General features: G+C 40.2%; 1 protein-coding gene across 8 annotated transcripts; it reads left to right on the top strand.

The window, feature by feature from the left end:
• Positions 1 to 1,347: 1,347 nt before the first annotated feature.
• SEMA6D (semaphorin 6D) lies at positions 1,348 to 211,956 on the top strand. 8 transcript variants are annotated; one of them, XM_088172531.1, is made up of 19 exons: positions 80,615 to 80,695; positions 197,247 to 197,388; positions 197,775 to 197,886; positions 198,480 to 198,540; positions 198,635 to 198,697; positions 198,784 to 198,885; positions 199,106 to 199,196; positions 199,477 to 199,596; positions 200,044 to 200,132; positions 200,885 to 201,102; positions 201,211 to 201,342; positions 201,535 to 201,690; positions 201,772 to 201,945; positions 202,638 to 202,778; positions 202,879 to 202,956; positions 203,759 to 203,850; positions 204,195 to 204,251; positions 206,042 to 206,209; positions 208,261 to 211,956. In XM_088172531.1, exons 2-19 carry the CDS (start codon positions 197,280 to 197,282, stop codon positions 209,562 to 209,564), a joined length of 3,267 nt encoding a protein of 1,088 aa, XP_088028657.1. In that variant the 5' UTR covers positions 80,615 to 80,695; positions 197,247 to 197,279; the 3' UTR covers positions 209,565 to 211,956. The 8 variants fall into 8 exon arrangements, with proteins under 8 accessions (XP_088028660.1, XP_088028657.1, XP_014729586.1 ...); XM_014874100.2 differs by having other exon boundaries at positions 203,789 to 203,850; XM_014874101.2 differs by lacking the exon at positions 80,615 to 80,695 and adding an exon at positions 180,925 to 181,140.
• The last annotated feature ends 76,402 nt before the right edge of the window (positions 211,957 to 288,358 follow it).

Raw genomic sequence — 288,358 nt, forward strand, 5'->3', positions numbered from 1 at the left:
GGCGGGCAGGGCTCAGCAGGATAAATGACAAAGACTGTGGCACTGAACCTGCACCTGCCACTGTCAGGAAAGGAAGGAAAGAGAATTTCAGAGAAGATATCAAAGTCAGCTCCCTTGCTTATGGCTGTAAGCCAAGCTGCTGTTGCAGAATCTGAAAAAACAGAATTTGCACTATAGGACTGTGAGCAAAAAAAACCCAAAAACCCCAGTATAGAATAGTGTCCTTCATCCCCACACAAGTACCACTTTCTCCTGTAGCAAACCTATTCCTTATTTGTATAAGAACCTGTACTTGGAAAAGGGTGTGATGGTTTCCTTAATAGATTATGCTTCAAGATGAGAAACTATTTTGCAGTTTATTTATATTCTTTAGTTTCCATTCTTTTCCAAAGAGAACATGTGGTCTTTGAACTCAGGTTAGGACTAACCAAGTTTTTTTTTTAATTATTTTTCAGTAAAAATGAGAGTAAAGCATTCAGATTAGACAGTGGGTTGCAACTCCAGAAATGCCGGCCTTTAATGAACAATAGCACAAAACAAAACAAAACACACCAAATCCTGAGGCTGCAAAGAAATTAGCTTTTTTTTTTTTTTTCTCCTCCTTTTTCTTTTTTTTTTCAAATTCAAAGCCAGCTCTCCCTGGTGTTGGCTGAGGGAGCGTTCTGAAAAGTCAGTGATGCAAAATCCGCAACGATACAAACCCCAAGCCAAAAAGAAAGATTTCGGTTCCATCAAAAGTTAAAAACTGGGGCTTTTGTTGGAGAACTTGGACCCCACCGGGAGTGACCCTGAGCTGTCTGCTCTGCCTTTGCTGCAGGTGTTAGCGAGGGGCGGAGGCGCTCTCCGAACAGCGGCTCCTCGGCCGGACGGGACCGGGCAGCCCCCGGGAGCCAGGTGAGCCCAGGGAATCAGCCCGTGTGCCACGGGAAAGTTCGCCGGGGTGCAAAGCAGGGAAAGCGAAAGAGTTACTGCGCAGAGAGAACAGTCTCCGCCTGCCACCTTTCCCCGCAGCTGAGTCAAATGACTTCTGCCTTGACTGCTGAGGAGCGTTCGCAGCGCAGCTGGGGCCGGGCGGGAGGTGGCCGGGGCAGCTGCCGGGCTGCCCAGACCCTCCTGGGATCCGGGAGAGCAGCGCGGGGGAGCGGGGCCGGCGCACGGCCGGGGCTGCGGGCACAGCGCGGGCAGGTGCGCGGGGCGGACAATGGGCGGGGGCGGGCGCAGGTGCGGGGCGGAGCGGGGCGGGCCGGGGCGCGGAGCGCGGCCGCGCTGGGCGGGGCGGGCCGGGCTCCAGCCGCGCCGCCGAGTCCGCCGCGCCGCCAGCCGCGCCCGGAGCCGCGCAGTCCCCGCCGGCGCTGCCGCACCCGCGTAAGTCCGTCCCTCTGTCCCTCCATCGCTCCGTCTCTCCGTGCCCCCGGCACGGCGGCAGCGGCTCCGGCCGTGCCCGCCCGCGGGGCCGCTGCCCGGCGCGGAGCGGCGGTGCCGGGGATGCCGGGCGGGTCTCGCCGCCCGCCCATTGTCTGCGGCGCCCTGAGCCTGGGGGCGAGGTGGGGCCGAGCCGGGCCGGGGCTGAGGTGGGGCGGCTGGGAGCCTCTGCCGGGGCGATTCGCGGGTGTTTTCGCGAGCCCGGAGCCCAGGGGCTGCTGCCGGCGGTCCGTGTGTCTGTCCGCCTGGCACTTGGGGCGATTGCGAGCTCGGCACTGCCGGGGCTGCCGATCCCGTTAATTCTTCTCAGGTGTTTCTTCTTTCCAGTTTTGCTCCCAGCCGGAGCCTCAGACCTTTTTACTCGTTGAGTGAGGAGCGGTCGTTGAGTGGGGAAAGGTTTATTTATTTTAAATGATGCTGCCTCTTCTCGGTTGTCTTGGACCAGCCGTGCTGTTACAGGTCTCTCTCCGCAGCATTCATGAATCCCCTTTGCCATCATAAGACGTGCATCTCGAGTAATCAGTGAGATGTATGAGGCAAATGAATACTCTCTGACAGGGACTCGCTGAGCACAGGCACCTGCGAGCATCTTTTCCTCTTATAAGTGTGTGTCCTGATCACTTTGCTGCACCCACAAAGGTGTATTTCTTTAGCTGTGCAAACTAGCAGTGATTCGAAATATCTCATGTAAGAAGTGGTACAACTCGTGACACCAAACTGCTTGTGTGCATCAAGTGGTGCTGGGTGCTAATCTCAGTGGACCGAGCGAATGTACGTGCCTGCCTTGAATGCTTTTTGTTTGATGATCCTTGGTGGACTTGCTAAGTGCATTAGTCTGTTGAGGCTTAGAGTTTTCTAGCCCCCGGGAGCAACACATTCTGTGAACACCTCTGTCTAACGTGGAGTTTGATTTCAAAGGGAAGCCCATGATGTGGAACCGGCGTTGTGATTATGGAAACTTACTATATATTCTCCTTAAAGAAAGCAGAAACCTTATAGAAGTTTTAAAAATTAAATACAAGGTTTTCCCAGGAATAAAATACTTGCATTATCCCTCAATATAGCCATTTAGTCCCTTTCTATAACAGTAGTAATTTGTTTTAATTTTTTACTTTTATTTCTCTTTCTGTAATGATTTTCTCTTGATTCAGTTTCTTTTTCCTGTCACTGTAGATGTTGGTCCCTGATCCAATTCTTAACAGCATTTGTAACTACAATTCAGTTTATACCCTCATTTCAAGGAAGAGGAAAAACCCAATCTTATAGGCAGCGCCCCTATTAATTTCACAACTTTGAATCTGTAAGATTTTCTTTTCCCTTTATTGTTTGTTTCTGTTCTCTTTCAAATGTTAATATAACTTGGCCCGTTTCAGGCAGGTCTTGATTGAGAAGGTGATATAAAAACACACTAGCTCCCTTTAATGATCATTTTGATTACTGCCATTGTGTGTTCTCCAGTTACAATGTGATGTGAGTTTTAAGTCTCTACATCTCTTCTCCCCTTCTCCCCTTGTATTATATATGTTACTCTTCACCAAAATATTTAGCCACTGGCAAGCCCGTTTTTCACATAAATCAAATTTGGTTAAATATGGTGCTAAAATACACAGAATTGCTATGATGTTTTTCTTTCCCTAAGAAAAACAAGAAAGAAATTAGGATGTGTATAAGGAAATGTTTAACAGAGAGTGGAGAACTAGAGATTTCTTTTGGAAAAGAACCCTTACCAATCTTTATTGAATTTGCTTGTCTGCATGAAGAAAAGAACTGTTGTTTTGTTATCTAGCAGCTGTAGGAAGATTGACAGCTACAAATTGCAAATCTATGAAGGATCTGCCCATGACACAATTTTTAGTTCATTTAGATTGTTATCCTCCACATCTTGTCATTTGCAAAATTATATAAACAAGACCAGTAAGTTTGTGGAGAAGATGTAAATGCGGTGAATATACTGTAAAGATTTGAAGCTCTTTGGGATAATTAGCAGAGGCTTGCCTAAAATATGACATTACTACAGTTAATTTAATTCAAATAGGAACACACCATTAAAAACATTATATTGTAGAAAAGAATTACATACTTTAAAACATGCTAGCTCTGTCAGAAGAACATTAAGTGTAGTAGTCTTTGTTAAGATAAAGAGAACATCACTGATGTTGTGGTGTGCTTTGCATTTCTAAACAGAATCTAATGAATTACAAACATTCATTATGCTACAAGCAATTGCTCAAACTTCTCAGGACCCCAAAATAGAGATTTATTTATATGCTCATATTTGCATGTTTTCTGATTATGTTGTCATTGTAAAAATAGAAATAAATAAAAAAGCTATTGTTCTGAAATTAGTTCTCTCCTAGCTCCAGATCTTTGGTTGGTCTTTGTCTGTCTTGGAAATTTATGTTTAAATACCTCAGTGTGTTCAGGTTATGGAACTTTCTGTTGAGTAGTTTGGGAAAGCTACAGGAGGGGTCTGAGAATATTCTTTGTTGGATCTTGGAAGAGTTAAGGGCATATAATCTGCAGCAGAAGGTCAGGTTTACCAAATGTCTGGAAAAAAGGTAGCTGAAATTTTCAAAGATCAAAAAGAGCAATGTGCTGATTTTAAAGGACATCTTGCATAAATATTACTTTTCTTAGCACGTTAAAATGTGGAAAAAATATTTCTGTGGTCTGTGTATTTATCTAATGTTTAACAACTCAGTCTTTCTTAAACGTGGTATTTATAACGCAGTTACTGTTTTTCTAATGCTGCTTCCTTCTCTGTGGACTCGAGAATGAGCCATTGGAAAGGCTCTGTATTTATAGGCCCAAACCAATTTACAGCTTTTGAATGCCTCAGTTCATGGCTATACTTGGCACTGCACGCTGTGGACTGTCAGACTGTCACTTTCCAAAAATGGGTTTCTTTGAAACACGTGGGTCTCTGGAGTTCAGTTTCATCCCACCTCCTCCTGGGTCCCGTGAGAGCTCAGCAGAGGTGCTGGCCACAGCCAGGGACAGGTGGAGGGCAGCCCCTGTTGTGCTCAGGGTCAAAACAAAACTGGGTGGTTCCTTTGGGGATGGTGATGGAGTGTGTGGAGGATCACATCCTCTGCTGCTCACCAAGGAGAGGTACTGAAAAGTTATTATTGAATTCTGCTGCTCTTTACAACTGGTTTTAATTTATTTTTAAATACTGTCTCTTAAACCTTTATCTTGGGAATTAATTCCTGCCTTGGCACTGTATTTTTAAATTAACTCAAACCCAAGTGGATTCAAAATGCAGGAGACCCTTTTATAAGTGACAGTGTTAATGGCAGATGATAAAACACGGGCTGGAGAATACATACCAATTTATCTGTTGGTTTTCTGTGCCATACTACAGCTATATTGATTATTTCTGATACTCCAGGTGATTCTCCTTGAATGCATTGTGGTGAAAGAGAAAACTGCAGAAGTGCACATCTGTGGGAGCTGTAGGTCATAAAGGCAGTCCTAGGTTTGATCTGAAGTAAGCAAGTATTGTTGGTCCCTCAAGGAAGTGCTTAATGCTCATCTCTTCCAGACAAGGACAGTCAGTAAGCATGGCAGGTACAGGAAGTTTTGGGAGAAAAGTCTGTGTCTCAAATTATGGTGATATTGTGGATACTTTAATTGTGAACTAATGTAAATGGTGTCTAGAAAACCAGAAAAATCTTCAACATAATTGTTAATCAAAGGAAGGGAAGGGAAAAGAAAGATGACGTATTTGAAGGCTGATACTGGGCAGTGTCTCACAGCTAGAAATGAATGTTATTCAGTGAGAGAATGAAGGAGGGGTTTGGAGGAGTATTATTTTTGATGGCATAAAACAACTATTTCTTCCCTTGGAAGCTGAAGATCACTTGACTTTATCGTACAATTCAGATGTTTGAGACAAGCCTTTTTTGGCAAGGAAGAGTCATTGTATTTCTCAGTGTGTTCTACTCCCGTGGCAGGCCTGCAAACACAGTAAGTGCTTATGCTGCTGTTAGCCAAGGGTCTGCTTCTTTAGCTTAAGTAGGAAAGATCTCCTCTTGGAAGAGAAGCTTTTGAGTCCTTTCTTCCAGAGCAGGAGGAGTTCCTATCAGTTTTGCAGTAGGACTTTTAAGCAGCTTCAATTACATATTCTTAACTTTGTTTCACTAGCGGGAGCTCCCCTTTCAGTATCTCTGACCTTTTTCAGTGAGGTTAGCTTCTGCTGAATCCACCCTGCCTGTTCTGCTGGGTTGTAATTCCCTTTATAAGGTCCACTTTTACCTTTATTTTGTGACTTCTGGTTTTGATCATATTCCTTCAGTTCTCAGAAATATTTCGTATTCCTTAATCCTTATGTTTCCTGCTGATACACCACTTCTGTCTCTTTTAGTCTACCCAAAGAACCCAATTCCTTGTACTCCAACTGTTTGGTTTGTTCACTAGCTCTAAGATCTCTTTACACCTACAACTTTTTCTCCCACTTCAAAGCTAGTCATGACAATGTGACAGCACATATTTTCTGTATCCAGCTATAGCATGTATCTGTAACTGGTATTATGTTTCTGAACTTGAATTTTCATGCCACTAACACTGCACATGAAGTTTTCTCTGAGAAGAGGGTTCATCATGACAAGTAATGTTAGTATGAAAGCAGGCAATACATCCATGTTCTTGAAAGCAGCAGAATTGGATCCCGTGGGTGAGAGCAGAACCATTGCACAGAATGGCTGAGACATATGTGACCCTAATTTTCTTTGTTAAAAAGGTAACTGACAAACTGCTGATGAATTCTGTTTGCTTCTAAATCAAAAAGAGCCATCTTCTCGAGTCAACAGCCTTGCCCCTTTCCCTTGCTAGTCTTCCAAGGCTCAAAACCATGAGATCTATTCCCTCTACAGAGCTTAGTTTTGGTTTAAAATATGTGTTACAAGTCTCTTTGGGAGAGGCTGAAGTACAGATTTTGGGTTTTTTGTAGTTGCTCTAAAATGGAGCAGTCCCACCCTGCATTTCTTTGTGACTAGTAGTGTCTTGCTAGTTCATAATGGGAAATATTGTTACAATTCCAATACTGACCAAATTTCTTGAATCTGCTTTAAGAATGCTTTAACCTCATTTGTCTGTTGGTGTGTGGTAAGGAAAAGAGTGAATTCTTCACATATAATGAAAATGAACAGTAGAGAATCAGACATAGCCAAGCTGAAAATGTCAGATCATAAAGTTCAGCATCTTTGAATTGGGGTTGAGGTGAGGGAGGCCCACTTACACTTTGTCATTTCAAGTAAGTATTACTTTTTTCACTTTCTCATAATTCAAAGAGCAGGTGAATGAACCTGTCTGAGGCTGTAAAATTAAAAAGAAAAATTACCTTCAGAAGGAAAGGAAATCAACCATTTATTTCACAAAGCAGAAGATCAAGATGAGACTTTTCAGCTATAAATGAGAAATTACATAAGCATTATTAGCATGAAAATGTGTGTTTTTAGTGAAAGTTCTAATGCCTTTTTGTTTCATGAAAGAGCATAAACAGTGAAAAATCCCAGTATATGAATGGTAGTCAAAAAGTCAAGTATCCAAATCCTCATTTATTCTAAACTAAAACTAAACTGTTTTTTCGACAGTCTCCTTAGATCTCTCACTCCTATTCTGGCAGTGAGTTAAATCTTTTTCTTATTTGAAAATGGACAAAACTCTGCTCTTTCTCCAAACTGCTTGAAGAGAGAAGCTTTTCCTGCTCATTGCCTGGATAGTGCCACCAAATTTAAAAAAAAATCCACACAATTAAATCTGGGGAGGGTTTTTCCATGTCCCTGAATATGTAAGATAAAATGTGTTGAACACATGCTGAATTTCCAGAGAAAACAGCTGTTTAACTCTAAACGCAAAGGAGAATTTCCCACACTTAGAAAGTAGCAAGTTTTTCTTTTTCCGTGTGAAGCATTAGTCTTTGTCACGAGGACACATTAAAAATTATTTTGTTTTGATCAAATGTCAAGTCGTTTCACCAATACAGGAAAGCCTTCAGATTCTCCAAGGAAAACATCACGTGTCCCTGTTAAAGCATTCCCATTTCCTCTTAGCAAATTGCATACAGCAAACTAAAGCCCTTGCTTTATCCTACATCACTGATGAATAATTTATTTAAAAAGAGCAAGAGAGGGAAAGAAAAAGCCTTTATGTAAAATGTCAGTGTAATGGCAAGGAATGTTGGGCAGCTTTGGGTGGGCACACAGCTCCTGTCCTGTCTTGGGCACACCAGGGGTAGTCTGGAATAATCGGTGTAGAGATCCCCTGACCTGCAGGGATGTATCTGTGCCTGAAAGCAAGTAAGAGGAGCAATGTGGATTCACACAACTGGAGCACTCCACTGCTCCCAGGACTCCTGCATGTGGAGCACTTGGAGGTTTCCCAGGGTACACTCCTGCACAGTGTCCCTGGGAGTGACTTTGTCTCCGAGGATGGAGCTGTACACTGCAGAGCCATTGCACTGTGGGCACAGGCTGGCATGTCTACAGGTGTGTGGGTGAGGGGGAGAAATTACCTGGTAATGATGGCAGCAGAGATTTCCATAGCAATCCAGCCTGGGATGACTGCATTACTCACAATGGTGATGGATGGGTGCAGAGAGTGGAAGAGATTGGTATGTGTGTAGGTATTTACTGGCTTGAGAATAAGCTGGAGTTGAAGATAAAATGCAGTTAAATCTGAGAGCACTGCAGTCTGAGAAGTAACACTGCTCTGCAACCACTCTACCTTGTAGAAATGTTCACACACATGGTTCAACTCATGATCTGTGGGTATGGAATTTCTGAAAATGGGAAATTATTTGCAGAAGGGGATTTACCTTCTTAGGCTTTCAGTTGTTTAAAAGAGTTTTATAGTTTAACTTTAGATGTGATGAGTAGAAATACATAATTTTCATGAGGCTTTTTGCTTTATTGAAACTGTAAATGTAGAACTCTTCTTCCTTGTGCATTATTTCAGTGTGCTTTGAGCATCTACCAGACATACTCATTGAGAAATTGTTGGAAATGTTTTCACCACTTTGCTTTCTGGCAGACAGTTGTAATCCAGTTTGTCAAATGAATTTTCTTGATTGCCTTGCAGCATATGCAAAGTACTTTAAATTGTTGTAATTGCCTCTGAAGAGTTGGGGTGGGGGGAGAAAACAACACAAAAGAAAACAAGCAAAAATTCAGATTTCTATTATTCTGCAAGTATAAAGAAAATTGTACTGTATAAAGGCAACACAAAAAATACCACAGGGATAATATAATGACAGCAATCAAATTCACCAGAATTCTGTATAGTGATTGGCCAGGGCTGGGGGGACACAGATTGCTGTGTAAAACAGTCAACAAGCTAAACTTAGACTATCAAACACATTTACTCTCTGACTTTCACTTGAATATAAATATTTGAGTTGTCAGTTCTGCAGGACTCTTCAGTGTGGGGATCTTGCTAAGGTTCAGGGGTGTCCCTCTGCCTCTGAGTCCACGGTTCTAAACTTCTATAAACAATTTCACTTCCACTACAATGATATTCAATGTATTTATTATCATCTCTTTCTGAAGAATTTACAACTTGCACTGACTTTGTTGTCTACACTGAAGAAGCGAGAAATGTTTTTTCTGCATATTTTGATGTTTGGGTTATAGGTAGTCTTAACATAGAAGAAAAAAAGACAGCTTAACTTACATTCTTTTTACCAAAACCATGCTTACAATATTTGTCAGGAGTCCATGGAGGGCAGAGGTATAAACTCTTAGCAAACAGACAGGGCTTCACAGTGAAGTGAGAAAACACTTTGCAAGATTCATGGTATGAATTAAGCTGCTAGTTGATTAGCTTTTGCAGCAATTTTTCCAACCACTCAAGAAAGGCCAATGTGTGCTACAATAAATCCAGAGATCTTAGAGCTGATGTTCCTGTATCTTAGCCTCTTGCTTTCTAAAATGTCAGCAGTCCTTGTAAATCAGGAGGTTCTGCTTGGTATTCTGGGCACTGTGCCGTGGGAGCTGGGCTGGAGGGAGCACCATGACTGTTGCCTTTTGGCTGGAACCCTCAGAGTTTTCTGGAGAGAGCACACTGTGTGGGAAAAGACCACCTCGATTTGTTGCCAGGAGATGTCACTACAGCTCAGGAGTAACTATTTCATCCCTTGAGACCCGTTTTTATGGTGTCAGGGTCTCCTCTGAGTGCGGGCAGTGTGGGTGCAGTGGGACTCGGCCCTCTGTTGCTGGAGGGGCAGCACTGAGACTCTGCAGATCATTAATTGGTGTACAGACTACTAAAGAGAAGATGCTAACGTGTACTGAGTGTGCTGCTCCCCAAAAAGGCCCTTTCTGCATCCCTAGGGAGTGTGTGGGAATCTGTGTGTACATGGGGCTACCTGGGCAGTGTTTGTGCTGTTTGTCCCATTCACCTCTCAGGGCTGTAGCAGAACCTCAGCAGTCACTGATCCAATGCATCCTGCTGGAATGAGCACGGCAAGATAGCTGGTGAAAATATCAGGCTGGAGAGGCTGGAGCCATGAGTAGGTTTGGGAATCATATCCTTGAATGCTACTGATAGCAATCTTTCAAAACAATTTAAATAATTTATTTTAATGCATGAGGAGCTTTTTATTCTCAATCAGTTTTGCACAGCATATTATATGTATTTTATACAGCCTGCTAATGAGCTGAAGACTTGTTAATTATATGTGTGTGGAATGGCATAGCTGCTGAATTATGCACATTATTTTTCTTTACAACGAAGCCTTCCTCTTAACTGTATCTGTACTGGCTGAAATGTGCACCTCTGGCTGCTGATACAAACTCCTCTAGTGTCACTTTATTATTGTAAATCTTTGGGTTTTGGTGATGTGAAAGATTAGTGTGAAAGGTGGAAGCATTGGTTAGGCAAAAAACAATATGCTGTTTAAAAGCAGCTTCCTGTGCTGCATAAAACAGATGTTGGGAATTTTATATCCCCTGAAATAAAAAAGTTTGATAAAGGCGTATAAAATCTGTAATGGCTCACTTAGTTTTCTTTCTTCATCTGTCTGGTCTGTAATTCATTACAGTTTTCTTATTCAATATTGTCCTCTTGATGTGGAAAACCAAAAAAAACTCCAGGAAAAACTCAACAACAAAAACTGAAATTATATGTGATATTTACAGCAAAATATTTTATAAGACCAGATCAGTGTTGTGAGAATTGGAGCATACAGAGATAGGTGCCCTGTTTCCTGTAAATATATGTTTACAAAGTTTATAAAATGTAGTGGCAAACCTGATCAGCTGTTTCTTACCTTGGAAAAATCCAGAAAGCCACAAAAACATGCAATGTTGGTGATACCAGTAACTTACTAAAAACCACATTTTTATCTAAACTTGATGTCTAGTATAGAATTTAAATCATTACATGGAAATAAGATTTTCCAAATCCCCGTGTCTTTTACGATGAATTATTCATATTAATGAATACTCATATCTAGCTCAGTCTTTTGAATGAGGATGATATTTCATTTCCATGTGTTGGGGGTCATGCTTGTAGATAGATCTTGGGGACAGATGGAACCTTTGCTTTTGCCAAGAGCTTTGACTTGCACATGTATTTTCACTCTGTTGAAGCCTGGGGTGCTCTTCAGTGTGGGTGTGTCCTGGAAGCCTCCAGTGTGAGAGATGTGCAAAGAAAGGGAGACCCTGGCTGGAAAACTTGCAAAACGTTGGGAGCTGGATGGAGGCACCTCTGTCACTTCTTAATGTTCTTAATTCTTCCAGGTTTCATTCTGGCATTGTGTGGTTGAGCTAATGGAGATCAGGATGTGTTGGCAGCTTTGTCAAGTCAGTGTTGGACTGCCCAAATTCCTGGGCTGCTGAGGAAACTCCTGCATATGTGCAGGTGCTGCTGGGAAACAGAGGAGTCTGAATCAGGATTTCTGTCATGTTGGAAATCCTGGGCTTTAACAACATCATGATTGCAGCAGGATTGGTGGGCTGAAAGTCTGAATTGCTTTTCAGTCGCAAACATTGCTTGGCATTTTTGTGTTTGTTTTTGAAAGAAACACCCAACAAACAAACCCAAAAAAAAAACCCCAAACAAAACATACCCCAACAAAAACCTCTCAGTTTTCCTTTTAGAAAAAGTTGGTCTCCTTTATTTTTTTTTCCTTTATGATGATAATTGTGTAGTAGAAACCCAAATTTGTGCAAGTGGGTAGGAAAAAGTAATTTTGCTGAAGATTTCTGAAGCTTTGTGGGGGATGGAGAAGGGAAGGAAAAAAAGCTATAACAGTAATATTATATGTTTAATGAATGGAAATACAGCTTAATTTATTGTCCTACATTTTTGAGTTTTTCAGTTTAAATGAGGGAGCTGAATATGACTAAAATAAGCTGAAGAAATTCAGTGATCCATCTTCATCACAGGCCCAGGCTACATGAAAATCAGTATTGCCTCCAACAACAAAATATTTGTAAAACTTTCACCTGAAGAACTGGTAAGAACTTGTCTGTGCGAGCAGCATTAGTGAACTGAAGACTGAGCATCTTCTACATTTCCCTCTAGTTATGGGGATATTTTTGTGATTCACAAGCTGCATTCTGAGTAGGTGCATCTTGGACATGTACTCTTGGGGTGAGAAAAAGGTGCAAGGAAAAAAAATTATAAATTAGCCTGAAGGTTTCTTCAGTCTTTGCTATTGTTCATGCAGAGTGTTCAGGAGATTTCATTTGTTGTGCTAGTGTCAGCTTGTTTCAAACAAGCCATGAAATGACTATTAGACAGATTATGAGCCTTAAAGGATTATATACATCCTTCATCTAGGTGCTGCTGCAATATAAGCACAAGAACAATAATCAGCTTATTTAAGCTCAGACAGGTGGTCTAAAGGGAAAAGTTCATTTTCCCTCCATCCTCAACAGTGGGACATGTGAGTATGTAGAAAATTTGAGAAATTTCTTAGGGCCATTTTCAAGTCTTATGTTATAGGAAGCCAGGGTTGTTTTGGTTTTCTGGGTATTCTTTTGACACAATGATTTTGTGACATCATAACATGGCATGGACACAAAGAACTTAAATTTCCTTATCTGCTTTGTAAAGTGGTATATCATGGCAAGATGGTGAGTGGATTTTCCTTCCTAGCCAGCTGATGACCTTGCACTCAGTCAACTTTTGGAAATGAAAACAAATACCTTGTTTTGTTTTGTGGGGTTTTTTCCTTTGCTGTACACAATATTGATTTTTCTCTTCCTGCTTTGGAGATGTCGTACCTTTGCCAGTGAAGAGACTCTTGACTTTGTGTCCATGGTGTGGGAAGCTTTCAGGAGAGCTGAGCTGTGACTCTGGGCAGCTCCTTGGGTCACCTGGCTGCCCCAGACCCGTGGGGTGCCCAGGGTTATCCCATGTGGAACATCTCTGTAGTTAAGGCTGAGGGTGAGCTCCGAGACACCTCTGAACCACTGCTCGCTTGCCAGTGGCTCGGGATTTGTGCTTCCACAGCACACACATCCTGTTCTCCTCAATTGCTGATGGCTAAATTAGCCTATCCTGGAAATAAACTCCTTGTTTTGTTAGTGTTTGTAGCAGTACATGTATATGCAAAGTTAAAGGGATATGCCAAATATTTTATATCTAGAAATAACTGTAAAACCAGGAAAATGATATGGGGCTGTGCAATTACTTGTGAGGATTCCGAGATGAATGAGTTATTTTTAAGCATTTCATTACAGGGCTTAATTAACTTCTTGTCAAACTTGGTAGGTTAATGTCAATTGTTCACAACCAGTTTGGAGTACAATTTATTTTAATGTCTTGGTGAAAATTCACGTGACCAAGAAAGTGTCTGAGGTAATTTTTTCTGTTGTGATTTAAAATTATTTTCTTTCCTACAGCATTACTTTGGGTATGAATGAGTATGGAACCATGATAGCTTTAATTTTGGCAAAAGGTATTGCTACTAAGAACATTTAGGCCAAAATACAGTAAAAGTAAAGACACGAAAGAGGCACAGTTTTAAGACTTTAAAATAAAGGAATAGAATTTTTGGTTAATTGGAGAAATTCAGAATGCCTTTTTTTGCTTTTGTTTGGGGCTTTTTTAGGGGCAGGAGTGTTATTTACTTTGGGTTTTGTTTTTTTAATTATTTGCATGTTTGTTTGGGTTGTTTGGTTTTTTTGTTGTTGTTTTTTTAAATAATAATTTAAAACTAGCTTAAAAAATTACATGGAAATCTCTTAATCTACACCTCAAAAAAATTGGAGGCAGAAGGTGCTGTAAAATAGGCACATTATGTAGCTTTGTTTGGGATAACCTTTAGAAGACTATTCAAGCCTGAATAATAAACTCCACATAAGTAAATTTCAAAGTAGAAGCCCAGGAAGAATTTGTAGTACCTTATAAGAAACCCTTTTGTATGCCTGAAGACACTAGATATGGAAAAAATATTAATTGCTGCAGTATTCTGAGCTCATTTTTTCATTTCAACTGGATGAGATGGAAGTACATTTGGGACAGCAGATTTTCAGACTCTTTGTCATGATCTTGTTTCTGATTGTTCTTTATGGATTGTCCAGATAGAGGTGTCAACATGGTGCTATGTTGCAGGGAGCATGAATATGTAAAATATGCAGGGAGAAAAAAAATAATCGTTATTTTTTTCCCGTGCTGTGCCACAAATAAATTGTGAGAGAAATGAGCAAGAAGCTGATTCCACTTGAATTGTGGTTGAAGAAGGGCGTTTCATCCTTCTCTCTCGTGCAAATCCAGTTTGATTTTTTTGGAAATGCTATTACCCTCCAAAATCTGTTCTAGCTTTCCTCATTGCAATAGCTTTTGCTTATAATAATGCACAACATACTGTATAGTTTTGGCACAGATTGATCTGGGGGAGCAGAGTGGAAACATAGATTAGTGAGACAATGTAAAGATTTCACACTCCTGCTGCTTCTGTACTGCTTGTGTTTGAGATAAATGACAGACTCCAGGACACCAATTCTCCCCCTCGTTTGCACTTTCTCTAGGCACCAAGGGAAAGATTCGGAAGCCTAAACATAGATATCTAATGCCATTTTGAATGCTTTGGGTACCTGAGACATCTGTCAGGGCTAGCAGGTGTGACAGATGACTTAATGCCGTTTTTAGCAGCGGTTGGGAGCCAGGGTGAGATGCCCTCAGGCATCTAAAATAGCACTAAATGTCTTCATTTGGGTACCTGCATCCCTCCTGAATGCTCTGCTGTAAAATGAAGTAGATCAGGTAAAAATGGTTTAAACAATTGTGTAGGCATATTTGTATGTGGTTAAGAAATCACTTGAGATAATTTGGAAGTGAGAATTTGTGATAAAAGTGAGAGTTATCTAAATTTTCTTTTGCATCAATTTAAATTCCTTTAAAACTTGCCTGTAGTACAACCTCTATGCAAATTTGCAGTTGTACAACAAGTGAGGCAGGGGCTTTGTTTTTTAAATGATCAGTTACAAAGCTCTAGATAATCCCTCCTATTAAGCTTGTTGTGTTTTGAACTACAGAGGTTGCCACTTGTAAGCTAACTAGTGTCAAACTCACATCAGTGGATCAGGCAGGTTTCCAGCAGTTTGAACAGAAAATGAGTTTCCATCCAGCTGGTTGTAGTGAGGCTGTATTTGTGCAGTGCAGGGCTGTGTCAGGCACAGCCTTTCACCAGGTGGTGAAGCTGAGCCATGAGCAGTGGCCTTTGTGCAGGTGCTCTCTCACACCTGGGCTGGTCCCTGCTCCTGCTGTGCCCTCCCCTTGTCACAGGCACAGAGCTGAGGCTCAAGCTCTCTCTGCAGCAGAGGTGCATTAGGAGCCTGCCTGCCACCTCACACACCGTGCCCTGGATGTGCTGTGAGCTCAGAAGTGAGTGCAGTGTCTCTTATTTTTGTGGTGTTTGGCAGCTGGGTAATGTAGATACTTAAATAAATTCAATGAGTTTTAAATGACATGTTCTGGAAGTGGTAGTTACCCATTGAGCTCTGTGATGAAAAAGAAATGTTGAGGATTTTGGTATTATATTATGTGTTAGCGTTCTCTGTAGTCAATGTGTAGTTAAACAATAAGGCACAACAGGCATTAATCCCTTTTTAAATATACTCCTGATGTCAGAGGTGTAGTTGGGAATGAGCTGAAGAGTGTAGTAGTGTAACTACCTCAGTGGTACAATAATCTTTCACTAATTCATTTCTGGGGGCATCACATTTCTGTTACGAAATGGAAATTTAAATAAATAAATGAAATCCTCAAGGATTCATTTAATTCTTCAATTAACTCTCAATTTAAAGGGGATTTTAACTGAAGTTTGGCCTCTCTGCTGCTGTATTCTGTTTCCACACGAATGTTTGCTTTGTTCATATCCAGACCAGTGTGCCACGGTGCCAGCTACCAGAACTACCAAAGCTGCAAAGCACACACACAACTGCACTGCGTGGTCCAAGCAACTTTTCCAATATGTGCTATCCATAATTTATTCAAAGCAAAGCCAGAAATAATTTGTGCTTTAAAAACAGCTTGAGTGGTGAAAACCATAATGCAGTGCAAGTCAATTTTTTCTTTTTAATAGCGCTTGACACTTTCCAGTACAGAACATCTACCTAACAGTGCATTATTGCAAAGTACAGGGGGAGCAAACAAAAATAGGAGCAGACTTGTTTCTTGGGTTTTTTTTTCCTGTTGGTCTTGTATACAATCACAGTTAGTACAAGATGTTTTTATTTTAAAATATGGAAGTGTATATATTCATAGGTTTTAACATCTGTTCATTTCTAATTGTTTTCTTACCAGCTATTCTTAAATGTTTCAAAGGAAACCCAAGGGCTTATTAAAATTTTAGTGAGAAAGCTGATTTTTTCAGGGCATACAAGATGTTACCTGTAAAGAAATATTAGTGAATTACTCCTTTCCCTTGATTTTAATGACTTTATAATTATACTTTGTCTTAAAGGAAGTCTACACAGGTTCACTATTTTTCATCATTACTGGATAAAAGCTAATCTTGCCCTGGAATGTGGACAGATGGGGAAAACCATTGTAACCATTAGTTATGACTGTTTCTGTGCAGAAATTGTTTTTAACTTGATTTTATTTTGAGAAGGAAAACAAACAGATTCATCCACATCCCACCATGTTTTGGTTGCTCTCTGTATGGTGATCAGCTGAGTGACTTAGAGCACTTCCATAGGCTGGAAGCAATGACTGCAAAACCACCATGGAAAAAGAATGTTGTGTTACAAGTTTGCACAGTTAAAAAGCAGGCAAAAATGTATTCATTTGGTTTTCTTGGGAAGTAATATCTTGCCACATATGGACTTGAGAAGGGTATTTTCTGTTAGGGTCACTGGAATTTTTTCTTGTCTTTATTGTGGGGTATGATCTGTTTCCTAGACCTATTTGGAATATTTCTTTTAATTGGCTATTCTCACATGAGTGTGAAATACAGAAAAAGCCTTGGGTTTACTTTACATAGTGGATTTTTTTCTGACATTTGGGATTTTGAAGCTAAAAATTCTATTTTTCTCTTATCTCTGTGTTTTGTGGTTGCAAAGGAGGCTGGGGAAGGGGATCCCCTTGTGGAACTGGCTTGATAGTGTCTCTTACAAGCTGCATGTGATCCTGTGAAGCCACAGTCATTTCTCTTCCTGCTTTTGTGCTCTAGTCCTGCAGTATTTAATAAATGTGTTAAAAAAATAAAAGCAAAGCTGCCGGCAGTACTGTGACAATCATAAGGGTGAAGAAGGAAAGATAGGAATTTTCACATTAAATCTAATGGCAAACAGAAGTGTCTAAAAATTTGCAGTATCTCATAGTGAATCCAAAATAGAACAAAATTTATTCCTTATTCTTTCCAGCAAAAGAAAAATAAGTTTAGGTATTTATATATAATCTATAATAATATAATAATATATATATAATAATAATATATAAATGTATGATGATCAGCTAAAGAGACAATGCTGTCTTACTATTTATTTATTTATTTATCTAATTCTTAGTCCATAGCTTTAGTATTCCAGCCTTGTATGTCCATCCCCTATGGAAACTCAGTATTCCTAGCCTTTAAAGCCTTCTTTCTTGCCTCTAATCATTTCATTGCCCGTCCCTGGACCTCCTCAATATTTTCTGGTGTTGACTTGTGTAATTGCATTATTGTATTTTCAACATTTATTCTGCCTCTCCGTGTGCTAACTCTTTTTCCCAGTGTGTTTGCAGTTCAGATTGAAGCTAATGTGTAAGCAGGACTGTGCAGGGGATAGTTCTAGCAAATGGCACTGAACCTTCTTTAAAACATGGATTAAAAACCATCTCCAGCAACCTCTGCTGCCTTTCACATCTTTCTTCTGACTTCAGCCAGGACCCCAAAACACCTCCATTGCAGAAGGAGGGAGCTAATTCTTGAATGCTGGCTGCTAGACCCTGGGGTGTCACTGGCAATTCCAAGTCCACCTCAGTGCAGTTTGGCAGCTCCAGCTGCTGTGCTGCCTAGGAGCTGGTGAGGAATTTTCCTGGCCTGCATTCTCTGCTTCCTCCTGCTCATAAACCCATTGTGGGTTACATCAAGGACTTTAAAGTGTGGAAAACTGGCATGTGCAAAATATTTTCTTTTTCCTTGTTCGTATCTCTGAACTGGCTTAACTGCAGAGCTCCTGCTAGGGGAGGGCTGAATAAGGTCCCTGATAACAGGCAGTTGTTAAAGCTGCCTTGTTTTGTCCAGCTGCAGCTGAAGAGCAATCCACATTGTTCCCTCTGAAGTGCCCTGCCTTGTGCTTGAGCTTATTAATTTGCTATACAAGTTTGTTTTACAATTTACCATGTCTTCTACAGACAGGGCAATTCATTATGTCACTCTGCCTTCATCTCCTTGTGCCTTGGTAACCACACTGGGATATTTAGGGAGGAAAAGCCCTCATGGCACATTTACTGAGGGTCTGCATAGTAAACCAGAAAACTAGTTAGGTTAAGAACTGCACATAACACTAACTCAATTCACTGGGTTTTTCAAGTTTTTTTGTGTTTTTCTTTCACTTTCTCCAGAACAAGAAAATTCAGTTGGTCCTGCTTCTTCAGTGAAATTTAAACCTTTCAAATCCTCTCTGAGCTGCACAAGTAGCAGAATTAATGCTTATAAAACTTAAAATACTTAGTCTTTCGGGATGAGAGAAACAAGATAAGTGGCAGAGTTTTATTATAGACTCTACCAGAGTCCCTATTAAAGCCTGCCAAATCTTTGTCTGCAGAAACCCATTGGAAGGCTAAGCAGTCAGATCAGTTTTACAGGAACCTTATACCCCATATGTCAGTAAATGCTTTTTTGTAACTGTCGTGTGTAAAGCAAATTCAAAATAATTACCAAAATAAAGAGGCCACTGTAGCATATATACTGATGCATGTCAAATGAATCCTTTAAACTGTTTGAGGGCTATTAAAATTGTTCTTTCCTTTCCAAATCAGGTATTTTTCTCAGGGAGAAAAAAACCAAGGCCTGAAATTTATTGAGTGTAATTAGCTGCAGCTTGCAGTGCCAGCTCTTTGCTGTTCTTCAGCAAGCTCTAATTCATTTCCCCCACACCTGATGATGCTGCAGGTGCTGAAGGAACTTGGGAGGAGCTTAGTGATGCATAAGTGCTTGAGTGGTGAGAGATTTGAAACATTTAAAATAGGAAATGTGAGAAGAGAAAAAAACTCCTGATGATCTTTGTAAATATAGATACAGGCATCCTACACAATCCATCCTGTAGTATTCTGACGTATAACTGTAGCATGAATAACTTGGCAGACTTCTCAAGAGATATGAGTGCATATGAAATAATTCTTCTCATGACATTATTCTGCCCTGTCTGTAAATGATTTTAAGATGCAAGAGACTGCATTATTCCTGCTGTAAATGTAACATTATTAACTGTTGGATCTTCATATTTTGACAGATGTACTGCTATTCAACAGTTTCGTTTTATTATACGTGTAAACGTGTATACAAACAAGAAAAATCTGAATTTTAATTGTGAATCCATATGGTAGAGGCCTTCTTCTGAGTTTGTCACTGCAATATTTATTGAAGTAGAAGAGCTCTTTCAGCCTTCAAGTATGAATCTTATGCCTGGTGAGCAAGTTGTCCAAACTGTATTTTATTTTGTACATGCATGTACACCTAGTGCCCATCCCATGGAGAAAAGGCATAGGGTCATATTGCACATATTTGTTCCATGTGGTGTACTAGACAGCCAGGGAAAGGAGCAGCCCAAGAAAACTGACTGCACCTTTCCCTGGCTGTGAGTATGCCACATCTTCCATGTGGTAGGAATGGATATTAAGGTTGGGGGAAGCCATATTTTAAGTAGGGGAATAAATATTCTGTTCTTTTAACTTAGTGCACAGAACTGACCTTTCTCATAACTACTTGACTCACTGCAGAAATTGCTTATGTGGTCTCCACAGGGCCTCTGTAACACATACACTGCTAAATGAGGGGGAAAATTCAATGGTCAGTGGGTAACACCATGGACTGACTAGAAAGGTAATAATTTTTGCATGTGCAGGTGTTGAATTTTTCTCAGACTTCCATAGTACTTATTGGTCTGCCAAAGAACTAATAAAAAGAATTTAGATCCTAGCCTAAAATATGGAAATTGTAGTCACACACTTTGCATGCAATCACTAAGTGCCTTTCAACACTTGCTCTGTTGCTGAAAGCAAGTGTGCAGTTCTAACTGCTGCTTGGAGATTACATTCAGTAAAAGTAAGGAAGCACTTTTCCAGGGGAAGGGAGCTGAGTACAGAGGGGTGTATACAGGTGTATTTTAAGGTCAGTGGTTATCTGTGCACAGCACTGCATGGCATCCAGACCATTGCACACTTCATGTCTTCCTTTAGGAAGGAATTACACAGCAAACATTATGGTAATGTGTGAAGATGGCAGATCCAAGTTGTTACTGACATAGGCAGATACAATCCCACAGACACATCCATTGTGAGCTGTAGTTTTGGGGCTTGGTGTTAACTCTGAAAGGAGCTAACAAAGCCAGATGAGCAGAAAGCAGGGCGGCACATGAAATTGATTTTTGACAAGTGAAAAACTGCTCATACTGGAAGAGCTCCATGTACACATTGCTTCTTTCTTTCCAGCCTCACGTACAGCAATGCTCCACCATCAGCTCTCTTGCAGGTGATAAATCATTCTGAGGTCTCATCTACTCACTGACTTCTCGTGTATGTGGAATAAGGTAGCAGAATCTATCCCTGGTAAACCTAATTATATCTCTGTGACTGTGAGAAATCAGCTCTTTGTCTCGGAAAAGATTGCCTGTATCTAACACAACCTTACAAAGCCACAGAAAACTCGGGGAGGGGGGGAAGAAATGTACATGCCAGAAGCACAATGCTGCCATTTTAAGGAATTTGCCCATCCTCTTAAGAAGAAAGGAGAGGCACTGGCTCATCTCAATGTTTGTGTCCCCTCTGTGTTCTCACAGTGACTCAGAAACATTCAGATATTGTCAGAAATAAATCATTAAATATGTCCTATTCTAAGGAAATGTTCACCAAATATGAATTTCAGGAAACTTTGTCTTCATTGAGAAAAGGCTTCACATGTCATAAATCACTTTGAATGTATTTGTTAAATAATTGTATGCTATAGAAATAGCATAGAATTCAAAAAACTGAGTTGAGATCTTACCTTAAAGGAGAATGACAAAACTGACTTCAATTGGGTCATTTTTCACATGGAATCTCCAGGGTGCTAGAAAGGGAGAAAAAAAGAGTTTCTAGGGAAAAAAGCCCCTACCTGAATGAAGTACTGAATTTGAAGCTGATGGTGACCTAATCTTAGTGTTCTAGCAATTATTAGAGTTCTTTGATACATTTTCTTGTGGTTTTAGAGGGTTTTTTCCTCTTTTTTATTTGCCTTTGGCTGTGTCAGTGCATTGCATTGAGTGTAGTCTGAGGGAATCATGTAACTTGTACATTGGTTTATTAATTAAAATTAGAGTTAAAATTCAACTTCTCAGATCTTGAATTATCAGAACAGAAGTGTTTTTTCTTTTATCAAGAGGTAGCTTTATCTTCTGCATGTCCCTTATCTGGTAGTTGTCCTGGTGTTCCCACTGTCAGTCATCACAGGCGTGGCCTTTAGTCTACTCAAAAGACAAAATGAACTGGTTAATCTAGTCAAAACATTTGCCAATTTCTCAAAGTAGGTGCAAATTAAAAGAGGTGTTTTGCTAAGCAGAGCTACTAATAGGAGCTATATTAATAATGAAAGGTAATTTAAAAGCATGACTGCACAAGCAGAACAAAGCTTTGAAAAGGTCCGAACATATGCCTGTGACTGAACAAACCCATTAATTCCTTACACATTTCCCTTCTTATTCCAGGCAATCAAAAAGAAAATATGCAACTCTTTAATAGCAGCTCTTTAGTGTAGCAGAGGAAGATGTGTTATATGCAGGATATCACAGTGCATATGTGGTTGCCTATAAAAAGTCATGCAGACTGGCAACGCTGCATTTTCCTCATCCGAAAAAAAGCATGGATTCTTGTGGTGGATGCTTTGCTTACAGAACTTCCCCTTACTGATCATGTTTCAGTTGCATCGTGCTCAACATTTAGGAAATCAAAGTTAATAATTTACAAATTACAGTAAACATACCACCTTGCTGATTTATGATGTGCAACAGGGAAAGCGAAATAAACTACTGAAACATTGTAGCTTTTGTCCTACAGTGGATCCATCTAGTCTTGCATGCTTTTAAATGTCCCTGTGTAATGTTGGTTCATAAATATTTACTCGAGCAGTACTGCTGTGGTATGTTGATTTGCAACATTTTTATTTTTTGAAAGTCTTTGTACAGAATCTGTCATTAGTCAGTAGACAGGAAAGGATGGATCTTGCTTAAAAAGCTAAAAGAACTGATGAACTACTCAGGCTGGATTTGCAAAGGAAGAGCAGGGTTAGATAACAGGTCCTGTAACTGTTCCCTAACCCTTCACTGGCCTTCTCTGACCCGAGAATATATGACTGTCACTAAATGACTCTGCATGATTGGGTTTGGGTTGCTGTTCTTTCCCAGCTATTCTCTCTGTGTAAGAAAGGGCAAAAGTCTAGTACAGGTCTTATTGATGGTCACAGCAATTTTACAAAACAATGGGAATTCTTCCCTTGAGATCCTCTGCCACACTGATGCTGAAATATTTGATAGAACTTCCCTGACTATTTGGTAGACGTGAATACATTTGGTATGATGAGATGTGGGGACAGAAAATAGAGAACAAGGACTATTTTAAGGGCAGAAATGAGGTATAGGAGAGCAAAGAAGACATAAGGAAAAGAATAAAACGGTTACAATTGAGGAAGGGAAGATAAGGTGATAATGGGATGAGATACACTTTTTAAAGAGTTGTATGAAGAATTGTATCCTGAAACCTGTAAAATGAAGGAAGGCTAGAAAAAAGAGAAATTGAAAGAGAATGGTTATTTCAGACTCTTGAACTAATAACTTCTCAACCCCTGCCTTTAAAAGAATTCCTTTTTAAAATCAAGGAACTTAGAGAATACATCAAAGGGACGTGCTGTGAAAATGGCTGTCAGCAATCAGGAAATTCAGAGTTAATGCTAACACTATCTCTACTGGCTGTTGTACTGCTTTGCTACTGGGGTGGCTTGCACTTGTTGTCCTAATCTTTCATACAAGATGTATTGTGCCTTCTATCAGAAAAAGGACACACTACCCAAATTGGTACACTCATTACTTCTCTTATCATCCCCTGTTTAGATTTTGCTTCAGGTAGTTTTAAATGAGAGTTTCTGAAATCTTGAAATTAAACTTTAGTTATTAGACATGATCCTTCAGACCTTGTGTAGGGAACAACTCCTCCTCATTCTGAGCTTGATAAATGCTTCCCTGCATATATAATGGAATGGCCCTGAATGAATTCATATTTGCTTTTGCCTCAGGAAGAACAGCAAGGATAGGTAGGTGACTCTTAAGTAAGATCCTTTGTCTATTGACGTTATTTTTAAACACTTCTTCCTCAGGCTGTGGCAATGTGTATTTAATAAGCAAACATCACACCTAACAAAGCACATGCTAACCCTTGCAGCCACAGAGGCTGTGCTGGGTGGTTCAGAGCTGTGTGAATTTGGGGAAGTTATTTGGGGAAGGGGGTTGATAGTGTTATCCTGTCACCAGCTTTCTCAAACTACTAGTATTTGGGTACTCAGTGATGGAAATTATTATCTAGCTTATTTTTTTTTAAATTACAATTAAACTCAGTAAAATTCACTGTTACACTGTGTCTGAGCCATCAAAAAAATTCCCAAGAATGGGATAAACTGCTCCTTTTCCAGGAGGCTGTATTGCTAGTCCTTAAGTCCTGTCTCAGCAATTTTTGCCTGGCAAAGCATAATGTTTGTAATGGTAAAAGTGCAATTTCTTGTCTGATCAAGCAGGTATGCTAACTGCTGGAATCCTCGGCCTCTTCCAAAGGCCGGTTTCATTGTTTACTTGCAATAAACAGAACACAATTAGTCAGGTACCACAAACATATATAGCAAACAACTTTTGTTAAAGAAGTGAAGTACCTTGATTCCAGCTTCAGCTGCAAAGAGAATGTTCTCTGTGTCTATCAAATTATCTGCAGGATTTGTGTCTTTATTTTTCTCTATGGATGCCAAAGCAGTTATTAGAATTCACCCACTGCTTTTACAGCAAAAGAGAAGTTCCATATGCTAACTGTGGTGTCCTCGTTCTGAAGCCAGTCCATTAAACTGTCAGGAAGGTCACTTGGAGAAAGGAACCAACGTTGATCAGTTCAGGCTGATGTTACTAAGGGACTCAGATATGAAGATGGAGCAGAAACTACTCCTGAGTCTAAGGGGATTGATTATTCCACTGACTCTGCCTTTCATGTTTTATGTTTTGTGCTGTAAATATTTATGGCTCTCCTATTTTGTTTGGTTTTTTTTAACATAATGAGGTTTTGTAGAATAAGCAACCTCCCTGCTCTGCCAGCCCAAAAAGAGACAGTGAGTGCAATGGAAGTGTCAGGAGAAGCCTGGCATGGCTATGATGTGACACTTTGTCTAGTACATTGCCATGTTATTCCTGCAGAAGTTTGCTAATTAGTCATTAAACTAAAGTTACCCCTACAATCTTGTCCAAAATGTCACACAGATAGCATTGATTCAGAACCAGCAGACAAAAATGATAATTTTTTTTCAAGCTGTCTGCATAATGTTGCATTATTTTATGTGGTGCTTTTCAGTCCTTGCATGGTATGTGCATTTTAGCAAGTGCCACAAGCTGGATTTGGAGAGGGGAAACAGCCCTAGGGCTTGCCTGCTAGAATGACAGACCCTTCTTCAGCCAGGGCTGAAGAACTCCATGTTCTTCATGTGCTGATATTTTGTTTTACAGTCCTTGCTAGACTGGATGCAAGATTTGTATGGGGAAATGACTGGGGCAATACTCTGGGTCAGAAATTCTACTCTGGATATGCTTATATTAGAATGAGATGGTGCATGTGTCACACTGTGTTCTGTGCCTTCAAAAATGCTACTAAGCTCCCTTAAAGGACACTGTAAAGGAGTAGAGCCATGTGAGCTCCCAGTCCTGTGAGCTCCCTGCAGAGACCTGGGCTGGGTGAAGTCATTGCAGTGGGGCTTCAGTAGCAGATGCATGGTGTCCACATTTAATGGAATTTCCCTCTGGTTTCAGTGCTATTTTTAACTGAATTGATGGCCCAGTAACTTGCTGCAAACTACAAGTGATTTCAGTTTGCCCTAGGGGACAGCCGTGTGAAGAGTGCCCGGTGTAACCCTTGGAGAGATGTTAACTGTTCTTAATTGTTTGGCTGTCACTTAAAAACGTGACTCAGGAGACCACTGAGACCCAGTGGGCCCCTCTGTCAGACTGGGCATGCAGGGGGCTCGTGTGACAGCCAGGAGGTTCTGTCCACAGAGCTCTGACCAAGCCCTTCCACCGTGAGCCAGCCCCAGTCTCCGGGACACAAAGAGCACTGAACTTCCCCAGTCACCTCAGCCAGGTGTGACATTTGGCACAGCTTTCTGTACTTTTATTTTCTGGGAGAAATCACATTTGAAGATGCTGTCTCCCAGTGTAAAGTTCAGCTGTTCCCTCAGTTGTGCCTTTACAGTGCTTGGCTGGGTGGCCACATTTAAGGGTTGTGTTGGGTTTTTTTAACAAAAGCAAAGCACCACCAAAAAATACTCCAACAAGCCCAAAACAACACCAACAACCCTCCTCAATTGTCACCAGTTTTTAATATATCATAATTTTTAAATGGGGGTTATTGTGTGTTTATCTGTGTTTTGTTTGTCAAAAATTAATGTTGTAAAAAGTTAGGTGGTACAGCAAGGAATCATAGACCTATTTGGGGAGTAGGAAAAATACTTGCAGTGAAATACTTGATAAGCCAAGCCAGCACATTTAATCAAAACCTTATTAGAAGATAGTTTAAGATGCCTAAATTTTTTGTTGGCAAAAAAAAATATATAGAAAGGGTACCTTAATTCAGTGAAAAGGGGCCAAAAAAGTTCACATCTGAAAGAGAGATTTCAGTTATTGTGGTGGGTTTCTTGATTTTATATAGTAGATCTGATTAACAATAAAAATGATACATTGGTAGATGCAGTAAATTTTGTCAGTTGTGGTGATGTCGGTTTGGAAGCATGTGCTTGAGAAAGTGAAAATGCTGAAAAGATGTTATAATTGAAAAGAAAGTCCTGTGTTTTGTACACTACCTAAGAACCACTTTTTCATGGCCTTGTATATCACAGCAGAGGAGCCATTGTGTTACTCAATATGAGGCTCAGTACAGTTTAATTGGAAAGCAGATACTTCGTTTATTAACTCGTAATTGAATTAAATGAAGGTCAGATTTAAATAGCTGGAGATGAGTAGATGGTAGTAGCAGTAAACTCTTCTAAGTAACGATGGTAGTAGCAGTACCTCTCTTAAAGCAAAAAAAGTTATGAGAATGTGAAAATCCTAAAACCTAGGAAAATCCAAGTGGAATTATAAACTATTTAATGCTCTCTTGCCGTCCTGAGCAATTGAGAAACAAGTTTGTAGCAGCCAGGAGTTCTTACAGTAACTAGAAGTGACTGGGAAGTTGAAACAGATCATCCCAGAGGCAAAGATGGAAAAAATGAACCACTATGGAGAAGACATGAAAGTGATCAGGTTTGTGTGGGAAATGCATTTCTCCAAGAAAACCCAAATTTTGATTTCAAACCTAGTTTGTTCTTTCCTTTTTTTGTTTATATCCAGGTGAGATACTGTCTCTTCATTGATTTGACCTATGGGGAAAAGTTGAGAGCAGCTGTAAGTGACATTTGGAGAAAAGTTAAAAACTGCTGATGTGAGTGACTGGCTGTTGTGGTGGGCAGGGTCTTTACAGAGATGTTGAGATCTGCTGTTGTGGAAAACTCGTGCCTTTAATGTGCTGTAATATATGATGCAGTGTATTTCTCAGTGCTGTGTGTGTGCTAAGCGTGGTGTTTGGGAGATGGAGCCTCAGCATCACCTTCAGGGCCAGCAGGGTTATCAGCATTTGTGCACAATAATTTCACAATTTATCCAAAGGCTCAGGCCATTTGGGCACCTGATTTCAGCACACGGTTCTGGAATGGGAAGCTTGCAATGCATTTCTGATATTCCTTTCAAAGGCTTGTTAAGTGACACACTGTGCTCTTTACAAGATTACTTTTGGGCCTCAACCAACGGACATTAATGTGGAAAAGCTCCCATTGACTTTAATTAGAGCTGGCTTAGTCACACACTGAGCACTTAATTGCTGTCTGAAGCAAGACCTAAGTGAGAGGTACTTTATAGCTACCACAGGTAAACAGATATTATTGGAATGATTTTATTTATAAGTAAGTAGGAAGTACAGTTGTCTGTATAATTCTTACTCTTTTGCCCTGTTATTGACTAATAAATAAAATAAACTTTAATTTAAACTCCTGAGTAGGTACACCATGGCTATACTTTATTATAACACAAGAGTGATGTTTCCTGATTTGAATTTTTAGAGATGGAGCCCCAAGGCATTTTTTGTTTTGTTTTGACTGTCTTTATATTAGATTTATGAAAGTAAAATGTGTGTAGCTCTGGGTGCTTTGGGTGCTTCTAAACATGAACTTTTCATTACTTGCATTATTGGTCTTACTGACGCTTTTTGGTTTTTATTTCTTTTTTGTATTAAAATGTTCAAGAATTACACTAACGTGTAGTAAAATAGAAGAGAACGCTAATTTAGAGGACTTGCCTTAGTACTCTGAGCTAAGTCTGGGACTTGCCTTTTGGATACTGGAATGCCTTTCTCAATTACATTTTGCTAGGAGAAGGAGACTTGTCCCACAGCATATGGCAGTTGAACAGACTGTGGGGTTGTATGCATGCTAAATTCCTGTTAACATTAATCAGAATTACATGTGCACACTGAAATAATAGGCTAGCTAATATTGCCTCAGATAGCTCACAGAAATTCCTCTAACTTGTGCAAACAGTACCCATTCCCCCAAAGGGTGCATTCATGTGGAATTTGGGAGCTGGATGTGACCATGAAAGAAAATGTGGGTACCAAATGCAGAGAATAGAGCAGCATGACCAAGGCAAAAAGCAAGCAAAATTAATTTTGCTGCAGAGTAGTTAATGAATAAGCTCAGAAATGACATAAACACACAAGGAAGAGAAATAATGTAAGGTGGAAGTCTAAGACCAAATTTTTAATTAGTGAATGAGAAACAGTATGTGGTAGATGTTGCATTAAACTTGTATGTGGCTTCATTTAGAAAGTTTTTGGCTGATAATATTGATTAGATTTTGTCATTTGGGGTAAGGAGGATGGGTTTTCCCTCTTGTTAGATGAAAGGGTCTAGAGCTGGGTAGTTTTTTTGTGACCCCTTGGGTCTGGTATGGGTCTCAGCCCCAAGTGCAGACCTTGCTACTCAGAGACAAGGTACAGAAGAAGAAAGGTCCAAAGGCTGAACCATAAGGTTCTTGTGAAGGGCATCCCGAAGAGAATCAGAGAGGTAGAGAGAGAATCAGGAGAAAGCAGAGCTGAGGGAGGGAAAGGCACTGAGCAGAGTCTGATCACTGCTTTTAAACTGGATCTGAGGGTGAAAGAGAAGCTGGAATATTGACTGTTGCTAAGCTTTTTGCTAGGAATTAGGTTATGTTCCAGGAAGATGTGTTAGGAGGCAAACGAGCAGGACAGATATGGCATGGTGGGGAAAACGGCATGAGGATGGCAGTGACATGGAGGAGGAAGAGTTACTGGAGCAAACAGGGGATCCAGTATGGAGAATGATGAAAAACTTACATTTTGATGTAAGTTGATGCTGAAGAAATGAAAGGCAACAAAGAATGGCATAAGGCAAGTCAGCTTCTAGGCATATATTGTCTGAAGAAATCATTACATACATAGAAAAAAAAAGAAAACGTTACAATAAAAGAGAAAATCGTTCAAAACAAAAAGACAGAACTAGCATAAGGAAGTCTAGGATTACAAGCATACAATCCTGTCAGGGCAGAGAATAAGTGTATTTTAACTAGGAAGATGTCAGTGCTGAAGGATAAAAACATTTATAATAAAAGATGTCAAGTTGGTCAGTTCTCTCCTGCCAGGAGTGCCCACAGCAGGACATAATAGCAGAGGAAGCAAATGTTGTGGATGAGCTGTGCCTGTAGGTTGGCAAACCAGGCATTTCTTCAGTAGGGAATTAAGAGAGAGCTGTGGTTAGGAGTAGAGCCTGGAGAAAACCAGAAGTTCACAGAAATAGACCTGAAGAAAAATAGGAAAGGGAATATTTGGAACAGAAGAGAAGTCAGCATTGTGCATAAGCTGGAAATAGTTACACAGATAAGTATGAGAGAGGGGCATCTGGGAAACATTTTGGATATTAAGAAAGTCGTGGGCATTTTGTCAGAGTCCTTCCAATTTGGGGACAAGTTACGTGTTAATACACACCAAAACAATGAAATGTAAAATTGGAGCTGCTTTTATGGGATCAAAAAAAAGGAGTTGTATATTATAGTGAAAGTATATTTATTTAGTACCTTTTGGCTATATAAAATTGGTTTTGGACTGGTTTTAGGATTCTTCATAAAACAAAGACTTATTAAATTTAGTTGGCAGCTGTGCAGTAAGGTAAAAATGAAATAAGCTGTGCTTGGTTGGGTTTTTCTTTCCATTCAAACAGCCTTTGGCAGTTTTCCAGATTTTATTTTAAGGAGATTAGACCCAAAAACAGTGATTACATTTAACATCTCTGGAAACTTTTGATCATATTTAGCTATCATGAATTGTAGGGGGAAGTGTCCTGGAGTCCAGTTTGTGACCTAATTCAGTGTAGGTTTAGTGAATGAGCTCTGCTGTCTGGGTTAGCTGGGGTAATTAAGGCCCTGAGAGGTGACACAGTTTTTCTTTCATCCTGTGACATGGGGGCTGTGCTGTACTGAGGAGTGTTAATGGGAAGGGAACTGTGCTGACTGAATTATTGCTGTTGAACCTCACAAACTACAATAATAGAAATCTAAATAATAGTTTTTTGAAATGTCACCCTACAGAGATTTTAAATATGAATGGATGCACTGACAGGTCAAAAATATTAATCTTTTTGGCTTTTTTTTTTTTATTGTTATCTCTGAATGTTTTTATTCACCATTAAGGGAGTCTCATGAAATTTGACTTTTTCCATCTTTGTCCCATTTCAAATCATTGTCGATTCTTTTTCTCTGCTCAGATCAGCTGGCAAGACTATACACCACGGGTTATGCACAGGGAACTTGTCACTGTGCTTTTTTATTTTGTTGGGCTGGGGGAAATGATTTGTTTCCTTTGTTTCCTTAGTTGTGTTGAGCTCCCTTTGCTGGCAGCAGCTCTGCTGAGTGTGCACAGCACTTTGGTCAAGCTTTGTGCTGCTGGTTCTGACCTGGCTGGGAGGCAGCAGCACTGCAAGCGTGCAGGACCTGTCTGAGCAGCATCCACAATTCCTGCTGCCTCTCCTCCTGTTCCCTGCCTGAGCACCTCTTCTTCTGCTTTCTCGTCACTTGCAGTGACTTGGCATATTATGAATTTGTTTGGATTATGCTTTGTTTTTCTCCTTGAGACTGTTGTCTATCTGTCCTAATGTGATGCATTAAATAAAATATTGTCTGGCTGTCAGTTGCAGGTATTGGTGCTCTAGAGTGATGGCCACGTTAGTCACTCTAATATCTGAAAGTACTGTACAACCAGAGAAGTTTTTTGTCCTGAACTGGTTTTTTTAGGACTAATTGGTAATTTCCACCCATTACTTTAATGAAGAAATTAAGATTTAAACAGGTTTTGTTCATTTGCAGTGATTGGCGAAGCAATTTTCTGTATATATAGGATTAAAAATATTGTGCTACCCTCTCCAGTAGGTGTAGTGCTAAGTAAGTAAAGAGGTTTGTATGCTGACCTGCTGTTCTTGATGGTAACATTGGAAAAATGAAGCAAATATATATATAGACCTTACAAACACAGACCAGTGCTTTCAGAGGAGCAAAGTTAGGCTTAAGAGGGATTACCTGATACGAGGTGCTTGGTGGGTACTTTTCAGTATTCCTACCTATGTAAAATCATCTTTTTTTTGTAGAGTTTTGGATTCCTTATTGAATTTTGAACGTTGAAGTATTTCCCATCCTCAATAAATTTTATTCTAGAGCTTGACTTCTTTTTTCTTTCAAACTTTGACTATTTAAGCATAGTTTAATTCTGTATACCTATGAGATTCTACAGAAAATTTCAATTTCTTTCATTTTATTGGAGTCTTAGCTAAAACGTCACATAAGTTACATGTTCTGCTTCATTCACCATCTTCACCTTCTGACTGAAAGGAATTATTTCATCTGGGATTTTTGTTGTTTTGTGGTGGGTTTTTGCTCCTCTTTTATGAAAGACTCAGATTTCAGTACCAGTGCCCATGCTGCCTGTGGTGGCTGTAGACTGCAGTAGTGGACTGCACTTCAGATCCGACTTGTAAAGTGAATGCTTTCTTTAAATGCAACCTTGTAACTTCTTTGATGTTAGAAAGTGAAACTTCTGGAAAAGTGCTTCAAGTGGAGAGAGTGTTCAGCTGGAACTAAGCTATTCTTTGTGATCATAAAGATGATGTGTGGAGTAACTGACTTTCTCTGGGTTCTTCCTGAGTTGTTTCCCAAATACACTAAGGCCAGGCTAGTTTACTTTGCTGTTAATTTTATTATTATTTTTGTGTTCTCTTTTGAAAAATTTCTGTTATTGCTGTGAATTGCTTTACTCATAATAAGTATGCTGTTATGTTGAACTTTTCAAGGGAAATCTATTAATCTTCAAATTGAAATACTGTCTTCAATTTGTTTACAAAAGAGAGGAAAATACACTGAACACATGAGACATAAATACTGGTGGTGACTGGATTTTTGTGGAAGTTGATTTGGTTTGTGCTTAAAAACAATAGTTTGTTGTTTATATATTAGAAATTCTAAAACATCGTACTTGGGTAAATTGAAAAGCTGCCTGCAAGATGAAAATAGGTAAAATTGAAGCCAACAGAGGATAACATTGCTACAACATTTAAATAAAATTGTGTTGATTCAGTGATGGCCTGAACCTTTAGATATTTGTGCCTATAAATAACTGTTTATTTGAGTAAGTGTTTCCATTTGTGTATATATTATCAAGAAAATATTCTTGGATCTTAGAAACACTTTACAGAATCATTGTGCAGTTCTTGTTCTCTTTATCTAAGACTTTTATTTCTCTGTTCATTAAAATATATCGTAGTCTGTGACCTATCTTAACAGCACTAGTTGTTTTGGATTCTTGCATTTTTAAGGGTAAATGTTTTTCCAGCTATGTGTGAGCATCCCTCACTCTGGGAGAGATTTATCACGGGACAAGTTCAAAAGTTTGTAACTTGATTTTCTGTACACTTGGCTGTTTTGTTCTAGATGCTTAAAACGCAAGGGGCAAATATAAAGGCAGGCTCACTGAATAATCACCTTCAGCTCCTGAAGGCAGTAATTCTGAAGACTAACTAAAACAAGAAAGGGATTTCAATACTGAGGGAACAGTTCAAATAGCCTATAATTCAGAAAGGCTACCTGTGAGGAAGGAACAGATGTCATGAAAGGGAGGCAGAAAAAAACCTGAGTGTGCCACTGAGCGTCTGGGAGAGTGATGAAGTACTAAATTCTACCAAAACATTTGAAGATAGAGCTATAGTACCTTAGTACCATAATGCCTCTATATGTATGCAGCCGTCATAGTAAAAATTATGGATGACCTATTAAAAGTGAGAGAGCTTAGAGAATGCCCAGCAGAAATCCATCTAGAAATTCAGGCAGTGAAGAAACCATCATGTGGAAATTGCCTGATCTAAGGGAGATTAAAGAAAAATGTTTGTTTGGGGCTTTTTTTTTCCAGAGGAATCAAGATTTGTTTTTCTCTCTACGCAGGACCCTTATGCAGGGAAAGAGGTGAACTTTAGTTCCAACAAAGATACATAGTCAAGAACACTCACAAATGGGCTCTTTCTCCTCACCCATTCATCAGCTGGCTGTGTGCAACTGAGCAACAAGGACACAACCCACAAAAAATGTCACAGGCCTGGGACTAGAGTGTTCAGGAAAACTGACACATTTATTTAAAACTGTGTAGTAAAGAACTGTTCAGTCACTTCTGGCCTCTGGAGTTTTAAAGTTTTAAAGGATGAAATCAACTTTGGGGCAATATTGTTGGTTTGCTCTCGCTGTACTCTAAATGCAAAAGGCTGGCAATTGTGTTCACTGTGTTGGTTGTACAGTAATGCCAATGGAGAGTAAAAAGGTTTTACACTGAGGAAGGAATGTGTGCAAATAGACTCCTGTTCAACAAGTCTCCCCTCCCACAGATGTATTTTTCACCCCTCTGTTCAACGAGTAGGGCAGAGGGAGGCTGCTCTGTACAGCTGTGGTTATGCCCAATGATGTGGGCAGGTACAGCAGACTCAGACATCACTGGTCTCTCTCTGAGTAGTTGCTGGAAGCTGCTTTGCCTCTCAGAATCACCTGTAAAGCTCTTTCATCTCAGTTCATGCCTTTATTGACACTGAAGACAGTGGGGGTCCAGTTGGATCACTGGGGATGAAGCAGCAGCTCAGATCCTGAGGGCCCTGTGGATCTGTAAAATCTGATGGTGATGAGACTGGAAGAGACTAATTTGATTTCCCTGGTTTAGTTTCATTTAGAGATCTATCTAATGAGTGAATGGGGGAAGGAGGTTGGGGAGTAGTTAGGGGCAGGGGGAGATCACCTTGTTACCTGGTTATAGGTACAGGACACATGAAAACAGGTAGGGCTGGTTTTATAACACAGAAAGCCCAGTAGCTGCATAGCCACCTAATACTTAAGTGTAATTAATTGGAACTTGAGACAGTGAGTAGAAAATAATCTGAGAGAAAAATTTTAAGTATAAAACCATTCATGTGTCTCTGTGGTTTACAGCAAGATATGAAATCCACAGCTGTATGCAACATTTTAATGATTCTGTTCTTTTAGGACAGAATAACATATTGTTTGCTATTATATTATCAAAATGCAAGTCTTTTGAGAGGAAATAGTCTCTTTTGTTTCAAAGATGAATAAATACCTACACAAACTGTCATGATGTACAATCTGTAAACCTAGAACAGACAATTATCCTTAGAGGGTTTTTTTTAGCACCTTCCTTTTTCTATTAACACACATGAACATAGTAAATTATAAAGAGGATGAACTATGAGAAGAGGGGAGGAAACTCGCATAATCAAGGTTCACAAGTCATGAGCAGACATCTCAAACACATTGATAGAAACGTTTTTCTTTTTTCTTCTGAGTTCTCCAAGGTCTCAATGTCCACAATTTTTAGGGTAGTTTTTAACAGGCTGGGGCACTGCTGCTTGTCATCCTGCATGTCTGTGTGGGAACAGAAGGGGATGAGGGACACTGGACCCTGTAGGCTTGTGGTCAAAACTTGATCAAAGCTATTCTCACCAACACAAGTGAGCGTGCAGGGGGTGAGGTGAGACCAGTGAGGAGTCTGCACGACGGGAGCTCCCTCCCAAGCTGACAAAACCCTTTCAGAGCTGCCTGTGACCTGCAGGGGACACTCGGTGACATCGTGCCCATGCCTGTGCTCCGTGGTGGGAGTGTGACAGGGCTCGCCTGGATCCACGTGGGGACCGTGTGTGGTTCAGGCTCCAGACTCTCCAGACCAACTCTGTGATGTGTAACCATACCAGCAAACTGAGCTGCACTTGGAAACTTGGATTAGCTCGTGCCCTCATATTTGTCCTGAGAGATTCACTGCAATGTATCCTACATTAAGATTTTCAGTTAAATAATGTTGATAAATACTGTTGGAATTGGTTCAGGGGCAGAATGGGTTGAGCAGTAGACAGTGAAAAGAGAACCCTGTGCCTTGAACCAGGAGGGATAAAACTAAATCAAAGCAATCCCTCAGGTCCCCAGCATGTGAATGGAATTACAAAAGTCGCAAAACAATATTTTTCAATGTAATTATTTTATTTACTTCCAGAGCACAGATTTCTAAGCAGAACTGAATTTAGAACAAAAATAAAAAAACTTCTTGCTGTGGAAGCAGAGCTGTATTTGGACTTCCAAGAAAGGCAGACATATACTGGAGCTGTGGAAACATAAAGGCTACTTGTATAAAACTAACTACTACATGAGTGTGTAATCTCTGAAGGCTGCATTTACTTTAATTAAAGAACAAATGATGCACATCCATAATTTTATTTAATGCAGTTTTGATTGCTTTGGGTCATTTATCTTTGGCAGTAAGAGTAAAGTTGATTGGCAAAGCCAAGAAACAACAGGTTTTTCAGTTTTATCAGCATGAAAGCTTTGTTATGGGCAACAGATTTAAAGATAATTCCAGGAGGTGGGACTAATCTGGAGTAATTGCACAAGTTAAACTGCAATTTAGTAAGGTTCAGGAAAATCAAAGAGGCAAAAGTATTTTATTGTCTCAGATTATGTAGCAAAAAAGAAACAGGACTTCTCATCTGAATAACTGTATTCTAAAAAAGCTCTGCTTTTATGTTGCGATATATTAGTTAACAAAAGCAATCATGCAAAAAACCGAGTACATTAATGCAGCCAGATAATTCCTTATTGTGTACAGCTGTACGGGAAACAAATACAAAGTTAATGTTTAAATTTATCAGATATTTTCCATTAACTCTCTATTTAACGAATTATCAGCTACTGTGTGTAACATCCAATCTCCAGAAGTCTTAATGATCATGGATGTGCACAGTAAGAGATTAGCATAAAATTAGCACTGATGCAGCTATTAAAGAATCTCGAAAAATTGTGATATCCTGGTACATAAATTGGGCTGCAGAATATATCTGAGCTTTGTCAAAACCCCCAGGCTAGCTGAGTTCAAAAATACTTCTTTTCCCCTGGGGTGCAGTCCCTATGCTCCTTCCCCCTGTTTATTACTTTGTACTAATCTTCAAATTCACAGAATAATTTATAAAGCTGTAGGGGACCTGCTTCCAGCTGATGCATCTGTTAGGATCAAACCTGAGAAACGAGGCAAGTTGCTGAGAGAGTCTTGGGCTTCTAAGTGTTTTCATTTCCATATTTGCTTTTTTAGCACAATGATTGGGGTGGGATTTGGGGGGGGTGTCCTTGGTTTTTTGAGGTTTTGTTCTTGTCATGTTTGGGTTTTTTTTAAACTTTCTGAAGTTTGCACTTTCTGGGGAGGATGCAGCAGTCTCACTTTATATCATGTCAGGGTGTCTGTATTATGGCTTCCCATTGTCTGGTACTTACATAAATCAATCTTTTTAACATAAGAAGCAAGTTAACTATTTTGTGATAATGTCCCATTTCCAGTCATTTTCTTCAACCCTGCTCCTCTCAGAGGGTCACATTGAATTGCAGCTTTTTACTCTATTTCATCACTCTACTGAATGCTTCAGTTTCTAAGATATCTAACAGGACTCTCAGGGAGACAAGCATATTTTTAAAAGAATCTGTTTGCCCTGTAGGGAATATTGCCACTAAAATGAAATATTTCCAATGTGAAGCAAACTCTTTAAATAGTCTGAAATTAATTCTGAATCTTTTCAACATCAGAATTTGGGATGATGTGTTTTCTTTCATATTCCTCCTCCATCTCTTCAAACTGGCTCGTTTGTCCCTTTTGGATACAACTTCCTTCTACTTGCAAAGCAGTAATTATCCTAATTACGCTCCAGCATTTAAAGCCATCTTCGGGAACATGATTTACAAGAATTACATAAGAGATCTATATACAATGACACACTTGCTTGTTTGGCCTGAAGCATTTTATGTTTTCCAGCTTAATCAGAATTCTTATGATGAGTAGAGAAGTTCTAATGAGTTTCTGCATGAGTTTGTGCCTGAAGATGCTTTCAAAATAGTACTTTTTTCTCTCTGAACAGCTGAAGTAGTAAAGCAATATTTTATTACTATGACTTGCTCTAAGGTGTTGTGACTATTTGAGATCACAGTTGCCACCAGTGTATGCAAGTTTCCACTAGCTGAAAAGGTAAAAATGAGCGAAGACTGAGTGCTAGCTAAAAATATCAAAGAACATTTAAAAAAAAAATCAAGAACTATAGGCAGATTTATACTCAAATACACCAACACGTGATTCTTTTTCAAAGTGGAAAATGTAAAGAAAGTATGAACACAAGATAATCTACAAAAACACTGAAGATTTTCTACCTCTGCTTTTGCTATCTTACTGCTGAAATTTGTGACATGAATTTGATTCTCTGGGTGGTGGTAGGGGAAACAACAGTGGCTCGTTTTGGTGTTTTTTTAATGAAGACCCTATGGCAGCATTTGGTTCTTCTGTCTGTATTTATCAGATACAGTTATCAGATCAGCTGAAAATGAGTGGTGGGGCAAGATATGGCAGTAATTTGATTATGTCTATTCAGAGTTTTGCAGTCCTACCCTAGATTAATCTCAGTTTTGTTGTGCATTGTTATTTTGGAAAGTTGGCCATTGACACATGGACAGCATACATGGTAAACTGATGTTGCAAGATAACTCAGTACTGAGAGGCATGATTCAGTGAGCTTGAATCCATCCTGAAATGCCCACAGGAACATGACAATATGCCTGATGGTTTAAATTAGCAGCCTGTTTCAAAAAACTCCTGTCACAGATAGAATGCTTTCAGTGGAAAATGTTTTCTGAGTAATTTTCTAAGCTCCCAAACTATAATCCCTATAACATTTCTGAGGTGCAGTGTTTGCTTACAGTGCAGTACTGAAAACACAATCTTCAAAAGCTGGTTTTTCTTCACTCTTCAGAAGTCTCACAGGAAAATTGAGAATGTATTCCAATCCCATTTGGCTTACTACCATCTCTATATACACTACTAAAAGTATGAAGTATCAACATAGAGGGGTTTAATATACATTTGAAATTGATTATAGAATCATCCAAGAGCTTTGCTTCTTGTAGCTTTTGCATCTGCCTCTAAAGTAGTAATGGGAATGTGGTTCAGTACAGAAAATCTGGTGGCTTCTTGGGGTAAAACTGTTATAGCAGAAGTGCTTGTAATGAAGAGGAAAGTAATTGAGTCATCTACCATAACATATTCTGCTTTCAAAATGTTGAGGTTATGATGATGCAGTCTTGTCCTAGACAACATTTAAGTTTTTTCTTGGGATGAGGCAGGATATGCCAAGCTGTTCTATTAGGTGAGATTCCCTCAATATGTGTTACTGCTAACACAGGAAATGACTTACAAAAAAATAAGTGATTGACTGATGTTTTCTTAAAACATAACATCAAATATTAAAACCTTCTTGCAGGGTAAGTTTTTTGAACAGGCATTTCAAGTGAATTTATGGAACTACAAAACTGCTTCAGCTGCTGACCAAGCAACTGGAAACATTCACCCATGCTTCAGTGTTGGTTCAGATCCCATTATTCCCATGACCTTAAGTTACTGGGTAGGAACACTTCTCAATGTGGTAAAATTGGGGTATTGACTAAATTCTTCTGCTGGATATATCCTGATACCAGGCAAGGACTATATTAGTATTTCTCTAATTATATTACTTAATTTTAATTTAAAAATGGTCTGCAAAGTAATTGTGATGTAAATGGCTGTAGAGATTTCATGGATCTGGATTTCATTTGGACTCACATCTAATGTCAAAATATAAAAGGAGGACTTCTGTCTATATACATGCTAATGAACACTAAATTGTTTTGGGAAAGAACTAGGTCTTCTGATTAGTGTGCAATGTTGTTCAAGTCAAATATGACCTCAGAAGCTTAGCAACCAAATTATTTTCCAATTCCTTGCTCTTTAGCCTGCTTTGATGCTCATGCATAATATTTTCCTAGATGAGTCAAAGTTTCTTGTATTGTAGGAAAAATAGGCAAAAAGTAATTAATTTTCAGATTATGCTTTTATTCAGGAGTGTGAAGACTGAAGGAGATTGCATGGCTTAAAGCTCAGCTAGTGGTCAGCACAATAGAAGGTGAAATGTGATATTGACCAAGGCAAAGTTTTGCACATTAAAGTACTTTCAACTGCTCAAAGAGATTACAGGCATGTAATTAATAATTACCTGTAATCACTCAGGGGGGAAAAAGGCCTAGTGGAAAGGTTAAATAGATGTATCTTTGAAGCAGAACGTGGTGGTCAGGAAGGTTCATAACATTGGCAAAACCTGGAGAATGGGGTTTTGGAAAACAAATCTGAAAATACTGCAATTCTGTATTTGGCCTCAATCGTCTACCACAGTTTTAAATCTTGTATTCAGTTCTGATGAGCTATTCTAAAAATGATATTGCAAAGAAGATAAGTATTGGTGGATTGGTATTCAGTGCTGTAGTATATCATTGCATCAAAAAGCTTAGCAGGATCCAAGAAAGGATTACATGTTACCTCTAAAAATGAGAATACCCATGTTTATGAAAAATAGGGTAAAAAATTTGTTAGAGATATGCCCTGAGGCTGAAGGGCTGAGAAGTCAGACACTGACTGGAAGCAAACAGAAAGCAATTTCTGTTAGGAGTTTCCCTGCTGTAGGGTTTCCCTTGCATTTGCTGGAGCTGCAATGCTGGCGAGTAGCATTGTGCACAAAATGTGAGTGTGGCTTAGCAGAGCACAGGGGCTCTGTAGCTCTCCCCAGTGTATGAGAGATGTTCACATGTGACAGCATTCATTGTGATGAAAAATACACTACCCTGGCTGCAGATATACATGTTTGCATTTTAAAAACAGCCAAATGGAAGCTTGAATTCTTCATGGAAGAGCTTATCAACCCAACCCAAGGAACTCCTGAAGGAACTCACATTTCCCAGTGAGTTTTGAGATCTCTTCCTGAGGGTATCAGAGTTATTAGCACTATAGCTGGACACAAACTTTAGCAAAAAAAAATTCAACAAAAGATAGTGTCAACATGAAATCACACAGCCCAGACCCTACTGAGATTTTTTTTTTTAAATTGCATGTTTCATTTCTATAAAGTTTTCCAGAAAATCTTCCCCCTTGTTTCTGTATTTTACCACTATTTTTTGTTAGATTTAAGTGTTTATATTTTATGTGGGATTTTTAGTTCAGCAGCAAAACTTTAGCTGCATGTGGCTACTAAAGGTAGGAAAGAAATGGCACCAGTGAGCAGACTATTTCTGCTGTAGACTGTGTGCACTCATTAATAACTGAGCCTCAGAGAGAAAATGGAGATTCTTTATTTGCTTACACTTTTCCTGTTTTCTTTCTTTGACAAACTACCTCTATTAAAGATTTTATCACTTAGCATTGCATATGAAGGGATTGTGGTTGCCTAAATCATATTTTATAGTGGTTTTGTTCATCGTATTCATTCTAATTCAGTGAAATCCTGGTTTTGCTGAATTAGCATTCCTGGAAACAATATGTAATACTTCCTGTCAATCACCTGGCAGGAGGTGTTTCCAAGAGTGCTGATTAAGCAACACATAGAACTAGAGCCTGTAGGAATCACTTAAAAAAACCACTCAAACCAATTCAATATGAGCATTTTATGAAAATTCTTTTGGTGGGTTTGGAAACTTGAAGCGTGAACACTAAGGATGGTAATGCTTGAAAGCATAAGAGAAATAAGACAGGAATGGAGAGAGTCAATTTAATTTTTTCTCTTCAATTTGCTCTTACCTTGTACAAGTCTTTTTGAGTCAAAAGTTGAAATTTCCCATTTCCTGTAGAAAGCTGTTACAGATTTATGTTGCTGCTTTTTTCTATTAACAGTATTGTCATTTTTCTGGAAGTCTGTCAGCATCCTGATAACATCACAGGTTGACGCCCTACCAGAAATCAATGATGCAGAATTTTTGTAACTTATTTTCTTACATGCAAATATACAAGCCATGGAAAAAGAGGCAGCTTCAAATGCTGCACAGACACTCCTGTATTCCCAATATCCACTTCCCAGGAATTGCTTCTAAATGTAGAGCATAACACAGAAAACTTCTCCAATTTTCTACCACCAATTTTACATTAGTAATAATAATTAACAAAAAAACAAACAAGTAAATAAGAGCAGCCATTTGTCCTTGTAGAATCTGAAACCTCATGCTGTCAGAGATCTCGTTGACCTGTGAGTAATTGCACATTTTTAATCCCTTAAGACCAAGATTATGTTCAATGTGATATTAAATAAGGATGGCTATATTGGGCCCTGCTAGAAAATTGCATCTAAATTATTCAGTATTGTAGCCATGCTTATCTTCTTTCAAAAAAAACAGGTAAGATCCTGATTATACAAATTTCTTATGCTTTGTGCCAACTAGCTTTACCTCCTTACCTTTAAAACCCCATCCACATGTTTTTGTGTTGCCCTCACTCAGACATGAGCCCTCAGTAAAGTATTTTATCAGTCATATTTTGTCCCTGTGCCATGGCTGCTCCAATAGCTTGTAGTGTTGCTCAGTGTTGCCATGGGTCTCCAATCAAGAAAGAGTTGCAGGGAGCCCAAACCAAGAATTCCCAGGGTGGAAGGGAGATCGTGTCTGTGCAGGAGCAGGGACAGGAACCTCCTTGTGGCAAACTCAGTCTAGTGCTGGAACCTCTCAGAGGAAAGCAGAAATGTAGTTATCACAATTTACAGCAGGCAAAGGCCACTGGCACAGTAACTAAGAGACAAAGCCTTTTCCACAATTTCTGTGTTCTCAGCAATTAGAAGGGTTTGGTTTCATGATCTGGGCAGCTAGAGCTGATGAGACTGAATTTCTTGGGAATAAGTAAGGCAAGAACTTGTCCTAATCACAGAATAGTTTGGGCTGGAAGCGACCTCACAGATTGCCAGGAGAAGAGATACCTTTCACTAGAACAGGTTCCTCAAAACCTCATCCAACCTGGTCTTCAACATTTCCATGAGAAACTTGTTCCAGTGCCTTACCACCCTCACAGTAATTTGGAATTCCTGATATCCAGTATCCTAGACTGTTATCTGTGTTGGGATTGCCCCTGACCCAGGTGCACATATAATGTATACTACATTAAAGTTACATATTTTAGAAAATATAGAAATATAAAAATGCTGGGCTCTTTGAGACTTGTGGAATTGTGTGGTGAGGGCGTTTTTGAATCCCAAAAGTTTGGAAAATACTGAATTTCTGAAGGTTTTATTTGGACATCTACGACCTCTACTAAGTAGAGCCTTTGATAGCCAGGAGGGTCAGTGCTGTGGGACATACCTGTGTTCAGCACACCTGTATCCCTGGGGTTTAAAATGCCCATTTGTCAAGCATAGCATAGCAGAGCTCCAGACAATGCAAATCCACAGGCCACAACCCCACCTGATATCCATTCAAGGTGTAATTAATGAGAGTTTAGAAAATCAACAGTGTATTAGATTTAGATTAGATTATAATTAAATTAATAATGGTGTATTACTGGTCTATAAAATCAGAGGAAACAAGGAGCATCTTTTGATGAATAAACATCTGAGGCTTTCATTTTCTGCCCTTCATACAAGGCTAATGACTTTTTTAGGTTTAAATTTGCAATGTCAAATAAATTACAATTGTTAGAAGTCCAGGCTGTTTAAAAAGTATTCAATAAAATATTGTAAAATTATTAGAGTGAATAAGATTTTTTTTTTTAAATAGTTTATATGTAATGACTGCATTGCTTACTCTTGTACAGGGAGACTTACTCTTTCCATAGATCAATCATCTCTTTCTGTTTCCTTGGAGGAGAAGAATAATGGGTGCTTTGGGTTTTTGTGGAAAAATCAGAATGGTTTCTCACTCCTTGGGTGAAGAAGAGCTGCTGCCAGGTTTGTGATAGATTTGGCCTTAAATGGATAAGGACCCTTGGCTTTTTACTGGGAACTGAGGGAGCCCAGAATTAGCCTCCAAACCAGGTCCTGATACTGAGTGATAGATGATTCTGTCTGAAGTGCCTACAGCTTCTCCTATCCTTTCCCTGCAGTGACAGAGAGAACATTAATTTTCTGTAAGTGTGTTGCTGCAAATATGACTTTAATATAATTCTCAGATGTTTGAGTAAAACCCTAATGTCTTCCAATAATTCTCTTCTATAATCCTGTGTCACTGATGACTGCAGACAGTGACAAATGCCAGATCGTGCCTGATGGTTGTCTCCTGCCTCCAGTTACCTTACTGGTTTGGATAATGTAATATTCTTTGTTAGGCTGTTCTAAGTTCATTATCCTTCCTAGAACAGCAGTACAGGCTCTTGATGGATGGGCGAGCGCAGCAGCAGATCCAGAGAGCTGCAAACCACCAGGGAAGGAGGGACAGGAGCTGGAGGCACAAATGAACGTGTGGCTTCAGTGGGTGTGGTTTCCCCCAAACCATTTATTTGCAGAAGCCAATAGTTTGGGGTTTTTCCCCCATTCCTTTCCTCTTTGCTTGCTGACTTCACAGATACCTTGGTATTGCCCTTCTGCTGCAATAGCTTCATTTCCTTTACTTCCACTTCCCATCCCTGAAATCCAAGTCATGAGCCCTGGGCCTTTGTAGAGTTCTGATGGCCCCCTGGTATCCAAAGTTGCCCTTGCATTTCTTCTCCTTTCTGTGTTTCAACGTGTGCTTTGTCTGCCTTTTAGTCAGTGTCTGTAGCTGGCCAAGTAAATGTAGAGGGGGGCAGAGTTATAGTGAGGATGTTTATCTGCTGTGATTCTTCTGCTTTGTTTAGCATCCCTGCTGAAGAAAAAGACTCAGAAGTGCTACATTTAAGGCATTAAATGGTGCCCCAGATTCCAAGAGAGTACTCTTGTAGTCTCTGATTAGTCTCTACCAGTATAATTGAATTTGGATTTGCAGGAAATTTTGAAGGTTTTCAGGAATTGTAGTTGGCATTAAATTACTTTGAACATTAGGGATACAAGCAAGTGCAGCTGACCATTTGCCATTATAAAAAGCCTCTATAAACAGTATAGCATCAGAGGCACTGTGTTGTGAAAAAAACATTAAGGGGAACAGACTTTCAAACGCAATTGCCACTAATTTCTTAGCTAGTGGGCAGAAAAATCACTGGAACTAAATTTCTATGCGATCATACTTAAATTTTGAAGTCAGCAGCCGCTGTGATCTTATTGCTTCAGAGAATTTAATAATAAATGCTGTTTTGATTTTTTGACCAAAGAAAATGTATTTGAATTAATAAGGAATGCTGTGCATTTCACTATCTGTGAAGGGAAAGAACCACTGCTTCGTTACTGGCTTGTGAAGATTTGCTGTGTTTCTCTAATTATTGAGATGGTTTTGCTGTTGACCTCTATAAATCTCTGACTCTTCTGTATGTGGACTGAGATATCTAAACCAAACTCTTAATGTTGGTTGGGTTTTGGGTTGTCTTTGGTGGTTTTTTTGACTTGTATGAAAGATAGCAGGGAAAGTTGAGAAGTGGCTTCCTGCTGAAATTGCTTTTAGTCTTTGCTGCAACCTTTTCCAGGGTTACTTTTTATGCACCTCTCTTTAGACAACATTAGCTGTGAGAGAGGGGATTCAGGCCAATACTGCCACCAAGGCTGTGGTACAAGAATAGGGGATAACAGAGTACACAGAGGGCCAAATTCACCCTAAATTTATTTAAAGCTGAAAATGGAGTACATGTTATTTGCAGAATCTTTTCTGTCAATGGAAATCTCTCCGTCTCTCTCTTTCCTCTCCTCTCAGCCCCAACCCTGACGAGTCAAAAGGGGATTTACTGGCCCTGGCCAGCAGAAGTCAGAGAAGCTCTGAGGATTGGCAGGTGTCACAGTTCTTTGCACTGAATGCAGTAAAGACTGCAGTTCATTAACAAAATGAGTGATTAGAAAGAAGGAAACAGGTAATCAACTTTCTAGTAAGGAAGGAGTGTTTTCTCACTGTAGCTAAGCACTGACAAAAGAGGATGCTGGCATTATTTCCAAGAATTCCTATAAATACTTCATGCTTTATGGCTCTGTACTTCAGTCATTGGTGGGGGCTCTTTTCTAGCTAATATTGGCCTTTTTCATTGGGAATAGTAGAATTGAAACTGGATTTGTATTTATCTGAAAGGGCAATGTCTTTTTGTTTTGGTTTTTTGACATTTGTCTTGCCGCTACATTTGTTGTACCACAGTGTCATGAGATTAAAGAAGTCCATCACTTTGATCTTTACTGTTATTCTAACACTGGTCTTGATATCTCTGATTGCTTTAGAGACATTGTTTTCTTGGCATAAGGCTGCTCCAAAAAAATGGAATAAAATGGAGCAATATGCCATAGTTGAATATGGGTTTCAATCCCATAATTTCCATGAGCTGGGAAAAAATAGCCCTTTGCAAACTGAGATTCGTAATTTAACTCAAAACACATCTTCTGTAGAATTTGCATGTCCTGTGTTAAGGACTGCAGCTGATAATCTTCCACAAGACAATCCTGGTGACTGTATGAATGTGTGTGCTAATGCTGGCACTATTCTGCTGAACAGTGCCATTTTATGCATGTAGTCCTGTTGCTTTTATTTGAATAGTTTGATGAATAAGGGAGGGAAAGAGCTTTCTTCAGAAGGACTAAGATGGCAGCATCAAGAACAAGGATTAAGCAATGCCACTTCAGGGAGGAGCATTAGGCCTTAATATTTGTGTTATTGCCACTGAGATAAGTATCTTAGGCTGAATTCTCAAAGGTTTGCAAAGGATTTAACCACACATGGCATTCAAATCAAGGGGAGTCACAGAGCTAAAACCCCATGTAATGTTTCATGAATGTATCTCCTGGGTGTTAATTTCATCATCTAAAATATATAGCATAATGGATGGTTGCTGCATGAATACAAAGTTTTAAGTCCCTCTAGGGGCTCTGCTAACAGCACAAACCATGAGAGTGTATCTGAGTTGTTTATGAACAGAAGCAGAGTCCCAAGAGTGAGACACAGCTATAAATTCACTGCAGTCTGTGCCTATCTATTGTTATTTGTAATAACAGAGAGAGCAGTTTTCCTCTAAAACTACTTCCTTTAAGAGCTTTAACTGAGAAGCTCTGCTTGAAAATCAGTCCTGATAGTTGAAGAGCTTTGCTGGAGAAAAGACTCCATTTTCTCTATCAGTGTTTGTGTATTGCATCACACTTTCATTTTGTACTTAATATGGTTATTTAGTCAATTTATGTGACTGTGTTGTTGCAATTGAGTTTAAGAATGCATTTTATTTACTGGACCTTATATGATAATAGATGGTCTATTAAGACAATTATATGTTTCATTAAAATGTGGTATTAACACACAAGGTATAGGGATGTGCTTAAGAGACTTGACACAATTCAAATGTTGTGTTGGGTGGATTTTGGCTAAGAAAGAAAAGATGAGAAGCCTGATGAGCTGCTGGAGTGTTCAGTTCCTCCCTTTTTCTAACATCAAACCCAAGTTGGGCCCAGTCAAAGCAAAGGTTAATAAAAAAAATAATAGGGAGGAGAAATTTAATTTTCAACCTTGGAATTTACAAGAGCATATTTCTGACAAGTGTTTTTATGAACACAGAATTTTTATAAGATCTAATTTTTATTAAAATGGTTGTATGCTGCTGTAGCTGTCATTAGAGTAATTTAAATAGTAGCATATTATTACTTTTGGTTGTTACATTTATATTTTTTTTTAAATAGGTCCTTATTTAAACATTATGCTTGGGTGCTGTTTAAATTCTCATAATGCTGGCTGACCTGTGCAGGTATTGTTTATTTGGGACTGTGGAGTGGGCAACACTAACTGCCAGTGTGAATCATCAGACTGAAAAGTTAGGAAAGCAAGCACTCTTAGCAAATACTGCTGCTAATACTTGTGACAACACTGGTATCTTGAGTCCCTCAGAGAAAAAAAAAACAGGAAATTTCACACATTGTTTCTGTACTTGATAAGAAAAAGGATCACATCATTATTCCTGTCCTGTAATTCTTGGCTGCAACCTAGAATAATTTACCACTTCTTGCATTTGACAGTATTTTGGGGAGTTAAAGTACTTGGTACTTTACTCTCTGTACAAGTACAAGGTTTTACTTGGTGCATGTAGGGCACTATGGACACAGTCTTATCCAGCATAATTTATCTGATTAAATCATTTGGAACACCAGGGCTTGCTCTCTTGCTCCTTCTGGACCTGTTTTGTTTGGGTTTGCTTTGTTGTTTCCTTTGCTGCCAGAGGTGTGACAGCCTCTTCCTGCTCATGCCCCTGCTGTGTGGGGCTGTTTCACCTGAGGAACCTGCAAAAGAAAACAGGCAGAGTCAATTCCCATAGTATACTTAGTGAAACTAAAAGCAAACAAACCAAAAACGTTGGAAAATATAAACAAGAAACTCAAACCGACCAAACTTGTAGAATTTTTTGAGTTTAAATTGGATCATACTAGGGTTTTTAAACAAAGGAATAAAGTCATCACGGTCCTGTCATCAAAAGAGAGGAGGTTTTAAACTATTTCTAGGTCAGCAGCAATAAGAAATTTTTGTGGTTTAGAATAGATATGATTATGTCTGGACTTCAATTTCATCACATTTCAGTTTTTGGTAAAATGTATTTCTGCAGTAACTCTAGAAATTGAGCTACAACTCCATGAATTTCTGGCTATCAAAACAAACTTTCTGTTCCTCAGAAGCACCATAGTAGGAAAATAATCATAAATGCTTCTGTTCTTTTTTTTCTTGGCCGTTGGTTTTGAAAACAATGGAACTCATTCCAGTTCATCTCCCTGCTGTTTCTTAAATAAATGTTATTCTACTGAAATAAGCAAGTGGCCCTAAAACACAATTGTTAAAAAACTTAGTTTGGACTGCTGTGTGTAGTTTGAGGGACAGGGATTTTTTTCTTAGAGGCTTCTGTGACAGCACCACGCTTGAGAAGATGATGTTGGTAGCAGCTCTTCTAAGTGATTAACTTGACTGCACACACAGCAGTTCCTTTTTTTTTGTCCTCCTGTGAAGAACAGGGTATAAAAAAGGTATAAAAACAGTAATTTGAAAAGGACATACATCCACATTGCAGTCCAAAATACATGCAGCAAAGTTTCATATCTATAGGAAGTTTTAGACCATATAGAAAATCACTAAAGTGAAAAATGTGGCAGGCTTTTGCTTTCCTTTTTCAAGCCAGAATCCTCCTCTCCAAATCCAAGTGCCCAAACAGCCAGGACAGGAGCTGTTCTTTATATCTTGGCTCAATCTTGCCTAGGATCTCACTTTTAGAAAATTTAGTTATTCAAAGGAGGCAGCTCAGACCATTATATCACTAAAGATGCAGTCAGAAAAAAAAAAACATTCAAGGCAACTGAAGTTTTCCCATTCACTTCAATGCTTGTTAGCTTGGGCTGCATGCACTTGGCACATTGCCTTTATCAAACCTCAAAGGCAAGTAAATTTCCTGAACTTCTAGAAACCACATAATCTTTAAAAAGTCTTACTTCTTTTCAGTTATGGAGTATTTCTGCATTCTTAATGCTGTATTACTGTGTCCTTACCTGCTGGCTCTTGTACAGGAAGTCTTCAGTGGAGGCCACCATCATATTTTTAAAATATGCATGTCTTGAGAACCTCCTCCAGTGAAGTCAAGCTCCCTCATTCCTATGAATGTGATACTAGAAAACATTTGTGTGTAATGTGTTACAATACAAAATCTAGTCAAAAAGAAAAGTTATGCTTGTTTTTCTCAGTAGCTATGTTTGGATGAAAGCTGAGCATTTGACAAGAGAGCCAGGACGATGCAGTGTCTGATCCTGAAAGCAGCAGCAGCAGTGGCTGCCAGGACCCACCCTGCAGCCACCTCAGCATGAGTGAGCCAGGAGTCCCAAAGGAAACACCCCTTGCCCAACCTGTGCCTGGGCTGTTCAGTGTGGAATGGGGTTTAGTTTGTTTTGTTCTATAAAACACAGTTTTGTGTTTCTTTAAAAAAAAAAAAAATCCTTCCATATCTCTAGGATGTGAGGGAGGAAGTGTCTGCTCAGTTCTATGAACTTCTGCAAAGTTTGGGAACTGGGCAAAGCAAATAAATTGGATCCTTGGGTTGATGACTGTAAGAGCTGTGAAACCAAACATATGCAAGTGATGTGTGACACTCATTTCATCTCTAAACCATTGCACTCACATTTACTTCTTTTAATTTAGGCCATCAGCACAGTGAAAAAGGTTAAGCTGACTATTATGAATAGCAGGTCTCAAGCACATGTGTTCCAAAGGCTATTGAAAAGTCCACAAAATGTGGCTTAAAGGAGCCAATTCATAAAATATTATTTGGTCTGTTTCCATGGGATTCTTGAAGTATTTCCCACTGATAACCATTCCTTGTTTACAGTTTCTAAGACAGTTTTCATTCTCTTGGAGTTCTTCCACAGTCTTCTGTGCTTGTATTTTTAAATCAGTCGTGTTCCCATTTCCTCTGCAGTTCTCTGCAGGGAAAGCTTGCATCTCTCAGCATGCAGTGACTTCTGACCTTAAAAAAAGAGAAATCAATCCTGATTATTTTTAATTGCTTTTGTTTGTTTTTTTTTTTTTTAATGATGGCTATTGCGTGATAGCCTTTGTTTTGCACAAACAATTTTGCACAAATTGTTGAGTAGATTATTGAAAGCTTCAAATAGTATTCAGTACAATGACAGTACAGTGATTGGTGTGAAGCAGGAAATGAGATTGTACAGCAGAACTAAAAAGTGGTGGAGCATTTGCCAATATTCACTCTTTTGGTTCATCACACTTAGAAAAAAATATTATCTGCTCTACTGCTCATTTCTTTCACATGACACTAGAATCTTAAAGGAGGTAAATAACTGCGGGTTTTGCTTTGTCTAAAACAGACAGCAGTGCACACCATTAATAATGTTAGCAAAGCTAGAACCTAAATGGATATATAGACAAATGACAGGGAATTTTTTGGGAACTATATCTGAGCCTGGGAGCTCATTTCTGCAAGAGGAACTTGTTCTAGAAGTCTGAGGTATTTCTGTAATTTTGTAACTGACTGAATAGGAAAGTTACATTTGAGGAAAATTATAGATTTAGACCAGCACTATGTAAATAATGATTCATAGCATTCTATAGTCTCTCTGAAGTGATTTTTTTATCTCCTCTTATACAATCTTTTTAATGTAAAGAACATATCTAATATGCAATTACACCTTAAACATAAAATAGGCAAGAGCACACATCTAAAAATTATGCTTTCTAAAGATGTCCCCACATTTTTTTCTTAACTTTTACCAAAAAGACACAGAAAGATTTACCCCAAATATGTATTTTGTGCCTAAGTGTTGACTATTAGGACATAATGTTATTTACCCAGGAGATATCTTGTATGGTTGTCATCTGATATAAAGGCAGATAGCAGTTATAGTTAGAAATGGCTGCCTGCCATTCTGCTTAAAAGAAGAACTTGTGTGATTTTTCTAAAGGGCTTAAAATCCACATTGAACAAACCTCTAAGGCTGGCAGCAACAGTGTAGGAAAGAGAAACCAAGTAGGTTTATTTAAGAGTTTAATCTGCCTAAAATGTGTGTCCAATTGTCCATCCCCTTGGAATGAAAAGGCTCAGAAAGCAGGTTCTGAATTCATTCCCAGTTTATCATCAAGATTCTGCACATCCCTTAAAACCTATTTAAGCTAAGAAATAGCAGGAATGAAAGCAAAGTTTGAACTGATTAAAGATGGCAAAGGTTTAGATTTTCCCATGTAGAGTACCTGAGTACCCTTCTTTCATGCAGAAATAGTCTCAAATATGTGTAAGATGTGATAAAGAGTGAGTTATGTTAAGGTAGACATTTAGAGAGAATAAAATCTTGGATTTCTAGTATTAATATGAGTAAAGAATTAAGTCACCTTTGCAATATCTCTTAATTTTAAAATTTATTTCACTTTCTTTTCCCTTCCCTAGTTTTTCTGGAACAAAAGGAATTTTTTTTTTTGTCAGTGATTGTTTTCCCACATTGAACAGTATCTCACTGTGAAATTGTCATATTGAAATTAGAATCTAGGCTGAAAAATATGCAGTGTGAGCAAGCCTGAAAAAAAAAGAATCTATTTTTATACTTATTCTAATCAGTTAAAAAAGTATGACTTAATCACTGGTCCATTGATCATAGACAGCCCAGTCCATGAGCAACAAATTCATTGTATGATTGTGCTTACAAAAATTAAACCCATTTCTGCAAGTAGGGAAACTGTGGAAATGGAAGTAATCAATGGAAAATCAAAGCTTAGGCTAATCTTCACTTGGCTGTGAATGCAGGCCACTGTATGAAATGATCCAAAGGTTTTTGTTGCACAGACAAAAAAAAACCCAATGACCTGAAGTATGCCTGCTGTTGAAATGTCTAGACATTGCAATATTATTTGAGAATGACGAATAAAAGTCATAAGCTTAAAAATTGTTCGTGTCACAGGGCACTATTTGACTAAATGCTGACATTTATTTCTGGTAAATGATTTTTGGCCTTTAAGTTCTGGTTCTGATGGTGTATTGGTGTAGCAGTTGGGTATCTCAGGATGCCCTACATTAGCATTCCAGCCCAGAGCACACTTTGGAAGTGGCTCTGCCAGCCCTTCTCTGTGTGTGCTATGATTTGCTGACAGAGCAGCTGTCAAGTGGGAACTGAACACATTTTGCCTGAAAGTACTCAGAGGATGCACTGCAGGAGGAGACCTTGTGCCTTCCAGCTGCTGGTTGGTCTGTAGGACCAGGCCAGAGCAACTCAAGTGAAACAACACAAAATGTATGATTTGTAGAGATTTGGTTCTCACCCCAAACTTCAGTGTCTTCAGTTCTGGTTTCCATGGTCAGACTGCACTTTCTCTGGTTCCACTTCCATGCCTCCAGCTGCACTCCAGGTTTGCTCTGTGCTGTCTCCTCCTTGGAACATGCAGACTCCTAGCAAGGCCATAATGAAAGAACAGGGATAAGTCCCCATGGTTGTGTCTGTGAATTCAATACTTGACATTTCATGTTTCTCTACAGCTTAAGAAATAAAAAAGCGGAAAGCAAGCTTTTATCAGAACAAATTTGGTTTGGATTAAAATTCAGCTTAGTCAAAATAAACAGTTTTGCTGGACCTTTTATAGCAATCCATCCAGTCACATGCCAAGGTAAATGATACTCAGATATTGCAGTTTCATACTGATTGCTCTCACAATTAAAGGAAGACTGGACCCTGTATAGTGTTTCCTTTAACTTTGAGTCTTAGTAGGAAGACAGTGATTTGAATGAATTGCCCTGATTTAGGCAGTTCCCTGGCTTTCATAATGGGGGCATTTTTGGTTGCTTGGTTACACATTTGAGATGACTGTATTTTAGATAATCACTGATGGAAATGTAACCAAGAAAGTGAGTGAGCAGCATGATGCAGATTTTCAACAGGCCACAAATGTAAAAATAGATCTGTGCAAGCAGAAGAGAGATTGCAATAGATAGATGTTATTTACCTATTTGCTCACACTTACTGAACACGTTTGCACACCATTTGTGTGTGCCACTTTGTTGTTGCCCTTGCATCTTTAGGCTGAAAGAAAGTGGAAATTACAGAAGTGTGTGCTTTAAATCGGTGGGAATGGTGATGATGGATATCCCATATAAGGTTGAGAGAAGAAATTGAGAAAGTGCATGGAGAAATCAGGCTCTTGTAGCTGATTAGACATCCATTTATTCTGAAGTCTGCAGCAGCTCAACCAATCTTTATTTTGTAAGGAAAAGTTAATTTGTTTATAAAACATGAGAAGTGCAATCTTGAGTATATGAAATAAAGATTCATTAAAATGTTGTTTCTGATGAGAGGTGCCAGCTGCTGACTTGACCAGTTTAAAATTAAGCCTGCCTAGAAGTGAAATTATGCTGTACACAATACAGTGACATGGAGTGTTTAAATGTCTCACCTCTGTTCAATTATTGTGATTATTAAAAAAAAAAATCCAAACTTACTAAACACAAGTGCTAATTTTGCTGTTCAAATGGAGTTGAGGAGAATGGCACAGATAGTGCAGGTGACAGCTTTCAACTGCTTCTGCTCCATTAAACTTCAGAACACACCAGTGTGGCCAATGCTTGGGACAGTGGCTTTTTTCCCCTAAGCTTAGTCTCATAGGTCTGAGTGGATCTTCAAGCAGCAAAGGAAACTGCTCTTTAATAGCTGAAAAGAAGTGCACAAAAAGGCAGAGGACAAACAATTTAAAACAAACTCGGAAAAAATATGATTGTTTTAAAGACAAACTTAAAATTTTACAGGTATCTTCAGATATCTATACCTTCTCTATCTGTCCCATTAAAAGCCATTAATATTTAAATAGTTTAAACCTCATGTTATTTTAATCTGAAACTGATTTAATTTATTTAAATTTTAAGCTGAGATGCAGATATCATTGCTTTCTGTCCAGAAATACTGATCTGGAATAATTGGAGAGGCAGAAGAGCAATTTCCAGTGCTTTCATGAGGGCTGGCTGCTTAAAGGAGCAGCTCTTGTGTTTTCCATATAGCTCTGAGTCTTACTGTGTCAAGCACTGTGACATCTCACATAAGATACTCTGCATTTGAAAGATTTTACCATGAGATGAAGACTAAGAGCAATTTATAGGTAAAATAAGCAAAATTAATATAAAAGATAAAATTGATTTAAAAATACTTGTAGTTGTTAGCATTTTTAATTTTTGCAAGGGAGTGTGGGGGATAACCCAGCTATGACTAAAGGTCAGTATTCTGCAATATTTCCAGAAGAGAAGGTTGGAAAAGGCTGGTTTTCTTACAGTTCTGATAATTTGGGGAATAATGTATATTAGAATTTTTCTGTTCTTTACCTCAAGATATGAATTGTTTGCATTCCAGCATTTGAGCTTTTAGGGTATACTCTGTTTTTAATCTCTTGCATCAAAATTATAAGAGCTCATAATTCCATGCTTGGATTTTTTCTTGAGCAGTTTAAGATTTTATTTTTATTTTTAAGAAAGCAGAAGTTCTCATTTAGTCAGTTGCTTCCAGGATATTGCTATTTCAACAAAGAGCTAAGTACTCAGACTTGACAGTCAGGATTTAACAATTTGAAGTCCAGTTATCCCAATATCCATGAAGAAGATTTCTGGATGAAGCATCATCATTCCAGGGATGGCCTAATGTAATGTGATATATGAGACAATAGTACCTGATCAGAAGTGGGGTGTATATTCTTTCAAACATGAAGCTCTTGAACTGTAGCTAATTAAGGTGTGTGTAGTTGGATTGTGTCACCCCCTGGCACTGAGTGGTTGCTCACTGGCAATGTTTGGATAGTTTATATCCACGTTCCGTTTCAGGAAGGGGTGGAAACTGAAGGTGGTAAAAGCTGGAGCTGAACACAGCCAGCACAGTTCCAGTGCCTGAATCCTTGTGATCTACTTCTCTTATGTCCATCTTTTTTTCTTTCTTGTTTAAAAGCATGTAATTATCCACTCTCCCCGTTGGCTTGTGATACCTAGTTTTCCTTTCAGCCTGTACTGTGATAGGAAGAGATTTCTGCTAAAAACATCTCTCTAGTCATTAGAAACCCTACTGCCATATAGCAGCTCTTTAGTGTTTTAACTGCAATAGTACTTCTGCCTTATGGGTCTTTGTATTGATTTTCCTTGTGGGAAATTTAACCCCATCATTCAAGAGTAAATAGTGGAATCAGCTGTTTACAGAGTGATAGAACAACTTTTTCGACACAGAAAGGGCAGCATATGTTGTGGCTGGCCTCCTGCTAGTTTTATTGATGGTGTTTTGGGGAGCTGTTATGTGTAGACATCAGGGCCAGCAAAGCCAATGGCTTTGCAAGTACACCTGATGTGCTTTGCATCCTCTGTGTGACCTGCAGAGCAGACACTGCCTTGGGTGGAGCTGCCTCTGGGGCAGGTGGCACCCTGCCCCTGGGAAACAGACTTTGGTTACAGCCCTGTGTGTCTGGACAAAGGCACATGTTCACCTTTACTCTTTAGGATGCAAACTTCTCGTGTAATTTTGAACCTGTTCTTGCTGTCTTACTATCATTATGTGGCCAATTCAGCCCCACAAGTCAGATTCAGGAAGTCCTGAAATTCTCAGGCCAGCAAATTCCCACTGATTATGATTGAGCTGCGCTTTTCTGGCCCTTCATAGAATCAGGTTGCTCTTGGTTCGGTTCTTATTTGTTGGAAATTACCTCTATATAAACTTTCAATTTTTAAATATTTTGCCTTCTTGTATTGCAGCAGAACATTTAACAGATGTCATTTCTTCTTCATAGCAGTGTGGTAACAAACATATGCCATCGTTTCCTGGTAAGGGAGTATTAGTATATTTATATATGTGTGGTATTAGATGGAGTGGTTTTGTTTTAGCAAAAGCACAATTCAGTTTTGCCTTAAACTCTTATCTGACTTTAAAGCCTGAATTTACCCATCATTCAAGTCATCATGGGAGAGACTTTACCTAGGATTTGAGTCCTTTGGGCTTTATAAAAATAGGATTATAGAACATCTGGCTGCACAGTAGGAATATTTCACTCTGAAGTACAAAAATAAAACTACAGAAGATAAAGAGAAAAACATTCCTGGCAAGAAATTAACCTTTCTTTATGTTTCTTGTATCCACCAAGCACTGGCCTCTTACAGATGGAAGGCAAGGAGACAATGAAAGAAAAATGGAGAGAATTAAAGAGCCACATCATATCATTAATACTTTGGCAGTTTTGACAGCCATGAGTAGCAATGAAAAACACTGCTTTTCAAAGGCTGAAATAAATAGGGAGCTTGGTAGCTTCTCCAAGTCAGGCCCTCAGTTCAAATTCACAGAAAGTGAACACCCTTCACACCCTTACTTGATGATGATATTAAAATTAAAATTAAAAAGGTAAAAGGTGTTATGAAATAATACATGGAGAATGTGCTTTTTAAATCTATGGCTTTTATGAATGAGAGGTTTTAAAATGAAAATTTTATATATATTTATACAAATAGATATATATATATTTTTTAACAAAAAGCCTGACTTTCAGGGATCATTTATTCACATCTTTAGTTATTTTTTGTGTCTCAGTTAAAAACCCAAAGGAAGGATATCCTGGGGCTGAGTCAATGTCTTTATTACTGTCTTTTCGAAAGGATAAAGATATCACAAAAATCTGAGGTTTGCTGTATTTTCATTGACATCATGTCAATACAAGGGTAACTTGTCATGACAGTTGTTGATTGCATAAAATAATAGCTATTTTTTGGGATATTACTTAAATATTAATTATGTAGCAATGGGGCAAAGTACCATGAAAGTAATTTTTAAAATAATTTCTTAATCCCAAAACAAAAGCCAGTAGCTAGGTGTATTATTATACAAAAACCATATCTAGATAATATATTTCCTAATTAAAAAGATATTTTGTATCTCAGAGTTGCATTGCCTTGTATCTGATCAAGAAAATTAAACTTGCAAATGAGATATAGTTAAGATAATATAGCCTAACAATATGATATAACAAATCTAAAATCTACAAGTATGCCGTGATTTAAATAATTTTTTTAAAGGGGCAATTCAGTTTAGGAAAAAAAACCAAAACAAACCAACCTCAAACAAACCAACCAAACCCTCAAGTACCCTTTGTGCTCATATCTCTATGAAGCTGGGCTCCACAGCCCAGGCTAAAGAGGCGTTGGCTTGAGAGCAACACAGGGCTCAGCTCCCCAGGATGTTTTTCTTGCCTGTTGGGATGACATTCACCAAGTTTAACTGGTCCATGTATTTAAATTCCTGTTGTTTGCTTTGCTTGCAGACAGGCCACTGGCTGTGCTATTTCTGCTGTTGATTTTCAAGCCACTTCTGCTGCTCATGTAGCAGTGAAATTCTGTAACTCGCTCTGATAACACAAGGCAGCTCCTCTTCTTGTAGAAGGCAGCATTTTCCATGTCAAGGTATGGCAAAAGTGCAGTATTAGGTAAGCATTTGCTTTGAGTTTGCTAGAGCTCCAGAGGCTATGATCAATTATTAGTGGTGTTTTTAAAGCAGATTCCTCTGCAATCAGGTTCCTCTCAGCATTTGTGCCTGTGCAGTGCTGGCTGCTTTAATGATTGTCTACTTGGAGTGAAAGGAGATCAGAAGCTCTCAGCAGGCATTTGTGCAGTGTTCTTCAGAGCCCTCAGTTTTTGTAAGCGGGATCTGAGGCTGGGATCTATCACTTTCCCGTGTTAATGTTTCACTGTCTCCAGGGGAGGAGGAATGTGTTTCCGTTTCGTGTTGACAGCACTAATATCTATCAAACATTTCCATTAAATAAGTTAAAGCAGTGCTGTGCCTTTGTCTTTGGCCGATGGCAAGCTTTCGGCTCATTACCACTTCCGTTCAGCAAAGTGAGACCTATTTCTTCCAGGAGCAGGGATTTTGGGACGCTTCATATCCAGCTTTCCTGCCCTAGTGTGTTTGCTGCCTGCCAGCAGCTGCTTGGGCATGATTCAGTGTAATAGGAAGGTGGCAGAGAATCTCAGCAGAACCTGTGTTCCTCTTTGCAGAGTGATGTTACAGTAACACAAAGTGAGACAGTGAGGCAGAAGCAAAATGCCTTGCTTGTTTTAAGCAAACCGCTGTTATTTCTAGAATAGATCAGATCCTTTGAAATTATAAGGAATTTTATGTAATTTCCTTCAAATTATTTGATACATTTCCAATATATTAAAGATTTGCTAAGGAAAGACTGAATAATTTGTAATAAGTTTAATAACTTAGCAAATTTCCTTGCCTTATGTTTTAATTTTCCATGATGGTTCACCCACACTACTTAAAGAGCAAATCAAAAACTGCTGTTGTGATTTTAAATTATTTTCAATTGCAGTTGGAAAGGTAGATTTTTCTTTAATACTAAAAGATGGCAATTATCTTGAAATGAGGTTCAGACTGAATCTTGCTGATGATTACAGAGATCACACTGCATTTTAATGCGAGCATAAAGTAATCATATTAGAACTTCTCTTTACTTATGTCTTAAACATACTAAATCTTTGGGGTTTTTTAAGATGGGCAGTTTCCATTTTTAAGTTTTTTCTTATTAGAGGCAGTAAAGTCTTAAATATTTATCATACAAATCGACCTGGATATGTGTGAGATACATGTCACACCAAAAGAGTTTGTCATACATTAGTACAGTGATGAAACAAAAAGGCTAGGTTTTATTCACTCTAGAGTATTTATTTTCTATTTTGAATATCATTATAGTGTTTCCTGTTCTAATACCAAGTACTTGTCTGCCAGGTAGGGCTCTGTGGAATAGGTGAGAGCACAGCCATTCCCCAGCTGGATGCTCTTGTACCTGCTGAGCTGCTGTGTGTGAAGGGGATTTCCTGTACACAGGGATTGTCATGCAGGTTAGTAATTTACAGTGCATGAAAAAATTATTCATTCCCCATTAGTATTAGCGACTTAATAAAGCCATGCTTAGGATTTTTTTCTAACTATTTATATTACAGCAGCTCACAGAAGTATCCAAATTACCCAGATAACTGTGTAAGATTGTAGTAAAATACAACCCTCACTCAAAATCCCATAGAAGGTAAATGAGTTGTAAATATAGGCAGGACACAAAGACAGCAAATGAATTGTTCACAGGAATATTGGAAGCATATGAAGAGTCCAGTAATAGGATTTTGGGTTGCTGTAATAGAGGAATGCAGTGGCTGAGGGCAGGCTGCTCTTTCCCCTCAATGCAGACAGCACAGCCTTGGCTCGTGTTCTGTACCCACAGTTCTTTCAACAGCCTTGTGAAAGCTTCTGTCTGTGTGTCTCTCCTTCTACCCTCATGACCCATGAACCAATGGGCCAGTTGTGAGGACAAGAAGCAAAAGTGGGTCACTTTGGGATAAGCTAGTTCTTCAGATGGGTAAAAGAGAGACTCTGTGACACAAAGTGAAGCTTTGGAAGGAATTCCTACGCAGAAGACAGGTCTCTGTTTCATAAGATTTGTGCCCTAACGTATGGGAGAGATCAGTCAGCAGTTGCAACTTACCAGGCACAAATCTGCAGAAAACCAGATTGCCCTAGCTGAAATGCTCAAAAACTTCACTTTTAAGCAAACTGTATGTGTGTATTAGGGACTTCCTATTTCAGCCAGATCCTTATGCAGTGGCTGAAAGGGAGCCTGGGCAAAGATGTAGTTCAGATGTGCAGGTCCAACTCTCCCTTTTCCTGGGAAAGTGACCAGGGCACAAGCTGTATCATAATTGTGCATGTAAGGAGAAGTGGAAGTTTCATCCTTTGGAGTTCATGAGATCTTAAGGAAGAGAAACATGGAAACATGTAGCATGCAACAAACAGGAAAAGGGCATATGGGTTTACCTTAAAAAATTACTCAAAAGCCAGGTAATCCTCCCAGAGTGACCTGTTGTGCAGCCCCTGTTTTAAAGAATATATAGCATTCTAGAACAGGGCCACTGTTTCATGTTCCTACAGAGAGAAAAGATTTCTGTGATGAGGATGTATTAAACATTGCTCAGTTCTGTGCTGGGACAAAAATCTCACCACCATGCTGAAGTGCACTGGAGTCGAGTGAACATTTTCCAGGAAAGTATCTGTCACATAATTTAGAGACCTATAAATTGGAACTTCTCAGTAAAATAACCAAGGAGTCTCTTAATGCCCGAGTTGTGTTCCTGCATTCATTTTTTCCAGTTTCTATATTAATCTAGTTAAGTGAATATCCCAAAGAACTATTTTACTCACTAACAGAAGTAATATTAATAGAGAAAATGTATATGACTAAGCAGGTAATAAAAACATGGACTCTAGAGAAGCGTCTTCCAGACGACTATTTAAATTATCATTAACACCTCCACCATTTCTGTTTTAAGTATTTGTCAAGAAAGGCTTCATCATCATATAATTGTGTTCAAATTATTTATTTTTATCCTCTGCTGTTATTTGCAATTAAATTCTAAAAGAACAGACGTTACTGTTCAAGGGCTGAGTGCTAATCTTGTACTTAAAAGGACTTTTTTCCTTTGCAGTTGAGTTAGCTCAGCCAGACACAGAATGCTGTAAAATTTCCAGAGCATCCACTCTATGCCATAGTTTTTATGTAACTCTGATTTTATGGGTTTTAAACTTAGAAGTTATGTTTTACATCAAAGAAATTGCACAATTCAGGGGAATACAGAATGCTAGAAAGAACTTGCTGCAAAAAATACATGTTGCCGTACTGATACCACAAGTTTGCTAAATACTAGGGAAAGATCTGTTTATATATCAAGTTGATATTTCTGTCCCTTGTAGTGTTCTTTCTAATCTCTTAAAAGTTTTAGTAGTCATAGCAGTGCAACATTTCCAGCCTGACTGCAATAGGCATCATGTCATGGTGTATGTGTCTTTCATAGTCAGGTCAGAATCAGTTTATGAATATATCACTTCAGCCTTCTCTTTTGTCTCCTGTAGGGGCACTCTGCTATTATATCTGTGGCCATCCATAATTATGTAGTTTGTAGTTCAGTTGAAGTATCATTAGCAGGTATTCTAGAAGTCCTTAAAAAGAAGATCCAATCTTTCCTGCAGCCTCTTTACAGTTACAGATTTTCACCTAACAGGGACCTCAGTGAAAAATTTTGAGAGCAATTAAGCCACTGCTAAGAAAGAATTTTTGTGATCCCTATTTCTAACCAACTTAGATCTGCTAATTTTAGAAGTGTTCTGTGGTATTTGTGTCTGTCTGTTTCTTGAGGCTTGGCTCTGCAGGGAGTTACTCAATAACAACAATTTCTGAATGCTGATTGCAATCTAAACATTTTGGTTAACTTAGAACATCTCTGAAAGAGTAGGATCAGTCTATAGGTATCATTTAGGGAAGAGGAGGAGACAGTTGTACCATCTTTTATTCTCTGCAGAAGAAAAAGGGTAGCCTTGTAGCTTAGAAGACAGACATTTTTCAGAACATCAGGACTCTAGCATCTAATTCTATGACTATTTAAGTGTTTTGTACGAAAAACAAGTGCCTTTCAGAGAACAGCTGGAGGGGGGAAAAGTTCATTCCTCTCTTATCCTAACATGATGTTTCAGTTTGTCTCTAGACTCTGTCCCACGTCAGGAAAGAAGGGATTTTTCAGATGCGTTTTCTCCGTCCTGCATGATTGACATGAGCACCAGCTTAAAAAAATAATGCATCCAATATTATGAAAGGTTGTCGTGGGAGGCTAAAACAGCTGGCTTGAGAAGTCCCACTCTACCCCATAAGCAGTGCAAAGACATTTTGCACCACTGCCAGAGATGTGTTTTCAGTTCTCTGGGCTGATCCGTGCTGGGAGAATCCCAGCACAAGCGGAACACCCTGCAGGCTGCATTAGCTGCTCCAAGCTTGCTTTTGCTCCTCCAAGTGCAGACAGTCGGGCCTGCTGGCTGCCTGTGGGACACCCAGAGCTGCTGGCACGCTCCGAGCTCGGGGCTGTGCAGAGTTCCTGCCGTGCCTGCTCAGCCCAGCTGCGGGGCAGCGCTCCGGTTAGAAGGGGCTCATGAGTATCCGTGTTGGAACTCAGCTGGTGTCTCTCCTTGGTACAAATATTTATTGTTACTAATGTTGCCGATACTTAATATGGATATTTTTGTTTAATTCCTGAACGTAACTGTAAGTTGCTAATGTAGAAATGTAAGCTGATAAAGCCCTCAGATGAACGTGTTTAGGTTGCAAGCAAACTTTTTTTTTCACTCTGAGGAGGTGAGAGATGCAGTAGATCCATTGTTTCAGAAATCATGCCAGATCCCTAGATAACGTCTGCCCACAAGAAATGTGAGATACATCTGAGCAGGATAACAACAAAGTGCAGCAGAGATAAAGAATTGATGCTGTTTGAAAGGGATATCCAGTATCATATTCTAAAAGACTAGATAACATTAGTTTGAAGCCAAACACAAAAGATAGCAATCTTTTATAAAAGAGGCGACCATGTGTTTAACAGCTGATGAATTTACTACAATATAAAGAATTAGTAGGAGGAAATTAGGAAAAGTAGAGGAGCTTTGTTGTCTAATCAGGTTTTTTTTTGCATGCCTTTCTAATTCAGATCTCCATTTTATATTACTCTTTATTTCCAATTTTTGGCTCTTTACTGCACTGTTACCTTTATTTCAATATCATTAATTCATTTTGATCTTGAGCACAGTTGGTGGCAAACTGCTGTCTCTCTGTTACAAATTGATTTGTCCTTTAAAAAAAGGGAGACAGACAGAAATGTCAGACTTGTTTCACAACGGGAATGTTGAATGTAAGACTTGGCTCCAATACAGTGTCCACCCAGTGGTTCTATGAATAAGTGTTTATAGATTGTACTGAGCTTTCTAGCCAACTCCTAGTGTCTCCTATAATTGCTACTGTAGGAAACAAAAATGTTCATCTGAAAAACCAAACTCTTCATTTAAGCTGTGCAGAGCTATTATTCTGCTTTATGTGTAGTTTGCTAAAGGACGATAAACTTATGTGTTTAAAGAATACAGAAATACGAGATTGACTCACCACAGATTTTTTTTCAACTTTAGTGATGGTTGACAATATGGCTCTGGTTTACTTGACTTCTTCTAGGACTTTTCTGGTTTTTGGTATTTTGGTGGGGGTTGAAAGAAGTAGTCCGTGTACTGATCTTGGTACTTTGTGAGTGTCTTCTCGTAATAGTTGGTTCTATGCCAAAACCTTCTATCATTGTGTCTACCTCCATTTTTTTCCATTGTATTTCCTGTTGTTTATAAATGTAGAGAAGATTAGTTCAGAAGGAATGGAAAGAAATAATCTGAGAAAAATCCTCGCTGTATTGACAAAAGTAATGATTGCAGCAGGCAAAGTAGCCAGGAACAGCTATAAAAGGTCTCTCTAAAGGGCAGTGGAAGAATGTGCAGAAGTACATAATTGTGTCTGGCATATGGGATCATGCAAGTCATGAATTATGGGTATTTTTGTTGTTTTTGCATTAAGCAAATGCACACAAATTGGTCCATATAGCTTTAGCTTTATTGATATTTGTAATTGCTCTTTGAATGTATTAATATGGGCCATATGCTAAATCTATCACTAGCTTAAAAAGTCATAATCTGTAAATAAAGCAGTTACTAAATGGTACAGTGACAAGAGTAATTAAAAACTCTGAGATACATGTTGTAGAAACTGTCATTGTTCTATAGTGCTGCTCTGCTTTTTAAATAAGATGGGTCCTATCTAAACACACAAAAAGCTATACAGTAAAAAAGGGGGGGGAATAAGGAAAAATTGTATACCACCTGCTGATGTGTGAATTGGATAGCATTGCAGGAAACGACATGTGTTAAATTACTCTGATGATAGAAGGAAGAAAAGTTAAAAAGTAAATGATTTATTTCAAAACACTGAATTAGAACATAGCATGTGTTCAATGCGAAACACAAAAGCTGAATTCAATATAGTATTGGCCACTGACACTTAAAGTTTGAACAAATGCAATAGTTCTAAAATTTAGGCATGAAGTAATAGAACATATTGTTATAATGTGTGCAAAGAATTAAAGATTATACTTTATTATATTTATATCCCTTATCTGAAAGCCTTTCAGCCTTAAAGCCCATTTGTATAGAAGCATGTGTGCAATAATGTGTGTGCTTGTGCATAGAAACACAATCAGAGTTTTCAAAAGATCCATGGACAATGCACTTGTGGCTTTATATGCAAGTGTCAGATACAGATTTTTGTACTGCTTATACACAGGAAGGTTATTTTTTAACTTTACCCTTTGTATGTGCTATTCAGCAAAAAAAATGGAAAGAGAATTCCAGAAGCTAATGCACTCATTCATGTAATGTGATTCCCTCTATATTTATGATCCTTTAATTGAGACATATTGCTGTGTATCCAAAATGTCAGACTGCTATTTTATATTAGAAATATTAATCACAAAGCTTGGCGGTTTGTGATAGCACATCACTGAAGGAGGCAGCCTTGGTCATAGGAAAACGTCTTTCCAAAAGTCTGTTTTGCTAAGAATTTGTCAATGTGAAATTTTAGAGGGTGTGGGGGTGTAGGATGACACAGGACAAAAACAGAAGTTTAAATCTGGATTTGCTCAGGAAGAATGTATTTAGTGTCCAGAAAGTTCCAAGTGTTCTTTCAAGAATGAGCGAAGATTTGGCTTAAAGGCAGCTCTAACTTGGATCTGAACTGACAGCTGGAACTGATAAGAAATTAATAACAAACCTTGTAATAATGGAAAAAATTATGGTAATCCATATAAGGAATTCATGAAAGAGAAAATTGAAATGGAAAAGTAGAGTTATCAGGAGAAAAGATACAGTTGATATGGCTACAAAAATGGGTCAATTAGGAAAAAGTTACATCCTAGATATAATTTCACCTGTTAGTCAACAGGAGTGGCAAGATCACCAATTAAGTATTCAGACTGCAGTGTGCTTTTGCTATTTATTTTCTGTCCTAGGAAGGATGCAGGACAATGTGCTAATTACATTAAGAGAGCAAATAGTTTGAAGCCATTTAGTAACCAATGAAAATATTAACCATCATTTAGGTCTAAACAATTTATCCAATATCCATGGTTCTGCTATTTGAATGCTCTGTCTAGCTCAGAAGCTCAAATTTATGTGCTGTGACAAATCAAGAAAGGTGCTGAAAAGAAGGATTAGATGGTTGTAGTGTTTCCTCTCCACAAGAAAGACTCTATTCTGTGTAGTTATCTCATCCAGGAAGTAAAATCATAGCAAGAATCATCAGTTGGAAACTGAAACATAATAAATTCAAATGAGAAATCAAACAGAAGGTGAACGGTGGTGCTGATTAACCTTGAACGAACTTAAGGGAGTGCAGAGGTTTTGCAGTTCTTGACAATCTGCAGTCAGGACTAGGTGCCTTTTTGGAAGGTCACACGCAAGATTTTAAGCTCATTACTGGAGTAAATAATGACCTGAGGTATACAAGGTCTTATAAATGCCTCTGCCTTAAAACATTGCAATTTATTAGTCTTGGACAGAGGGAAAGGAAGTTGAAAATCTGTTTTGGTCCCTATAAGACAATGGGGAAAAGCCAAGATGTTTCTCTGCTGAAGGGAGGCAGCAGGGGAGGCTGGCACAGGGGCTGGGGATGGCAGCCGAGGGGCAGGGCCATGCCCAGCTGGCACTGCAAGGACAGTAAGCAGCTGGCTTTTCCAGGGGTGTTCTTAGAAGCTTTTCTCTTAGTGGCTATTCCACAGGGCTGTTCCTGCTCTCCTCTGGCTGTGGTTCTGAGCACACTGAGAGCACTGCTGCTCTTGTGCATAGTCAGAGTTGTGGAAAACTTTAAAACAAACATGTGCCAGCAACACATCATTTCCTGTGGTTGTCCTAGCCATAAATTTTTTACATTGCTCTGCCTTCCCTCATGCACATTGCTACGCTCTGATCATGCTTCTTCTTTCCCCTCTTATTCACTGGTCCAGGTTAGCTTTAATGTAGAGACCAGCTTGCACTGCTGATCACTGAGTCTTTTTTTTTTTTCCTAAACTGTATGGAAAGATTAGGTCAAGTTGCTCCTCTTGTGCTGGCTAGTTGTGCTCAGTATGTGACATTCCTCTACAGTTGTTCTAATTATGCCACGTCCTACTTCATTCCTTAGACTCTGCAGAGCCAGATTTGCAGTAGTCTCCTTTTCCTCTGCCTTGTTTCATTCGGACAAGCACATCTGCCCATCTTTCAAATGGTAAGTATTGACATATCTAGAGCAGTAATCGGGCTTTTTACTGCTGTCAGCAGCTTGGATCATCCAACACTGTTGTGCTGTGCACCCAGCAATGAGAAAATGAGGAAACCACAGAAATACAGCTGTGTTCCAAGAAACTCTTGTTTACCACTGTGTATAAACATGCATGGCTTTTCTGTTTAGATATGCTGTCTCTCTCTCTCTCCAGCATTATGGTGGTTTCTACAGCAGATCACAGGAAAGAACTTTAAATTGTGCAACTAAAACTAATTTTTTAGTTCAAACATATGAAATTGTCCAAAGTGATGATTATTTTTGACAAATCAACATATATACAAATATATTTTTGCTGGGTTTTGATTTGTTGGGGGTTTTTTATCTCCAAATTAAGGTTTTGAGGCATTTTCACTAAAAGGTTTGGAAACAAGAAGGAATCTCTGACTGGAATCTAATTGTTTTGGTGAAGTGGCAAAGAAGATACTCTCCATCCCTTTGAGCTCAATGATTTCATGCTTAACCCACAAAATAGAAGGAAAATATAGGCCAAGAGTCTGGGAAATTGTATTTACAGAGACACTGGGGGAAAGTCTGGGATGGATAGGGCAGGAGGGTTTGGTTTAGTTTGTTTTTTCCTTCTCCTTGGGAGCCTGTATCTGGGAAGGAAAGATGGTTTGAGAGACTGGTGGTGTGAGGAATGCAAAGTCCTCTGAAATATTGTACTCATAGCATGAAAGAGTGTAGAGGCTGCTCAACAGAGGAATTTGGGAAACACCAAAGAAATAAACACTGAGCAGCAGGTATGCCAAAGCAATAACAACAATGCTGTCCCTGGGAGATGGAAAAGAAAATTGTAATTTTGACACTGCAAAAAATTAATGAAATATTGACTCCAGAAACGGGTGGGGCTTTGTGGCTGGTTGGGGGTTTGTGGGGTAAGGAGAAGATGGAGTGGTGGTACATAAAATATTAGACATTTGTGAATCATTCACAGGTTAATGTGAGTCTACCCATTTTATTGATGGCTTGAAAAAGTTGTTGCATGTGGAGGCTTTTATTGAGAAAGTTACGAAATTGTTGCATCCTACAAAATGTCCGTATTTCCTTTTGTAACTGGCAGAACACATAGGGTCCTGCATGGCAATACTCAGCTCAGGAGGGGGCCTGTGCATCTTAATTTTCTTTAGTACAGTAATGATCCAGTCTGAGATAGGAATTTGTGTTTAGCAATTCTGATTTAATTTACAACTCAGCTAGAATATAATTATTTTCTGATTGTACTTAGGATTTTGTAATAAAAGATTGCTTTTGAAGTTTGTAGGAAGAGGAAATACTCAAAATTTTTGTAGTCAACATTTATTTCTAGAAAACTGATTTTTGTGCTAATACAGAGTAGGTGATGAATTTTTTTGAGTTTTATTTACCTTGTGTCAGAATTAATTTCAAGCTGAAGGTACGTAAAAGCTAATTACAAATTTTAAACCCTAATGCCCACCCAAGAGTTTTGTTAATTTGTACTCATGACTGAAAGATTTTCAAATTAGCTAGTAAATATTATTAGAAACAACACAAAATTATCATAAAAGGTCAATGCTTTCATTGCCAAAGACTGCATAGGATTTGGATGTTTATTATGAAGCTAATGTATTAGCAAGCATAGAAAATAAAGACTTATGAGACAACAGTTTAGCACCATGTTGCTGCTTCAAGCAGTTCTTATGTTTTTGTACCTCTACTAGAGCATATTTTGAGTGGTTTTTTCTCTTGGGTAGTTGCCAGCAATATCCCTGAAGGGAATCATACAGGAAATGTGGAAGACCAAGGATGCCTTCTGTGTGTTGGCAGCTCTCACCTCTCTCCTTGTCCAGGTTTTTTACTGCCTGTGTCAGGACTCCAAAGGGCTCGCTGCTATTCCATGGAACTTCTCTCTCTTAATCACTATTAATTTAATATATTTAATATAAGGCATTCCTTTTTTTCCCTTTGTAAATCCTGTTAGATCTGTGATATTATTATCAAGGCCATGAGCCTTGTCCTTTCAAAACATCTGTACAAATTCAAAGCAGATGCTGTGTGTATCCCTGGTTCTTGGGAGAAACCCTCATGTATCCCTGACTAGCAGATTTATCTGCTGCCTAGGAGGCATCAGACAAAATATTACAACTCCACCACTGGTCTCTCAGGTGTCAAAGGTACAAGCACAGGCTTATTAACTTATAAAAAACCTTCATCTGGTCTCGCATACTGTGCATCAGTACAGCTCAGAAATCTCCATTAGAAGAGGAAAGAACTGATGATTTTCAAAGGCCGACCCTTCTGTTCATCTCCCAAGGCATGATTCCTGTCCTCACACTCTGATTGTCTCCATCCCAAATCATTCCTGGGAATGCATGCTGCACTGCTAGGAGCTGTCACTGCAGCTACTGCTCTGAAGCAGTAACCAGTGCTGGCACAAATTCTAGAGATAGCATAGACTCTTACAAAGTTAATTTATCACCGTAATCAGATTCCACACGTTATCCTGCAGAAATCAAATGTCGGCAGATGTATTTCCTCCTCAAAAACTCTTCTGGCTTAGTTGTGCCCCTGGTGCCAGGGTTGCAAGTGCTGTGCCATCAAGTTCATGTACTGACCCAGGTACTGGTGATGCTTCTGCAGAATCGCGCACCAAGAGCAGCAAGATCCCTGTTGTACTTACAAGTGAACTGGTTTTGACAGCTATCCCTGACAAAAAAAAAAAAATAGATGGAGAATGCTGTAATGCAGGTCTACCTTTTTTTTCTTCTTTAAATGGGTGCAGTTTCTGTATTTGCTGGCAGAATCACAGTGTGCAGAACAAGAGCAGCAGCATCACTCAGCTCCTGGCTTGTTCACCTCAGTGCCTCCAACATGGCAAGGCTGCCTCACCTGCAACGGCTTAAGAGATGGTGAAGCCTCTAAAACTGTTCTTAGGTTTGGTGGAGAGGTGCTCCTTTATACGTTCCAAAATACCAGCACTAGAATATGTGTGGATACTTACTCCAGAATTAGGGCCCAATTTATGTATAATAACTTGTAATTTCTGTGAGAGGTATTGACCACATGGATGTAGCTTGAGGGCTGGTCATGGTAAAGCATTTCTTGGAGCAGGGAAAAGAGCACAATGGTCTGAAGTGGTGGGTTTTGTGTAGCAGCATCTGTGTTAGGTCTCCTGTGGTTTGGGTCACTGCAGGATTTGTGCTTTTTCCCGTGCAGGGGTGAGAGGCTGGGCTGGGTGTAGGGACCCCATGAGGGGAGTGTGGGGCTGCCCCAGCAGTTCCCACCATGGGGCATGGCCAAGCCCCTCGGAGAAGCTGCTGCAGCCTCTGTGGAATGGTGTAAGAGCAAACAGAGCCCCATGGGCTGCGAGTGTGAGGGAAAACGTGTGAGGAACAGCCCTCGCAGCACCCAACAGAGAAAAACAGGTGTGAGAAAGGCATTTTAGTCTTCGTTTCTCACCATCAAACCATTCTAATGAGCAATAAATTAATTTTCCCCATATCGAGTCTGCTGTGCCTTCGATGGCAATTGGTGAGAGATCTCCCTGGCTTTACCTCATACCATGGGGTTTCAGTCTCATCTGCCCCCTGCCCTGCTGAGGGGGAGGTGAGGGAGTGGCACTGGGTGACTGCTGGCCAGCTGGCTCACCCACCACAGCCACCTTGACACAGGGCTCTAAAATGTTTTGGTGTCGCATCAAAATACGTCCATGGTTTCTGCTCACCACGCAAAAAGTGTTTTATGACTTTGTTCCAAGTAGCACAAGAGGAAAAGGAGTGCAGCTGAGAAGGCCTCGCGCTGCAGAGCGGCCCTGGGGTGAGGGAGCATGGTGGGGCTGTCCCCAGGCTGGAGCAGTGCACAGAGCGGGCAGCTGTCACATCTGTCACATCTGTCACAGTGTCACATCTGTCACACTGGCTATTTGCTGGGGCTGGGCTGCTCTGTGAGGGCTCAAAGCACCGAGTGTGTGCGAGCTGCTCCTCAGACAAGCGTTAAAGGCAGAGCTCGCCTTTGTCTGGGGGTTTGAAATGGAGGCTGGGACTCCCAGGGATAAAAGCAAAAGCTTTTGCATCTGACAAGCCACACTTTGGCACACTAACAACATATCTTTGTGAATTGCTGCTGAGGGAGGCTTGTGAGATGTGATAATGGTTTCCTCCAGCCCTCTTCCCTTCTTGGTCCAACTGGGTGCATTTGTCACCCTCCAGTGCAATACCTCGATGCAGAAACTCAGAGGTGACTTTAATCACAAGGATAAAATTCACCCTTGTGCAAGACCAAGTGGAATTTGAGACCTTTCTTCACAGAGCTGAATTTAACCCTGGAGGAATAACAACTTCACAGATGATGCCAAACTTCTTTGATTTTTTCTCAGACCACACAGTTTTTTCTAGGGAAGCAACATGGTTAGAAATGGAGGAATGAAAACAGCAACCTATGGGCATGGCTATTGCATTAGAAAATAGTTAATAGTGTTGCTATTTCATCATGAAATACAACTTCGTGATGACTCAATAACATATCCCCATAACTAATTAATACATATTTTGAAGATTATGACGATGTTGTCACTTACAAGCTTCTAACAGCTCCCTAGGGATAGGACAGCTAGTTAGATCAGCAGATCTTCCTCAATTAGGCCCCAATTTCACATCAGTATTAGAGCTTCTGTGTTGTAGATATTAAATATTAATTTTGATCCATGTAAGGGGTAAATGCCTAGTCTGCCTGTGCTTCCTGTTGATTTGCATGGAAAAATTGTAAGGATTATAGAGAAATCTTGCAGAAATTCTTGTGTGTGCCATTCAGGCAAGCATCTCAAATGTCTTAATTCATTTTCTTGTTAGAGAAACTTGATTAAAATTTTCAGTATAGAACTTTGAGTCATATAAAAAAGCTGATCTATTAAGCATGTCTTTACATATTTTAGTGAAATTATTGGGCACAAAATATCACCTACATATGTTACTCTTTTTCAGTAATGTTAATTTTCAAAAAAGAAGTGGAGTAGTAAGATACATGGTGTTAGAAGTTAGTAGATGCTAGAAATACCTTTTATTTCAGTAATGCAAGCCTTTTCCTGTTCCTCTATTTAAAATGGTTGAATTAGATTACTAATGTCTCTCGAAGGATACTTAAACTAATCAGGAAAGAGCTTCTCTCCTCCCAAAAGGACCTGATAGGGTTGTCCCGTCTGCCATGTATTATTTGCATTAGCAAAGAGAGCTTCTAGTACTACCTAATGAGAAAGGATAATGGAATCATAGATATTAATGCTCAAGGCCTGAGTAGGAGCTGATGCCCCCTGAAACAAGTTCTGAGTACGTCCTTTGGGAAGCATTTCCTGCACAGATGTTTCTATTAAATGTATGTGAAGAATGTACCAAGCAATACCACCTCCAGCATTAACAGGCTCACTTGCACTTGTCATGCAGTAAAGGCAAAATCCTCAGACCCATGGCATCCATAGCCTACAGCTTGTACCAGTTTCATTAAAGGCTAGATCAGATCTCCTTGTATATCATAAATCATGGCATTCCACTTGGTTACAGCAACATGAGTTTTAATGGGTTTCTTTAACTGAAACAAGTTGCTAAGCTATACCCAATCCAATTTTCTGGTGAGTACACTGCTCCTCCTTAGAGTGTCTAATGGTTAATTTAAGAAAAAGGGAGTTGTATTTGTAACTCTAATTCCCTTTGTTTCAGCTTCTAGCAACTAGATCTTATTATACCTTTCTTCTTGGTATTAAAGAACCTCTTTGTAACAAGTATTTTCTCAGTTGTGGTCACCAGTCTTCTTTTGCGTACAGTTAACAGTTCAAGCTCTTGGAATAGTGGAGGCCTAAAATCCTTCTCCCCAGTCCTCAAAACATTTCCATTGTTCTCTTTTGTGATTCTTGATAAGTTAGGGTTTCTTAACAGTTTAATGATTCCTCATCTTAAAGGGAAAGAAAAAATCTAATTTTTTAATATATGTGAGAGTGCCCCTGTGCAGAAGGTACTCTGATGACAAATATAGTTGAGAAGTTTGTCCAAAACCATACTGCTGCTCTCACTTTATGATCTGCAGTAGCTGCCAAGATTTCCTTTTCAGTTCGTCCTTCAGCCCTTCAGGGATGAGGGCTGGGTGAAATAGGGCACACCATTTTTTCCCCCCAAGCTTTGTTTCCCAGTCCAACATGTGACACTTCATTTTCACTGCCTTGCAAATGTCACATGCATCTGTTTCTTTGTGTAGCAAATCTCAAGATTTGCATAAGTAAATAGCTTTCAGCACTCTTGAAGCCACAACAATGTACAAACATGTTTGAAATTGTTGAACTAAAAATTATATTTGACTGCCTGCTGTGAATAAAGATTTAAGAGACTGAAAAATTTATTAATGATTTCAGTGTAACATCTTCATACTGAGATGATTAGGATGACAGGTTAACCATATATGCTGAAGTTTTGAGCCCTAGTTTTCAGCATGAGCTTCTCCTGAAAGAGTTTGAACCACACTGCAGTGCCTTCATTCATCTGCAAAAATGGTGGAGAGCCAAGGTGTCCTGTGAGCAGGAAACTGTGAGATATCTCAGACTCCTCCAATGGTTTATTTTCGTAAAGGGATTATTCAAGACACTTGATTCTTACTCAAAACCTGTTGTGGTTTTATTTGGCAATGTAAATACATCTTCATATTTATACATGGGGAAAAAAGATTATAGAAACGATACATGTAAAAATACAATATCACTACCGTTAGAGTTTTCTTACTAGAGGAAATACCACTGCGAATCTCATGATGACATGTGTCCCTTTTCCTCCTGCCTTTCCAGCATCTATCTGTTGCCTTTTTTATCTGTTCCTGACACAGTTAATTTAAGAGATGATACCTTTAATGGTGCTCAGAAGGCATCTGTCACATATGGGATACTACAAGGTGTAACATAATGATGATAATCAGCCCAGAACTCAACTGATGTGATAGGAAACGTGAAGCCTGCAGATTCCAACTTCCTCTAAAACCTGTCAGTTATCTTTAAATAGAAGAGCTGGACTGTAAAAAGAGCATAAAAAGAGCTTCATGTGATAGCTGCAAAATGGAAATAAATGCCTGGCTATTAAAAAGAATAGGAATCTATTATCCAAATTATTTCAAGGATATGGAAAAAAAAAGAATAAAACCTGTTTACAAGTCCACTTTAGCAAAATTCTAGACTCATTGTTCTTTATCAGTGCCAAATGTATGTAAACACTTGTGCATGCAAATGTGACCCATATTATGGTTTTGCTGGTAATTATTTTCAGTTATTATTTAACTATACATAGTCCTTTGCATAAGCACTCTGTGAAAATAGGATCTTTGAAAAATATTGAAAGGTTTCAAAAGGAATAAATATTGTTCTTCAAGTTCAGCCTGTAATGTAATGTGCGAACCATTGCATTAAAAGCAGTGGGTATCACAGGTCAACTGCACTCACTAATCACTGCCTCAGCCAAAGAGATTGACTTTGTTGCTAGCTGGCTGCAGTAAGAATAGTAAATCACTTCATAGTCTTTATATTTATTCAGTTCACAGCTTGATCACTACTGTTTCACCTTTCCTCTGAAAAGCAGTAATGCTCTTTGCTTTGTCCAGGAAATAGAAATTGTTCATGGAATCTCCACACTATTTGTTTTAAGTGAATGCAATACAGCTTATGCCCACTGGTTCCTGAAATGAAGCTCTGTCATAGCATGAATATTGCTGTTGAAAATTGAGAGGGGGGGATTTTTTACTTGGATTTTCTGGTTTTTTGGTTTTTTTTTTTTAGACAGCCTCTGACAGACAGTTGTGCTGCTCTATGTGTTACAGTTTCTGTACTTTGTTATCTGTGAAGACTGCCATAATATAACTTTGCAGGTAGAGCTGCAGGCAGGCATCTTGTGAACCATGAGCCTCCTGGGATTCTGATTGCATTACCATGCTAAACAAAATTGCTGTAACAAAAATGTTTAGCCAAATCTCTGTCGAAAAGAGTAACGTTCATTCAAATGCATTTTCAAATGGAATCTTCTGAAATGGACAAAGTAGCTAAATATGCCTTTGATGTAACTATATATGCAGATGTAAGATGGAAAATAAGTGGGTTTTGACACGCTGTTTCAAACGGTATGGTTCTAACTTTATTAAGAATGAAAGTGATGTGTTAAATACTTACACCAGTGTATCTTTGTACCAAACACACTAGTCTTTATGTCTAGAGCTAGGTTTGGAAAGTTAGATTTGGAGAAAAAATTGGGCCTATATCGAAGAACTGCTATGCTGAAGCTGTGGGACTGAGCATTTGTGCAGAAGGTACATGGACATGTGAGCATGTCCTTGGAAAAAATACCCTTCTCCATTGACTTCATTGGTTTGGGCTAATGTCTTAAAAAAGCAAAAGGTTGCATCAAATATGAGCTACAGGCAGGTCTGCAACACCAAGTGGTGTTGCTGGTAGTACATCCTTTTGTAGCAAATCATTAGATAAAAACAAGTTTAAATTTGCTGCTTTGATGGTGGGTGTTTCTTCTCTACTTGTTAACCTAATAAGTTCTGAGTTATAATGCAATGTGATTATCAACATCTGGTTATGTGAGCTGTCTTTCTTGTAAAGAGAGATAAATGGATTTCAGTTTAGAAGTATTCTAGTTCACAAAATGGGGTTTGGAAGGTGCTGAATTCTTGCCTGAGTACATATTTCAGATCCTGTTAACAGCAAAACATGCTGCTATTAAACTATGAAATCAAAGGGATTTGATAGTCCTTTGTAAATCAGTGGCAAGAAAAACTGAAGTACAAAAAATTGTTAATTTAAGCCAGAGTTTTCAAAGCTATGCCACACATGCATTTAAATGAGTATGTTCTACACATGCAATTAAGTGTTGGTTGGAGGGCAGCTAATGAAATATGAACATTGCTTTTCACATATGTCCTCATGAGCATTCAGACTTTAAATATATTATTGTGCTTAAGGCATGGTCTTCAAATATGGGAGTGATGTTACTGTCTGTCCGTCTCAAACACAGGAAAGCATAATATTGCCATAAGATAAAGACATCTTAAATCGGATGTAAAAAAGAAAAACTTTTCAATTAGCTATTATTTTGAATGATAAATTGTAGTGTATCACACTTACAAACTAAGCAAGTAATAGTCATAGTCATTCATTGATCTTTTACGTGTCATTATTCTGGGGCGGGGTTGTGCTTTTTAGTAAAAAGTACCTTTTCAGGATTTTTCCTTTGTAAAGAGGTTTTTCTGCCTCGATATTTTAGTGTATTTCCATCATTCTGACTGATTGGCCTGGGAGTCACATTAAATTCATGCATTTGGTAGTGAGAAGGTGTGAAGTTGGCATCCTTTTGGAACAGAGGCTAGGTAGCAATAACGCTGTAACAAGCTGCATTATGTTAGCAAGGGCAGGTTTTTGTAGAACTGGGCACAGTTACATTTTCTAATATTTGACTAGAAGAGAATACAGTTTCCAAGAGGTTCAGGTGAGCCTGGCCTGGGGTGTCAGCTGCTTGATGCTGACTGAGAAAACCTAGCAGAGAGCATGGACATTTACCAATGTGTCAGTAGTGGATGAGCCAAACGCAGGAATCAATTTATGTGGCAATGAATAAACATTTATAGATGTCTTTATGGAGATAGATACATAGATATGCATATAATTAAATGGTTTTTAAGAATAATGTGGGGCACATAGTGCTATAATGCATATTCAGACTGGGATTCCTACACTTTCTTGGGCATCATGAATAACTCCAGCCTAATAAAAGCATGCCCGAGGAGAAAGAGCTGTCCTTGCAGGACAGAGGCAGACCTGCACATTCCTTTGTTCTGTGGTCCTGGGCTCCTCTCCTGCATGCTGTAGGAGTGCTGAGGCAGAAAAGAGCTGTTGTGTGAAACCCTGTGCCTCACCCATGCTGTTTCTTTACGGGGGAGTCCAGATATTCTTGCTTAAAGTCTGTCTCTGAAAGCCACCCCCTTTCCCTTGGGGCAGTGACAACCACAGCCAGTAACTCAAGGGAAACGGGGAACCCAAGTACTCTCTGGGTGGGAAGGAAAATTAATCTATAAAATGTTTCCATGGTAGTGGTTTTCTATCTCTCTTCCAGACCCTCAGAATATTTCAGTTTAGTAATACTTATTATCTGCCTCTACTTCTTCATTTCTCCAATTGATGTGCATTGAAAATGTTCACTTATCCGGATACCTGGGCTCAATGGAGCTTTATGTACCATATGTATTTCTGTTAAAGTCTGAACCTATTTTTATATTACTTCAGGTTTTCAATTAACCTTGCTTCAACATATTTCACAGCATTAAAAGCAGTTTAGTGTTAAACAGAACTCACATCTCCTCACACCTCCTCTCCTTCCCTCATAAAACATTAAAATGCAGCTTTTTTATACTGTATGAAACCTTGTGACAGCTGAGTTACGTAACCAATTTGATTTTGGATTTACATTATTTTGAGGAAATAACACCAGTAATGATTTTCTAGTGTTTCATTCCACTGTTAGATGTACTAGCAGATGTTGCTACACTGAGCTGCATTTCTTTTTAGTGAAGCATGAACATCAGTTCAAGGTGGATAGATGCAGCTTTTTGATGTATGCATATACATCTAGAGAAATAAAAAATTATTATTACTATATTGGAAAAATCTGTTAAATTGAATGCCCTTACATGGAAGTAGTTAAAGAGTAGATTCACGAAGGAGAGGGAAAATGGTGAGAAATCTCATTCTAAATTGTTATATTTGGTGCTACTGGATTTCTTCTATTGTGTCATGAAAATACTTTGCACAGACTAATGATGTGTAAATTAATGAGTATTTTATGATAATCTATTCAGTCAAGTTAAGGTGTTAAATTAAGCATTGGGTTCCTACAGAATTTTTAGGCCATTACCAGTTTAAGCATTAGTTTATCTTTCTTATATCTAAAGTTCTGAAAGTATTTTGAAGGTGTCAATGTTTACTTGAGAATAATGTTCCTCTTGCTAAGGTCTTTGTTGTACTGGATACCATCTGTGACTCACTACTCAGCAAGCTGGAGTCATGACTACCAGCACAGATCCTTGTGATTTGCAATATAAATTTCGTTTTAAGGGAATCGTCAATTAAGTCCTTTCAGCTGATTGTTTCCCTCTGAATGTGTATTTGGATGTCACCTGAGGATGTCTTTCTTAAAGCTTTTTCACTTACGTTTTTTTACCTTTTTTCTCATTGTCACTCCTTTAGTCTCAAATCCTGACTTTGTCAAAACAGTGCAAAATTGCATCTGAATCCTTAATATGAAAATATCTTAATTAAAAAAAATAAAAAATCTGTTCTCAATGTCTTACAGTAGTTTACTTTCACTAAGCTTTCTGGACATTAGTACCACTGCTATCCCCAAGTTCTCTTTGCTTCTCAGGACTATGAATTTGCTTTATAGAAATCATAGCATTAGTTTTCTCATATGTTGTAACAGCCATTTCTTTGACAATATTTTGAGGGGCTCATTGCTGCCTCTCTCAAAACTCTGTGCTGAAAACTATCTGCATTACCAGAAATGGGATATGCATCTTTCTGGCCTTAGATTGGGCTTGACCATGAAAATAATGGAAATTTAAACCCAAATCACCAATTCTTCATGTCCTCACACTGAATATGAATAAATATGAAATACTTCATATGTTTTTCCTCAAAGTACAATCATGGTATTTTTCTGAGATAAAAATAGTGGAACAAATATGTCCATATCTTTCAGCCAGTTCAGGTTTCGTGTCTGAATATAAACCAGGTATTCTGAGACCTTTTGTGGATCTGCAATCATTTTTGAAGTGCTGGAACTTCATGATATATTAAATTCATCCACTTGTCAAGTTCTATTCACCTGTGACAGACACATGAGAGTTTTAAATAAAGACCCACTTATGACTTGGTCTAGCAAGGGTGGAACATAACCAGCAACTTACTGTCTCTCCTCTCTTGGTCTCCTTGCACAAAAGGAAGTGATGTTCTTGAACTGATTGAGTTCAGCTTCTGCCTTCTCTCTGAATCTCTCAAAGCCACCAAGACCACTGTTCCTATAGATATTTCCAGCTGAGAATTTTTGTGACCAAGCTGACTCCCTCCATGCCACAGACACTCTTTTTTCTCAATTCTATGAGTTGCCTACCTATTGTAATTGAAATCTTCACCACAGCCCTAATCTCCTCTTTAGCACCTTTGACTCATTCCTCAAAACCTCTTCTCCCACCACAATTTCTTTTTCTGAGAAGGATCTTGATGATTTTTTATCAGTGAGATCTGATAAACAAATTATCTTCATAACTGCTCCCTTCATTGGCTGCTCTGTTTCTGAAACAGTCCTCTAGCCTGTCACACGTTATGAAGTTTGCCAACTGCTGTCCTCTGCTCACCCTCTTTATACATTTCCCCATCTGATCCCTTTTTCCTTTCAATCTATCACTCTTTTCTTTCTCTTTGTTACAAATTTTCAAGGTTGCCTTAGCCTTTCATTTATTCAAGATATCCCAGTGTTTACCAACCTGTTGTTCTAAGAGGCTCTCATCCCTGAATGCATGGAGCATGCTACAGTCATTTCCATCTAATTCCCACTCTTTGTAGTCAATGGGAACTGCTCAGACTAGTCTGTACTTTCTCCAGTCTAATCCAAGTGGGTACTCTACCTTTGACCCTATGAGTCAATCAGCTATTTTAACTTCAATAATCATACTGCAATGCTGTCCTCATTTGGCTTCCATAGCACTACTCTCTCCTCCATGTGCTCCTTGGTGAATTTGCCTTCTCACATCTCCAGTTGTGGAGGTTACAGGGAAGCCAAAGAAAAAACCTTACACAACTCAAATAATGATGTTAGAAAAGTCATTTTCTTAGTTTCTTCTTTTTTTGTCTGTATTGTTTACTGACCATTATTCTCAGGTGACTCTCCCTTTTTTCAGCAGCTCATTTGTCCTTTCTCCTCTCTGTGTCGATTTCTTCCTCAACTCTTGTTTTCAAGGCAGCACCTTTGTGCTTTCTCTGGAACACGTCAGATGTTTCTGCAAAGCTGGTTCTTCAAACTCCTCCTCAAAATGTGCCTTTACCAGATTCCCTACAGAAAATCCTGCTTGTCATAATGGCTATTATCTTTTTTTCCCCCTTAGTTCATACTGACCTATTGCCTTTTGTCCTCAATCTGCTGTACAAATTCTGAGGAGTGTTTCCACCGTGCATTTAGCGAGGGCTGATGCTGTGGAGCCCTGCTCCACGAGTAGGACTCAGAGGTGCTGTGGTAGAGAGCAGTGGAGGGAACAGTAAAGGCCAGGAGCAGTTGAAGTCTTGGCTGTATCCCTGAAGAATGGGCCTGGCACACTATTCTAACAGTTAATATTTTTGGCAAAAATATAGATATGGAAACTATGTCCATGTCCAGATGTGCATACAGAGAGCTGCCAAAACAGAGCAGTATGCACTGTAACATGTGCTGTTTTCATACCTACGAAGAGATGCAAGTCTAAGGACTTGGAAAAAGTGAAATGCTGAATAAACTCTGGGATCAGCAGCGATGGGTTCTGGGGTGCTTAACCAGCTAAGTCATTCCCTCCAGCACCCTTTCGTTGTAATCTCCCTCCAAAGGTATTAAAAATACAGAAACCTTTACCAGGTTGTGGTTGATCTAATTTATAAAACATTTTCTAGATATTAAAAGCTAGGGCAATGCACTTGTAGCTTTTAAATTGTGTTAAATATACTGTAAACTCCCTGAAAGAACCTTTCATTGAAGATTATTGTATGAAGATTTGAAGATTAAAGTGTCTAGATTAAAGATTAATGTGAAGTGCACTGGGATATTGTTTGATGTATAAGGAGCTCTATAGTACATTTATCATGCACTTTTCAAAATTGCCTGGGGGAATTAGACACCCAATTCCCTACATGTCTTTGAAAATCTCACTCTAAGGAATTTGTTGCTACATAGTGAAAATGGTAATATTTTCATTGGGAGCTTGAGTCAAAGAAGAAAGGAGAGATATGGGGACCCTCTGTATTTGTCTAGGGCTTGATGATGGCTCCTTACAGGTGTTTTTATTGTTTTGCATTTGCTCTGTCGTTGTAGAGACATCTCGGATTTGAGTGGTACAAGGTCATAAAACTGTTCTGACCCAAGAACATTGCTCCACCTGCCTATGTATTTGTTGTCATCAATCCCATTTCTTCTTTGCTCTGACTTCAAGATAGATTTTGTGTTCTCCTAAACAGGAGTAATTTAAACAGTATATAACATAATCATACAAACATTAATGAAACAAATGTATACATGTACATATCTGTATTTACAGTAACATATGCAAATTTATGCAAAAATAATTATGTTATACATGTATTTTTTTTAAATAATCCTTTTGCTGGAGTTTTTCTCAGTCATTTTTTTGTGAAGAAACAGAAATACTTTAATGAAAGAAACCTTCCACATATGGTAGAAATTACAAGTTTTCTTGTTCCTGAAGTGCTGCAATACAAATAAGCTGTTAAATGCCAACTCTGAATGTTATTTTTCAGATGTTAAGAGAGATAGTCCTGTACTAAAACTATTAGGAGGCAAATTTATTTGAACTTCAAAACCCCTTTGATCTGAAAGGAAAATGAACTGTGTATGAGTTGTACACTTCGTTAATTTAGGGTTGGCCAATTTTGTGCATTTTTGTTTGCTTGCTTTTTTCCAGGAGGCGTCTTTCTATTGAAGTTTATAAAACCTAATACTGAAATGCACTGTTATTTTTTTCTGGTAAAATCTGTTGGATTGCTTTCATGAAAGGACAGTTTTTCTACAGAAAGTACCCTCTGAGAATCAGTATTGAGGTTCACAGGCACTTGAAAAGTCAATGTGCAGGTGTGTTGCATTCAGAGCTATTGTAGTGGTCTTATCATTAAACCTGCAGTAGGCATTTATAAAATAAGGCTTTCACGGGTACTGGCTAAGTGTGATTAAAAATAATCATCTGTCTGATGAATATTTTCCTCTGACTTTTGGCAGGATAACCCATCTGAAATTGTGCCAGAGTTTACAGGAACACTGATGCCAGCAATTTAAGGATCTTCACATTCTGTCTCAGTGGTAAGTTCTAAAGATGCCGTAGTAAACCGTGTTAGAATATTAGTGGTGTCTGTTATGTTACACTAAAATTGAATCTGTGTGAAAAATTAAGCACTTCCCCTTGACCAATACAACGATAGAGAGATAATAAGAACATGTATTGATCTGTGAGAGATTGAGCTCAGGAGCTCAGGATACAAGTTCTGAGCAATTTTCCTCAGACTAAAATCAAAAGGGCTTTTTTATTGTCCCTTCTACTAATGAAACTGCTCTCAGAAGGTTTGACATTGTACATTTCAGAGAATGTAACCATTGGGCAGAAAAAGTGAAAGTAAAATGCACAAAAAGGAAATCCAGAGGCTTCTTCGTGCTGAAAACAAAGCAGTAAGTTGTAAAATTACAAACTACTTTTCTAATGCTTTCTCTGTTGTAATTAGTCTGATTCATCAAACCTTGAGTCAGATTTTCAAATACTGCTGTGGAGAAATTTGTAGGGAGACATAATCTATGCATCTTGAAGCACAGAATTCCTGCTGCAGAGATGATTTCCCAGCTTTTATTAAAAAAAGGGAAGGAGAGGGTAGCTGAGTCCTGCTGTATTTCTGTATCATTTGGAATAGACCTTCTGCAGTAGCTGGGTAGAGCAGGGTAGTTCTTTAATTGGAACTCGTGTTGGTGCCTAAGTGTTTGGCTTTTTCAGGAAGAAAGGCCTAATTTTAAATTACATTATGTGTGATAATATTGTTGGTCAAAATGATTCTCCCTGTTATGCCATATACCTCATGGAGTGTTTTGGGCCCTGGGGAGGTAGGAGGCATGGGAAGTCACCCCACTCCATGTGACTCTCCTGCACACAGCAGTGACCAAGGGCCACTGCAGGAGGCAGGGCTGGCCAGCCCTAGGACTCACCTTGGCCACTTGTACTCATGCTGCTTTTAGACCACTGCAGTACAGATGTCAAGTACCATCACTTCCAAGTCCTTACAGTTACAGCCTATTGAAGTATATATTTTTTTGAATTAGATTACATTACAAAAGCAAGAACTTTTCTGACATGGAAACATTCTTCTGGCAATTTATTATCATTAACCAATACTTCAGTAAAATTACTGCTTCAGTTTAAAGATGAATTCAACAACAATAGCATTCCTATTCAGTCATGCTCTATTCATACAAAAAATGAGCATAGTGCTGTGTTATCATGAATCCTCAAGACAGATTACATTTCATTATTGCTGGGTGACTTTTATAATGTGGGAATGTGATTCTAATAAAGGACAGTATCTCCCTCAGAGCATACTGTTCTAGCAATGTTCTTTATTAGAAATAAAAGAATACAGCATTCATATCATGTTACTTGATCACATAACCAGTGTGCAGAACAACAAATTATCAAGGCAATTTTGTAAGGAAATAATATGATCCTAACAACACTATTCTTAACTTTTCAAACTGCTTTTTTGACATTACTAAAATCTATAAGCACTTTGACTTAGAGAGTTGAAAGTCAATTCTGTTCTGACAGACAGAATTCATGAAAGCCAGAAGTGACTGGACTAAACTATTAGATCTTTTTTCCCTGAAAAAAAGCAAGACAGTAATGACCTAGCAAAAGAAAATAAGAGAGTTGTATTTGTTGTCTCTTAGCTGAGGCAAATGAAAATCCATTAAAAGTTATATGAGGCCCAGCCCTGTGGCAAAACTCCCATTCACCTCAGCAAGAGCCACTCAGGTAATGGACATTTAAGCACTACAAACAATAACTGGGTTAGATAAAGTCCTTTAGGATCTAGGAGAAAAATTTGGCTGACTAGAAAGACATACAGGGAGAGAGAAAGAGGAATTTCCATATTCATGTTATCAGTAAATACACAGCATATGCTTCAGAAGGAGGAATGACCTCCAGGGCATACAGATGACCAGCTCACTTGTGGAACTCTTATGGAGTTTAAAAATAGTTCAATATTCTGTGCAATTAAAGGAAAGTGTGTATATGGACGTTAAATGAGGAAAAAAGAGTGTGTTCCTTCTTCCTGCCTTTCTTTATTTGACCATCCCTTCACACTTCATTTCAGCCTTCATATGGGTTTTGTGTTCCTACTTTATTATATTTTCTTGAGGCAAGAAAGATTTTCAATGAGAAGTTGATGAATGTCCATATTAAATTGGATCCCTTTTTTAATTAAGTTCATCTAAATTTAATTTTGCAATTTTACTTCAGTAAACTCATCTGACTCCAGATGTTGAATGTGATTTTTCTATTCCTTCTTTCACATAATTTTACCTGTAAAAGATTTATGACTTAGAGAGGCATTTCTGAACACTTTTGAGTGTTTTTAGCATGTGTTTCATGAGTGGCTGGTACACATGACCAATTAGCATCCAAAAATACCACTCTGCACCCGGGCCTTCTTTCAATATAGTGTTACTTTTATTACCTGAACTTTAAACAAATAATCAGCTTTTTAAAAAGCATTGCCAATGCATTTAAAATGATAAAGGGATATTGAATTTTACATATCTTTCAAAAGTGAAAGAGAAGTCTTCAGAAGCTACAGGATTCCGTAAGAAGAAATGTAAGAACTACTCACTTTGATTAAAGGAAATTCCAAACAATTTGGGGAGGTTTGGACCCTTTTCTTTCATTACAGCTGTAGTGGTAAATTGTTTTGAACGTGTTATCTGGCCTTTGTAATCATGGGAAACATATACTGAAATGCCTATTGGTCGTAAAGATTTAAGATTTACTGATTTTTTAAGATTTACTCATTTCACTAACAAGAGCAAAGAAATTACAGATTTAACTGTCACTGCATACTTTTCATATTCTGTCACGGCTTCTGGATCAGTGTGAATGGCTCTAATTTTAAGAATTACCCAGAATCCACTCCTTAAATCTGGACATATCTAATACTTTGTATGTGACACATACAAGGCATTGTATCATGAAGGCTCTGTTTCTCATCAAAGAAACAGATACCCCAATTAAACTTTCAGATAATCCTAAAAAGAGAACAGTCCAATTGTAAACAAAAGGGTGGTTGTATTCTTTTTTTTATTCAAAATGAAATCACTTTCCCTGAGATTTTTTTCTGGTGTAAGCCTCTTGATATATTAATTTGAAATATTTGTCTGTGCACTCAATAAATCTGGTTTTGAGCGTTTGTGTCAGTTCAAGGCTCATGGGATGCAAACTGCTGGAGGTGTGATTGGCAATGTGCTACTCCAGGTTTGTTTGGAGATTTCTTCAGAACAAGTGGAGTTCCTGGAACCAAGCAGCAGCAATGCTAATATGAATCAACTTCTCTAGTTTCTCCTTTCATATTCCTCCAAGTCTCCATAATAGTACTTGGCTCTGACTAAAGGATTTGAGGAGGTGTTGTTATTGCTGTAGTCCCTGTGTTAGGGAAGGGAAGGAAAGGAGTGGGTGACCAGCTGGGAGATGTCAGTGGCAAGTCTGTAGAGCTGTGTCTCTAATGATTTTCTATAGGCAGTGGGGGAAGGCAATTGCAGTGAACTTCTCAGTCAGAGCAAGACCATAAACCCTTGAAAGCTGGCCCTTGTTTTGTACTCAGATCATATCTTTCTGGTGAAAAAAAATGACCTTCTAGTGAAAATCTCACCTCTGTGAGTGTTAGATTTCAGCATCTTTCTTGTAATGCATTTTACTACCTTTATATTAATTCATCTGTGTTTCCTAAAAGGACTTTTCTGCCTTCATCAATAGCAGGTGTGATTTGCTCATTTTTCTAGCAAAAGAAAGAAACATTACAATCCTCCATTGGGTGAAATACTTGTGAGCTTGAAAAGCTTCATGTGTGAGTCTGGATGGGACCCAAAGAAGGAACCACTTAGAAATTACCAAATGACACATTTTACGTTATTGTTAAATTGTCGAGATTTTCTGTATATTTGCTGAGATTGTAACCATCCTGGGTGTTTTCAAAGACACTAGAGAAGGGGATGTTAAACCTCCGTGGTTTTAAGAATTCCTAATGACTGCCTGCCAATACGGCTGAATCCCGCAGGGTAATGGGGGGAATGCCTACCATGTAAATATAAAAGGGGTTATTTAGGAGACCCAGTGAGCTGTGAATTATTGCCTAGGTTGTCACAAAAAAAAAAAAAAAAGGAAAATGAGTTGTGAAGAGGAAAGAACGTGTACTGTGTTCTGAATAGCTTTGTAAGACTTTTTCTGAGATAGATGGGGAAACTTATATACATTCTCTGCAAAAAGAGATATCTGTTCTGTCAGATTGCAGATGCATCAGCCACCCAGATTACTGTGAAAAACCCATTAAAGAAACAAAACTGGGTTATTTTTATGCCTGAAAAGTGCTTGAATCAGAAGAAAATAATATTAGTTCAATAACTGAATTTAAGATCTTTGTGGATCTGGTTTCTGGTGAAGTCAGGGTGAATGTTTCCACTGCATTTAGTAGGACCTGGCCTGGGCCCTTGGAGATTAAAGAGTTAAGAGCTGGATTTATAGCAGGGGTAGTAGGGACCATCCAAGCTTGGTTGTGTTGTGCGTCATTAACACAAAATAATTGAAATTATACATTTGGAAATACTTTTTAAAAATTTCACTTAGTGTGCTGAAGCTCATAATCTGTATCCCAAATGGATAGTCTGAAAATCTACGCTGTGCATTTGTGTAATATTACATATATGCAAATATTTATTTTTTTTAATGGGAAGCATTTCGTCTAAATTATGAAACTCATCTTTCTGTTCACTTCAGGCATTTTGTGATTATTGAGGCAAAAAAACCCTAGGGTAGTAAGATCTAAACAGGACATTGTATTTATTATATGAAACTCCTACAGTCTCTGTATTTTTTGTTCCATTACATGGTAACTGGAACTTGCTTGCTCTCAGCGTTGTATCTGTTTACATGGAGCCTGTGGGTTTGGAAGTATGGTGATAGAAAGAGCATATGAAAAGAAGGAAACTTTTGTCAGCTGTGTTAAATTTTTGCAGCTACTTCCTTTAAGCAGATCTGGCTAGGAATAATGTCTTGGTTTTCAAAATTCAAGCTTTCTTATTTTTTTAAATCCCACTTTCAGTAGAATAAATAAAATTTTATGCAAACAAAGACTGAATAAAAGAGGAAGACTAAGAGCACGGAATACTAAGGAAAGAGTATTTCACAAGGAGTTGATCTTTTTCAAGAGAAAGAAGTTTGATATTTTATTGCTGAAAATGAACAGCTGAAATTAACAGAAAAAGTAAATGTTTTTTTATCTACCTGTGAAGGTGGAGTAGAATTCTTCAGATCTTTCAGTAATTGCTGTCAAGAACTTTCCCTCCTGAGCTGAGTGGTTCTAAATTAAATTATTTGTTTTTCATCATGAATAAGATTTTCTTATCAGTTATCTTACATATTATATACTTAACACAGTTTTAGAAAGAGATGAACCATTTCAGTGTATTTCTCAAGATGAGAAAATAATACCTGATGAATTTCATTCTTCCAAGATAAAAAATAATGCATAACTTTAACATTTATTTCTGGTGATCCTGTGAAGTAGTGGTTATGGTGTGGGTTCTTGTTAAACAGAGAATGTTCACCAAATTATATATAAACACACTGACACTTCTTCTAAGTAGTGAAATATCCCCAAATATCTTGAAGATTTTACCAATAGAACTGTTTGAGAACATAAAAATGTAATTAAAGGGGACAAGTTAGACCAGCCAGAAAAGAAGATTTGGTTTTGAACAAAACCAATAGTTTTCAAACCACTGAAGTATGCACATAATTTTGAACCATTGCCTTATTTATCCTAGGTTTCACCTGGCAAAGGTAAATGTGAAACTGTAGTCTGAAAGTAAACCCAGGCCTCGGGGAGAAGGGAGAGATTTGTATTAAGACAAAGTGAGGTGGTTCAGAGGATTTGGCATTAAGCTGAGTTCCATTTCCTCCAAGTAGACTGTGAGATGACAGCCCAAACTCCAGGAGAGATCTTGGAAGGGTCTGTAGGCAACTCTTTGGGTGCCTTCCAGGGAGTGAGGGTTACTCCTTTCCTGTTAAAAGAAATATAAAGTAGGGTGTCTGGGGAAGAGTATAATATAAAGGCAGGTCAGTAAGCATTTTGCATGACACTGATGCTTTGTGACTGTGTTACATGTGCAGGTAAGATCTCTCCAGAAACAATTCCCCTTTTTACCAAGGTCTGAGCTAATGGCTCATTGGATTTCCATGTCATGGAGTGATGGGATGATACTGTATTCTAATTCTATAAAAATGGAATAATTCTTCATTCATGAGAATTAATGGTACACAGTACAATCAACTCATTAATTAGTTTCTTTATTTTCTTTAGTCAAAGTGCAAACAGCAAGTAGTAATTTAAAATAAACAAAAAACCCCAAAGAAACAAACAAAAAAAAAACACCCCACAAAAACCCTACTGGTCCTTCAATTGTATCTGTTACATGCTAGTGCAGAATTACTAATGAGAACATGTTTAGGTATAAATAAATCTTTTATCCTCATTATAACTCCACTGTGTTCCTACAGTGAAGTCATCCACATAGAGCTGATTATGGGTTGAAAGCCTCAATAGCCTCTTTTATTTATAATAAATATTGCATACTAATGTTAACAATGTCATTGTGCAGTGTCTCAATGGAGGATTATGACTTCATGTAATGTTAGCTTGATGTCTCTGCTCTCCTGTAATGGAGTCAATTTTCCTTACAAAGGAGATGAGAATCACTTATTCACAAGCCTTGTAACAAATATTCTATGTACGTTCTGTGTTAACCCAATATTAAGGTGGCACAATGGAGCTCAAAGACAGGAAACACAGAGTTGAAGTTCAGTGCTTAATCTTAATTTCCCCCTGTTATGTTCACTGATATGCACTTTAAAGTTCGAAGTCTCTATTTCCCCCCAAATATTTGAAATGTGAATTACTGCATTTTCAGGTGTAATTCCATAAATAAGTGTGTGGAATATTCCTAGAGTGTGTGTGTGTGTGTGTGGCTACAAATAACAGAATCATAAACCTGATTTTGTGGTACACAGCTCGTGCAAAGAGAGGATGAGATGTATTTTTATTAATGAGCACAGAGTAAGGCAATCTTCCATCAGCTAGCAGAGACAAACAGCACGTTGGGGAACAGGGACCCATCTCAGGCAGCTCTTAGGCACATGCTCAACCTCAATTATGGCATCAATGGGACTTCAGAAAAATCTTAAACGCTGTGGAGAAAAAGCAACTCGTGCATCGGCATTAAGACTTATATTTATATAGTAAAGAAAAATATTGAGTAAACTATAGCACAGTCATTTGATGCATGTATAGAGATATCGTGTAATATTAACATAATACAATTGGATGCTTAGCTCCTGAATGCCTTCAAAATAATTTATCTGAATGCTCATGAGGGAAGTTCAGGCTAAGATGAAAAGCATAAATCCACCTAACAGCTAACAAATAATTCACATTAACTGAGGACATGTGCAGAATGCAGGATTTTATGATAACTAAAGGGCAGAATATTACAGCTCTTGTCAAAATACCAGCTCATATTAGTGCAAGTCTGCAACTTAATATAAACAATAAAATTAAACAAGAGTTACCAAAAACAGAATTCGAGTAGAAATGGAAACATTTTTAGTGGAATAGGATACCTCTGGTATTCTGTTCCTACCTCTGGTAGGAAACAATTTCATAATCAATTCTATCATCCCAGTTTTTCACATCTGTATAAAAAAATAGATGTCACATTGCATAGACCATTGCAGGTACTGAAAATGCAGTGATATTTCTTGCAGAGAAAAGAATGTTTGATATCTGAGAGACTTATTTCTCACTTAAACTAAACTCATGTCTATATTTTCATTAGAGTATCACTTCTATTTGCAGTATAATCCTGCCTGGTTTGTCCGGACATCTTGCAACATGTTGATATTTTTATCGATGTTACAAATATGTTTTTCAAGAGTTATTATTTCAATTATTTATTTTAGGAACTGCTGGCTAGGTTTTCTACTTTCTGCCAGTATAAATTTGGAGGTATTCCACCCGTGTCAGAAGTCAGCTTCACATTTACACCACTGTGTCTATAAAGGATTAAGCATTTACCCTCTGGTCTGTTTTCTAAGTTTAATTGAATGCTTGTAACTTTATTTTGAGTTTTCTTTTATGGAAATATTAGTGTGTACTAATTAGGGATCATTTTAAGTTACAGAATTGTGTGACTTGTGGTGGAATGAACAACAGAGACAATATGTACATGATACCCTGTGGCTGGGAGAGATGATGGGCTCGTGTGTGCATGAAGGAAATTGGTTAGGAATTACCTGATATTTTTGCCTGTGGTGGAGTGACAAGTGCACAGGATGGAAATGAGTGTGAAAGGAGGGGTGAACAGATGTAGTTCCAGCTTGTTGATAAGGTAACATTTCAGGGGAGGTGTGTGATGCTTTTGGTGCTCTGGTAGCACAGATGTCTTCATTGGTGGAATTCGTTACCTCTGTGTTCTTGTGCTTAAAAAACCCCAAAACTTTAAAAAATTAACTCCAAAAAGACAGGCCTTTGACTTTGTGCAGGGTTCTCTGTAGGATCTGTGGAGTCCTAAAAATTCCTATTACCTCTGACTCAATTTTGTGTCCCTTTTCTTCAGTGGGGACTGTTCAGCTGGTCAGTCAGTCCCAGCGTTTGAGCACAGCACTTCAGGACTCTGCCCTCGCTGCAGAGGGCTCAGGCACAACAGTGCTGGAGTTTTGGCATGGGGTAAATAACCTGACAGATGTGAGGCTCCCTACATCAGCCATCTTCACAACATAAAAAAATTCCAGAGGGGTTTTCCTTCAGACTTTACAAATAGCTGCTGAATCGTGTAACAGCCCAGCACAAAAGCTGCAGGTTTTGAGAATTTAAAAATGAGTGAAAACGGGGATTTTTGCTGAGATCATATTTCCAGTTTATGGGATGCATTTCTAACTGGACTTCCACCTCTTGTAACAAACAGGGGCCAAAAGCTCCCTCTGAGTGAGGGAATCCTGCAGGTTTTCTCTGGCCACATTGGAGGAAATGCATGGAGGAGCCTCCATGGAAAGGCCCAGAGCTCTGGCCATTGCTGGAGGCCAGTGAAGGATGGTCATTCTCTCCCCTCTCCCACCTAGGAATGGTGCTGGGCACACATTACAGCCTCTGCAGTGAGAGCCACACATCAAAGGAAAACTAATTAACCTCATGTTCAATTATATGCCCAAAAAATGTCTGTTAAACAAATAAGCCTCTACTTACATGAATAAAGGAGCAATATTTCGATTCCAGTTCAACATGCAGGAGAAATTTGGCAATTTAATGTTTTCAAATCAATTTGGTATGTGTTATGAGAGTAATGTCAGTGGAAAGGTGGCTTTTTTATTTTTTTTTCTTTAAAAATGTAAAGGAGAAAGAAGAAAGTTGGCTTTGATAAACAGAAAAACAGTGCTTTAAATAACTAGACCAGTGATAAGGCAAAGAGCTTCTAAATAAATGAGGTGTGAAAGGGTTTTGTTTTTTTTTAACTCTAGATGAAAGTTGTGTATTCATCAGAACAGCTTTAAATTTTGCAAAATGGGACAGTAATATATTTTACAGTTTTGAGCAAGAAAGCAGAGAGTCTTGCTGTATTAGAATATGTACAACATCTCTGCAAAGAAGACAAATAACAATATCTAAAGCACTTTCACCTTGACGAAAGAAATTCTATAAGACTGAAGTAATTTTGGCTCTGCCACAATAAAAGGACACTGGCATCTGGAGTTTGATCATACTGTTCTGTTGGCTGGGAGGTTTGCCTTTCAACTGTGTTTGATGTGATACTAGATTCATTTTGCCAAAATATTTTATGCCAAGTATTGCTATTAAATCTTTTATATTGCAGAGATTTTTGTCAACAGACACACAAGGGTTGGGTGTTAAGTGGAGTTAATCATTGAACTCAGAGAAGATAAACACTGGGGGAGTTCTCTTCTACAAAAAAAACACCATGCAAGCTTCAGCCATTTCTAAAATTATTACCCTGTTTTCAGAATACTGTAGGTAAAATATCAAATTTGTCTCTCCCTCTGATCTCTATTCATATATGTCTTGTAAAACCTATTAGAAGAAATAGATAATTAAAATAGAAAAAGCCATACATTTGCTGCAGCTGCTTGTGTATTGAATCTTTTGAAGTTTGCCTTAAGCAATTATATCCGAGCACTTCTTTTGGGAGCCTAAGAAATAACATAGAAATTGTTGTTTTCTGACTCTTTCAATTCTTTGTAAATGCTATGTAACATTATAATGAGAGATAGAATTCATGTAGCCTTTGAAAAACAAATTTTAAAAGGAAAAAGGATTTCCATAGAAAAAAATAGTGTCCTGCCTTTTTCCCTGTAGCCTCCAGTGACTCCAAAACAGTGACTTTTTAAAATAGTATTTTTAATTGGTGTTTGTGGTTTCATTTTACTATTTGATTTACATTGTAAATGTGGACATCCCTTAAATGGTAAATATATATTGCATCTGTTAAAAGGTAAATATATATCGCAGAGGTATGGTTCAGTGTTTTTGTTGTCACTGTGCACTCAGGTGTGTGTAATCCCTGAGCAGAGATTAGCTCTGTAATGGGAGCTGCTATTTGCAGCCATTTGGCAAGTGATCCCTTCCCATACTAGAGAGGAGAAGTAAGGGCAAAGCTGCACATGGGTTATGCTGAGTAATGTTTAGCAGATTTTCCTGTGGTATTACTGAAACTTAGCTTCTAATTCTTCTAGCAAGATCTACGCTCCATCACCAAAAGCAGTGAGGTGTGGTAGTCAATTGTGGTTGGGATGTGGGAGAGAAAATCTGTGGCACAGTCCAAGATAAGAAATAGATCATAGCCTGACAACAGGGCAGCTCTTGGTACCTAATGAAGCTATAGTTCCTAATGAGCTTGTCCTCCTGAACCATTGAGGATAATGGATCTCTGCAATTCTGGAGTCCTTTCCCCATTTCACAGAGCCCAGGCCCAACTGGGAGGCACTATGACATTTAAGGATGACTGCCATTTTCCATTGCTGACGCTTCAGTTAAAATGATTTGTCCTTGTGTTTCTTATTTTCCATAGTAATCACTGCCATAACTCTGTGTCCAGTGGCATTTGACTGTGAAAGTGACACCCACACCAGGGAAACTGTCTGGGAAAGGAGCAGACAACATGGCAGCTGTTGCTAATGTAGCATCATCCCTGGTGGGTCTGTAGCACTCGTGTTCCAAACACGAACAAAAATTTGCAGCATGGACCAAAAATTCAACCTGCTCAGCTCAGCAGGATCAGCTGCAGGCCAGTACTGCTCTGGATTTGGAATAAGGAGTTGGGTAGTGGTCCTGTCTTCCCTAACACCTGTGTGATCAGGAAGGCTGGAGTGCCAGGTGGGATCACAGGGATCGATTAGGACCTGGTGGTAGGGTACAACACCTCATGCTGCTGTTCATTGCCTTTCTTTGGGTAGGCTGATGGCTCCTTGATACAACTGGCTTGGCAGCACAGCACAAAAATCACTGTATGGATGCTCTGTGGATGCTACATAAGAGTTCTACAGGAATTCTAATCTGGCAGCACCCAAAAATATTAGTTTTCCCCACTAGTCACTTTGGCTGCTGCTGTTCCTGCTGTGACTATAACCAGCACCAAACCTGACAGAGCCAGCTCACCATGCAGCACAGAGGAAAGTCAAGCGAGGAGTAATCCCACTAAGACATTGTTTAAAAAATTTCTGTGCCATTTAATGGCTTCCTGGATATGACAGAAAAGACTTAACAGTGACTCTTCAAAAAAATATACAATTCTATTTCATTTTATTTTAAGGGAGATGGTGAAACTACCTTAAGCTTTTGGTGTGTCTATAAGAGAATATAAATAACAGCTCTCTAAGCTGTTTTAAGCCTTTTAAAATTTGTATTAATCATGTAGATTTCTGTAAGAAACAAACAAAAAAAATCCTTCCATCAGGAAAACTTCTGTTGCAAGTACTCAAAAATAGATCCCTGCACTGAAATTTCCAAATTAGAAATTTTATTTCGATCACACTTTTTTTCCTCTCTCTCAGAGGAAACTTATTAGTCAGACTCTGTGCTAACCTGTTTCTGCTGAAAGGGCAGTACATGGTGTGGGAAGGTGACTCTTCCCATGCAGTGGGTGCATCCAGGAGATGGAGCTGAAGAGCAGCGGGATGAAGGAAAACACCCTGACTCATCAGCCCACACACAGACAGGAGTGGTGCCTTCTGTGAGCCCTGGGGCTTTAGTTTAAATTTAAGGAGTGTTTCTTCTGAGGGATCTACCCATGGAACCCTCCATCCTAGATCGCTTTGTTGTGCGCAGAACCACTGCTTGTGTGGCCTGTGTTAAAGAGCAGAACCTATGTCTTTCTAAAATAAAGGAGAAACACAGCCCAGTCTATTACTTGGTCCAACTAGCAGCTGTTTTGGGGACAGTACAAGGGCACACATAAAGAGAATGATGCTGAAAAGATGGTGAGTTTTACCCAGGGACACTTTTTTTCCAGAAAGATGATGTAGTCTTCAAACACTTACTTTAGTCCAGCTGCAGAGAATCCTGGGGTACAGAGACTTCATGTAGCCAAGACTTCTTCACCTGTCACTCCTGTGGAAGGAGACACTTGTGAATGTCAGTCTCCGGATTCAAGTCTTGAGAAGCCTAAACAATCCAGGAGTGACTGGGTCTTGCACCCTTGTGAGGTCCCAGAAATCAAGGCTTGAGTCTATCACCAGGACCTCTTACTGTTATTTTCGTTTTTGCCTGTATCATAACATCCAGATGTCCAGCAGATACAGTAATGCTATGCTGGCATTGGTAGGTAAGGAATATTTTTCTGAACAGAAGTGGAAACAGCTGCTCTGTAATGGTTCTGAGTTACCTTGAAACATGAGCAGAGAAAATGCAATATGTCTCTTGCCTACAAAGTCCCTCTGAGGCTTTAATTTTCAATCAAAAGGTTTTACTCTCCAAAAATTACTCCTCACTTAAAAAGAGGAAGGATGCCCTTTGCTGCTTTTGCCTAGAGCCCAATATCTTCTGACATGACGTGGCAGCTGTGGCAACGCTCTTCTTAATGCAAAGAACATCTGGGCTGCCTGCAATTCTGGGAGAGAAGTGTCAAAAGTGTCATAGACATCCTTGAGCAAAGAAGGATCTTCACTTTTATTACATAGAAGTGTCAAAAACAGCATTATTGAACATCAGGTTGCAATTTGGCAAGCAGAATGTAAGTCTGAATAGATGTGACAAAACCCCTTCTAGGAAATTGCTACTTAGTGTTATTTTTTCATCGTTTAAAATTAGCATTTAAAGGAAAAGCACAAATGGGGAGCCTCTAGGTAACCCTGACAATGACAGATCCCAGCATTCTTTTTCTGTGCTTACTTCACAACCTCATGCTGTCCATTGAGTGGCTAAGATTGATTAGATCATTGTCCTCATCAGTGAAATGCACTGCATTGATCCAGCCTCACTCACAAAGGCAGCTCATGTGACACAGCTAATTTGACATAATTGAAAGTTCCAGCTCCAGAAGGTCACCAAGCTGGACTCAGGACACTAGTTATCATTTTATCCTTGGAACAGGGTCAACTCTCCTGAGAAATACGATGTTTTTTGTCACACTCTTAATTGTTTCTTCATGGTTTGTATAGGATAAACCCAGGCTTTCATACTTTGATTGAATTTTTATGGTGGACAGAAGATAATTATCGCCTCTTAATGCTAAATTTATTTTTTTTTAGTCAGATTGAGCTTTTTGTTTCTTACTCCTTGTTTGTTTCTTAGTTCTACTAAGAAAAGCTTTAGATAAGGACAAAAAATATCTTTAAATAAGGATGGTAGTGTGATACACATCATGAAGTACTTAGCTTCCAAAGGAAAATACAGCACTAGTTAAAAGTTTGTTGGAGCAGTGTTGAACACAATGTTCCTCTCTTTGTTACCACATCCCTCTTTCCCACCTTCCCCTCTTTTCCTATTTTCTGCTGTTCTCTTATGAAATTTGAGTGCTACAGTCGAGATGTAGGGCTGAACCAAGTCTGAGGCTGTGGAGTTGAGTAAACTCAAAGGTCATGCCCAGTCAGAGAGCAGAGGAGTTGCAGAAAGACCTGCAGACAGGATCGAGCCTGGCTTGTCAGCTTCTGAGCACTGGCAAGGGCTTCAGCCAAAACTCCTCTCAACAGGGTCCATGTTCCCAGTGAAAGGCTGTGCCTTCAGGAAAATGGCCATCAAGCCATTTGCTTCATGCTTGAAGATGCACAGCAAAATCCTACACCCCTTTCAAAGATGTATGGTTTATGTAAGCAGTGCAGTATGAAAATGCTTGTGTAAAAATCCTTTCTCTTAAAGAGAAACAGTGAATGTTTGGAAAAAAATTGTTTATTTTTACGCAGCAGAATTCAGTGGGAAAAGCTAGGAATTTAAGTAGGTTCTCACAGTCTGTGTCATTGCTTTGTTGGCCCTCTGCTCAGAGTCAAATTAGCAGCTTATCTTTATTTCTTTCCCTCTATTTGCTGTTAAAATATTGGCATATCCCAGTAGCTCCCATTGCTTCCCATTCCAAATACAGGTCAAAATGCCAGCTTTCTAATGGTGAATGTCATGTATAATTTCTCATAGAAAAGAAAGTGCTTGATAAAATCTCTGCAATAGATTTTTCTTGTTTTGTTATTCATATTAGGGTTTTATGTGTTTTGGGGCTTTGCTGGTTCCTCGGGTTTTTGGTAGCGTTTGTTTGGTGGTTTGGGTTTTTTTAATGGAAGCTTGCATTTGGTCATCTGTAAAGCAAGCAAGAAAGGGGAGGCAGCAAGGTGCTAAGGATAAATAAATAAAGGGGAGGACAGCTGTGGTACTGTTGTGGGACAGAGGCTTGATACAACTTTTTTGTGATGAATTATTGTATCATAATTTCTGACTTGTTCAAAGGTGATTTGTGGGGAAGGATTTTTGCAAAGCAGGCAACAAAGAGTTAATATGAGTTTGGCAATACAATATTTTTAATGATAATTAACACAAGAGTGAGTTAAGATACCTGGTTTATAGAAATAAATATAGAAAGTAAATAAATCTTCATAGAAATTTTCTTATAAGAATCTTGTATTTTGACATATGCATAGAAACAGGAGGTACATCCATGTTAAATATATAACTCTCCAAAAATACAGGTCTAATGCAGGCCAAAGGTAAATGATAAGCAATAATTGCTCTATCTTTTGTAAGTCGTTCAAAAGTTTCATCCTAGCAGCCTTTAAAACATAACTTGCAATCAAAAAATCCCACTGGGCTCCTATTTATAGTATCCTAATTTTCAAAGAAAGCAAATCAGGCAACTGTTTTTAGCATGAATAATATTGCTCCCAGCACTCTGCCTCCAGCCCACACATTGTGTTTTTTGGCATGATCGTGGCAATTAAAAAAAAAATAAACAGCTCCCTTTAATATTTTTTATACAGCCAATGCTGACACAGCTGGCGGAGAAACTCAGTGAAAGGTAAACATTCTGCTCAAAATGTAATCTAACATATTGTTGCGTTTAGTTGTTAAAATGTAATTTTCCTGAAAGAATATTTTAGAAGTAAGTTGTTGGGGGGGGGGGGTTGGTTTGTTTTTTCTGTTGTTGTTGGTTTGGGGTTTTTTAGGTTTTTTTTGTTTTGTTTTTTTATTTTGTATAGAATTTCTAGTATGTTGAAATCTGATCGCAAAAAGATTATAGCCTTTTAAGCAATAACACTTGTGATACTGGATATTTCAGTCAATGGCTTATTCAATTTTTTAAAAATATTCTTAACAAAAATTAGGTATGATGCTTTTTCCTTCAGCTGAATATAACAGTGTGAGCTAGTAAAATCAATTTCTTTTAGAAAAATTCCGTCAAAGCAGGAAGTTCAATAATAAATGTCTTCAACTATTTAAAGGGAAGAAAAATTCTGAAAATTAAGAACAGCTTGTGATTTCTTCAACAACAACAAAAGATTGTCTAGTTCCTTATAGTCTTGTGCTCCTAGTCTGACCTAAGTACTGTGAGCATGTATGGAGTGAGATTATGGAATGGCAAATATTTCACAAGAGAAAACACACAAGCGTATTTCTTTGGGGCAAGGGACATAGCTAAGTAATTATCTGTCACACGTCCAGAAGTTCTCAATGTACTTTTATTTTTAAAAATCATGATTTTGTGTGATAGCTTACGATTAGGATGCTGTGCTTGAACATTTTCCTGCCTGTTGGAGGCAGTGCAGGGGCAGCCCAGCAGGGCTGGGTGCATGCGGGACTCGGGCACTCTGCAAGGCTCAGGAGGATCCTCAGCAGGAGCCGGGTGGTGTCTGTGTGTTGCAAAAGCCACCTCTGGCCCAAAGCATGGCCTGACCCTGTTCTTGGGACAGCCCTGTGGGAGGGGTGCATAAACAAACAAGTGCAGGAAGCAGCCAGCCTGGTGCTGGGGAAACTCGAGGGTTTGTTATGGCTGCATGCTCAGCACCTGCTGAAACTCCTGGTTTGCTCACCTGAGGAGTACGAGCAGGACATGGGCTGGTTTGTGCTCCCTGGGCAATGAGACTGTCTCTCTCCCGAGCCATTGGAGTGGCCACCATATCTGGTGTTCCTGTCAGCTTGCCTTCAATTGTTTTTAAAAGGAATTTTTTTAAAGATCCACCTTTTCCTCTCACTGATTACCACTATATCCTGGTATCAGGATCTTCCAACTCCCAGTTGTTTCTCCTTCTCTCAGGCTGAATGGTAAAATGAGCAGATGTGCTGCAAAAGAGCTATCTGCCTTTTATAATCTGTAAATTGCCTTCTGGGTACAAAGTTGGAGTATATGGATTTAAGCTTATAAGTGCAACTGAACAGTCATTTGTAACGGGTATAACATGAGGTGAAGAGAAGCATTTAAAGTTTAGAGCGACCTTCAGTAGAGAAGAAAATTATCTGGTGACTGCTATTGTTGATCTTGGAATGTGTTTCAGATGTTAGGTGTGGACTTTATATCACCCTTGGGGCACTTAATAACAACTAAACGAGCATTAACTGCTGAAGTCAGTGAAGTTTTATCAGTGCGAATCCAGGGGCATTGTTGTCTTTGTCTTGTCACAAAATAAGTTCAAAATAATGGTGCAGAACAAGGAGTGGAAGAGAAATGTTCTGAGGTCTGATTCTCCAGCCATTCCATCCTGTTACACCAGCACATTTGTGACCAAGACAATCATGAACTAAACTTGTCCTCTCGGACTAGGAAAAATGTAGTGCAAAATATTTCAATTTAATAGACATTTCTTTGTAGTGAAAATACAATTAAAAGAGGTTGAGAACTTTTACAAGGGGGTGCTAATCCTGGAATTTTTGTCTAACTAGGTGTCCTAGGGTGATGTTATGGTGTTTGTATCTCCAATCGTGTGTTCTGATTATGTTTGGTATTATGTCCTGTGCTTTCAGGACTGACTCTGAGAGTGAAGCTTTGTTTTGTCTTGTTATCAGCCAGCTCACCTCCCCCATGGTCTGTGTTTAGGAGAAGTTTTAGCTTTGCTTGCTTGCCTGCCTGCTTGCTCGCTTCTGCCTCTTTTTCTTTGCTTTGCCCTTGCTTTTGCTTATTAGTTAGTTCAGCTAGGCAGTCCAACTTTTTCCCTGGACTGTTTTTTTCCACCCCGTCCCCTCCCTCTCCTGGATACCATTTGAACGGACGGGGACCTGGGAAACCCCAAGAAACACCGGGAGTCTACACTTTGTCACCTGCAGCAGTCATCCCCAGCGCCAGAGACTGATAACTGAGCGACCACTCGCCAGAGAGACTGAGTTTGTCATCCCCTTCAGAACGGTGAAAGAGTTTTTTTGTCAGCTGGTGTCGGTTTTTTTTCCCTGTGCTGGGGCGTGTTTTGCTTGTTAAATAAACAGGGTTTTTTCCCACTCTTCTCTGAGGAAATTCTTCCCGGTGGTGGGGGGAGGAGTCGTGTGGGTTTTCCTGTCTGGGGGCTCCTTCCGGAGGTTTTCCCCCAAATTTGCCCTAAACCAGGACACTAGGCTTTCAGCAACCTGTGCACTCCCTATTCGTGGAGCTCATCATACCTGGCTTAGTTTCATAAAAATAACAAAAGCCCAGGAACATGATATACTTGTTTCATAGGAAGAGTGAATTGCCCTGATCTGATTCTCATATAAGAAAAGATGTTTCAGTACAACCTAAACTGTTTGAGAAGACTTGAACCCTTCTGGCTGGGGCTGGTGTCTTGCTGTTCTTACTGAGTTTCAGAGCAAGCTCTTTGCCAAATGCAAAACCCAAACACAATGACTAAATGAAGTGAACTGTGTTGCATGAATCTATTATGCTACAGACCCTCCAGGAGTAGATCAACTGGAAGTTTTATGTGCCACTATCTGTTGGTGACAGTACATTTGGCCAGGCTTTCAGAGCCATCAATACATGTTTGTCTGCTCCATGGGAATGCTCCAACAGGCCTGCACACAGGGAAAGGTCATCTGTGCTGGGTATGGTCCTGTGAGCAGATCATCAGCTCTGCTTCCTCCCTCATACATCCCAGTGAGCAGGTTGGAGCTCCCTGTAGGGCCACTCATGATAGGAAAGGGAGTCTTATGCAATGAAAAATAATAAGTCTTTTGTAATGTACAGCAGTATGATAATGGTTATTATTATGGACTCTGTATCAGACCCATGTGGAATGAAGTTGTTGATGTTAAACACAAAGATATCTGAAATAATTTTACATCCATTTGAAACAAAAGGGGAGGGGGGAACAAAAAAAGGGAAAAAGCAAGGGATCGATGTTTGTTTAATAGAAAAAGACAGCAGGAGAAAATTATAATTCTAGGGGGTTTTTTTAAGACTATTAAAAAGAATAAAGAATAAAAATAGAGAGAGGTGGAAAAAGCAATAAAATCTATAAACATTAATTCATGGCCAGTTTTTTTTGAAGTGTATGACATTTTTTTCCACAAATCCACTAACAGGGTTCTAAATATGAGTGAGAATAGCAAATTGCTTTTTCCATCTCTTGGATCTATAGCTTCACCTCTACACTTGAATAAAAACATTCAGGCAGATACTTATTTCTTTTGTTTATGCTCAGCCTCAGGAATTTTTCAGCTGAAATCAATAATTAAAATGTTTATTAGCTACGGTAAGTGTTATAAATGCAACTTTGTTAAACATGGATTATACATACATATACACACGTGTGTGTATATATATATATATATGTACAAATATATATATATATGTCTTGGATAACTGAGATATTTATGGCCAGATTATTTTAGTCAAGTAATAGAATTTTGGAGGAGAGTCAATGTATAACTTCACATTTGCTCAGTATATGCTGTATTCACTGAGGAGATTCAAACAATTTGGTATCTTTTTATTTTCTTTCCATAATAGAAAGTATTAATTTGTTCTTAAGAAAAACGGTTTTGCACAGGGTTTATTTCAAATGCTACAGAAAGCATGGGCTGTAGTGTACAAGTTTGTAAAAGATCATAAAAGAAATGATTGCAGGAAGTAGAACTGATACATTGAGAATTTTGACTATCCGTCTCTGATTAGTAAAATATAATACAATAAGTGCCTGAGATAACCTATGTAGTTTTAGATATACATATGGAGCAAGATTTGGGTGTATATTTGAAAAGAGAGAATGAGAATTTGATTCTCGTGTTTTGGATAGAGGAGGGATCATGGGCCCCTACAGTCCTGTGCCACAGAGGGGCAGGGGTTCAATAGACCCCCACTCCTGTTCCTGCTCTTCCCATGGCTCTCTGGCCAGGAGCAGTTCTATGGGTAAGGAGTGAAAAGATGGTTCTTAATTGTCAGGCTCTTGGCCTTGTAATACTGAATAAAGAAGGCCTAAAGCTTTTGGAAGTTGGAACACCTGTATTTTTAGACATCCACAGAAATATTGATCTAATGGGATTTGATTTTTTCAGTTTTCCCTTAATAATAATTCCGTGATATCAATTAGTTTTTCCTGATGAAATAAAAAGTAGTTTCCTCTTTTTGCTTTCTCTGATTGTGTCTATCTCTGAAGTGGAGCAGCACATCCAGCTGCTGAGGTGCTGGCCTGGGCTCCCACTGCTGCAGCTGCCTGCTGCTCTCCTTTGTGTCCAGCAGCAGCCTCTTAGTGAGAGTCACTCAAACTCTGCTGGGTTCTCCTCCCAGCCACAGGACCTAATTCACAAAGCAAAATAGTTCAAAATGCTTTGTTGCCCCTTTGCTCTTCTCCTTATACCAGTTGTTCTAGCTCAGGGTACTTTATCCTCACATGATCACTATTTTCACTCTATAGCTTTTCAAGTAAATTGCCTTAATTTAATGAACATATGAAAAGCTCTTCTTCTCTGAATATCTCCTTAAAGAAATGTCTGCAGTGATACCGTGGGAAGTCTCACACAGGCACAGCAGGGGTTCTGTGATAGCCAAAATCAAAGGTGGAGATTTTTGTTAAAACCTTTCAGATTATTTTAGAATCATTAAACTGTGAAATAACTATTTTGTTAGCTTACAGTTTTTTTCTATATATAACATTTATTCCTCTTCATCATTCCTTGTATTTGCTCCTCAGAGCTATTTGTTGCATCTTGCTTCTGATGAAAGTGCAAGCTCTGCATAAGCCTCAAATCTTCTTGCTCACTGACCTAGCACGGTGAAGCCAACACACCATCCCCATCCCTGCCAGCAGTAATCAGCTCTCCCAAAGAAGGCATAGGTAAGCAATGCCCTTCTCAGTGTGAGCAGTCACCAGGCATAGGTGTGGTCTGTGCTGTCCTCCAACATATTCCTTAGGAATCATATTCTGTGAACTAGACTTTATTATGCATTTCTTAGAATAAAGCTATTATCCTGTGAATTAAATTAATGTATACACATTTTAAAAGGGAACTTAAGGGAATTTATTTGAGTTTAAACACTCTGTTTTGTGTTTCCAAGAGTGGAGAAAATCAAGTCTAATAGGAAAGCCAATATTATATATCTGATATAACTAGCAACAAATTTCTAAAGGCCATCCAGAACTGTGCCCTCCATTTTGTTCTCATTTATGGCTCAGATAGTACCAACAAAATCCTTACAGTTCTTTGAGTCTACTTCCTCCAAGTTGTGATCAGAGCTGGGCTTTTTGTTGATATTGATACTAACCTGACCTTTCTAACCAAAGTTTCTGGCTGACAAGGGGCTCTTCCAAGTTTTGCAAAGATCTGAAGGACTGGAAGTCCACTGTACTTCTGCAGTACAAGGCACTCTATAGTTGTGGAGCAACAAGGTTAAGATTTTTGTGTATTTTTTCACTTAATTGCTAAAACATCCAGAATGAAGAAAAAATACTCATACTGTATGGAAACTGCGAGATGAATGCCATTTAAAATACTTATCCCCTCGTTTATTTTATGTTAGCTATGTCAGGGTTAGTACTTCCCTAGTATGTCCCTATGTCAGGATGTATTTCCAGAATACTGGATGCATTGTATGCAGCCTGGAATAGATGCAAAAACACCGCAAAAACAAACAAAAGCAAAATTCTAAAAATAATTAATAAGTCTATGCTAAAGGACAAAGACTGGTGTTTGGTGAAACTACAAGATAGGAAGGATACTGAGCTCCTGCTCTGCCAGATGGAGAGAAGATGGGTTTTGAATATGCCATGGCTTTCCACACATGGCTTGGAAAGTGCAGTCCTGTGTATGAAATAGCCAGCTTGCCTGTGCCTTCCCATGCCAGAGTCTCTTTTGATCCTGCTCAAAAAGGAAAACATTTATTATAAATATATATAATGTTTTATTATTATAAAACATTTATTATTTAAATGAGAAATAGAAGATAGGACCTCGAAAATATGGCCAAATATATGTTAGTCTAAGCATATAATGACTATGACAGGAACTCATCAGGATAATAAAGATTTTTTTTCTGGACTCAGTACAGACCCTGGAAAAGGGAAGGTTCATCCTTAATATGGATGCCTAGTTTTGAGATGCTATGGTAGGAAATGGCTCCTTCCAGCCTAATTTCATCTAGATTAGCCCACAGAGCCTTCTGTGCCCGTAAAGCTGGACTATTTCTCATCCAGCAAAAATCAGTAAAGGGGAAGGTGTTCTGTATGGGGCACTGGTCAGGGCTGGGACTTTTCATTACTACAGTAATACAAATAATCCATTATATTAGGAGTCTTTGAAAGAAAAATGTTTGACTGTATGGAGCAAGTAATAGTGTTTGATGTACCTCCAAGGGGGCAGTCAGTGGGTGAGCCTTGCAAAACTCAGCTGCTTCTCTCAGCAAGTTTCTGCCTTGTAAACTGTGCCTTTGTTTTTTGTCTATGTGGGCTCTAATGCCTTCGATTTCTCTTTGATGTATGAATGAATCCAGTGCTTCATAACCAAACTCAAACTAGACCTGGAAAAGCACAGAGAGAGAGAAGAAAGAAGGGAAATGGAAAAGGTAGTTTTAAATATCCACACCACTAAAGCTGGTGGCATGATCTGTGTACAGGCAGGATGATTGTGTATTTGCTCTTTGTGGCCATTTGGAGCAGTTGAGGCTTGTGGGTGTACTTAAGGGTGGATGGGTGGGTTTTTTTTGTTTACTGGCACCTATGTGTGTGAGCAGTGGCGACATAAAACAGTAAAAATGATGACCAGCGACTCACCAACCAGAAATAGTCTGATTTGTACTGTCTGAAGCTGAGCAGACACAGAACATGAATGACAACAGAGGACTGTCTGTAAGGCTTCAGAGGCAGAATTTGTTTGTGTGCTTGCATCTGCCAAGTTACTCAGTGCAGCAGCTAATTCAGGTGATTACAGTAACCTCATCTTGGACAATCTGCAAGAAGAGAAATGTGTCAAAGACCAGGCTGCTGTGGCCTGTGTATGGCAGGAGCAATCTGTCCTCTCCTGATGGGGAAGAAGGATGCTTCTTTCCTTGCACCTGTGCATCCCTGGCTCCTAATCTCTGAGATTTTTTAACTGTCTGGTTATGCCATCAGGAAATGGAAAAGAGAGGTTATGTCCTGTCTTGCCATTGCATGTCTGTGTGAGGGAGGTTGGATTGTTCCCTGGGCTCAGAGTTTGGCAAGGCTGCACAGGACAGTGTGCAGGACAAGCTGCCCTTCTCCTTTAGGTTTCAGAATTGTGAAACAGAGCCCAGCTGTACCGGCCCTCAGTTTGTCTAATAAAGTTGTGTACTATAAATGGATTGGCCAGTTGTGACTGGAACCACAATCCTCAGAGAACCTTTCAACAAATCTGGTTTGAGTTTCAAGTTGCAGTGAAATATGAAACGAGGTGGATTTCATGGGGTTTCAGGTTTTGCTGAAAACGTTTCAACCAGCTCTAGTCAGTAGCTGTTGCTTTTTCAGTTTCCTCCCTCCAACGTGTCTCTGATATTTCTAGTTGAATGTGCCTCAGATTAGGTGTTAACAGGAAAAGGGTTGGAAATACAGCCCCTAAATATGACTCAACTCACAGGGAACTTAGGGTGCAGAGGATGCCCTTTCCTTATTAAATTCCTCTTTTGGTCCCCCTTCTTGTGGAACCTTACCAAAATTTCATTTTTGTGTGGAGATTCTTGGCCCGTTTCGCTAGCTGTGATAATAGCACTATAGATCACCTCTTAACTGGCTGGGGCAAGTGGAAAAGGAGCCCAGCAGACTCAGTTTGGCAAGTGGACAGGAGAGCTGGGGAAGCAGTGGGATCCCCAGCTGGCTGGTGCGCGCACAGCCGGGGGAGCAGTCTGCCTGCGGAGCCGCTGCCTTCCCAGCTGGCAAGGGCAGCCGGGGCCTGCAGGAGTGCCTGCTTTCCGTTTGGCTGCCCAGGTTGAGGGAGAGGCCAAGAAATGAGGTTCAGTTCCCATTAGCCTGTCTGGTTCTTGATTTGCTTCCTTTAGTTAAAAGAGGCAGAGAATACTGATGATGTTTTGCCAGGCACAGGATTGAAGCTGAGTGGCATGGAAGAATAGAGACTTAAATAAGCACAGCTCGCTGTCTCCAATTGCTTTTGTCAGTTCGTGTAACAACCTTGTTGCCAGCAGCCTTCCTTGCAAAAGAGAGGAAAAATCCAGGGTCACTGGGAGGTGATTGTGCAGTTCTACGTTTGGTATTTAAGGTTATTTTAAATTATTACAGAGCCATTTAAATTGGTAGAAATACCTTGTTAGCCTAAGCGGTGATGTTTTAAATATTTAGGAAAAGATTACTAATTTAGTGATTCCTTCCGAGTTATATTGGAAAATATATTTAGTAGTTCATCTGTTAAAAAGATTATTTAAATACATCACAGGTATTTTATGTACAGACAATTGAAGTTTCATCTCCTCTGAAGACATATTTGTATTACATGAATTCTTTTTAATACATGGTAATTATGACAGGGGCAACAGGAGATCTTCTGTTAATATGTGGCTAGTGCCATTGTAAAATCTGATTTTTAATTTTTTCCCCTCGTTGCCTTTAGTTATTCCTTTGGAATTTGTGGTCTGTTTTTAAAAATCATTCCTGATTTCTGTGCCAGCCTTCACTGGAGTTTGTAATAACATACTGTAATTTAGGCAGCTCTGAGAAAGTCCCATGTGTAAAGTTATCTGTGTAGCGCCTGCATGATCAGAATCCAAGACAGCCCCAATTTCACTGAGTGCAAGATATTAACATTTTAAAATTACTTCAGATCCATGATTCGGTAAAAGCCAGCAGAACCTGGACTTCAGGGCTCCCTGCACTGCAGGCAGTAGCACATCTGTTGCCTCACTTGTAACAGTGCTAATAGCCAAGACTCTGGCAGCACATGCTTCAGCTGAGAAGCTTCCAAAGTCTTTGGAAGGTATGAGCAGCCTGGGCTGAAGTTTGTACTGGTGCAGTTCCCTCTTGGTGTCTGAATTGGCCACTGTGTTTCATCCGGGACATTCACAGGTGCAGCTTTGCATTTACACCTGGTCCTGGTGTAGAGACATTATGAGATGCTTTAGAGTTTTACTGTCGATTTTTTGCAGGTAACACCCATCCATGTACATAGCCAGTGCTTTTATAATTTGAATCCTCTTTATAGTCAGCATACTTTGAAACTCGTCCCTCAGCCTCATCACACCACAGCCACATCCAGGGCCATGAGTGAACTCACAGATGTAGTGACTTACTGGGGCACTCCTAGTGTATCACCAAATCTGTCTAGGGAAACGTGTGTATCTAAGGATGTCTCCAAGGTACAACACAGAATTCCAGGAAGGTGGAATCCAACCTGGTTCAAGTACTGCAAGCACCATGACCAGCTTTCTCTGGCAGTCCCTCTAGACTCATTATTCCATGTTATTCCAGGCCTGTGGGTCCTGAGTTGGCTACTGGGCCCTCATTCTGGAAGATGAGTCACTGGTGAGAAGCTGAGATTGTTCACCAAGCCCCATGTCTTGAAGCAGCTGATCAAGGAAAGCTGCTCAACCAAGTAGCACCTTCTGAGCCATAGAGAGTTGTGTTGCAGAGAGCCTCAAAACAGTGCTGGACATGACTAAGCAGAACCAACAGATAGGGAATATTCTCACCACTAAGTTATGTGTAGAAGGGCAAGTAATGAGGGTAAACTACAGTCCAAAACACGCACTCTCAATCCTTCATTGGCCCTCATCAGTATGATTTTATTAAAACACACAACATCCATGAAGAGTATGAGCAACCTGCCCTTTGAAAGCACTTGAAAGCCTTTTTTCAGGAAGCCAGCTCCAATGACATTTGAGGAGAGAAGAACGCCTTACCCTGTGTTCTCTCACTGGGAACCAGTGTCCTTGCAGCACAAACATGGCACAAGAAATTCCAGGGGAATTCATTCCAGGTTCACACTTTGCATCTCAAGCTGGACTACCCCATTGCCTTGGGGAAAATGGGTTGGTAAAGCTCAGCACATTCTCAGTGTGTGCTCACTCCAGAAGAAAACATATATTTACTGTTGCAAAGTTCCACTTTTTCCATAATCAGTTTTAATCTTTAAGTTTCGTTTTACTTTTTTTTAATAACAGTTGATTGCCACGTTATATAGGCAATAACCTATAAACTGGAATTGCTTTACACTCATAAAGGCTTAAAATAGCAAGTCTAATTTGTTTATTAAAAAGTGATAAAAAAGACAATGCCCCATGCTGAGATTTTGTACACCACCTTTCAATTCTATAGTGCATCTTTATAGTTGTGTTATAAACCCCTCACAAATGGGTTTTGTAGTAAAAGTGCTGACACAACTTTAACTATAGAATCTTGAACAGCAGCAATGTAATAAAAGATCAAACTGTAATGCTAGATTATGAAGAAAGTATCATGATATGCAAAACAGAGCAAAGGGTTTGCAGGAGTAATGGATCCTAATGCAAAGATGCTAAATATTGACTAAAGTAATAATTTGATGAAGTTTTAAACCAGCCTTGGAACTTTTCTCATTTGACTTTGTGACTGTTGGTGTTGGTTGGTCCAGAGAGCTGCTGAAGCTGAGCTCACTCTAATGGGTTTGTGTTGCCCCGTTTTGGGATGAACAGCTGACTGTGCATGAAGGACACTCAGTTTACACTGCAGAAGGAATCAGTAAACTGGTGACCTGAGAGAAATGTGCCTCTTTAAGGGATCTTTAGTGAGACAAATCAGGTGTAAGACATTCCTGCAGCAATACAAGATGGTTGCTGTCTATCCATGTTCTTGACAGCAGCTAAAACAGCATCCAGGTCAATAGCAGTTGTTTGTGTTTCAAGAGAATCCTTCTGGGGTAGCATATGCCAAACAAATTTTTACTATTGCCTCTTATTTTTTAGATTGAAGGTCTGTGAATTAGTGGGATTCATGAGGAAAATTATGACTTTAGCCAAAGGAAGATATCTAGCAATTGTGTATTGTAATAGAAATGGCTGGGGGGCACTTGTTGAAGCATTCAGACTATGTCAAGTCACTTTGTTGTTGTTCAGCTTGGATGTACCTGTAACATAGTTTACCTCATGCAACTGAAAATCAATTTTTTCTCTTCAATTCTAAGCTACCTCTCAAATTAAGTGCTATAAAACATTTCAAATAGAACAAAGAAAGCTGGCTGAAATAGCATTTCATCTTCTGAAATAAGGTTTTGTCAAAGCCAGTCGCTTTACACGTGGCCAAGGAGAACACTGCTCATTTGAAAGGCTGTTGAGAATCTGAGAGCTCATAAGTTCAAGTCCATCTGCTACAGACTTCATGCACTAGTAGCTATTACAGTAGCTTGACAATAATCTCAGCATCATCTTTTATTCCAGTCACAAAGGGCTGTCAAAAACCAAATAGTAAGAATTACTATAAACAGCAATGATTCAGTCTCAATGGCAATGGCTCTCTATATTCTAGCAATGTAATCTACTGCTCTACCCTTAAATTGGATATAGCATATGAAGTCCGTCAGCCATGCAGAAAGTGAAAATGTATATTGTCAAGGCCTTTGCTGCCTGTGAAACTGCTGATGAAGAGTCACAAAAGGAGTTTTAAATGCCCTAGAAGAAATTTCAAGTAACATTAAAGTCACAAATAGCAAATTTGACAACTCCCTCTGGACTAAGAAACCGCCTTCAAAAGTTTTATATTAGCTTCATGCATCATTGTTATAATTTATTAATGTACAGTTTTTAGTTTTTCAGAGTGCATGGCTGGGGAATGGTAACTGTAACTTCTTTTTCATGATAAACAGCTGTTGAAAGATTTGCCAATATTCCCTCCTCTTATAATTCAAAAATTCATGCATTGCTTTTCATATTTCTGCTTCCCCAAAAGCGTAATAAGATACTATATTTATGATTTAATCAATGAAACCTGTTCTCTGTGGATATTACTACATTGTTTAGTTTGCTAATGTGCATATTTGCACCTAATCTATTAAAAATCAGATATGATGGTGGCATTAGGGCATACACTGTTTGAAAGCCATCTTTAAGGCTTTGGCTTTTTCAGTATTCAGTAATTCTCTGGCAATTCCTATTCATCTTTGATTACAATCTCAGGAGCCTGGAAGAAAGAAACAAAATTGATAGGCAGTAAAAATACAGAATTTTGAAAAGGTCACCTGCTAGCAGGATTAAAACTTTGAATCCACCTGCTCATTATAAAGAATGTAGCAAACATGAAATGGCATAACTTGAATCTGCTCTTGCAGCAGCAATTGGTTTATGTGACTACCAAATGTCATTTACCATTCTTATGGCAGTCTGTGTGCAGAGAAATTTCTGCCCTGGCTAGGTATTGATTATGCCAACATGTGATGCATGTGCTGTTCTAAGAAAGGACATTTTAGATTGTCCAGCCCCTGTAGCTGCTGAAATTCTTAATTCAGGTCAGTTCCTGCCCCCTCCAAGTACTGTGTCTATCTTGCTGCTTTGCATCTGAGTTTCTCCATGACCCATACGACTCGATTTCCAGAGCCCACAGTCTGTCCTTGATCTCTTGTTCATCTCTGTGTATCATGACAACCAAAAGGCCAGGGTGTTGTTTCTATAAAATGTTAGAATTATGGGATCCTTAATTTAACCATACAACAAAACTCAGCCCTGGTGATATTTGCCATATTCCTTCAAAAGTGTTGTTCAGTTAGAGGCTGACTGAAGTACTTTAGAAGTTAATTAAATGTAATGATCTTCTTAATATTTATTATAGTCAAATTTTTCATTTGACCTTAAGCATCTCTCAGGGTAGATTCAGATAAATGGCAAGGGGAAAATCTACAATTTTCTATTAAATTCCACCCAAAGTATTGCAAAGGCAAGATAGCGCTTGTGCCAGATTATTCCTTCTAAACTCAATGACAAATTCTTGATTTTATTTCATCTTTTGTGTCTCAGTTATTATGAACAATCTGGTTTTTGGTAATAGTTATTTGAAATCCTTATCTCTGTTGCTGAAATAGAGTGCTGTAACTGGCGACAGTTGATCCATGGTACAGTGTGATTTAGCTACTGATACAGAAATGTAACACTTTTCTGCTTCCTTGCATCACTGCACATAACACTTTCTGCTTCCTCTTGTGCCTCCCTCAAGGATGGATTCTTGTACTCTTGCAACCCATTACTAGTGTAAGGAAGTTCAGGAGGTAGCCCTGAGGATTCTCCATTACAAAACCTGTTTTTTGTCTACAAGCTCACATTGCCCCAAAAATGGAGTGAAATGTATCTGTATCAGAGAAGGGTTAGAGAAGAAGGCTTCAAAAGATAATTGAAAGAGAAATGGAGTCACTGCACAAGGAAAGATGAAGTGGGAATGTGTGTGAAATATAAAGAGTGACAAATATTTTTCATTCTTTATGGTCTTGTTTTAAATACCTTTCATTTCATGATACCATTACAAAAAAACGAAGGTGGAACAACCCCCACTTTTGGGCTTTGACACGAAGTCATTGTTCTATAAAAGCAGGTATCTAATATTCCTGGCCCCAGGCTATTCCACCACATATCGTTACACTGATAGTGGAGAACAAGGATAGAAGTCATTTTGGCTTCCCTTCTGCCATAAATGGAGCAATTCTAAATGTTTCAAAATGTTTTCCCAGTACCTTAGATCAGCACAGTAACCATAGCTATCTTAACAATTACCCAGGGACAGATAAACTAAGGACACAAGCAAATGTTTGCTGTGTAGGCATTTAGGCAATGGTAAGTTATGATAAAATAAAGTAATATTATATTTTGTTTTCATGGCACTGGCCTCAGGAATTGCTGTACACCCTGAAAATCCATCCTCTACCTTTTCCCTCATCCTGGTGCATCAGTCTACTCATTCAGAATATACAGGCAAGACATGCTGGCATTTCTAGCCACAGTTTGTGTTCTATTTACACTGGCCCAGTTTTGAGGTAATCCCATTGATTTCACTGGATCAACGGTGATTTAAACTGAATGGATCTTTCAAGAGCTTTTCTTCAGATCAGGGCTTGGCAAGGTGGCAAAAAATCCTTTAGATCTACCTGGATGTTGTATCCATTAACACTCTCTGATACAGCAAGTTTTGACTTCACTGAGAAATTAAAGTGAGAAAGTGGGAGACAGATACCACTTGAATTTTATCATTACTTCTTTGGGACTGTGTCCTGGGTGGTGAATACCCAATCTGAACATAGCATGGGGATCATAAGGGCTTTTAATTATGTCTCTGTAAAATATCCTACTCCAAAGTGGGTTTCCCCTGACACTCTAGCTATGTAAGAAATTATTACTTTTTGTTTTCTTGAAGATATGGGTAGATCACAGAGAAGCCAGTAGAGATACACAATTAAATTAGGAGAGTTTGGTATTTTGCTTTCCACATGTTCTGTCTATTTTCTTGGACCTCATCACTTTCTTTTCTAGCATATGTCACTACTTTAGAGGGACAGGAAGCACAGTCTGCTTTGATATGAGCTCCATTCTGCCTTTATTTTAGAAATTGCTATATAACAAGTGAATACAAAAGAAATTAAGGCCATAATCTGTTCAGAGTTGCAAATTAGGTAAAATGACTGAAATTGTTCATATAGAAGAAAACTGGCTTTGACCCTATTGTGAAGTAGTAAAAAAATTACAGGAAGTGATGAGGAGGTTCACATATTTAGATGGCTACCTAGACCTTGTACCTTTAGGAGTCGAGAAAAAAAAAATTCATCAAATCTATTTTATTGAAAACAAAATGACAATCTGACCTCAATTGACAATACTTCTGTTATCTGTAAACTGAATTATTCCTTTACTGCTGAAGGAGCACTTGGCCCTTCCTCCTTATTTCGCCTCCCAGCACCCTTCACCCACTTGCCAAGGCAGACATTACATAGCTCACACCTCCATGTAACTGGAGATACAGAAGATGTCAGGAATACCCTTAGTGAATTTCTAAGACCTATCCTTGTCTTATGATTGCAGCACAAATAATTAAGTGCACTCATTGCTATTGTGATAGTGCTTTTAATTTAAGTATTTTAAAAAGTAGTAAGTAGTGCTCTGAAGTTCTCCTTTGGTTCACTCCATGTTTTGCTTTGCCCTCCCATTAAAATCACTTTTGCTGCTTATTTTTCACTGATTTTCTCCTCATCTGCAGTGCTCTCTCTGCCTTCTCGCTGCTGTTCTCATTGTTTGTCCTGTTCACTGTGGTAGCTCCTCGGTGGGGCAGCCTCGGGAGGGCAGAGCTGCTGTATTCAGGCAGTGTGAGTGTGCAGATTGACAGGAGCTCCTTGGGAGGGCTGGCCTGAGCTGTGTGATGTCACAGCAGATCTGGGCACCTTTTGATCCAAGGTCACCTGGTGTACAGACTCACAGGGCACAGATTTACATAATATGTGCAAGCACTCTCAAAATAATGATAGTTCTAGGGGAGATGAGCTTTGTCAGAGAATTCCTTCTTCCATTCAGCTTCTCAGTCCTGCCTGATTGAAGTCTAGCCACTCATATGGTATGAGGATGTCTGGCTGGGGGTAGTTGCACACAGCTGGAAATTGATTCATTTTTTCTCACCTACTTTCCAAAACTTTCATGCTGATGCAGAATAACCTGGGGAGAATCCTGGTCCAGGTGAGGGCTTTGAAGGTCAAGAAACAGATGCTCAGGAAGAATCCTTGTTAAATACAAACGGAGCAAAACTTTTCAGTGAATCAAATCAAAAGCCCGTATAAAAATCAGGGACAAATTAATGATGCAACATATACAATAACTGCCTCTTTACACATGTGACACACAGTTCACAGCACAAGAGCCAACATCCTGTTCAATGAACCCAGTGTTCAGTAAGAAGCTTTAGAATAGCCCTGCTCTTAGCTTTCCACATTAAGAATTTTGTTTGGAGTGGGCAGCTGAATCTATATGCATATTTAGACCCTTTTTTTAGCTTTGTATCAGCACTACAGACAAGATCGAGACTGACCATGCCACTTGAAGGAGGTTTGTAGAGTGACTCACTGTTTTATTTCTAATTTGGTAGTGTATCATTTTCCCCCCACCTGCACTAGGGTGCCATTGTAAGCAGCTGAAATGATTGCTTGAATAAGCAGGATAATGTGAGATTTCCCAGGCTAATTCATTGAAATCTGCAGTGCAGTCTTGATTCTGGGGCACGAATCATGCAAGAGAAAATAAGATCTCTCTTAACTAAATGATTTTTCTAAGAACTAAGAAATTATTTTTCTAAGTGATCCAGAAGAGAGCATTACCCAGTTACCCAGCCATAGGCGTTCTGAGGTTCCATCTCATGATCCCACCACCATGTAGGCAAAAAGCTGAGCCAGTACGTGTGTTTTCAAAAGCTGTGTGATTTTAGAGTGCATTGTTCCTTTCCTGTGGTTTCATTCTAGGTGAGTGCACATGAGCAATTACAATTCTTTCAGTAGATAATTGGCTTTAATGGTATTCTTAGTTGTAATTATGAAACAGCACTTTGACTGCTCGCACAATGGCTGTAGGTGCAGTGGTGTCAAGAATCCCCTAATCTGGCTGTAAAGCAATTCTTTCAACATAAGCTTTAATGCTCACCATGCCTGTACATCATTTTCCCATCTTCTACCATGTGAAAATCAAAACTATTTGTTCATCTTAAACGAATGTAGCTCTCGTGTTGGTTTACAGTACACAGTACTCTGACTGTAACTGCTTTACTACATTTCAAATGTCTGTTTTGGTAGGTGTGAATCACAGAAAGTACTGACAGCTCGTTACAGCTGGGCCTATAAACAATGCTTTGGGTTTACCAGGCCTTTGCAGGAGAAGATACAAATAATACAAAGTGAAAACACTTTATACTTCTTTCTCGTCTTACCCTGAATAATGCCCAAACTAATATCCCTCCTTATTATTTCCAGTTGTTTTACACAAAGGCTGTTATATTTAAGGCCAGAATATGTGCAGCATATGTTAAGCTATTTATAGATTTACAATTACCTCATCAGACAGAATCAGGCAGATGGTAAACATTACTACCAGGCATAAGTACATTTAGAATCAGACATTTAAATAAATTCAGATCTGTCTCAAGCTTATTTAAAGGGTTTTATCTCTTAAGCCATTTGAGGTGTCTGGTTTTGCTGAGTGTATTTGTATCACATTCAGATATCAGGCTGTATGACAAATAGCCTATAGATAGCCATAGCAATCAGATTACATTAATTCTTGTTTTTTGAACCTGACATGGCCAATTGAACTAGTAAGACAAATTAATTTGAAAATAAAGAGAATAAAATCTTTAGATCGAAAATGATAATGGCTGACTTCTTTTATGGTGCTGAAAGAATATACATGCTTCAGGGAACATCAATTGGTCTCTCTCTAAAGCTGAAAGACGGCATAAAAAGATTAAAAAACTGACAAAGATACATGCCAGAAGGCCAAATTATAATCTTTCAACTTCAAAACCCCAGGCTATAGTTGCTTTTCACATGACTGTTGCAGAAGACCAAAAATAAGAGTTCAAACTAGATCTGAGAATTGAGTGAGCATTTAAGTTGAATGTGATTAAAGTTCCCCCAGATTGCTTAAAAACATTTGCATTCTTCAAGGTTGTTATTTTTTTAAATATATGTACAGTTAAATGTTGTTGGCAGATGAAACCAGGAAAAGTCAGAAAAGCAGATTTTGTCATTTGAATTTACCTACCTGGGTTTGGGCATTCTTTTTTTATCTGTCAGGGCTCATTTTCTGTGTTTCTTCAGAACTCCTCATTTGATGCACTGTGATGCAAACCTGTTAACCTGCTTTTTCTTTGGATGGCAGGGAAAGAATGCAGTGATCCAAATTCTACCCTTTATTACTACAGTGCTAATCCAGAACACTGCAGTGAAAGTCAAATTCCTTCAGAACAGCTGCATTGTAGCTGAAAACAGAATTTGGCCTGAGGTCTCTTCAAGACATAGTCTGGGCCAGGGGCCCAAAAATACAATACAAACCAGAGGAAATACAAAATGATGTATCCAGAAATCTGCTCTCTTTAAGGCAGAGAGCATCCCCCCAGATGCTGGCTGCAGGAAGGGGATGTGTGACTTCCACGTCAGCACTGTGGTCGCATCCTCATCTGTGCAGCAGCTCACAAGACAGTGGGAGTAAAGTCCTGGCCACTGGGAAATTGCTGGTGCCCTGGGGCACACTGTGACAGGCTGCAGGGAAGGAGCCCTTCCAGCAGGGACAATCTCCCAAAGCTTGTCCAAGGTGTCTGTACCATCCTAGCCCTGGCCAGACCCGTGAGCTGCTGACAGCTACTGGCATTTTTCTAAAGCATCAACTGGGTTTAATCTACAAAGTGTCCTGAGCCACTGCCCCTGGGCACCCAGTAATGGAGCAGGGCCATGGGAGCCTGCACAGAGCCCACAGTGCTGCTCCAGGCTGCCAGTGCTGGGAGCAGGGAAAAAGGTGAGCACAACCTTCACCGCCATGAAAGAGTTCATGCAGTCAATTCTGCTGTGTCTGTCTGTGCTATCACACACAGCCCTCTTCATCAGCCTTAGGAAAGTATTTCTTGCTGGTAGCTGAGCTGTAAAATGAATATCCACTAGGACATGCCCACGGGCTGGAGCTGTACCTCGCTGATCAGTCAAGTCATCCAGCCTTTTGAGATACCCTCTGGATTTTTTCAGCTCTCAACTTCGCTGTTAAGTTCAGGATGCACTCCACTCTCTACTTGAAGGGTAATTGTGTGTACATGTCTGTCTTCAAGTATTTTCTGAGGCTCTAGTTACTCTTTGAAAGGTCTCATAGGTATCCCAGAATTATAAGGCACAGAGTAGTTTTGCACACCTAGAAGAAAAGAAGCAGTGATGGATTTGCAAGCATTTCTAAGATGATTATGGTAATTTGCCGTCTCAACTGTCACATAACTGCTAGGGTATTGAATTTTTTTTCTAATTTCCCCTATAACTGTGTTCCAGAACCTAAGCTTTTTCTGTAACTCTAACCTTCAGCTTTTACCATGTAAAAAAATTTTTTTAAACACTAAATTTCTCTCAATGTGTAAAGGGATAGTGAGCATTGTTGTGATAGCTCAGAGGTTCAGAAGGGTGATAAAGAAGACAAGCATGAGTGGGGACACTGCTCTGTGACAGCAGCCTCTGCACCTTTCTGTGAATACCTGCAGAATATTATCATTATCACTGAGAGCCACAGAACAGCTCACATTGGAGGGGACCTTGAGAGATCGTCTGGTCCAACCTTTTGTGGCAAAGGGAATCTGAATAAGATTTTCTGGCACCCTGTCCAATCACTTCTTAAAATTCTCCAGTGACAGGAACTCCACCAGTCCTGGGGACGTTGCTTCCATGAATGATTCCTCTCACTGTAAAAAAAGTTATTTCTTATATCAAGATTAAATAGCTTTGTATTGTATATTGATACAGACTGTGCAGGACACTCAGCCATCCTAGACAGCCTGTGGACATTCAACAGCAGATACATATTACCATCCCTTTTCCTGTACATTATGAAATAACTCACAAGATATCTTTATTTGGTCCATGCGTGTGTTAAATCCTAGACAGAATTGAGTCTGAATACAAATAATCTTCCTACTGCAGTAAGTGATAAATATGAGTTGTTTGTTCAGTACTGTCATATCTATCAAACTCTATTGTTAAAAATACAAAGTAGAGCTAGTATGGGGCTCACTAATGTGTTTAAATGTTATACTTGATTTCACTGAGTATACTTGCAGGTCTGTCTTTGGATATATAGAATTGTCTGGAGGCTTTAGACCTTTTTATTCCATATAGCATTAACATGCTAACCCTGATCTCTCGTGCCAAAGATGAAGAATGAACATTCTTTTGGAGAAACTGGCTACTTGTGGCTTGGATGGTGCACTGTTCACTGTGTACAAAAAACCTGTAGATGTGACACTTGGGGGCATGGTTTAGTGGTGGATTTGGCAATGCTGGGCTAACAGTTGGACTCCATGATGTTAAAGGTCTTTTCCAACCTGAATAATTCCATGATTTCTTAATTCTCTTATTATAGGTGTCTCAATCCTCATTTCTTGTTGTTTGAAGTTCATTCTGGTCTTGTATTGCTGTACTTTGAAACTTTCCCTTCATCTTCCATAGACTTTTTAATAACTGAAACCATATCAGGAGGGGGGAGAAAAATTAAACTTGCAGATAAAAGAAGCTTACTTCTAAAATCTCCCTGATAGTACAGATAAATCATGGTGAAATAGAAAGCTTAGTGTAGTCTTGCTAACTTTAAATGGATTCATACTGCATATGGTCAAACCCTAAACATTTGGATTTGTGATCACTCTGCAGGTTCTTACTATGGAATCAATAGTATCACCATAATTGATATGCAGAAAACATAATTTGGAGAGTCATGTTTTGTCATGGTCAATTTATTTCTGATAAGAATGCTGCTTTTTCTTTGCTGGTAAGGAAGATCATGCTAAATAACCAAACCATCATTTCTTCTTTCATGTAAATATAATAAGCCTTAATTTAGAAAAAGCTGGTCAGTGTTATTCAGTCTTGCTTTAGTAAGTTGTCAAAATAATTGCTAAATATAAGTTAATTATTTTAGTCCTTGATGTGTTTATCCTGTTTCTCATTAGTTGCTCTAATTTGTTTTTATGTAGTTAAGAGCAGGCTACTTTGATCTGAGATTGCTCTATTTCATTCCATATCTTTAACTTCTAATGAGTGTGATTTTAGTGATAAAAATGATTCCTAGCAGAAGTGTTGTTTCAAAGTCTTTATAAGGGAATTAAGGAATTTACTGTTTGTGAAGAGAGCTAATCTTAGGGTGGTTATGAATCTGGAAGAGAAAAGGTGGAAGTTACTCGAGTTATCAGTAAACCAGCAAGGGCCCTTTTATCTGAGCTTTTGAATAAGAACTCTGAAGAGAAAGGACACCTTCTGCTTATAGATCCCGAAGTTTTCTGAGAAATGCAAAAGAATATGTGTATGGAGAAATTGAAGGAAACATTTGTGTTTTATCAAGTAATTATGAATACTTCAAGTAGTGTAGTTAGTGTAGTCTCTGGATTGCATTCAATACAATATAAGTTTGAAATGTCCAAAACCAATAACTGTTTTCAAAGGAGTTCAGTTCATTTCTAGGTCCTTAAGTGAGTGGAAAGTTTGGAAATCTGGCCAGTAGTGTCACACTGAGAACTTCAAGTGGTTAAATGCTTTGAAAGTCTGTCCTTAATCTTGTGCCAAATTGGAGGTGAGCTCTTTTGATAATTTGGCCCAGAGTTTTGTAGTTAAAAGATTGGTTGCAAGTCCATTTGGAAAAGTGGCCTTTAATGAATTTCCTAAACTTAACTCCCAACTTCTCTCTGCTACCAAATGCAGTGGTAGGAAAAGGAAGCCTTCTCTAATGCTAAGATTCATAACGAGGTCTGTTGAAAAAAGTTCTAGGATTTCTTTCAGGTTTTTTTACAAGATATACAATGTAAATGAACTGCTTTAGTGAGGGTAGCAGTAAGAAGCTGTGGATTCTTTTTCAAACAGTGTAGATTACTTTCTGAAATTCAAGAAAAACTACTTTTTGGTCATTTTTTTTCCACATTTATACAGGCTTCATGCAGAGCATGAAGCATAAATCAGGAGAAGAGTTTGCATATTTTGTATGTCAGCTGCAGACATGTGCAAGAACAATTTACAGAAATTCTAGGACATGAAGCCAGAAAATTTACCTTTTGTCTCCAGCAAAAGAGTTCGATTTTAAATGAATATTGGTGAGAAGAGACAAAAGAACAAAAGAGCTGTGAGCAATCTCTTTGCACTCTGTCAGCCACAGGATCCAGGGAAAGTCCCTGGAGATACAAAAAGATATGAAATATCTTTTGCACTATGCACAGCCTTTTGATTGTTGCTGCCAAAATTCTCGGTGATATCTTTTTACCAAAAAATATCTTGTGACTTTTTTGCTCTGTTCACCAAAAGTAAGGTTGCTTGACACTGACAGAAGAAAGCTGGTGCTGTGCCACAGAGGAGCCACACAGATGAATTACATTGTACCTGTGTGATACAGAATGGATGTCTCAGCTGTGTGCTGACAAATGGAACATGGCATACACATCAGTTTGAAGTGAAAAAAGCCTGTTGCCATTTTGTTTTCAGATGTAAAACTCATTGTGCTGGTACAAACCAAATGTCTTCAGTGATAAGCCAACCTGCCCTAGTTTTCAAGGCTGAATGGTAACTTCAAGATTAACAGTAGGGCTATCTGCTGAATATATTCCTGTTTATCTAGGTATCACTGATGATATTAGAGTCATCAAAAAAGGGAAATATTCAGCCTGCCATAAGGAAAAGTATGTGACAGGAACATATCTTGCAACAGAGGGATTTCACAGCTGAGAAAAGCTGAGCTCTGTTCCCAGCAGCAAGGCTCTGTGCAGAGGCCTGGAGACTGCAAGGCTGCTGCTCTATGTCCCAGTAAGCTGCACATGCAGCAATAAACTGTGCCCTAGGATGGCTGATGCTCTTAATTGGGATTGGCAGGCACAATGGGGCTATGATCACAGTCACATTAAAATGATGCATACTGACTGGGCTGAAAAAACACCCACATCAGGACATGCCCCTAGTGACATTCCTCATTTTTAAGGATATCTGAGAGGACACCACTAAATGTTTCCTGTGTTTCCTTCATGATTACTAAATAAACTAATTAGAAATATTAGATGTAGGCTATTTCACTGCTAGGGATTTAACAGCACCTGCAAATAATTGTATGAATAGAGGCATGTGTTGGCCTGCCATATGTATTCAGTAAACAGTAACCAGAACCTTTGCAGTAATATGCAACTGACAAATTTTAACTGGATGAGGAATTAATGGCTATATTTTAAATGGTCATCAAGGAAAACATAGATTGGTTTTGGAACCCAGTATTTATGTACTTTATTCTGGGAGGAAAGCTGAAATGTTGTGATGATTAGAAGATGTCTCCACATGAGAGCTTTTCCAGTGCATTTTTTATTTAAAACTTGAGCTAGTAGGTGACACCACAAGCAGATGTATCTATAGAATTTCTGAAGGTGTGGAAATTACAGCACCAAGGTCATGACTGCATGGTGTCTCAGGAGAGGGGGAGTTGGAAATCTCTGAAGCTAGCCTTGCCTGTGGAAACACTGTCACATAGGGCCCGCTCTGAGACTCAAGCAAAATGCAGTTTGACATTTGAAAAATGCACATTCCACTGAACAGAAATCCGAACTTTCTAGTAATGCATCTTGCTCAAAAGAACAGAATTCACATAGATACAAACAGTAACATTATGTATAATTTGTTTGGACTGTAAGGTAAAAACAGCTGATTATCTTGATATTTAGGTATCATTCAACTAGATAGCTGTGGGTCCACCCTGTGTTACAGGCTTTCTCCACAGGAAAAAGTAATTTTATTAATAGATCAGTGCCATTTCAGAATTATTTCATGACAAGTACAGAAATTTGCAAGTTCTCCAGTGGTGGCAGGTTCTGCCTCCCTGGGAATGTGCCTTTACACAGCCCCTCACTGCATGGTCACACAGGGACTGGACCCACTGCACAGCACTTGTGCTTGCTCTTAGTCCACTCTTTAGAGGAATGTCAGCACCTTCTGGAGCTTTCAGCTATCCCTAAAATTAGTCTTTGATGACCATGGCAGCACCCAGGGCTTCACAAAGAAGCCACCACTGGACACCATTGGCTGCTCACAGCACACAATGAGTTGGAACACCAGATAGGCTCCAATGGCAGCTGGTACTGGTAGGTCACCACAGCCCTTTGGTCCCAGCTCTGCTCTCACAGCCAAGATCCAGGTGTCATTCTGGCATAAAGGTGCCCAAAGGTGGGTCACAAGGCTGGTACCTGAGGGTGTGGAGTGTCCATGGTCTCAGAGGCCATCTGTCAGCCAAGCTGTGTAGAATCTGGGATCCTTCTACAGGTCCTCAGTTGAGCCCCAGCACCCACAGTTCTTCCAGTTCACACTCGGAACATTGTGAGTTGGAAGGGATCCACAGGGATCATCAAGCCCAGCTGTTAAGTGAATGGCCCATGCAGGGATCAAGCCCATTGCCTTGGCATCATTAGCATCATTTGCATCATTAGCACTCTGTGTAACCAGCTGAGCTAACCCCAGGGTCCTACATGGCCACAAGAAAGGGAGAGTCTTGGCTTCTGTAACACAACACGAATGTGCTAATGTTCTTTCAAGGACTGCAATTGCACCACAGAATAAATTAGACTACATTGTGAATTAATCTCGTGCCTAATTTCAAGCACATGAGTAATGCCAGTGAAGATATCAGTGCTTTGCAGAACAGGAAGCTTGAAAAAGTTTGGATTTCTGGGAAAGGTTCTGTTGTTTTTTTTCTGTAAAGTTAACTAGATTCACTGAGGCAAGAGCAGTGGAGCAAGTGTAACTTATTCCAAGTAAGGGCAGCAGTGTGTAGTGCACAATCACAGTATGATCTTTAAACACCAGGGAGATTAAGTCAGGGCTAAAAATCAAGACGCTCCCATCTCTCCCCCTTCCAAAGTAGATAATTCAAAAGAAGGTAAATGGTTTTGCTTCTGCCTTTCTCCAGGCTATGGCCAAGCATAGAAAATTTTAGCATAAAAGGACTTTTGAAGGTCTTTTAGAAATGTGTGAAGTGACAAGGTAGAATGGAAGTGTTGTCTCAGCTGTAACTTTCAAGTCTTTATTAAGTTACATCTTGAATTTCTTTTTAATTTCTGTTAACTGTAAAGTGTCAACGTTAGAGTTTTAAATTATAAATAAAATGTTTGGTTTGACATATTTAATAAGATCTCATATCAACAGCCTGTCTGAATTGTTAATAGTTACCATAGCAACTTCACAATTTTTTTTCTCAGTCATTATTTTCAGCCTTTGGTCACATCATTTTAAAAGTTTGGTTTCTGTGATAGCATAGCTTAGTTGCAAATTTATTCGTACCATTCTTTTTTTTTAAAGGGCTACCCATTTCCTGCAGAATTGTCAAAGTTTCTAGCAGTTGAAAGCAAACTTGCTGTTGCTTTTATAGCACTACACAGGCAGTGCTAAAATAATGGTTTGGGACTAAGCAAGAAATGAGCTGAGTCCATGGTTGATAAACTGGCTTGTGGTTAACTCTGCTAATCTTGAAAATGTTCCAAGTCTGAACTGTGGGATTATCAGGTTTAGGCTTTAATGTCTGTAGATTCCAATTTTCCATCTATAAATACTTAAGGAAACATAACTCTTTGTATGTATAACTGCTTTTTTTCCCCTCTCTGCTCACTGCTTTGTATATTAAACTGAATATTTCAGAGAAAGAATCACACACCCACTTCATGTGGTCCTCACTTCAGCCACCCCTCTGGATCCCTCTTTATGTTCCAATATATCATTCCAAGGTTCAGCTACCCAAGACACAATTTTTTTTTCCTTTCCATGACGTTTCAAGACAGTTGAGATAATTTTTGAAATTCAGGAGTAATTGTCACAGGTGATTGAACAGAGGAGATTTTGCAATAGTAAAAAAACATATTTGAAATTATTTTGCTAAACTCCATTTGTCTCAGAGCATTTGCTTTAAACCATTTGAGATACATCCAATTAGTAGGTCTTTTTCAGAGCGTTGGGGTATTTTTGAAGGGTTGAGTTTTTGTTCAGATTTTTTTTTAATATGGTAGGTGAAGGCGGTGGTTCTTCTCTTTTTTTTTTTTGGTGGAATATTATTGGCAATTATGCTGCATTGATTGAATAAGGAAAGGTTTAATAATTAATCTGTGAGATTCACAAATTTTTCTTTGGATAGGTGCCAAGTATGAATGGATGGCTGTAACTAAAAGTGAATATGTGAAACAAATAAATGGCACAGTCAGTGAGCTTTACTTGCTGTTTCACCTCAGATGATCTTTTCTTTGGCTCTGTTCCACTCCTTGGGGTGACAGCACACTTCATCCCTTTCGTCCTGATATTTTTCAAATCCCACACACCCCCAAATGTTTTAGTACTTACATCTAAGTAAGACATTCTTTATGCATACTGCTTCTGGCATGGCTTACAAGTTCCCTTTGTATTAATTTTACTTTTGTCTTTGATTTGGTGTCTTTGCCTCTGTGCCTGCCATCTTCCAATAATGACCAACATCCATTCCCCACTCATCTACCCTACCCACTTTCCCAAATATTTCTTTGCTTTTAGAAAGAAATAGCACAATGTGGATATATAAAATCTTCAACTCAGCCACATGGACAGTCTTATTCTAATGATCCCAGGTTCTTTAAAGCCCTGACCTAGCAATGTTTAACTATTTTTATGTCATAATGTATGGAGTCCACAAAAACTTAGAAATACATCCTTTTTTTTTGTAATTTTTCTCTACACCCTTGTCTACACAGTGATCTCTTTGTGAGTCTTAAAGTAGGATTAAATCTCTTAATAAGCAGTAATTGCCTGCACATTGTGTCTTCTCTAAGACACAGAAATAGCAAGAAGTAGAAATGCTTTCAATGTACCTTCTCTGCTATATACAATAGCAAACATTTTCATTCTTTTTTAAATGCTCCTAGAAGCGTGTGAAGGCAACACAAAAGCTGGGCTGTACCTGTTAGCACATGTTGCAGTAAACTTTGATTGTTTAGCTGGATTTTATTGGCATGCCAATGACACATTAGATAAAACAGAAAGCAGAATGGGCCCCACTTCACCCAGATTATCAGGACTGAAAGAACAGTCAGGTACTGCTTCTTAGAAGGGTTGGGCACTGAAGGGGAAAAACCCAGAATGACCTTGAACTGCATTGCCTGTTGCTTGCTGATTCTGTTCCTTCCCTGGCACAAATCCATCTCGGCATCATTGCAGTCTTCCAGAGGGTGCTGCTATGGACACAGGCAGAAAAGAGCCAAGTGTGAGATACAGAAAAGGCAAAGACAAAAAAAGGAAAACCCTTGACCAAAACAAAGAGCAAAAATGTGATGGGTGCTATGGGTACTACTGGAACAGCTCTACAATTTCAGTTTAAGTCCTGCCACAGACATAATTTTCTACTGCTCTTCCAAAAGTGTTTCAACTGTCTTCCAAAAGGAAAAAACCCCTAGTCTTTAAATAGCTAAATGTTACATCTGCAAATCATCTGTGGAAATAATCTGTCTGTATTTTAGAATGGAGAAGTATTACCCATGTCTGTTTCAAGAGCTCAGGCTTTAAACTGTTTTACTCTGCAGCTGTACTCTCCTAGTCCCCTAGAAGAACAGCCAAGTGTGAAATGAGACTAATGAACAGAATTTGGTTTGCATGTATTCTGCAAAGTGCTGCTTTGGGTACAGACATGGAAGGGTATCTGAGTATTTTAACAGATCTGATCTTCTTCCTGAATATCTTCACTCTTAAAGCTGCTTTCCCTTTAAAATCCTCACATAAGAAATACTTTCATGGCTGTCGAAATCTGTTTCTTTCTGCACCCTCACAAGCCCCTTAAGGGCTTTGTTGGTTAAAGACTATGCAGTAATTACTTTTGCTGCTACAATACTGTGATAGGTGAGACTAAGTGTAGCTCCCTTACAGATTCACCACAGAAAGGTACTATTCATATTCGAGGACATTTTGAAGATTGCTTTCCAAGTGTAAGATCCCACAGAGCTCTATGTATCAAGTCTTGCAATTTTGTGTCTTAAAATACCTTTGACCAAAAAAATAATTGACATAGATCAACTGGCGTGCACCAGGCAGGGGAGGACTATCAACAGCCTGTTCTCCCCTGACCCCTTGTTACAATAAAAACACAGGGTAGGGTAGCAAGAGCAGCCTCATCTGGAGCCCCAGCCACAGGAATGGCTGAGCAAGGACAGAGTGCTGGGAGCCACCAGTTAGTTCCCTCTGGCTGTCCTGGCCCAGGAGGGTGTGACAGCCCTGGCCTGCTGCCCTTTCTTTCCCAAGAGCTTCTGTGCCACATGAGCCCTGCTGCCCTGCACAGTGTCACTGGCCAGACGTGACATTCTGCACACGGGGTCACCACGAAGTGCTGTGGGAACCTAAAGGCGGTGGGATGGTTTGTGTGCCTGGTGGGAGGGATGAGGGCAGCCTGCGGGCTGGCTCTTGTTCAGATCTGCCTGCATTGCAGTCATTTCTTTGAGTGATAAAGAGAAGTTCACATGTTGCAATTCCAACTCATCCATAAATACTCTCAGGCCAGTGCCAGTCAGCATCCATGGCTTCCCAAAGGTGAATGTGCACACAGCAGTCATTTCAGCACTGACACACTGCTGACACTGCTGGTGCTAGTGCTGCCTCTGGGCTTCTCTCACTTCTCCCCAGGAGACAAACCCCGTGCTCAGCTGGTGCTGGGAGCTCAGGCACGGGATGAAGCCGTGTGTGCAGGGATGCACAGAGTGCCACAGCGTGGCACAGCTCCAGGTGCCTCCAGGCTGCGCCCAGGACAGCTCCCACCTGTAAGGTTTCCAGTGTGCAGGTGAGGCTGGCAGTTCCCCCTGTGCATCAGTCTATTTTGATCTGAAATTAAATAGTGGGAATTTAAGAAAAAAAAAAAAGTGGTGTAGGAAATTGATTTGCAAATTAAGGTAAATCTACCTTGCTTGCTACATTATCCATCATTTTTGTGAATAAAGTGGACATATATTGATTTATGTTGTATCTTCTGGAAGCTCTTCACCACTCAAAGCTCTGTATATGGCTGGATAGTCAGTGTCCTGTTCTTGAGGACGTAAGTTCTTCTTTAGACTTTTCATATCTTGTTGTATTGTTGATTGCCTTCTGTCATATCCCTTCATGTTACATCAATTCCTGTGCCAGTGTGGCTGAAGGTCAACAAAATAATATTATATAGTGGTAAAACTAGAAGGCAAATACGCCTGTCTTTGGATGAAATATTGTACCTTCTATCAGCTCAGATAGCACACAGTCAATCCCAGTTTAAGGCAGATAGTTAGGATTCTGTTATCTGCTAAAAGTGGGTAATTTTCTCTAACCTTGAACCATCCATGGGGACTGAATACCTGTCCTCTATATCTCTAATTGGTGCACTGCAGATGTGGCCAGTCGTTTTGTACATTTTTCCCCCCACCATGAAAAATAAAGGAAAAATAGTAATTGTGTAACAATCATCATTCCATCTCCTCAGCTGCCCAGGGAAGGACTGAGCACTTGTGCAGTACAGCCCAGGCAGCATGAAAAAACCTCAGTGTAAGGGAGAGGGACTCAGTCCCTTTCTGCCAGCAAAAAAACAGGAAATTGGACAAAATGGTTATCATAAATGCATGCTGACAATGGGAAACAGTTTGCAGTGATGCTTCCACCATTAGGCCTCATTCAAGAGCAGTCTATAACACAAAAGTAATTTTGGATGATTGCTTACTTATTTTTCTCTCTGTGTATATTAGCCAGAATTTTTAATATATATGTGGTGTGTTCCTTGGGGTTGGGTTGCTTTGTGCTTTTGCTTAGTTTGAGGTGGGTTTTGGGGGGAGAAAAGGGAGTTTCATTGGGGTTTTTTTGCTGAGGATGATCCTTGTGGGTCCCTTCCAACTCAACATATTCTGTAATTTTGTAAAATAATGCAAACAAGTCTAATGGACTTGTTGAAGGTACACATAGGACTCTATAGTTAAGAGCCCCCAGCCCAAAAACATTGAACACTGCATATTCAGGAGTCAGATAATTTTCAAACTTAGTAAACTATAATTTCTTTTCCCTCAGCCAAAATAGATTTCACAGAAACCTCCCACTCCACAGGCAGTCCCTCACCCTCTGTAGGAACCACCTGATCTCTTCCCACCTGGACCTGATAATTGAAAAGAGCTGTCTGGCCCCAAGCCCCGTGGCTCTTTATGAGGGAGACCACCCTCAATACTCATACTTTTTTTCAAAACAACTTACATTTTTTGGAAAAGGAAGAAATTCTAAAATGAAAGATGGCAAACACTGTAAAAATACCAAGTTCCAGAAACATGTCTATATTTTTGGGAGCAGTAAGATATTCACAGATGTTTTTTTGGAAAGTAGACATGCACAGCACCTGTGCATATTCATGTACATGCAGTCACAACTGCTTGATGGTACTGGTGAGATTCCCATGAGGAGACATCAGGTGAAAACCACAGGAGCTGTATAATCCTGCTGGCATTTCAGACATAGAAATGTGGACCTGCTGACCTCTTTCCATTTCATACTGCTCTAATACAATGTCATGAAAGGATTCAGAGAGATGGAGTCCAAATGATGAAAATTTGATGGCCTGTCCCATTCTCTTTCTGACTCTTAGCACTATCTTTCATGGCACCAAAATGAATTGGGAATGCTGGTTTTAGATACTAAGAGCACAATATCACCTTCCTTTTCCTAACGTAGTGATTTTCCCATTTCAACCTTGGCACTCTCCTTTTATGTAAATTCATCCCCTACGAAGGAAAAAGGCACCAAACTATTCTATAAGTTATATACAGAAATTATAGAAACAATTGTAGTTAGAAAACTCTCAGAGGGGTTCTGATCCTGGTAATCCTCTGTTAAAACACCCAGCAATCCAAGAAAATGACAGGTTTAACAAGTCACTTAGTAAATCTAAGAGAAAAAGAAAAGGCAACTAGAAGAGAGCATCCAAAATTTAGTTAAAATCACTTCCAAAGTTCAAAGAAGACAGGAGGTCAGTAGTCAACAAAATGACATTTTGGCTGTAAAAAGTCTTTATTGCACCTTGCTCCTGTATCACATGAGGAATGATAAAGGCTCTTTTCAATGGGAATGTCAGGTTTGGTTCTCTCTCTTTACCTCACATCATTTCTTTTCTGGACTGTGAATCCAGAATAACCTTGAGGGTGTGTGTGAACATTAAAGATGTATCCCATCCTTGCTCCCCTTTTCCATAAGGTGTCAGAGAGCACACTTCATCAGGGTGTCTCTGGAACAGCAGCATTTGCTAAGAACAAACCAGTGAGAGAGCAAGGGGCCTGTGACAGAGATCCCCAGATAACCCACACTCGAATATCTTGGTTCTTTTTACTGGCAAAGTCAACAACAGCCAGTTGTTCCTTTTCCTTTTTTTTTCTTTTTCTTTCCTAAAGGAAATTAAACGTAAAAGATAAGTTAGCACGGCCTTAAAGCTGAGATTTAGACATGTTTTCCAGTGTTATGATTCCCACAGCAATTGTAATTCAACTTCACTGCACATTCTACTGCAAGGCATAAAAATTAACATCCCACTGTATACAGCAGAATATATTACCACAACAGTCAGAAATACTGTAGCCATTTGAGAACACCATTAGGTTCTGTCTACTCCAAGCTCTTAAATGAGTGTGTAACTTTCAGCATTAATATAGAAGTTACTTGGTTTTGGCTTATGCTTACAGTCCACAGTCCCAGGTTAGGAAGATTTTGTACTCGCATGTAACTTGCAGCACATGATTTTTGATTTTTTTTTCAATTTCTTAGGGATTACTCAAGTGCTTAAAATCACATGCCAGCTTAAATACCAACCTTCTGAGACTAAGACCATTACCACTCTGGGGTTATTTGAGCAGCTGTTTATATCTTCTGGATCTCTTGCTTCTCAAGCAAAAATTTCCCATCCTTGGTGTCTCTTTTTAAGTTACATTTAAAAATTAATTACAATGAAGTTTCAGGAAAAAAAGTTTATTGTTTTTGAGAACGAGATGAAGCATAAAGGACACTTTCCCCATTATAAAAATTGCATGGGACTGTTAATGAACAACACAAAAGCCACAGCAGTTGGGTAGGAAGCTTAAATTTGGCAGGTGTCTGGGGGAAGAGATGCCTTCAACTATTCTGGTAAAAGTTTATTTTGCTTTGCTGAGCTCTTAGAAACCACTGCTCACTCATACTTGGAAGTCCTTTAGCAGCTGCCTTCTCTCTCAGCTGATGTTCCCAAAGCAAATGGGCTCCATGGCTAGAGAAAAACAAGTCCATTAATGGCTTAGGGAAAATATGATAAATTTATGGACCAGAAGAAGTAGAGATGCGTGACACTGCACTGACTTTTACTGCTTCTTCAGGTCTCTCAATCTTGATCTACTTAATCTTCACATCAGACCTCATGCTAAGTATGATTTTATACTGCACAACCACATCTGGTATGTTTCTCTCACTAAAGGGCATAAAATATTGTCAAGTCAAAGATATTTGAGATGTTTTGAGGTTTGAGCCACTACTGTACTGCTCTAGCAGACAGAACTTAAAAGTACTGTTTCATTCTGTATCAATAAATTGTGTGGTAACTCAGAAGCACAACTATAGTTGTAGGCAGTTTGTAGACCATTACTGATTTTGTATCACACAGGATATGGAAGGCCAGGTTTTTAGAGCAGAGCTTATTATTGCAGCATGTGGAGACAGCTGGTGCTCTGTTGAGAGGACTGCTGGTTTCTGCATCTTTTATTAGCACAGAATACATACTGTAGCCAGAAACACCTCTGCTGGACTAACTTCATTTATTTTTCTGGCCTCTTCCTCCTTGAAGTGTATGAATATCCTGGGGAATGTGCACACATGGCAGCAAGGACAGCTGTACATGTGAGGAGCACTTGGTTGTTAGTCCTGCTGTCTGTTCCCAGCTGGGGACAGAGAGGTGCAGAGCCAGAGTCTCACTGACCCTCTGAAGGGTTTTCCTCTGCCTGAGACAGGGATCAGCCTCCCGAGGCACCTCAGAGCCTGCCTGGGACAGGGACTCTGAGGACACAGAGAGCACACCACTGAGAAAACACCTCCAGACCAAACAAAAAGGAAGGAGCACAAGCAATTCCACAGAGAATCTTATTACAGTAGATTCAGGACCCTGGAAACACAAGGTGTGGGAATTGTTAGGTCTTAGTACAAGACGAAATGAGCCCTTTCCCATATGGAATAGTGGCTTTGTCTGTCATAATCATCTGGAAGAAAATAATTCAAATATTTCTTCATTCATTGTTAGTAATTAGAGCATTTAATAATAAAATAATGAAGTGAAAAATTAACAGTTTTCCATTATATTTCTGTGCAAAAATGAGGAAGAAAAGGCAAAGGATTTCAGCAGTATTTTAGTCCCCCAGTGAACCTACAGACTGCAGAGTTCATGAACAAATGAACAAATAGTGTTTTTCCACAGTGGAATACAATGTTTTTGGAATTAAAATAGCATATGAATTTAATATCTCTAAGAATAACACGTTTTCATTACTGGGTGGATACAGAGAATCAGAATTTTTCAGAAAGGGCTGAGAACATGACAGTATAAAGAGAACAGGCTCACAAGCAGTTTTGTAGAGCTACAGGCAGTTTCCTCTGGAGACTCCTCAGAGCTTGCTCCTGACAATAGTAAATATGATATGATTAAATAGATGCCAGTTTGAACCCTGTTGAGGCTAATAAAGGTAAATAATTATTGTGATTTGGGTTTTTCAGGATTTTCTGCAGCAGGCAGCCCCCAGCCTCATGTGCCAAACATCTGTTTCCAGAGCCAGGTGCTCCCAGACCTCCCCGTGCTCATTGCTGGGGACGAGCTGAGCGTGTAAGGAAAGGCTTCCCAAGGAAGCTCTCACTGAGGCATTCACAGAGCAAAGACAGGAAGGTTCTGGGTTTCATTCAGCTTTCCAGGGGACAAAATCAGAATGGATGATTACAGTCAGGAGAAATATTTGTGCATCCAGATGAGAATAGTTTACATCTTCAAACTAACTTTTTCTAATTCTTCTGCCATCTCTCATATCTGCCTTCACTTGAAAGAAAACTGTTCAATCGCTGCACCCCAGATTTGGTAAGAAATACAGTCCTAGAGGTGCTTGAGTAAGGTGTTGCCAAATCATCTAAGAAAAAAATTGTGATATTTATACACTTGTCATGGATTCTTTCACATTTCTGATGTTCAAATTATTGTTTCCATTATTGTTCCCCTCTTCAAACTAGTATCAGGAAATAACATTGTCCAAAAAGTCACATGGAGTTAAAATTGCATCTCCACAGTGTCTCAAGCAAAGCTGATGAATCAGTCTTTAATGTGTTTTGTTTCTGTTACAAGCCAGGTACTCAAAGGCATCTACTCTTAGTATGCTTCTGTGGGTTGAGCATTAAATTCTACTTGTACCTCTGTATTGTACATTTGAGTCTTTTACTTAGAAGCTTTTTTGGCATCACCTGCAGTTTGAAGGAATTCCATCTGAAAGATGTCTTCTAGCAGAAGAAATACTGTAAATAAATACTGCAAGTCAGTGTTTATTCTGTGGTGCTCTAAAATGCATTGGTATATACAGATTTTGCAAATTTGTATTTCTTATTACTGCAGAAAGTGAAGTAAGTGGGGCAGACTCAGAATCATTAGATTTAGGGAGTCTGCAATATTCAGACCCCTGAAAAAACAGCTGAATTCTTTAGCAGATTATTATAATAATAAATACAGTTTTATGGAACATCTGTGCCCAAAGGCCTCTTCAAAAGCACATTTAAAATGTTAGCATATTGCAATCTCTTCTGCTTCTCATCACATTGCTTTGAATTGGGAAAGAACTGCCCACAAAATACTCCTGCAAAAATGTCACGACAGTCAGAGTATACTGGAAAAAAATAATAAGGTAAGATACTAATGGATGAAATATATATGATTACAGAAGATTCTTGGTTTCCATATAAGCAGCAGACTATCAATGTAAACTGCCCAAAAAATATTGCCAATGTAGGCTCAAGGTTGTGATGTAATGCTCTTGCCCTGCGACAGCAAGACATCTGGCTGGAGAGCAAGTAGGACAAGAGAACTGATCTTTCCCTTCTATTTGGCATTTCTGAGACTGCATCTGGAACATTGCAGCTGGTTTGGGGAGCCTGAGCACAGCGAGAGCCCAGTGGGGAGCCAGGGTAGGACAGTCAGGGGCTGGAACATACAATGTGTGGGGAGCTCGCTTTGTTTAGCCTGGAGAAGGCTGAGGAGGGGGTGTAATCGGTGTTACACTGCCTCAAGAAAGGGCTACAGAACAGATGGAGCCAGATCCCACCCGAAGTGCACAGTGAAAAGACAAGAAGCTGTAAACACAAGTTGTAGCAGGAGAAATTTTAGTTGGACATAAGGAAATAATTGTCACTGTGAGAGCAGGGAGCAGGCTGCCCAGAGAGGCTGTAGGATCTCTTGTTTGGAGGTTTTTAAAACACAGCTGGGCAAATCCTTGAGAAACATGATCCAACTTTGAAGTTAGACTTGCTTTGAACAAGAATTTGGACTTGATTATGATCTTCATGGCCCCTTCTAACCTCATTTTTTTCTTTTCTGTGGCTCAATTCAGCTAAGGTACAAAGTGACCCCCATAGCTGTGTTCCAAAAGATGTAAACCCAAAAGAGGCTCCAAACTCAGCCAGGAATTTGTTCCATTGCTAAATACCCACCTAAGCAGCCACAGCACTACTGTTGGAGATGCCTGTACACTAAGTGATCTCATACATGCTTTGTTACATTTAAGACAAGTTTATACAGTTTCTGTCAGGAAAAAAATCGGGATAAATATCCTATGATAGTGCCTCTACATTGCCAACATTTCTAACTGAGTGAGTGATGCTAGCTTTACTCAAAATATGATTTGTGGAGTCTTTTGGCTAGAAAGGGTAATTAAGGCTTCATGGGCATAGACTGACTTACAGATCCCAACTCATCTTACCAATATACCTTGTCATCCTATGGAAATGAATATATAGGGCTCTCATTCTGATCTGGGAGCATTTGACACTGGCCTTGCAGTAGAGTAAATAGCTGCAGTGGCAGGGGGTTTCCAGTTCGACTCCCAGTATATTTTGGTGGACTGGAGTTACATAGAGCCATTAAATAAATTCGCTCAAGATATTCTAATTCACTGAAACATCCTTTATTTTAGAATATAGCTAGGTGAAACTGTTACTTCAAATTTTTTAGTGTTCACTTAGGTACTTCATCCAGTAAATCCCCAATAAAGTAATCACAATGTGATATGCATAATGAGATAAAACACTGTCATCATAAAAACAGCAAAGAACCAAGGTGTCTGAAACCATTACTCTAAAACTATTATTCTGTGGAAGGCAGGAGGGGAGTGGGGATTTGTGTTGTTGTGTTTTTTTTAAAACACAGCACGTGTGGCAGCCTTTTATGAAGCAATATTTTACCTTCCACCACAGGACACAATGTTTTCAAACATCCAGATGAAAGCAAACAGGGCCGGAGGATCAGCTGCCTCACTTACGAAATCAGCTATAGACGTGTAGATAAGCCTTTTCCTGCAAAGGAAGGCACGCCTGCTGCCTCATTAAATATAGCTGGGATAAGCTGTGCATTCACTGACTAATGCACAGCAGAATGCCAAATGGAGTCTAATCACAGTGGATTCCAATTTATGGAAGAGATGAGCCAGCGACTTGAGGTTGCCCTCATCAAAGAGTGCTGATATTGTTGTTAAATCATATTTACTCATCTCTGACATTAAATTATGATCTGAACAGTGTTTTTTTCTCTGTTTTTTTGTGAAGGGAATCAGATACGGGTTGAATATCCTTACCAGTTTTAGTTGTGCCTCCTTGCTGAAAGCTGAGCCCGTGAGCCTCTGATGATAAACCGAAAGCTGTGGCTCTGGGAGCTAGGGAAGGTTTCTTGTTTAACAGCACAGTTATTCACTGTGTTTAGCTGACACAAGGCATGTGTGTGTGTGCACACCGTGTACGTACACTGAAGAGTATGAATGAAAGGGAAATGTCTATAAGCAAAGTGCTGGAAAGGACCAGAAATGTGACACCCATCTCTGGCTTTATTTTTGTCCTGGTGTGGTATTACCAATCACCCAAATTTGTCAGTTCATAGATGGTCCCTGTAGCCACAGATATTTAGAGCACAGAATACCTCCTGATGGGTCATGACAGGCTGTCAGTTTTCCTGTAGGAAAACTTGATTAATCTCTTTTTACATGGCACATTATGTTTGCATTAGCATAAGCTGTTAGGCAGGCTATGTTGTTACTGCCCTCTTGAGCTATTACTCAACCATATATTTAGTGCATCTTACATGCAAACTTTTACGACTTGAGCTTTACCTTTCGTGAAAAGGTCATGAGTTCATTTCCCAGTGAGAATGACTTTTCAACCCACTTACCTGAAATACAGTGTTGCCATTTATAGCTGCACTGCAATGTTCATTCCACCCGAGAGAAAATCATCTTGGAAATGCACTTAGAAGTAAAACAAAGAGCTGACCTTACCATATTCAGCTTTGTAGGGGCTTACCTGGTATCTGTGTAAATGGTCCCTATAGCCACAGCTATTGAGAGCACCGAATACCTCCTAATGGGTCACGACAGGCTGTCAGGCTTCCAGTGGGATGCTAATTGATTATCCAGCTTTCAGGCTCACAATACGTTCATCCAAAGCCCAGCACTCTACCTTTTTGCGTGGAACACTTTTCAGTCACACCGTGCTGGGTTTTATGGCTTCAGAGCCAGAAAACAGACCAAGGTGCATTTCAGGATTTTTAAAAAGTATATATTATTTGAACCTAAATTACGTGTTTTTGCAGTCAGCTGCTGTGAAACTAATTATAAGGAGTCTATATGCATTCAGTTCTGCTTCTTTAAACATGCAAATAGCTCTCTTGTCGTTATTATGGTTCAGTGAATAGGAACAGGGGCAAGGAGGGAGTTTAGCTGTTGATTTTTGTGGGGCAGGAACTTCACTACAGAGCTCTCACTTTTCTGACTTCGGTGGAAATTGTGTAAGACCATGATAGTAATTATTCTCATCTCTGCTATTTCAGCAGTGTTTAAACCTGGGCTTCAGGTTCCCTAATTGCAATATGGGGATGGTGATCTGTGCATTGTGCTGAAGAGGGTTTAGGACCAATGGGTGATTTTTGCATTCGTGCCAGTGGTTGCTACTCAGGCGAACAAGGTGAGCAGGATCTTAATTACTCAGTGTGAAATACCAGATTGTTGTATTCTCTGACTTGCTAATTCTTAGTAGTGTGGTGCTAATGCTATCCCTCACAATATACAATCAAAAGATGCTGCAAATTAAATACAGTCATCATAGTAGCCACAATTAACTGAAATCAATTTACATGTTTTTCTGAGAATTTCTTCTGGGGGCTTTTATATTCAGCAGCACGCAGCTTTATCATTAATTTCACAAACCTGGCATGAACTAGAGTGCACACAGAATTATTACTGGTCTCTAAATAGGAAAGCAGCCAGTGGGAACTAAAACCTGTCTCTGGCTGAGATCCTGCACCATGGGTCTGCTCCCTCAGATGACCCCTTGCATTTTTCAAGTGTTGGGTTTCCCAGTGTGAATTTATTCAAACCAGAATGAGAATTACTGGCCCAGTAGTACCCATTATTGGAAGTGAATTGAGAACCTTCAGTCATGCTAGAGAGAGAATTGGCATAGCAAAATGTCCTTGTTTGTCTGCCTGGAGAAAGTATTTCATAAAAAAAGACATTTATTTTAAACTATGTCTTGTAAACTATGTATTTGTAGTGTTGACTGTCACTTCTCTTGTAGTACAAAAGGATGTAACTCTCGTTTCTCCATCAGGGGGTAAAGAGCCTTCCCTGACCCTTGGTGCAGGGGGGCAGAGAGCAGTGCAGCTCTCCCTGGTTCCTTAGGACCAGGACTGGCTGCTGGAGCACAGGGAAGCTGCCTGGAGTCTCTGCCTTCAGGCCAAGGGCAGAGCAGGCCATGCTAGAAATTAGGGGTTTGTAACTGGCTTCTTGATGGCTGACTACCAAAGTGCACAACACAGGATGAGTGCTGATTGAAACAGGGTGGAAATGTTATATTACACATACCCTTAAGGACTGAGAGTTCTGAGGGACCATTTTTTCCTGTGCATCAGGCTAAAGGAAACTGGAAGTCTTGTGATAAATACACAATACAGAACAATAGTTAAACCTGAATAATAAGGTCACGTGGCAATTCTTTGAATCCATATTGCTAAATGTTCTCATCATAGTCTTTTGCATCTGTTTATGTCAGCTCTGAGCTATTGCCTGAAGAAAGCCTGATGTGACATGACACCTGTTCATGTCACCTGGTAATGCACTCTGAAAGAGAACCTGATTTTTTTAATGTGTTAATCTTTGAGATTATTAATTTCAAAGCTTTGCTGCTGTATTATTTTGCTGCTAGTTGCAGCTGTAACAAAAGCATCCAAGATTTTATGGCTAGTACAGTTCAGCTTTGAATTTATATATCCTATAAATGCCATCATATTGTTATTTTAATCTGTAAATCAGGTTTGTCATGGACAACATATTAAAAATGGCTCCTGTGTCCAATATAACTCCTAGCAGCCCCAATTTTGGTGGATAAGTGTTGATTTTAAAAGGACTCTTATGCCCTGAGCTCATCATACTCCTGACTGCCACAGAGCAGCCATGTTATGGAAGATCAAGAGGGAAAAATATTTCTGTTAGTGAAGCATTTATTCTTGGCAGGTGTTGAAAGTTTGCTGGATTTTCAGTTCTATCATTCCCTAGAATCAAGGCATCAGTCTTCTTTTTTAACACTGAAACAAGTGAGAGTGATGGGACCAGCCCAGGCAGGTCTGTGCTATTTGATATAACTCCTCAAGCTCCTCCACAAGGAACTGTGAGCCTGGGGGTATGCCACAAGCACTGCCCATGTTGGCAGCCCAGCTCCACTCTGAAAGGTCAAAGCAGAGCTTTAAGCCCAAAGAAATTAGCTTTATTCTGAGGCTGGCACTGGTACCTAAGCACTGTGCTAACATTGGTGTGAAGCTCGAGAGCAGAGCTGGCCTGAGTGCAGCCAGGAGTGTGGAGAGTGCTAGGCTGAGCACAGTTGTGTTCACAGAAAAATGGAAAAAACAGTCTTATTAATTTCATATGAACCTAGGTCAGTGAAGGGTCAAAAATGGCAGAGCAGGAGCCACAGGGATCTCCTGTGGCAGAACTCGTAGGCAGGGCATGAAAATTCACACTCTACTTGCAGGAGCAAGGTCCAGATGAAGATATCGGGATACCAAAAGCTGGGAAGGATCCAGGGAACAGAAGTTAGCTCAGATATTACAAGCTGCCTTTGAGCCTTGGCTCCCACAGTGAGCGAGTATGTTGTCCACGTGTTGGGAGATGGCACCCAACAAAGTGTGACACTGGAGACCTGAAAGAGAGGAGGCTGCAGGAAAGACAGAAAAGGGGCAGGTGCAGAGTGAGGATGTGTGTTTGCTGCTATCTCATTTGGCTTGCCTGTCCTGGAGAGTGTGACATCCAGGGACAGCTGATTAACATTTCCTCTTGGTTCCTTCCTTTGGCCCATCATTGGCTTGACACTGACGTCAAGCTAAAGAGGGTGAGGCTTCTTGACTTAGGTGTCATCTTATCTAAGAAAGGCAGTGGGAAGCATATCACAGCAAATGATGCCTGCACCGAGGGCTCAGTACTGCTGGAGCAAGAGTGTTTCTTTTTGTAGATCATCAGATCTAGGTGAATATACTGTTGTTAAGTGTCTTTTGGTTGTTTCCATGAGTATTCAAAGATTCTCCTGAATTACTTTTGCATAGTACCTGTTCAGAAGGGAAGGACAGGCTTATAGAAACAGGCTGGTTCCTAGTGAGAATTAAAAGAAATACTGCTGCTCACAGGTCTGAGCTGATCATGTGCTTTCAGGCAGTCATGAATTTTGGAAAATTTTAGGCTGTCTTTTCATGTTATTGATGCTGCCCCTTTTTCAGTCTCATAACTAAATACCAATCCCACCTAGTCAGACAAGGAGTTTTACATTTTTGGAGTTTTTTAAAGGAAAAGAAAAAAATTACTTTCCAGATTATATTTTTTTGGATAAGAGTTATTGAAACGCTCTCATTCCCCTGCAAAAGGGGATACCGGAGAACAAAAAGTAGTGTAACTTTCCCTTAATTTCCCAAGTTGTGCATGGCCTTAGTTACCAGGGAAAAGTTCCCCTCAGTCTGACTGTTTCCTTCCCTAGAAGGACAAAGAAGGTGTTTTGCAGTTGCTGATGAATGTTGCTCTGGTCACAGCTGAATAGAGCACAACACCATTCACTTGGGGAGCGAAGCTAATCCTGTTATTCAGGACAAGGGCCCTTCATCACTTGGGCTGAAGGAAGATTCCCCAGACCTTGGTTCCTCTCCCACACATATTCACAGAACTGGGGCAGCAGCAGCAGCCCTGACACCTGACCTGAGCCAGGTGCTGATGCCTTTACCCATAGGTGATTCAGTGAGAAGCAGTGGGCATGAGACCACCTTCCCTTCTGCAGGTCTTATTAGTTATTTTCCATTCGAGCTCTAAAGAAAAAAAAAATTTCTTCCAAAATAATTTCATTGATTTTCCAGTTCAGATACAATTTCAGCAGTATTGAATGCAAAACAGTAGCACCTTTGGACTAGCCTGTTAGTGGGAAGGAAACAAAACCCTGTTCCTAATGTAGGACAGGCTTTAGATGTTTCAAACTAGAAAAGAACTTGAGTTACCTCTTTGTAACACATTGAAGAATAAAAATCTGTGCATTTCCAGTAGCCTGCTTTTGCAAAGGTTGTGATCATACGGTGTGGTGGCAATAAAACAGATTGTGCCCTGCCTGTGCACACAAATCTCAAATGTTTTATGATTGTTTTGCGTTCTGATGCCAGCATTCCTTAACGCAGAAATTCCTCTCCTCCATCCAGATTTCAGAGCAGGATGTAAGACATGATAGATATGCTATTAACACAGTAATTCCCCCTCGAACATCTGAGTAAGAAACATGCAGATCTTTCGTGTGGTAGTGAGTGAAAAATTTTGAATGGGCACACGTGGAGCTTGGCCAGAGAAGAGAGCGAGAGAGAGCGTGAGCGCCAAAAGCCAAAATCGCGCCTGCTGCTCTCCGTGTGAGCAGCGTGTCACCTGCCCTGCTCTGCTCTGCAGGCGTTACCCTCACATCCTGCTCCCTTTGACTTAAGTATAATTAACAAGGGCAGGGTTTGCCCTCTGAACTGCAGAAACCCGTGTGCAGTAGTCTTTTTAAAAGCCTTCTCATATCTGTATTTGTGGATAATTTTGGTATTTTAACACTGTAAATTTCTGTGCTCCATTACTGGAAGATGTGCCTGACCTTAGCCCTCTAATTGTGCAGTAATTAGCATCTAAATACCATGCAGAACACCCTGCAAATCAACCAATTGGAATATTAATTCTTTATCTAAATATATCCTTTTTAAAAAAAGGAATTGGAGAAGTGCAAACTCAGTCAGTAGAAAACCGTTTTCTCTGCATCTGGTATTTCTGTGCAATGAGGGTGTTTGTATTTTGAGTGTGTCCATAGACACAGGAAAGTGTCTCTGAAAGTGAGTGGATCTCATGCCTCCCTCCAGTGTCATGGGTTCAGGCCTAGAGCCCCAAATACTTTTATTCTGTAAGTACTGACTCCAAGCAAGAAAATCAAAATTTGAATCAAGTCAGATCTTAGATTCCATTATTATTGGCCATAACCATGTGGCACATCACAAGTTTTCTGGATGAAGTAGAACGTGTGTAGTGGCACCACACTTTGTGACAGGTCACAAGTACTAATCTGCCAGGATATATCCAGGTAATGAATAATGAAAACCAGGACCTCCTCATATCACAGCTCATGAAAAAGTAGCCATGTCCTTCCCACTGCCTACCCATGGGCTAGAGGAGCTCTCACCTGGTGGGTGGCCTGGCTCCTCACATGATCCAGATTCAGGGAAATCATGGCTGTGCTCTTTTAGTACTGAAAATGCAAAATGTAATGAAATAATTTTATGAGCAGAGAATTTAAAATTTTGCCTTTTAGTTTTTTATTTTTAAAAAGACAGACTTTTCAGCTGTTCACCGAAAACTATCAAGGATGTTCAAAAGGCATGGGGGAAAAAAATTAACCACAAAGGTGAGTCAGCCTCAGAACAGATAGTGCCTGAGGGAATTTTTCTCACTGAGTGCAAGGTTGATTCTAAAAATCTAGACTTGGAAATTGAGAGAAAAACCCACAAATGTCAACCTGTAAATAAGAATATTCTTTCCTATTTTGGGCTATTTTGTCAGGAGGCCCACCTAATATTCATTACTACTTATGTAACACACACACCCCCCACTCCAAAGCTGTGCAAATACATTGATCTGTATGTACATGATGATAATCAGCAAGGTTTGGGAACTCTGGTCACTTGAATAATGTGATTTTATTTAATATATGCAAGACTGAAAGCTTTATGTTGTCAGTAGCAAAACATGAAATACTATATGAATTAGGAAAAATCCAATAACAAACAGCAGGATGCTCCATGCATACATATCACTGTTGTGGTTATGAGAAAATACAAGACTGTACATGATTAACCACAATTTATTCTTACTATAAACTCAGCAGACAGATGTAGAAGACATACTATAATTGCATACACATTTCCTCCCAGAGCTTAAAACCAATAAAAATATGGTAATTTTGTATAACTTAAGACACATTCTTTACTGCTTTTAAATAAATAATAGGGTTTTAACATGCTTCCATTGTTTTGCTTTTGCAGTTTTTGAAATAAAATGTGTTTTGAATGCTGGTATGTGATGAATTAAAAACAATATTACCTACAGGAGGCTGATATTGCTGTAGAGAAAGATTTTCTCAGTTAAACTAAGCAACGTATAGGGGGGTTATTCTACATAGTCTCAGCTATTTTAACACTTTATAGTTCCTGTAGTATTCAGTTTTGACTGAGATGGTTCTTTTGCATCGTATTTTGCCATCTCTGGAAAGGATATTTTCAATTGCACAAAGTGTCTTTGAGTAAAGACAAAACAAATATCCAAGCCAAAATCAGCCTCCAGATCTCAGAAAGTGGATACAAATTTTGACAGTAATTAAAACTATGGAAATATCAATTGTTTCAGTGTTATTTTAAACTAAACATTTTTATACAGACTCCAGAAGTGTAATACAAGTATATCTAAATATACTGTTAATTGCATCAAAATAGTACATCCATCTGTGAGTTTTGTTCTAAGCTTGCTGAGCGAGTTGAAAATACAGAATGTGATCTGCAAACCAAGCAAGTTACTAAGTAGCTGTGGAAAACTTATCTAAAGATAAAGTTGGTTTGCTGAAGTTTCCCGTTGCAGCTCCAACTGCAGCCGAATGAAACTATTCCAGGACAGTCTCAACAAATTCACTGTTTACAAGACAAGTGATTACATGAACTTGACCCTCTTGCCTCTCCTTTCCCGCTTCCAATTTCCTTGAAGATTTCTTTCCGCTGGGTAAGGTAACCACCTCTTGAATATTCATTGCCTGGGGCCAGTGCAGATGAGAAACTTTGCTGTGCCAAAAAGGATCTCTTCACAGGGCATTAGTGCGAGCCTCCCGGAGACCACAAAGTTACTCTATTTGTTTGCGTTTGTGAACTGGGGAATCCAAACAAATAAAATGGAATGTAGCTGCTGAACACTCAGATCTTTAGCTGGAGAAAGTCAGTTTTTGTGTTTAGTTTTCCAGTCTGATTAACCCTTTTATGAAACGGAAAGCTGCTAACCTCTGTGGCTGGATCACATGGCAGCGCTCCTTTGTCTGCCCCCGGTGCCGCTCCGGGGAAGCCTCTTCTCCGGGGAGGGTTACAGCAGGTTGCCTCCACAGATCACTCTAATGGTGTATTTTAATTATGGTTTGCCGTGCACTTCAGACACTCCAGCAGCACTGCCTAATTAACAAGGTTGTTCAGCTTTCACATAGTATCAATCAACTAGTTGCTGAAAATGTCTTGATCTCATTTTCTGAGATTAAAGTATAAATGAAGGACACTTTGCTCCATTGTTACTAAACTAAGGCACTACCATCTGGTTTGCAAATGTGATATTAAAATCTCTGGAAATGTCTGAGGCCCCAACTCAACGAAGCAGTAAGCACATGCTTACCTTTGAATACGCAAGTAGAGCCATTTATTTCAATGGAGTCACACGCTTAAGGTTTAATGTATGCTTAAGCATTTTCTTTTAATCAGGATTTCATAGACTCATTTTGAAATACCAAACTTTTCAAAATAGACAGCACTGAATTAACCTGTTTGTATCTTTCGGAAAATCATAGCTTAGATAAATTAAATATCCCCAATAGCTTGTGTCATATAAGACTCAGTAACAGTGCCTGATAAGATAATGTTAGTTTAATTCAAAAATCTTCCACAGTGGTTTGTGGTTTCAGTCAAACTGTTAAAAAGGTAATTGCAAGTCATACACAAAAAATGAGAGTGAAAGAAAATGGTCATGATTAGAAATAATTTTTATCCAGACTATATGATATCTAAATATTTACTTTTAAATATTTACTCAGCAGCAGTAAAATGCTGCTGAGGATTGTTATTATACTAGCAATCGAGTGATGGTCTAAGTAGATTCAAACTAGGTTTGAGCTGAACTATAAAACTTACCTCTCCCTTTCCCTCGCCTTGTTTGCTACATTGTTTGGAAAATTCTGACTTGTGAAATAGTCACAGATGATTTCTCCCAAAATCTGGGGACAGTTTGTGCATTAGCCACCAGCCCCAAGAGGCAGCACAGGACCCAGGGCTGTGTGGTGATGCAGGCAATCAGTTCAGCACTCAGCTGTGGTGCTGTAATGTGTCCCTGCCCTTCCCCTGGCACACATCCCCTCCCCTGTGGTCCCTGCTGGGCACCTGCAGCCCTTCCTGTGATCCTGAGGCTGCACCTGGCCAGCTCAGGAGGAGCAGGGGCAGCAGCAGGAGCAGCAGCCTCCTGCAGGGACCACCCTCCCTTCCCACTGCAAAGCATCACATGCAGAGCACATGCAGTGGAGACAGATGGTGCTGGCTCTCCCTGCAGTGCCATCGCTTGGCATTGCCCGAGGAGAGTGGGATGGAAAACTGGATTTCAGTGCTCGGAACTCCAGCTCACCCCTGTGCCAAGAGCAGGAGCAAGACCTCTCCCCCACAAATGAGCCACTTCAGTTCTGTTGTGGTGGCCTATGTGCGAGCTTAAGTGGTGCTGAGGGACAGATTTTACTCATAAAATCATAAATGGATTTCATTAAACCTATGTGGTCTTTAATATATCAGACATAGTTGAGCCTCAGGAGTTTAAAAAAAAAAAAAGAGAGGAAAGAAAATAAGAGAAAAATATATTCCCCTCAGTCCCCTCTCCCCCAAATGTGAATCATAGATGTTTCTATGCACTGAAAAATAAACAAGATTAGAATAAGAGCTGCATAAAAACAAGGTAAAGTGGCCTTCCTGGGAAACAGAAGTTGTTAATATGGATATGTAGATGTGGTTTGAAATCAGTAATAACATTTTTAAACCTAATTAAAGAAATATATAATCTTTCCTCAAGGAAAGCAAAAACAAGAGTCCTCAAACAGAGAAGGCTGAGTATTCAGTGAAGCAGAATAGAATATTGTCTTTAATAACTGCCTTTGAAAATAAGTGTTTCAGCATCCTCTTACCTTCAGACACACTTTTTTCCTTAAGTTACATTCGTTGTTAATGTCTTCAAACCTTAATCAAAATCAAATGCATACAATTTCCTTATTCTTAGTCCTTGCTCTTTGAACAAGTTTTTACAGGCATAGCATGTGTTTCCATATTACACTGGATTTTTTTAAAAATTAAAGCATTATTCCTGCATTTAATACATTGTTTTTAGAACTTTTTTGTAGTAAACACTGATATATTATTAATGTTCTTCACATGAATATTGGAGCAAGTACTGGCAGATGTAATGTGCTGTATAGTTAGTAACTATTTAGGTAAAAAACTTAGTTCTGAGTTTCTGTAGTGTGGTTATCTTGAAAACCCATGTAGAAGTAAAGCTTTGTGGATTAATGCCTTTGAATCAGCAAAACTGCTTCAGATAAACAATTCTTTTAGCTGGTGCCATATTTTTTTTAATTCTATATAATAAAAAACATGATTAGCACAGAAGTACAATGCTCTCCATAACCTATTTGTAATTGGGGAATCTGCAGTGTGTGTCCCACAGTCCATCTCACACTGAAGATTGAGGTGTAATTACAGTGCAGGCAATCTCATCTCTAGTAATTACAGCTGTCACCATTGATCCAGTTAACCAGGATAACGAACTGCTGAGCCAGAGTTGACAGAGCTTTCTGCCTAAACCCAGATTGCTCTTTAAGAGGGGGTTCGTGGTTTTTGAGAATTTCTGATTATCGAAACACAGGTGCTTGAAAAATAGATAAAAAACATTGTGGATTATGGATTAGAAAAACAGGAAGCACGATCCAATTTCACTTCATTCTTATGAGTGTAGACTCTCACCTTGCAAGGCAAACAATGAAAATGCAAGAAAAGCCCTTACATAAATGAGCTGGATGTAGAAAGGGGCAGGACTGCTTCCTGCTGTAGAGCTCAGGGATGTTTCTGGTGTCCCCACAGGGGCAGTGCAGTGCAGAGTGGCACAGGGCACAGCTGCAGTGTGTGGAGAGGGCATGCAGGGAGCCCCAAGCCTGCCAGACCTGCAGCCTGGGGATGGACCCTTGCAGCCGAGATCTTTCCCAGTGCAGCTGCAGTGCAGATATTACCTCTCTCTTTTCTCTGCAAACTGAATTCTTGAAGTTGATTTTAAATACTCATCAGTACACCACAGTCTAAATTGTTTAAAGAGGAAGACAAATCTTAGTCTGTACATCAGAGTCCTAAAGTGTAAGTTTTAAACTTGGTGGAAAATAAAACCCAGAAGGCTTCTGAGTTCTGACCAGGAAAAGGAAGTACTCAGATGCCTCTTCAAAAAGAAATTAATATTTTTCAGAAATTTAATAACAAGAGTACAACTTCCGCCACTGTACTGCAGTGCAATTGTTTCCTTTCTGTCCTATAACTCAAAGGCAGCTGAAAATTTCCCTATAGGCAGCTACTGCTACAGATTCCACTGCAATACAAACTGTTGCCTTGCCACCATTTTGGGTTTTATACTTCAGATTTAGGACAACAGTTTTGTGTGAGTAGCAGTTCCATCACAGGGGCCCGTAGTGAGTTCACTGGGACCACTTGAGGAATAAAGCACTCTCCAGTGGGTTTAGACTGAACTTTTCATAACAGAGGAGAATTTTGCATTCTTTATATCAGGCATTTTTCCAATCCTAACTTGGACTGTTAGAATATAATGTACTTAGGCTGCCTGACTTCGTGTAAAAACAAGTCATGAGGATGTAAGTGAGCAAAAAGATTTGATACTTGCTGCTTTCAGAAGACTCCAAAGTATTGTTATGGTAGGTTAAAAGCTGCAGTGTTGTGTTTCTGTGTCTCTGACTTTTTAGGAAAAAATACAGGATTTCAGGAGGTTTTCTCTTTCCAGAATTTTTCCTAGTTTCCAAAACTATATCTTGAGAGTGGTTTTGAACAATTTAATCTTTTCCTCACACAGTTTTGTCTAGATCTTACTAAACCTAGCACCACTCTAAGATATGCAGAATGGGCGTTGCAGTGTTAGCAATGAGTGGCAACTGAAAACTCTGAAGCCAAAAGGTTACAAAATAGTTCCCCATCAGGCTTAACACATACCAGGAAACTTCCTTCCAAAATGTCACCAGAAGAAACCAGAAGAAAGTGGCAGATCCAAAATTTGTCTTAACTGTATCCCTGACCGTAGTTATAGCAAGACAAAATATACTGTAGCTAGGTGATTGCTTTAGAGAATGCCTTAGAAAAAAAACTTTTCTCCACTGGCCACGGAGAAATTTACCTTTCTGTGAACAAAGATATCAATTTATTCAGTATGGTGTAAGACAGAATGAATCCACACAACCAAAATCCCCAGCATCTTTCACTCCTCACTAAAGCAATATATAGGCACCTTATGTGCAGTACTTTGCCTTTACTTGTATTTATAGCCCCATTGAAGAAAAAAGTCTATTGGATGTACTCACCATGGGACCATATATACTCCAGCATCTGAGCAGGATATAAAATTATCCACCCGATGCAGTGACTGGCTGTGCACTATGCAGTCATCTCTGTGTAATGTCAAAAAAAATAAAATATAAAAAAATAAGTGTGAAGCCATGTCCCATCAATAATACAAGGTATTGTAAAAGGGCTGTAAATTGAGAGAACAGCTTGTTGGTTTGGGCTTTGGTTTTGTTTTGTTTCTTCAGTGAATGTGTTTGTCCAAGAAAATCCTTGCAGTGAATCAGTGTTGTGGTGGTAGCTGTTTTTTAAGAAATGTTTTCTAGCTTTTCAATGAGCAGCAGGATTTAATAGAGACGTGTTTTAACATCCTTTTAAGTCTTTTTGGTTTTCTACATTTGTATATAGAATTTGTAATAAGGACACCTTAGAGGTGTGATTGCTGTAAACTGTGCAGCCTTTCCTTGCCCCATTCGACCCTTTGCTGTACTGCTGCAGCATCAGTCAGGGGGTCTTGAAGCCTTTGGGGAACACTGATTAATTTTGCTAGAGGAGAAGGATGGCAGCTGCTAAGAGCTAGTTCTGCTTCTATGGGTGTCTACAGTAGAACTCCCATTGACTTCAGCAGAAATGGAGGCACGTGTATCAGGAGAGAATATCCTCTTCCAAAGAGAAAGAAACAGATGCATGAACTTGCTCCCTTTCTCAAACACCTGTACATAGCACAGTGATAGATTGGGTCAAAAAATCACATATGAAGGATGTGACAGCCTAGAGCTGAGCCTGTGCTAGTGTCACACTTTAACCACCATGTCCTGGAGGTCCTCAGCACAGGACAATTCGAGCTGGCTTTATTTCCTCTGTTTTAGACTCTCTTTTAACTGGGCTAACCTTGTTAAGTGATACATTTGTCTCTTGCTTGAGTGTTTACAAATGCACCTGCATCTTGGACTTTTTCAGGTACATTCACTGTTCTACATAATGTTAGTGGAGCACAGCTACCACATTAAACTGCCTCTTGCAATACCATGCTCCACTTGCATTTTTCTGGCTGGACAGCTTAGTATGCATGTTTTTTTATATTCAGAATGAGATCTGTAAACATCTTAACAAGTTCTGAAAGGCAGGGGGGAAATGTGGTCCAATATCTCTTTGTTTAGGTTTTCATTTGAGAAAAATTCTACTACTTCCCTTTCTCCCAAAATGTAGATCCATATCCTCTGTAAAAAAATACTGTCTTACCCTGTTCTGCACAGCTCATTAGCACTTCCCTCCATACACTTATTTCTGGTGCCATTTATTTCTTCTGATATCATATTATGCAAATGTAATACACAGCCTTGGTGTATAAATAAGAAGCCTTCCTTAGCAGTTATTTCTTTTTTCAAGCTCTACAAAGTGCATTTCACAAGCACAGTTGCTCTAAAACAATTGCACGAATTGGATAACAGATTAAAAATATGTGTGAGAAGAAAATTCCCAAACAGTTAATCTTAAAGGTCACAGACTAAAGTAGTTTAACTTCATAAAATGGGATCCTGAGTCCTGAAGGCTGGCCAGGAGAACCTTGGAATGTCTTATGTGAGAAGAGGTGAAAATCTCTGCATGTCTAATGGCATATTTATGACTAGACAAGCTCTAAGGAAGTCTGTGGTTGGTTTTTTGTAAACCTAAACACATCTGTTTTGTTAATTGGAAAGAGCTTTTAATGAAATTGAATGGTGGGTGCTTTTTAAGTAACCCAATTCAATAACTACATCCTTGCTTGAAAGCTGAAGGAACAACTGCTGCTTTTCCCAATCGTGTACATATTTGGAAACAATTGCTCAGTTTTATACATTTACCAGGATGTGTCAAAAATTAGAGCTGGATTTTTCTGCTTGTGTCTAGCCTGGAAAGAATATATTTAAATGTCAGTCTCAGCTGACACAAAACATTTTGCCTGACCTAAGAGAAAGAACTTGATTTTCTACGAGAGTTGTTTATGGTTTTTTCATCCCAAAAACCAAATGGGTCTGTCAGTTTCAAAATGCAATGTTATTTTGGAACAAAAAGTCAAAATATTTCACCTAGAAAATGTCAATGAATAACATTTATACTTCTCTGAATTTACTCTTTTGGCCAAAGTGTTTTACAACATGATCTGACTTTCTGAATAGTTTCATTCCCTCTGAGACTGTGTATCTGTAAATTTTATGTACCCTGAAAATATTTTCAACCCCCTCTACTTAACATGCAGGTCCTGCTAAGATCTGTATTAGCTTCAGTATCACTGTGCAAAGGCTCATCTTTAGGTGGTAAGGTATGCCCCAGGCTGCCCACGGGGCTGTGACCAAGGGCAATCCCTGGAATAATTTGTCTGCAGCCAGGCAGGATCAGGCCAGGTTGGGATCTCGTGTTCTCAGAATGCCTGTGCCAGCTTGCCTGTGACTCTGATCCTCTTATCTCCCCACAAAGTTTTCCTTTCCCTCATATCTACACATATCTAGGGCCTTATCCAGGAAATTCTTGCTCGTGCCAGTAAATGCCATTGCCAGGAGATGCCTCTGAAGGCAAGGCAGCTGTTCCCAGTATGACCAGGAGTAGGTGTGCACAGGAGCAGGCTTACAACCCATGCACAAACACCTGTGCACTCTATCTGTGAATGTTCATCTTCTACAATGCTAAGGAAGTTGTGCTGGTAAAGCCCATTTTCCTTGAAGATTGTCAGTCTTAATAAGAACTGAGAAACTAGAACAAAGCCATCATGAATTCTAATGTATTTGAACATATGGCCCTAGGACCTGTTATTACCATATCAGTCAGATAAGGGAGTGGGAGAGTGGTTGCAACAGCACAGAAGGAAAAATGTTAACACAGCAAAAGGACTCTTTTAATTTTAAGGAAATATTCAGTCTGTGAATTTAGTTCCAACTTTAAAAAATCTTGTGGATAGTATCAATTTCTTTCAATTCTTACTCAAATACTATTTTTTCATTATCGTTGATGCACTTATTTTATGTTTAAAATGGAGCTTTTTCTGTAAATCTGCCTTTAGAGGGAAGGGTGTTTGAAATACTGTATTTACTCATTGTTCATGGTAGGCTAGGGAGGTAAGTAAAATAATCTCAAGCAAAAAGTGAATTCAGGTCAGAGTCCATTTCCAAGGCACATCTAAAAAGCTAATCAGTTCATTTAGTCTCTGTCCTCCAGCTCTGAAATGTGTATCAGCAGCAAATGTACAGTTCCCAGGTCTCCAGACAGCAATCAGCTGATTCTGCCATTGCATATGTGTGAGAGAGGGAAATGTATGAAACCATTTAATTATATGTATCTGGAGCAAGAACTGGACCCGGGGTTGCCACGAGCTTAATGAGAGGTTTAATCAAGTTTAGCTGTAACTCAGGATCCTCTGGAATTCCCAACCATCTCAGACGTGGATAGTGTGACTTTTTCCTGTTAGTCCATTGTAAGCATAATAGTATTTACAGAATTTTTGAGGAAGCAAAAAACGCATTTAATAGATTTCTACGACTTGCCGTAGGCATGGATGCCTGGCAGCAGGTTAGGGAGGCAGGATAAGAGGTCTGGTTGAGGTTCCTGAATGCAGATGGTTCAGAGCCAGGATGGATGGTAGTGTCTTGTGACGAGCTACTACCACCATGTTCCAAAGCACTGCACCATCTGGATTGTGATCATTTGAAAATTTCGTGGTTTATATGTCATTAAAACATTTCTAAAGCTTTGCTTGAGTTATATACCAGTCTTTCTGCTAAGTTTACATCTGAGCAAATACAGAAACATTTGGGTATTTGTTTTTAATCCTTCCATTAGCCTGCATCAGCTTTCTTTAAAAGGATTTTTGTTTGAAAATGTTCCAGTGTCTTCTTTCTTTCCACAGATATCCACATAAATCAGTTTGCTCAAGATAGAGCAAATTATCTAAGATAGATTTATCCTCTATAGAGAAATATCACAACGTGTGCATCATTTAAGTATTATGTTAGTCTTTGAAATAGACCTGAAGTGACGTCTAAATGCAGCTTAAGAGATGTGCAGGCTTTGAGATGAACATCCTCACAAGGGGAAGTGGAAGGGCAGGTACCAATCTCTTCTCTCTGGTGACCAGTGACAGAACTCAAGAAACAACAGGAAGCTGAGTCAGGAGAGGTTTAGGTTAGATCAGGAGAAGGTTTCTCACCCAGCAGGTGGCTGAGCACTGGAACAGCCTCCCCAGGGAAGTGGTCACAGTACCAAACCAGAGAGAGTTTAAAAAGCATTTGGACAACACTCTCAGGCACATGATGTGACTTTTGGGACTGTCCTGCATAGGGGCAGGAGTTGAATTTAATGATCCTGATAGTTCCCTTCCAACTCAGTATATTCTGTGATTCTATACCCAGCTGTATTTATCTAGCTTGTTGTTGAAGTAGAGTTCAGGTAGAGCAGAGCAGAAAGTAGATTATTCCCTGATTCACTTGTAAAATTGAGAAACTTGGGGTAATCATTTTGACCAATGACAGTCTCTTTACACAAAGGATATAGTAGCAATCCAGGAATGTTTAAAGGTCTAAGCCTATTTGGAAGGATGCATTTAGAGTATTAATATTAATAACATCTAGTAATAAGAAAATTTCTGCATTGTACAACCAAGAGCAGACAGCAAGCTGTGTGGTTTTAGGTTTTTTTCTATTAGGAACTTTTTAAGTGTTCATGTTTTAGCTTCTGCCAAAGGAGAGGATGAGAAAGGAGCCTGGGAAGAGCTGAAGTCGTTCTTGCATTAGATCTGTTTTCCAACAGCTCCAGCATGAAGGAGTGTTGTGGTGGATTCTGGTTCTGTGTTTGCCATGCTCACTGGGGACTGGCATCACCCTGCCCTGTGCAGGGTACCCACATCTGGTATTAGGGAATGTAACTTTTGCACTGAAATGTACTCACTCACTCCGAGCTTTTGTCAGTAGGATTTTCAGTCCTTCTTTTCATCAATGGGATTTAGGTTTACACAGTAAGGAATATAGTTTTAGCTTGGAATGGAAAAAAGAGGGGTTTTTCTACTATACTCAGGGTTACACTGAACATCTCAGCACTTTCTTCTGTTAAGATTTAGTCAAATAGGATTCCCAACAGGCTAAACCTTACTCTAGAAAAGACCTTAAGGCTACAAGCCTGATTTCTTGTTTCTGACTCAATTTTGCAGTTAAATCTTAGTGCAATGGCCATTGATTTTGTTGGGCTTTATTTTTTTCCTTTATCTCCTATTGTAATGCATGTTTGTGTCATGATGTTTCAAGGAAACATTTCTCATTACCCACAAAAAAGGCAGGCAGAAACTACTGTGTAATGCTGAATATGAGCAAGCTTAATACTAACTGACACCTAGTCAAAAGAAAGGGATGAAAGCTTTCATGAAAATTTGTCAACACCTTAAGACTGGAATATCCCAAAGAGTTGCTAAAAACTCACCACATACAAGCATAGAATTACTTGCCAAAAGATTCTGAATGAAGCAAAACAAGCTGTAAAATATTCCCTGACAGATCACAAACAGAATGAGAGGCTAAATTTGGGCACTATAAATTCACTATAATTTGTTTACTCAGCTTCATCCAGTTTATAGGTTACGCTGGAAATCTGCCAGGTCCTGGTACAGCTGAGGCTCAGTAATTCAAGAAGAAACCTTGTTACTGCTTATGATGAGGTTCTCAGTGCTCCTCACCATGGAAAGTCAAATGAAATGAGAGTAGATCTTGATATGCTCCACACAGAATTTCAATACAGCTGGTGGGAGTTCAGGTCAGAACATGGTCCCTGCACGTGTGCTGCCAATGGAGCCAGTGAGTGGTGCCACACGTCAAACACCAGTGCCCAGGACAGAGCAGTGATACCACACAGAAGCACAGAAACAAGGAATGGCCTAGGATATTTCCAAGAGGATTCTTACAGGGCCTCATGGCCCAAGAAAACTGTGACCACCAACTGTAGAGCAATTTCTCTTTATGCTCTTGAATCATGCCCAGCTTCTGCACATGCTGGAGAACAGATTGCTGGTGATGTAGCAGAGGGCAGCAATGGAAAACAACCCTTAGAGATTCCATGCTCTGTGTATTTTGCAAACAATAAACAGGCACAGGGTAAATAAAATAAAAAAAAGACCAAAGCAGAACAAACCATAAATAAATCCTCTAGGAGTAATCCTCCAAAAGCAGAACATTCAGGCAATAGTACAACTTAGAAATTGTCACTGTAAATATTCTTTTCCCCTTAGCCTCAGCCTTTAGCAAGTCTTCTGCTAAAACAGTGGGGGCCACAAATCAAATTGCCTCTGGGGAACTTGGAAGGCCAGTGGTTCAGTGTCATGCCATTGCATGAAAAATACTGTGTGGAAAAGACTGCTCACTTTCCATTGTCTATGCAAGAGACTTGAGGAGAGCATATTCATAGCAACGAGAAACAGAAATCCAGTATTTAACATCTGTGCACAGTAATAATTAAAAAGGGTGTTAGCACAGATGACCAGCTAATGCAGCCTCTGTACTTCTGGTGGGTTTAGTGGCCACTTGCTGAGCAGCAGCCTCAGCGTTGTTGCCATGCCCTTAAAAATCCAATATTTTCGATGAGACAATGTCCCTCGGTTATTGAAAATATATTTATTCTATCAATCGGATACATTTTAATCTGATAAAATTTTAAAAACACTTATGTGACTAAACCCCAGGTTTTTAGGGTTAAACAATTTCCTGTGAGTCAGCTAAGAGTAATCTGCTACAATCAGAGCTCTGGATAATGGCTATATTTCAGACATACATTATGTGCACTTTAAGCAGATAAGTGTTAAAAAACGAAGTTGAAATAGCCTTCTTGTGAACTGTGCTAATACAGAATGGGAAGGATAGCCTAACTGTGAAACTAGAAAAAAGGAGGAAAGGAGATCATTGAAAAAACTTAATTCTGAAATGGTGAGTGTGCGTGAGGAACACAGGAAGACAGAATTATTACTGTGTCCGAGCTCTTCGTGCCCTGCAGAAGCAAAGAGGGTAATTTGGATCCATTTTCATTTACCAATCATGCCTTTTGAAGTGATGGAGTTTGGCAAGGGTGTTTATGACTTGTTTAACAATTACTAAATGAGCCTTTCTCTTAAAAAATCAAGCTGACTGTGACTCAGTAACGTCTCAGATGTTACTACTGGTTGATTGTATTAGATTGAATGATGTCTTGGGACTTGGATGGCCCTCAGAGAACTGTCATTTACAGTATTTAACATTTATTCAATGAACAAAGATTATGCTGAGCTAGAAAACAGTAAGCAAAAAAAAAAATCCTGGGTGATTATAAAGATAAGTGTGCTGGTATTTGATTTGGAGAGCTCTGATCTGTCTGCTCAGACATGCAGTGGAGATTTACACTTCCTTCCCAAATGTTCTTTTGAAGATATTTACTGTACCTACAGCAGACTTTGCTGAAATTGCATTCTGAGGATACATGTAATGTGATTTGAAATCAATAAGATAACTCCAGTTCTTCATTTTAAAGATGAAACTTTGTGAATTTTAAACAAATTCTAAAATGCACTCACACTGCAAATACTGCATAAATCATTCCCCAATTTTATTTTGATTGAATAGCAACTTGTTAGCACCAGTATTTATCAACATATTTGTTTCATAACTGTATGAATGGCAGAGGCAAATGATGTTTGTTAAATATACACACTGATATTTTTTACCTTCTGTTGCTACTTGAGGTAGTCTTAAAATACATACTTCACCTTCAAATGTGACAGCTGTTTCATTTTGTTTTTCTTTGAGAGCTTCAACTCATATTAGATTAGTCAGTCTTTGGTGTTGTGCAGAAGCTGTCTGTATTCCAGTCTGCTAAAACAAAGAATATTTTGGATCTGGCATATTAAAGCCAGCATATTATAAAATCAAGCACAGTATCATCTTTACAATATAAAACGTGTGAAACATTTATACATTTTTTGCTGTCAAATGTTGTTTGACAATCATCGTGTGATAATGAAATGTATAATTAATAATAAAAATGCCAACATCTGTTAGATTGCTATTACAGAGTGATTCTAAGTGTAGTGCTTGGAATATGTCATCATTAACTTAATTAATATTAAAATCCTTAAAATACAATTTGTTTTCATTAGTTGCTAATTTAGGAAGATACAAGGAATACAAAGTAGGTTCTGTTTTTTCACTTTGTCACTAACCAAACTTCACAAATGCTTTTCAAACTGTTTAATTAATGTAAATGTCCTATTAGCAGATGAATCCAGTTAGATGAATGTTGTGTTCAGCTCTGACTGGCTCAGCCTTTGCTTTAGCCAGGTTTGTCTTTTTATGGGGACCCTCTCTCTGGGTGATGTTGTTTTGCCTGATGTCCTGCCCACTAACCTCTTTAATTGTTCTTTCTGCTTTTTGCTGCCAAAAGCACACACGTTTAGGTGCTTGTTCAATTCCTTCTGCAATATGCAGGCCCTTGAGCTAATATTATGCCGTTATACAATGCATGCTTATAGCCCTGAGACATTCTCCTGCTCATTGAAGAGGAAAGGTTCTGAGGTCAGGCTCCCCTGGAGGTCTGATCAGCAACTGAATGAAAAAAATTTCCCCATGAATGTATCTGTATTTGTTTATTTATTTATTTATTTATTCACTTACCTGTGTATGTATGTGTCTATTTACTACATTAACTGTTGCCAAGAGAATTACTGGGCATTTGGAAGATTGTGTGATGAACAAACAGAGGCTGTTCTATAGAAGAAATTCCCATTTTTTCTATCGTGCCATCTGCAGGGAAGGCCTTATCTCTGGGACAAACTGTGAGGGACTGCAGAAAAACAACCTATAAAGCAAGCCTGCCTATCTTTTAACATGCAAATTAAAGTCATCCCCCAGTAGTCTGAGGGCCATCTAGGGATTTGCTGAGGCCATCTGAAAGCTGCAAAGCTGCTCAGTAATGGGGATGAAAACATCTGGCCAGGATGAAGATCTCCCAGAAACAGCTCATTCTTCTGGTCACAGCTGAATTGGGAGGCATTTTGTAATTTTTGTGCTTGGAGTCTGATGGTCGTGTGTGTCCCTATAGTCTTTCTCTGAAAAGCTACTAAGGCTATTGAAAACAGTAGATCCACACAGACACATTTCATTTTGATTTATGAAACTGGTATCTAAATATTTGTGATGATTGATAATTATGTTTAAATAATCCCTATTAGTGGATGTTGCAAATTTTCGTAGGAGCAATGCATACAGCAGAGACTGACCACATTGTTCTTGACATGTAATTAAAGCTGTCTGCAAAAAGTGCCCAGATCTCCATTTCCTGCCTGGGAAGAGATCAAGCTGGAATAAGTGAGAAACTACTTTTTTTTCACATCGTTTTCCTCTTCATTAAATTCTCCATCCACCATTTTGGAGCGAATGCAACAGAAAGCAACTATTGCTGGTTCTGTGGAGTTACAATAAATAATTCATGAGTTGGAATTAACAGATTGTGAAAATACACTAATTAGAAAAATGAAAAAAAAAGGAAAGCCAGCATTTATGCTGACCACAAAGATAAGACAGCTTTCTTCAGTCACAGTGATGTTAAGGAAATTAAAATTATCACTGAGACTTTGTATGTAATTTAACAAGAAGAGCTATGCCATATTTCAATATGAGCTGTAATAGTTCAGTCTCCTGTAGTTCCTTTGCTTTTGTAGCATTCCTCCATCTGCAGGAGAAAGTGGTTGACACCTTGTCAAATGAAACTTTTCAAGCTAAGCTGGTTCACTTTGATTTGCATAAATCTGGGGAGCTCCCAGGTGGAGCTGAGCTGGCTGACCTGAAGGAGCCTCCAGGAGAGGGAAGGAGTGACCTTGTTGTATGTGCTGAGGGCATCCATCTCTGCCACCAGGACTGGGCTCTTAAAATCTCTTCAGCTGAATATATCAGTCCAATGCCTATGGCTGAAGTTAGGTGACATGAGTCACACCTTTTGCCTTCATCACTCATGGGAAGAGTGACTAATTTCTCCTAACCACACTCGGGAGGCGAGAGAAGTTTAAGACCCAAATAATTTGTTACAGCTTTAGTGAACATTAAAGCAAACAAAATAAGCCAACACTAAAAGCAAACAATAGAAAGGGATGCAAGAAGCAGATACTCTGGCTTTGTTTTCATGTGAACAGCTTCCCTGTTGTATGATCTGTGTGGGGCAGTACGATGGAGTAATATTTTCAGGCAGGCTATCAGCAGTGGGTCAGAGATTTGGAGTTGGTTCCACTCCAGAAATTTTTAATAGTAGATTGTAATTCAACTCTGAATATAAAAACTGCCTGAGTCAATGATTATTGAAGCTATTTACTTTAATGAACTTTGGAGTGGATTTTTATGTGAAAATCTGGAGAAGAAAAAAAAAATTTTTTTGCATTTACTTAACTTTTTCCATCCTGATTTTTAAAAAGTCACAATTCTGTGCTCACATTCTCTATGGCCTTCAGCCTTCTGTTCCAACCTGACTGCAAGAAGTGTTCCAGTCTGCCAGTAGAGCTGCTGTGATAATGCCTCCCTCCTTCCTCTCAGGCAAAGCAAATCCTTATTGTGCAGAATGTGCAGGCTTGGGGGGTTAGAGGTGTGAGTTGACTGTTGAAGAAGCTTGGCCGGTTGATCAGAGTAAGCCATTACCTCTGGAACCAGGAGTGGAAGTTTATCCATGTCTGAGTGACCAGACCAGAAGCATGCTGAGGATGTGTGATTCTCTCTGTGCCTAACCCTGTTAGTCCCTTTTTCCTCAGTCTCCCCCTTCTATCAGTTTATTCAAAAGGAGCAGCTTGGTATGCAGCAGTTGATGTTGGCATTGCTGCTGTTACAGTATGTGTGTGCTTTCATTTTAAAAAACGAGAAACTAAGAAATTTGTAAAATCTCTGATACTGCTAAATACATTTTTGACATATTTGAATATATTACCCTTTAAATAGTTCAGCCAATAAGCATGCTCATTTCTAAATAAAGATGAGCACCCTTTAGCTGGCCACATTTTATGCAGAGATCAATAGTATTTACTAGTCTGCAAAAACTGGATAAATACAGTATTCTGCAAGCAGAGTGTGCTGGGTCTGCACACTGATATCACTGGAACCAAAATTAAAACGTACTGATTTCAGTGGGAACAAGTTTCAACTTTGATAAACAAAAATAAGGACAAAGCCAAATTACTTAGGTATCCTTCAAAGAATAAGTGTTATAACACTTACTGTAAAGGAAAAAAAATGTAATAATATTCCTGCCACAACTGGTCTATAGTAAGTGTAATATACTAATGCAAATATAATATTTCTCTTGGTTCATGTATCCACTTTATTTCGCACATACAAGAATTGCACGTGCCTAATAATCTGTGCTTGTAGCATGAGAGAACCTGGGTGTGGTCTGGCTTCTTTCTTGCAGAAGTGAATTTATCCACTGCACTTCTGCCACTGTCATTATTATTTGTCAATTCCCATCATGAAAAATGCAAGCAAAAGGGCTTCTGATTTCTGCAATCTGTATACAGAACTATGTACCCTCTACCCTTTCCCTAGTCCAGGTAAGATTGTTATCTTAGATAGTATTGTTTAATCAGTGATTGAAAGGTAAACAAATCCCATTTTCCCTTTGTGCTGTTACAGTGCATCTTTGCAGCCTGCCTGGGCTTTCGAAGGCAATGAATAGTTTCAGTGCAGAGGGTGAAGTATTGCACTTTGTGCATGTGCCTTTAGCCATCTGAGGGTATTTTACAGAGCATCCACCAGGTCTGCAGGAGAGAGCCCATCACATGAGGGACTGTAACCAACCAGGTTTCATTTCTGGTTGCTTTGCAAACCACCTCAAATCTTCAGATTTCAGTGTTGTGGCAGTTCCAGAATATTTGTATTATTGTTTTATTAAAAATAAAATAAAACAGTAATACAAGCACTCATACTGTTCCATGATTTGATATTCTCTCCATACATTCTTAAATAACAGAAAAAGTTCAGTGTTTCAGATGGAATCAAATGAAAGCATGCATTTACTAAGAATTCTCCAGTTGTCAGAAGTTTTGCTAAGGAAACAAAAATTCAGGTGAGAAGGCCAAAGTGGGCAATCATGCTATTTACATAACTGAATTGCTTATTTAAATCAGATTTGATCAGTGCTTGTGAAATACAAGCCACTGTAGCTCTATAGCTTTTCCCTGATCATATAGAGATTCCCAACCAATGCTGTAGAATAAAACATACCTATGAGCTGGCAGCTAGAATTAGTAATTTTGAGAGTTGCTTCACCCTGCAGATAATTTCTGTAATATTTTCAGACTTTTCTCCCTTGGAGGCAGGTTTGTATCATGACTGTGGTTCTCCAGCTAAAAGCTATACAATATTAACATAAAAGGACTTTAAGTGACCTATTCCCACTCTTGGAATGCCTATTCTCTTCTTTCCTTCCCAAAGTAGATGTAGCTCATATATTTCTAATGCTGAATATATTCAAATTTATGCCAGCAGTTTTCTAGGGCTTTTAGGATTACCTCTGCTCTGAAAGGAGTCAGATCACATGCTAAAGTGTCAAAGGTTCAGCTGTTTTGGGAGATGACACCAAGTCCTACAGAGAGGTGGATATGAGCACAATCAAGCAAAGAATAGGTACCTCAGTGAGATACACGAGTGCCAAAGTTTCTGTCTGGCCACATGTTTTGCCCCTCGCTATCTGGACTCAATGAATGAATCTTAATTCATCTGGTAACTGAAAGAACCCTCTGATCAAATAGTGAAAACCACAAACCAGTAAATGTGTGGGTAGATGAGAGGTCGGATGTGCATCAGAATAAGACTTCCTGGGTGTTTGATATTTCATAAAAAAAGCAGCAAGTGTAGCAAACCACATCAAACTCATACTGTTGAACCAATTAAAAACATCAGCAAGTCATCTGTGCACTGAAGTCCATAAAGGTTTTAGTGAGATGAATTATTTCCTCCTTGAAGACCACCACAAAGTAGGGGGAACTGGTCAATCTTCCTAAGCAAGACACATAATATTTTCTGTACGTCTGAGTTGGCATGGCAGCATGGAGCTGAAAGCAGAGGCAGGAAAAAAGGAGTAAAGAGTGTCAGTATTCATCACTGTGGATTTATTTATTGCTTTGCTAGGCCAGTGCACCTTTCACATGAAGGTGGTATTAACTGAAGGAAGTATTCATCATCTCCTTTGTATGACATAAGATATAAATCTAGTCTAAAGACTGCTTAAAAGAAATTATTTTTGAGGATTGTGTAAAAAACCATATTGGTTTGGTTTTCATCAAGGCTGCAGTTCTGGCCACAAATAGCTAAGCAGAACACCATTTAATTGGGCTGTAACTGGCAGCCTGTTACACTCCCCTTGCTCCAAAGCTGCATCTCGGGCCACTCGCTCCTGATTCAGTCACACATTTAGTTCATGATGGCTGCTCAAAGAGCAGATAAAGCAGTTAACATCACTGTATTTTTTTGAGTCTAAACTTTGTGTTTACAGTTTTCCTGAGAGAGTAATATTTTCTATGTAAAGTATACTTTACAATGTATTGGAATTTAACTACAAAGATATACACCTTCATAAGTACAGGCTATTAAAACAATTTACTAGTATGTCAACAAGTACTGATATGTACATAAAACCAGAATAATTTGGTTTGTTTTAATGCACTGAGCCAATCCAGCAGTGTGCTGTCAAGTGCTATTGAGAATCACTTTGCACTAACAGGATGACATGACTGGAATCACATTCACTGCACATCTTAGTTCTATTGAATGATGCAGAGCTGAAATGAATGACTGACACTTTGTGAATAAAAGAATAAAGCAATTGTGCCATTCACACTGCATTAAGGGTGAAAATTTACTTTCATTATATTGGATGTTAAGATTCACTATGTTAGAGTTCATTAAACTAGATGGGAGAATGGGACTTAGTGAATAATTAACAATAAGTGATTTATCATGGAAACCTAGGTTTTCCTTCTGTTTGTAGAAAATCCATAAACAAATCACAGCATCTTAAGAAGTGTTTGCTATGCAAACTTCTTTCTTAAAAAGGATCTTTTTTCCCCAATTCTTAGCAGTTTGGATTGATTGCAATTTTTCTGTGAGGCTATAAGGTACTTGCTAGTCATATAGATAAGCTAGTTTGTCAGAAAGGTACGTGATTAGTTTTCTCCCTCCTACTTGGATATGTTTGCCTACTTCTCTAGAGCAAATACCAGCGTGTACACATGCAAATGTAAATTTTTTCTTCATCAAAATCTCGTCAATGACACTTTGAAGGCTATTAGCCATGAATGCTGGTGCCAAAAAAGTGACATTTTTTAAACTTCTTTGAAATGTAAACAAAAAATCTGATGCACAAGTAAATCAAATTGACATAATGTCAATAGTTGCAAAGTACTTTTACAATATTTCACTTTCTTTACAAAGTTGTATCTCTTCATATTCAAATTTGAAAGAAATTGGACAAAGAAGCCAAATAGTCAAAAATAATTAGTCTGACATACAAAATAAGCATCAAATAGCAAACATCTGCATTACAGTGTGTGGTGCTTTGTCACAAAAGGCATATTTTGAATACAGAGACTATGACAATATTTTTGCCAAAAGCTTTTTTGTGTTTAAGTCTCCACTGAAATCATTTTGCCATTAAGTGAGATCAGCATGTTACCCAAAACAATTGACCATTGTCCTTTCTAACAGCCCAGTGCACGTTGTTCTGCAGGCTTTCTCCTTCAGATGATAGGATCCCTCATGCCACAAATTTAACTTCCCTCTAGTAGTAAGTGCCAGTATCTGGTTGATATCAGTGGATTAAAAGCTTTGCGAGAGTGCTGAGAATTATTATTATCTTAGTTATCACTGTTTTGCAGAAGTATTTTCCAGGACTGCAGACACTCTGGGCCTCTAGATTGCAGGGTCAGACAATGGCGAGTGCCTGACACTATAATAACAAGAGAATTCATTCAAATTGAAATGGTGGTTGTCTCCTTCCAGTTCTGATAGCTGTCAGGTAAAGAAAAGATGGATGATAGGATGTCAGGTAAAGCCAAAGGATGCCTATAGGAAGAGATCTATCTACAACCCAAAGCCATCCATAAAGTCAATAAAATTAATTTCTCATTCATAGCTTATAGAGAAAAAGCTGCATTTACAGTAAAATATAGATGCTGAATCCTGTTAGCAAAATAGCACGTCTCTTACACTTAAGTATATATAAAGGCCTCATTGAATGCCTTTTCAGAGCTCATGTTGCCAGCAGTTATGGCTGAAGTCTTTTATGTGACAAACTTGCCTGCACACCTGGCAAGCAGCGGGCTGTGCTCCCTGACGGGGCAGATTGGGTTACGGGGGGGCAGTGCCGGGAAAGTCTCACCAGGGGTGGCTGAATTATTTTTTAAGAAGAAAAGCTTCAAATGGAAAGTGTAACCCAACGCTTTCTAAATGTGGAGACATGCTTAAAGAGCAGCGCTATTTAGTTTCTCTCTACCTTGGAGAAATTTAAATCCTTGGTAAATAAATCCTGCTCTTCAAGTACTGAACAAATGAAATTGCCCGATTAAAATTTAGAGAAGCTCCTGCTGCACGTTCCAAAAAGCAGGAGGGATGACAAGAGAGTCAGACTTGCTAAAAGAGAGCAAAAGCTCAGCCTGTAGCCCACAGAGCTGAATTCTGTCCTTGGGTCAACCCAGTGGAGCTGGGATAGCCTGGGTGTAAGCCGAGAGCAGAGCCTCACCTTCCTGGAGGAAGATCACAGCCAAAGTGAAGGCACTCCTGTAGTAGAAACAGCTGCTTTCAGAATAAAAGTCTTCCTCAGTTTGGAGCCTACAGGCGTGAAAAGCACAGGCTTAGCAAAAATAGACAAGGGGAGAAAGACTGGAAAACAGGAGATTATAGGATTTTTTTAAAGCACCTAATGTACGTGGAGAAATTCTTTCATGTTCTTGTGCAGTTGTGATCTCTAGGCACAGGTGTGAGCACAAACACATTCCCCCGCAGTGGAGGCTGCCAGCATGGGAGAGGAGCTAAAGCTGTTCATGCTGATGAAATGCTCTTCAAAAACACATGGCTGAGACATGCTCTCATAATATTTTTGCCAGGTCTGTGGCCAGAGAAGCCCTAGGGATGTGGTAGGGCTCATTCAGAGCTCGTGGGCCCTCTTGCAACAAACAGTTTGGTTTAGGTTTTTTTTTTTTTCCTAGGAAAACATCAATCAAGTAAAAGCAATCCCCATCCCACAATTCAGCTGTGCCTGTTGGCTCTGATGAGTCACTAGAGCAGAGATTCAAACCTGCATCATCAACACCAAAGGTGAATGCTCAAACTTGCTGGATTGTAGAATCCATCTCTCATTAAATTGAATAATATTATTCCTACAAATTGGAACAGCTGAAGAGTGAAAGAAAAATCTCCTTTCAAGTGATCAGCTCCTAGTAGTTAGAACAGGTATGTGAGATGTAAAAGTTCAGGTTTTGAGTCATTGCTTTGACCCATCCTGAGCATATTTGAGACCACGAGGTGAAAGATCCTGACCATGAACTTACTGGGTAACTCATTGTCAGGTCTTCTCTCTACTCTCCTAGGAGAAAAAAAAATTGAAAAATTGAGAGAAAATGTAGTTCCTCCTCATATAGTAGAGAATAATTGGGAATCTCCCTCCCAAGTACCTGATAGAAAATCTTTTATGCTCCTCTTGCTCTAGGAGGGAGCACAAGTACATATTTACATGAGGTATGAGGAGGTCCTTCAGGTGCAGGGTAGCTTGGACAAACACAAGGACCCATCTTGTGGAAAGCACATTTACACATCTGTGAGGAACTCAGCCTTATGGGGAAAGCTCAGAAAATGGCTTCTATAATATTTGCTTTGTCTTTTAAGCCAAATAGGGCATTGCCTTTTCACAGTAAGACATTCTCACCCCATTCCATGTCCATTGTACCTTCAGTAGCAATTTTTTTCATTATTTTATCTGCTATCATTGTTCAAGATGAGAGTAGTTGGGCATTAAAGCCAGGGAAGAAGATGCAGATGTATGTAATAGTGGTACAAGAGACATGCAAACTAAACCTATTCTGCATCCTCTTATGGCCTTTAAGGACTATTGGAAAAGGACCAAAACAGGTCCCACAAGACTGAGAGGCCTTCGGTGCATTGTTCATGTTTTTCCCACAGATAATTTGGAAGAAATACAGTGTATTTTGCATACCCCCATAGTAAAATTACAACCAGCTGATAGAACTATCTCAGCATCAGTGAGAGTCAACTCAGAAAGGCAGGTTTTGTTGCCAAATAACACAGATTGTTTATAATGAATATAAACAATTACACTGCTGACCAGATTCCCAGTACACTTCCATCTACAGAATATACAAAATACTGCTCTGGCACTGGTCTCTCAAATATTTGCCATATATTGAGCACTTCCAATGAATGAAATTCAGTGGAAATGACAAAGAGGGAATTCCACACCACGCTGTTCACATTCCCCAGCATTTTTTGTTCCATATATTTATTTTTGCCTTTCATATTATAATCCTCCAAAACAAATGCTTCTTGATGCAGATGCACTATGATCTTCCCCTAATTATTTGATCCCACATTGATTTTCCTTGTCCTCTCATGTAGCAGGCTTAATATTGGGCACAGGCTAGAAGACAAGGGGAATTGTTGTGGTAACTCTTGCAGGTTTTTTTCTTACCTCTTTCTATGTCACATCTCCATGCATATCTTTACAACATGACCTGTCTTTCCAAATCTGAGACCAAATGTAAACTGGTGATAGTACAGAAAAAAGGCTTTCCACTGTAGCATCCATACAAGCGGACTGAGCCTGGACACTGCCAAGCATTTTTCTGAAAGCAAAAACTTCAGAGGTTTCTAGTGCACTGTAAAATTTAAACCCTCCTATGGGACAGTGTTGAGGGAAGTAAAGTATTCCCAACAAACAAGAAGAATCTTGCAAAAGAAAACTCTTTCCAAAGGTCCAGTGATATAAATACATTACATATGATGTTAACACAGGTAATTTGCAAGAAAGTCCCATAAATCATCATTTCAATGGGTCATGGACTTCAAACTGTGCATTCAGCTCAGGAATTTCATTAGAGCAGAATAACCTTATTTCCATAGACAGAGCAGTCATCTTGCTAATTCTAAAGTAATAAATTGTCCTTTTGTTTCAAAACTTATTAGAACTGTCACTGACAGATACAGGCAAGAAAAAGGAACCAAAACAACCGAGAAAAGCTGGCCTTTTCAATGTTGTCCACAGAGGAAAAGTTGGAGACTGATGAAGACCACAGCACACTCATTGCAGTTTTCTGTTGGAAAGAAATGTGTTTTTCTGGCAGAAGATAAGTTGCTTTAGTTATTACTAGAGTCAAAAGCAAACTCTGTGTATACCAGTTTATAGAACAACTTCTAGCAACTGCTTACAGATCTCAGTACTGTAGTCCCACATCTTCGGGGTTTTTTCCCTGTGGAAAGCCACTCCACAATGTTTTTCTTGTAAGAAACAAGAATTACTGTTACACATGGACGAAAGAGAAAACAAAACAAAACAACAACAACAAAAGCCGTTTTCCCAGACTGTTCCCACTAACTTTACCACAGCTGTTAGGAAGACATCTGGATTGAAGCTGCATCTGTCTGTCCAGGTAGCTGTACCTGTGATGCTGTCCCATCACCTTACTGCTCCCCCTCTCCTTGCCCACTCCCACCTGCCACCCCACTGAGGTCACACAGTCAGCAACAGGCTTTGAATTTCTGGCACTCAGCTCAGCTCAACTCACCCTTCATACTGAAGGCGTTCCTCAGTTTTCAGTTTTATTGAGTTCAGTTGTGCACTTACTAAAGCTCATGACACTGACATTGACTATCAAAAACAGGGCTGGGCCCGTGATGCTGTGATTAAAGTTTTAGGTAAAAATACAAACTCTCTTGGAAACAATGAACTGCCATACGATATTAAGTGCCAACCAACCAGAGAAGTTATTTTCTTGGCTTTCTATAAAATTGAAAGGCCTTGAGTATAGCAAATGTGAGGAAAATAATGATAAAGTATGATACATTTGAGTCTGGCCTTGAAAATCTGCAGTTACTGCAGCTGTGGGTGCCTTACACTAACTACATCCTGTTTATAAACAGACAGCACAAAAATGTCACTTTTCTGATTTGAAGCCATTTGCTGCAGCCAAATATGCATTTCATGATAACAAAAGTGTCTTAGCCAGTTAGAACTCATTTCTCTCCCCTCAAATAAATAGTAATCAGCTCGCCCATTGGTGGTGGTGGCTCAGTTTGTGTGTGCAGCTCCTGCTCTGAATATGCAGATCTCCCCACTCTCATTAATTCCTGAAGTGCTTCTGTTCACCCTTCCTGCTGTACCTGGTATTTCTGAGCTGTTTGGATGACAATACCACAGCTAAAGACAAAGATAACTGTAAAATGTATATAAAAGCACAAAAACATACTATGCCACAAATCAAATAAAGCTGACTGTTGAATAATACTGAGAAATACTAAAAAAGAGTGGTAGGAAAACAGCTCTTGCAGATGGAAGGACCTTATCTGTAAGGACAGATCAGGCAGTGTCTTTGTCCCGTGCCAGTAAACCTGGTGTGTTTTTGCAGGGCTAGGTCTGAGTATGCCATGTCTTAGAAATGAAGTTTATTCAATGTATAGGCTCTTGCTCTCAATATAATAGTCTGCCTTCCCAGTACTGGCTGGTGCTATGCTTTCTGTGTTGTTCTAGTTTATTTTTTAATAAAAGAGAGTTTAGCAGGCTGCATTGTGCTCCAAAAGTTAAATTCCAAAAAATATGTTTTTGTTATTAAGAAAACCCTGAATCAGCAACTCCATGTGGGCTTATACACAAGCTGCTTGAGCAGGTTTGTGAAGGGTGTGTACATGCTGATCTTGCAGAGATTTACATCTGAGTGTATCTCTCTCTTCACCCCCCTGCCCAGTAGTCTCAGAGAAGTGGTTGTGAACCCACAATATCAGTTAACAAACCCTTACTGTGGTTAAGGCATCGCTGCTTTACTTTTCCCAGCTACCAATCGAGTGTCAGAAATTTCCCCACGTTTATTCAGCAGAATGGTCTCCCAGACTTCTCCCTGTTTTTGCTAGGCTGTTATGGCTTTAAAACGACATTAGTTTTAAATAGTTTAGCAGGTGGTTAAGCTGCCTGCCTGATTTTGCCCAGGGAGCACAGGGAAGAGGCACGTGCTGTGTTCTGCCAGCAGTTACGGGGAGCAAGTGCTTGGCAGAGGGGCAGTAAAAAGCAGCTGGGCTTGGAAATGAGCATCAGCACGTGGGAGGGGATGTGTGTGCTCAGCCTGAGCACCTGGGCCTGCCTGGTGCTGGCAGACTCCTGTGCCCCAGCACAACCTCAGTGCTGCCCAGCACGTTTGGGGAAGTCTTCTGGCTGATCTCATCACAGGACTGGGAGCTCTGGTCTCAATCAGGAAAATGTTCAATCTGTGTCAGTGGTCCTTGAGTGCATGCTCAAGGCTTAGCCATCTGCAGATGGAAGGGAACATGTCCAGGGAATTTAGCTAAGCCACAGGACTTTGCACTGGAGCAGCTACCAAAGGCTCCCTGCTCCATGCACTCCTTGGTGGGATACAGTGTCTGAGAAGCAGGTGGTAACAAACAGCTCGAGGAAATTGCTGCATCTGCTTTGTTAAGTGAGCATGTGTCTGAGCCCTGAATCCATCTTTCAATCAAGTCCTTAATAGGCAAATGTAATCCTGAAAATTACATTTCTGAATAGGACCCAGTAAGGAATAGATGGACATTTAGGTATGATTTAGAGTGAAATCAAACCAAAAAATTCAAAGTGGTGTTAAAAGGTCCCATGGTGCTGAAAGGAATCACAATTACACCAATCAATTATGAAGTTTGAAACTGGCCAATCTCCTTGTCTACTTTAACTTTCAAGGTTGAGTCTCAACAAAGTCGTGAACAAAGAAAATCAACAGTAAACCAAAGAAAAATCATGGGGTAACATGTATCCAGTGTTTACATTTCCATCTCTTTCACTGGGCTATGATAAGAGAGAGACTAGAAAAATACAGATTGTAAAATACAGTCTTATATTGCTACTTCCCTTTTAAGATTGATGAGTTATAAAAGCAATTAGAAATGTTTTTAAAACTTGTCAAATACATTCTTTGATGAATATATTAATAAATCATGTATCTAGTAACAAACTGCATGAGCTCTGAAAACTACCTCATCATTTTAAAACAACTTGAAAATCTCATTTCGTCCATTGATGAATCACCTGCCCACATTAGCAATAAACTGGCACAAGTAAGACTGAGACATGTTTATCTTTCAAATCATATGAAGTGCATTTCAGGACACTTTACTAAATTTAAGCAAAGGCAAAACAAGGCCACACGTGTATGTGTTTCGAGATAGTGGAGGCACACACATAGATTTGGGGCAATTCTCTACACCTGTGCAAACTCCCACTCTGGTTTGTCTGCAGGGACTCTTCTGCACAGGAAGTGGTGGAGGTCCACAGCTGAATCTCTCTCAAATGATCCCCAGCCCACCTGCAGCTTCTGAACTGAGAAAAAGCCTACTTTGTCCATTAGACACCCAGAAAAAGAAATTATTGTATGTCAAACTTGACATTCTTATCAGCAACTTCGGTCTCAAGCAGTCAGGTAGATCCATGCAGACAGCTCATGCAAGGAATCTGTGTCACTTCCACTATAACCCAATGTGTGTCCTTTAGGAAAGGGCCCTTCCTCCTCCCATCCAGATGGCACACCTCGAGGTTGAGAAGCTTGTTGCCCTCTCACTTCCCTTCCTCCCTCTGGCTGAGGTCTTGTCAACAGCTGAATTTCATAAAAATGAGAAATTTCAAATCCATATTTATTTAACTGTTTGTGTAATTGCAGAAGTGCTTGTTCTGCACATTTAACTGGCAGTGCCTTTCAGACCTGGTGGATGTTTCATCTGGCAACTTTTTTGCCTCATACACAGCTCATGATACATTGTCCCTTAATTGGGTTGAAATAAAATAAACGAAGCCAATCCAATTCTCCAAGGTTATGGACTCCTCTCTGTGTACTGGACTGTAGAAACAGGTTGCTCTGCAGTGCCAGGGGATGTAAATTGTGTGCTTGGTTTGGTGCCTATGCAGCGTGTACTGAGCTCCTGCTGCCTTCCCAGGGAGTTCCTAAGCTGTGGCCAAACCCAGCTTCACCAGGTACTTCTCCAAAAGAAAAGTTAAATTCTCACTTCCTTGCAGTCTAAAATACAGCCATTCATGATACATCTCTGAATCATGGTCAATTTATGCTGCTTCTTTTTATCCACTACCAGTAAGCTCATCATACTGTGGAGCTTTTTTTCTGCCATGTACTCACTGATATTTGCAGATGAGATGGCTGCAAGTATGATGTCTTGGTGAGGGAGAAACAGTTCAGAGGGACACAGTCTTTATCACAAAAGCTTCATCTGGAAAAGGTTTGGATCCAGTAAAAAGGGAAGGAGAAAAATAAAAAATTAAAACTAGTTTATTCAAAATTAAATACACAAAAGCATGGCTTTTGGTGAAGAGATGAGTGGGAACCAACTACTTAGTTTCTCAAAAGTTTCTGCAAAATAGAAGTATTGCCTGCTGGATCAGTTTTTCCATTTCACAGGCAGAATGTCAGGTCTTAGCTGAAAAAGGAACACAAGTCTTCACATCTTGAAGTCAAGGTACACATTCTCTTCCTTTTTCCTGAGCATTGTTCCAGCTCATCTCTATTCATTCACAAGAAGCCATACCATATATTAATAGACAACTTGGCCTTGGAATTTATTTTGCAGGTTGTGTTATTGCCTCATAAACACAGAGATTCTTTAAATTGTCGTCAAAATACATTACCATAAAATTACTGAAGCAACAGGAAAAAAACCTACAGTACTGCTACACCAAATTCTACCTCAAGTACTGTGCTGCTCTTCTGTGAAATTCATTGTTCCTGCAGGGACCTAACAGCTTTGCCAAATTCTTTCACTGATGTGGGTAGTCCAAAAGAAGCGATCACACCTTTAGCAAAAGTTGTTTTAATTTCCGTGGGACTGTGGGCTCCAGTCTGATAGGACCCTATTAACTCCTTTTATATGCAGCCAGCACTAACTGCTGTTCTTTGCTACGTTTCACCTTAGACAGACATTTATGGCTGAGTAAAGTGGCTGAAATTTATATCTGAGCAAAGCAGGGCTCTTGATTTGGAGCACTTTCCATGGGTGTAAATGACAAGCCCAAGGCAGCAGCAAATCCAGCCCAGGAGATAGAGTTAGTCCTTTTCAGGGAGCTGGGGAAATGAAAGCTTGATTATTGTGATCTGTACTGGGTAGATGTTGCAGGCTGTCTGACACTTGGCAGGAGAGCTTTGGTTTTGCTGAGCCATACAGTGCCTCATTTCCCACACTTGGTGTGTGACAGGGAACGCCAGGCAGGGACCCCTGTGCCTGCTCCAGGTGGGAGCCTTTCCACGAGACTTCCTGCCCCTCACTTGGAGGAGGGTTTTGGGAACCTCCCTGATGTGCAGACACAGATGATGTTATGCTATGAACACTGTGATTCTTGGTAAATAAACTCTTGGGAAATGGCAGTACCCAATTAAATTGCAATAAAGATTTTGTTGTTTCAGTTTTATGCATGTTTTAAGACAAAAATCTGTGATGAACTGCATTGTGTATGCTTGCACCAAAATAAAGAGGGTAGCATGGCATATAAATAAGTTTAGCATTAGGCTGGTATCTTTTTCAAATTATGACTCACTAACAGAATTTTACAGCAATTTGATTACAATTTTACTGCATGGAGGACTCTTTTGCATCTGTTTTACTAATATCCACCTTTTAAATTTTATTTAATTTGTATTGATTTCTCCTGCACTTTCATAAGCAGGCATCACACATCTAAGCACACGCAAAAATGATTACTTAAGTGATGATTTTAAAAAATGGATGTACATTAGCACATGAATGATTAATTCCTTTTTGTGAGTACAAGCATCCAGGCTATGGCTGAGTAAAATATTGATGGTACAAAGGAAATGAGCTGTTTCTTAATTTAGTTTTGTTCTGGTAATGTGTAACTAATGTTGTTCCCTTCTAGCAGTATGCATTTAGTGACCCTTTTAAATTTTAATACCTAGTGATAGCTAAACTAATAGTTTCATGGGACATATAAGACGAGATTTTGAAAAGATGCAGATAGAGTTTACATGCATTAATTTGACACTTTGTAAGACATATAACACAAACAGGTACTACAGAAGAACCTAAATAAAGTCTCCACACACAGGCTGGCATTTCACTAGAAAGGTGAATCTTTTTTTGTACAAGACATGTTGAAAGGTAGAGACTTCATTGTCATAGTAGTCTCACGAGGCTGTGGCATATGAATCCCCGTTCATTGAGGCTTGTGAGGCACTTGAGAGTGTGGGCATTTCTGACCCTAGAACAGAATGGGACTGCAGGACTGCTCTTACCACCTGACACAGGGGGACTTGAGCACTGAGATTAAGCTCTGCTGGACTCCTGCAGCTCCACTCATAAGTACCTGCACTGTGGTTTCTCACTGTTCTACAGCTGTTGAGGAAGTTTTTGCCTTGACTACAGCACCCTGAGGTGTTTTCCCACATATTTGCTACTAAATGCCACAGTGGGAAGAAAGGCACTGAAAGCCAAGCACCGCTCACATGGTCCTGCCTACGCCTGCATTGCAGAGCATGGCAGGCCAGGCTCACCCATCCCAAATTCACACCTGGAACAGTGGAGCAGAGCAGGACAGGCTGCAAATCAAACAGAAACCTTTCAAATACTGCCTAGATGTGTGTGGGCAGCAACGTGTGTAAGGACGCGGGTTAAGGTAGAGCACAGCTCCAGGCTTTGACATCCTCAGATGGGAATACAACCTTGTTACTCAAGGTTGATATACAGACTGGATTGCTGGCACTGCCTACCCCCTGCCCATCTGCTGGAATGGCACTTTGCCCACAACGTGGTGATATGCCAGGTTTCATTTGAAGTAGGTGTCTTCTAACAATGGGTTTAGAAAGCAGCCTGTTGAAGACAGCAACTGACACTTCTTTCTTCAATAGGCTATTTTTGGAGTGGGAACACTTGCTGGCAGCAAGTGCAAAGGGCCTAAATCAGTTTCTGCTAGTCAGCTGCAAAAAAAATCTCATTTGCTACAGTAACAGAAGGTTTGGGCTAAAAAGTAAAACAATTGCTTCCATTTGCTCTTGCTGGCCTCTCATGGGAGTGTTTATTGCGGATACTTAATCCCTCTTCACCAAATTGCATGGCAATTTGCAGGTGAGAAGAGAAGAAAGGAAGAGGAACAGTATGTTGCTTTGAGACAAGAAAGGGTGCTGCTTTGTTTAATTTTAAGCCATGATCCTTTGATATTTTCCACTGCTGCAATGGATATTATATGGTAATCCTGCCAGGACGTTTTATATGTAAGGAAGAGTTTGAGGGTTGGCTCCCCAAGATGACATTTGAAAAGTATAGTTCACATTTTTTTCTTTTGGCAGTTGAGACAAAAGAGGGATCTTCACTCAATCCCCCAAAAAATCAAGAGGCTTTTTGTCATCAGGTCTGTTTGAAAGGGTTTTGAAGATCCTAGGGAAAACATAGACTTAATCACTGTCAAAAGTTCATGAAGGGATGTAGATCAGAGAGCAAGTTCTCCTGAGTGCCATTCTGGATACAGGACGCCTGAAACGTGGGCAGGGTGTAAAACCACATGGCTTTAAGAGCAGCCCAGATGGCCAGCAACCCCAGGAACACATGCACACGTGCAATCCTGATCCTTCTAGGAAGGATTTTGAATCTAAATTGTCAGCCTGACATCAGTGCCATGACATTACTGATGGGCAGGACTGATAGATGATCTACCTTGCAGAGAGCTCCTCACTTGGTCGATAGTAAGAAGTCATATGGCATCTTCTGACATGTTCAAAGCTCATCTGAGCTTGAGCCCTGGCAATGTGATGTGATGTGATGGGAGTCCAAGGCTGACCATGGCCCTGATCTGCTCTCAAATCCCCAGTCAGCTGGCTGAGCAGTGGACAGTTGCTTTCTCCCTGCTCCCCCTTTACTGTCTCCCCCTGACTCCACTCCCTGTTCCCCTGGCAGTGCACTCGGGCCTGGGGCAGTGCAGGGGACTGGCCAGGTGGCAGGGAACCTCATGCAGCTGGTCTCCACATATGGAGAGTGTTTCTGCATGGCCTGGCCACATGACAGGTGGAGACCTTTCCATCCCTCTCTGGTTTGGTGCTGAGCTCTTGGCCTGGTGCACATATATGGGTAATAATGGCAAGGAGAGAAATTACCAACTAGGCATTCTTTGCCAGCGTGCAAAATACATATGCACAAAATAAACAATCACTGAGATTCTTCTGAACGTGGGAAGCTATTCAGGCAGCAGCTGAAGTACTCAGATAAAATAGCCAAGTCTGAAACAGCTTTTGATAAGAAAGCTGAGAATAACCTGTAGTTATCTTTGGCTATTGGACAGTAGAGACTTTATTATAAAATGATTTATTTGCTATACATAGCTGCTAAAATCCTGGCACCCTGTTACGCGATTAATTTTTTAAAAAAGCCAAATCTATAAAAGGAGCTGGAAAACTTTGACTGGAACCACAGATACTGTTTCTTCCACTGCTTCCCAAGTAGTGAACGACTTTTCATGCCCTCCTCTTCCCCACAAAGACACAGAAGAGAGGAGATCTGTAGCTAACAGCGACAGCAGCTAAGACTGCCTCACTCCAAGAAGCAGAGGGAACAGAGAGCCTGCAGCAGTCTCTCTGATTTGCCAAGAATGGAGATGTCACGGCTTACTCTTTCTTCCAGCTATGTCAGATAATAGTGTTGGCATTCCTACCTGAGCCTGTTTTTCCAAGTCAAGCACCATCCAGAGTATTCAGTTATAATTTGATTATTATTGGTTGTTGCTTTGTTGTATGTTTTTGCGATATTTATTCTTCCAGTACGTCATGCAAATAGGAGATTTTGTAGGATAGAATAGGTGTCATGGCTAATTTATATTGCCTTGAATCTAAAGTGCTTTCTACACTTTTGACCCCACACACCCCCCTCTCCTAGACCAAGCCTCCTCCCTTGACAGCTCCTTTGCATGACTGTTTCCTGCATGAGTTGTCACAGACAATGGTATTTCCCCAGACTCTGTGAGCTTTGCATCACTCAAGATTAGTGGGCTGACATGCACAGTCATACAAGCAGCTGGCATACTGTGATCAGTGAGACAATGTGGGGCTGAAATGGGCCACCTATCTCATTGTCTTCTACTGTCACCTCAAAGGTGAAAATGTGTCATCTTGCATTCTCCAAAGGAAAGCAGTAGGATATGTCCCTGGATCAGTGGCTTCAGACATGGTGCACATTTCAAACGTTGATGGGGAGAAGGAGCAACTGTAACTCCAAAGGATCAAACAATCTGCACTCACTTCTGCCTCTTACTATAGAGAATAGTAGAATAGAGAACATACGGAGAGAATATATAATATATAGAAAATATATAATAGATAGAGAATAGTAATTGTGTGTGCTCACCTTCCACAAGTGGAAATTTTTCTTTTGCACTGACGTGCAAAGCACAGAACAGAGGAAAGGAAATGTTTCACGGATGGCTCTGTTACAGCTACTCAACAGAAAGGATTTTGCAGCCCACAGCCAGCACACAAGAAGGAGCACTGAGGTACATCAAAGCTAGAAGTCATTTTTTTAAACACACAGTAACGTTAGATAAGGCCATAAGTGTCAAAAGACTAATTGAAGGTAATCACCTATGTCTCAAGAACAAAATATCCTAGGCTGAAGTCAGATACTGAGATGTCGAGGGGCACACATTAAACAGAAACTCAAGGTAATATGCCAAAGGCAGCAGCTCCCGTCATTACTGATTGTGTGTGGGCTATGGACTTTATTGTGTGTGTCACAGAGGTAAAAGCAAAGAGTTTGATCATCTTTCTTCTGTCATAGGATAAGAGTCTACCCTCTTGCTGGATAGGAATGCCATGTGGTAAGGCTTTATTTCAGAATTCATTCAGATACAAATTTGCAAGCAGTTTGTTTACCTTTCTATTCTTAGTAATTACTGGTATTAACTATTTTCTAAGCACTCTCCCTACATCATCTATGGATAATGTCTGTCTGATCCTTTACAACTGTTTCACTGTCACCCAAATGAGGCAGGTTTTTGGCTCCTGAGTCAGTGTTAGACTGGACAGCTGCTTAGCTGTGATAGCCCAAGGAGCTACCTCAGGCTTGCCCAAGGGGGATTCAGACTGTACTAAATTACATTCTTAGAGACTTATTTAAGGCCTTAATCCGTGGAGTTATATTTGGTGGGACAGTGAAGGAGCAAGGTTTATGTGTGTCTGTGTGTGTCTGTCTGCACAGGCACACAGGTCCAATTACTTGTTTTCTGTAAAACTAAAACCTCCATGACTATAAAATGTCATCAGCTGCTACCTGTGGACTCACCTTTGTGTAGGATGGGATTGTTTGTGTACGAAGTCAAGCTGATTCATGTTGGATTTTATGGACTCTGGAATGAGTAACATGATACAGATCTATAGATAAACTAATCTGCTGGTATTTATAACCAGTGAGCAATTGCTTCATCCCTTTGCAAGTTTTGAGATGTGACAGTTACAGTAGAAAGTAGCTTTACTGTAGCTCTGAGCTGTTTGAGGACGTGTATGATTGGCTACATTTCTGTGGAAATATTTGATTTACCTTAAAGAAAACATCAATCATGTTTTTGGTCATTCTTACTGATAGGGAGCAATCTTTCTTCTTGGTCAAGTCATAAAACACTTAGAATTCTTAGCCCAGTGAAGTAAATAGACAGATAAAATCATCTGCTCCCATCCTACATTATCTTGTAATTTACACATAAAAAAACCAGTGAAATAATGGAATGTTTTCAGGCCTGTTCCTGTTCTGAAGGTCAATGGGTCTCCACAGGACAACCGGGACTCATCACACAGAATCAATTACAGGATTAGGTAATCCCTTAAAATGGGACTGAAAAGTGATTTTGTGTAACAGAAGTTGCTATACATAATATATAAATAGATAACATTAGGTGTCTTGTCATCTTGTGATTATACGCCATGAACACAGATTTGTTACTAATATATCTTTTCATCTGTCTATGCCTGGAAAAGGCAGCACATTTTACTACTAGTGAGGAAAAGTGTAGGTAAACACTGTGATGGTGAATCTGTACTGAGTAGTAGTATGACAAATGAAATTTTGGAAACTAAAATTGTAGGCTGTGAGGAAGATCACCTATTAATCTTGGAAGTGTGCCATTAAATCTAATTACAGTATTTTGATGATATTACTTTAGATGTTTTGAATTAATTCCCCATCAAAAGATGGGTGCTGTAATACACCAAACTGAAAAGCTAATAATTGTACAGAAAATTGAGGTTTTTTTGCTTTCAATCATTCCTGCAGACATTTAAAGTGCTGAGGAGTGAGCAACACCTACTGCTCTATACCTGGACCCAAAGGGCACCATGGCAATGCCTTCACCCTGGCTTTGGTGCTGCCAGCTCTCTGCCCCATACAGCTGTCTCTCACTGGAACTACTTAACAAAATTATTCTTTTGCAGGGACCAAGAAATACTCCTGTTTTACTATTGCAGTGATCTTTGCATGCAAGTGCTATGGCCAGAACCATTGCCCTGAAAGAGTTGGTTTCTCGAACTTAAGCCTGATGTGGAACTTACAGGCAGGAAAGACCAGTTTTACAGGACTGTGCCCAGTTACGTTTATTGCTTGAATCCCTTTTATTAGCTTTGACATACAGTCATCCAGATTTCACTCCAAGCACATTTCATTCAGATTTCACTCTAGGCACATTTCAAGTTGTAAAATACACAGAACAACCCATTGCAAAAGTTGTGTCTAGGTCTCTTCTGTCTTTGCTGACATGGGCTCCTCTCTGCCAGCCCCACAGCCTCAGCAGAGCAGGAATTTCCGGCTTTCCAGTCTCAGGTTCATCTGCACAGGATCCTGCAGGATCCCTGCTGGCTGACCCATGAAGTATACTGACACAGCTTTAAAAATGTATTTGTTTTCTAATTATTTTTATTCATTACTGGCACATCTCCTCTGCCTCCCCAGAGTACAGATGGGGGAATTGGGGAGCAAACATTGAATTTCAGTCGGACCTTTGCCTGAGAGCATCTATTAGATTTATCACTTAAATATTCAATATAGAGATAGTGCTGTGGCCTTCTCAAGGCAAACTGATGTTAGATGATGGTGAGTGGTCATGAATAACAGTGTGGACCCATTTCTTCCATCAGCTAGAAAGCTAAATCACAGGAATGAAAGCACATCCACACGCTGATCCTTTACAGAGACATCCAAAGCTGCCAAGTTGGGGTGCACAGCCCAGCATCAGTGTTGGCAAAAAAATTATCACTACACCTTCAAGTGACAGGCATACAGCCTGAGATTTCTGCACATCCCTCTAAACGAGGAGGCAGATTAGAAAAAACATAAAAAAGACAACAATGATGTTGCTAATGGTTGGACTCAATGATCTTAAAGGTCTTTCCTAACCAAAATGATTCTATGTTAAAGTGAATTCTTGACAGTCAGAAATACTTTAAACACAACTCTCAATACAGCACCTAAGAAAACGCTATAAAAAAGTATTGGAATTGTTTTCTCTTTCTCTCCTCCCTATATTTTACAAAATGGTAATTGCTTAAAAGCACCTCCTGTAATTTTCTGACAGCTGTCAAGGGTGAAAAGAGGGGTCTCCCATCATTTGAAAATATGAGAAAATTGTCTTCTCTCTTTTAAACATTATAAAGAACTACACTCATGTGATACCTTGGATACTATTTACAGGGATAAATTTGTAACATCTTTTCTTAAACTTATTCCTCTTTAAATAATACTTGACTTATAAACAATTATTTGTCTGTATCAACACAGCACAGGCTTGTTATATTAGCAATTTGCTATTTTTAGCCAATTGGTGTAAATCATGAGCAACAGTGTTCTGAAATATCTCGCTTCTGACCTGCATTGATACTGCTGCAAGCTTAGGACTTGAAGAAGGAAAAAGGTTGGCTCAGTTTTATTGCTTTCCCAGCCAAACACTGGGATTTTCACCGATATTCCCCCTGGCAACAAGGTTTAGGGTGATTGAGCAGAGATATGATTTACATGCACTCCAGGCAGAATAAAGACCCATCTTCTTGGGATCTAAACCATGAGGAATGGGGAAGAATGAGTGGCTAAAGAAGGGCAATACCTACAGAAAGGGTTCATGGAGATGGGGTGCTGAAGCCAGGAATGGTCGGCATCCCTCTAGCAGAGGTGAGCATTAGGAAACAGGGAAATCTGCCTTGTGCAGTCTGACACCATAATGAGCTATCAGTTTCTGCTTATGTGGCTTTAACCCTGTTCTGGTCTTGAGCTGTGAGGCATTACAGCTTCATCTTCCTATTTTCTACATTTATGTTCTTAAAAGTCCAAAGGAGACAATTCTTCGCCAGTCTATAGAGATAAAAAGCCTGTTTTTCTTGGAAATTATTCTACATTTATTCACGTATTATACATGCCTGCCCTGCCTTGTGCAACGTCTCCCAGGATATTGGGAAGACAAGAAGACACATAAAACCAGAGCTGTATGAAAATAACTTTTCTAGGTTGTTAATACGAACAACTATTATCAGGCAGATAAATGTTTACCCCTTCTATGGGAGCATTACTCATTGAATAGCACCTTAAATTGTCCAACTAATTTTATGCACTCATAATAAATAAATTCTATTCTGTTTTACTATCAAACTTAATTACAGTCAAGGTAAGCTATAACATCGCACTTTGCAATTTAGATTTAAGGGCAGTGAATATACAAACTGCATGTCTACTTCATCAGGAATTATGTATCGATCCATATTAAATTACCTACCAGTTCCTCTATGCAATGCCTTGCAGTAGGCAGATGTCTGCATACACTGGCAAAAAGGAGAGGGAGGAAGAAAATATTTAGCTAAAACAAAATTACTCTTAGGGTATAACATCATGACTTCTTGGCACTGCTGTGATTTGACTATCCCCCTGTAAATGACGTTTGCTGTTTTTATTGGAAATGACACAGCTTAAATGAACATGTCTTCAAAATATAAGTTTGATATTTCATTCACAAACCATTGTGTCTGTGTGTTTGCATGCTGAGTCACTGATGGAGCTCTGGGCCAGCCAGGTAAACCATTAATTCCATTTCCCTCAGTACTTGGTATTTCCTAGGGATGTGTCATTTAAGCTAACTTTTCCTGAGCTACCATGATCTGAAGGTGGTTTCCCAAACTTTCAAACTGCCCTGCACTGTGTGCACTGGCACTTCCTTACCAAATCACCGTGTGGCTGAAGGGGTGATGTCAATCAACACACCTACTTGCTGGAATCAGTTCAGCTTTGGTTATAAAGCCAGTGTAGGCATTCAAGCAGAATGAAATGTCTGGTTTAAAAACAGTTTAGTATTATCCATATTTGAAAGAATAAAAAACTCAATATGTTGTTCTAACAGAGTAGTTCTGTTACCAGAATGTAAATTTTTAATACTTTGCTTATATTTTCAAATTAATGAACAAGTGTTGCTCAAGTCAGTAAAGCACTTAGAAGGTGAAAAGTCCTTTGGACAGTAGGAATAACCAGCACACCCTACCCATGAGACAGGGTGGGTAAATGCTCCTGTTGCCACCTGGGACACAGGGATGGGCTCACTGAAGCCAAAGCTGGTCCTCAGGCATTCCCACGGAGTCCATTTTATTCTGCCTCTGTACTTTCAGATTCTGCTGATGTGTTTCTTTTGCAAATCAATCATTCTAGGGGTAATTAACATTTAAAAGCCAGGTTTCTTTTAATTCCATTAGTATATTTGTGACAAGAAATGTGTTGGCAGAATCCAAAGGTTAAGAGTTACAATGAAGAACAAGTTTTAGGATAAATGAAAGTTAAGGCCTAAAATAGCCTGACAACACCCCATTAATCTGCACACTATTGACACAATAGTGGTCTGTTGTGTCAATGAGGATTTAAGAAGCTTTGCAGCACATGTTACTGATAGTTTATCATATCAATAGGAGCCTGCATATATTTGTGTTTAAAAACCTGTGGCTGTGTAATTCCTTGACTGCACACATATTGTAAATGCACATACTTTAAGTCCTTACATAAAGTGGTTTCTAGCCATGCAGCAAATTTTGAAATGATAATAAACTACCATATTTAAGTGTAGACACAAGATATTAGTCTTGGCTGTGCCAAAATCCTCTAAAGTGCTTTACTTCTAGCTGAAACCCTTCGCCCTACGGGAATGTGATCTGATCCTCAACATTGTGTCACCTGCCTAATCGAAGCAGAAAGAGATTTAAACCCTATTTATCTTTCATCCTGGTATATGGAAACCTTGAGTCAGCTTGTGGCTGGGAGGTATAGCAGGGAGGAAAGTTCCCTTCCCACAGGCTGCCCTTCTCAGAGCAGAGGGGAGCACTCAGCCACAGCCCAAGCAGTGCCAAGGGCTGGGCATCCAGTGCCCCCACGGCAGGGATAACTGAGCAACATGGAGGAGTAATTTCTACATGGCAGTCACAAAAGGGGTGTATTAAATGAAAATATGAGTGGCTCCTCCAGTACTGAGTTTTCCTGGCTGGCTCTACCATTAGAAGTTTCAAAAGCCAAGGAGCAAATCCCACAATTTTCATGCCCTGGTGTGGGTAGCCTGCACCTAGGCAGCCACCCGTACCCACCATAAATCCCCACCACAGTGGATCTGGTCTGAGTGTCTCACTTCCAGGGCAAAGGCCACAGAGCTAGTCTGTGAAACAAATCCTTCTTTTGGAAGCACTTTCAGCTTTTTTCTCCTGAGGTTGCGATTTGATTCCTAACCAAGCAAGTAGTTTCTCTCGCAGCATTTTCATGCACTGTGCAAATTTTGATGCTTTTCAGATTAGGGTTGTTGATGAGAAAGAGAAAATAATGTCCTTACACCTTTAACCAGGCAGCAGCTCCTGGGGTGCCACATAGCCGTGCTGTGTTCGCTGTGAGGAAGCCCACAATGATCTTGCCTTTAGCCTGTCACCACTAGGAAACATCAGAGAGAGACTGAGCCAAGGGACTGAGTTGCCAAAAACGTCCTATTCCCATGGCTGGGAGATTTTGTTGGCACCACCTCTAAAGAGAATTTACTATGGGCCAAATCCTGGCGCCCTTACTTAGATGAATCAGTTCTCAAGAGGCAACGCTCCTGCTGTGAGTGGTGCGTGCGTAAAAACCTGCCAGATCAGCCCAAAATACTGCTTGGGAGTATCAGTACCCGTCTTCCAGATGGGTAGGAGCGCTGTGGGAAGTAACCAGCCCAAGGCTTTGCTGTGGAGAGAGTGCTCAGCTAAGGGGCAGGAATTTGGGAACTGTGCAAGAATGAAGGATATATACCCCACCAAATTCTCTAAATTACTTTTACTTGGAATTTTTCTTATTTCCCGTAAAACAAACACAGATGAAACAGTTTGGCGAGTAATCCTTTTTTTTTTTTCCCTTGCAGGAGCATCCAAAATACTCCACGGTACTTTAATCCTTAATTAATTTATCTTTCATGTGAAGAAAAATGAATTTGTGACAGCTGTTTTCTGGGCTTCATTTCTGGGATTAAACCCTTTGTTTCTGGAATATCTGAGGGGATTTTGGACAGGCATTTAAAAAGATGTCATTTCAAGGACATCCCCCCCAGCACCACACGCGAAGTACTCGTCTGCAAAATCGAGTCTCATTAGCCTGCAAAATTGCATTGCTCGCAATGACTTTTTTTTCTTCCCAAATAGAAATGAAAATCTCTGTCTGAAGAAGCGAAGGTGGCGTCGGCGATGAACAAAACAAATTCTCGATGGCTTCGCCCCAGCTGTTTACCTCCGCGGCCTCGGGGCGGGAGGGGCGGGGGCAGGTTTGCCGAGGTGGGCTGGGAGGGGTAAAACTACGGGCGAAGTTTGCCCGAGCCCGGCGCAGCCGGCCGGTGCCGGTGCCGGTGTCGGTGTCGGTGTCGGTGTCGGTGCCGGGGCGGCGCCCGGCGCTGCCCGCGGCGGGGGAGGCGGAGGCGGGGGGCAGCGGCCGGGGCGGTGCCGGTGCCGGTCCGCCCCCGCCCCGCCATGGCGCGACTCGCCGAGCTGCGCCGCCGGCCGCGGGCCGCGCTCCCGGTGCGGTGAGACCGAAAAGTTGTCCGCGGTAGTGGCGGGGCGCGGGCCGGGGCCGCCGCGGTGCCGACGGCGGGACGCGCGGCGGGGCACGGGCGAGAATAAATCCATTCGCGGGAGGTGGAGGCAGGGGTGGGCTCTGCCGGGCGCGCCTCCCCCGCGCCGCCCCGGCTCCCAGCGCAGCGCCGGGATGGGGCGCCCGGCGGGGGACGGCGGGCGGAGCGGGCCCCGCCGGCGGGCGGCGGCCGCGGGCAGCGGAGCGGCGGCTGCAGGTACCGGGGAGAGCGGCGGGAGCGCGGCGGCGCTGCCGAGCGGAGCGGGCGGGAGCCGGCGCTGGCCGCAGACGGGGCAGCCGAAGCGGAGCTGTCGGGTTTATCCCCGGCCGAGTCGCCCCGGGGCGTTTGGGGTGAGTTGGGGCTGGCGCCGCGTCGGGGGCTGAGCCGGCCCGGCCGGGGGCTCGGCGCTGCCGGCGGGGCGGACAGCCTGGCGAGGCGTGATTTACGGGCTCCCCGGCAGTAGCCGGGCGCTGGGAGGCAGAGGGAGCCGCGTTTCCAGCTCCCCATCAATTATGGATGGAAACAAATACTGGAGTCAGTTCTGAATTATCCCCGTGCCGCGGTGGAGGTAGCTCCGCGCCCGCCCTCCTGCCGAAAACAATGCTCAGGTGCAGAGCGGGGAAACTTTTTTTTTTTACTGGGGGGGTGGGGGCATTTCATCGCTGCAGAAAACGATACGGCTGCTTTCAAGGAGTAATTAGAAAGGGTTTAAAGCCTTTTTTATTATTTATAAGCATGAATGGAAATGAAAGGTCATATAGATATATCTAGGTGGCTATTACGCCTGTGTTTTAAAGGGCTGTGGGGTGGTTGTGGAGGATTTTTTTACGGTTGTTGTGTTTTATCTTGTGAGTTGAAAAATGCAATTAACTGCTTTAGGTTGATGTGTTGAAAAAATTGTAGTTCCGGTGGCTATCCCACTTGTTAGCATGAATATAGCTAGTCTTACGTTAGTGGGTTTCTGCCAATCTCTCAGTTGTTTCTTACTTCTGGTCAAGATTATGGTCTGTATCACAGGCGTTAGCCTGTGAGTAATTTGAGCAAAATTCAGCCCTCAGTGTGTAAAGTCATTTGTATTTGCATGTGTGTGTGGTTTAGAATACATTTACTTTTGAGCATAGCAGCAGCAATGATGGTTCATAATGCTCACATATGTGGCACTTGCTGTACAGATGGTATTGTAGCTTATCCATGTACACACACACACACACTTCACACATAATGTGCAGGAATTACAGCAAACTTCCTCCAGAATACTGTTCAATGCTCTATAAATGTGTGGCTTTTTTTTTCCTCTGGTTATTTCCTTTTGGGGGGAAAAAGCATGCATCTCTTTTGGGATACCTTTGTGCTGCAAGTTGTTGGTCTTATATACGTTCCCTAAATATTATTTGAAGAAACAGCTTCCTACTGTCTTAGAGGCGTTTACTGCTGGTCTGTTGCTCTCACATACAAATACTTTCACAGAGAATGTTCTGAGGTCCTCTCCTTTTTCCAAGTCCAACAGGAAGCTCATTGTAAAGCTTTGCAATTACTTTTGTGGCAAAAGAGAATAGACGTTTTTCCTGCTTTATTCATGCTATGAAATTCTGTGCACCTCTAAAGTCTACTTCAGTTCCTTTCAGTAAATTAAGCTGTATGGAATCGTGTTTAATGTAGTAAGTGACGGGCATATTTTGTTATGTTGGCAGATATTGTATAAACATTTACTCTGGCTTAGATAAAAACAAATTGCCAGCTTAGTGCTCTGATTTCTTCGCTATATAATTATGAACTTAAACAGTTTCTGTATTAACTAATATAAGGCTCAGGGTTTTTTAAATCAGGAAGAAAAAGTTTGTAGTAAGAATTTATTAGGATTCTGACTCATGTAGCTCAGATTTGTTTTCAGAAAGGCAGCCAAAAAAGTACAACCCAGAGGCTCTGCGTTGGTTTATTTAACCAGCTTCTCACTTTCATCTGCACCTTTAGTTACAGTGAACCTTCCTCCCCCATACCCTGCAGTCTGTCACTACCTGCTCTCCTTTATGGTGAGATGCAACTGAGATAACATCATTTTCTAAATGTGCTTTGTGTGATGCAGGAGTGTGTGCCAGGAATACAGTGATGGCCCTGTCAAAGCTCTACAAACCAGCTGTATAGCTGCGGGTTTCTTCCCCCCAGCCTCTTTGAGCTGGACCATCTGAACGTTTCTGGGAATGGCTGAGCTGAGCTGTAAGAGCAGACAGTTTAGCCCTTGGAGCCGCCATAACTTTGCTGTCTATTTATGAAGAGCACACATTTAGATGGACTGAATTGCATCTATAATTAAGCATTCTAAGTTGATCTTTGATCTGATCGGTCCTGTCAAGAGAGGCGTGTGAAGGAAAAGTCCACTGTGGAAGTTCAGTTCAAAGTGTATGTTATTTGTAATAATCTATCTTCTGCTCATACTACAGTTGATCACATTCAGATCCCAGTTCTGGGGTTTTATGGGTTTTAAATTCTTTTAAAAACATTAGTGCGCTTAGCAGGGGACTCAGTATCCCTTGAAGTCAGGTGTAGCCCAGTTAGATGGACATAACCTGCATGAATGTTAAAATGCTATGTTTGTTTGTCCTTCTGAAAAATAAAAAGCAATTTGAAGTCTGAAGTCAAGTGGAGATCAGGGGTGAGTACGGTCAGTTTTCATCAGGTGTAGAAAAGTGATATGACTGAGACTGTTACAGTTCCACTCTTTCTTTGTAAGACAAAGGAAACAGTTACTTCAACAGTTTCTGTGCCTGTATAAGCTTATGTGAAGCTCACTTGTATTGCAGTCTCTGATATTTTTCGAGGTTTAGACTGTGTGTTTGCTTACTGAGCAGAGGAGATGATGGTTGATTACATACTCGTATGTTAAACATACCTCTAATTCCAGATTGATAAAATCAGATACCTTTCCACTTGATAAAGTAACAATTTGCTCCACAAGTAATTAAGAAAAGATGGAATAAAGCATATTACTGGCATTGGTAGTACAAGTTATTTTCAGTCCTAGCAACTCTGTATGTAATTAAAACAGTTCAAATGTTGCTTTTGTCAAAACTGCTGCTCAAACAGATGATCCCTTCTTATGCATCTGATAAGCTACTGCAGTTACTGTTAAAATCCATCTAAGCCATTTTATTAAGCTGTTACTTGTTCTGTGAATAGCTCACAGCCTAGAGTTCAAAAGAAAGTGGGTTCTGATTTGTTCCTGTGTCACATGGAAGAGGTGTGCAGTGAGAACCGTACTCCTGCCCTTTCGATGCTGTTTGTGGAGTTCTGTGTGTTGTCTGCCATAGCCTGCTTTCCCTCGTCGTGGCTTGACAGTAATTACAGTACAGCTAATATCAGAAGTTGATTCAGTTTATTCAGACAGGAAGAGTGCTGAATTGTCCCATTTCCAAAGTCAAATGTTTGTGTTAACCACAGAGATCAAATCTGTAGTGCATATATACAACATATGAGTAGTATTTATTTCCCTAACTTTTCTTTTCCTTTCGGCTTTTGTTAACTAACCCAGATTAGCATTTTAACAACCCTGAAGTGAACTTCTGCCATTCTCCCTGCTTGGACAGTGTGTGTAGACCATCCATCATCCTGTCCTTGGCCACAACAGGCTACTGGCTCCATAACCATTTGGAGCTACACAGAAACCACCCAACTGTGAACAGCACAGCTGGCTACAGCAATTTTTTCTTCCACGCCACTGGCAGCATTGTCTGGCTATGGTAACTAAAGTTAACATCCAGAACATGAAGTTTCTTTCATTCTGGCACCCCTGCCTAGCCCCACTGCAGCTCGGTGTGCACACCTGCAGAAGGGAGGGCTGTAAAATAGCTGGGATGAGTGAGGCAACCGCTGGACTCTTGCTTTTCAAGGCTCCAGTTTGGAGGCAGCAACCTGTTGTTTGGAGTGGGATGACATTAACTCTGTCCATACTCGAGAGGGAGCTTGCTAGCTGAATCCTGTGTGTGCTCAGTGTGCAGACTGGGGTGTGCTTGGGAAGCACCAGCTAAAGAAACAGAACTTGCCACTTTAACTTAGCCACACAAACTGCCAGGAGCACAGAAAGAAATGGAGAATTTCGGCTGTGTATTTCACACATTCTTGTAGAAGCCTTTTTAGTTCCACAACGGAAACCATGTGATTTCACAGGATCTGTGCCCAGACTCTAATACTTGCTACAGATGCTTTCCTTGGTTTGTTTTGCAGATCTATGAATGCAATAGGAAAGAAGTTGTTACAGGATTTGTTGTTTTAATTCTGATGTGTGCTTTGAATGACAGGTAACCAGCAGGTGAATATACTTGTGACTCTATGCTAATTTTACCTGTTGAGATTTTTGCATAATTTAAATAAATTGGCTTAGCATGGCTGTCTGTCATGTGTGAGCCGTTGCTTTCTTGCTAGAAGAGAACTTTTGCTTTCAAGAGCAAAGGAGGTCAAGAGGTATTAGTGGGAAGGGAGGGGCTTGGTGGGAGTGGAGGAGCAAAGAGGTGGTGGTGGAAGAGGAGGAGCAAGGAGCTCAGGCAAGTGACATTTGTTCTGTCCAGAATGGTTACAAACCTTGTAAACTAAATCAGTCCCTGGACAGCTTTGATTTATATTCTCACACAGCAGATTGGCCTTGGTCTGCCTGACCTTGGTAACATAACAGAGGTCGTATTTGCACACAGAGACTCTTAGTGTAAAAAGGTTTGTTGCTGTTACTTTTTTTTTTTTCAACCATTGCATCTAAGAGCCAAGTTGTAGCCCAGTTTTCTAATTGGATAGGCACTGGAAAAGCACAGAATGACAGGGCTGGATCCTTTTCACATAGTGGATGGTTTAAAAGAAGAGATGGCAGATGGGTACAGTTGGGCAGTGGCCTCTAGAAGCAGGAGAGCCGTGTTGACCTGCATAATCAGCAGCTGTGCTGGTGCAGGAGCCACCTAAACATAGCTGAGCTGCGTGTGTCGGGGACAGGGGGCACACAGGCTTCGGCATCAGAGGCAAAGGGGAGCTTTGAAGAGGGCCTGGGATGAGAATGAGGAGTTAATTGGCAGATGCGTGCTAGGGGGCTCTTCAAGTGTGTGAGGGATAGCAGGGAGGCAAACACAGAGTTGCTCATCTAGAAAGGTAACGAGTGAGCAGTGGGGACCAGCATCACAGACTGGCTGCCCACCAGCAGTGGGAGTGAAACCTCAGAAGAGATGAGAGCGGATCAGCTGGTCACTCTGCTCAGCTATTACTGCAATAATAGGCTTTTCTTAATGTGAGCTACATAGTTCATCTTTATTTTACCAAATGGTCATGGCAGCTGGGACTCTGCTTTCTCAAGCAGCAGTAAAGTACCTGTGTTGGGTAGGGCCTTCATCAGAGCTTTATTGTGGTGTGTAACAAAAGGTATTTCCCTCAAGTGCTGCTGGAAGCCTGTGTATGGGCGCTGGTGGTGGGCAGGGACTGCAGCACCAGCACAAAGTGTTGCTGCTATTTCTGTGTCTGTCTGTCATGACAGATGCACTTTGGGGTCGACAGAAAATCTTCATGCTTGTCTGTAAAGCCCTTGTTTATGCTGTACCTCCATTTAGGTACCCTTTTCCCATGCTGTGTGAACCCTGTGTGTCCCATCGGGCTGTGTAACCATTGTGTTTTGGGAGACCACAGAGAAGAAAAATACATATTTAATTTACAAAAGCCCCTATGTGTAGTTAAGGCTGCAGTACTGAAATTTTAGATGGCACTTGAATGTAGCCCCTGTTGGTGTGATGGTCGTTGAAGCAAGAAAGGGCTGTGTAGGCAGAGCGTGTGTTCCCTGAGCAGCTCTGAGTGAAATGCCAGAGCACTGCCTGGTGGGTCAGTGCCCTGTGGAAACCACTTGAACCAACCCTACCTGGAAGGCAGGCGGGGGCCCTCTGGCTCTTTGACAGTTGTCCAAGAGCCAGTTTTGGCACCCCTTGTAAATATAGCTCTTTTGTGTATTGCCACCTGGGGATGAGTGCTGAAGAGAAGGGAACAGATAACAGAGGAAAAGTAGTAGTGGGAAAGCTGTCAACAGTGTGTGAACAATGTCCCCAGGTGTCTCATGAAAGGAGTAATAAGGGAGGGGGGAAATAATCTTGCAGAGTTGAATGGTTTCCTTCAATTTGCAAACTTCTCTCTGTGACAGTTTCTTTAACCCAGCACGTGTTTATCAAAGATTAACACCGAAAAGCCAGTAATTTGTTTTTGCTCAGTAAATCATATTTTCTTCATAAAGTAAATGCTGTGTGGATATATTTAGCATTATGTAGGTTTTTTCCTTGATGATAACCTCAGACAAAAATAATCAAATCTCATGCTTTGGAGATTAATCTGATTTCCTGCAAGGGTATGGATAGAATTTTTTTTTGTCTTGCATATCACTATACAGGTTTTACTGTGAGAATGGATTATGGCTTTTCCTCCCCCTAAAGCATCAGGTTTTCATCCTCACCAAAAATGTAACAAACACTGCTGATGGCTAAACAGTGGTCTTCAGCACCAAGCTGTTCCAGCAGGATCCTAAATGTTTGGGGCAGCTGGGTAAGAAAAATAGACCTGCAGATGTAAATAGTGGGGGGGGTAGGTATGATTATCCTGTCATGTTGTTACACTGGCCAATATTCCTAGTGACAACCCAAGGATTTAAGGAAACATTGTAATTGTATTGGGGATCTGGGGAGGCCGGTGTGGAAGAGAGAATGGGACAGGCTGTAACAGAAAGCTTTAAAGCCCTAAGTCTAAGTCTGATTCCCTGATTTGGCACAGATTTCCTTCTGACCTTGATTCAAGCACTTGCAGTCCATATGTTACTGATTTGAATTTTTTTTTTTTAAATTTTACTCTGAAAGGTCTGATCTGTGACTTCTCTGTGGCACACTAGTCAAAATGACAAAGTATTGTGATGGAGATATTTCCCTGTCTTGCAGAGTGAATGTTATCATGAGGCAATGGAGCCAAAGAAAAAAAGAGAGAGGAGGGAGAGCTGGTGCCCAGCATGGCTGCATCCAGTTGCAAACACTGCCGTGGATGGACTCTTCAGGTTGTGTTTGCTCTGAGGAAAGTGGGCAGTTCTGTGGTGCAGAGTTCCCCAAATCAACGCAGGAATGTTGCCCAAGCTTGGGACCCAGAGCAGGGAGAGCCATGGCTGCACATTTCACCAGTCCTGTTTCCAGCCCCAAATTGGCAACAAACAGGTGTAGTTTACCTTACTGCATTTATATCAGTTTAGTAACTTCAACAGACTGCAGGGCCAGGAACCAGCCAGATCAAATGCTGCACTAGTACATCTGATTTCTAAATAAATAAAAATAAAATCTTCACAACTTCTCTGCATTTCTGGTAAGCCAGGTCCTCCCAAAAGACTCAGCACAGGCACCTCTCAAGGCAGGTCCCTGTCCCTCTGACCCATCCCCAGGGTCTCACAGCATGAGCACTGGTGTTCCCCCTCTGCCCTGTAAATATGTATATACATGCTTTTACAAATACACACTTGGAGACTACAAAGGCAGCAAATGTGATAATGTGATCCAACTGTTCAGTGCTAGGCTAGAAAGAAGTATTTTTCTGCCATTATGTGAAAATTTAGCGTGACTAGAACAGAGTCTGCATTTGATTAGGCAATTTAAGAAATGGAAGAGACTACATACTGTAGGGCAGTGCTGCAAAACAATTGCTCGGAACATGTTCTAAAATTGGTTTGCCTTCACCAGATTTCCATGTGTTTCTGCACGACATCTCAAATGAAAGTATGAGCAGTCACGTGGCAAGTGACAACATTTTGGTATTATGGTAAATAAAAGCAGCAGTTTAAACAATTACTCCAAATCCTGAGAAGACTCTGAGATAAAAAAAAAAAAACAAAAAAACTAAAACCCAGAAAACAAAATTCTCTATTTGCTTGTCAGCCTGGGAAAGTCATTTCATAACGCATCCTTTTATTTGTGTAGTTAATCTTTAATCATAACAAGATAATAGTAATTGTTAACTTTGAGCTCAAGGTTCCTCCAGGTTTTCATGCCTGCATTTTGTACATGTAATGGATGGTGCCCAGGAAAGGGGCAGAGCACATGCTTTGCATATACAAATGGGTAATTGGGTGGCCAGCTACCAGATTTGTCCATGCAGAAAAACCAAGGCTAGTTAAAAACGTGTCGGTCCCCAGTCTCTGTAGGCAGCATTCCTGCAGGCAAGGCTGGCTGACAGTTCCAGCTCTGAAAATGGCATACAGGGAATACCACAACAGTGTTTAAGGTCTCCCATGTGCTTCTTGCCAGTTGAGTCCTCTCCTGTCTCTCCCTTTGCATTTTCCGCAGCCATTTACTTTCTCTCTGAAGTGAGAGCAGTGACATGCAGCAGCCTTTTCCCCAGCAGCAGCAACTCAAGCCAGCCATGCTCCAGCAAGGCACAGTGATGAGATGCTGGAGGGATGTTAGTAGCAGGGGAGAGCAGTGGGTGGAAAGAAGTGATGCTTTCTGGAGTGAGGTTGACAGCAACATTGTCTGAGGCACAGCCTGTTGAACAGCAGATGTGCCCTTTCCACAGTGCAAATCCCTTTTTTCCCCGTCTGTCCTGCTTGTTGGAGCATATTCCTTCCCCCAAACCTCCCTTCTATTTCAAAACATCCCATTCACTTCATCCAGTAGGCAAACCCTGACCTCCTGGGCTCCAGCCTGGACTCAAATGGGCAGCACTTATCTCAGGATCAGGGGGGAAGGCTGCTTAGGCTGATTTCTGCAGGGCTGGCAGACAGCAGGGCTGGCAGACAGCAGGCCCGGGGTGCTGCCAGCACCTCCCTTGGCTCTGGCGTCAGCTGGACTTGTGCAAGTTGTGCCTGAGACCTTCATTATGTCCTCACCTGCAAGTACTGGCTTATACCTGTCTCAGTTACCTTATCAGATGATGCTTAATCATGCTGAAATGATGTTCATGAAAATGAAGTTTTGCTATGTAAATCATGTTCTGCAGGCTTCCAGGAAGAACACTGACTTCCTTCACTTAGAGCACTTACCCATACTTGTAGCCAACCCTCCTAGAGTGAGGAAAAGTGGTATTTTGGTCTAGGTTTTAGGCTTTTGTTTCAGGCTAAGGGGGGCAGTTTGGGTGTTACTGAACCTACATTCAAGTCTGTATGAATTTTGAGAGGTAATTAAGTCTTTGCCATTATGGTTTAAGGGTTCTCCCTAGTTTTTCAGGATAAAAATATTTGGGTCTAAAACATGTTAATCAGAAGCATCAGACACCTCTGACACAACTGGGAGCTGGAGGTGTTCAGGACTTCACCCTGATGAGCCACAGCTGCTCTTCCCAGCAGGGTGGCTTTGCTTTCCTAGGGTTGGGGTCGAGGCAGGGTAGGAGTTCCTGCTGTCAGAGAGCTGCCCATGGGCAGGAATTAATGGAGGATCAGAGTATGGGACAAACATCACCGTACTGACATTGTCTGCACCAGTCCGTGGACACTTCCACAAATAAATTTAGTATATCCCAGGGCAGTCCCAGCTGGGCATGAGCAGTTTGAATTAATGAAATGCAGATCTCCTAAAATGATGAATCCAAAGCACTGCTTAAGTTAAAGCACCTTGCAATCCATCACTGGTAGCCCAGCCCTGGCAAACTTGCAAGGAAAGCATGTCCTGCAGGAGCTTTGCAAAACTGAACAGATTTGACCATAGATGTGAGTTGAAATTAGAAGTTGGTTTCAGGTGCAGGACTTTCATGTCATCCTTATAAGAGAAGGTAGTTAACATTCAGTCTCAAAAATTAACTTAAAATAGCCATAATTGAGGCAATCACCTACAGTTTGCTCGGCATTTTATTTCCTTTCCTGCTGAAACTATGTGGTGTTCAAGTAAATTTCTGATCACAGGAGAATTTAGCCCTCACAGTGCTTCTAATCAACCACTAAACACTTGCATCATTAAAAGTCACCCCATCCATTTTGCAAGTTCTGTCAGCTCGTTCTAGAGCAAGAGGGGTGCGCTTGCTGCAACGTTCAAAGCCTGCAAACAACTGAAGTGTAGCTGGCAGTGCCATAAGCCAATTAAGATGAAAGCTGTGATACTCACTGGTAGGGTTTCATCACTTTAATATTAAACTATCTTTTTTTACTTAGGCATAGATCAAGAGGTGTTAATGCAGAATCCTTAAAAGAAGTCAAGTATTATCTTAAAATAACAGACCTGTTATTTGCACTTTCATGCTCAATTAATATCTCAGCTCTAAATATCCTGAATTTTTTCTTCAGAGCTGCAGACTTTAAAGTTGTTATAAAAAGTAAAGATGGCTGCATACTGCAAGTTTACATTTGGGTGTACATGTATAGGACAGAAAGAGTTTTTATTACCTATTCATTCATACAAAATCATGCCTCATCTTCCTGAAAGGGACTACAAGGATTAAGTACCTTTCTTTCATTATAGCCACAAAAATTTTCCTGTGTTATTTGATAATTAGCTGAAACAATCTGTCACCAAATTCCACAACATGGATTTGAATGTACAGTAAACCTCTGTGTCAGACATTGCCTTCAGGAACTCCATTGAAGTCAGCCTTCATTAGAAAAAACACATACTAGAATGACATTAAAAAGAATTATAAAGAAAATCACACTTGCATTGATGCTGGCTGTTGTATCCCTGTTTCCAGAAGACTTACCACGCTATAATGCAATTGCATCATTGGAAAACCTATGTATAGATATGACCTAAAATGGGAATCTAATCCCCTGCCTTTCGTATCACAAATACTAATACAGATTGTTAAGGCAAATGCTGCATTCTATGTGGAATACTTTCTGGCTTGTAAGCAAATGACTCATCATACACATTTCACACAGTAAGACATAAGAAAAAAGGACCAAGACCAAAAAATAGAGATAGGAAAAAGAATTGTTGGCTCCTCCTCTAGAGTTTGAAGCACCAGACCCTTGGGCCATGCTGGTCATGTATTTTGATTGTACAAAAAAGCTCCATTTTCGTATTTTCATTACCAAAACACACTTTGGCCTGGTTCCCCCAGTGTGGGGCTCTGCTCTGGAGTTATTTTATTGCAGTCACAGCAGGGATTAGGTGCTATTCTGGGTGAATGTTCTGGTGCATCTCTGGTTGCCAATGTGTACATTTCCACAAGTCTAGGGCTCCCCTGAAGGCAGCCTGTACCACTTCCATATACTTTCTTCTGAAAAGACTGACCAGGTCCACAAGCCAAAATGAAGCAACAGCCTCCCTTTCTTTGCTCTGCACTCACTGGGAGCTGTGTTCTCTCTGCAGCTGGCTCAAGAAGTTGAACTTCTCCCACCTGGCAGCAGTTACCATCAGCAAGTAAACTCAGGTGCAAATCCTTAGCCCCCTAAAGCAGAGTCATTGCCAGCAGGCTTTTAACTTCATGAAGCCCAGAATCTTAACCTTACCCTTTTCAGGTAGAGCTTTTTAACTGCTGTTAGTAGACCATAAATGATTTGTACATCAAAAGATAATCCCTGAGGCTGCAGTAAACAAGATTTTTAACCTTTTCATGCTAGCTCTTTGAATCCAAAAAAAAAAAAAAAGGAGAGAGGTGCTAAACACAAGTGAGTTCCCATTCAACCTTTATTTAGGTGCAGGTGGAATCTGTGACTTGCTCTAGCCTGGCCAACAGATCTTTGTTGCTTGAGTGTTCTTTTGATTGAAGAACTTCAAGGCACTGCTTTGGCCAAGGGCTCAGTGCCCTGAAATCACTGGCCAAGGGTGTCCTGTGCCCCTCAGCAGGGCTTGTCTCAGGGGTTCTGTGGCACTTGCTGGTTTTGCACATCAGCTTTGCTCTGCATCAGAGACTGAAGTCTCAGCTGTAGGCCCTGAGAAACTTGATGAACATCTGTGAACAAGCTGCAGTAAAAGATTTTTTTTGTTTTGTTTTGGCTTAACTTTTATTATTAGAGTGGTTTCATGCTCAAAATTTCAGAAGGTGCCATCTGAGAACCTTTGCACTAATTAGTGCCCTCAGGGAGCCATTTGCATGCAGGAAGAAACAGAGGACAGCAGGGATTTCCTGATTTGTCCAAGTCCAGTCAGTTGGGATTGTAGGAAGCCACATCAACATAAATTGACTAGGCTCAGCATATTACTAATCAGTTCTTCCTGTCCCCTCTCAACCTTATGGCCAACTTGTACTTCCAAGCACAGAGGGGATCCTTAGTCTCACCTAACAGCCTCCTGAGTCTGGTGGAGGAGGAAGGTGATGTAGTCATTTACTCAGCTTTTTTTATTGCAACCCTTTCCTCATTCCTTGCCAAACTCTCCACAAGTGAGCTAACCTTTAGGATGCATCTTTTGTTCTGACCTGTCTTGAACTTGAGCCTGGATTTGCTGTACTGCACTCCTGTCTGTGCTTAGCATTTTGAGAAGCGTTTATTGTGTTAAGGAGATTTTAAGAAATTTTTTTTTCAGTAAGTAGAAGATATTGCATCAGTCTGGTTTGAAGCCATTTTATATGTTGCTTCTCCCCAGCTGGCTGAATGCCCTTTCCCTTCCCCCTTTTCTTTTACGTGGCAGTGCACAGAAAGATGATTGATGGAGCGTCACCAGCACGTTGTCAAAGGCTGGAATAGATTAATGGGCAAGAAACACCAGCCTGTTCCCTTCATGTGTGATTGTTTGAAGGCAGGCTCATATTTTAACAGAAATTATATCCTGCTTCTCTGGATTCCCCCAATCAGGAATTGAAGGATGGGATTTCTATCTGAGATTGAAAGGTGGCAGCCACAAAGAGCCAGTTTATTATTTGGGACAACTGCCTGCCTCCCATCTGACCAACAGCATCTCCCCGAGGCTGGTTCAGGCAGGCTGCTCACCTCCTTAACAAGGTGGATTTTTGCCACTAGTTAATATTTACACCTCTAGTTCTTTCTCCTTACAGACACAGCTCATTATGGCATGGGCCATGTGGCCAGAGGAGCTCTCAGCTGTAAGCAGCTTTTCACCTGAAGGACACTGGTCAGTGTGCCTGTGCTGCAGGGAAGGGGCACATCTCACCCCAGGCAGCTCAGAACCTTTGAAAAGGCTTTTTTGCTGGTTGGTCTTGGTCACAAATTACGCCTTGATCTGTGCCTCAATTCCCCAGCTGCAAAGCAGGGATAGCAATATGGTAATTTCCAAACACTGCACTTGCCATGGATTGTTTTCTAGCAGAAATGCTAGGAATGCAATTTATAAGAGAAATTAATCAAAGACTGGGCTGAATCCTGGCAAGGGAAAATAATCAAACCCAGAGTATGAATGTTTTCTGCATTTTCTTGAAGGTAGACATTGCCAGCATTTTGTAATCAGCTATTCCAGGCCTAACAGATATTTCAGCATTGTTATTTGCAGTCCCCAGTAGTGGCCTCCACTAAAAGGTTTGAATGTGGCAGGAGTTATGTCTTTCACACCAGTCTATCTGTGTCTACCAGAAGGCTACACCTGGCTGTCATAAACCCCTGCTTCCAAGGGCTAGATGGAGCCCATTTTTCTGATAATCCAGGAAACAGCTGTTCTTCCCAGTTTATTCTCTCTTCAATGGTTCTGATCTCAAGCCTGTGTCCAACCAGATAAAAGCTGCATTTAAGAGCCTCTTGAAGCAGGTGCATTTTCTTTTCATATGTAGCTGTAAAGCAGAGCTACTGTTAATATTCTTTTAATAATTTTACAAGCAAAATAATAAATCTGTATTTGTTGCCTGGCTGGTGAGAAGTGCACCTGTGCAAACCTGTGGTTTGCTGATCCAGTGCAGCTCTCTGTGTGCTTTTCTGTCTTGTTGTGACAAAGGTCTGTGCATCATGTCATATATTCTTTGATAGAGATTTGTGACAGATGATGTTTAGTTAGAAAAGATTGCTGAACATAACAACTATTCCTGCCCTGTATGTTCTTGGGGTTCATCTCTGGAGTATCCTGAGATGTTTGAGGGTTTTTTTGGGAATACATAAATATGAGTTTGTTTCTGCTCTGGATGCAGCCTCTGGGGAAACACATCCTCTGGATTTACATTTAGAAAAATTGACATTCTTTTAGGGAGTTTGATACCGTGCCTGAAATTTGAATGTTTGGGAGAACTGATACTTTGTTTACCTGGCATTTCAGTTGTTTCCTGTTTGCTATTGTGATAGTTTGCTGCATACTGGTTATGATAATCATGACCTAAAAACAAGTTGCCCTTTGACAATTGTGACCTAAAAACAAAAACAGATTGCCTTTTTTACTGCAGCCATTTCCTGGAGTCCAGAAATCAGTATCTGTCTCTGTAAGGCAGGTTACACTGGAAGGAAAAAGAGTCTTCCTGTTACATGCCTCTGCTTGGTACAGGTGGAGCTTGGACAGTTTGCAAGTTGTGTGCAATTTGAAGCCGGGCCAGGGTCTCTTTGAGTCATGCTGTGGGCCACAAGCAGCCTCATCTTCTATGCTGACTGCAGCCTACATGTCTGGGAGAGATTCTTGCTCTTTGGCAATTTGTATTCATTTGTTCTCCAAGAAAACAAGGCTTCAGGGAGGACTTTTACTAAGCACCTTATAGATGTTACTGTGCACCAACTCAACAAGCAGTTTATGTGTCTTCCCTTTCTCTTTCACTGGAAAAGGAGTGGGCTGGATATTTGGAGCCTGCTTTTCCTTACAAAAAGCCAAAAAAAAAAAAAGAGATTGTGTAAGCATTAATGATTTGTTATTGTGTCTGGGAGCCACAGTGCTGCAGGACTTTGCTCTAATGGTGCTTTCACAAGAAAGAACTAATTTGACTAACTTTATTAATTCCAGTTTGTTTTAAGTTTGCTCATTAGTAATTTAACGCAAGATGCTTCAGCTGAAGAGGCCATGTCAGGACAAGGAAGAGCAGAGGGAAAGTGCCAGGAATCATTAGTGTTTATTAACCACTGCACTCATCAATCTTGACTAAGAGCACAGCCCATTCGTTCTGGACTGGTGGACTGAGATACAGAAATATCATTAACAGTGGAAAATGCTTCTTTCCAGGTCAGTCTGTAATGGGCAAGCATCCAGACAACACCCCCACCCCCATCCCCAAATGTTCCCAGCCTTTCAGCTGGTCAACTGACAGCTCAGCAGCCTCTGGAAGCAGGAAGCCCTGCCCCTAGCCAGCCATAGTATCAATTAACAAATACAGCGTTTTCCTTCCCCATAAGCATTACTGAAAGGCTAAGCATTGTTATGAAGGGCTTTTTAAATTGCCTTTCAAATTATTAAATGATTAATACTTTTGTGCTTTGCTGGATCAGGTCTGGCACTTTGTGTTGGCAACGTGTTCTTCTCACTGAAAGTCTTGAAACATTAAAATGAAAAGGTTTCTCTTTTTTTTTTTTCTGTTTAGACAAAGCATTTAATAACTAATTTCAGCAACTGCAAGGCACTGAGCTGATGACTCAGAGCTCTGACCTGTGAGTTGGGGTTGAATGAATGCCTCCAAAAGGTTGGAGGAGGGAATAATACTGCATTTGCCAGGTTTCTAATGAGAAATATGACCCCTGCCCAGTCCACTTGAGTCATTAAGGATCACATTTCACTTTGAGATGTGTTTTCTTGCATCCTACCCAAACTGCAACTTGAGTAGTTACATTCTGCTCACTAAAATATCCCTGTGGTTTAATTGAATAAGTTATGTTTCCCTTCCCCTCTTAAAAGCTTTGTTGTATAATGTTGTGGTGCTATCATGATCTGTGCTGTCTGATCTACAGAGCATACACACACACGACTCCCAGGTGAAAGCCTCTGAAGCCTTCGACAGTAGGAAATAGAATGAGGGGAAAATTGGCATCTTGGGAAGGTGGTTCAACATTGCATCCCCATTTGAGACTCTTGCCACTATTGTGAAGTGTGTGACAGCACTGTCACACTGCAGGGGCAGCATTTTGCGTTTGGTTTGCACACGTGTAAATCACTGCACAAGGCAAAGCATCAGGTGCCTGCTCCTGGGCATCAGGTCTGTGACAATGGCACGTGTGACTGAGTACAGTGATGGCAGAGCCTGGGAACAAGCAATGGCATTAAAACACAGCATGGCTGTTCAGGCACATTGTGTGCGTCATGATGTTTTGTGGAAGAGATTTAGGTACTTTATGGGGAAAGGGTTTGTGTTGGATGACATTTGGTGATTGAGGGGATGGAAAAAGATTGCAGTTTAATTAAAATTCTAATCCCAAGTTTGACAACTTTTCTTGCCAGGTCAGCAGCCTGCATGTTCTAGTTCTGATTCTGTGAATTAAATGGGCTGACAGTCATCAGCTTCTTCGGAAATGCCTGTAAATCCAGCCAGAAATTAGCAAATATCAATATGTTTGGGAGCAGCTTTGAGCAGGGCTGTGTCACGCAGCAGTTTCCCATCGCTGTCCCCTGCTGCCAGCGCTCAGATCCAAAGGAAACCCCTCTCGTGCAGCAGGAATTGGTGTCCCGTGCTGCTGCAGCCTCACTGCTGTGTCCCTGTCCCACAGGTAGTTGAGCAGTGCTGTCACCTGTCCCCAGCCATGAGGCTCCCCGTGCTCTGTGCCTTGGTGACCCTGCTGAGCCTGTCCCGCTGCCGGGCCGTCAGCTTCCCCGAAGACGAGGACCCCATTAATGTCGTGGACTACCACTGTAAGTAACCTGCAAGTGCTGCTAAACACCAGGGAAGAAGTTCTAATGTTGATTTTCTTTTCCTTGCCCCCCGCCCCCCCTCGCACAGGAAATTTAGAAAAAAAAAAAATCTGATTCCTTTCAAATTGAAATGTGTTTACTGGCTTTGTATCTTTAATAGAACACTTAATCATTTTCTTAAAAAAGCAATCAGAAATACAGCAATAACTTCAGGAAAAAGAACATTTGCTGACATTAGCCATCTTTTCCTCATTTATATTCAAGACATTACTCAAGGAATTTAGTTTAAACCCTTCTACACCTAGTATATACAGCTAATCAATGCCATATATTGATTCTTTAGCTCTATAATCCTGAGTGATGGTGTAGCCCATTTTTACTTGCAGATTCAAGGCAATATCCAGTATTTAGAGGACGCCCTTCAGGCAATGAATCTCAGCACAGACTGGACTTCCAACTAATGTTGAAAATTCGAGACACACTTTATATCACTGGCAGGTAATTTTCCTTCACTCAGTTCATTAGATTAAAATTCTTTTCTCTTCTGGTTTTGCATTTATGTGTAAAATTCATTTAGAAAAATGTGCAGAATATGATAAAAATTAGAATTGGGGCAGAATTTCCCAGAGAAATATACCATATCTATGGCCAGTGCATGAAAATTGGATTTGAAGGCTGCAGTTACTGTAGTTAAGCTTAAACCAATGATCAAATGCTTTTTCCCCTCTTTTATATTACTGCCCTTCCTGATAAAAACCTCTCCTGATCATTTTAAACTTGGACTGACATGTCAGGGCTGTAGGAAGTGAGGATAACACTTGCATATTTACAGCCCAGTCCTCAGCAGAATGGGCTGACAGGGATGGACAGCTGGACACTGCAGGTGCTGTCTCAGGACCACACCAATAAAAAATCAAAGCCACCCCGTTACCCATGAACAGCTTTCTCTCATTTGCATTAAACACAGAAAATCCATAAGCATTTCATAGAAGTTGCTGGTCTAACAAAACATTCTGAAAATAGATTTATCTTATCAAATAAAGAGGTACAGTGTTAATGAATTTACTGCTGTCTTTTTACTCTGCAAACAGGGACCAGGTTTACACTGTAAACTTAAATGAAGTTCCGAAATCAGAAGTTATCCCAAGCAAGGTGAGCAGATGCCTTTCTTTGGTTTTAATGGGTTTTTTTTAAGAATTTGCTGTGACAAGGAATTCAAATGTTCCTTTCTAATCTGCTTTAACAGAAATTAACATGGAGATCAAAGCAGCAGGACAGAGAGAACTGTGCTATGAAAGGCAAACATAAAGTAAGTTTAGGACATTATAGAAAAATGACACTAATACTTGTTATATACATGGAGTTTGTGATTAATACATCTTACTCTGTTTTCAGGATGAATGCCATAACTTCATTAAAGTCTTTGTTCCAAGAAATGATGAGATGGTGTTTGTCTGTGGAACAAATGCATTTAACCCTATGTGCAGATACTATCGGGTAAGAGTACTGAAGATGTCATTAATCTGTTACTGGATTTGCTTGCACTGGTTATGCCATAGCAAATACATCCAGTGTGCCTGGAGAGTGCTTCAAGGTGAAATAAAAACAGACAGAAGCCAGTGTGCTGAATTAAGTTTTGTGGAAAGACAATGTTTTGCTTTTGTGCCAGTGCACAAAATAGAAATGACACTATCACCCATTTATTTTTCTTCTCTAGTTGAATACATTAGAGTATGATGGGGAGGAAATTAGTGGTTTGGCAAGATGCCCATTTGATGCCAGACAAACCAATGTCGCCCTCTTTGCTGGTAAGAACTTTTACTTGTAATGAGTCTAAATGATTAATGACACCAAAGGAGACAGAGAGCTTTTAAAGCAAGCACAGGAAATCTAAAGGTGTCATGGTGCCCCTGCTCTTAAATTTTTTAAAGGGCCTCCAAAGGATTAGAAGCTGACCTGTTAATAAATAGGTTACAGCAGTCTGGGGAAGTGTGACAGTAAAGAAATGGGGAAAAATACAGGCTAGTCAGGATTCTCTAGATTATTAAATACCATGTCTTAATACCATGTCTTCAACTTCCATTTTAGATGGAAAATTGTATTCGGCAACAGTAGCAGATTTCCTAGCGAGTGATGCTGTTATTTATCGCAGCATGGGGGATGGATCTGCCTTAAGAACAATAAAGTATGACTCCAAATGGATAAAAGGTAATTTGGGGAGTATTTTCCCATACACATGGCAAAATGTCATTTCAGTGGCACAGAACGTCAGGTTATTCACAGCCAGCCTGGTTTACACATATGCTACAATGTCAGCATGTATGAGGCTTTCAGAATATTAAAAATCTACATAATGCAAAAAAAAAAAAAAAAAAAAGGACAAAATTTTTGTTAAATGCTTCAATAAATGAATTTGCAGTAACAAAATACCTTAGTTGAAATACAGTTTCTGTGGGGTCGTTTAGCCAATGCTCAAGACATCAAGTTCATTTAAACTCCAGTGTACCTGCATTTGGACATCCTAAAGTATCTGGAAGACTGGAGCTCACATTGGCTGGTGGGGACCTGGGGAGGAGCTGCCAAGTCTCACAGTGTCACTGTCGTTGGCCCATTGAGCAGTTCTTTAAAGTAACTGTTCCTTGCTCTTTCTTACAGAACCACACTTCCTCCATGCCATAGAATATGGGAACTACGTTTATTTCTTCTTCCGAGAAATTGCTGTAGAGCACAACACTTTAGGCAAGGTCGGTATCATCACCGTGAGAGTTGAGTCACAGCAGAAAGAGCTCATCCTAAAACAGCATCAGGAACTAGCACAGTTCATAATATGAAGGAGGAACTAGGACAAAGCTTGCACAGTTTTACCATGGTTATAATTTACAGGGAGGGCAGTAAAAGAGAACTAGAGCACTGCATTCTTCAACCAAAAAGCTGTGTCTGTTCTCTGGGCCTCTCTGTTAGTGAGCTCACTACAGGTGTCTTTCAATGTGCTGTTGCCTTAGTGCTGCTGTTGCCTTAACTCTTGTGCCAAGTACTGGAAAAGCTGAGGGTGTTTTCATGCTTATTAAAGAAACAAAAGAAAACAACACAAAAGGAGAGTTTCAAAGAAGTTTCTCCAATGTCCCTGGATATTGAATAATTCAGTCATGCCAGTACAGAGTATAATACTCATACCTCACCGTGGAAGGATATTCTACAATAAATTATTAAATCCCTTACACACGGTTAATTGAAGTCTTTAAATCTCATTAACAATATGATTTTGAAGGCAAAAAGGGTGGGAGCAAACTGTGGAGATGCATTTGCTTGGTGATACATTAAGATGTCTGTGCAGTATGAGCTGAACACCATTTGCTTTCATCTTCTCTGTGCAGATAAATGGTAGCTTTCTATTAACAACATTATCTTGGTGTTTTATTAAGAGCTCAGAAACAAGCATTGTTTCCCTTGCATCTCTCAAGCCTCTCTCCCTTTTTCTTTCTTTTTGCCTTTGCAGGCTGTGTATTCCCGTGTGGCACGCATCTGCAAAAATGACATGGGGGGCTCCCAAAGGGTCCTGGAGAAGCACTGGACATCCTTTCTGAAAGCTCGGCTCAACTGCTCTGTTCCTGGGGATTCATTCTTCTACTTTGATGTTCTGCAGTCTATCACAGACATAATAGAAATCAATGGAGTGCCCACTGTTGTGGGTGTATTCACCACACAGCTCAACAGGTAAGAGATGAGCAGCCTTTCATCAAAGGCAGATCTCGGGTTCTCTCTTACACTGAGATTGGTGCCATTGTAATCTGAGTTCTTGAAACTACTTTTCAAATTTTACAGCATCCCTGGTTCAGCAGTGTGTGCTTTCAGCATGGATGACATTGAGAAAGTCTTCAAAGGGAGATTTAAAGAACAAAAGACTCCTGACTCTGTTTGGACAGCTGTACCTGAGGACAAAGTACCAAAGCCAAGGTAAAAGGTTCTTACTCATGTCATAACATTGTCCCTGTAAAGAGCTACCTTAAATCAGCTGCACTCTTGAGTGCCCTGTTGGGTAAAACCCAAAGCAGAGCTTGACGCTTCAGCCATAAGGATGCTCATTAACTGGCTGCCTTCTCTCATTAACTAAAATATCAAGAGGAAAAAATATTGTTCTCATTTCAGGCCTGGCTGCTGTGCAAAACACGGCCTAGCAGAGGCTTACAAAACCTCCATTGACTTCCCAGACGAAACACTCTCCTTCATCAAATCTCATCCTTTGATGGACTCAGCTGTTCCCTCAGTCACTGAGGAGCCCTGGTTTACCAAAACACGTGTCAGGTATGACAATTCAAAAGTAACACCTGTGAAAAGGAAAACAAGAAAACTTGCTGTTAATGATGTGCCTTCTGGTCTTGCTAGATACAGATTGACAGCAATTGCTGTAGACCATGCTGCTGGACCCTACCAGAACTACACAGTCATATTTGTTGGCTCCGAAGCTGGAGTAGTACTTAAAATCTTGGCAAAGACCAGGCCTTTTTCTTTGAATGACAGCATATTACTGGAAGAGATTGAAGCATATAATCACGCAAAGTAAGTATTACCAGAACATCTAAGCTCTTCATCTATACCTAGCTAAAAAAGATTGTGGTAAACTAGCTCATTGTCACCAACATCACCACTTGTTTTTAATTTCATCGCGTTCCTCATATTGAATAACCTGAAAGTATTTGGTCACTTGCCATTTTGCATGGGTTGAATGAACAACCTAATTCCACTCCAGTGACGTCAGTGACATGGTCTAATTCTCCTGCAAATACTTCTGAAACGTCAGAAGTATTTAGTGATGTTAAAAAGAAGTGGTCTGTGCTTATCTTGAGGGTTGCTCAAGAGTGGCTGATAGTGTATAACCTATATCTGATAATTTTAAACTTGTTTATTTTTTGGCACAAAATATTTGGGAGTGGAAGTGTTCCAATTAGACTCTACAGCCGTCCGATACAGGATTCCTCTCCTGCTCTCTCATATTTATGCTGACTGAGAGAACAAAGAAAATGGATTTGGATTCTTTTCTCTACGTAGTTCAGCGAACTTATCACCTAGCTGTTAGCAGGAGCCAGAAACCAGCATTTGATAACTCAGAGATTTCAGCAAAGAGTAGTAGGTTACATTTATGTATACGAAAAGTGTCTGTTCAGTAGCTACGCAGACCATAAATAAAATGTTTACTGCACAAAGTACTACAGTCACTAAAGCAGTGGCCTGCCCTTGTTTTTGCTGCCCAGGTGTAATGCAGAAAGCGAGGAGGACAGAAGAGTCATTTCCCTGCAGCTGGACAGAGACCACCATGCTCTGTTCGTGGCGTTCTCCAGCTGCGTCGTTAGAATTCCCCTGAGTCGCTGCGAGCGTCATGGGTCATGTAAAAAGTATGGCTCCGTTCCTGAACTCCCCCTAAAGCAGGGGCACCAACGTTTCTTAGGCAGGAAGTAAAAGATGCATGACTTTTTGGGGTTTTTCTCTTGCAAGGGCATGTATTGCTTCACGGGACCCGTACTGTGGCTGGTTAGACCATGAGGCGTGTGGAAGAGTGACACCAGGCATGCTGTAAGTACTCCTCAGGTTCGGCCAGCATCTCTAAATGCACTCTACAGAGCCCACGAGCTCATGCCCTGTGCCTCTCCCCTTGCACACAGTTACTAAATCTCTGGTTTTTTAAAGTTCTTTTTTTTTTCTCAGTGCACTGTAGATGTAAGAGAACAGAATGCTAAGTCTGGCCTAATTCTGGAACCTCTGGGTGAAGACTTGCTTTCAGTGGGAGTTTTACATGTGTAGGAGGACAGGGAGACCTGTAGGAAGAGAAGTTGTAAGCAGGAAGGCAAGCAATTGCAGCATGCAAATCTGAGCAGATCCAAGAGGACAGGACACAGTATCCCCCTCGCAGGCATGCTCATGGTCAGGGCACAAGCAATTGCAAATATGAAAGCACAGGATTCACAGTGGGAAGAGCAAGGTTGTGCCTCTGCACTGGAGCTGGGGTGTTATATATGCATACCAAAGGCATTTTGCACAAATCAAGTCTGTAATATATGGTGCACTAGCAGCTGTATCTTAAAAAGAGGCCTTTGTAGCAGGCCAGTGCAAACTTTAACTGGTATAATTGGATGGTTGTATCTAAACCTAAGAGCATGCCTAATGGAGAAGACATGATGTAGTTGCTAAAAAAAGGGATTATTTTTCTTCTATTTCCTGGCATAAGCACACACAGATAGTTTTAAAGCCAGACTATCCTGTACATTTTGTACAACCCTTTGGGCCATACACTGTCTGTTGTGTATGTTTCCATCTGCTGCTTCCAGAAAAAAAAATAAATCTGCATTTGTATCCTTACTAATACTGTTAATTGCAGGTTCTCTTTGTTTGTTTCATACAACCACAGCACTGGAGGATACGTACAAGATGTCGAATATGGCAACACAGCACAGCTTGGGGACTGCCATGGTAAGGCACAGTCACTGCTGCTCCTTTGGAATGTCTCACCATAGTCTGTGGCCACACCTCACTGTGGATGTTAAATTTCTGATGAGCTTTTCAGTAACATGATGAACACATCACCTGGTGTTACTGTGAATGTTCACAAAGCTGAGCTTTTTAGTCCTGGGTGGCAGAGTTTTTCTCTTTCCTTCACCAGTTTACAGCTATTTGGGGTCTACAGCAAAGTATTGAAGAATTTATTTTTTGTAACCAGTGATATTTTAGTTTTTATTTTCCATTTCTCAGGTTTGAGATCTTTTGCTTTCTTTTTGTTACTTTTTACTGATTACTTGTTCCTTTAATTCTTTTAGAAATTTTGCCTACTACAGCTACACCAGATTACAAAATATTTGGCGACCCAACATCTGGTTAGTTTTTTTTAATTTTTTTGAATTAATGACCTTTACTTTCCTTCAGTTCAGCATTTTCAGCCCTTTTTTCCTTCCTTTTGCACAGTTGGCAATCCTCCATTTTTGTGCTTTTACTCATGTTCCCACTGATGGTAAAGATAGTCAGACTCTTCTCACTCAGCACTTCACCCTGTGTAGCCGCATGTTAACAGCTCATTATTTATTGAGACATCTTTTATTAAAGAGCCTGATTAACATAGATGACATCTTCACTGCACGAAGTCCACTAAGCTTTACTCTTGATCCCCAGCCATGCGTTTGTGAATGCCCCTCTTGGTCATCTCTAGTAGATGAATGGCAGAACTTCATCATTTTCCTCCTTACCTCTCCTGTTCTCTTTTCCTTCTTTCCCAGCAAGCTTTTTGCACAAATACACATTTTCTGAAATGTGTATTTCTTTATTTTTTAAATGCTTTAAGTAGTTGATGCTAATGGAAAAAAATTTAACATCACGAACTGTGTAGCTGAATGAGAAATTGTGTAGACAAAAGTGGCTTAGAAAAAATGTTGTGCATTGTTGTCAGATGGACTTTTGCATCCTTTTCTCCTCCAGTGATTTTTCTAATAATGTGTTCACCACCAGCCCCTGGTGTTCAGGGACACCCAGTGCTCCTCTGTTGAACTCAAGAGCAGAATCTGTGTTGACTTCAACAGGAGCAAGACTCAGCCCTTATTTTCCAGTCTTTGATTTTGGAACTTGGGTCTTTGCTTTCGAACCAAGGGCACATTTCTGACTGACAAATAGGACAATAATCTGTTTGTATGTTAAATTTGTAACAGTGCAACAAGAACATTATTTGTAGTTTGGTTTCTGACATTTTCACTTCTGTAACTTGACAAGAAGTAACGTTTGAGACAAATATTTTCCAGATCTATTTACCCACAATGCAAGTTAGAGACTCACTTAAGGAAAAACAAAACAAAACTGTCACACAGAAATGCTGCCTGGCTTTAAGAGTGTTTATCAACTGAATTTTCAAAGTGATATTTATGACACAGATACAATTGAACTTTATTTTCAAGTCCTGAAGGAGTGTGCTTTTGAAGTACATTTCTGAAATCTGCTCTCGAGCCATAGACCTTCCTGCCTAAACCTACTGGGGCAGTGAGCACAAAATACTCAAGGGTGCAAATGAGACTGAACTGTAAACCCAGTGCGTTTTCACGTAGGCTGTGGTGGGTCTGTTCAGCAAACATATTGCAGAGGAGCCAGAATCTCTGAAGCATTGTTCCTTAGGAACCATTACAAAACAGGGGTTAAAAACATTCCTTTTATCCCCACCTGCAGAAATGGCTCATTCAGCAGTTCCTGGTATACCATAATAGCAGTAATGGGGCTGATCTGGTTTCTCAGGCATAACCTGTCATGACTGTGTATTGTTCCAAGTAACTTCTTTTTTTTTTGAAGATGTTTAAAAGGCAGCCAAGTATGTTGTCTCCGGTGAAGAATATAGCAATTAAGTAGACTAAGTTGTGCTTTTCATCCCCACAGTTGCTTACTTTAACTTTTGCACTGCTTTCACGGTTGGCTTCTCTGGCTTTTTGGCTAGCAGCTGTTGAAGTGTAAATGTACTATTTTCATACTTCCAGTTTTGAAGTAATTGATTTTAATCAACAATCTGTACTTCTGCAGAGTGTAATGGGGGGTCACAATTTGCTCTGACACGTAACTCCCATAAAATACTGTGTCCAGCTATAGCTTAGATGTGCCATGAAACACATTAATAAAAATCTGTTTGCCACCACAGACATGGAATTCTCCTCAGCTTCCATTACCACAATGGCAAGTATCCCAGTTATATCACCTAAAGTGATTGGTTCCTGGAAACCTAAAGTGACTGGCTCTCGGAAATTTGTAGTTCAAGATGACCCAAACACTTCTGATTATTCTGATCCATTATCAGGTGTCCCAAAGGGTAAGGCCTTACCAGGGAATACATTGCAGCTGAATGGAAACCTGATAGTCTCAGCATTGTCTAAGGCTTAAGTTAGATGTTACAGCCGTGATTGTTGGGCTCTATTTTACACCCATTTCCTGTGAATATGCAGACAGTGCAATCATGTTTTTCATACCTACTTATCCTATGGACAAAGTGCTGCTTAGAGCTTGTCATGGGAAACACAGAGAAGCTCAGCTTTTAATCCTGGGGTGGTCCAAAACTCCCATTGAAATGAATGGCAGTTCTGAATACATGAAAAAAATTATCTTCAAGACCTATCTGCACCTCTGTTTATTGTTTTCAATCCAGTCTAGTTTGGCTTAGACTGTTAGTTCTCATGAATGGTTGCTTATGTTTTGGGTTTTTTTCATTTGGGTTGGGGGTGGTGACAAAACAGAACACAAAGCAGAGCTTCATGAGAGATCCATGTGTTAAATGGGGCATATCCCAACCTCTGCTTGCCTGGAACATGTTCTTGAAGAACAAGGGTCAGAGTAAGAAAATGCTGAATTTTTATCCTCTGGATATGAGCATCAGTTTAGAGATGATCTCAGTACATACTGAGACGTGCAGAGGTTTTAAGCTGAGCACAACAGGAAATCTATTCTGCCTGTCATTCATCTTTCTCTAGCCATTCTTTCAGCTAAGTGAACCTTTGATTAGACTCTTATGGCAGCTGACTATTGCAGTCAACCACAGAATCGAGGAGCTTCCAATCCCATAACCAAAATTTAACACAAGTCTCTCTCAGTGCATAGCACAGCAAGGTGACAGACATGTTTGCACAATTCTGTATTTACTGAAAAATCTCACCAGCCAAAAATCATTTCTGTTTTATTACCATTCACCAAAACATATCAGGTTTCCTATCAGCCATTATGGCCGTGCATTTGTCATTTTAATTTGTTGTAGTTATTTTCTGTTTTGCTTTAAGTTTTTATTATCATCTCCTCTTGGTTCTGAATCACATTTTGTATCATAGCTATTAGTGAACTTTACTCATGTTTTCCTTCTGCTTCTGCACAGTGCCATTAAAACTTGTAACCCTGAACATTAACAATATTCAAAGGCCTTGGCTCTAACAAAAAGTGGCTCTGTTCCTTCCCTCTTGCTCTTTCATTTTAACATCTCTTGGGATAGCAACAGAATTACTTTCATTTAAAACTAACATTGTCTTAGCTGCAAGATGTCTGTGGTTGCTTTAAAAAATCTAAAAAATCAAAGGGAGCTTGTTAATACTCAAATAAAAAATGAATTAAATATTCAATTTCCTGGTCTAAGCTAAAAGTTTCTAAACTTTAACATTCTCTAATAACTTAACCTAAGTTGTTTTTATAATGTTATGCAAGTATTTATCTTTGTTATTGGTAAAAAAATAAAAATCAGTGCTCTAAAAGAATCACATTATCTTCAAACTTGGACATGTATCATGAGTGCAGGTGTGCCACTCCAGCACTAGCAGCCTGGCAGTGGAGTAGTTTACAAGTTTTCTACTGTATTGCATTAGCATGGTTGTAACAATGCAGTATATATGTTATACATTTTTACACAACATTTGCATAATCCTGTCTCTCCTTTGATACTGATTTATGAGTTGGGCAGGAAAGTGAGAGAGAAATCCATCCATGAGTTATTAATTGCTGCCTGGCCCAGTAGGACCTTCTAACCTCAATTTTCCAGCAGAAATCATTAATGTTAATAACATAAGGCCCCTATTTGTGTGCCTTAAAGGAAATTTGGGGACAGGCTAAACAAAACATAATATAAGGAGAGAAGCTGAGACAAGCATTCCTCATTATGAGAGAAAATGGACAGTCTTCATTTAGCACAGTCATTTTATAATTTTTATAAAATTATTTGCATTCACCAGTGGAGTAAATTGCAGGATCCTACCGAGTTACGCCAACACCACAGCCAGAGCACTTAAAAACATTTAATAGACACTTCCATGAGGAAGGCTGCCTTCTTCTGAAACGTGTCAGTATGAAATACCTGGAGATTTATGATATCCTGCCTGTCTTTTGCAGGTGTGAGGTGGGAAGTACAATCAGGAGAGTCCAACCAAATGGTTCATATGAATGTCCTAATCACTTGTGTCTTTGCCGCTTTTGTCCTGGGAGCCTTTATTGCGGGAGTGGCCGTTTACTGTTACCGGGATCTGTTTGTACGGAAATCCAGGAAAATCCACAAAGATGCGGAATCGGCTCAGTCCTGCACTGACTCCAGTGGGAGCTTTGCCAAACTCAATGGGCTGTTTGACAGTCCTGTCAAGGAGTATCAGCAGAACATTGATTCACCCAAACTGTACACAAACCTGCTGACCAGCAGAAAGGAGTTGCCTCCAAATGGTGATACCAAGTCCATGATGATGGACCACAGGGGCCAGCCTCCAGAATTAGCTGCACTTCCAACTCCTGAATCGACACCAGTTCTTCAACAAAAGACTCTGCAGGCTATGAAGAGTCAGTCGGACAAAGCGCATGGTAACCTCAATGCTTCGCGAAAGGAAACCCCACTAAAAAGCCCTCAGTTTTTTCCTTCTAGTCCTCCACCCCACTCTCCTCTAAGTCATGGACATATTCCCAGTGCTATTGTTCTTCCCAATGCTACCCATGACTACAACACATCTTTCTCAAATTCTAATGCGCACAAGGCAGACAAAAAGATGCAACATATGGATCATCCACTTACAAAATCATCCAGCAAAAGAGACCACAGGAGATCTGTTGATTCCAGGAACACCCTGAATGATTTTCTGAAACACTTAAATGAAACTACTAATAATCCCAAAGCAATTATGGGAGATATTCAAGTGGCCCACCAGACTTTAATGCTGGATCCAATGGGCAATATGTCCGAGATCCCACCTAAGGTTCCCAACAGGGAGGCGTCTTTATACTCTCCTCCATCGACCCTGCCGAGAAACAGTCCCACAAAACGAGTGGACGTTCCCACCACTCCTGCAGTACCCATGACCTCTTTGGAAAGGCAGAGGGGTTATCATAAAAATTCTTCACAAAGGCACTCAATATCTGCCCTTCCTAAAAACTTGAACTCACCAAATGGTGTTTTGTTATCCAGACAGCCAAGTATTAATCGTGGGGGGTACATGGCTCCCACGGCAGGCACAAAGATGGACTACATGCAAGGGACGCCTGTCAGTGTTCACCTCCAGCCTTCCTTGTCCAGGCAAAGCAGCTACACGAGCAATGGCACCCTGCCTCGTACAGGAGTAAAGAGGACACCCTCCCTAAAACCTGACGTGCCACCAAAACCCTCATTCGTCCCTCAGACGACATCAGTCAGACCACTGAACAAATACAGCTACTAGGACATGTCTGTGCTAAAATGAGTGTGGCATTGACCTGTAGAGGTTGTGAAATTATGTTGTGGTAGACACATAAGGCAGAGACTTGCTTGTTATTAAGGAGAACAAAAGTGGCCAAAGAAACTGTCTTTACTTGAGCAACATCTGTGTCTTGCCACATGTAGCTGTAGCAAGACTTCGTGTACTTGCTACAAGCAAACACAAAAAAAAAAAACAAAACAAAGGAAAGTGCTGGTCATTACATTTCTTTTGTTTGGAGCTAAGGAGACATGTAGCACAATGGGGTGGGGGCTACGTTACTGTTCTAAATAGCTAAACAACAGTTGTTGGGAAAAAACGAGTAAGCAAATACTTGAAAAATGGGTTCCATTTTAGACTGCCATTAAGTGTGGTCATTCCCATTAAATGTGAACATTTTACTATGTATGCATTCACCTTGCCTCTTGCACAAATGTCAGAAAATGGTAATGTCTCAATGAATAGCTGGGTTAATAATCAATTTGCTGGAATTAAGTCTCTGGCCCAACTGTAGCATTATTTTTTTTTCTCTCCATGTGTGTGGCATTTTGTTTTTGCCACAGATAAAGCTGTGCGTGTGTGTGGATGTGTGTGTGTGTGTACTGTACACACTAGGATGTACTTAGATTCCCATTGCATCTTTTATGCTATGGAATTGTTTACATTGAGCATGACTGAACAAACAGATGACTCTGCCTTCTGCAGCCCGCTGGGTTCAGCTGAGCCAGCGCCGGATGAACTGCGCATCTCTGACAGCCTTCTGGGGGAACGCCTGGATGAGAGAGTCACCCAGTCCAAGAGTGCAGACATGTTCCATTCTTCATAACTCTCTTATGCTGCTATTGATTCAGAGCTGTGCATTTCAAATCTAGAGTTTTGGGCTGGAACGGGGGAGTTTTGCTGTGTTTCCACAGTGCCTCCATCCAATACCTGGCCACTGTGAACTTGAGCCCCTGTACTTCTCGCTGAGGGCAGCTAATAGTCAGTTCACTTGGCAAACGCCTGTGTAACTGGAGAAGGTCACGTTTTTGTTGCATTTAATAACGCCCTACACACTGATAGACTCTTGTCAATAAAAAAGGAGAAACATTAATTGGCCTGGCAGAAGCAGTCTGTGAAAACTCAACAGTAGTGCAATCAATTTGTTTTTGTTGTGTAAAGTAAGGTTTGTTTTTTTTCCAAAGTCATGCAGGTAATGACAATATTCTGTAAATATTATGTGTGAGTTTACCTGAATCTGTGCATTTTGTGCCTTATTCATGCAAATGATAAAAGTACTAAAAAAAAATTAAATCTGTCAAGTGTTCTCACTATAGCACATATCTCCTGAGTGCCAGTTGTAAAACCTCTCAACAGCACCCAAAAAAATAAAAGATAAAACACAAGGATAATTAATGGTAACTAAAGGCAGCCTACAATCCAAGAAGACAGCAGCATTAAATCACCTTACCATGATAAACATTCCACTCCAGCTCTCTGAAGGATCAAACAGTTATAATGTGAAATCAAATGAGGTTTCTAGGGTAATGGAACACCTGCTAAAGTTGTGTAAGCTATTTAGTAGGGTTTACAGTATCCACTTGCAGCTGATGTTCAACACAGATGGCTATTTTAGCTTGCAAACTACACACTACCACATTGTTTATTGAACATAACTATAGAAATAACCATGGCAGAGGAATATTCATGAATTAGTGGGACAAATAACTGCAATGGGTTTCAGAGACGGTGGAGATTTATGTTATGTGTTCAAAGGGGAGAAAAGGTTAGTCACTAAAAACTGGATCTCTGTTACAGAACAAAGAATAAAGGATAGAAGTAGTCATTTTTTTCTTGTAAGGCTGTAAGGGACATTTATTTCCTGAGACCTCTGGATCCAAAAATCAATGATCTTTCTTCCTAAACACTTCTGTCTTGCAACTAAAACACTACAGATTAATAACTATTAAAATGTACTCAGTTGTCAGAAGACACAAACTGATCCGAATTCACTTTACAAATATTAATACAGACTTGTGTGACCCGGAAGATAAATGTATGTGAACCCTGATAACCTCCTGTAACATTGTGCTGCCTTGTAGATGGTAATGTGAGTTCTCTCAGTATTTATGTTGAAATTTCTAACATTCAACCTAGTCCTTATTCTGTTAATTTAATAATAAAAGATGCTTTATCCATTTGTGCAAAGGTAAACGCAGATTGTATCTTTTTTAATGGTACGGCATAAAAAAGTAACCCTTAAATGAAGCTGCTCTATTACTATAGAGTACTTTAACATGTATAGATATCTTGTAAACTTGTATTGTGGATGTGTAAATAATACGTTCTTTGGGTTTTTAACACCGCATGTAAAGTCAAAATAAAATATTCCCATGTAGTGAGTGTGTGATTTCCTCATTAGTGCAGATGTGTTGTGGGGTTCCCTAGGGGAGGGTCTGTGCTTGCCTTGGCAGCTCCGAGGGGGCTCGGAGCCCTCGGTGCTGCCGAGCTGGGCTCACACAGCCCAGGCTCCTGGAGTCCCCTTCAGCCTCGCTCAGCTCTGGCCCCGGGCACAGTCACGGTGGGTCGCACTTTGGGCCCCCTGAGGTAAACACAGAATGTCAGGAACCAGCCTGTGCTGGCAGGGCTGCCCACACAACACCCACACCACGCACTGAGGCTGGTCCCTGGAGCTCCATCCTGCTTCCAGCTGGGCTCTGCTTCCTGCAAACTTTTCTTACTAAGGGCAGAAAAATACCAATTTTGTGCAAATACAGTACAGTTTTGAAAGAAGTGTGTTCCTTCCACAACGTAGATTACAAAAGACAGAACTAATTCCCAGGCAAATTAATTGCTGACTCACATAGCAGGACATTCTTAAATACTTATTAATGCTAAATAATTGAAACTCACATTTCAGGCAGACAGTTAAAGCCCAACAGAAAAATAGATACTGTATATTTAGTATGTGCTAACATCCCACACAATTTTAGAATAATCAAGGTAATTTAGTATCAGAAAACAAATATAACATTCTTTTAATTAAAAGTTGATTTTAGATAGTGGATAAAAACGATTTTTTACAAGATTATCCTGTCAAGGTATTAATCATTGGAAATTGCTGTGCATGGTATAACACTACAATGCACCTTGTTGTATCTTAAAAAATTCTGAAGGAAAAAGAAATATGGTGCTTAAAAAGTTCCAAAGCTATAACGGCTCAATATATATTTTCCTAGTACCAAAGAAAATTTACTTTTTTTTATTGGTATGGGGTTTTCTTCTTTGGATATCTTCATATATGAGAAGCATCATTAAACACATACAGCTCTCATAACATGCTGTTTTCCCACTTTAAAATTAACTATGCCTTTGACACCAGTGTCAGGCAGTGTGGCTAAAGTCTTTCCCTCTGTGGAGGGGCTGTACCTACCTGAGTCATCTTCAGCCAGGCATTAAAGGTCATGAGAAAATTACAAATAGCTGTTTTAGTGATGTGTAAATGTGCATCAGCAGCACAAATCCTGGGTTATTTTTTTGTTCAGAAAATGTCTCTGTTTTATCTAAAATGTGTCAATTGCCCATTTTCTGGAGTTCAGTGGTTTGGTCTGTATTGAACCAGCCTTCCCTTAATGAGTGATGTGGTGGCTGGATGGGTGCAGCCAGATCATCATCTCCCAACCTGCTCTGTTGGGCATCATGGTGCATGCAAACAGCACAGAAGTCTGAAAATAAATATCAAGAATTTGTTAGAAAAAATAAGTGCAAGAAAACTCTCCATTTACTAACAGAGATGGCTTGTATCCAATGATGATGTCAAAGAAGCCACCTAGGAACTTCAGCAATAAGGAAAAGCTTAGCAAGAAAACACCAGAGTTTTTCTCCTCCAGTGCTTTCCTGGGCCAGCCAGTTGGTTTTAAGCATCCTAAGGTCTCTCTTGAAGAACAATCTGAAGCCACAGGTGATAGAGGAGCACTTGAAGGGTGCTTGATGTGGCCAGGGTCACCCAGCAAGGGGAGGTGGCAGCACTGTGGGATGTGGGGCAGGGCAGCTGTGTACACTGCAGGGCAGAGGAGAGGCTCCTGCTCAGCTCTGGCATGCTTTAGGCTTTGTAGAAAAAAATAGTTTCGAACAGAACAAAGACAAAACACCAAAGGGCTGCAGGCCTGTGCTAGTGAGATGATTGCAAGAAAACCAATTTGTAAAGCTGTGAGTAGTTATCTCTATGACTGCACTGCCAGAACAAACCTATGGCCTTTTAAATTGGGGTCTTAAAGTAATCACAGTAGTTAGAGAAATCAGGATGCCTCTGTCTTAGTGCTGTCTTGCTAATGACTCACTCTGTGACCCTGGGAAGATTATGCAGGGTTTATGCAGTAAATGGCTCCTCAGAATGCAGAGGGTTTAGTGCAGTTGGTGTGTTCTGTAGCATTTTCTTCTTAATGCTTCCTTCTCTCTCTCTGTGATTCTGAGCACTAGCAAGGACATCTTGCAGGTAAATAAAGGGAAAGAGAAATACCTTCCCAATTGGGAAAGGTTAGTATTTGCAGGAGCAGGGAAGAGTTGGTTGGTATTTCCCCAGGTGCCTATTAATTTCATGGCATGGAAAAATATTTTTTAAAAATTGATCACGACAAAATACCTCATAAATGCAGCATCTGGACTTCAGCTGGGATGTGCAAGCTTTTCATATAAAAAGCACTACCAGGAGACCAACGTACCAAGACTGCATTTGTTGTTCAAATGTCATCATATCACAGTATGAAAGAGCAAGAAAGCAAAGGATTTGGGAGGAAAAAAAAACCCACATTAAATATTTAATTAGATTCAGCTTTGCCCAGAAAAGTAGAGATTCTCTCCTTTTTATTCAACCCTACTAAAGTTCAGTTGGTGTGAGGGCCTGACTCTGGTCCAGCCACTGCTGCCCGCTTGCAAACATTTTCATAGGCATACTGCAATGGCCTGACACACATCTGAAATTATAATCTGTCCTGAACTCTCAACTAAGAAACTGTTTCTACTCTGCCTGAAATGAAATTTATTGGAAGCTCTGATTTTATTAGTACGTTCTGAATTCATCTGAGGGCCTGATTTATGGTCTCCTCACTTGCTTTTCTCCTACAGTCACTAATAACTTTTCTGAGCTCTTCTCATTAAAATTGTAACTAGATCCCAGCCTGTGTCCTACAGTGAAGGCTGCTGACCAGAGCAGAGGTGCCAGAGGGTCCCCACGTTTAGGTAAGGATTGAGAATTCCTTGGACTGCAGTGCTGGCACTGCATCCTCCCTACCAGACTGGTGCCTCTGCCCTTCATGTCAGCCAGAAAGTGTTGCTCAAGCTCCTGTAAAGCTTTAGGGGTAGTGGAGGAGAAGAAAATCTACCACATAGATAAGCTGTCCTGAGCATTCTCAGCAATGATCCCCATTTGTCAACATAAAAGGAATTTTATGAGAAGAACTTAATGGCCAAAATATTAATCTCAACCCCCAAACTGACCTGCACACACATTGCTGCCCTTGTTTTGAGAATGAGAGGCTGTTTTCCAGGGCAGAGTCTCACTGAACTGCACAAAAATGAGCAAAGAATACCAGTTCTCAATGAAGGCCCTTCTGCAGGATCATACCTGGCTGTAAAGCTGTTTTGTAACTTTTTCCAGTAGCTGACCTTAGCCATTGGCAGAGGCAGTCCATGAGATCACTGGTTTGCTTCTGCAGCAGTCCTGACAGCCTCTAACATATGTCTGTTCCTGCACAGAAATGGATGGCTGCCTAGTAAGAGAAGAAAAGTGGCAACTGGCTTTTAATTTGGGTCACTTCAAGCACAAGGTTATTTCTCAAATCTTTGATTTACAATACTGGCTTCACATGAGGAAAAAAATAATCAAAAGCAGATCAGGGCAGATGAATCATAAAAGCAATGCACAAACTAGCTGTACCTTCCTTTTCTGTGCACTGAATATCCATGTGATTACTCTGATTTCCTCAGGAATACATATGGGTCAATTAACAGCCTGAGATATTTTTTTTGTTAGAGACTAATGGCAAATTTTTATGATCAGGCTGTGTTGTATAACTATGAATGGCCATTAGTCACAGGTTATTGTGCCTGACCAACAATTAGGTGAGAGAGAAGCACTTCCAATATTAATGCTGCGTGTGAGAATTGATTTCTGTGAAAGCTTGTGCATGCAACTCTAACATTCAGTCTCTGTCACTGCCGGCACAGGTGAAATACTGACTCCAGCGAGGGAGATGGCAGAGCTGCATGGGGCCAGGCCTTCACCCTCAATCACTCAAACCTCCCAGAAAGCAAATGTTAAGGAGGTGTGAGCAAGGCCAAAGCAAAACGGATGCACGTCTGCAGGAAAGCATTTGCTGTAACAGGATGCAGCCCCCAACATCATCTCTGGCCACAAGTGTTTGATAAGGGGGATCAAGGCTTCAGGGTAAAAAAAATGCCTCTGTGAGGATTTTCCAGCAGGTACTGCTGAACAGGCTTGCTTGGTCCAGCAGACATTCTGTGTGTGGAGTCCTCTTGCCATCCCCTTGGGACCACAGTGTGTGTGGCTGCAAGTCTGCTTTTAAATTCACTAGCAAATCCCACCACATATTGGACTCAACTGAGCTCCCAGGCACAAGAGAAAAGCCAGGTGAAGGCACCCAGAGAGCTCATTGAGACTGCTGGGAGGGTGCTTCTGGTGCTAACAGAAGCAGAAGAAGGTGTCTTGAGTTTGTTTCACTTCTACTGGTAACCCTTAAGTCAGGCACATCTAAATATCCAAATCACAGAATGACTGAAGTTGGATGAGACCTCTGCTTAAGTAGGGTCACTTGGAGCTACTCAAAAATTCAGGAAATCCCTGACCTGAGCTAGGAACCTGGACTGAATATCAGTAAAAATGATTATTCATACTTAAAACCCTTTCTAGAAGAACTTTCAGATTGGGGGGGTCTTCTTGCAGAAGGTGAAGTCTTCCTTCTACCCAGGCTGAGGGGAATTTAGATATCCAACTACTCTTTTTATTGCAGCACTTACTTCTCTTTGACAAGCCCAGAGTGCACATCTCAAACAGCCCTTCTCTGCTCAGATCCCAGAGGATATCTGCCAATCCTAATGCACAGCGTTCTCCGTGCAAGCCTTTCATCTGAAATGACATCACGATCAAAGGCAAGGTTACACAGAGTGCAACACACTGAGAAAGTCATGTGATATTTCAGAGCTGCTTCGTTACTGGGACAAGAGTTCAGGAAGTACTTGAAAATGACATTTTACTACATATGATATGTTCCATATTACAAGCATTCCTTGCTTGTTCCTTCTGCTTCAGTTAAACTACAGTGCTCGGTAAAGGACTGGATTTGCTCTTCCACAAGAACAAAACTCCAGATAGAATTGCTCCCCATACTCTGAGGGAGGGGGTTCACCTCAAAAGGCTCTAACTACAAAAGGTATTCTAGAGCTGGAGGGACAAAATATCACATAGGACACAAAGCAAGATCAGTTGTCAAAAATATACTTTTTGTCACATTTCATATGAAAACCATTTAGAAACCTGTCATCTCAATTTGATGGCAGGAGGGAGGAGAAAATGTTTGCCCTGAAACTGGTTGACAAAATGGACAGCTTTATGATGTTGGCTTCTAATAAAATCTTGCACAAATGCCACCCAGCTAACAATGTCAGCAGTTTCTATCTAAATCCAGTACTGGACCTTTTACACTGCTCCTCGTGTTCTCTGAAACACAGTCTAACTTGCTCTGCACAGAACAATAACTAACCTGTCATGAAGCTGCACTTTAATATTTTAGCAGTCATTTGTTTTTTCATAAAGTCCTTCCAATGAAGGCTTCTCTCCTGAACTGGTGCTTCATAGGATTTCCAGCCCCACTCCTCTCTGCTTCAGATGCAAAGTGAAGTCAGGATCAGAGGAGCCCAGCTTCAAAATGGTAGACTGCACCTTTGTTATGCAGTCTCACCTCCAAGCTTGTCACAGCATGAATGACAAGGCAGAACCTTCTCCAAGATGGTTCCCTATTAAGTCCTGCCTATCAAGCATGGGCTCCTCCATCTCATCAGTGTAACTTAGGAACTGACATTTGTTTCTCTGAAAATTTCTCCAAATCTCCATCAAACATTCGTGAGTAGCTTGTCCATAACAGGGTCAGGGAGAGCAGTGGGGTGACAGACCCAAACCAGGGGTCTGAAAGCAAGTTTGGAAAACCAACAGAGGATACATGTCTAAATGCCACTCGTGCCTTTGAAAATCCCCTCAGCTGTCAGGCCTATTTCATCCTTGCTCTCTGTTCAGACATTAATGAAGACGCCAGCTCTGATGTGTAACATTCACCCTGCAGACATGGGGAAGACCCATGGCATCACTGGACAACACATCAAATCCCCTAATCCCAGCCCTACAGACTCTGACTAGCTAATGCCTCTTGATGACAAGAGAATTTCAACCAATAACCACAGACCTACAAAGCCCCTAATGCCTTTTTTAAGAATTTCTCTACTATCCAAGGTTACAGAATCTGTTTCCATTTTGGGGGCTACTTTCCTCGCTGGGTTGTTCTGTTGTTATGGCTGCTGTTTTAAAATAAAGCAGTTCTGGAAGACTAATAAGTCTATGTGAATTCTTTTTCCCCTAAGATTATTACAAACGTTGACATTAAATGTACTAGCCTAAACTCCGTTTCTGTCTGATTTAATAAATTTATGCCAGCCAACCAGCATTTTTTTTTTTTAATTAACCCTGGAGGTTAAATGGAAGTTTACTAAAATGAAAATATGTTAAATGAATAATTTCTCTTGGCTTATTTCAGGAAGTCTCTCTCTTACCCCAATAATCAGTTCAGCTGCAAAGAGATCAATAAGGTCTTTCAATTCAATGAGTAGAAGGCATACATTAAAAGGTTGGTAACAAATCTGATATACTGGAGAAGATATTTCAGCTTTTATGGTTTTTTTTTTTTACACTAAATCTATCTGCTAAAAATTCTTGAGAAAAGGTTACTGTCCATACACTAATATTGCCAAATGGCATAATTTGTTAGCACTGCTTGGGAAGATTTCCTGGCATTTATCCGCAAACACAAGTCTTGTCTGTTAAATCCTCATTACAGAAGAAAGCACACTTTTAATCCTAAAGCAAAAAATATCTTCAGAAGCGAACCATTGTAGGCTCTTCCCATGCCATAAATGAGCACAGCAGGTTATCCTTTCCTAGACTGTAAAGTCCCAGCTGAATTCTGCCCTTGCCATGAAGGAGATTCCCACCTAACAGCTCAGCAGGCACGGTGTGTGCAGGCAATGCCCTGCACCCCCTTGACACTTCTGTTAGGGACCTGTCTCTGCATAGGAACTGGGTTTGCTCACCCCAGAAGTGGTCACTCAAGACAGTTCAGTGCAGGCCATGCTTGTAAGCTAAGATTAAATTCACCACGATTTAGTGTCAGTCTCACTGAAGGACATGGAACAGTATAAAACCCTTCAGTTGTATCCTCTTTTGGGCTGTAATTATACCAATAGCTTTAGATCATTAAATGTACCCATCGTCATACTTCTATCGATCTCCAGCCAAACGTGCAGGCTCCCAGGGAAAAGGAGTGAGTTTCTAGGAGAGCTGAATTGGAACAAGAACTCAATGACAGCATCCATGCAGAGCAGGGCTATGCAGCTCCCAGCAGAGCAGCCAGGGTGTTTACATCCACTGCAGGAGATGTGGTCAGAGAATTTCATGCTGCAGAATGCTCTCTGTGGATTTAAATCCTCAGAGACACAGAAGTCTTGGTTTATTCCTGTGATATTTCAGTATAACAGAAATCACCTGGCAGATACTTCTGATCCTGTTTGGCGGGAATTTACTAACACTGGTTCAGTTCTTATCACAGTCTTGAGTTGTCCTCAGTGGCCCCATTTAGTTCTTGTTAAGTAAACACAACTAGCACTCAGGAAAGAGCTCAAAGTAAAGCGCTTTATGTGAGGTGCCTGACTGAAATAAGCATTTCAATTAGATTCATTAAGTAAGTTATTACTTGTTAATTGAATAGCAACAGACTGCTAAGGATCACTTACTGAGGTCTAATAAGTATGTAAGAGTGAAATCTACTCTTCATGTAATTCCATCAGCAATAAACTAGTATAATTAGCTTCTTACTAACAAACTTAAATTGTGGGGAATGTTGAGGCAGATAATTGGCACTTAGGAAGATACCTATAGCAAGTTAGTGGGATATCAATTAACATACTTATGAAATGTCAGCTTAAACTCTGAACAAAAAATTGATACCAATGGGCTTGGGTTACTTACTTAAAAGCTATTTAAATGCTTAAACTTTCATATTCATAAAAAAATATTAAAACAAGTCCTCTCACTGGTCTTTTTAAAAAAACTATTATGTATGCTTCATTTCCAGGTGCATAACCTATGAATTACCTGCAATAACCATCAGAAAGGACTCTGGGGGTGCTGGCTATAAATACTGACATGTGAGTGGTTCAAGGGCCTGTTTTTGCCCTGGCTGCTATCTGCTCAGGAGCATGCTTGCCTTTCACCCATCAATCTCTCATATCATCTGAAGACTATTTAGCAACTTATTTTCACAAAACTGTGCTTCCAAAGCAGTGTTAATCATCTGAGAAAGAGCGAATCCCTACTTCTTGCACTTTCAGACTCAACCACCACAGGATCTCACCCTAGTTCGATCAAATTAGGGTTCATACCCTATGACTGTGAAATCTCATTTTATTACATAGAGAATCTGAGGCACCAAAGCAGTAACTTTTGTCCAGAGATGACATGGAAAGACCTTATGGGATCAATTCCTTCCCAGGACCTAGTCATAAAATACCTTCCTATGTCATTTGGACCAACCAGCTTGAGTGAGGGAACAACATAGACATAGTAATTTCCTGGTCAGGAGAAGCAGCAACAGAACCAACATTCATGCCTTTAGTCCTAAGACCTTATCACCTTTTCCTCCATTCTCCAGATGTTCTGGAAATTCTTTGTCTTCATGTTAGAAATGGAAATCTCTCTGGTTTCTGACTTAATACGCAGTTTGGCTGAAGGAAATTAAGCATTTTGCAATGGCACAGTCTGAGCACTTCAGTTTGTATGCAAAGCCTGAGCCCTCAAACCCAATAGAAGCCTTGGGAGGAAATGCAAGCAAGTCCCAGTTCAGGGAGCAAGGGCAGCTCAGGTGGCAGAGGTGCTGGGCTGGAGCCCCAGTGCAGGTGTTTGCCTGCACTGAAGGAGGAGGCACAGAGGTGGGAGATGCCAGGGCAGAAACCAGGCAGGAGAATTGAGGACAGCAGGCAAGAGTCCCCAGCTGGGCACAGCAGGGTGTGGAGCAGACAAGGTGCAAGGGAAGGGGAATACAGGGCTGGAGTCTCAGCCTGGGTGAGGAGGACAGGAGGGCCAGGAAGCAGCAAGGGTGGTAGTACTTGCCATTTAAAGGGTATCTGTGCAAACCAATTTTAGAAACTTCTATTTTAAATTGGGTTCACCCCTCCTCTTCCCCACATACAGAAACACATACTGATCCATCATCTATTTAAAAAAATTGTCAGCATACCCCTGTCAGCTAGCAGTGCGATTTTTTTTTCAGCTATGCCAGCAAAAGCCCTAATGTAGACACAGATATAATATGAGCAAAAGGGAAAAAAACCTTTATTTTTGCCAATACAGCTCCTTTTGCTCAGGCAACTGAAGGTATATTTTTGCAGGTTTTTTTTTCCCTAGTGTAAGCTTCTGCTCTCTGAGTGATTGCACTGGCACTAGATTCAAAAAGGGTGTCCACAAGACCTTAAATTGTGTTGGGGAAGGACAGCACCCAGCACTGTGAAATCCTCTCAGTTCCTGGAGCTCATAAGTATGGATGCAATAAAAATATAAAATAATACGGAATTGCAAGCCCACCATTCCCAAACTCCAGAGTAACAGCAGCCAAATTTTCCTCACTTCCCAACCTTTCCAAGAAGCAGCTTCAGCCCCTTGCAGCACTGCAGGTAATCAATGCCTTCTTAGAGTAAATTATATCCTAAAACTTAGAGCTGGTTCAGTGTCTGGAAGCTGAGAAGTATGAGAAGGAATTTTCTGTTCTGTATGAATGGAACAAAACTTAAGCATCTAGGGGGAAAGGCAATCTCAAATTATAAATAATGCAGAAACTCCAACATACCTTTTAAAGCCTCAGTCCCCTTATAATTTAATGTTTGAAATGCTATGCTATTCCTTTGGAAGCCTTTTCTCTCTCCACTGCTGATGATGGTCCATCTTCTTAGACACTTGAATAATGTCTCTCTTCCTCTTGTAACACCTTTTTTGACTACTGCTCATGCATAGTAATGCTAATAATCTTGCAGCTTTCAGCAACATTTTTCTTCCTTTAAATGAAAGCCTGGTTTTATGCAGGGCTGTTTTGTTCAGTACCTTGTCTCCTGCATGCCCCTTTCACTGCACAGGGTACCTGTGTACATACAAATATCTATTTACTGCTGCCCATTATGAGCTGTTCATGTTCCATTTAGCAGCATGCAGGAGAATCAGACTAATTGGTTATCCATATTGTATAAATTCTAGCAAATCAGAAATGATACAGTCAAGATTAGCTTGCTATTACGTTGACTATTTTACAAATCTATATGTAAGCATAATCCCTCCCAAAAGAACTTATACCATCATTAACCAGGGACCTTGTGCATGTGAAATGGACTTGATACCCAGCAAATTATACAGCAGATAATACCATGTGCAGTCAAGTAGAAGGATATATTTTATACTGCCTGACAACCACAGAGTTTTACAGTTCTTTCCTTAGAGAAGATGAATTCATATCCTATCACCTTCTAAATGTAATAATGTAAATATAGACAATAGATAAGTATTAAGCTCATTTGTCAAGGGAAACTAGGCTGTTCACCTCAGGTCACAAAGCAAGAAAGGACAAGAAAAGCAAACAGAATCCAAAACTTAACTTTTAGTCCAGTCCTATAACTGGTGGGGACCACACTAATGTGCTTTGTGCTTCTAAGTTATTTTTAAGCACTTTCTCAGTCATCATTAAATGTTAAAAGGATCTTGTATCTTTTGGAAAGGGTGCAGTTGAAGATCCTGGCTATTTCCAAAGCTTCCTGAAATAGAAATCCTCACGTGTAAATGGCCAGTATAGAATTACAACTGCATTTTATATAAATAATTCTGGTAGGAAACCTGGACTAAAATCATTCTAATGACTTTGATACAAGTGCACAGTTGGTCTGTGAACTTGCAGCCACTGCAAAGAGTAATCACATTAATCTGAACACTATTCCAATGGCAGCTGACAACGAAATGAACACCAAACTAGTCAGCTCTGGCCTCTCTGGCTTATTTAACCAATGTCCCTGCTGCACTTAATATTATCACTGTAAAATCCAGAGAGAACCCTTCTCCTTAAATATAGTCTAGAAACAAAGTTGTATGCTGCATTCTCAGAAACAGTCACACACTATTGAAACAGAAGAAGCAAATTATAAACAAGAGCTTAGTACAAGGGTGAAAAACACAAGACACCTTCAGAACATTCAACATGATTACAGCAAGTGCCATCATTTGCTTTCCCTTTGAATTTATGTTAACAAGTAAAGCATTTTACTTGTCTTTGTTTACCAGGAGAACATAAATACTGCATAAACTGCATCTTCTTGCCAACTAAGCTTTGTCTGCATGATGGCAGCTTGTTCTAACTATGCTTACACTTGCAAAGAGTTGAAGGCTCAGTGGCTGAGCAGGAGCAACATGGAATGCTATATACATGTGAAATGTATTCTTCATTAAATAACTACCCGAGAAACCTTAAATGTCTCAGCCGGAGATTGCCCAAAGGTCTGCACTGCTCCTCAGGCTCCTTCTCCAACAAGTATTTCATTAAACACCTGAATTGGGAGCCTAGATCCTAGCCTAAATAGAGGCTTCCTAATGGATTTAGAGCCACCTTTCCTAGGAGGAGGATCACAAAGGCTCTCAGGTCTTTCTGCAGCACCAATGTGCTACCAGACAATCCCAGCAGTGCCCTGCCTAGGCCTTCTGTGTGTTCTGGCTTCCCTCATTCTTCCCAGAGAAGCCCCTCTGAGGGGCCACCTAGAGCTCTGCAGGCCCCCTTCAAGGAGCCAGCTGCCCCATGCCTTGATGCACTAACACCAAAGCAGCTGGGATGCCAGTGAAGCCTCCCTGTCCTGGGTACAGCATTGCCGGGCAGGGCTGTATAAACACTGGCAGTGCCTACTCTGGAATCATTTTATACACAAGAGCTTCAGGATGGCTCTGAATGCCAGCTCAGCCACAGCACTTAGGGGGCTCCTCGTGGATTTTCCTGCAAAGCAAACTCAAGTGACGTCAGGGAAGGTTCTTGCATTATTGTGTGCTATTTCATGGAGATAGGAAAAAAGCCTTATCTGCCCTTAGGTTCCCACCAGGCAGGCAGGGGGGTTTCAGCCAATTCAGCATGAGCTGATCTAAACTCAACTGTTTCAATCTGCTTATGATGGGCTGGTTCTGCCTCCAGAGCTGCAAGCTGGCTGGAGACTTGTTGTTAGGACCTGTGGATTGAGAGGAAGGAGGAACAGTTTCCACTGGGTTTGTGCAAAGATGGAGCTGGGCTTATGAAAGAAATTATATCAAAATGTGTCTTTCAATCAGCCCATGGATGAAATGCCCTGAGTGGGTTTGCCTTGCTTGAACAACCTAATTCTGAATTCCCATTTCCCATAGAAGCAAAACAAAAGAAATTATATGCCTAAGCATGGCTCCTCTATCTCATACAAAGTGGGCTGTACTCCATAGATTGCTGGATGAAAAATTAGCATCAAGTACCAGCATGCAGGGTGTAACATCTGGAAAAAAAATTATAGAGCCATCTTCATTATATTTTAGAGGAGATGAGAAAACTGTAAATTGTAGAAGGTATAAGAGGAAATTCTAACAGATTGTACATTGTTGGGCACTCTATTTCCAGCTGTGGCAAACCTGATAATAAAGCACACTATCTCCTCAAAGTTCAGACATCAGCAGAAACAAGGCAGCCCCCATGGAGGGCTTCCATGCAATATGGGCTTTCAAAATGGCAGCTCCCCACAGGTAAGAAGCAGTCTGGATGCTTTGGAGAAAGTCTGAAAACATTTTAAGGATCAAGGTATAGCCTTGAGTAAGATATTCCTTTTTTTGTATCTTTGGGGGACGTTTTCTTTGTTTGGTACATTATATAAAAGACAGTGAGGACACTTTACTTATAATAATATCCTCAATAAGCATATATTCTTAGGAGAATAAAACGAAGATGATTAGAAAGCAAAAACAAAGGAGACAGGAGGAATTCTAGGGACAAAATGTTCTTGCTAGCTGTGGAGAGAAAACAAAAAAAATCAAGAGCTGCAAAACAGCAGCCCCTGTTATTTGCAAACACGTACCAAGGAGGCTGAGAATAGATCCAATGACAGCTGCAGCCTAATTGATAGGAGACTCGCCTAACAGGTTGTCAGACTGCTGCGTGGCTCCAGTCCAGGCCACCGTGCTGGAGGCGCAGTGTTAGAAATACTGACAAACGTTTACTAAAAATAAATAAAAAAATATTCCAGGGCAAAGGGAAATATGGCTCCAAGTGACTACTTGCAAAATTGCGTTAGATCTCTAGGAAAGAGGAAAGTAAGCGGCAGAACGTGTGAGAGTCCCCCCAGGGCCTGCAGGACAGACGCAGGCAGCCTGCCAAGGCACTCCAGGATTGTGCTGCCTGTCAGGAGTGTTGGCTCGGGGTGTGCTGAGAGCAGCTCTCCACAGAGGCAACAAAAATAACCACCAGATCAGCAAAGAGCACAATCAAGAGAGCTGACTAGCTGCAAAGGAAAATTATATTAGATGTATAGAGATGGATCTGTTTAATGGTAGGAAGGAAACCACAGGGCAAGTCCTTGAGCTCTTTTCTTACTTACCAGGAAAAGGATGTATGGTTTCCTTGGCCAGCAGGGATGGGAAAAACTATGAGAGAGTTCAAAGTGGCTTAGGTTCAGCCCATCTCATACAACACACTCACAGCCAGTCACATTTGGGAGTCTTTGAATGCATTCAGCTACATGCTAGGACAGGAAGCTTGAAAGAATCCTTGGTCTTGAGCTCCCAAGGCAGCAAGGCATCCAAGCAAGCTGCAGAGCAGAGAGGTGAACAAGAGCAAGCTAAAGCAGAAGGAGGAGAGGGAAAGCAAGAAGCCACATGGATGAAAGCCTGATAGAACTGTGAAGGCTGCTCTCTTTGAAGGAGTTCCAACCTTGGTAAAGCTGAGACTGGGAGGGAAACAATCTTCTGAAGGTAACACCTAACATTTTAAGAGGCAACTAGGGCAGGAATATTACTGTCCATGTGTGCACAGAGAAACTGTGGGACATGAGTTCACGGTCCCTCTGGATTTACTAGGACTACTGATCAGACAAGTGAAGTGATGCCTGAAGAGAACCCTTCCACAGCAAGGGGGAAAGAACTGAGAAAAGCAGCACTGGCTGAGTTCTCCACCTCTCCTCATTGTCTTGGGATTACTGCACTTGACACTTCTCTGTTAATCTCTGGTTATTAGTGAAGATGATCAGCAAGTTAACACATTCAGAATTCATCCCCCCAAAAAAATTCATTAATTTCTATAGAAAGGAACTTGGGAACAAGCTTTTTCTTTACTTGGTCATACCCTGATATCCATTTCTGTCTCTGAGAATGTCCGAAAACATTGTGAAATACCCATAAACAATGTTATGCCAAACTAACCATGTAATTTGAAATAACAATGAATTTATAAACCTCCCCATCTTCATACACTGCAAAAGAAAAGCAAAATGCAGCCAGGAATCATTTGCTGCTCTCTCCTTTATAGAAATTGACATTAGGTTTTTTATGATCACTGAATTAAAACTCAGAGGGCACTGAGTTTTTCCACAGCAACATACAGAGATCTAACAGAGGGCCACCATGAAAATTAGTGGAGAAGCCATATGGCTAACAACTCTCTATCGAATATTCAGTATATGCTCCTCAGCCCTGAACAAACCCCTAGGTAGCTCAGGAGAACAAGACAATTACTCACAAGTCAGGGCAGTCCGGGTGAGTGGACTTCACTGCAGCCAAGGGTGCTGCAATGTGGCAGTGAGGCACTGTCAGAAATGGGTTTCAGAGGCAGGTTTCTGCAGAAATCTGAAATCCCAGCCTCCTCATCATAATCTCCCCCTGAAGAGCAATTACTAGGAGACACTTCTCTGTACTAGGTGAGTTCAGCAACACAGTTTCCAGTATGGAAAATAGGGAATAACAAACAAGAAACTCAGTGCAAGAATCATGAAACAAAAAGTTACTAATAAATGGAGCCAAAATTCTCAAAAGTTTTATGCTTGGTGGATGCCTGTGTACATACAAATACCAGTTTATGCATGCTGACAGATCAGAAGACTTTCTGATAATTACAGGAGGAGGTGAGCCTATGTGCAAGCTTTACAAGCAAATCACCTCTGCATTATGCACATTCTGAGAGTATCAAATTAAGAAAATTAAATCACACAAAATTTGCTCCACATTTATAGTCCCAGATCTGGCTTAATCCATTAATTACCCCCTCTGCTGTTAACTGTAATGAAAACCCAGTCCCTCAATCAAGGGGAATGCAAAGTCCTGTGTAGGGTTCACCTTCTGCTTCATGAGGACAGTACAGTCCAGGGTGCTGTGTGAGAGAGAAGGCTGTAGACAGAACCACTATTTTTGTGTTGTTTATGAAACAGGCTCCCTGAAGAGTATCCTTGCATCATATTACTGCAAGAATGGTATTACAGCTTTTGCTGGAAAACAAGCATCTCAATTTTTCACATGAAGTTTTTTTCCCCCCTTATAAAAGCCTCCGACTTGGACTGGGTGAAATTTAGAAGCATGATCCCCTTATTGACTTTAATAGAAACACGATTGAGCTCTATAATAAGCTTTTGTTTAAGGCAGACAGGCTCTTTTGTACTGCGTTTTTGTAACTTCACTAGACCTTAGAAAGTATTAACCTGTTTCGAATTCACAACACTACTCCTTAAATTGTGGACTCTCACCCCAGAGACTCAGGATGCTGGAACATTGACCTCCTGCATCCAGGGATTTTGATCATGAGTTTGCATTCCAGAACTGCAGGTCAGGTTTAGATCTCAGCTCAGTATATGAGCACATAGTGGGAGTGAGGAGTTATTTTCTAGGGCACATAAGTCAAATGCTCCATGCTGATAGAGAAAATGGTATAGTTACTGAATGTAAAGGAGTTGCTGCTTCTTTACAGCCAGCCCACTTCAACAGAAACCTCTGTAGGAAATAATGTGGAATCACTTTCTTACTGAGCAAACTACTGAAAAATCTTGTTTATTGACAGGGAGCAAGAGATGTGAGATAGCAGAGCACAGGAATATGCAAAAACATTTTGGGATTTTACCATAAAAACATCTTTCTGCTTTTAAATGGAGCAAACTGTAGTTAGTCCATTTCCCCAGACAGCACAATCAGAATTTTTGAAATGCTATTAATTATTCATAAATTGCATCTGTGTCATCCCAAGAAGCCCATCTAGCCACAGTGCTCAAAATTCAAAAGAGGGCTGCACATGTCAGAAGGGGATCCAAAGCCCCATACACCAAACTGCCAGAGCACAAATATGCACATTTGAAACTTCATCCCTTATTGGAGCATAAATCCTGGGCAAAGCTGCAGGAATCTTCAGCAGGGCTTCAACACTCAAAGTGACACAGCCATCTTCTGTACAATGTTTTTGAACTTTCAGGCATTCACCTGGGCCCCTGCTGTGCTGCAACCAACCAGCATTTGATTCTCTTTTCACGTAAAGAAAAGTGCTTCCTACCCTACCTTCAGCAGTATAGTTTATAATTCATTTATAACTCAAGTGATTTGAGTTTCAGTTACCATTATTCAAGGCTGACATACAGCAGGCATTGGCACCACAGGTCAAGGCCATTTGTTGACCAACAGAATTGCTCAAGAACATCCTCCCTGCAATTTGAGAACTGCAATCACTGACTGTGCTTCTTTAGCAGGTTCACACTTTCCTTTGGCTATGATAGCAAAACTCATCTCTATGGGAGATGGACAAAACTGTGCAAAGAACTCCCCAGAACCACAGTGCCCCACTGCCTGTGCCAAGCATATTTCTAGCACTAAATCCAAATCCCAGCATAGATGACGAGCAACAAAAAACCCATTTCCTTACTATAAACACCCTACACAGCCCCCTGTAGCCCAAGTGACTGTTGCTGGGAGGTAATAGATGATACAATTAATTATTCACAATAGGCAATGGTTTCAGGTACTATTTGGAGGTACATGGAAGAAGGGCAAAACCATCATACAGCAGAGCACTGCTGCCATATCCTACAAGATCATTAGCACAACATTCTACCTTTGTCCTTTAGCACTTTTAGGATCAATTCCTCAGGTTTTACTAAAGCAAACAGACCACAAAACTAAGCCCACATCAAGTCCTTACTCACTATCATAAACATTTCCAGGTCCATACATTTCCTCCAGCAGAAAGGAAGAAGCCTTGTATCACCAAGGGCATCCCAACCACCAAGGCACCCTCTCTACACACCACTGCAATGGCCTCAGAAAAGGCACTGGGCAGTGCTGGATCAGAGCCTTTCTTCATTCTTCCACAGTCCTGTATGCAGTGACTAAGAGTTGCATATTGTCCACCAGTATGCACTAACTGCAGAGCTGGAGTCAAACAGCTTTTGTTTGGCTGCTGTTCACCACTCCCCAATTAGTGGTTTTCTTAATCATGAGAATAACAGTTGTTTTGTCAAGGAGCATTTTTTAATCACTATCAATTCAAATAAAGACTTTGCTAATCCTCCAAGCCATGCAAAGCAGGCAGGTCACAACTGTCTCAGGGCAATCTTTTATAATTAATGCTATCAGAAAGGACGTTTTACCTGAATTGTTGCTATTGGAACTCTGTTTAAAATGGTCAGCAAGGGACTGTCTTGCTCACAGGTGCTGCAACACCAGAGATTACATATTGGTTAATGAAGCTCAAGTACCACACAGGAAGATTAAGCATATGTACTAAATATAATTTGTACAGCTTTGGTCTTATAAGGCACACCTAACAGCCCATTAATGATCAAGTTGTCACTATTATTATTTACTGAAAGAAAACATTGTGTCATGGTACAAAGGGAAATAAGATCTACTCCTTGCCCCAGTAAGTTAGAAAGATTCCATCACCTGGCTTCAATGACGAACTCAAAAGGGGTAATGAACAAGTGAGTGACACTTGCCGTGGACCATGTATGAAAACATTCAGTGGCACAGGTACCTTAAAAAGTGGTAAGACTGTAAAAATAGAGGTGTAATGTAATGCACATTAGTCCTAACCAGTTAGACTTAACCTGACAATAAGTACAATAAAGAAGCCTGAAACTGTGAGAGAAGACAGACCAGCCCTTACTAATCTGCCTGGTCCAGCTTCTTGGCTTCTAAACTCCACCCCTGTAAGCCTTTGTGATGGCCCAGGTTGACTGACTTTGAGAGGAGCTCATGGCTTAGGCAGATATTAGATTGCAGGTGAAGAGTAGTAATGGCCACAACCACCTACACCCAACAGGATCACCAGCTATTGCTATTGCTTGGCTCTGTTTCATCAGGATTATAGTGTAAAGGAACAGCATAGAGGGTTAGCAAAGGAAAGATAACCAAGAAATTCAGGTCCTTTCTGCATGACCTCGGCAACATTCTCTGCACTGCATGTGTTTTAGTCCCTCATGGGTAAACAAGGGCCAACCTGAAGGACAAAGTGCTTGTGATGACCCAGTGAGCAATCTGTCATTTTAAAAGTGTTCCACAGACGGAAACACATTGTAACATACCCATTTTAACATACTAAGTTTGATTTTGTTTCAAATGTCTATGTTTTTTACTGTCTAGCATAACAATATGATTATGGGTTACCCCTTTAACACATGGATACATTCCATCATTCTATACTACAGCAGTAACTTATGTGTATAGTATGACAATCATGACTCTGTTTCCCAGAAAAATTCCCAAAGAACAAAAACCTGTTAATTATTGAAATTATTTTCCCCATGTATGTCAATTCACTTAATCCTGTGTACAACTCAGCAAGCTTTAATCCTTCTGCATATTTCCAATTCAGTTATATCACCCTTTTAGCTACTGCATTCGCTCTTAATAGAAATTTTCCCTTGTGGTTCATTTATATTCAAGAGACTATTCAGGTCACCCAGTGCAAATATTTTTGGATCATTGGCGATGTCATTGTCCAGAATCATATTCACTCTATTTCCTCCATTCCCAGAATGAATTTACTAGGTATGGGATGCTGGAAAAAAAGCTCTTGTTCTCATTTCATATTTAACTGAAGAAGGAAAAGAGAAAATAAATGGAGTCTGATTTGCATGAAATCATGCATTCTGTACCTTAGTGCTGAACAAAAACATAGACATTCCTTGAGTTCTTTCATGTCTATTTCCTATATTTAATTCATCTCCTTGTCACCTTCTGTTGAATTAAGGGAATGATACAGTAAGTTATCAATAACTTAGCATCTTCCATTTCATCTGGCTTCTAACCCCACCTTAACAACACTGTCTTCCTTTGAGCTGGAGATGCAGCATTTGTCTCTCAGTACTCACAATCTTTAAAAACCAAATGCAATTTAACCTGTTGAAAAACCACATAAAGTGGGAAAACAGGGAAGTTCATCCTCCCTGTCGGCTTCCCAGTGGAGAGCAGCAATGCATTTATATTCTGCAGCTCCTGCTTCAGAGGACACGGTGCTCCTTTGCTCCCTGCTGCACTTTGATCCCCCAGGCTGAGCAATGCCTTCTCAGCCACCTCCAAAGTGTGCTGCAGAGATAGCCTCAGACAAGGCTGTCTCCTGGAACTGCCAAGTGACAGATCAAAGCCAGAAAATTGCCCTTGTTTCCAATGCTGCTTCTGCAGTTAACACTTTGCTCTCTCCCCTCTAGGCACTCGAGAGGCCTCTCTGGCTCCTCCAAGTAAAACCTGGAGCCTGAAATCCTGTAGGTGGGAGAGACAGCCTCAAATAGACCCCTAAAGGCCCAACAATCAGATAATGTGCCAAGTTACATGAAATTAGCTCCCTTGTTTCTCTTAAAAGAGACAAAGGAAATGAAAGCCGAGCTGGAAGCGAGGCTGTGTGTACCCCCTATTCCTTATCCGGCCCCTTCTAGACATTATTTACAGCAGCACTGGAAGTGCTGGAGTCTGCCTTTTAGAGCTCACTGAAGAAGGCAGTGGGAATCTTTCCAACGACTCTGTGGCCTTGCTGAAAATTGCTGAGGTTTGGTCTGTGCTCCTTTAAGGCTGCAGTGAGAGTGTGAGCAGTGGGACACAAGCTAAACTGAAACTGCTGTTGAAGGAGGGGCTAGGGAGAAGGGACAGGACACCAAACTAGTCTCAAAGTTGAAAAAATAATAACTTTTAAAAAAACAAAACAAAACACAAACACCTTCCAAGCATTTTTTTTTTCAACTATAAAGAGCAGCTGCAGCTGGAGTGGTGCCCAAACTGTGCAGACTCACTCAGTAGACACAGGCTGAACATCACAATAACTTTGGGTATTGATGGTTTTAAGACCTGGCGAGCTGGAAGTTAGTCAGTGTTGTCTTTTCCAGCCCCTTAACCCTCAAGCTGCTGCAGAGGCCAAGGAACACCTACTGCCACAAGAGGCACAGGTTTAATCCTAGCACAGCCAGCTCAGCCCTTCATCTTGCACAGACAGACAACTTGAAAATCCCACAATTCATTGAGCATAGGCTGTCGTGACACAGCATTAAAAATGGACTGGAAAGGCTTTACAGCATTTTTCTCAGTGTGTCAATTTGCTATAGCACTCCCTGTCTCTCCATTCTTTTGTAACATGCTGGATGAGATGGCTGCCATTACTGCCATGTGGCAAATTTCTGTGACCTATCAGAATTAAAACAGCTGCATAAACATAAAATGACAGATAAACACAAATGCCTGCAATCTTCAGATAAAAGCAACACACAGAGAATAACAGAATTTGTTTATATAATATGATTTTGATTTTAAAATGCAGCTTCTTTTCCTCTGACACTGCTACTCAGATGGACAAATTTTATTCAAAGACAATCTGTTTACTGTGGGTACTTATCTGACCATGCTCTTATTTAAAGAATACTTTGCTGTGCTTGAGTATCATGATTTCACATCTCCTGGATTTAAAAAGGGGTTGCCTGGTGCTGCTCTTACCCTGGTGGGAGGGAGAATCCTCAAAAATGGCCACGCAGGAGGAGCAGTACTGCAAACCTGCAGCTAGCACAACCTTCAGCAGCAGACAGATTTGAGGGGCACATTAATTAAATCACTCCAAGCAAGGACAGAATGACATGATGCTGTGCTGTCACCCAAAGCCTCTTACACCCTAGTGAACCAGGTATCACTAGCACAAGTGTTGCTTCTGTGGGCTTCAGTGAAGAGTTTGATATGTTTTCCTACTGCAGTCAGACAAACACAAATAGCATTTCCTGTATTACTTCCTCTGCTTAGAAGATGGTGTGCAAACTTCATCTGCCTTTTCTGGATATGTAGGGAGAGAAACAAGGAGGTGAATATCTAGAGAGCTGGCAGAAGTTCAGTTAGAGGAAATAAAAGCAAGCCTAAAGAAAAGAAAGCAGAAGCAGGCTGAATGCTCCAAACTTGCACAGACAGTGGTCAGTAAAGTGAATCAGGTACTGTGAAAGAAGGGGAGTTAAAGAGCTTTGTGTGGTAAACACTTGCAATGCAAGTCCCCAAAAGAAGGAAATCTTCTACAGGTAGCTTTATTTCCTGATTCCAAGGGAACCAGCAGAGCTCAGCAGGATAGGACAGCAAGGAAGTAAAGAGATTAGTAGAAACTGAACAAAGCAAAAGGACAGGGGGTGAGGGGGTGGAAGAGAAGGATACAAATGAGGAAGGGAATGTTATTTTGTAGAGAAATACAGTATTTTGCTGGGTCACAGACAGTCTGAATGTACCTGAAACTTCTATTTCCCATTCTCTCCCAGCTGGAGAGATAATTGCCTGACTCTAGAAATATATTAATCATTTTTATGTCTATGATCTCCAATGCCAGCACAAGGAGTGCTGTTAGACAAAGCCTTGTCTCACCATAGGCTACAAGTACAGAACAGGACCCCCTTCCCCTCCTGTATCTGAGATCAGTGTCTAAGAAAAGCACAGGAAACATCAGGAATTCCCAAGGATCAATGGGGTAAGATCTTCCAATGGTTTCAGGCATATATATTGTATTCCTTCCCCAAGACTTTCCTATGCAGCCTGATTTATTAGCCTTAGTCAGCATTCTGTCTTGTACACCTGCCAGAAAAGCACAGTAGGATGAAACATCTGGTAAATTTGCTCAAATTCTATTATGAAATATCTTCAATTCAAGTTTCAGTGAAAAGTAAACAAGTCATTGTCTTTAAAAAGTGCTTTGCTGTCAGAAAACCCTGGCAATCAGCAGTAGGTGTTAGTCCTCTTTTTAGGGCTGTCAAGGGAGAACAGCTCCCATTGTGAACCACCCTGGACCAGGCAGAAGATCATGTGTATCATTGCTGGTTCAGTGACATTTGGCTCATTCACCAGTGTCTGCTGTGGCACTGCCATGCTGTGACATTTGCTTACACTTTAAGAGCACCTGGGGATGCTCAGAGCACATGGAACACAGCAGGCTTGTCCTCCCTGCAAGGCAGGGTGCTGAGGAGCCTCCCAGCTCAGCCAGCTCTGAACTGACTCCAGATGTGGTGCAGTTTGACAATGTGCAGGTTCAAGCCTCCCCAGAGCCAGCTTGGGGGTTTCTGAGAGTGCAGCATGGCACCTTGCAGATGTCACCAAATGCAGACTGTGGTGATAAACAGGTACAGCCTATTGAGCTACAGGCAAGAAAAGGATGTGCTTAACAAATGCTTCTGTATTCCCCCATGCTGGCTCCACATGTACGCAAATCCATTGGTCCAAAACTCCCACATTATCCTTCCATGTAGGCCAGAGGCCATTTTCCAGTCTCTAAATTGGATCAACACCTATAGAGAAGCTGCTCTTCATTTCTGCAGGTGAGTTCCAGCCCTCCTCAATCACTCAGGCTGTTTGTGGAGAGAGGTGAATGTCCCCCACCAAAGGACTTTTCGTGGTAGTTTAATTTCTGTAGAGAATCATTCCTCTCTTATGGTCAGCAACTTTAGTAAGTGGCTGTGCTGCAGGAAATAAATGTATTGGTGGATCAAACTATAGCACTTGACTGTATTGATCCACAGGGGATATTTTTTAATTGGTGAGGAGCCCTTATAGAGCCATCTGACTTTCCTACATACCTATGGCACATGGTATGTTTGAGACAGATTTAGCTACAAAAGACCAAATCAAAAAGACAGTGAACACATTAGAGATCATTACAGGAAACAGAGAACTAAGAACTAGTCCATCTGTACAGGAGCAGATACACACATTCATGGCAGGTTGTGCCCTGAATGATGGTATAGCAGAGAATATGCTTATCAGTGCAATCCACACAACACACTGTCTGCAGTCAACACATTCCTACGTGTGCTGCCATGAGCCATTTGAAACTGATTTTCCATTTATGCCAATTCTCATGTTACACCATGCCAGGGTACTGGAGCTTGGACACTGAATGAGGCAAATCGCTGCCACCCTCTTTGGCTCAGGGTAACTTCAGGACAACATAAAGTACTTGGAGTAAAACAAGATAAGACATACAGTGAAAAAACAAACCAATTAGAAGTGCCGTCAGAGCTGGAATTTCTCTGGGAATGTGTGATACAACTGGAGAAGGTTTAAAAGTGCTGCAGACAGTAATGTGGCTGCCAAAAAGAAAGCAGCTGTCAGAGCAGGGAACTTTTTTGGGTCAGGGCTAGTCATAAAGAAGATGACATTTTTCACAGTTCTCATTTAATCTGGGCAAAGAAGGCTGAGTGGGGAGAGGTGACAGAGACAGGAGCAGAGCTGCAACTGCGGAAGATTAAAACATTTCAGAGTTGTGTTTAGAAACAGTCTGCAAAAGAGTCTTCTGGAAACAGAGAGAAATTTTGGGCCAAACCAATAACAGGGCACCCGTAAGGAGTGCTTCTGAGAAATCTTCTTGAACCTGCCAAGATGAGGAAGTCAGTCAGTCCAGACCAGAACTGATGGGGAGAGCACAGTCCTCTTCTGCTGCAGGCAGGAAAGAGAATGTAAACTACCATGAAAAACAAGACTGGAAGTGGAAAGATGCAAGAAACCCATAGCTGGAGCTGAGTGAAAAAACAACACATGAAGCTACAGACAACGTTATCATTTGGAGAAGAGGCACAAGAATGTGAAGGAGCTCATTTGAACAGGATCACAGCATGGATATCCCAGGAGTGCCAGAAACAGTGACTTCAGCAATGAAAGAACCACCGCAGACACAAAGCAAATGGGTAAAAAACCCTCCCATTTACCAAGCAGGACCCTTCACTAATCCCCACTGCGGGAGGATGTGAATTGTATGCTTGAATAAATAATGAACTGGAAAAGAAAGAATATGTGATAAATAGTACCATGGAGAAAAATACAGACCCCAGGGTAAAACACATGCCAAGGTCCTGGCCCAACAGAGTGAACCAAATGTGGACAGAAGGGAGCAGAGCAGCTGGGGATGCAGTGTGGGGCAGGCTAACTGCTGGGCTGGCAGAGCTCTGCCGGAAACCAGGGACAAAAACCGAGAGGAGGAGGAGGAATGGGACAGATAACAAAGCCATTGCAGACTGTCTCTATGGGAAAGAGCCAGGACTGGAGGAACACTGGTCAGCCAGTACACTAAGTAGATGGAAAACTTTTACTTCTCCAGTGAAGTGTGTAACTAAAGTCACCACAATGATAACATAAGGTAGGATTAAATACTGTCCATTTCACATTCTGGTGAATTGTGTTTTGAATTTAGTTTTTTCCCCCTACCAAAAACCCCTCTTTTTCTATAAGAAAGTAATGTAGCATCTGCTGCATCTGCCATCACACTGCACTCAAATAATGTGTCCTGATCATCACATTTGGAGGAGGCAGAGTGTAGCTCCCTGCAAATCTGCAACACTAGACTAGTGAGAGAGAACACTTTCAAAATGCTAAAATTACACAAAGGGTTATTTCTTTGTTCAAGATAGTAAAATTCTCCTCTGCCAAGCAGTGCTAACAGAGCAGATCAGGCCTGTGACCTACTTGTCCATTCTGATATGGCAAGGGACAGCTGCAATCACACTGTCCTGGGCACTCTGCAGGAGCCTCCCTCTCTCTATACCTCTTCCTCACCTTCCTGCCCCACCAGGAAGAAAATGCCATGAAGTAAACCAGAAGAAAGTACAAGCTGTAAGAAGCCCCCCTGCCAGGACCACCAGAATTCACCCTGATCCAATGGACCAGCAGAAATCCAACTTATTCCAGGCTCAGAGACTCTGGGAAAGAGTAGTAGGGATAAGGATATGGACACAGGGTGGGGAATAACTGTGAGAGGTTTGTGAACAGTGGGACAGTTCAGGTGTCACACTGGGCTCTTCCAAGCACCTTTTTTTGTTGCTTTCTCTAACAGCTATCTTAACAGAACATTGTTTTCATTACTTTCCCTATAATTACAGTTTGTTCTAATCAATAAAGTTAATAATGAATGATCAAGAAAATACAGCAAAGAGGAGAAAGCTGGCTTGTGCTTTTAGTGGGCTCTGATCATCATGGGCAAATTGTTTAGGAGCCCAGTTCCAACCATCAGAAAGTAACCCCTCAGCCATCCCTCTCCACCCTCCAGTTCCCTTTGCCATCCTCAGCTCGGGCAAATCTCTGGTGTTGGGCTGCCTGGGTAGTGACAAGGTAAGTGGGAGGCAGGATAGAGAATGGAAGGGATGGACAAGCTCCATATTTAATCTCCTCTGCTCCTTGTAAAGCTATCATTGCCTTGCTCTTTATAATTTTCCCCCTCTTCTCCACGGCCTAGAAACAGCAAGATCTGAACAACACAGAAGAAAAAAATAAAATGCTTTAGGGATATAATCAATATAAATTAATGGATTTTTTTATTGCCCCAGGGAAGCTCAGGCTCCACACTTCCTTCTGTCTTTTCTTGCAGCCCCCAGGGCTTTTGTCCTCTGGCAAAAGGTCCCCATTGAAGTGCATGGCATTTTCTGGGCACTATATCTTCAGCATATTCTTTTCAGCAGTGTAGTTTTTTTGATAGTCACTTGCATAATCAGCAGTCAGTGTTAGAATACAGCATTGTACATTGACACCCCTAAGCCCCAGGAAGCACCAGAAGATGAAGAGGGAAGCCTGCAGTTCTTACTGGCCTCATTTTCTTTCCTTGAGAACTAGCTCTTTCTTTCCTACATACAACTATCCCACACAGCTAAGGCCAGCCCTAGTTATCCATATCCAGCTCTTGTTCCCACCCCTAATATCCTACAACTGCACCATGGGGGCTGCTTAGGCCAGTAAGGGAATAACATGAGCTTCTAAAATTGTCCCAAAGTTGGTTCTTTGCACAACAGCACTCTGTATTCCAAACCTGAACATCTCTTTAGATGTGGCAGTACTTTAAAAGCCCTGTAGAAATTTTTCTTTTGTCGATCTAAGTTGCTTTGTTAAATGCTACCACAAGACTAGTAAAGAATCTGGCTGCTTCAGGTCCTACCCTTTCAATACCAAGATGCATTCTGTAAATAATTTAACATGACAGAAGAAATTAAGGAAGGAAACATAGAGCCAAGTCTGAAGGAAGGAAAGACTTATTTTATCACAGTCAAAACCATTTACTTTTGTTACATGTGCTTATATTATTTCTTATGTACTCAGCTCTTTTAATGTTAATTCAAGCTTGCTGTTTCTTGCTGACAGCCAGCCATATATGATCCCCTGTTCTTTATAAACATCACATACCATACAAGATGATTATGTGGTTGCAGACAATGGGTTTTTCCCTGTCCTGAAAGACTAAGTTCTATCAGCCTGAACCATTGGCTTTCTGCCTCCTTTCTCTCCTGCTCTGAATTTTCAGCATCAGAGGCTGAGATGTAAAAGATTTTTCAGTGAGGTGTGCATCTTACTGGAGGCTTCTTCTGCTTCCCTGTATTTTCAGGCTGTTGCTTCATCCTGTCCTCTTCCAAGAGTACAGCTGTTTAACCAAAAGTTAAACTGAAAACCAGAGGTGATGATGTCACCTGAGACCATGCGAAGTCTTTTAGAGGGCTTGTGGAAGTATCATCATCCTCCTTTAATCTTCCCTATCTGGTAAGCAGGAGGACTTTCAAAGTCCTCAAAACATGCTCAGTTAGCTGCATTGTTGGAAAGTCTGCTTGTGGCCCACTGTGGCAGTGTTGAAGAGAATACAGTCACAAAAAGAAGCCATAGTGGCATTTTTAACTCAGGAATTTCTGGTTCTGTGATTGACCTCTGCAAACACATACAGAGACCTGATCAGGAGAGACACAAAATCTTCAGGCAAGACACTGCACACATACCAAGCAGAAGCTGACCCAGAAATCACAGGGATGGGGTTAAGGCTGAAACAGAGTGAAACAAGGCCAAATGGAAGCTCTGTCTTACCATAATCAACAGGTGCACTCAAGCAGAGCATCTCAGGAAAGAAAATGAGAACTAGCAGACTTTTTTTGGAGGGGGAAAAATTCTACAAGCAAACTGTGGGTTTGCCGTGAAGGAATCTGGGGAGTAACCCAGATGATTCCATTGCTCCTCTTTCATAGAGAAGCCAACCTCTAGGAGCAAGGGCTACCATTAACCCCTAAAAGCAAGTGCTGTAGTTCAGCTTTAAACATGATCATGGTTTCACTGAGGACAAGCACCACCAAGGGTCTACTGCTTGCTGAAACCCAGCCAATCCTTCTGAAGTTGTTCCTTTTAGATACCCAATGTACACTAAGCCTTCACCATTTCCTTTCTCTTAGGTTTCTTTCCTGGCCTTGGAAAAGCCAAAAATGGACTGGAGCATTGTGTGATTCGGCAGATATAGAAGAATAAAGGCCATCCAATGAAGTACAATGCAGGAAAAATAGACACAAAAAGAAAAAATGAATGTATCTGTAACTAGAAGATATGAAAGGTGTTTGAGATGAGGGACGTGATATCAACAAGTGAGCAAGTGCTGGAATAAAACTAAAAGAATAAAATCTGGCTAGGAAAGGCTGAAAGGAAGAGTACAAAATATTTTCAAGGAATAAAGACAAATAAGAATTTTTCAAGTATGTAAGAAGCAAAATGTCAGCAGGGCTCTAAGAGAGTGCTAGGGTTATTTAGTAAGAGATGAAAAAGATTGCAGAAAAATGAAATCTTTACCAAGTATTCATAAGAAAGGATGTAGGACTGAAGTAGGAGAGAGAATTACTTTTTCCATGAGAGGGGGGAAAATGCTCAAAGAGCTCCAGGTCACAAATAGAAGGAATAAATAAATTACAGCTCTGCATAGTATAGACAGTCCCCCTGCCAATCATAGATGAGGCAAGAAGGTCTCCTAAGAGTGAATTTTAAATATCTTTTGTGAGAGCAAGAACAGAAGAAAAATGGATTCCTATTATATTCATCCATTGCACTCATTTGTCCAACATGAAACAGAAATCTATACAACCTTCCAATCTTAGGTACTTTGAGAGCAGAGATCACCCTCAAGAAACAATAGTTATTCTATTTTAGTCCCTCTGATGCTGCAAGGGTCAGACTGGGAAAGACTGGTTCAGCTTACATCTGGCCCTGTTTCATATCCTGGAGCTGCTGGGGGAGCAACAACCCTCTGAATCCCTTTTCCATGTTCATAAGTCAGGAAAGGATTTCTGGATGCTGCAAGGTGGACCAAGCTCACCTATGAGTCCAGTCAGTGGCTTGCACTGGAAGCACTCACCAGATGAATAATGAGCAGAGTTAAGCTGCAGACAGAAAACCAAAAGTACAAAGTGAAAACAGAGTAGCAACTCTGAGATGGGAAAGGTTTCAGGAAAAAAGTTGCTGGGACTTCATAACCCAACTCTATCCACTGTTCTGATTCCTTTAAAGAAAAAAGAAAGTTGCTTGTTTGGGGGTTTTAAATATTTTTTTAATTTATTTAAGGACATGATATTGACAAGGCACATAAGCACATGGCAAGAGAAGGATCTCCTCATGTGATCTCTTCTTGAGAGTTATAAAGTGCCATGGCTGATGTGCTTTGAACAAACCTCATCTGGATGTGTGTCCCAAAGGACAAACACTACGAAATGGCTGTCACCAGTGTGCACTCTTTGACCTACCTAGCCCTTAACTTGTATTCAATGTCATACTTTATATTTAGCTTTTGGAAACTAAGTGTATAGGCATAGGGTTGCTGTATTATAGCATCTTAGGGTACACTAAAGAAGTAATAAATATTTTCAGATGCTGATCCTTTCTCCTTAAAGTCTTTTTGCTCAAACTTGGCTTTTCTCTCTGCCATATCTCTACGCTTGCTGTTAGAACACAAGGTGACCTTTCCATGCTTAATTATCTGAACAAAATACACAGAACAATAATGCCAAAAATGCCCCTTGTGCATTCTACTACATATGCAGGTCTTCGAAATAATCTAACCTAATCTTTTCTTTTTCAGGTTAGGGTGAATGTAGTGTGAAATAACCAAAGGAGTAAACAAGAGAAGGGAGGATGGACAAACATATGTTGACAAATACAGGCCAAGTGATAGAGTCTGTGTGTGCATGCATAGAAAACTGCTCCCCTGCAGAGTTTGACTCTGTTCTGAAACAGACACTTGATAGTTCTTTATCTTTATATAGAAATAGTCATGCAAGCGTCTCAAGGTGCTTTCAAACAGTCACATGCAGCACAGTGTGGCAATCAGCAACTACCAAGAATAATCATTTTACAGAAGAGGAATTGATTTATATGGTCTGGATGATTTTTCTGCCTTGATCACAAAAAAAAAAAAAAAAAAAATCGGTGAAGAAGCTGGGAGTGGAGTGCAACATGGAAATCACTGCTTATGAGGCTCTAATTATCATCTTTGCTCTGTGCTCGTCAGCCTTGCAGACCAACACTGCAGTGTGAATTCCCCACTGTGCACTTGGGGAGGATGTGCACACCTCTCCCCGAGCACTGCTTGGAGCACACATTGATGTCCTTCTGCTAGCAGGAACTGAAGCCCCACATGCTCACCTTTGTACCTGTAATTTGTGGCACATTCACCTGACCTCTGGTACTTGAACTTCTCACCTACTGTTCATGTGATGAGGCTATTTCACATGACTGACAGCACAGCTGTGCTGGCACAGGTGAAAATGGGGCTCCAAATCCACTTGCAGGAAGAAGTGGAATTGCAGGTATCCTGAAGTCCAGTTGGGCACAACCATCCACAGTGGAATAGGAGAATTAGGAGCTATTACCATGCCTTAGCCATGGACTACTCTACTGCCAGAGCCCCCCCAAGACCAGGTTCTGAGGGAGGTGTGTGCCTTGGGGCTCTCAGCTGATGAGGTGTTAGGTAACAGCTCAAGGTATCATGCAGATCCCCAGGCAGAGGCCTTAGAAACTCTTCAGTAGGCTGGAAGCACAGTAAAGCTCAGGCATGCTTTGGAGGAGCTAAAGTGTGACACAAAAATGTTAAAAGCTATGTGAAGAGGCACTTAAGTAGTTCAGCCAATTAGACAACTTGATTGGCTGACATTCCAAACACTGTCATTATGCACACAGGGTGCCTCGTGCATGAATGAACTGAACATGGCGTTTGAAGGCTTTGCTTTTTTGTGCTTCTGTGTTTCTTTGTGGAATAAGTAAGTCCATATTAATTTTCCTAACATTTTTCTATAAATGCTCAGGGCATCTAATAAATTAAGTTACTATTTATCTAGTAACTGCTTGGTTGTTTAAGAACTTAATACAAACTTATGTAGTGACCTAAACTTGAATTGCAGAATTCCTCATTTGCAGTTCAGCTATCAAGACAGAATAGCTCAGCTTCTCTTCACAGTCCTCTAGCCTGGCACCCAAGTGGACACAGAAGCAATTGAAATCGTTCCAATGGAGACACCCCCAGAGTGTCATATGCATTTACAGAGAATAATTGAGAAAGAAGAGGAACATTTAATACAGGATAAAAATATCCCTTAGGCAAAAAATTTCACTAGGCACTAGAGACTTGTGGGATAATCCCTTTCCTCCACAAATGACGCAGCTCAGTGCTCAGCTCATTATTGTACAAGCAGCCCTAGAAGCTCTTGTAAACCTGCCCTCTTTTCTGCATGCTAGAAGTAAGATGCTGTTAATGATACACAGAATTTCTCTTGTCTTTCACTAGAATACTGCTAAATCCTTCACTAAACTCATTCATGACACATTCAGAGGTTGGCATTCACCATCTCTCTTTCCTGGATGACAAAAGGCATGGAAAGGACAGACCTAGATTAGGAATTACTCTTTGAGTTTTGATGCTGAATTCAAAATAAGTAAGGTTGTCTTCTCACTTTTAAGGCAAGCAAAGGTGTCTGGATTTGCACAAACCTTTGCCACCTCACAGAGGAAAGTAATTTAGCCTGAGGTACCCAAATCTCCAGGAGAGTCCTTGGGTACATTTCTGCACACACAGCTACACACAGACCTCTATTTCTGCTCTGCAGTGTCTGGGTAAGAGCCTGACACAATTTGGACACCAGTTCGCAGCAGTTTGATCTAGTGCACCTCCCCTTACCTCAGCACTGGTTCTGTGAACTTCTGAGTGATGCCCCAGCTAATGGCTTAGCAACCCAAATGAACTATTGCTTTCCTCTTTGATTGGAGTAACAGTCTGGAAATAATTAATTATTCCAGGAGAACATAATCATACCCATCGACATATTCACTGGAGTGATGCAGGTCCTAAAGATGATGATAGACCTCTTCAATCAACCAATTTCAGATTATCTACAGAGGTTTAAGAATAATTAGTCTGATTCACCTTTAAGTTGCTTCATTTGTCAGCTGATAAAAAAAATTGGCTTCACTGCCACTACAATCCTAGAGCTGGAATAAGGTTGAACTCTACTCTGCAATAAATCTGGAATAATACAGCGTTTTGGGAGGACTGGTAAGGAGAAGTGTCCAGTCAGTGGGGCCAGGATTTAAGGGGTCCTTATTTGGGTCTCATGCTCTTTGAAGGGTCAGAATCTCACAGAATCACCGAGGACCTCCAGAAACCACCTCCTGCCCTCCTGCATGGTGGGATCAGTGCACCTCTGACTCTCTCGACAGATGTTTGTCCAATCTGTTCAACAGTGCTCTAAGCAAGCCAAGGACTTGGTCCTTGACTTTATCTCAATCCCCAAGATAAGTGAGAAATCAGGCATGTTTTCTGTATATGTCAGAGAAATTAAAAACACGATGGGTTTTCATATCAGACTGTTGAGAACTAATTACAACAGTGTTTTCCAGCAAACCAGTGATTGTAGGCTAATTTTCTGTTATGAAACAGAAACCAGGGTTAATGAGGCTAATTGTGTCTACCAGTGTTTCGAACAAAAAGGAAGCCAACTCAATTTTGCAGCGAGTTCTTTGTCAGGAACAAATTGAGGAAAATTGCTACAGTTGTACCAGCATTTCCTAAAATTGCTTAGTACCATGCTTGGGAAACCAGCACTAGAACACAAGCTAGTGGCACAGAAAATGAAGCTTATTAGACAGTAATACTGAGTTTCAAATGCATGGCTGTGTTGATGCTGATGAAAGCATGCATGATGGTTGAGCTGTTGAAAGCAATGCAACAGGGAGTCAGTAACAGTGACTGACCCTCATTCCAGCTCTACTGAGGTGCTACAAAGAGAAATCAAATAATGTAATAATATATGTCAGAAAAAACAAAAATCTTCAGGTTCTATGTCTCATCTGTGACCAATTAAATAATTACACAAGCTAGACTGGTAAAAAATGAATGCATTGCCCTGCAAAGCAATTTTCACCAGCAGAAGTCCTTTAAAAAATAATCAGTTTAGCCTCTCTTGCTATGAGCTGATAATTGTATTAACCACTCAGAAGAACGGACTGACTCCAGTGACAAAAAACATAAACAATATATACAGCATAGTACAAGCAAGTGCTGCTGGGGAAACTTCATCAAATGCACTCAGCATTAGTGCCCCTGCTATTCCCTTCCCAGGCACTGCTGAATCCCCAGCCAGGCCAACCAGCAATGCTTTGAGTTTGTGATGTAACCAACTGGAACTAAAATGCAGCCACATTCATTTGCACTCCAGACTGGTGCCTAAATCAAGCCAGTGTGTGCTAGAAAGAGTATGAAGGCTTCCAGCTACAAAACATGCAGGCACAATGTCTGCAATTTGACCTCACTGCAAAATTCAGGCTGTTTTTCTCCTCTGTGTGCTGAAGGCAGAAGCATCCTGGGATTTACAGGAGAGCCTTACTCTGAGCAAGGGAGCTTATGTGGGAGAGATCTAAGGAAAATCCACATCTATACATATGGCTGTGCAAAGAGAAGCTCCTTAGGATGACAGTGCATAATAAAAAATTATAGTATGCCAGACAGCAAGCACAAAAACAGGAAAACAGGCAAGTGGAAGAAGTCCTGTGGGGAAAAATGTGATGCTAAGGAAGTAAAAGAATTAATGTTACAATGCATCGACATAAGAGAGAATAAAGAACATATGGAAGAAAGGGAGAATCTTCAAGATTAAACACAAATAAGGAGACCTAGTAATTAAAAAAGGAAACAAAAACAGGCATAACATTAAGGTCAGTAAACGTCACCAGGTCCTTGACCTACATTTCCTATCTGAAAATCAGTTCTGGGGAAAGGTGGCAAGAGGAAGCAAAGAAAGTCTTGAGACAGGAGTGGGGAGCACCTGGCTGAGATCTCAACTTTTATAGTGCAAAGTTCATTTGATGTCTTTCAGTTTAAAGTTACAGCCTGCAGCTACCCAGCTCCAATGGCTTCCTGATCTGGGACCTTTTGCAATCTGTAATGTGTTCCCTGGAATCGAAACTTCCTTTTTGAAAAATGATGTCTGCAGCCCTCCTGGTTTGCCAAGACATAGCCTTCACCATGTGAATCAGTGCTCTGCTGTCTTGTTGAATCTGCAGCCTGAGGTATGAACATCTCCCATTCATCTTAGTGGGATGTTAACCTCAAAGCTTCATTGTGACTCTCCAAATGTTAATACTGTATTAAACAAGTTGTTTAATATACAAATGCTGGATTTAAGTCACTCACATTTGTACAGCATTTGTATAGGAGAACTGGATTTTACTTTGATTTTGCATCTGAAAAATAGAACAAAACAAATACCTGAATTTCCAGCCATTGGTCATTTTGCAAATCATCTTGGTTTTGGTTTAGAGATGCAGGGAATGGCTTAGGCTGAATGACTGCTGTTTGTCCTATTTATCCTCTCCAGGTGATGAGTGAGTCTTCTGTTTGCCTCCAGAACTTCAATTCCCTGTCTTAAAGCTGGTGTTCATACCACTTGGGTTTACAAACCTTTTGATTCACTTTTCTGCACCAGCTTCTACACTCTATTCTTGCTTTTGGCTCTTCAGAAGACCTCAGCAGGGACATGGAAAGACCAGCTCGATGCTGAGGCACCATGGCACCATCAGGAGGTATCAGGTGCCCTTTGCTCTCACTGTGCAGTTGCATGGGCAGACAGATCCAGCACTGAGCAAGGCAAGGGCTCCATCTCACAGTGCCCACAAGGGGTGAGAACCAGGTTTCTAGAAATGGCTGGCACCTACAAATGCTGCATGTTCAGGTTTCAAGAGGCATCACTTCAGAGTTTGGAAATTGCCAATATCTACTCTGAAAAACCTTTGAAAACCTTGCATAAGCAGTCAACACCTCTGGTCTCCAAGCTCCCCATTAGCTCTATGAAAATGTAGGTAAGAGCCTTAAGCAGAAGCCACAATCAAGCCCCCACACTTTGGCCTTGTGTAAAGACTTCAGTACTGGGCTTACTACCAGAAGTGAATACACATCCATCAAAAAATACATCAAAAGACAAATGAAACTGCCTTTCCAGATAAAGCTCTTTTCAAAGAGTTACAAACAGGAGGGGAGGGCCATGAGAGAGGATGTAAAGAAATGTCTGTTGAAAGACAAAATAAGCAAGATATTGTGATGAAGAAAGTGAACAATGAAACAGAATCCAGTACAGAGAGATCAAGTGAAAGAAAACCACATTACTATTTACAGTAAAGATCACTCATCTAACATGTATAATTAGAAATTCACACACAAAGATAAAAGTGACCAGTGAATGCTTTTGTAATCAAAAATAATACAGCATTGTATATATTTTTAAAAAAACCCTAACACTCTCCAAAAATAGGAATAATGGGTCTCATTAATAGAGTCTTCATCCGAACTAAACAAGTTCCCTTTATTCACACTGCAATTTTTCCTAGCCTGCCAAAAGAAACCCTCCCAAGAAGTCGTCACAGTTCAGCCCCCCCTGCCCCACACATCTGTGCCTCGATGAAGTTCAGCTCTAGACAGGACAATGATACCCAAAGAAACCCATTCACATGTCAAAGACTTGCATTTTCACATGAGTTTGCCTTGCTTGGGCTATATCTGAAAGTCAGCACAGCACTTGGATTTTTCTTTTTGTGCAACTCAATGGCTCACAACACTTCAGCACTCCACCCAGTGCACACACGTATCTTTGGCTGAAACACAAATGTTCAGTGAATATGTGGGACAACACGCTACAGTGGAAAACCCTGAAGGGCAAGGAGTACAGAGAGAAGGTAATAATTTATCAGGACAATTTGGCAGGCTTAAAATATCTGCTTAGGAAAGTGTCTGTTTCTCTTTAAAAAAGAGAATGAAACAGAATAAAAATTAAATCCAACCAACCAAAACCACAAACAAAAACCCAAAAGAAAACAAAAATACACACACAAAAAACACCACAAAGACCCCAAAAGAAAAAAACAAAAAAACCCAGACATCTTCTAGCAATGGAAGCAAATGCTTTTCTCTTGGTTTCTTGGAACTTTAATGGTAGTCAGTTATTACTGGCATGCCAGTATCCTAAGCAGACACAAGTCACAGACAGTTGCTATTTGGAACTTGTAATTGAGTAGAGAATCAGAGTTCCCTGCAGGTGACAAGCAAGAGGGTTTGTAACTAGACAGAGTCCCGTGAAAAATTCAGCCATGAAAATGAGCAAATCTGCAAAAGGGGTCATATGATCAGGTTGCAGCTATATTATCATAGGACTAGAAAATTACAACTGACTATGTTATTTGCTATTCTTTCCAAGTCTGATAATATGCTAACAGTACCTTGTACCTAACAAGGTACTCCCAAAGGCATCCACGACTGCTGACACTGCACTATTCAATCTCTGCCTAGTGAAATTGTGCTGGAAAGGCCATAACCTACTGAGCTGGGTTGTTTCTGGTCTCTCCGGGCTGTAAGTCTACCAGAAACAGTGTGATCTGGAAAGCTGTCACTGAGCAACTGCCAACTCTTCCTGTTGTGTTACAAAGGACAATAAATATTGTCACATGGCCCTAGATTTATCCTCATTATGTCTCTTAGGTGCCATTTTATGCCACGTGGAAAAATACTTGTTGAGAAAAAGGATGGAAAAAGAAGACGAGATGAATTACCTCGTCTGTGGATTTTAATTTGTCCTTACTCCCTATGCAGGGTTTGCTTGTTTGGGGATTTTTGTAATAGAGGCAGCCAAGTGTTCTGCAGATTCATCTGTGGGGCAAAGAGAGCTCTCACTGATCAGCACCTCTGAAGAGCTAAGTTAAGAAGCTAGGTCGTGTCCTACAAGTTTAATATTTTAGACTTCTTGGCAAAGAAAAGAAGTGTCAATAAATCTCTTCATTGTTGTCATCTACATCTTTATCTTTTTCTTAAGTCAGCAGTACTTTTAATCTAAACCTTTTTTCTATTCTCCCAAAGTGCTAAGTAGTAGTTACGTAACTAGAGCAAATCAGAGGCAAACATAAGACGGGAACAGAAGTCTTAAACTTTCAAAATATTATATTTTTATAATATTGGTCTAATTAAATATATATTGTACCCCAGACACTCTCATTATTATTATTCCCCATCAGCCAGCCCAGCAAATATTCACTGAATTCACACATTAAAAAAAAAAAAAGAGAGAGAGGAGAGTCAGGAGAGACACAGACAGATGGAATACATCAGTTAGTCAGGAAAACAGCTATCTAATCTTGAGTCAAACTTTTTTACAGGAAACAAAAAAAGGATTTCTTACTTTCAAAACAGTTTACAACATACTAGCAATTATCAGAAACCTTCCTGCACAATAAGTCTTTATAAACATTTTCTTCACCTCTGAAAGTCTGCAAGAAACCTATGGTAGAGAAATGGTAAGGATGGAGAACAATAAACAATATGTGAAGAAGGGCATGGCAGTTTTATGTGCTCTCCTAATGAAAACATGCCAGAGAATTGAGTAGCAAACACCTGAAATTGCATATATGCTCCAAGAAATATCACAAAATCCAGATAGCAACATCTGGAGATAATGGAACTTTCTTATTGAAGTCAACAATACTTTAACCACCAACATCATCAGGAAGACTGGGGCCAACAAATTACCATGGGTGCTCCTGAGAGAAGCAGTCCTAGCACTTCTCTGCAGTGCTCTGGATGAGCAGTCTAAAAGAAGACCTTATTCTTCCAAATAACCTGCCCTAAAAAGTCCAAAAGAGTACTTCAGTAGGACAGGGAAAAGATATCTAAGTCATTAAAATACCTATCTTCAAAGGACAAAAGTAAGATTCCCCTTATGTTCTTCAGAATAGGAAAAGAACATACATTTTAACAGAAAAATATCTAAGTCACATTCACTGGTTAAAGTTTTTTGCCATCCTGCTGAAACATCTCTGAATGTTGTTCTGAATTTACGTATACAATGTGACTTTAAATTAGCATATGATCACTCACCAAAGATGTCAAGTGCATTATCAAGATAAGCCAAGTATGAAATACTATGGAGGGAAAAATATTTCAAAGAAGACACAAACTGACCTAGTTTCACAGCCCGTTGTTCCAAATTATCAGGATTTCACTAACGATTGCATTTGTTTCATCTTGTCAGAATGACTTGCAGCTTATGAAGTGCATTGATCTACTGGTGAGAATTAATTGTAGAACCCAGTGACTTCTGTCAAAGTAATATACTTAGTTAAAACCTTTCTGTTATATATCTTTGTTGGTGTCTCCAAAATTAAAATTCAAAGTTAGCAAAAGCAGAACTCCCTAGGAATCTCAAAGCATCATTTGAACGTAACAATTCTTTCTCATTTTGTATTCCACTCTAAACCCAAGGTCAGTTAACAAAATATATTCTGTGAATAAAAGCATAATTATTGGTGTAATTTGCAGTGCAAATGAAAGAAAATCATTACTGCCTAATTAACAGTACATATGTCAAGAAATCAGTAAGAAAAATACTTAGAAATAAAATAATAATATTTTTTAATTCTAGAAGCTTTTTATCTTCTGCTGTGAACAGAAACCTCAAGCCTTGTTTGTTGCCTAATTTCTTTTATAAATCATTCACTCCAAATTGTGGACATTTTCCATAGCAGACATTTAAATCTCAAGAAGGATTAGTGCACTAAAGAAGAGGAGCTTCATTAATCATTCTCTATTCCTTGAAGCCAATTTTTAACTATGGCTTCTTGATAGAGAAAACTTTTTTTTTTACTTCCAAGTTTTGCATGAGAGCTTTCAATAAAAACTCCTCTAGGATGTCTGAGACACTTCTAGAGATTTTCCATTTTTAAAAATTAGCATTTTTTAACAGAGCACTTACAAATGGAGATATTCCATGAGCATGAAGCTCTTGATGAGGGCAGAACTGCACTCAGCTCTCAACAAACCACACAGTCACTGAGGGGCTCAACTTCCTAAATTAAGGCAATTCCAATCACTGGCTTTTTCAAAACAAAAAGAACAATAAACACAGCTTTAAAATTATGACAGAAAAGGGATTAGAGGATGTGGCCCTGTAGGCTCTGAGGTAAAGAAATATGATCTGCCAATAGGTTTGCAGCAAAGACAGTGTAGTCAGGATAAAACAAATTTTGTCGATTTACAGGACCTAACCCAAAAGTGAGAAAATTCAAAAAAGAGTTTCCAAGTAAAGAAATACAGTTATGCAGCTGATTTGAGAATTTTTAAAAAACAGTATTTTCAGCAATTGTTTTAAGTATCAGAGGAGTTGCTTATATGTAGTGGCATATGAATTTAAAATGAAGATTTCCCAAACACGAAGTTCTAAACTAAGTTGATCTAATAAAAGCCACAACTTAGAGAAAGATATCACAATGATTAAATTACAATAGAATTGTGCCAGCAAACAGGTGTTATTGAAGATAATTTATCCCCATCAGTGTACAAGTCAGTAAAGGCTTGCTTTCCTATCTCATGTTCTAGGGACTCCACCAACACTGAGTGCCGTGGTGACCTCAAACTCTTTCCATTCCCCCCTTTAGGTAAATGTTTGGGTTTGGTATTTTTTAGGTTCCTCAGTTGGCTATATCAAAAGCTTATAGGCAGAGTAAAGCAAACTGAGACAATAGAAAGCACAGTATAGCAGTTCTGTGAGAAAACAAAGCCTGTTAAAAACCACCCACCCAATCTCACAGCAACAGACATGGCACAAAGCAAGGGGAGAGCACAGGCTGAGGGACAGCACATTGCAAACTGGTCTGAAGAGGCAATATTCCCTGGGTGAAACCACAGGGTGGCTGTGGATCGTTAAAGCCTTGTCTAGAGATATTGAACTCTTCAGAGGACAGACACAGCATTAGGAATAATTAACTGCATTAACATTCACTACACTGCCAAGCATTGTTCATCCCCTAGTAGAATGAACTTTGGGTTTTGCCTTGATTAGCCGCCACAATCAAGGAAAACACGTCTGAAATTTGCAGACAATTTTCATGCTTGAGGAGAGAGCACTGTCTTATTCTGCAGCACAAGTGCTGTATTATCCTTCACTTCTACAGAAGAAGATGTCAGTATGAGACACACTATATGTGACAATTTAAATGCATGCCCTAGGGCTTAAATCAGCACAGTGCCAAAGTCTAGAGATACTTGCAATCACAGACAGACTGACCTCAACTGCGAGCTGCAGAAAATAGACTGCATTTCCCAAATTCTGAGCTGGACAAGGCCTCTTTATAAAAGGTCCTGGGAAGAAGCTCATTTCTCTTTTTAAATTGCGTTGTCTGTCAGCAACTACTCTCAAGCCTGAAAGTAAACAGAAAATTTCCTTGCCTAATTCCATTGGTTTTCTTTTAATAAAAATTACATTGTTTAACAATTTTTAAAGTCTCTCCACTCAAACAAGGTATAATATACAATAATGTACATTCTGGTTTCTGAGTCAAGCAAGCATAGGAAGGGAATTCAATCTTCTCCAAGAGACTTTGAGGAGTGAAGATAGATAGAGATGTGTATTTTTCCACAAAAATTGGAACTACAATTATGGCATTGGAGTGGAGCGGGATGGAGCTCCCTGAGAAGCAGCAGCCCACCCCAGTGACTGATGCCCACCGCAGTGACTGATGCCCACCCCTGCTGCAATGCAGACCCACTTTTCATGCTGGCTGCTTGCTTGGACTGCAGACTGCTTCTCTACCAGCATTGCTATTGCAGTTAGGTATGCAGTCTGGAGCAGCAGCATCATGTCTCCCAACACAGAAACAGCACTATACTGATAGAAAAAATGGCCTTAAAGTGTCATCACAGCTTATTCTCCTCACATGAGCTCCTTAAGGGTAGAATCACTACACAAACACACAGTGTTATTAAGGGGTTACAAGCCTCTTCACACACTTACAGCTATGTAGTTACTGCAATATGCTCCAGCTATTCTTGCTGAAGAACCAGGTGGTGTCTTTCCAAAGCAAAGCCTTCCTAACTCAGTCAGCCATCCATCTCACACTCTCAGATGGCTGTAATCAAATACTGCTCATTTTGCTTTGCATTTTAAAGGAGCTCAGATAAACTCTTCACTGTGTTCTCCTCACGTTTGCACTTGCCTGGACCTCAAGAGCAGATCCATACCCACCCATGTTATTCTGTCAGAGGCGTCACATCACTTCCAACATGCCAGCAAATGTGTTGATATCTGAATTCCCTGGCTATTCCCACTGTGGGTTCTCTCTTTGCTGCCATTTAACATGTAGTTCCAGTGCCTGTTAAGGAACATTGTCTGGGGCCAGCAGAAGAAAACTTCTCATCATTAATTTGCTATTGTCAGTTCTTCATGTATGAGATATGCACAACACAGGGAACTACTCTGAAGAAGAGCTCTTTGCCTTAGAAACAACAAACAGCTCTGGATATTAAACATATAAACATGCATAAATGTGTGCACATGTTTCAACACAGATGAAATCCATTTAGAACCAATCATCAACCAGGGACTAGGAGGGTTTGGAGATCAGAACCCATGGAGCAGTATTCTTGGCAGCATTCTGCTCTCACAAACCCTCAAAGCTGTTTCTCACATGTGTGCCCATCTCACCAAGCATTGCAGAGACTGGCATGAAATTCTGCATTCTGCAGGTTCCTCCCAGAAAACTTCCACAATGGCCCACACTGTCTGTGGTTGCAGAGCTGTGTGAACTCTTGGGGGCTGTATCCTACACAGCACAGTGATGCTATGAAGCCAAAGTGCTCAGCACCTTCCAGAAGGGAGGCATTACTATTCCATCATTTTATGACAGTGCCGACAGACTTGGCCGGTTCCGCGGGCAGGCACACCAGCTACGCCGAGACAAACGGGCTGCCTGCACTGCATTCCTCCTGTTCTCACCAGCCTCTGTCTATCATCTGTTTTCCATTTCAGCCCTCTACCTCCCATTCTTTTAACGTTTCTGGAGAGTTGAAAAGTATCTGATGGCTTCCTGGTCTCTGCTGCTGGAAGCAGAATCGTTTTTGTTACTTGTTCCAGGGAGCAGGCCAGAAGCCGACAGCCAGGGAGAGCATCAAGCCAAGAGGTGGAGTTTTAAGGGGTTCATGGGTTGTTTTTTAACTTCTTGTAATCTCTGCCTCCTGCCTTGAGATTTTCCAAGCATATCCACAGCCACTAAGCCTGGCCATGACATGCACTCATGGTTAGGCCACACGGTCAGGATCACAGGCTGCTGTGGATCAATGAGCTGAGAACAACTCCCTCCTTCCTGCACTCACTGCTGCCCTGATTCTGTTAAAAATGTTAATTGATTTTAATTAAAATAATGCTAATTCCTACATGATCCTCTCAATTTAGTCTAAGACTAGTTTAGTAAGATTTACTCCACTTGTGCCTAACCGATCAAACCAAAATAAGGCATTTTTGTGCTAAAATCAGTGCTTACCCAAACCCAAAGCTGGTTTGTCCTTCCAAATGTGTGGAATAACAAAGAGAATATGGAGGCATGCAGTGAGTATTAGCTTGGACTGTGAAACACAGCATTAATCTGTCACCCCCTGACCCCGTGCTGCATTGCCAATATGTCAAACATCTTCACTCTGCTTAGCCCAAGCACATTTTGTGCACTGTGCTCTTTGTCAATAACCATTCAAATAGTTCTCTGCCAGTAAAAGTCACATTTTCCTGCCCCCTCCAGCAGAGTTTCTTAGCTCTTCATGAAAATTTAAATGAAAAATATCAACAAGATTTCATTGTTTTTAAGCACACACAAAAAGCAACTCCATCTGCTTTTCCCCTTCTTTGAAAGTGAATGTAGTGCCTGCAGATTTGTAATTCCAACTTTGTCTTCAAGTCAGACTTGAAAAACTGAAAATTTGTTTTTATGTGGGTTTTAAGAGAACAACTTCGGAGCTTCTCAAGAACAGTTTAACTGAATTTCAGCTGTCCTACATGTGAACAATTTTGTGAAGAGCTTTGGGATCCTTCAGCAGAGGAAATGCTCTGCAAATGGAAAATATTTATCATTTGCACAATGCACACACAAACACAAAACTGATAGAAAATATCTCTTATCTCTAAGGCTGGGCCATATCCACTTCTGAAGCACAGCTTGTCACAGCTGCTCCTCAGCCCACTCTGCTGCCTCCTACCACAGTAGAAGAGGTAGCATAGGCAGGAAAGGTGAGGTTAAGCTTCTTTTTTTGCTGGAAAGTACTTCTTTTAACACTAGTGAGTACAAGAGGCACAAAAAAAAGGAACTGACATCGTTTGATACCCTTGCAGTGTGAGGAAGAATGGCAGGAATGGCCTGGGGGATCATGCTGGGATCCCTACATGTGAAAAACACCTCAGCAAGCTACAGGGTGAAGAGGCACAAAGCTCTGGGCCTTGTATGAAAATATGATCAATTATTTGGGAAGAGCGTTTTTTATGGGTCTTTTGAGAATTTGTTGTTTTGGGGAAAGGAGAGGGAACATGTCTAACCCTATTTGGAAGTGCAATGAAAATCCTCATTCTCTATGCCTCTTCCATATGTAGTCCCATGTTGTTTCTGGAACATTTTTCCAGAAATATTTCTGTTTATTCCTCTTCTAGACTTAGTTCTATGACACAAAGTTGTGCTGGTTTCAGCAGGACAAAAGGGGAGACATGTGATTAGACTTTGCTGTAGTGCAGAGGTTTGAGAGAATTATTTGCTCTACTGACACTCTATACAGTAATTTCTAAATCCATCATGCAAGTCATTCAGTTCCAAAAAGAATTTACAATTGTAGAGACATTCATTTACTTAGACCTTTAACACTCTGCTTGTAGAGGGACAGTGTCTTGAACTCTCTCGATAATTCCTATTCTCAGTCTTAGAGTACATGGTATCACTAACTTCCAAAAGGAGGGAATAAAGTAAGGAGGGAAAAGCTATAAGCAATATTTCCCTGCTCCCCCACAACCCCAGGTTTTTATTTTGGCTCTCTTAACTGCAACATCCCATTTCCCTCAGGAAGCTTTTTGTCTTTTTGTACCTTTTTCCCCACATGCAAAGCATCTCACAGCAGCCCAAGTGGCTCTGCCTTGCATGGTGCCCTAGAGCTTCTGGCCTTGGAATGACTTCCAACTAGCTGTGATTTATCTGGTTGGTCAGGGGTTACTGTACACAGAAATGCAATTCCTTCCTCATACTTGCTCTAGCCTTCTCTGGCAGCTCCAGGTGTCATCAACAATCTGCTGTATGCCATTTTATGGCCTTTCCTCCAGTATTTTATTCAACTGATAGCCTTTTGCTGAGCAACACTGCCTAGAAAAGACTAGAGCCCTTTTCTCTGTATATATTTAATTAGTTTAACTGCTGATTTATGTTCTAAAGAATTGAAAATTCATTTATAATAGTTCTGTCCTTGCAATGCTGCCAGTGCCTTACTTCATCTTGACATTTGAATAAAATGTCTTTTTATTCCTGACTGCATTCAGGTCTGGGTTGATGTTCCTCTCCAGAAATCAGTGCTCAAAATTACCTGCCTACTCCATGGTTTCCCAATTTTGAGTTACATCAAATACCATTAAGGTTTTACATTGAGCTTTCTGAGTTCTGTGTTTTGATGACCCTCTTAAACCTGGCCACAGACAATCTCAAAACCTCCTTAATTCCAGCAAAATAAATTTTGCCATGCTCCTGATAATGTTTTAAACAGAAAGCAGAAAAACTGTATTTAAAAGCCTTCACTTCCTTTGCAAATCTGTTGCTATGCTGCTTTATCTCTTCTTCTGTTTTTAGATCAGCCCCACTATGATCCACAGTGAAGGACCCAGATCAGATTGTTGCTGACATCCACTGCTTGCTAGTTAAACCTGGGGGAAAGTCTGCACCACAGCTGAGTCTAGTCTAGTGTCAGAGAAAATTTTATAGAATATTGGCAGTGACCAGGACAAATTATCATCCTTTACTTCATCTTATTAGGTAATGGCAGTGCTACTCTTTCTGCTATAAATTTTTGCAGATACTTCCATCACCAGCCCAGCTTCAATTTAATAGCAATAGAGAAAACCAAGAGGACATAAGAGACAAAGGAGCTTTCATGAAATAATTTTAATTACTAAAGTATTGAGGATTTTCAGATTATAGAGAATAACTATAGCCTAGACCTGTGCTCTTGGAGAGAATGGGAATTTTTAGTTATCTTCAATTTAAGCACAATCAAACTCAGTAAAGCCAAGAATGCAGCACTGATCTATGATCAAAAGGCCAGTTCAGAGTGAGGAAAGACACAGCCTGCAAAGGAAGAAGATATAGCTTCCATTTTTCTTACTAGGTGCTCTAAGGTGCTCCAAAGCATGATTTATGGCACTCAAGATTTACAGCACTTGAAAATCCTGTGTACCCAGATACTTTCTTCTTTTCTTAATCTGAGTCTTTTTTGCCCTGATTTGAAATAAAACCGATGTTTGATTATCATCTGCAGCAAATCCACATGCCAACATTCATCAAATTAGGCCACTAGGTATACTGCTAGCTCATTTTTAAAATGTTTCCAGCTTGGGCTGCCTGGGGTTTTCACCAAAGCAGATGCACAATTACAGCTTTATAAGGCTAATTTTTAAGCACCAAGGACTGAAAATATTGGCCTAACAGATAGTCAAGAATAATAAGCCCTGTCACTTAGAGCTGGCTGATTAAGAATGAAGGTGGCACTAAGAAGTCAGCCTGTGATCACATTAAAGAACATGATCCTGTTATAGGAGCACATGACAAGAGAAACAGAAGCAGGCTCTGAGCACTGCTAAACCATTGAAGGAACAAGACAATTCTAGCTCTGAATACTTTTTTTTGATATTTAAATTTAAGCAATTAATTTTCCGGCATGTTTTAATATGACATGTAATTTATAAAATATCTCCCAAGATGACAAGAAGAGTTATCTCAGTCTCCCTAGGAAAACAACAGAGATAATCCACATATTTTTGGGCACAACTTTGCAGTGGGTCAACGGATCAAGCAAGAAGATGAAGAAATGAAATGTTATCAAATTGATTAACTTCATAAGGCCAAACATTTACATTAACTGCTTTGTCAAAATTTATATCAATAAGTATATTGAGCAATACCTTCAGCAACAGATCTGCCCTGAAATGTGTATGAACAGCTCTCCACACACAGTCTCCCAGGGGTGAATTCACTGATGGCCAGTGCTGGCATTGCATGGTCACACTTGTGTGGTCATTGTGGTGCCAAGGGGGCTGCAGTGCCTTTCACTAGGTCAGCTGCAGACCCATCCTAAGCTGGTTGGTGCTTCATTGCTGACTCACAGAGACACTGGCCCAGTTTGTGCCCCTCTTTCTCTGTTGGCTTTGGTTGTCAGCTTGAACACTCACAGCTCAGACTGCCTGGGGAAGCCAAGGCAGTTCCACGCAACACACGATCCAAACCTTTTGCTGTGTTCACTGATAATAACTTGAGATTAACATGAAGCACATGATACATTGGCTCACATTGCATTACTTCAACTGTAGCATGTCAAGTTATGTCAGCCAAGGTCAGCATTCAGTGTGACATGATACGATCTAACACGGTGCAGGGTTATTGCCTCCTGAGTTAGGAATCTCAGGCTAAGAATCAGAAATAGAACGAGCAGATGCACATAACAGATCACTTTATAATACTCCTGGGCAAAAAGAATCATTTAATGCATTGCAAATTTTGCCAGTATCCTCCTTCCTGGATTCATCTAGACCTCCAAACCACCATGATATGTCTTTTTCTTTTCTCTTTTTTCTTTTTTTTTTTTCAAATAAGACATGAGGCTTGTCGAGTCAATCAGACACACTTGGACCTCACCACAGGAAGAATTTCAAATAATTCAGTGAACTTCACAAGCTCTGATCACTCTGCTAATACTTTCTGCTCTCGTAGACTTCAGTGACCTCTGTTTCATGAATATGTGAGAGGTAGTGCTGAAAGTCCCAGGGGATTCTGATTCCACTGAGCAATGTGGGGTTTTGGACTGCAAGGTGACAAGCTGTAGGAAGGAAATGTTCGGCTGTATCCAAAAAGGGGAAAATTTTATAAGAACTGCTAAGTCTTCTGGAGTTTTAACTTGTTTTCACACACTGTGGAGCTTCCAAGTTACAAGCTCTGCTCCCTCCTCTGTTACACCCACAAAACTGCATCTGTACTTCAAAGACCAAGTGATACCAAAGATAAACTCAGCCATATGAGTCAAAGGGCTGGTTAGATTCATGCAATTCTGCTACATGGCAATAACCTCCCTGATTTTGTTCCTGCACCCATTATAAGCACAGCCAATATGTGCAGTGTAAGGATGGTAATTTTAAGCTTTACATATGCAAAAGCCACCCAGATTGCAAGAGACTGAAGACAGGAAATCTCATGCTAAGGTAAACCTTTAGTTTTCAATTAGACATAATAAACTTGCAAAAACTACAATAGAATTATCAATGGCCACTGAGATAATTTCATATCTGGCAAAACAAAAAAGCAGAGCTTTAAGAGCCCATCCTGTCTCTGATATAACACAAGGATGTATCATTTTTAGAACAAAGGCTAAGCTAATCACAGCTGACTTCACATTTCTCTATTTTTTGTTCACCTTTGTAAACATGAAGGTAATGTTTTTTCTTTTTAGAATTCTGTGACAACAGAAAACACAAGTATTATTTTATTAACCTTTAAATGCAATTTGGTTGCTCTCTTTCCATTTCAGCTCTGGAGCTTTGATGTCTGAGTGACATTGGATATACCTTAAGGGCTCAAAAAAAAGTTCAATAGTCTTCATAGCCTCAGCATAAAATACAGAATAAGAAGAGAAAATAAATAAATAACTACATACACACGTATTTCCCTCTTTTATGACTTTGAAAGGCTGCAGCTGTCATTTAGTTCCTCGCTCTTTCCTCAGGCTAGAGATCATCCGATCAGATAGGAATGAGCAGAGTGGAGTCCTTAGATTGGATACAGAGAAGCTGATATTTTTACCTAGTCAGCCATCTCAGTGAAAAAAAATTCAAAAAGATAGACAACTCCTCAGATATACCCAGGAAACTGCTCCCCAAACTCATCAGCACTTACTTGCACCAGTTGACTCCCATTTCTGTGTAGTTTTCAGAATCTAGGAAAAAAAATCTTGAACCTTAATCTTCAAAATTTTTGTACCAAGGTTTAAAAGTCTTGAATCTTGAACCATCACCATGGAATCTTGAACCACAGTTTTCCAAGACTGAGTAAATTTGGGTAAAAAATTGACCCAAAATCAACACAATCATTAATTCAGGCCAGAAAAATCAATTCTTGGAGTAAAACATAAGAGTGTTGATTATTTTGAAACACCTTCAGCACCACAGTTCCAAACCTTCAAAACAACCTACCAGTACAGAAAACAGATGGCACATTTAGGTACATTTAGAGCCCTGTTGACAACAGGCTTTTCTAGCACTGCAAGAAATAAGCTAGATTCTTGATCCTTTCAATGTCTAAGTCCCTAATAGAAATACTAAAAAAAAAAAAAAACCAACAAAATTTTCAATCCAGAAGTGGGATTGACCATGCAACAGTCACGAGGAGACATTAGTTTCTACTAACATCAGTTTTGGTGAATTCTGTGACCTATGCCTTGATGGATAAAATTATCTCTGCCACCCTAACCCTAAGCCTCAGCATAATTCCTCACATGGGTGACAAACCCATTGCTTTCACAAAAGACAATACCAGGCATAACAACACTCCCTTCCAGCACATCACCTGCTTCTACAAAAGCTCTCTGGAGGGCTCTTCATACAGTCCAGTAAAGATAAAAATGTCTAAATTTCTTGCTCAACTAACAATCCTGTGAAAAACTCCCCAATAATATGGTTTGTTGTTGTGAATTGAGGCTTGATGAGGACTGTGAAGATGCCTCTTGGATCTTACCATGTCTTGGAGCTTTTTTTATTGTCTCTATTTCTGATATTCAAAACAGAGCTTACATTTAGAACATAATATTGCATCCAGCTCTACAGAAAATATGTAAATAAAAACCTGATCATGCCCTGACAATGGTGACTCATTTCACTTTCACAAATAGCACAAGCTCCTGAAATGGGAACAGCAGAGCAGCATAAGCCAGGATGGCAGGTGTCACTACTGAAGTGACAAATCATCTCTACTTGATCTTTAAAACGAGGTTGCATCACTAGTTTAAAACATGAAACTGAACTTTGGTTCAGAAACAAGCAGGTGATCTTGTACCAGATTACCTGATTGCAATGACCCTCCTTTTGTTTGCATTGTACTGAAAATAAAAATAAAAATCACACCCTTATCAAAACAAATGGAGCCGAGTTACATATTGCTTGTACTACTCTGTCATTTGTCAGTGAGCAAAGGCAGAAAGCAAAGCAGCAGGGTGATGTAGTGACTATAACTAATGTTGCTAAATATCACAACATTTTTAGCAAGTCTGGCTTCTCTCCTCAGTAAACAAGAGACAGTCACTGAGTTTGGTGACAATGAAGAAAAATCTGCTTCTTTGTGGAGGTGGGTGCATTTCACTGCCAGAATTATGAAGATCCAGTATCAATGAGATATTCTGATTGAAGCTAAAGGCAATCCTGTCCTGAAAGCTGATAAATTCCCAAGCATATACCCAGGCAAAAGTTAACATAAAGGACAGTTCAATTTCTTCCAAGGGATTATAGAGAAGAAATGGACATTTACATTTCAATCCCACAATAATATTCACAGCAAGTCTTTGCTCCCCTGAAAGTAAACCTGACAAACACTTTTTTCCCCCAAGGCTTCCACCAGACCTAAGCAGGACGTGATTTTTTTTAGAGATTCTGAACCTCTAGAGTAATTTTGTAAAAATCTAGACTAAAAATTATTATTCAGGAAAACTACAGATCTACAAGAACTCCGATTTAAATAAACATGGGAGAAGATCCAGTAAAGGAAAGCTGCAACAAAGAGGCAAAAGAACAAAAAACACTGACGGTCCAGCAGGAAGAAATCACTGTGGTCATCTTACCTGCACTGTTAATTAGGTAGGGCAGTTGTCATACAGGAACATTAATGTTAAGGTCCTGCCTGAACAATTTAACATACTTGAAATATTCAAAATCCATTTCAGTTTGAATTAAGAGCACTTTTTAACCTACAGTAGGTTTCAAGATGGAATGAGTAGCCATGGTACACTTCACCTGTAAACAGAAATTTTTGGCTCTTAAACCACATGCCCTAAATCTCTGTATTTTCTCATCTGACAATCTTCATTATAAAAATTCCCATTCAAGCTGAATAACTGTCTTCCAAGACCTCATCTGCTTATGGCATTGATTCCCCAATTGAAGCAAGGCCTCTGCTGGAGATGTCATCTGCACATCCAGCTGCAATGTCATATGCAAGGGATTACAACTTTAGGTAGAGGACTGGAAGATGATATAGATGCAGTTAAGGAACTGAAAATTTCTTTCCATGTAAATGCCCCAAGCACATGGACAGTAAGCATAGAGATCATATAAGCCAGTGTATGCAGAAGGATTTTAAAATAGATTTAAGGTTTCAAAACTGCCATGGAAATGAGCAACTGCTGAATAAAATGCTTGGTATAACATACCTCACTGCTGGCAAAATTTAAATTTGGTTTTTTAGGCTATAGGGAGAGAAAACACAAGAAAAAAGAGATTGTGCAATATTCAGATGGAGCTACTCGTGATGTCACATTGGATGAGGTTATTGACAAATACATAAAGATATTTTAGGCTTGGGGAAGCTAGGGTCCTCTGCTGTCTTTCCAGTCAAAAATTGTACTAAGAAATTTTTATATTGATTTGACTGATATTTGGTATAATGATCTTCAAAGCAGTAAAACTCATTCTTAATCAAGCCTGCTTAATAAAGGATGTGTTGTCAGAGGATATGCTGCAAGGCAGCAACAACCTCAGGGTTATTTCACCTAACGAGGACCATCCCACAGCAGTGCTGAGCCTTTAAGGGCTGCAGCGTTCTGATCTGCCAGGAGAACCATCTTGCTGGCCTTGAAGCAGAAAAGCTGAAGCAGTGCTGTGAACAAGCCTTAGCTGGGCGAAGGGGGGAGACCATGGGGGATTCCAAGAACTGGATTAGCTTTCACTGGAATCCTGTCATATCTCCAGGATAGATGTATAAGCAGAAAAACAGAAATAGGGTAAACGCTGCCAAAAAGCATCCTGCCCTAGTAGTAATCTGCACAGTAAACTTGACACTCCTGCTTCATCATATGTTTTCCAATTCCAGGATTATTAAATAGTAATTGTTCTGCTCTACTTCCTGTTTTGAAAAATGCTGCTTTTTGCTCTGCCTTTGTAACATCTTAAGTCATTTAAGTTTTAATACTTTCACAATGAATGGCTGTGAGAAGGAACCTTGCTGAACTGTATAAATTTATTTCAGGGCTTGAAGATGCCATTACTTATATTAGTTCATAATTATTGTAGCAGTCACTTCCAGCTGCCTCATAATGCCCCCATGAAAAAGGGAAGTATTAAAAGGAAAATTTTCAAAGGATTTAAAGCTTCTATTGTGGTTGTTGGATACAGAAAGTTGCCACATTTAAGTGGCTAAAGAAAAAGCAGACAACTCATTCAAGAATGTGACCGTGAATGACTTGTTCTCATGGATGTCTGTGTCAGAACTGAGAACAGGCCGTGCACCCACAGCAGTGAAAGTGCCACCTTTAAAACTCAGCTTACAACCCATGTAAGGTAGGGAACAGCAATAACAATTTTCAACATCACAGTGTTTTACCTTTGCAGGATAAAGTTTCCTTTTCCAAGTTCAAAAATGTCAAGCAAGGGCATGCATATTCAGGTGAGGGCAACACTTGAGTTTACAAAAAAAAATATGCGAGGGAGGAGGAGATAGGAGGATTGTGAGAAAATGACACAATAGAATTAAACCTGACCAAGCAAGATATAATTCTGATAAGACAGGGAGGCAAAAGAAAGAGTAAGTAAGTATCCTTATGAGGAAAGCATCTTTCTCTGTCACTTTACTATTCAAATACTCTCTATACCACATGTTTTGTATGTTCTGGTGCTTTAAAGCAGGGTCCCTGATCTGTGGTGCTCTTTCCTACTGAACTCTGCTGTGGAAATAAAGGTGTGTGCTTCTGCTGCGCTTGGCAAAGCAAGGCTTTTGATAAACGCAATGCAGCAAAAAAATCAAAGAACCAGGCACAGAAACAGGAGGGGAATGACTGCATTATGCCCTCAGTACCCCGTGGTTTGCTCAGCCAGTGTTTCAGAAACATCACCAGAGCAGAAACCAGCAAACTAAGACATTCTTCACTGTCATCACACGCAGGAAGTTTATAACCACCTTGCAGCATTCATAACTGTGCTGCTTCGTAGCTGTTTTCTCCAAGCAATATTGGGCAATGAGCACACGTCAGTGTGCCTCACCTCCAGCCTGGGAGTGACCATCAGTGCACCCAGAGCAAGCTCTGTGCCTGCTGCCACGTTTATTGCTGACTTTGGCAGGGGCTTGAGCCTCCCCTCACAAGCTCAAAGTCAAGCTGGACTTGCTGCCAAGAGGGCTGTTACCAGTGTCAGCAGTGACATCTGATTGCTGGACTAAGGTCCCACATTTGACAGAAAGCTGCCTGCTGATCTGCTGCTCACTCCAATCCTCTGCCTCTGACTGAAGATTTTGCTCCATCCCAAACTGCAAGTTTTTAATAAAAAGGCAGAAATTCCCAAAGCCCTCCTTGGTGTGCTTCCTCAGAGCCTCTGGCTTCTCAGTGGTGGGTCCACAGCAAGAAGGGATTCACAAGCTGCAGAGGAAAGTATAAAATCTGCTATCGCTCTTATGTTATCACACGCATGAGAGCTGCCCTGGACTTAGCAGTGGGGTTGAAAACTCTAAAAGAGAGCTCAGGAGTAGGACCTAAGGCTGAACAGTCTGGAATAAGATGTAGATATTTATTTGAAGGAACCTATAAAGCAAAGGAAAGTGTATGTTCAGATCACTCCAGGTATTGCTACAAATCTCAAAGAAATTAACTGCGATGCCTGTGCAGAACCTCTCTGAACACCATAAGCCCCTCAGGAGCTTCCAGAAAAGGGTAATTACCTCAAAATTGGGAAATCCTGTGTTTCAGCATGAAGGTCACTGACACTGTGCTACCTTATTTTCTGCAGAGTGTGTTTAAGAGCCTTTAGTAAGATGAAAAAGCTGGGTCATATATTCTCACATCAGCGTGTTCACACTCACAGAGACAAGGGAGACTTGCTAAAAGCCTGCAGGGTGAGAACCTCTCTGCCAAAAGGATATTCCCCCAGAGGCTGGGCATGTCACACCTGGAGTCTCTGCAGCTGCCCTACCTCCCTTTGTTCAGCCCATCCTTCCCTTAGCTCCCACTATTGCTGCATCCAGCTGGCTACCAGTAGCTGTACTGGGAAGCAGTCATGAGGACATGAGATGTAAGCAGGAATCCCCAGACCAAACCTAGTAAACAACCTTGTAGCTCTTGAGTTTGGCATTCAGCAATTCCAGCCAGATTTCTCCAGCATTCTCAGGTTCTGGGTGTCCATCTCCAGGTTCCAGCAGGAGGGGGACTGCAGGGACCCCCATGGGGGAACGGTGGGGCTGCCCTGGCTGGGCACAACCAGTGCCAGCCTGTTCCCACCTTGGGCACAGCCAAGTCCCCAGAGCAGCTGGTGCAGCCTCTGTGGAATGTGTTTAAGAGCAGGCAGAGCCCCACGGGCAGTGGGTGTGAGGAACAGCCCTGCCTGCTCTGGGGCCAAGGGGAAACAGGTACTGGAGCAGGGATTCCCCTGCACCCCTGAGCAGCCCCCAGAGGAGCAGGTGTACCCTGAGAGACTGCAGCCCATGGGGGTTCATTTCTTACCAACCAACTCCGTTTCAATTGGCAACGGATGAAATTAATTTTCCCCAAGTCAAGCATGTTCTGCCTGTGAGGGTAACTGGAAGTGACTTCCCTGGCTTTATCTCACCCACAAGATTTACATCTTATTATTGAGGAGGGAAGTGGGGGTGTGGGCAACTGGCAGCTGGACATGTTAACCCACCACACCATGTTTAGTAATTGCAGGGGAGATAGTTAATATATTGCCAAGAGCAAAATGTGAGGGTGTGATTATTCCCACTCAGAAATAAAATTAATTCTAAGCTTTTATTCCTGGAAAACCCAGTTCTGCCAGTGGCATTACAGCAAACGTGACCTCCTTACCTCTGTCCACTTCTTGCTAAAAGTAAAATACCCAGATGAAAGAAATCAAAATTAACTATTTAAGCAGAGAATTCAGTTTAAAATGGTGAGAAGATACAGATGCAAGAAAATCCCCTTGCTTTGACATTAAGGCTCCTAAAATGAAGTCAATGCCTCTTATTCTAATTGATAATTGCCAATAATGTGTTTTTTCACCAGTATGTCTAGTTGTTCAAATATAGTCTCAGTCCTGGTTTAATGACAGAACACTGTCCCAGTAAGCAGTATTACTCAGAGTGACTTGGACACTGGATATTCATTTGCAATTACAAGCCAAAGTTAACTGCTAGAGACAAAGCCAGCAGAAAACACCTTCTAAAGGAACAGCAAAACTGTGAATAATGTTTGTCTTCAGAAGACACTCAGTCTTGATAAGGGCTCTCAGACAGGCAAGACTTCTACACCTCCCCCACCTTCTTTGGGTCACCCATTCTGCTGGGGCTGAGAGGACCCCTCACCTCCCGGGGCAGAAGTGGAAGAGGAAGGACCAGGGGCAGCAGAACAGCCCCAAAGGGAAGCTGAGGTGGAAGGTGATGGCAACTGCTACAGAGAGGAGCAGTTCTTGGTGCAGTAAAACTCTTCCTCACCTCACTACTCCTTCCATCCCCTCCCCACGCAGGCAGGAAGGGCTGCACAAGCCAAAACAGCCGACCATCATCTCCCCATCCCCAGGCAGACCTGACAGGCAGTTACAGGCTGATGAACTAGGCATGGCCCATTCTTCCAAGGCCCAGAGCTTGGAATGGCCTCTTGGAAAGCAAGTACAGACACCTGAGTAATAGCAATTAAAATGATGCAATACATGACACACATCCGTCAGAAATAACCTAGCAATTGGGTTGCTGGCACACTGTGCTGCAGATAAGGCAGCGCTGATAATACTTGAACTTTTATGTCTCCCACTGAGATGTTTGCCACAATGCTATTTGTTCTCTGCTCTTCAGTCTGTATGCTCACTTAGCTTTACCAGCTGATTGCAGGATAAGACTCTGATTTGCCAAATCCAGAGATAATGCAGCTTGTGTTTGAAGATGCATTTTGCTGGGTTTTTTTCTCATTGATCTTGGAAATTATGCAATAATATTAAAAACTGAGCCATCACAAAGAGGAACAACCTGGATAATCCCCTTCACAAGTTGTTTCAACAACTATCTTGCACACAAAGAATAGTCACATATTTAAACATCATTCTAGGTTCTGACAGAAGGCAAGAAGTTCAGTGGAGGGCTCGCCCCATGTTGATTGTGACAAACTGCAGTGAGGCACTCATGGAGGTGAGAGGTTGGGCCAGTGCAGCAGCTGGCTGAGCAGGACAGCCAGGTGCTGTTGTAGGTACAGCCACACTGTGTGACGAGGAGCAGGAGCTCTTCCTCTGCCAGGCGTGCCTGCACAGCACAAGGTGGGGCCAAGCACAGAAACATGACTCAGTCTCTACATAACCCAATCACAGCTATCTTAGATCCTAAAAACAACAGTCATGTTAACATGGTGCTCCTGCCTGGGCATGGCTAACCAGTCTTCCCAAATATTGCACAATGGAGCTGTGCCTCTGCTCTACAAAACCCAGTCACACAGATCTTCTCACTCCCCCCCTCACTGTGCTTTGTCAGTTTAGGTCTGAAGCACCTTCAGAGAACATCCACTGGACTGTCAGCTGGAAGAGGCTGCATGAGGATCTCTCAGTATGAGTATGGTTAAAGAAACATGACCCAGAAGTTATGAAAAAGTTGAAAATCATGCAATTGTAAAAAGGCATAAAAAGCTCAGATCTACATGTGAATGGACAATTATACATCAAAGAAGCAGGTAGTTTCTATGTGCCATATAACAAGTACTTGATTTCTGCTACAGTAATCCCTGTAAAAATAGCTATCAGTTCCCTGAGGTCATATTTACTAGTGTTCCCTTCAACTAAAAACACCCACAACAGTTATTTTTGGAAACAAGTTATCTGTATGTATTTGGTGTCTTACTAGTACTCCACACTTTGAAATCTTGGCAATGCCTCCCAGTCAAACACAGCTACAGGTCTTACCCAGAAAAATTTTCCTTCTGCACATAAGGCTTACTCATGTTCAGTAGTCACATGAATTGGAACAACATATGTACCTGAGTTAGGATTTGCAAGAAAGGATCTTGAATGGTGATGGAGCAGTCACTATATTCATAGCTAATTAAATTAATTTGAAAAGATGTATTTATGGTTAGGATTAGACGATTAATACAATAGATTGGCAATGGAAGCATATATTTTAATTATCAAGGAGTTTTTAGACAGGATACAGTAATCATAGAAATTCTGTACTTTGATATATCACATGCTGTCAGGGTGGGTTTTTTTCATTTTTCTTTGCCTAGGTCAACCAACTACATACCATGCCTTGAGCAAGAAGTAGCCATTGAACTGATCACTCCTTAAATTTCAATTCCTAGTCACACTTAATAACTGTCTATCCACAAATCCCTGCAAGGGACAGGAGAGTATCACAATGATGCAGAGCTCACATCAATTTCTATGACACTGACTTGGGTACTGCTGACATTAGAAACACTCCACTTTCAGCTGGTGAGCCTACAAGCCCAGAGTACAGTGCAGGGAATAGAAGAAATATTAAGGGAAAACTAGGGAACTGGGACTCTGCTTCTTATTCAAGTTTGGGGGGGGTTTGTGGTTTTTTTTTTTTAGTCTGATTTCAAACACAAGAATCCAATATTTTTAAAGGTACGGATAACAAGAAACTGAGAAAGAAGCATGATTGCTAGATGCACTCAATACTTATGCTTCAAGTGTTTCCTCAAATTCTTCAAGCCAGATATTTTGGTTAATCTAGTCACATGCTTGCTCAACTTAGCTTTGGCTCTTTCCAAAAGGAAGCAAATCTAACACTATACAGCTTGGAAGCAGTCTTTAAAGTATTTTATCAAGACTGTTTATTGGAAAAACTGAGTGATCCTTCCATATTCCTGAGCAGTGGACTCTTGGCCAGGAGAAAGTGGGGACTTTGAATCTTTGAATTGAATTTTCTCCCTACTGGTTTATAAAGAAATCACACGTTAATTATGAAAAAAACCCTATCAAATATCATAACAGTGACTTTGCTACAAAAAGGAACAGCAAGTCAAGTGTGTCCAGGGAGCACTGGACTGTCTTCAAACAAGTTTGTTGGCAGCTTAAAGGCTGCTGAACATTATGATGTTAATACAGCTGCATTATCTTGTTCACATTAATAAACACATATGTGGGAAGGTTCAACTCTCTGCATGGCAAAGTAGTCCTACCTCTTTGGATTCCAATGGGACATTGTTTTAGGCTTAGTCCTGAAAGGAGATCAAAGTTGGTGAAAACCTCTGAGTGGGCGTTCAGTGCTGCTGCTGGGCTTTGTTTCCAGATGCTGCTGCAGAGAAAAGGCATCTTGCAAAGAACTGACACCGTATTTCATCGATGTCATTCATAATCCTTTTTAACAGATTAAAATTATGGGCTGTCTGGTTCTCAAACACAACATCATCCAATTTGCATGGTCCAGGTCCTCTTCTGCAATGAATGATGGGCTCAGTAAGTGATATTTACCAGTCCGTCATGCCACTGCACTGCATCTAATACACACCGAATCCTCAGAAAGGCAATGTGGAATTAATTCTCAGAAGCAATCAACATTCATTTGACTCTTTCCCTATATTTCCTCTGCATCTCCAACTTCAGTGATTTCACATCAAGAGAAACAAGCAAACCCTTGAGCACTCTCAGCAAACATCAAAATGTGAACTGCAAGAAATCCATAGGGAGACTGCCAAAGGCACCAAATGGCAGCTAGGAATTTAATTTTCACTGATGAACCATGATCCTGAAGTCAGCAAGCATGGGATAACTTTGCTGGCATTTTTATTTTTGGAAATCTCGCCCTATGGCCTACATGTGTCTACAATTGTGCATTGTAAAACCAAATGCCATTCTAAAGCATACACCCATACAGAGACAGACACACAGACTCACAACACAGATCAAATGCTTGGTTTTGCCCTCCAGGAGTCTCAAGGACCTTCAGCTATTGAAATTAACCCCTGTCCTTCAGTGCACCAGAGCCTATGGCTTTACAGCATTCCACAGCATCTAAGACAACACAACTATTTATGTTCCTGCACATACTGAGGTTTTTAGAAAGACCACATCAGAATCCACATCATAACCATTCCTCTTGACAACAGGAGTGTATCAGGAACACTTGCAATACATAACAAATAAACCATCACAACTCGTCTGGTGTTGACATCTGCCTGAAGGATCTGCAGACCCTCTATTGCTCCAAAAGTGACATTTATATAGATAAATAGATGTCTAACTTCTGCTTGTTTGTACACACAGGTACATATACACAGGTAATATATGCACTTCACTCCCACATAAAGGCCTCCTTGTGAAACCAAAATATTATAATTGCCATTTCACTGCCAGTGAAGCGATATGTAATACACCCACTCTAGTCCAAGGCACTGCCTAGAGCTGCCCTGAGCAGCTTCTGCCCCAAGTACCTGCAGTAGAGCCCCAACACCACCTAAGCTCTGGGAGTCACAGGGTGGTTGCCATCCTGTCCACAGGTAATTCCCCAAGCAGGTAGCAGGGAAGACAGGCTGTACACTCCCCTGTGAAATACAGATACCGATACTGCCTGAAGAAGAGAATTTTTAAGCAACTTGTTAGAAATAATCAGCACTTCATTTACATAATTTCAGAGCACAGTTAAGCCTGAAATCCCAGCTCCCCAGCTTCAAGACTCCTGGCTCAGCAATGTCACCAGGAGCTCCTGGGATCCCCCTGCCCCATCAGCCCAAATGAAGCGACAAGGGGTTCAAAGCCCTGCAAGCCATAAGAGAGCAGGAAAGCACAGAGCTTGGGAATCATGGCTCCTACACTTCCAGTTGTGTGGCATGCTGCCCAGAAGCCCTCAAAGTACCCATGGTATATGCCAGGTCTCTGGGGATCTCCAGAGGCAGTCAAGGCTATCCCAGAGCCACAGACCTCACAGCTCGCCAGGAGCCATGAAATCAGGCATGAAGCCTGTCAGAACCCATCCCATGTCTTTGTAGAAAGTCACTAAAAAATGATATTTCTGCAAAATATTTTGGTATCAATGAATCTGCATTTTCTGATGGAAATTTTTTTGGCAGAAAGTCTCCAGCTAGCTCCAGTCTGTCCCTTAGGCAGGTTAAAAATTTAGAGGAGCTGCTCCACTGAAGTCCAAAGTACTTGTCTAAAATCATTTAGAGAATTAACTTACACTTGTGTACGTATATCAGACTTCCACTGAAACACCCAAAAGACACTACTTCCCTGTAAATGAGGTAACAGACTGGACCTGCATTTCCTTTTCCATGATCACATTTGTGTTTTATTTGCAACCTCTAGTGCTCTAGCATTTTCCTTTGTCCCAACTACAAGTTTTTTGAGGCAGGGCCCTTTTCTTGACAAGCAGCATGTGCAATCATGTAAGCAACAAGTTCATATTAGTAACAACCCTGGCATTTTCTGTTTCAGAAGAATGACCTCAGCAATGCATTTCCAGAGTGACTTTGTCCTTCAGAACCAAGCAGTTGCAAGAGCATAATATTGCCCATAAATTTAAAAGCATTTTACATAGAAAATACTCTCTTTAAAGGTTCACATAGAAAATTCTCTTATGTAAGGATCTGGGCACTTCTAAAGTACTCTTGGAACAGAGTGAAGTATATAAAACATATTTCACTAATATAATATTTCTCTGTAAAATAAGGTGTTGCTTATTAAACATTAAACTGATGGTTTCTTGATCTCACTGTTGTACTGCCACTGACTAGATTCTGCATCTTTTCAATAAATGACACAGCTGTTGGATTGCCAGCAGGTAGGAAAACTCCCCCCTAAAATGTTTAAGAACAAATAGGGAAGGGCATTATTCTTTTGTTCAAATGAAAGTCTTATAAAATATTCTAAGCCCTGATTTTTCCATATAAAAAACATCTAATGCATTAAGTAACATCACAGGATATTACTGCAAAGCTTACATCACAAGCCCAAGCTACATAAACCAGCTGTAAAGCTTTTAATTTGTCTGAAGAGATAATTAAGCTGGATCAAGCATACTCAGGTGTTACAACTCAACAAAGGAGTTGGGCAATTCTTCCTTTGACAAAAGAGCTGCACTAACCAGTATCACTTCTGTCTCAAGTGATCCAACATGCAATACCTACTGCAGCAATAATTAACTTTGCCCACATTTTTAAAATGCTTAGACTTTTATAATAGAACAACTACAATTTTAGAATTTTATTATCATTTTACTTTGGAATATCAGAAAACCTTGCCGTGCTTTACCTAAATTGCACACAACAAATACTTGCCCTCAGTTCAAGTCCATGTATAGACAGAATTATTGATTTCTTTTTATGCAACTTGCTTCTGCATATTACCTGAAATTTGATTTCTGCTTCCAGCTTTCTTATAAGTTGAACTGGAAAGCATAATTTGTTATGCTAAAATATTAATAGCTCGAAAAGTTAGATTAGTTAGTATTTTATAGCCTCAGTAACCTCTTTCAAATACTTCATAAGCAGAAAGAACCTAACCTAATAAAAGCAGACAGAGTTTGAAACCTACTGCAGAGTCTGAGGTAAAATCCACTGAAATGAGTTACAAAAAATTCATTTGACTCGCAGATTTTCAAGTGCGGACTCAGTAAATGACCGAGTAAAGACAGTGATCACGGCATCATAGCTTCCTATGCTTTTTAAATTTCTCATTAGCAGCTGCATAGTTTCACGAGGTTTATTTTGATAAAAATCTTTTTCAATCCATTGAGACACAAAAGTGAACAGGGAATCTGACTGGGTCTGGTATAACAGGATCCCAACAGTTTCAGATACTCTGTGGCCTGAATTTAGCTGAAGTCTCCAGCAAGACCTGAAGAGCCACATTCTTGCCACCATCTGACAGAAACTTCTAGCTTGCCATACACCTACAAGTGCTGTTCCTTGTTTTGCAGTTCAGAATAGGCTCTACATTACATACTCTGAGGAGCTGACAGCAGACTAACAGATGTTGGGTAAATTGCATGCACCATGACTTTATCACATACAGCAAAAGCTGGTTCAGAGTTCATCCTAAATGACTGGCAATTGGCATCTGGAGAAACTTCCTATCTCGATATTTTTGTCTTCTAGTCTGGTAATGAATTTTGTTTCTACTTTATATTTCAATCCCTGATTTAAGTACATTTGAAAGATTAGTAATACCCATATATTACACACAATGGTACATCACTACCTATATATTTAAGAACCAACTAGCTCCCATCCTTAGCACCTTAGTACTGAAAGATGTGCAATTTTAGCCATGGTTAAACAGCTGACAAGCTGCCATCACTGCTTGCTGCATAGCCTGACACATTTTTCCTGAGTCCTTCCATTCCCCACCTGTAGTTTGTGTCTGCCTCTTGCCACATCCTCACTTGAGCTTGTACACCACCTGACATTGAGGCCTCTAGTCAACAGCCAGGGCTTTTTGATACTGCTAGCCTCCAAAAAAATTAAATGCATAATATTGCGTTGATGCACAAGCTTCTTTATAGAGAGATGAATTTACAGTTTGTTTCTATTTTCATTTTAAACTGCTTGGTAAATTTTTTGTCAAATGCAACATTTTCTTAGGAAGCAGCTCAATGAAAAACTAAGTTGGCTAGTCATTACAAACCACAAAATCTCATGTGGTATGAAACTTGGAATACTTTTATTGCTACATATAAAGGGGAACCTTCAAGCTTAGGCATAAAAAGAAACCTCGCCTTATTCTGAGCTATATCAAAACAAAGTTTGTAAAGTACATAAGGATCATAGTCATAATGCAAGTAAACACTTCACTGCCTCATAGTTTTCAAATACTCAAACTAAGTATTCCAAAGAGTAAGAGAAAACATGCAGCAACAATGTTATCAGAACAATAAATAAAACTCCAGTCATTGTAGGTCAAGTCAAGAAAAATGCTGCTAGCTGTGATACTGCATAATGAAAACAAAGATACTGTGTTAGAAGAATTAGCGTTCTTAATGATTCTAAAATCTATACAACAGCACAGGCTGCTCAGAGCTTTTCACTGAATTTAGTGCCTGGAATATTTGATCCTCCATTTAATTTGATTTAGAGCTCTAGAACCAAAGCATTTGTATGTGCAACCAATTCCAACCTGTTGTTTTGATCAGTTTTCAGCACTTGTTACAACAGTATCTACTTCACAACTGCAATTTGGTCACTGACTTGTAAAAAGAAGACATTTAATTAAAAATGCCAATATTAAAAGAGTACGAGAACAGTCCATTGAAAGTTAGATTATATGGGTCATTGGTGCCATTACAGACACTTTCCTGTTGTTAAACAGGTTACATGGAGCAGCTTCGTGCCTATACATGAAAAACGCTAATCAGCCACTTTTACTGATCAATGAAACATGAGCAGATGTTTTGAAGGCAGCAAAAAATACAAAGGTGCACATGGAAATTGAGTTATCTTAGTCTACTGAGAACTACTGCTGCACTGTGTGGGTTTGTTTTCTGAGAATTTGACAGCTGTTGTACTGGCCAATACATGCTCACTGCTGCAGTGTCCTGGATCTGTTTTCCTGGCTGAGAATTTGACAGCTGTACAATTATTTCTAGAGCAGAACAAGAAAACACACTGATTATTGCCATCATCCTGCTTTATGAAACTCAGTGTCAGTACAATGCAACATAGCTGCTATTCTTCCACATCAGCTGCTTTCTGGAACTGCAATTTGGCAATGAAAACACAGAAGAAGACAGGCCTTAGGTTCACACACAAGAAAAAGTCTTGATAATCATCTGAAAGACATTTTTTCCATCCAGACAGAATGAACTCAAGATGAGCTGTTTTTTTAGAAATGAGGCTGATGTGATGACAGCCCAGCAGATTTCTCAGTGATCTTAATGTTCCAATCAATTTTCTGATTCCCAGTGGATTACTGGTGATGACCCTTCAAAGACTATTTGACCAAAAATAGTCTTTGAAGCCTCTTTCCTATTTCTCATTAATTGTTCTACATCAGTTCTTGGAACAACTGCCACAAGCATCTCTCTCAATCTCACGTTCCTTCACCTCCTTCTATCCATTTTCTTCCACTTTTAAAATTTAAAAAAATAAAAATAAAGATGTTTGTGTATTGTTTTATTACTAGTTTTCTGTCCTCTGCAGTGACTACTCTCTCCCTCCCTGCCATATCCTTGGAGTCTCTCTCACTCCAACTCAAGAGGAGCTGCATGTTGCAACTGGTGAAACTCTGATGTGGTTAAAAGCTGTGCCAAGGGCTCTGGAGAGAAGAATAGACACTAAGACTGGCAGGAAGAGGGAAGCTGGATAATATTCAAGAAGCTGACTACCGTTTTGTTCAGAACAGAGAAGAATTGATTTCAGAGTAATCACCAGCTATGTGACTTTTCCCAGGTTCAAACTCACCCCCCCCGCCAAAAAAAAAAAAAAAATTTGGATATTTGCATAGTGTTTCTAATCCACAGATCTCGTCATGAATGTCATCACCCCTTCACCGAGGACAAAGCCCAAGTCACAGAAGGGTTGGGTGACTTTCCAGTAAGTACAGTAAGGGAAGGGCAGAGTCCTGGCTAAGATCTGGTTCCCACTCTTGCAGTGACTCCACAATGTCCCTACAAATCTCCTCTGTTCATGACGGCCCAGAACAAAGATCTCTGCAGCATTACCAGGGCAGCACAAAGCTCCAGCACAAGCTGGGTGTCTCAGCCATCACCCCACTTCTCAGCCCTTCCTGGCACAGCTGTGACACAGCTCGGGCAGTGGCAGCACGGACCAGCAGGGATGAAGGCAGAGCCAGCCAGGTCCTCACTGCCCCACCCCAGCCCTCCCGCTGGGCTGCACCTCTTCATTCTGAAATGTGCAGAGCACACACCTGAGCCCTGTGCTGCCCACGTGTCCACCTCCCAATGCTGGTGAATGCACTGCCTTTAATGTGGAAGTTTCCTACATTTCCTGTAGGGAAAAGATAAGAAATTGCAACAAACAAACAGATTTCCCAACTCACCAGGGAGACTTTTCTAAAGGATTATTCAGGAACTGTCACCAATTTACTGCCTGTCTCTATCAGTCTTAAATTGTGCATGATTACTTTGTTTAGTTTTGCTGACATTTGTGTTGTATTTAAGGGTCTCTTTGTGCAATCTTTTGTGTCTGCTTTAAATAAACACTCTTCCTGTGCTTGTTGTAGCATGCTTGGGTTCAGCAAGATGTCTATCACTTAATAACCAAATGAAAAGTTTAATCACTCAAAAGCTAGTTTTCAACCTGCAGTTAAGAAATCAGAAAAGCTAAGGGTGTTCCATATGCATTTTTCTTTCTATTTCTTCTGTTATAACATTTGCTAGTTCAAGCAAGTTTGATGTTGTGTATTTAGGCCTGTAAATATCAGCTTAGCACATGGAAACAAGAACATTTATTCTTCTTTTAGTAAGAATCAATGCAATAAAAAGAGAAAAAAACCCACACTGTATTCCTTAAAAAAATAGAGGTTTTTTTGCCTTACTAATCACTGAGAATGTATCAAACAGAAATATACTCTAATAGCTTGTTGAGCACATTGACTGCAGAAAACTGGGCAACCATGACATGGAAACCAAACAGGAAAATACAAGTCATGCCAAAGTGTCATTCTTACAAAGTGACTTTAAAAAAAAAAAAAAACAAAACAAAAAAAAACAGAGCGACAATTTAATGTCCCAATATGGGACAATAAAGCTATGTTAAAAACACTTGCCATTAACAGCCATCTGCTCTCTGCAATTTGGGGGTAATTTTTATGTACAGCTGACAGCTTTGCATCATCCTCCCTCACTTGTGAAGGATTGTCTCTGCCTCTAGTGTACAAAACCTCTGAGAAGCTGGATCTGTCCACTACATTGTGGCTCTCAATAAGCTTGTGCTGCTAAAAACCCCATAGCATTCTGCACTGGATTTCCAAACAGAAATCAAACATAAGGTTTGGGGGAAAAAAAACCAGTGTATCTATATATGCTAATAGTATTCCAGTTCTCTCTAATAATATTCTGCTCATGTCAGCACTGCCTGTAAAAATCAAGAGGCAAAATGTGCTCACTGCCCTTGACATATTGTGATGGTAAGAAAAATCAAGACTGCTTTCTCACTGTTCTCTGAGTACAAGGGCAAACCTGTGCTTAAGTCTATTCTTTCTTGATCAGAACGTCTCTGGCGTCCTTATGCCTTTTTCTCCTGTTTGAACTTGTCTCTTCAGAATATTTAGTAAATACATTTCACGTTCACACCTAAAGTAAAGCTACCTTCTTTTGTTTTGTGTTAGAAGTCCTAAAATACACGTGCACAACAAATGGCAGGGTCACATTTTCCTCATCTGCAATCCTTGCAAAGAACAGTTATGGAAGAAACTAAAATTCTATTGACATTCAAATCATACTGTACCATTTCCATTCCTCAAATCTGATATAATTTCAATATACATTAGGAATAAGACCAGGGGAAAAAAATAAACTTGAGCAGCTAAAAATGATTTGTCTATTGCCTTGTAGTGCTCCTTTTGATACACAATAGATAGTAAGAGTCTTCCACCAAACCCCAATCAGTTCCATACCTACATCCCACCAAAAAAACCACCCTGTAAACAGTGGGCACGTGTACAGGGTATCTAACACTGGACTACACAAATTACTGAAAAACCCTGCAACATCAAGAGTTGTTGATGAGGCTACACTTAATATTTTATTATTGATTTTATTCCATGTTTCAAACATTCCAAAGTTAAGAAGTTGGCTTTCATTAACTTGAGGGGAAAAAAAAGAGTGGGGGGGACAATTTTTACAGGTTTCCTTCAGCATCAAGTTAGAAACACCTTTAGCTGAACTGAATTTTCTTCTACTTGTAGTAGCCTGTAGAAGGGAGACAAATTATGATGGTGGTTTTGTTTCATGCCCTCAATTTCCTTACACTTGGGTCTGACCCAAACCCAGAAATATAACAATGGAAAGATGTGCAATTTTTACTTGATTTGGTTCCAAATCAGGATCTAGTATTTTTCTTCTGTGTCATACCTGAACGTTGGTGCAGATGACCTAAAGAGGAAGTTTCAGGAAATAATTCCTCATGCAAACTGGGAGCCTGATGTTCATCAACAGTGAAGCAGACATGGCATTTCTGCCTGAAGAGATACAGCTTAGCTTCAGCACACACCTTAGACCTGAGCCTTTCTTCAGGCTGTTTTTTGTTTTGCTATAAAAACAGCCATTCCTGTTGTACAATCCACCACATAGCTCACCTCTGGACTGCATTGCCAAGGTATTGTAAGTACTCCCAAGTAGTGAGAACACCACTCCATGAGGTCCTTTTTGGGAATATTTTACCCTCCTAACTCTACATTGTTTATAAGAAATCATCCTCACCAAGATTCAGTCATTTCAGGTAAGCCCTTATTCCCTTACCCCTTTTCTAGGTGTTCTGCAGCAGCTGCTTTCATAGGCTGAGATTATCATCACATTGCTGCCTCTTAGCATGACATTCTGCAGCTCCCAAGTGCTACTAAACCACATCCATCATTTAGTGTCCAAGCTGGATTTCCATAGCTCCTGTACTGTACATGATCACAGGATCTGCAGAACCCCTGCAGCCACTCTACAGCTTCTCAGTGTTTTCCTCATATGGCTGAGCCACTTGTGAGTGAATTCCAGTTAATGAGACTGAGCACCATCACAGTCACTGCTCTGTGCTCTCACATGCCATCTTTTGGTTTACATTTACAGGTGGTTCCGTGTGGGTGCTTTTCCCTACGTGACCAGTATGGCACTGGCCTGTGCTGGGCTGATCCTGCAGCCAGTGCAGCCTCCTTGTCAATGTGCTGAATGCTAACTGTCGAATCTCATCTCTGTACTGGTGTGCTTGGGGTATCTTCCAGAAGAACTAAAGCAGAAATAGCATAATTGATATTACATTTTTTGCTGTCTCCTCCCCAACTCCATTTTTTTCAAACAGTTACTCACTTTAGGACCACCTTTCTGCAGCTCATTTCCCTGCTTGTCCTGTCTTTCCTAAATGTTACAGCTCACTTCCTATAGTTTTGTTTCCTTTGAAACATTTTGATTCAGAACAAAAGGAAATTTGTGCTTTGCATGTCTGTAGGCACAGAATCATGCATGTGTTTCACATTATACTGCTATGAGTATTTATTTAGTCATCCATTCTAGCAATCCATATACCTTACTTCCTTAAGTCTCTTATTAACGATCCACTAGAACTGAACAACTCGCTACTTTTCACAGATGAAAATTATGTATTGTGTTTTAGAGTATCATTCAATTCCTGTCTCCCACTCAAATCAGAAACATTAGAAACTATTTTTTACCAGATTTGCAGCACATGGAAAATTTCAAATGTCTTTGCAAAGCCCAAGATGAGGAATACAGCTGGTACAGGCAAACCATTTAGAATTTGCAAAAAGCTTATCAGCTAAGCTGTGAGTCTGTAGGCTAAAACAGATCTAAGTCCATTGAACCCACACAGAATATCCTCTGCAGCTTCAGATAACTAAGTCCTATTTTACCTTTTTCTATATAGAACTGTAATTCTATGAGTGACTGAATTACGTTAAAAAAAAACTAACCTCAACCCACGTCTTCCCCAGAATTCATCTCAGAGTTTACATGTCTATTTTTCCTGAGATTTTCCTACTGCTTCTTCCTGTGGGGCCTGTAAACACACTCCAGGAAAGAAGCTTGCCAGGATATAAGAGAAATCTCACGAGAAATTTTGTTGTTGGTTCATTTCCAGGAAAATTCTTTGGACTCATACAAGACATACAAGTAAAAGTCTCTAAACTGGGGACACAATACCTGCAATATCTCTAAGAGCAACAGTGATCACTTCCTGAAAACTGCTCTTCATAGTCTCATTTTTCAGAGCCCAGTTGGATGTGGAAACATCATTTCCAGACTGAGTAGCACAGTCATAATCAAAATTTAATCTAAAATAGTGAATTTAAGTTTTGCAGAGGGCTGCAGATAGCTTGCTTGGAATTTAAGAAAATTAGAGAATGAAAAACGTGTACTGTTTCTCCTTCCCTTATTTTCTTGGGTTCAAGACCCAGGTGTTTGTGAGTGTAACTGGTTGTTCTGCTTGGGCCCAAGTCTGTGGTTCTACAAACATTTCTTTAGCAACACCATTAGCCTAATTAGCTGCTGTGCTAGGAAGAAAGCAAATCTCCCGAGAATGTGTATGGGGACAAACAAGGGTCTCAGAAGAACCACACTAAGGGGGGAGCACTTCAGCATACTCAATGAGAAACTGTGCAGTACCAGCAAAAAAAAAAAGAAAGGAAGATGACAGGAAGGCACCTGAAAACCAAGACACATTTCCTCAGGACTGAAACCAAAGTTAAATACCTCTGTCTGATTATGATCCACAGCTTAGAATGCTCTTGCAATGCCAGAATGTCATCTTCCATCTCAAAAAAACCTACCTAAAAAGGAAAAAAAAATACTGCCAATATTGAAATGGGCCATTGCATAAAATCCTCAAGTAGTAACCACAACTCAAGTTTCCCTAATCCTAACACCAACACACTATCCATTCCCTCATATTCTTATTTTGCCTAACAAATTAGACCAATACACACACATTTTTTCTGGATCTAACTCCCTCCTAGGAGAGGTTACTGCCCTCCTCACCATCACCACTTTGGTGCAGCTTACAGCACAGGTGATGCCTGAGACCAAGTGGAAAATATTCAGAGCCAGCTCTCCTACCCTGATCAGGAACTCTGCTGTGTTCCCTAGTGCACAGACAGCACAGAGCCCAGCATTCCCAGTGCACATGGTACAGACATCAGCCAAAGGCAGCTCCTCAGGAGAGACAGATGGAGGAATCCCACTGTCCACTTCAATCATGTTTGGATATGTCCTGGGCAATGGACTGCTCTGACTTGGAGCTTTCTAGGTGTTCACAGCACATATCAAGCAGCTCAGGAATGTCATTACTAAAAACATTCATGAAACTGAGGCAACTCTAGGGCCAGGTAGTAACTGAGCTAGATCAGAATTTCTTTCTTTAATTTAAATCCAATTTTAGGCACCGTCAAGTGTTTATGAAGTCTAGTTCCAAACTGCACACCTTATCTGCCTCATTTGAGTAAGTTAAAAGAAATGCTTCCTTGTTCAGTATTCTTAAGCCATTTGCATACAACAGATACTAAATAATTCAGGAAATTGATTTGTAAAAGATGAAGGCTTTACAAAAGGCTGGAAATAGAATTTCTAGAAAACACTTCAGAGTACCCTAGTTCTGCTGTTGAGCCTCAAGTGCTTTTACTTATTACTATTCAAGGATTTTCATTTCTAAGACAGGTACTAATCTTTCAGAACACATCCCTTGGATACACATATGCACCCATAGCACACGATTAGGTGAACAAATGCACATTTTCCCACCTATGAACCATTTTCCTTGATTTTTTGAATGCAATTTTTGCCCAGTTGCTAGTCATAAGTCCATAATTTTACTTTCATCAGTTGTAACAGAGCATTCCCGCTCAGCAAAATTAACATCTGACCATCTAACTAATGCCCACTGAACATACAAGAAAGAAATCCTCTGATTTCACTGGGTGGGGAAATAAGCAGATAGCAAAGTGGTATGCAGCTATTTGTTAACTAAATCCTATCAGCTTGAAATGCATACAGTTTACTGTCAGGCAGGGGTTAATTTCATACTGAATTATAGAAGGTTGTTGACACAATCAAAGAAAGGCAACATATCCAGATCAACAAAATCACCCAAGTTCTGATTTATGAACTATAAACAAGTGTGGACAAAGAGTTTCCTGATTGAAAACAAAAATGCCACCCTTTTACATTCTCTTTTAACTTTTTCAAAATTACTTTTTGTTGGTTTACGGTGAGATAACTATTGAGTTCAGCGGGTTAGAGAACCAAATGAAGTCACTGATTTAACCCCACATCCTGCAGCCCACAGCCACAAAGATGTCATTTCTGCAACTGAAAGCTGTTAGCGAGCAATTCAGCACAGCTTCACAGGACCCCTGCTCTTGGGTGTCTGTAACTTGCATCTTTGCAGTGTAGCAATCATATTTCCACAATAAAACTTGTAGGGGTAATTTGATTTTACGCTGCCAGCCAGCACTTCATTGCTAGTACTTATGATGCATTACATATTTGTCTGAGAACATTAGCACTCAGATAATTAACTCTTCTGCTGTGTGTCCGGTTTATGCTCTTCACTGAAAACACTGCTTCCACAGAGACATGCCCTGCATGTAAGCTAGGCTAATCCCTAAATCTCTTATGTGGTCACTAAATGAAAATCTAGGTTTGTAGCAGTTAAATGAATTCCTTTTTCCCTCTTTTTTTTTTTTTCTTTTTTTTGGCACCTTCTAGCAAAACAGTTCACATACAATCACTCAATGGCTGGAAAGTGGGCTTGGCAGGAGGAGCCAAGGCTCAGCACGGCTCCAGTCAAGACAAATGGCTGAATTATTGTGACGTTAGTAAACAGGTAATTAGCTTTACATGTCATCGTTCACCACCTCAAGCTCATTACTGAAGTCTTACAACACTCTCTTTAAAAATTCAGACCTGTTTGACCTGCTACCAGCTATAGTGCATTTCAAGCACTCATGGATAAAGTGCAATCTTGTCAAACTGAAGACACCTGCTCCCAGCAGGAACACTACTTATGAACTGCCAAGTCTTTTGTTACAGTACCTTGAGAAGCAATGATCTTTCCATCTGGAATAACCAGCATCAACTTGGCTGCAACCACTGTAAAGCAATCTTTGAATATTTATTACCACATGAAGTACACAGAGCTATAAAAGCAGTATGTACACAAATGCAAAAAGGGAGAAGACTACTCCTGATAAATTTTGCCATTTGCCATATAAGTGTTTGAAATTAGTTTTCTTTCAAAACCAGCTGCTGGTAACAACATCCAGGTCTTTTTCTCTAGCACCAGTTCTACCAGGTTGAAGCTCACCCCTGTATAAATTCACAGCTGACACATTTAACTCAATGTATCTCCTCTTTCTGTGACACTCATGTTCAATTTTTGACAATGATTGTACATCTCAGGTGGATAATTCATGCTAGGAATTCATCAGGCTTTGTCCTTGCTTCCCACCCAGGGCCCCAGCATGGCACACTGCTTTAGGCTCCACTCCACCAATGTTGTTTCAGGCTGCCCCTGCTCCCTCCTTCTGCAAGCTTTGCAGAGGAGTGTATACCGAACTATTCTTCTTTGCTTAGTTTTTACTTCAATCTCATTTCCTCAGTTACTCATCCTCCTGGATAGTGGACTCTGTTCCTCAGTTTACTTCTGATTAATTGCTGTGATTAATCCATTCTGATACAAAAAGAGCACAGGATAATTCTCCCCTTGTCATCTTTGTGAGGGTACAAGTGGCAATTTAAGCTAATTACATTTTAGCACTGTGGTCATTAAAAATCCAGTAAAAGCAGTCTAGGGCTTGGGTGAAGGTATCATAGAATTTAGGTTTACTCCTTGCATTTTTTTTGCTTCAGTGTTTCCCACAAGGGCAATGAAAAGCCTGATCAGAAGTTCAGTGCTCCTCAGACTTCCAAAGACAGTTTAATTCAACAACACATTTCTTGCTATCTTCTCTGCCCTTAAGAGACCTCAGTGAGCAAAGTCCATTCTGCAGCACTTAATCATATATATGTAAATGTTGCATTTAGAATTTGGAGCCCACTGTGAGCCTGTTTTTCTTGAGCCGTTACTTTAAAATGCGCTTTAAATCAATTTTGCAGTAAACATGGGGTTTGTTTCAATAACAACCATTTTTCTCCTGATTAGTAAATTACTGTTGTTTCCAATGTTTCATTCTAACTACTACTTGCTCAGAGTCATAGGAAAACAGAGCACTTAGTCAAGACAAACTTCCCTTTATTTCCATCTCAGCAAAGCAAGGTCTAGATTACTTTCAGAAAAACAGTTTTGAGCTGACAAAGTGAAAAATGTTGCATAACACCAAACTTATAACGTGGTAAGAAAGTTTTAATAGAAGGATTACCACTTGCTGTTGTAACTAGTTTAAAAGTCCTTTAAGACTCTCTGCTAAGAACAGACGATTATATTTGCAGTATTTATGTAATTTCTATTGGCTGGCTGGGTAATAATTTATGAAAGTTGTGACAGAACAGTGCTTTAATACAGATTAAACTATACTGAGAGAGGAAAATACAGCAAAACGCCAATGTGCTGCAGAGAATACCAATCCTAGGAACATCTAGAATTTTAAAATAATTCCATTGGAAAATACAAATTGTCTTTTTCCAACCATTGAACAACATTTCTCAAGCACATTTTTTTATATGGATATGCATTACATGTCTCTTTGCATGAGGTTATCTGTATTGTCAGACCCCCATTATACAGGCTTAGGAAAAGAAGCAAGTCATTCATGTCATCTTCATCCAGGGACAGCACATGTCCTAAATGTTATATCCTGGTGCATTGAGCACTGGCCACGTGTCTTGGAAGTGTTATTTGTACACATTTCTATTTGATAAACTAGGCAATCATAATGCAAAAGGATTGGAGGAAGTTGAAGGTTTTAACTTTTTAATTCATGGCAGAACTGTCCAAAACAACTTCAAAGAGTCCATACAAAATTACTCTGATTGTAGCAGCGTGGAAAAAAAAGTGAGGCCTATGTAAATCCAGAGCAGATCCCTTTACACTGACACTGCTCCCATCCACAAGCCTGATAGTTACTGGAAACATTCTTCTCATGAAGGATTTTTATTTAGGGTAGCAATTGGAGGATAAGTTAGGTTTTTGCTTTGGTTTGATGCTGGTCAAGAACCTTGATGGCCAGGAAATCCATTAGCAGATCAATAAACTGGTAAGAAGTGAAACATAAAAGCAGCTAAGGACAAAAATTTCACAACTTTATATCTGTAGATGCACACAAAAATGTACCTGCAAGCCCTAGAACCTGTAGATCTGCCTCTTACATTTGCAGAGTCCCCATTTTAATTAATATCAACTGTAATCATATGGGAAACTAGGCATAATAACAGTAATTAAAACCTTGGCCTCTTAAAACACATCAGGCACACACACAAGGGCAAAATCCAATTTGGAGAAATATATGGAGCATTCAAGGGTCGATATGGAGATTCTATCTAGGCTACCTAAATAAACAGGCAAATCAACCCTATTTAACAATGAAAGTGTTTTTCTTGAGATCTCAAGAGGATTTCCAATTATTCACAAATGACTAACCGTGCACGCCTTTCCCAGAATTATAAACAAGTCACCAGAAAATAGCAAGTTTGACAAAATTGTCCAACAGCCCATTAACTGTACAACCGTGCTAAATAGCCAGAGAGAAGTCTAAATCTGCCAGAACCAGTGTCTCTCGAGTCTGCCAAGGGGATAGATGTTTCAGCTGCAGAATATCCATTTGCAGCTTGCCACCATCTGGACCCTGGAAACTGAGCACTCAAGTGATGGGCTGGCACGATCCAGCTCAGGAGTGACCCTCTGGTTCTCAGCAAACTCTTTAAAGTTAAGGATGGTGTTACTGAAAGGAAGTCAAGCTTGCTTGCTTCAGGTGAATATTAGAATTCACCAAAAAAAAATTTTACCTGTATTCCTTCAAAAGTCTGTTTAGCATGTAATTTTAAAGATTTACTAAACATAGCAACAGCTTTAGTTGTTGTGAGGCCCAGCAACTAGAATTCTTCATATATTCAGATTTACACATCGCCTCGGCTTACTTTAAGTGTATTCACCCAAATTTCACAACATGCAGATGCAAACAGATAATTGGGAGAGTCCTGTCAGCACTCACATGAAATCAGATTGGGCACATGGGGATCACCTGAATGCAATTAACAGGGATGTGGCACAGTAGTGCAGCAAGCATTTATTCGAGTTTCAAACCTTTATAAAAAAGCATAACAAATTGGTCAAGTAGTCTCTGCCTCTTCAAGCTTTGTTTTCTTCAAGTGTGGAAGGAGAAAAAACAGCCCACAATATTTTTTTTTAACAAGACAGAGTACTGCATGCTTTGAGTTAAAGCAACATATGAAAGGAGACACAATGACTACAGCCTACAGTAAGAAATACTATTACAAAGGAGTTTTTGCCAAAAAAATCAACTATTCTGTTTTTTAGCAAATGTACCTGCTTGTACTACCTTTATACAAACAGGATTATGAGGCTGTGCTTACCTCGTTATTGGATTGGCTGAATACAAATACTTCTTTAGATCAGGGTTGCACTCTTCGAGCATAGAGCTCTGTGAAGCTTATCCCTTTTGTAATACCCCTAGAGAAAACTAACATATAGAATATTGTTTTGAGGTTACATTAGAGCACACTAACTTGTGAGCCTGCAAATTGGTTTTTGTTCATCTATTCTTCATAATCAGTTACAGCTCTGATGTCAAAGGCTCCCAGTTGTCTTCAAACCATCAGATCCAGAGCCATCACCACCAGCAACAGGCATGCTTAGAGTTGTTTTTCTTAAGTCACATGGAATCAACCTGTCTCTATTTGTTATCTCCTGAAAAAGCACTCTTCAGTCTCCTTTGAGGCTCGTGCTTGACCCTGACACCAATGAAACAAGAATGGTTCTGTTGCACTGGAAGTTTCTTCTCAAACTATCAGCAACTTCCCTGAGCTCTGCTCTGGAGGAAGCAGACACAGGAATGTGGGTCAGGCTTGCAGATTCAGGTTACTAGCTGGAGGAATATCATCCCAGCTTCACTCCATTGAGCACTGCAGGTTTAAAAATTGCCTTTGGAGTTTTAGAGCCGTTTCTGTATTTGAATTGACTCATTTATAAACTTAGACTATTGAGCACTCTTTAATCACCTAATTTCATTAACTTCTCTGATGATGCCTTTCTACTCAATAACAAAATCTTAGATCAAATTTTTTAGGAACCAATAACAGCTCCAAACTTTTGGGAGTGGGCCATGGCCTTAAGAAGGGCTAAGCCAAGATCCTGAGCCAGGTGATGGGCACTTGCACAATGACGGGCACATTTAGATTAAACCTCTTCCTGACTTTAAGAAGCAGTTCTTTATTTATTGGCAAGTGTTACACAGTGATTGAAAAGAAAAGAAACTCCCCTTTAGGGCCCTTTGGCCTTCTTCTAAAGACACATTATCAATTTCTTTAATTATCACAGTGGTAGGAAAACTTAGTGAAAGATTTAAAAGGAAGAGGAAGGAAAACATGTGTTACGCTCATTTAGGACCACTTGAAAACAGATTATTCTGAAGATGGAAAGAGAATCATTGGACATTTAAATAATTAATCTCAGCAAATAAATTAAATGTGAAACAGTGTAATGTTTTTACTGATTCAGCACAATCAGCTTTCACTGCTTCCAAATTGCTATTGCTAAATTGACATTTGCAGGAATTTCAGCATAGCACAGTGTAACTCACTAGTCAGTCATGTGCCCCAGGCACAGGCAGAACTAAGATACAAACAGCCTGGTGACAGACTGGCTATGATAACTAGATAGGAATCATGCAAACAGACACAGAACTTCTATCCTGTCCATCTCTCCGAGCAGCTCCCCTGTTTATAAAATATTAAACCCTGGACATTTAGGTAAGATTTACAGCAAGTCATCTGCCATATTGTTGAGCACTCATTGGTTTCTATGGTTGAAAAGCAGCATAATTTCTCAAGCTTCATTGTTTGCTAGAAGACGAGAAGAAGAAGACTGGTCTGGTTAAGACTGCTCCTTCCAGTGTCTTTATCAGAGCAGGAAGGCAAGATGAGACGTAGTTTTTGCTGGTTCAGATGAGCTGCACCAATTCCCTGATGTATAGAGCATAAAGAGCCAAAAGCAGGCAAATGCACAAGGTCAAAAGTAATAAAAGCAGCTTCTTAAAAGCTAGTCATCTTTCTATGCTTGGCTTTTGTTTTTTGGGTTTTTTTTAATGAAGTATCTTTGTAAAACATCTATTTTTGTTTCTTTACATGTAAGTGATACCAGCCAGTTATTGCAATCTCAGCTCAGCCAAGCTGACTAAGGTTAAAGAAGGGAGCCTCTTCCAAAGACACTGCTGCTGCAAGAGCTCCACACAGTCTGGTAAGCAGCACTTCATTGTCAACCATATAACAGCTTAAAATGCATGGGTTTTGTGATGTTATGCTGACAAACAGGCAGTTGCAATTCCTCTATATGAAACATTATTTAACCTGCATCCCAGCAAATTGCCTGTCCCTGGAGCTGCAATTTTTCACATAAGCCATAAAGGCATTTCTGAGCCTTTTGAGTTCAGACCCCAATTCTCATGGTACATTGTGTGGGAAAAGAAGCTACACCTCCCAGTCCCCTGCCAGGACCCAGCTGACAATTACTTTCTCTGACTACATTCTTCCAGTATTTTGAGTTTATCATTGTGTTTTCCCATTTAGATATCTATAACATTTTGTTTTGTTCCAC

This window comes from Sturnus vulgaris, chromosome 13 (assembly GCF_052056855.1).
Source record: "Sturnus vulgaris isolate bStuVul1 chromosome 13, bStuVul1.hap1, whole genome shotgun sequence".
NCBI classification, from domain to species: domain Eukaryota; kingdom Metazoa; phylum Chordata; class Aves; order Passeriformes; family Sturnidae; genus Sturnus; species Sturnus vulgaris.

Bases quoted from the DNA above. Each gene is read 5' to 3' on its own strand.
- SEMA6D (XM_014874101.2), top strand. From the start codon at position 180,925: ATGGGGCGCCCGGCGGGGGACGGCGGGCGGAGCGGGCCCCGCCGGCGG. The intron at 198,541-198,634 runs GTGAGCAGATGC...CTGCTTTAACAG, and splicing joins CAGAAGTTATCCCAAGCAAG to AAATTAACATGGAGATCAAA. The intron at 201,691-201,771 runs GTATGACAATTC...TGGTCTTGCTAG, and splicing joins TTTACCAAAACACGTGTCAG to ATACAGATTGACAGCAATTG.